Genomic DNA, 230843 nt, shown 5'->3' on the forward strand with positions numbered 1-230843 from the left:
GTGGCACAGGGCTCACTGCCCGTTCACTGCCCAGATGGATGGGAGTAGCCATCATTGGTCTTGATTTCCATTTTATAGATGGGGAAATGGGGGCTTGGACCTGCTGGGCGCAAAGCCTGACACTGGGTGGTCGGTACCCTGACCTGGGGGCCCTTCCAAGCTGGGAGCTGCAGGGGTGGGCTGACCCAGAGCCTGGAGCGGGGGTGCCAGCAGGAGCCCAGTGTGTCAGGGCCGTGGGCCACTCACCAAGGCCTGAGGTCAGGAGGGGCCTGGACCACACTGCCCAAGAAAGGCCATCTCCTGGCCCCAGAGCGGCATGGACCTCCCACACATCTCCAGCTCCAGCCAGGCAGGGAAGCGCCCAGCAGCCTTCTCAGCAGGGAGCGAGAACCAGGGGCCCGGGCGAGGCTCAGGCTGGCCAGGACCTGGCCGGGGGCACTGACGGACAGCGGGAGGCCCAGCCCCCAAGGGCAGCGCGCGCACAGGGTGGGCCGTGAACGAGGCAGGTCGCTGGGCGCTCAGCGATGGGGCTTCGGAAGTCTACCAGCTAATAAGATTTGCCCGCTCAGCCTTCCTGGCTCTTCCTGTGGAGATGGCGGCCAGTGTCTGCCTGGAACGCCCCACTTTCTCCCGTCTGGCTGCATCTCCCACCCCAGCTCAGCCCTGCCTCAGTGGGCAGGGCAGCCACGGCCGTGGCTCCTTGTGTGGTGATCAGGGGATGGGCAGGGTGGTGAGGGGCCTCGAGGGGCTGAGATTTCATTTCTGCCTCTGTGTCCGCCTGTGGACCCCCAGCCTCACCTGCACTTAGCTGGTGTAGACCAGTGGCTCTGGGGTAGTGATGGCAGTGAGGAGGGTGCGAGCGGACAGCCCTCACTCTCCAGGGTGTTGCTGATGGCCAGGCTGGCCCACGCTGGGAGGCAACCAGCCCATCAAACCAGGGGCTCTGGAGCCAGAGCCATGGGTAGTCAGTCCCTGGCCCTACCAGTGCCTGGCCTGTAAAATGGGCACCGGGCAGAGCGTCCCTCCCAGAGTGTCCAGGAAGGTATGGAGGGCTTGCTGTGGGACGCTGGCATTCTGGGCACCCGCCTCTGCCTCCTCTGGCCCTGCTCTGGGGGAGCCTCCACCCTGACCCCCCACCTTCTGCCACAGCCCGTGCCCCTAGAGGTGACCCAGCCTGGCCCGACTCCTCACAAGCCCCCCCAGAGGCCCGGAGTGGGAGACAGGCTTGGCCCGGGGCCAGGGACTCGGGAAAATCAGGTGAGGCTGCCCAAGGAAACAGTGCCCTGCCTGCTCGGTGACCTTGGGGCAACCTGAGTGAGCGGAGGCTGGCAGGGTCGAGGCGGGGACCCTGGACTGTGCGCCTGCTGCCAGACACCGGGGCACCCCCTCAGCAGAGCAGGCGTGGGCGCTCATCCGCACCAGGCCCCCCCAGGCTGATGACTCACCACCTTCCTGCCCCGACCCTTCTCCAGGCCGGGGACTCTGGCGGGGACTCTGGCCTCCTGGCACTTCCTTCCCCGGGACCCCCTGCGCTCACGCCAGTGGCCGCCTCCCAGCGCAAGGCCCGCCCGGCCCAGGCAGGGGCCGCGGCCATGCTCTCCACACACAGGATGGATCAGGCCGAGCCTGTCTTCCCCTGGGACTCTGGCACCTTCCTGACAGCTCAGAACGCCGTACGTGCTCACCCTGCAGAGACTCAACCTTTGACCTTCCGTCCACAACCCACCCACCCAGGTGCCCCCCGGCCACTCTCATCTCCTCACCTGCAGTGTGCGCTCAGCCACCCCTGCCCCACGCGGCTGCACAGAACTACAGACTCACCAGGAGCCCACGTCCTGCTCCTCTGGCCTCCGCTCCGTCACTCTGCATCCTCCCACCCCGCCACTGGACCCATCACCCATCGAGGGTTTCCCAGTTCCATCCGTCCACTTGACACACACTGGCTGACAGTGCCCACGGTCCCAGGCACAGTTGGGGACCAGAGTTTCCACCCTGGTGGGGAGTCAGGCAGGGGGCTTCCATGGGCAGAGAGCACAGACGGCAGGAGTCAGGTGAGACTTGTGGGCCGAGAGCAGGGTGGGAGGCCTGAGGAGGAAGTGGTGAGAGCCAGTCCTGGGACAGACGTGGTGAGCGCCTGCTGTGTACTGGGAGAGTCTGGGACCCTGAGGAAGGTGCTGAGTGAGGGCTCACCTTGGAACGGCTGGGCCTGGGGTGAAGGAAGGGGACAGTGTCCCTCTCTGCTGAGGGGCCCTGGGCAGGCCTGAGAGGACCCCTACTGCCTGTGTCTGCCTCCAGCCCCAGCGTGGGGTGGGGGACCACATGGAAGGCCCCAGCTGGAATGAGGGCAGGCGGCACAGACCCCCGACCCAGCACCGCAGCCTCGGGTTCTGGGAAGGCCCAGGCGGGACAGGCCTGAGCAGGCGCCAGGAAGGCAGGCGGCAGGCGCAGGCTCACCCTGGAGAGCCTGCACACCCGCTCCCATCCCACTCGCCCCCCCCGCCCCCCGCCCCGTGAACATGAGGACTGACATCTTCATCTACCCCCCACCTTCCCCCTGCCCTGAGTCGCAGCCCTCAGGCCCTCCTCCAATTCTTCCATCGCTCCCTGCCTGGAACCTGGTCCCCCGGCCCCGAGCCGGTGCCCATTCCCAGATCCACCTTTCAGGCCGGGCGCAGAAGGAGAGATTCAGTTTGAAGGGATCCCCCGAAAAATGGATTTCAAGGGTGCTGGCTGAGGAAAGCTCCCTCACCTCGGGAGAGCTAAGCAGCCCGCGGGGTAGGCAGTGGACACCGGGGGCCCTCCCCATGGTGCACCCGGGCTGGAGCTGCCAACTCGCGTGACCACAGGGCACATGCGTGGCTGCTAAGTGGACACGCGGTGGAGTTCAAGGCAGAGGTGGGGTGAGGAGGCCCTTCTCGGCCTTCCTCTGCTCCCAGGCCCGCATTAGATGGAGCGGGGAAAAGAGGGTTAAACCAAAGACAACTCAGGAGCACCCCTCTGCCTGAGCCGGGACTGGGCCAAAGTCCCCAGGGGAGCAGAGTAACCCGCAAGTCCCTGAGATGGGAAATGGGGTCCTGGCGAGACCCCGGGACCCAGCCAAAACCCAGGCCCATTCTCCTCCTCTCGTGAGCACGGGGGAGGGGAGAGGGAAGCCCCCCCTCACATGTTGCCCCCCCAGGCCACAGAGCAGCTCCCTGGGGAGAAGGGGGCCCTGGGACCCTCCTGGCTGGCTGGCCCTGCAGGGGCTATGCAGGGGACTGCTGGGCCTTTGGAGCCCACCAGCCTTTTCACCCCTGGGGAGGGTTGAGGCCTGAGAAAGAAGGGCCGTCCAGGCCCCGCTTCGCCCCACTGTGCCTGGCCCCAGGGCCCCACCCCAGCCAGGACACCGGAGTGCCCCTCTCCCCAGGCGGAGATAACATGTGACTGAGGCACACATAAACTTCCCCGCCCAGGGGCCTGATTAACGGCAAATCCCAGGAAGTCCCCACCCCATCCTGAAACCCCATCTGCAGCCTGGCTCAGCGGGGCGGTGATCCCACCCATCCGGGGCAGGCCTGGCCCCAGAGGCCACCTCCACTGGTATGCCCAGACGCCCTCCCCCAAGGCCCCAGCCTTCTCCACCCAGAGGGTGTCATGCCCACTTTAGGGATGAGGAGACCGCAGGGTCCAGGGGCCCACCCTTCCTCCACGGGCCTTCCCCACCCCAAGTTCACTCTAAAACAAGTGAAAGCTCCCCTGGGGCCACCTGCTCTCTGGAGACCAAGGAGGGGTCCCAGATCCTGCTGTGGCTGAGCAAGGGACCCGTGAATGCCCAGGGAGCTACCGGGCTCCCATGGTGAGGGCTTGGTGAGGAAGCCAACTCCTGGTTTCTTGTGTCCTCAGACACTCCCCGTCCCAGTCTGCGGCCCTGCACCCCAAGGTCCCCACCAGGCTGGACTCGTCCCTTGAGGTGGTGGGGGGCTGTGCAGGGAGGTCCCGCGTGGCCCTGTAGATAGAGACTGAGGAGCCCCCTCCTCTCAGGTAGGCGCGACGGGCAGAGACCAGCCCACCAGGGAGGCCCCCAGGAGGAGGGGGAGGCCCCCGGGGGATGGCGGGTGGGGGGAGACATCGGGACCAGCGTTCGGGACAGCAAGAATGGCAGCTGCGGGGCACGTGGACCTCCCCACTCCCTTCCTTTGAGCGAGGCGGCCCACCTACCCATCTCGGCCAGTTCCTAGGGCAGCAACCCCAGCTCAGACCAAGGCTCAGGATGTGGGGCTGGAAGAGGGTCGGGGGGTTATATGGGGACAGTGCAGCCCTGGCACTGGGCTGTAGAACAGATGGGGACACTGAGGCAAAGGGGCCTGGGCTGTGGTCCCCTGTGGGCCAGCAGCAGGGCTGGGAAGATGCCACGGGCACCTGGGCAGTAGAGGCCCCCCGGCAGGGTGGTATGGGCTGGGGCAGGTGCCCCTGACCATGGTGGGGGACCCCGAGCCTGGCCGGGGGGCAGGGGGCTGGCTGGGCTGCGGTGGCCGCAGGGTGTGGCCAGAGCAGCCCTCAGCTGGCCAGGGGACGTGCGTGGCGCCAACGGGCAGATGACTTAATCACAGGCTGGCTTTGTCCATGGGCGTCCGCCCCCCTGCCCGGTCCTCCGCCAGCCGCACGCCCCCACCCCCGCCCAGCTCCTAGCAACCTTCAGTGGAGCGTGGGCAAATGTGAGGGGGCCAGGGGCTCTCCGCCACGGGCTTGGGAACAGCCCAGGGGTGGTCAGGGGTGTGGCCCGGGTGCATATGTCCCAGGCCGGGCTTGGGGGACGCCTGCCCAGCCTGGCCCATGCCAGCCCCCTAGGAGGGCATCCTGGGAGTGGCTCCGGCTGGCACCCTGACAGAGGAGGCTCCAGGGCCGGGGGCTTTGTACGCTGTGGCCGCCCCCCCCCTTCCTGGGCCCCCACCCGACCGATCCTGTCAGAGCCTTAGAAAGTGAGACAAAGGCCCGGGAGGCCCTGGGAGGGCTGGGACCCAGGCAGGAGATGGGGTTTTAATGACCCAACTATAACGGTGGGAGTGGAGACAGCTCCTTAACCCTGTGGGGCCCTTGCCCGGGGCCGCCCACACTGGCCAGGCCCCCATCACTGACCCCACGAGACTGGGAGCGAAGTAAAAAAATCTCTTCCCCAAAGAGACCCGGGTCACAGATGCCGTCTGCCCGGGCAACCCGTGCCCAGCCCCCTGCCAGAGGCTCTGGGTGAGACGGACCAGACAGTAGCCGGCAACACCCCTCCGTCCTGCGCTTTCAGCTTTCCTGCTGCCTGACCTCGGATGAGGGGCCAAACCCCAGCCGGGCGTCACCTTCAGCATGGGAACTGCCCTCCTCCCATGTGACACCCCCCCAGCGCACACAGGTGGAGGGAAGTGGAGCCCTTCGTGGACCAGAGCCGTGGTGTGACACAGTCGAGATGCCAGCTACCAGCTCACTCCACACCATTCAGGGGCCTCTTCGCCAGCCCGCCTCGGTTTCCCCACCTCTAAGATGGGCACATGAGCGGGGAGGAGGCTGGGTGTGGGTGGCTGTCTCCGACACTCCTTGGTGAGTGACAGGCTGGGGTCCTAGGCGGCAGGAGTCCTGGGGACACCCTGACAACCCTGCTTGTTGTCCTGTCCAGCAGAGTGAGGCACTCAGCAGAGTGTGGCCTACGCACGTCTCCCCGGGGCTCCGCCACTGAACAGACCATGGGGGCCAGGTGGACACAGGGAGACCGGTGAGGGGGGCCTGCGATGGCCCGTGAGAGTGTGGAGGAGGCCAGCCGGGTGCCCTGGTGGTTAGAGGGTGACCAGACTCAAAGAGGACTCGGGGTCGGGCCTGAGAGCTGGGACGGGAGCCAGGACGGGAGCCAGGATCTGAGCTGGGCAGGGCTTGGGGTCAGGAGCTGGGTGTGACACTGTCAGGTTCAGGATGCCCATTCAAGCTGTCCACTGCAGGCCCAAGTGCAGACATGAGTAGGGAGGGACACATCCGTCTATGTCCACGTGCCTGTCTGTGTGTCCTTCTGTGCACGTGCCGTGTGTGCATGCCCGTGGGCCTGTGTGTGCCTGGGCCCCCAGACACCACCACGGTAGGTCTGTGTGGCAGAAGTATGTGCCCGTGGGTCAGGGGCAGCAGCCCCCTTTAAAAGGACCGGTCACAGCTCAGGTCCTCCATGGGAGCCCCTGAGTTCTGCCCACTATAGCACGCCCCGTCGCCAGGGTCCTGAGCTTCAGCCTGTCTCTAGGGCCCCCCGATCCCTCTCAGGGGGGGCCTGGCCCCGTATGGGCACCCTCACCCCTTCCTCCTTGGGCTGGGAGGCCTGGGATGGGCGGGGGGCCCTGCACAAACCAGCCATTCAGTGAACACACCATGAGTGAAGCTGTGTCCTGGCTGTGGGCAAGCAGGCCCTGGACCTGGAAGCTTCCAAACAGGACGACGTTACCAGGACATGATCAAGTCCCTCTCCTCCAGGCAGTCCATATCCCCGGGAGGAAACTGAAGTCCGGAGGAACAGAGTAGTGACGCTGCCCTCACAGCGCCGCCTGGGTCTGCTCACCCGTGGACGGGTGGGGGTGGGGGCGAGGGGTCTCGCCGTCCGGGCGGTGGCCGCGGGCGCCCAGAGGCACAAACAGCTCAGCTTGTTTTCACCCCAGGGTTCCGCGGGGTTTCCACACATCTCAATGGGGAAGGCGACTGGGCGGCCGGCCGGCGGGGGGGCCGGGATAAATGGCCCCAGTCATGCAGCAGCGGCCCAGCGCGAGTGCGCAAAGTCGAAGCTATAAATTACCCAGCCGGGCCAGCGCCACCGCAGCGGGCGGGCAGGGGGGTGCGGCGCTCCGTAAATCGGCCCTTTCACCACTGGAGGCCGCGCACGAAAGAAAAACTTTGTTTTATTAAAGCAACATCAGCGTTGTGGCCGCCCGGCCAGGAGGCGCCGACAGCCAGGCTGGGCACTGGGCGGGCGGGGGGCTCCGCCGCACCCCGAGCCTCGGAGAAAGGCCCCTTCAGGAGGGACCGGCTCCAGCGGGGGGTCCACGCAGCGGCTCCCCGGGCAGCCTCGCCCGCCCTCGCCCCCCAAGCCCTGAAACACGGCCCGGGGCCCCTGTGGTTCCCTGAGCTGGCCTGCGCCCACCCGAGGGGTCTGCCCCCAGAGCAGGGGTCCCGGGCAAGCCGCCTCTCGGGGTCCGGGCCGGGCGAGGGCGGGAGGGGAGACACTGGCCCTGTGCTTGGCCCCTGGCAGGGTCAGGCCCCACTCAGCGGCACGGCAGCACCCGCGGGGACCACGACCACAGGCCCTCGGGTGTCCCCCGACCCCCGCAAGGCCTCCGCCCGCTCCTGGCTGCTCCAGCTCCGGGGTGGGGGCACCCAGGAGGCTGTGGGAGCTGCCTGGAATAATATTTAGACAATTTAAGTGGAAATGAATTGGAACTCGGGGCTTATCTCCATTCCCTGCACAGCCAGGAGGCACGGGGTCCTGCAGACCATGGCATGGTGGGCAATCGGAGACCCGGGGGTTGTGAGTGGGGGCTTCTGCTATCACAGGTCACCCTTCGAAGGGGGCCCTTGGTGGCCTATGGCCCTGCCACCCCCGGTGCTTGCCCCTGCAGGGGCTCCGCCGAGTGGCGTCCTCTGCCCACCACCTACTGTGCTCCCAGGCTCCTTCAGAGCCCCCCAGAGCACCTGTAGCCCCACGAGCCACAGTGGGGACTGCAGCTTGAGGCCCAGCCTCCCCCCCGCCTCTCTGCACCGCTGCCGGATGACAGGGCTGAGCTGCCTCTCTTGTCCCTGAGTCCCCACGCAGGACAGTGCCTGGCTTGTCCGGGGTGAGGGGTGGCAGCGTCTCTGGTGAAGGTGCCGCTGGTTTTGGTCCGTGCCCTCTGGGCTTTCCAGATACCTCGGCTGAAAACAGGGCCTGGTGGGCTTCCATGTGAGCTGAAGCCCACCTCTCTCCAGAGTCCCCATCAGGCTGCAGGGACGTCCTCCTGCTTCAGCCAGACGCCCGCCCTCCGCACCGCAGGCCTGGCCTAGGACCATCCCAAATCTTGTCACCTCTGGCTTCCCTGACCCCTCTAGTCCTTGCAGCCGGCAGCCTCCTGACCCCCAGTCCCGGCTCTCAGGTGAGCGCACGTTCTCAGGGGCACAAAGAGCTGGATGAAGACGGGGCCCTGCAGGAGGAGGGGCTGCCAGGACCAAAACATGTGCCCAGGCAGCTCCTCATCTCCAGGAGCCCTGGAGAGGGCCGGGCAAAGCTCCAGGGACAACCCAGGGTCCCCGAGCCCACCTGCCAGGCTTGGTTCACACTGCCCCCTCCTCTCACCCTCACACCCAGCCCAGAGGAAGCCCCCCTGAATTGACCAGGCCAGAATGGGGCAGCGAGGCTCATACTGACCACAGCCCCCCTCTGGGCCTTGTCCCTGTACCCTGCCTTCGGGGGAATGGCAGAGGGGAGGTACCTTGCAGGCAAACCCCACGGTGGGCCTGGGTGTGGTCCCCACGGTGCAGCCCCACTCTGTCCCGACCTAGGCTGGCATGGGGCAGCCCGGTATCCGAATGAGCGCTTGTGTGCCTGGCTCACTCAGGCCTCACTTATTCTCTGTGGGGATTTGGAAATGGGCGGGGGCTCCCCAGCTGAAAAAATGGGCTCCCCAGGGGTCACACAGCCCTTTGCAGATGCCAGCCCTATGGGGCACCAACAACTGACATCTGCCCTCCTCCTCTGGGTGGGAGTCCCAGGAATGAGACTGGCTGGGGGTGGGGCTGGCTCCCCAGTGGAGACAGACCACAGCGTGTGAAAAGACCCCATGTCAGTACAGTCTCAGGTAGTGATGTGAGGGCAATGAGGGTCAGGAAGGGCACCCTGGGGAGGGCACTTTCGGGTTGAGCCCTGAATGGTGAGGAGGAACCAGGCCTGAGTGGCCGGAGGTGCCGTGGGAGATTTGGGGTACAGGGCTCCAGGGACCGTGGCCTCGTGGGCACTACAGGGACTTGGCTTTGACTCAGAGGCCCCAGGAGCCACTGCCGATGCAGAGGACAGAACCGAGGCTGGGCAGGGGTGCCAAGTCCTATCAGGGTGCCAGGGGAAGGGGCTGGGAGGTGGCCGCACCCCCAGGGACCATCCAGCCCCAGCCTGCCACCCAGGAGATGAAAGGCCTTTACCCGTGCAGGCCCCACAGTGCCCTTTGAAGGCTGTGGGAATGCCCGCAGGGCAGTCAGGTGCCAGGCGCTGGGAGGGGGGCCGCTGGTGCTGTGGCTGTGACCCAAAAGGCCTCCTGGCTGAGCCCTGGCCACCCTCCCGAGGCCACACTATCATGCCCTTGTCCTGCCTGAGATGCCAGCAGGCAATGGGGGTCAGGATGTACCACCCTCCTTGACCCAGCCGCCAGGAGCAAGCCCTATGTTCAGTGCCTCAGTCTCCCCATCTGGAACACCAGGAGAGACAGGTTCCGGCAGCACGAGGGGCAGGGGGAGGTGGGGCAAGACTGCTCGCCACACAGCCCTGCAGGGTCGGCCTCACTGACCACTGGGGCCCAGGAGGCCCCTCCCTAACCTCCAGTCTCAGGTCCAGGGTCCAAGGACGTGTCATAGGGCCACCACCACCACACCACTTGGTGGTCACCACAGGAACTGCAGCCAGAACTGGGGTGCTGAGCCTGTTCCCTGCCCTCCCCGAGACTGTGACCCGGGAGGGGATGCCCTGCCCCGGGAGGGTGGGCAGCCTCCACTGTCACTCTGCTCTGACCCCCTGATGGCCTGACCTGGGCTGCCACCAGGGATGGGGGCAGACGCCAGGGACCTGTGGGAAGGGGCGGGGCCTGTTGCTCCCCAGGGCTGGGCCGGGGCTGGAATGTTTGCATTCACTGTTTGCCTGAGGGGGGTGCCCGCGGCCCCTCCTGGGGCACCCCTCCCCTCGCCTTGCCTGGGGGCCCAGGCCCAGCTGAATCTACAGCTCGGGTCAGCTGGGGAGGAGGAGGAGGGACCCTGTGGCTCAGATGGGGAATTCCAGGCCGGCTCCGATACAAAAGGGTCCTCCTGCCTTCGGCCTGTCTCCTCGCCACCTCCAGGCCCCTTCCGTCCTGTGGACTGGGAGACCCCAGCCCAGAGAGTTGCTCAGCCGTCTCCTCCCCCCGCCCGGGGCTTCCCAGCCCGGCTCGGAGATTATGCAAATCCCCGCCGGCTCCTTAATTAAATCCCTAACGAGGCGCTGGGGCCGGGCCAGGGGCGGCGCTGAAAGCCGGGGTCACGCTCCGGAGGGGCCCGGCCCGTCTGCGACGTGAGGCCCCCGCGCCCCTCCCGGGCCTGGGAACCGCCGCGCCGCCGGAGGGGGCGGGCCGGCCAGCCCTCCCCGCGGCGGGCCAGCCCCCTCTCCCCCGCCCGCCCCCGCCTCGGTCTCCCCAGCGGGTACGGAGCGGCCCGGGACGGCCCTTCTCCCCCGGGGCGCGAGGGTTCCGGGGGCGCGGACGCACCTGCGCCCCGTCTTGCGGGCTCGGGGTCCCGGGGCCGCCGGGGTCGGGGGCGGGGCGGCCGGGGCAGCGGCTTCCGCGCCCCCCTTTCAGATTCCTGTTGTTGGGCCAACAGCCGGAGCCGCGGCCGCCTGAAAGGCCGGGATTAGCGAACATTAGCGGCCCTTTGAGCGGCGCCCGGGGCGCCCCTTCCGCCGGCCCCGCCCCCGCGCAAGCCGGACCGCGGGCCGGAGAAGGGGCGGAGGGGCGGGGAAGAATTGGGGGAGGGAGCCGGCGAGATGGGGGGGCGGAAGCGGGGGAGAAATGGGGGAGGGGCGGGGAGGGGAGAACGGGCGGGGCGGGAGCGGAGCCGCCCCCGCCGGAGCCCGCGGTCTGCCAGCTCGCCCGCGTTCCCCCTCCCGGCGTCCGGCCTCGGTCAGGGCTCCGGCCTGGTTTGGAGCCGAGGGGCTTCCGGGGCAGGAGGTGGACTTGGGTGCCCACCCCGCGGAGCCGCCGCTCCTGCTCAGCGCTGGGGCAGGTGTCGCCGACGGGGAGGGTCCCCCCTTATCCTCCGTGGCTACCAGGGGTCGACGAGGGGAGAGCCCCAGCCACCTTCCAGTCCCAAGCAAAGCCTCTGGATGGTAGAGGGCCAGGCTGGCCTGGCGGAGGGTCCCTCAGTCCCCACGGAGCTCGGTAGAACTGCCGCAGGGCCGTTCCCACACCCACCTCCAGGCTCTTGCTTCCAGCGTACTCCCACCACCCCAAGCACTGCCTCTGCCAGCCGCCTGCCTGGATTTTCCGGGGCAGAGCTCCCCACCCCTGGGTCCCTGAAACCTTCTCCTACTGGAGTTCCTGCCTCCGCGATCACATGGTTGGGTTAGCATCCCTCCCTGGGCACGCAGCTGGGCTCTCAGCCTTTTCTCTGAAAAGAATTCTTGGGCCCTGGGGTCAGTGACTCCCGAGGGGGCCAGAGAGGAGGCTTCAGAGTAGAGAGGACACTGTCCCCAGATGGAACTCGGGGAGGACATAGTGGCTTAGTGCCGTCTACCTGCTAAACCTTATGCCGGACACCTGACTCAGGTTAAATTACAAGGAGGTGTTACTGTTATCCCCATTTTACAGATGAGGACACTGAGGTTCAGGGTGGGGAAGCAGCCCCAGGCCACACTGTGGAGCGGGCACTTTCCCCTCAGCCCCCTCACCCAGGGTCTACTCCTCGTTCTTACCCAGCCACCTGCCTGGGGCAGCTCTTGGCCCAGGGGCCTCAACATCTGCCCAGCATGACTGGGGCCTGGGGTGGGGGGCCTGCCGCCCCGGGGTGTGGCCTGGACTGGGCCTCCCCTCTCTGAGCCTCCGTTCCTGTTCATTGCTGGGGGCCAGCTCAAACCCTACCTGCTTCCTGGGACCTGAGCACTGGGACCCGCAGAGGTACGCACGCACACACATGCACACACAGGCACACGCAGGCACATGCGCCGCTGCGAGCACCCCCGCCCTGGGAAGAGTAAACATTTTCGCAGAGGAAGCAACAGGCCCGTCTCCCGAGAGAAAAAATGTGGCCAAACCAGACCCAGGCGGCCTGTAGGCCCCACTCTTGCCACCAACCCCAAGTCGGGATGGCCTCTCAAGTCTGGCGGTAAAACACTGACGCCCTCCGCCCCCGCCCCGCGATGGGCCAGACACCCACATGGGCGGCTGTGGGGCAGACCGTGGTGCTGGGGAGGCGGGCACAGCAGGTGCTGGGGTCTGAGCGTGCCCTGCACGTGGGCTGCTGTGAGTCCCTCCCTGACCCTGCTCCTGGAGGGCTGACTCTTGGGGCCTATAGGGCCCCCAGGGCCACCCCGTCTGCTCCTGGGATCCTGCCTGAGAGAAGACCTGGCCACCAGCATCGTGGGCCCGCGGCTCTGCTGCTGTCTCCCTGGGCCCCCCTGCCCCGGACCCCAGATGGCTCAGAACCAGCTTCGGGCAGGCGTGGGGCACCCTGAGCTGCGGAGGCCCAAGACAGAAGCTCCCTGGGTCCCAGGCCCCACTGGGATGACGCTGAGTCCAGGAGTCCCGCCTTTGCTGGCTGCAGGGGTTTCTGACCGACCCTGAGCCCTTGGCCTCTGGAAAGGCAGGAGAGAGGCAGGCCCCCACCCCACAGGCCAGGACAAGGACGGGCCTGGCCAGATCCTATGACTCTGGAGAAACCACACGGAGCCTGGGGTTTGCAGCGAGAAACCCGATCAAGTAATGACAGGGTTGGCGCGGGGGTGACCGGCTGAGGGAGGCACCGCACCATGGGCCTGTCAGCAACAGAGGACCCCCGGGCCCTCCTCTTCCCACGGACAGCGGACGCCAGAAGCCAGGCCCCAAGGCCTCATGCACCAGCACCCCCCCGGCCCCCGCCTTTGCCCTCCTTGTGCCCTCCAGCCTCTCAGCCTAACCACCTGCCCGCCTGGGCCAGCCCATAGCAGGGTCCCCCAGGAACTTTCTGGAACTTCTGGAACAGCTCTTCCGGAGTCCACCCCAGGGGGGTTGCCGTTGCAGAGGGGAAGCCGTGCCCCTGCATTGTCACCTGCACCCCTCCTTGGGCCGGTGGGGCCCCTCTGTCCCAGCCTGAGCTGCCTCCAGGCCCCAAGGCTCCGAGGTGAGGGCCTGGGACAGAAGGAAACCCAGGCGAGGTCCAGGGAAACCAAGGTCATGGTGTCCTGCAGCCGCCTAGCCAGGCCTTTGGGCAGCTGCTGGGAGGCGGGGGCGGGTCCCCAGAGGGTGCTGGAGTGGCTGGCAGCTCACTCCCGGCTCAGAAGCCAGGTCCACTCATGAACCTTGCTTTCCCCGCCACCCTGTGAAAGACCATGTCAGCCCACCTTCCAGGAAGGGACACCGAGGCAGGCCCCAGCGTGCGGCCATTCCCCGGCCCTGGGCCCTGGGCACGGGGCGCACACTACACTCTGCCGGCGGGCGGGCGGGCGGGCAGCTTTAATTAGCGCTGGCTGCGCCCATTGAGCCGCGCTAATCCGGGCCGCCGCTGCGGGCGGCTCGGGCGGGCGCCCCCTCCCCCCGCGGCCCGGGCACGGGGTCCCCGGGTTCTCACGTCCTGCCGGCCCCAATTAAAGCGAGCTTGGCGGGGCTGCCGCTGTGCTAATGAGCTCCGCGGCCGCTGGGCTTCGCGCCAGGGGGGCGCAGGGGCGGGGAAGTGGGGGGCGGAGCTGGCTTGGGTGGGGTGACTTGGGACCATTCCTGAGGAGAGGCCGGGAACTCCCTATCTGTGCCCACCTGCCAAGTGGAGCTCCATGACCACCCCCAAGAAGGAGAAACACCTGACTGCGGGAAGGCGCCCTCCTGGTGCCAAGCCCCCAAGCCCCCAACTCGCCGCCCTGCACCCGCTGCCCCCGGCCACGCCCCCGCCCGCAGCCCACAGCCCGTGGGAAATGCACTCAGAAGTCAGGATGCCCAAGTGCAGGGCAGGAGCCGGGCAGGGGCAGGGGTCCTCAGGGATTAGTGGTGGGGTTGGTGGCCTGACCAGGTCATACCGCCCTGACTGCTCTACCCTTCACCTGGACAGCAACCTGGGGCAGAAGTGACGGAGGTGCCCACCCCGGCATCTGGCTGGCGTCTGACACCTTGTGCGGCTTAGACACGGGGCAGCATTTCACCCAGAGGAGCGGCCTGGGGCCTGGGGGCAAGGGGCCAAAGGGTCCAAGGCCCTGGCACTCCACGCTCTGCAGCCCAGGGGAACTAGAGGGGCAGCGTGGCAGGACCAAAGGAATTTGCCAGAAACTTCCAAGGCCCATCTGGGGTGCGTGGCTCAGACTGGGTAGGGTGGCCCTGGGAGGTCCCTGGGGGCTCTGTGGGTTTTGCAAACCTCCTCCCACCCAGGGCTTCAGGTCACTCGGGAGCGGTGGCCCAAGCACGGCCCTGGCTCAGAGCTGAGGCCCTCTCCTCGGTGATGGGGGTCCTGGTACAGCACGTGGCTGGGGGGATGGGATGGTCCCTGGCCAGACTGAGCGCCGGTGGGCCATGAGAGATGGCTGGGGAGTCGCCACCCTGTTTGCCCCCCACCCCGGCATGCTGTGTGACCTTGGAGGGGCGGCCCCTCTCTGAAGGCCAGGCTGGGTGTGTAGGGACCCTGAGGTCTGGGGCTGAAGGCCGGGAGATCTCCTCCCTGCCCCCAGCCTGCCAGATAAGGGGCTCTCAGTGCTGGGGCCTCGCGATCTGGCTCGCCGTGTGGCCCGCACTCCCACTCCCGCCCCAGCCAGCTGCAGACCACGGCCACAGGGCCCAGACTTTGCAGGGGGGTGAATGGGGCCTTGGCAGGCAGAGGCCTCATCTCAGCCCACAGAGGCCCAGAGAGGAGTGACAGGCAGTGCGCGGGGTTGATTAGGAGCACAGGCCTCGGCTTCCCGGCTGGCCAGCAACACGACCCTGCTGACCCAGCCACTTAGGGTGCCCGGGGGCCCAGAGCCTGATCAGCAAGTCCTACCACCGGCTGCAGCCGGCTCCCTCTGCGCTCACAGGCGTGCAGGCACACGGGGGTGTGCATGTGTAAGCGTGTGGCCCCTGGGCAAGCAGAGGCCCGGGGCAGAGTCGGGGCTCAGTGGAGAGTTGCGTGCAGCCGTGGAGGAGGCCGAGAGCCTGTGCAGAGGGCTCTGGAAGCCGTGCGATGCCCCCGTTTGCTGGGAGAGCTAGAGCCAGGCAGAGAGCCCAGGATAGGCCCGGGCACCGGGGCGTTACCAGAGCCAGTTCTAGGCCATGCCGAGCGTGGGCACCCAGATGCACGTGCCAAAGGCAACGATGGTGGGACCCGCAGGGAGAGGCCAGCCCGTCTCACAGGGCGGGAAACTGAGGCTATGGGGGTGCCGCAGCCACTAAAAGAGCCCCGTGGTCCCCTGCTCGCAGGGCCTAGCTGGCATCACAAGAGCCAGATCAGGGAGCCAGCCCAGGCCCGGGCGGTGCCCACTGGGGGGCCATGCTGTAGCTGGGCTGGGCACCCCGAGCCTCCCCTGCCTTCTCTCTCGGGCCACTTCATTTAATCTGGGTTTGGGGCCAGTCGGGTGCAGGAGTGGTGCGTGTTCTGTAGATGAGGGGATGCCCTTGGACCCCCTGCCCCATGCCCCTCCAGGAGGGCCCCTCCCTGCAGTTCCCTTGGGGCACTAGGATTCGGGGCTTGCCACCCGTGAACCAGAAGCGGATTGAACCCCTGAGTGGAGGTGATGGGAAGGCGGCAGGCTTCCCATTTCCCACCGCCCCTCCCTGGGGCCCTGGCCCGCTGTGTCCACCTCCCTGCCCAGCTGGACCCCGGTGCCAGCCCTTGTTCCCCGGACAGCCGGTGAGCGCTGGAGGTGCTATCTGTGACAGCGGCAGAATGGGCCCGTCGCACCCAGGGCAGGTGTCGGCGCCTGGGAGGGGGCCAACTGGAAATCCAACCCCGCCCGCACCCCCACCTGCTGCAAACCTGGCCGGCGGTCCCCAGAGACTAGACTAGCAGGACCCTTGTCCCGGCCCCTCCCGGGTCGATCTGTCCCAGATCCAGGCAGGGGCTGGGCCCAGGGGGCCTAGAGTCAATTCCAGGGCTGGGTGTGGGCTGGGGAGAGGCAGTGGGAAGGGAGGGGGCTCTCAGGTCTCGGTCCCCCGTTTACATGGAGGGGCCCTCACTCTCAGTATCCGAGTTGGGGGGGCAGTCTCAGATCCCAGCTCCCTTCCTGCTCAGATGGCAGCGAGATCTGGGTCAGGATGGGGGCCGGGAACAGTGGGGCACAGAGGTGTGGGCTTACTGCTCTCACACCTGTCTCCCCTGGGCACCCCAGGCCCAGACCGTCCCCAGGGGTGACCACGACGGGCCAGCTCGCACTCTGCCTGCAGGGCCTGTGGCCAGCTGTGGCCTCCGCCTGGGGCCCTCCTCTGTCTGGTATCACCCCTGCTGCCCACCCAGGCACTGCCCCTTCGCTGACCATACACATCCTCACTTCTGAGACCCTGGCGCAGCTGTGGCCTGCTCTGAACCCCTGACGCCAGGCCCTGCCTCTCCGGCCCAACCTCCCGGCCCTCACTGCCCATCATGGGGGCTTCCGGGGAAGGCAGCTCAACCTCGGGGTCCCGTGCATGGGGAGTGGGTTCTGATCCCCCATGGCTGAGTGAGGGCCATGGGGTGGTGGGCCCGGGGATAGAGTGAGGTGTGCCTGGCGAGGGGCCCCGGCCCATGGGGCTTGTCTTCCTGGAGCCTCCCAACCTGCCCGGGCGTCTCCGTCCCCAGGGGCAGCCTCCCTGGGCCAGGCTAGAATGCTCGCAACTTGCCCTGCGTCCACAGCCCTGCCGCCGGCCCCTGGGTCCGGCCACCTCACCGGCCATCTGGGTGGCGCGTCAGAGTCTTCCCTGCTTCTCCACACCCTGCAGCCGATAAGGGGACAGCCCTCCGTGGGGCCCTGCAGCCCCAGCTGCATCTTCTGCTCAGGGAGCCGATCCCATGCCTCCTCTTCATCCCCAAATGTCTCCCTCAACTTAGACCACGCACCCAGTGGGGGCTTGAGGGACACTGCCCCCAGGTTGACCAAAGGTCTCCCCTGGGCTCAGCTGGCTCTCCTAGACCTGCCCCCAGGACCCAGGGCAGCCCCATGTGGTGGGTCCCACTGGCTGTCAGCCATTTCTAGGCCCAGGGGACACCCGCCTGTGCCCCACAGTTCAGCTCCCGCATCCCCGAGAGCCCTGGCCCACTTGGGCTCTGGGCCCGGATGCCAGTCTGAGCACATCAAAACCACCCGGCTTTGGTTTTATGAAGGCGCCTCCCGGGCCAAATCAGGGGATGGGCTGAGGCTGTGGCTGAAGGGGGCAGGCTGGGGCTCCAGGGGCTCTGGAGGGTAGAGGTCATGTCAGGACGGGGCCACCTGGGACCCTATGGAGGTCACCCAAGGGACGGTGCCCACATTTCCCCCATGGCCCCTGGGGTCTGAGACGGGTTTCTTGGCTATGCCATAGCCAGCAGCCACGCCCTGGGGTGGACGCAGGGCTGACCATTGCTGGAGGGAACAGCTGTGCACGTCAGCGCACCACACGAGAGCAGATACCCTCGGAGAGAGAGTGACCGCGAGCATGCAGGTCCAGGGGACGCTGGTGCGTGAGGGGCTCACCCCCTGAGGTCCTCGGACGGGCCCATCAGCCTCAGCATCCGCAGGGGTGCAGGGGTGCTCCAGAGGGAGCTGACCTCTGGGACTTAATTGGGGGCTCTGGCCTCCAGCAGGGCAGCCCAGCGGGGCCTGAGTCCCGAGCTGTGCCCATGCTGAGGGCGGTCAGCACCCCCTGCGAGATGGCCGCCTCTACAGGAGCAGGTCTAGCCAGGGACCTAGGGCCTCTTTCCCTGTCCTCCTCCTGCTGCCTCCATGCAGCCTGCCCATCCGGAGGACACGGTCACAGCAGCTGAGGTCGAGGCTGGAGTCCAGCCACCCTGTGCCAGCCGGGCCCAGACGACCCCCCATGGACAAGATGGACAAGTGGACCCTGGACAGACATCCCAGGCCCACACCACTGCCCTCACCCTCCGCCAGGCCAGCCAGGTGATGCTGATGCCGTCTGACTCCTGGCCTCTTCTGCCTGTGAATGGGCCATGTTTGTGTCTGGGGCAGGACCAGTGGGAGCAGTGCCTGGAATGAGGTGGCCAGTGCTGGGTCAGCATCGCTGGCTGCCCCGGGGCAGGCAGGCAGGGGGCCCCTCCCACCCCTTCCCCACCCCACTGGGCCACGGGCCCAGGCCCAGCCCGGGAGGCAACACACCACCCAACCCAGCCTGTCAGCCGTGCTTCTCCATCCAGCCGCAGACGCCTCCACCAGGAAGCTCTCCGGGAAGAAGATGGCCTCAGTGTCCCAGCTTTGTCCGGCGGCCTCCAAGGCCCTCGTCCGACGTCAGCCCTGAATCTGAGCAGGCACGGTGTGTGTGTGTGGGGTCCTGACCAAGAGACTCCATTCCACTGGGCAGCTGGGGAGGCCAGCAATGAAGGCTCAGCCAGCCGGAGCCCCTCCCCTCCCCTTCTCCCAAACATGCTCCCATCTCTCTGACACCCACAGCTAAGCCGGCAGCACTGGGCTCTGCCTTCAAGATGTTCCAGAATCTAACACCTCTCACTCTCAGAGCCGCCTCCTGATCCAAGACTCCTTCCCCTCCCGCTGGGACCGTGCACTCACCTCCTCACTGGCCCCAGAGCCCTCTCCTCCCCACAGAATCCCAGGTTTCCCATCTCACCCTAGTAAAAGTCATTACAGTAACCACCCCCGGGCTGCCGCCTCCCTCCCTGTGCCGGCCGGGCCCCAGCCTCGGGGCCCTTGCAGTTTCCCTGCACACCAGGGTCGTGCGACTAGTGGTCAGGGACCCGGCCAAGGGCCCGTTGCTCAGTGTCCACTCTCCCGCCCTCAGCTGGGAAGGCGAAGGCAGCGCGGCTGGCTGGCCCAGTTAGCACAGCGGCCATGGGCACTAGGATTGTGGTCTTCATTATTCTCCCCTGGGTCTGTGGCCCCTGCTCACGGGCGTCTGCCCCTCTCAGAGGGCTCGCGGCCAGGCCTGGGGTGTGCACGCTCAAGGTCCCCCCAGCAGGCTGGCCGCGTGCCCCGCCCCCTGGCCCCTGGCCTGGACCACTCCCCCACAAACACACACTAGACTTTCCTCAAACACAACTTCATTTCCATTTGTGCCATCGATTGTCTGCGGGGACAAAGGCCCCTTTCAGGGACGTCAGAGGTTCAGCAAATAAATAAATGAATGAAGTCTCAGCGGAGGAAGAGGTGGTGAGAAGGGGCTGGGGGGCAAGCCAGCATCCTCCGTCAGCCGGCTCCGCCCTTGGAGGGAGCCCAGGCTGGGGACAGAGAGGATGGTCAGGAGTGCCAGGGGACATGCCCGCCCAGCCTGGGGGCCTTGGGCTGCATTTGGGAGGGTTGGGGGTACAAGATGGAGGAATCGGGGGTGTCTCACACAGAAAGGCTAGGGGCTGGCTCGGTCTGGAGATTGGGGTGTCCTGTGGGGAGGACAGGATTGGAGGCCCCAGGCCCGGGTGATGAGAGTGGCAGACCTGCATGTGGTCCCCTATGCATTCCCACAAGCCGGGTGCCATCCTTGACTGTGTACCTTCTTGGGGCCCCAGCTTGGACCCGGAGACAACCCTTAGTGCAGAGGAGAGACTCGGCTGGCGGATCTGAGCTTCGTGATTCGGGGGCCCTCACATGCTGCCTTTCCAGGGTGGGAGACTGGAGAGGCATCCCTAATCCTGGGACTATCCTCCTCCCCGCCCACCATAAATCCGGAGCTCAGGGGACATGTGACTATGCACCAGGATGCTGGCCAGAAGGGGACTTGTGCACAGAAAGCTGCACCAACTGAGAGCATGGCCTTGAGCCCTTCTGCCCTCCTGCCCGGACCCCTGAAGCCCCTGGAGTGGGGCCCAGGAAGGGTGAGAGCTATGTTTCACAGAGGGGCCTGGCTCAGCCAGTCTGGGAGAAAGCAGCCTGTGCGTGAGGCTCCCCGAGGCCAATAGATGCCACAGTCAGGTCCCAGCACTGGCAGGGACGCTGTAGGGGGTCCTGCTGTCCCGCACCCCAGGACAGACAGAATTGGAGCTGGGCGGCAGGTAGAGAGGGCTAGAGGGCTCCAAGAGGGCTGCCTGGAGGAGAGGGTAAGGAAAAGGGCTACAGGAGAGAAGGGGCTGGCCTGCTCAGTAGGCTGCTGCTCCAGTCCAGGCCAGGTCCAGGCCCCAGGGCAGCGCTGACTCCTGGCCATTCTGGGGACAACAATGGCCAGCATTTAAATTCCAATTGAGTCGGCCTGAGTGGCCGCGGGCGTGAGAACGGGAGCCCCCACCCCCAGTCTGAGCCCCGCCCGCCGCATTCCTGCCTCCCCGGAGATGGCCGTGGCCGGGCGTCGCCAGGGGGCCGGAACGCAGCACTCAATGGCCAGGGACAAGGGGCCATTGAGCGGTGACGGGCGGGATTGAGCCGTCAGCACCCCTCCACTCGGGACCCCCCTCCTCTGTCCCAGCCCCCTCCCAGCGCTACCAACGTCAGCTGCTGGGATGGACCCTGCTCACGCCCTCCTGGGCCCAGAGGGGGAGTGGGCTGGGACCCACTGGCCGCACGGCCTTGGTCCTCTCACCCCCTCCCGCCACAGTCAGAGAGCCTGCATCTTAATCAGACCATGTCACGCCCCTTTCTAGAGCCTAAGGGCTGCCCTGTGCCCCAGGGAGCAAAGGCCCACTCCTGCTGCATCCACAGGCCAGCTGCCTGCCTGCCCCCGGCCTCCGCCCCTTCGCTGCCTGGAAGCACCTAGTAGGCCTCCCCTGCCTGCCCAGCCTGTCACCTGCTCTCATCCTGCCCTGCCATCTCCCCTGTGTGAACGGACTCGTTTCATGTCTGCCACCCCACACTGCCAGCCCCACAGGTGCTCTGCGCCCAGCACCTGTCCCCAGCCCGGCACTCGGGGTGTCCTCACGTATCTGAGGAATCCAGTTTTCAGTGCAAACGGGCTGCCGGCCACGTCCCCAGGACCCCAGACGGGGCACAGTGCCCTCATGCAGCCCTGCGGAGGGGAGGGCGAAGAGGGCATGCTGGCAGCCCCGTCCTGGCCCCCCTTGGGCGCTGAGGTCTGAGGTCCATCCCGTCAGGCAGCCCAAGGCCCCCAAGAACCTGATCCCATCCCCTCCTTGGATCTGCTGTCTGCCCGCGGAGGCGCAGAGGCCAGGTGCTGGCCAAGCGGTGTCCATCAGCGTCCGTCTCCAGCCAGACAGGGTCACCAGACGCTGCCCTGGTCCTCTCTGTCCTCTGTGGCTGGGCACAGCCTTGCCTCCCTCCAGGCCGTGCCAGGGGCCTTGTCTCAGGCCACGGCGGGAGGATGTCAGGCAGGATGCCAGGGAATCTGAGCCCAGGAGGGGTGGTCCCAGGGGGCGTGGGTGACCAGGAGGCACAAAGCACTGGCTGCCGGGCCCCCGCCTGGAGAGGACTTGGGAGCCGGAGAGAGGCTGGCGCGGTGCCCACGGGCAGCATGGTGCGGACGCCTCCTTCCGCCCTGCTTGGGAAGATGAGCTCACCCGCCTGTCTCCTTGATGTGGGGGAGCTGCCGGGGGTCCAGAGAGAGTAGAGGTACCCTTGGCCAGGATGGGCGGCCTGCCAGGTCTGGCGTGTATCCCACGTGGGCACAGGGAACCCCTCCCTCAGACAGGTGTCAGGGAACCCCAAGCAAGTAAGGTGTGATGGTTCAGGGGGCAGGGTCTGGGCTTTGTGGGTGCCTCCAGGGAGATACAGAGGGGAGGTTTCCAGGCAGGCATCCCCTCAGGCCCCAGCCACACTGACCACACGGACCACCACCCCTGGGGCTCCCCAGAGTGGCCTGACCACGTCATCCTCACCCTCCAGGCCTGATCCAGGGCCGAAGAGCTGAAGAAATAAGGAACCCTCCTGCTGAGGACCGCTGCCTGGGTCAACACCAGCCCCCCTGCACAATGCATCCAGAATGCAACCCACACCCCAAAACAGCCCTTCCAGCCTCCAGCCTCTGCCCTTGCTCTGAGACCACCCGTCAGCCCCTCCTCAGCTCTAGACGCCCCCATGGCTGCCATCCTGCTGGGAAGAAGCCAACTCCCCGGCTTCCTGGGCCCGCCACTGCCCTGCCCCTCCCCTGCCCCGCCAGACCCCTTGGCCCCAGGCCCCCGGCCCTGCATCGGTCCCCCTGCCTGGAGCACTGCTCCCTCATCTGTGGGCATCAGTAGTCAGCACCGTGTGTCGACCTTCCTTTTGGGCTGCAGCCAGAGCCCCACACTGCCCTCAGCACCACAGGGCTCGTCCTGCAATTTGCCACCCATGTGACTGTCCAGCCCTGCAGGGCGGGCCTTGGTTTACATCGCTTGTGTGAGCCCCCAGTGCCGTAAGCAGTGCTGGGCACACAGGAGGTGCTCAGCGGGTAGTTACAGAATGAATGAACGACTCCTAATTCACAAGTTTGGAGCTGAGGCTGAGGCAGGAAGTGCCAGGGAGTGGAACAGAGTGGGCAGCTCTCAGTGCCGCCTGTGAGTCCAGGCCTGACCCATCGCTGCCCCCTTGTCCAGAGGACACCGAGTCCTGCAGCAGTCGCCTCTGCCCTCACCCTGCACAGGCAGCCCAGCTGTCCTCACGGGCCTCACAGGCCCAGGGACCCCTCACCAGCTTTGTTGTTGCTGTTGTTTTTAAATAAATTTATTTATTTATTTTTAAGATATTTATTTATTTATTGTTGGCCGCATTGGGTCTTCGTTGCTGCGCGCGGTCTTTCTCTAGTTGCAGCGAGCGGGGGCTACTCTTCGTTGCGGTGCACGGGCTTCTCACTGCGGTGGCTTCTCTTGTTGCTGAGCACGGTCTCTAGGCGCACAGGCTTCAGTAGTTGTGGCTCACGGGCTCTAGAGCGCAGGCTCAGTAGTTGTGGCGCACAGGCTTAGTTGCTCCGTGGCATGTAGGATCTTCCCTGACCAGGGCTCGAACCCGTGTCCCCTGCAATGGCAGGCAGATTCTTTTTTTAAAAATTATTTTGTTTTTAATTTTTATCAGAGTATAGTTGCTTTACGATGTTGTGTTAGTTTCTGCTGTACAGCAAAGTGAATCAGCTATACGTATACATACATCCCCCCTTTTTTGGATTTCCTTCCCATTTAGGTCACCACAGAGCACTGAGTAGAGTTCCCTGAGCTATACAGTAGGTTCTCCAACGGTTCATTTTAGTTTTTAGGTTTGAGCAGGTGGACTCTTAACCACTGCGCTACCAGGGAAGCCCCACCAGCTTTGTTTTTGCCGGGAAGCCCTGGACCAGCTGGGCCAGCAGAGTGGGGATGTGGAACCCCCAGGAGCCGCTGCCCAGGGGCCCCTGCAGGCTTCTGTCTCTCACGTCTCATCGGGCGGGCGGCCGCAGGGGTGGCAGCCTGGCCTCGTCAGTCTGTCGAGGACGAGGTCGAGGTCGAGGATGGGCTGCAGGCACTGCCCGCCCTGAGGGGCCCCAGCCTGGTGGACCTTGTCCTGGGAGCCCACGCAGCCCGAGGCCCACCCGCTGCTCGGCACCTCAGGGTTGAGCCGGGCTCCTCACTGCCAGCCTCTCACCCCTCGTCCCTTCCAACCCTCAGGGCCGCTCCATACCTCCTCCACTTCAAGCCCTGTGACCAGGCTCAGGGGGCAGGGTTAGGGGGCTCCCTGGAGGTGAGCTGTCCTCAGGGGCGCTTGCCCCGGGCTGAGACGGAACAGCAGTGGCCTCTTTCGTTGAACAGGTGGCCCTGGAAGAGCCCTGAGTGGGTGAGGTGGGTGCTGGGGAGGTGGAGGGACAGAGGGGGCAGGGCCCAAGGTGGGGCGAAGAGGCACAGATGTCCATGTCAGGCGGTGATGAGAAGACACGGTAGCCAGCAGGGCTGGATGCATCCAGGAGGCCCAGCCGCCCCCCACCCCCCGCCCCCCTCACGCCCAGGCCTGGGCCAGCTCGCTGAGCCCCAGACAACCCTGCTCAGTGCCCCTCAGCTTCCCCTTGCCTGGGGTGGGGTCCAGGCCCCAGCTGGTCGCGACCTCACAGTGGCTCTGCCCCTCTGTTATCGGGTCACTGAGGTGTCTCCCCGGTCCCCTCAAGGGCACACCTGCAGGGTGGGGCCCTGGTCTCAGTCCTGGGAGGGGAAACATGGCCACGGATGCCTAGGGACCCTCCATCTTGCCAGCCAGACTCTCCCATACTGCTTTCTTGGGCATGGAAATCCACAGCAGCATCTTCTTTCTCTCTTTTTCCTGGCTGCTGGGGAACTCAGGATAAAGGCAATGGGTCAAGTGCAAAAACTCTCCCTCCATAGGTTCAGGAGTATTTCTCATTTTTTGGCCTAAATAAATCCAGTGTGGGGACTTCCCTGGTGGTCCAGTGGTTAAGAATCCACCTGCCAATGCAGGGGACACAGGTTTGATCCCTGGTCCAGGAAGATCCCACGTGCTGCAGGGCAACTAAGCCCGTGCACCACAGCTACTGAAGCCCGCGCACTCTGGGGCCTGAGTGCCGCAACTACTGAGCCCACGTGCCACAACTACTGAAGCCCACACACCTTGAGGCTGTGCTCCGCAACAAAAGAAGCCACTGCAATGAGAAGTCCTAGCACCACAACAAAGAGTAGACCCCGCTCGCCGCAACTAGAGAAAGCCCGCGTGCAACAGCAAAGACCCAGAGCAGCCAAAAAAAAAAAAAAAAATCCAGTGTGAAAAAGGTGTGTTTTCTCAGCAGCATTTTTTTTTTTCTGGCCGCACTGCATGGCATGTAGGATCTTAATTCCCTGACCAGGGATCGAACCCGCACCCCCTGCATTGGAAGCACGGAGTCTTAACCCACTGGACCACCAGGGAAGTCCCTCTCAGCAGCTTAAAGCTCAAACCTGCACAGCAGACATGCCTGGTGCCTACTCCACCAGATGTACTTTCTTTCTGTCTTAGCCCCAAGGCCCAGATAAGGACCCAAGCTCCCCCAGCCCCAGCAGAGCCACCGCGCAGTCCTGGCCCACATCCGAGCTGGGCTGGGGGCAGGGCGGCTCTGAGCCATCCCATGTTCTTCAAACCCAGCCAGCCCCCAAGCCCCAGGTCAGGCCCAGATCCTGTCCCGTCCCCACACAAGTACACAGGCCACCTGCCTGCTAGGGACTTACCTGAGCCCTGAGCTGCCCCCTAGGAAGTGGTGTTCCGTGCAGCGGTGAGCTCCCTGCTCCTGAACGCTTCGAGTCAAGGCCACCAGCGTCCAAGACATCAGCAGAGCTGCAATGACGAGTGCTGGGCTCAGTGAAGTGTGGCCCTGAGGGCGGTGGCCCTGACACCTGGCATCCCACAGGACTAGCTGAGGTCCGCCCTGGAGGGCAGGGCCCTGGGCAGGGCAGGGCTGGCTGGGGGCTTGGTGGGCCCGGGGCCTGACAGGCATCCCAGGGAAGATGGCCGTGCCCAGGCCACCGTCAATGGGCCGTTGTGCTCCACTAATCCTGCCCACCTGGCAGGACAGATGTGCCCTTGCCGGCCCACTCCAGCTCCAGCTGGCAGCAGCTGGCAGCCGCACACAGCCAGGGGCTGGTGCGCATCCTGGGGGCTCTGGGAGCCCCGTCCAAGAAGAGAGTGAGTCCTGCACTATGCCACCCCTGCACCCGGCCAGCTGTCAAGACCACACTCCCAGCCACGGCAGGAGGGCAGGCGGCGGCTGACTATAGCCTCACAGCTGCTCCTGGCCTGAGCAGCCCCTGCCTTTTCCTGGGTCTGCAGGTCCTGATTGTTTGGGGTCAGAGCTCTCCTGTCCCAGCTTGAAATCCCCTCCAACAGCCCCAGAGCACCTCCACAAATGCTGGGTTGGGCAGGGGCTCAGAGACTTGGCCAGCCCTGGCCCCCAAGCACCTTGGGCTCCCCACCTTGGATAAGGGGGTCCCAGTAGTCTGGGACTGAGGATAGAGCCCTGGGGGGCAGCACTAAAGACCTGGGGGTGGGGACAGGATGGGGTGGGTGGAGGAGGGACTGGCTGGGATCCCCGGAGCAGAACAGACCCTCTTCCAGGGCTGGTCTTGGTAGCTGAACCCACACTTGGCCACAGGTTTCCAGTCCATGGGTGGGGTCAGCCATGTGGAGAAGGACAGGGGCCAAGACCGCAGCTATGGCAGCATGACTAGTAATGTCTGCCAGGGAACAGGCTGGCACATAGGGGTGGCACGCATGCCATATAATTGCCACCCCCAGGATGGTTTCTGATCCCCCAGATCTAACCCTCTAGGGTCACAAATACACACCCCTGAGACCGCAAAGGCTCTGTCCCAAGGGCCCCTGCCCAGATTCTCCCTGGCCAGGGTCTCTGAGTCAGCCCACCTCATTCTGGGGGAGCCAGCTCTGGGCTGAGGGACCTCCAGGGGTCTCTGGCAGAGGACAGTGTGCAGGGTCTGACCCCATGGGAGCAACCTCTCCAGGGCTGAACTGCAGGGGGTGCAAGAAGGGTCTGAGGCCAGCCCCTCCCCTACATGTCCGGTCACCTCGACCTATGGATCACCCCTTTACTGTCCCCGTTTCATAAACATGCTTGAGGCCACTCACCAAGTGCCAGCAGAGCATCACCTCTGGGACGGGAAGGGTGGGGCTGTGGGTGACCAGAGGCGCGATGTGGGAGAGCGGCAGGTGGTCACGGGCGTGGCTCCCTACTCCTGAGGGCCATCTCGGGGCTGCTGAGGACTGAGCAGAGAGGCCCTAGGGAGGGGGCTGACCCCGTCGAGTCTCCACCTGCCCAACCAGCCAGATTTCTGGCACTACCAGTTCTGTGAACTCAAAGTAGCCTGGAATCCTTTAAGCAATTTACAAGGAGAACAGTGCCTGGGCCCTGTGCGTGTGTGAGCGCACGTGTCTGTGTGTGTGCGGGTAAACACATCTTAGGGGAAGGAGCGCCGCTCTGAGCCCCCAGGTCCTGCAACGCCAGGCGGCCAGGGGCTTCCCGGGAGTGGTGAGGGCTAGCTGCAGAGTCGCAGGGAGCCTGGGCAGGGTCAGCCTGCGAGCGGAGCTGGACGGTGGCCCTGCCGCCTGCCTGGGATCCCTGGAGAGGCTGCCTTAGCTTGCGGGCTGGACAGGGTGAGGGCAAGGATGGGGGCAGTGGAGGAGGGATAGTTGAGGCTACACCAACTCTTGGTTTTGAAGATTTGCTGCTTTCCCCACCCTCAGCGGGATGGATGAGGCGAGGGTGCAGGAAACGGGAGGGCCGGGCCAAGCACTCGGGGCTGCAGCCACCCCAGCGGGGTTTGCAGACAGCCCCCTCCCCTGGCCAGCCGTGGTGAAGTCTGTCCCCCAGCCCCATGTGGCTGTGAGGACAGAAAGTGGGGGCCCCCAAGTCGGGGAGCAGTGGCGGCACCTGGCAGGGCAGCGGCTGCAGTTCTTCTCCTTCTGCAATCTGGGGCCCAGGACTCTTCACCCAGGTAGGGCTGGCCTCAGGGGCGGGCACCTGGACCTCAGCCCTGACGAGCCTGTGATGCTACACCTGCAGCCCTCGCCCCTGGGGGAGAACCCTTGAGCACCAAGGCGAGCCCCAAGGCCAAACCCCTGGGGACTTGGCTGAGGGCAAGCGTTATCAGAGGGGACTTGGCCAGGGCAGGGCAGGGCAGGGAGTCTGGGAGGAGCAGGAAGTCATGGCCACAGGCGTGCAGAGGAGTGGCCCTTCTGGATCTGCTGTGTGCCCCAGGGTGGGTCACTGCCCTCTCTGAACTTAGAAGATTCCCTCTACCTGAGATCATTCATCTCCTTAGCCCCAGAGATCCAAGAGGCGGGGGGGTGGGGGGGAGGTCTTGCCTGAACTGGCCGGGTTGGCCACCCTTTGTGGGCTAGTCTGGAGTCTAGCCCATGGGAGCGATCTCTCCAGGGCTGAACTGCAGGGGGTGCGGGAAGGGTCTGAGGCCAGCCCCTCCCCTGCGTGTCCAGTCACCTATGGATCGCACCTATGGCTGAACTGAGCTAGCCTGGAGTCTGCAGTGGCCAAAGGCTGCCCTTGGCCAGGTCAGGGGCCTGTGGGCATGGGGATGCCCAGAGCCCTGAGCAGAGGCTGCCAGCTAAAGCGGAAGACCCAGTCCATGCCCCCAGGGCACACACACGCGTGAGTGCACACATACGTGTAGACACACGTGCACCAGGCTCGGCCTGGTTCCAGGCTGTGCTGGGATCTGAAGCCCCTGCCCTCGCTGGGCGCGTGCTTGGGCAGGTGTGGGGGGCCTGCCCAGCCTTGCTCTGATCCAGTTTCCCAGGCTTGGCCTGGCCCTCGGTGCCTGGGCAGGCAGGCGGGTGACACCGGCAGAGGAGCTAGCTGGGCTGGTCGGCAACATAGAGGCCCAGGGCCCACGGCAGCTTGATGGGGGCACCCACTGGCTCGATGGGTTGAGGGCTCAGACCCAGGCTGCTCCCTGGGGAACCGTGCGCGCGTGTGCACACACACACACGCTTGCATGCAGATGTGTGCAAGCGTCCGTGTGCACGTGTGAAAAGCCCTGAAGGCTCCAGGCCACAGGAGGAGGACCTGTGTGGTAGGGGACACTTCTGCCTCACTCAGACCGCCTCCAGGCCCACCTGTGTCCTGCCCTTGCGCCTCGACCTCCTGCTGTGGTCACCCACTGTGCTGCCCACCCAGTCTTCTACCTGGGGATGAACCGAACCATGGTCCAAAGAGCAAGCCCTGTGGCCCCCCACTACTGACGTTGCAGGGAGCTTCCCTGCCACCCGCTCCTGGAGGCCAGTCATGGCCTAGTCAGAGACCGGGACCCTAGGGGGTCGAGGATTTGGGGCTAAACCAGAGAGCCACAGGGGCTTGGAAGGCCTCCAAAGATGTCTGGGAGGAGGGGCAAGGGAGGGAGGGGCGGCAGGACCACTGTGGGGGCAAAGAGGGCTGGGGGGCGGGGAGGGGGAGGGTGGGGAGTGGTGGCTTGGGAAGGGAGCCCTGGCCTGATAAGCCCCCTTGATCCATGCTGAGGCAACACAGACCCTCGTCCCGAGATAACCTTGGCCTGGGGACCCTGGGGCTCCAGCTTCTGGAGGGCTCCCCACCCCCACCCACTCTAGCCCTGGGCTGACCCTGGCCCAGAAGGTGACCGGTCCTCAGGGCAGGGACGCTGGAGGCTGGGGTGGGGTTGGCCTGAGCCAAGATGCCGCAGGGACCCCATGGAGTGGGCCTGGCAGCAGGAGGGGAGCCTGAGCTGTTCCCCTTTCACCTCGGAGCTTCCTGGTCCTCACCTGGCCCACGAGGCCACCCCCACCCCGACCTCACGGGATCCAGCCCTCTCTGGCCCCGCCTCTTGCTCAGCTCCCACCCACTTTCACCCGAGCCTGCTGGGTGGTCCTGTCTGACCTGGGTTACAGACCTGGGTGGGCACAGGTATGGACACGGCTCTGTAGGGGGCGGTGGTCAGTGTCCCCCCTGTCTCGGGAGCTATCCCGACCACGGCCTCAGTCCCTGCAGGGCAGGCCAGCCGGACAATAAAGCTGTCAGCGGCCTTGGGCTCTGGGGCAGGCACGCAGGGGAGGGGGGCTTCGGGAGGCCCCTCAAAGACGTCTCTATTAGGGGCCGCAGACCCTGCCCTGCCCGGGGCCTCCGAGAGCTGGGAGGAGTGGACCAGCGTGGGCAGAGGTGGCCCTCAGGCTCAGGGCAGACAGGGGGCTCACTGTCCACCAGGGCTCCCTGTTGGCCCCTAGGAGGGCGGGCCCATTAGAGGAGCAAACGGAGGCTGGGGCCTGGGTGGTGACTAGGTGTCAGGGCACCTGCTCTCCCTGCCCTGAAAGCCCTCCCTCTGCGGGGGGCTGCCCTCGGTACCGCTCTGCCCCAGGGCCTGAGCACACCGTCGGCAGGCAGTGCTGGGATAGACCCCTCGTGAGGCGCTCCAGGATGCTGTACCTCCATGTCCCCATCTGCAAGACAGGGCAATGCTGACGGCCTGGGTGACTTTGGGGCTTAAATACACATGCCACCCCAGTGCCCACGTGTGCCCAGGCTTCCAGGCATCAGGGTCTGGGGAAGGTCAGGGCCTGGGGGTACCCAGAGAAGAGCCAATTTCCCGGGAGGATGGGACTGGAGCAGCCTTCCTGCAGGAGTGTGGTCTCGGGCCGTCACTCTGCCCGTGCTACCCAAGACCCCACACGAACTACAGTGTCTCTCCTTAAAGCCCTCGCAGCTGGGCTCGGGGGGAGGTCCCCAGGGAGCAGCCACCCCCATCTCTCCTTGCAGGGGGTGGAGGTGGGAGATGGGGTCCCATGGGGGTCCGGGATCAGGATCGGCAGAGCCCTCCCCTCCCCCAGAGCCAAGCCCCCCCATCTGGGATGCCCAGGAACCCCACGGGCCCACATCCCCCCACGGCCGTGCACCCTCGGAACACTTGCCCAGCACCCCTCCCTCCTCCCCGCCACCCTCGGAGCAGGCGCTATTAGTGTCCCTGGACAGATGGGAGACCAGGCCCTGGGTGAGCAGCCACTTGCCCAAGACCGTAGAACTGGGCTGCAGGGCTGCTGGGCCTGATCCAGGATTCTGCCCCAGACACCAGGCTTTGACCTTTCACCCCCAGCCCACCCCCAGGCCAAGAGCTGCTACAGCCTCCAGCCCAACTACCCAGCGTCAGTGGTGTCAGCTGGGCCTTGGGGCAGCCTGGAGTGTCCACCAGGCTGCATTCTCCTGAGCAGAGGGCCCGGCCAGTGGCAGTGGAGGGATGGTGGCTCACGGTGGGCCTGGCTGAGGGGTACACACGGAGAGTGGGACCCCAGACAGTGGCTGCCCGGCGAGCCGGTGGTTTCTGTCCAGCCTCAGCAAGTTCCCTCTGCAAACAGCCCCTCATCCACGCAGCTCTGCGCAGCCTGTGGGCCGGCCCTCCCTACAACTGTGGGGCACCTGCCTGAGGCTGGAGGGTCTAGCCCGCTCTCTGGGTGCCCTATACACTGCAGAGAACACCCACCGTTCCCAAGCTCAGCAGAAACCTCCCCAAGACAGGGCAGCTGCGCCTACCTGGTCACAGTGTCCCTGGGCAGGCCGTGTGCCTCAGTGTCCCCACCTGTCAAACAGGGCTGATGACGGGGCTGGTGTGAGGATCCGGCCCCTGCGGGTTCTTTGTCAAGAGCCACCATCACCTGAAGATTCAGTCTTTCTGTTCCCAGACCCACAGGATGTGGGTCGCCCCAACCTGAGCCTTGGGGGGATGCCCTGGCCCCAGCCTGGGCTGGATGGTGTCTCCAGCCTCCAGCCAGCCGACGCTGAGGCCCCCACTATCCACTGGACCCAGCTGGCCGCTCTGACCCCACAGGCTCTGGCTGGAAGCATGGCTGAGGCTTGTCCATGGGTGACCTGTGCAGAGGCTAGCAGGGGCAAAGCACAGGGGCTCGAGGCCCTGGGGAGGGCATCTGACTGAGGCTCAGGGCAGAGCTCGCTGGGGTTCCTGGAGCAGGTGACACCCACCCGGAAGGGTCAGCAGGACCCAGAGGAAGGGGCATTCCAAGAAGGGTAAAAGGCTGCTCAGTGGCGGGGAGGAGGGCATGACGTGGGGTTGGCCTGGTGGCCTAGGCCTGGATTCCTGATTCAGCTGGAGCCTGTGGAGTCAGCCTTGTTTATTCTTGGCAGGAAGGCTGGTGCTGAGGGGTGGTGATGGGGGGGCGGGTAAAGCCTTTTCAAAAAATAATAATCATAAAAACACTCATTTAGAAGGCTCCCAAGATGTGCTGAACTCCAAAAGGGTCCTGGAAAAAATGCTGAGAAGGTTTAAGTGTAAATGGACCCAAAACACCATAATTAAATTTCCCTTAAATTTACCAGAGTTTGGGGTCAAAGAAAAAATAAAACTTAGGGAAAATACACTTGAGGTTTCAGGCAAATGCCAAGTGCTTAGGAAAATAGATTTCTGAGCTGCTCAGCGGCTACCGGCCTGGCCCCCGCCAGCCCCGGGAGCTGTAGAGGCCTTAACCCCTCCCTGGCCAGCAGTGGCCGCCTCTCCACTGCCCTCATTCCCAGGCCCACCCCCTTGGGGGCCTCCCCCACACCCTGGCTGGCCCTCCCCACCCAGACTCTCCCCCCACCAGCACCTCCTGCCCTTCTGCACTGGGGAGCAGCCCTCTGTGCCATGCTCCAGGCCGGGAGGTGGGCCCCCTGCTCCCAGCCTGGGGTGGTGCCCAGGAGAAGCCTGAGCTTTCATCCCCACCTCCCCCACACCACCACTCTCCTGTGTCTACAGACAGCACTGGTCTTTTTTTGCTCATCTGGGAGCAACCACATTTTCCAAACCTAAAGTCAGGATTTGAGGTCTAGCGATCTGAGTGAACCAAGGGGCAAAAAGGCCAGAATGTTTGGACTGGGGCTGTCAGAGCACATCTGAGAAAACAGGCTCCCGACAGCACATGATTCATGGTCTTGCCCTTTTTGCTCAGCCTGCCAGGAAGCTCAAGAGCTAAAATTAAGGATCTTGTACAGCAGTTAGTGTTGGCCAACGGACCTTGGAATATTTTCTCTTCTCCATGTTCTTTAAAATTTCTGTTATAATGAGCAGATCAATTGTGCTTTTTCTTTTAATCCTCCTCAGATTTTCTGAGAATGAATCTAAAAAGCAGAAATTACCCACAATCCACAACAGCCATGGTGTCTCTCAAATCTGCTCATTCTTCTTTGTGGGGAGGGGGCCGCCAGCTCAGCCCAGTTCAGCCGGAGGTCCTCTTCCTCCATCCCTTGGCGACCTGCCCTGGTCCCTGGGGCCCAACTCCTGGACCCTGACAGTAGGCAGGGGTAGCAGTGGTTTCCAGAGAAGGTGGGGACATGTGTTGGGAGATGGGGAGTTCCAGGAAGACCAAGCAGCCCCCACTGGGGGTCCCAAGAGCCTCCTGGAGAAGTGGACTGGGCACAGGAGACCTGAAGCCCCCTTGGGGCCTGAGTCTCCCCCATTCCTGCACTGAGCCTTGTGGCAGGGCCGAGAGAAGCTCCCACCAGCAGCCCCTCCCTGGGCCAGGCACTCCATCCTGAGTCCCTGAGGGGGGCTGAGCAGGAAGCTCTGGCCAGGGCTCCCCCTGCCCCGGTTCCCAGGCCTGGCTCCGGCCTCGATGGGCACCTATCGGGCACCGTGGCAGCCGCGGCCTGCCAGGAGTCCTGAGGATGGCAGGCGGGGTGGAGACTCAAGTCCACACCAGGAACATCCCCATTGCTGAGTGCACCTCACCGCCATGATCCCAGCATCAGCCCAGGCCTGGAAGGGGAGGTAAGGAGGGGCAGATGCAGGGCTGGCTGTTGACAGCCTGCTGTGATCCCAGCGCCCAGGGCACACAGCAGCCCGCTCACCAGCACAAGCCCCAGCAAGCTGGGCGCCCAGCTCTGACTCACCGACCAGGCTGGGCTGGGCTGGGCTGCCCGTCAGACCCCACTCTTGCCTCGCCCTCAGCCTCACCTTCACTCCCCGTGCTGCGGTCCTTGGGAGATGGAGTGGGAACTTCGGGAGGGAGTGTGGGGGGGTGTCAACACCACACCTCGGGCTCCAGTGGGCCTGAGGAGTGCCTACCACACCGGGGTGCCAGGAGGACTGAACCAGGCCATTCCAGAAGGGTCTTGGGGGAAGTGCTCTGTCAAGAGGGCCATGATGAAATAGTGACTACCAACGGGTCCTTTAGAGGCAGCTTCGCCCAGCTCTGGGAAACAGGGCGCAGGCGCACTGAACACGGCTCGCCCCGCATCTGGGGAAGGCCCCGTGGAACAACTGGCTCCAGCTGAACGGGCTGACTTGGAAACAATAATTATGAACAATAAAATTATTTTGTCAAGAATAATAAAACTGCCTTCAAGCAATTCCCTCCCCCCGGTGGCGAGGGTGGGACAAAATGGGCAGCGACTCCTCCGGGGTTCGCAAGAGGCAGCGCTCAGACCCTCTGGAAGCAACTGGGCAGAGTCAGCAGCCAAGAGCCGTGCAAATGCTCCTGAACTTTGACCTAAATGCCACCAGACAGTGCCACTGGAAACAGGCCGTAGTGAAGGGACCACTTCAAACTGTGGGCGGCACCAAAGAAACCAGCCACTGTGGGGTGTATGAAGGGCAGGATGGGGGCCTCTGAAAGGGAGATCCATGTTCTGACCCCCGGAATCTGGGAATTTGACCTTATTTGGAAAAAGAGTCTTTTGCAGTCATTATGTTAAGCTCTTGAAATCAGGAGATCAGCTTGGATTATCTGGGTGGCCCTACATCTGATGACAAGTGTCCTTATAAAATAGAAGAGAAACCATGTGACTATGGGGGCAGAGATTGGAGCGATGCAGTCACAAGCCAAGGGATCCAGGAACCACAAGAGGCAGGAAGAAGCGGGAAGGATCCTCCCCTAGAGCCTGGGGCGGGGCCGGGGGGAGGGGGGAGCAGGTGGGAGGAATGGCCCCACCTTGATTTCAGACTGCTAGCCTCAGAACGGGGAAAGACTAAATTTCAGGCAACTAGTTTGTGCAAATTTGTGACGGCAGCCCTAGGAAAGGAATCGAGGGTGTCTAGTACCTAGGGGTCAACCGAAGCCTGTCACTGGAGGAAGAGGGGGGCTCACGCCCATCTTCAGGAACAGTGGAAGTGCCCGTCTCCCTCTCCTGCTTGGGCTGCCCATTGGCCAGACCCACACAGAAGCTGATGATGCCCCTGGCCAGTCTGGGGGACATGGGTTTGACCAGAGCAGGCAACGCGGGCAGCATACAGCAGAGGCGCTCATCTGTCGGGTGGGCACAGAGGCGTGGGATCTTCCGGGGTCCTGAGTCTAGCCTCAGAGGCTGGTGTGTCTCCAGGCTGCACCTGGAGCTGTAGGATGGCAGGAGCAGCAGTTCACAGAGGGGCTTTCATTGTCCATTTCCCCGATGGGCAAACTGAGTCCAAGAAGCCACAAGCCAGGTGGGCCAGAGGCAGTTGGCTGGGGCAGCCCAGAGCCAAGCCAGGTCACCCTCTCCCCTGTCTGGCTGCTGGTCCCCGCACCCCTGGGCTTGCCTGAAAGTGGGAGAAGAGCTCTCTTCCTTGTGAAGGGGGACACAGAAGCCACAGCCACATTGGTCCTCCTGCCCTGCAGTGCCCCAGGACCCCGCACATCCCTGGCAGCTCAGGCTCTGCCACCAGCTCCCCCCCTCGGCCTTCCTCCGAGCCCTAGGGTTGGCATCCCCCACCCAGGGCCCCCCAGCGCTGCTCTCCATTCTGATGTCTGGCGAGTACCCCATCTCCAAACTTTTTCCTCCTGGGGTAGTGGGGGTAAGTGAGCCTCTCTGGCGAGGCACTCACGCAGCTGAGCTCCGCGTGTACAACAGTCGCTTAATAAACGCAGGGGCGAGCCTGCAGCTCCCGGAGTCCCCTCGCATTTCAACCCCAGGCGGGCAGGCAGAAGTGTCCTTCGCCCCCGGGATTTCTGTGCTGCTCACGCCTCCGGGCTCAGCCTGTGCAGCTCCTCTGTGAAGCCTCCCTGACACGTTTCACCCACAGAGACCACCCCTCTCTACACCGCCCCCTCCCTCCCAGCCTTCCGGGGCCTGAGCCCCTGGTGGGCGGCCGGGTGCTAACCGGGACTGCGCGCTGTGCAAATAGAAGCCTGCGCTCGGGCTCTCTGTGCGCCCGCCCCGCGCGGGGCCGCCCTCAGCGCAGGGCCCAGCGGTGGGACTGGGGGCCTCGCCGCGGAGCCGCGCTCCCACGCCCTCCGAGACCGCCGGGCGCCCCCGTCCCGCCCCGCCCCCTCTAATCCCCTCCGCGGGCAGAGGCGAGGCTAGCCGCGGTCCCGCCCCCGGACCGCCCCAGGGGAGGGGCGTGTCCCCGCGCCCGAGCGGGCCAGAGCGGGCGTGGCCGGGGCGGGGCGGGGCGGGCGCAGGCCGGCCCCCACTGGCTGCCGCGCGCCGGGCAGCCCGGGCTCAGTGCGCGGTGGCGGCGGCGGCGGCGGCGGCGCGGGTAGCTGGCGCCGCGCGGTCCAGCTCGGCCGGGCGCACGGACGCACCGCCGAGCCGACGGCCGGAGGGACGGGGCGCAGGCGCTGGGTCGGCGGGCAGCGATCGCGAGCCAGAGCCGCGCTCAGTGAGTCGGGCGCCCGCTGCTGCCAGGTCGGTGCGTGGGGACCCGGCGGGCGCGAGGGGTCCAGGCGGGCGCGCGGCAGGTCCAGAGCGCGCGGCGGGCTCGGATCCCGAGCGGTCTCTGCGGCGGGGCCCGGCCGGGGCGCGGGCTTCCAGCTCTGGAAAGTTTGCAGCCGCCGCCGCCGCCGCCCTGGGAGGGCTCTGCAGCAGCCAGGGAGGGAAGGGGGAGGGAGGGACCGCGGCGGGGAGGCGGCGGCCGGCGCCAGGCGGCCCGGGAGCCCTGGGCGGCGGCGGCGGGCGGGGCGGACGGGGATCGGAGGGGCCAGGGCGCAGGAGCCCTGCCACCGCCGCCTCCGCCCCTGCGCGCCCGAGTAACGAGTTGCCTGCCTCCTCCAACAGACTCCCGAGTGGCTTCCTCCCGCCGGTGCCAGAACCGGGCCATGGGGGGCAGCATGCTGGCGCGCGCCGCCTGAGGACGTCGTAACACCCGCCCCAGCTATGGGCGCCCCGGCTTGCGCCCTCGCGTTCTTTGTGGCCGTGGCAGTCGTGATGACCGGCGCCGTCTCCGGGTCCCCGGGCATGGAGCAGCGCGTCGTGCGGAGAGCAGCAGGTACGGAAGGACCCGACGGGTACTGGGGAGGGGCACGGGGCCCCGGCAGGCAGAAGCGTCGGGGCCGGAGAACGGGCGCCTGGGTGGGTGTGGGGCGCCGGAGATCTGAGTGGGCCCCAGGGCTTGCTCTGGGCTGGCATAGCGGGGTCAGCGTCCGGGTTTCTGCCGCCCTCCCTCCCCGGGGATCGGGGCCAGATCTGGCGCGGCAGTTTGTGGGGCGCCTGGAGCCGCAGGGCTGCCACCCAAGTGCGAGGCTGCGGCGGCGAGCCGGGCACCGCGGTGGCGTCCGCAACCCCCGCCCCCAGCGGTTCCCCAGTGGGGCGCAGCCTGCTCCCGGGCGCTGTCGGGAGGGCTCGGGGACTGCGTTTCCACGATTCCCATTGTTCCGTGGGTTCTGCACTGACGGACAGTTTCTGCTGTTGGTACCTCTCCCCCAGCCCCCTTCGGGCCCCAGTTCGTGGCCAGCTTCAGCCAAAGCGAGAGGTTGGACTTTGGAGGGAGGGTATGAGAGTGCGTCAGCCCGGGGCCGGGGCCAGCCCCTCAGTGGCCTGTATGACCAGGTGACACCTAGTGCCTCCGTTTCCCCCCACCCAGCTCTCATGCCCTGTGAGTTAAGATGACTGCCCCCAGGGGTGCGCAGCGAACGCCAGGCGGGGGCCGGGAGGTGAGAGGGCGGATGTCCGAGCGATGTGGAGCCACGGAACCCCGCTGGCGGTCAAGGTCCAGCGGGACGTCGAGGGTCTGCGAGGAGGGCCCGTAGAGCCTGGGCAGGGGCGGGGCGGGAGCGCGTCTTGGCACCGGGCCCTGCCCCGCACACGCACAAGGCCCTCGAGGTGCAGCGCGCGCTGCCCCACGCTGCGCCCGGCCGAGCGCTCCGGGTGCCCACGCCCCGCACACGCGCTGCCAGGCCCCCGGCGGCGGCCGGGCAGAGAGGAGAGGCCGGGTAGGAGGCCGTAGGGAGTCCGCCCCCTGGAGACCGCCAACTCCGGGGCGCTGGCGAGGACCGGTGCGGGCGAGGGGGCTGCGCGCACAGCTGTCCCCAGCCCGGCGGCCGCGCGGAGGGAGGCCTTCGCCCGGTGAGCTCACGCCCCACCCGGGCGAGACCCGAACAGCCGCTCCTTTGTACCTCGGCGCGGCCACAGACCGCGCATTGATGGCGGCCGGGCCTCGCGGGGAGGTGTGAGTCGAGCGGCTGCGGGCGCGCAGTGCCAGGGAGGCGGCGGCCGCGGGCTGGACGGAGGCAGATGGCGGCCCGCCCCTCCCTGCGTCCCCCGCGCCCCTTCCTCCGGCGGCGGCTGCGGCCTCCCGGAACAATGTCATTTTTTTATGAATGAAAGTGGGCTCGGCGCTTGAATGTGCGTGTCATTCAGCGGCGTGACAGAGGCCGTCGGGAGGTCAGGGCGCGCTTTTAGCGCTTGCTAGGGCGGCCCCCGCTTCCAGGGGCGCAGAATAGGCGGCCGCGGGGGGAGCCCCGAATTAGCATTCGCATTCAGATAAAGATATTACTCCCTACGGCCGGGGAATGTCAACTAGCCCCGGGGGAGGGGCGGTGGGCGGAGCTCCAGACCTCCCGGACCCCCTGCGGCGCGGAGGTGGGACAGTGGCCCCCTCCTTCCCCGCCTCGGGGAACTGGCAGCGCCCCCACCAGATGCGGGCCTGGGGTAGAGCGTCCTGAGGACCCCCCCAAGGGGCTGGGGTGCCCGCGCACCGGGGCCCCTGTCCCCGCAGTAAAGTTGGTGAAACAGGTAGTGAGTTGATAGGTCAATAAACCTAATCCGGTTCCTGAAGGAGCTGGGCCACCGGCCAGGCAGTAAAAATACAAAGGCCTCGTGAAATTTACAAAGGTCCCAGCCTGGCACTTTCCCGGGGAACATAAATTACGGAGCCGGAGCTGGTAGGGGTCACGGACACTGGGGAAGGTGTCCGCTGCTGGACTGCCCTGGCCACCCCAGGCCCCGCCAGGGCAGCCTCCATTTCCACACGAAGCCACTGGCGGGGGCCCCTACCAGGCAGGAAGGTTGATGGGGACCCACCCACCCAGGAGGGGTCTCTGGGGGGGGTGCAGGGCACTTCCCAGGAAGGCACTGGCTGCACCCTCCCCCACCTGCTCCTCATCAGGGCTGGACTTTGAGCCCCACGGGCCTCTGGGTGGTTCATTAACCTGGGCTGAGCCTGAGGCTGGACTTCTGGCCTCTGAGCCCCTGCATTGAGCCAAGGATGCCCCCGCCCCCCCAGGCCCTCAAGTCCCACTTGGGGCCCTATCTGGGGCCTGGTACGCCCCATTTTACAGTTGAACCTAGAGAGGAGCTAGGGGTCTCCTTGAGCAGGTGGCCAGGCCGGCCTGAGTGATTTACAAGTGAATGAACGGTGAGGAGCCTCTTCAGGCTGGGGGACCAGGGGGCTCCCTGACCCCAGGCCCTGCTGGGCCCGAGGCTGCTGGCTGCCCACCCTGGTTCTGGTTGCTTTCCTGCAGCCTCAGTTTCCTCCCCTGTGCAGGATAACGGAAGGGTTGTTGGAGGATTAGGCTGGATAATCCTGTAAGCCCTCATTAGTCCGCCAGGTCTCCGGATCCCACCCCCCTTTTTTTTTTCTCACTTTGTTATGAAACTTTTCATATCGTTTCCGGGTGGGGAGGTGACTGGGGAGGCAGGAAGGCCATGACTTCAGGGTCCCTTTGGGGCACGCCTCCCGGCTATTTAAAGCACGTACCTGGCATCAGAGAGCTTCACGCATATCCAGAACCAGAGGGCTTTGCTCTTCCTCCGTCATCAGCTCCAGGCGGCTCCTTTGAATCGGGTCTGGATTTGATGCTTGTTCCCTGGGGTCTCCTCCAGGCCCCTCTCATGGAGGGTGGCCCGACCCTTGCACACCCCACATGCATTGAGCGGGTCTCAACTGTAGTGACCCCAAACCGGGAGCGAGTTTCCCCCAGCAGGGGTCGCAGCCCTCCGGAGCAGACTGGCTCCGCTCCGGCTGCGGCCTGGTGGACATCAATCCTGGGGTGTGGCCCCGGGGCAGGGGGTGTCTCGCGCCCCCTATTTTCACCGGCTCCAGTGCTTTAACTGCTTGGGGTGGCCCCCCTGGCCCGCCAGTGGGGGAAACTGAGTCACGGGGCCCATGAGTGGCAGAGTCAGGAGGATTCTGGGCCCGGGAGATGTGCCCGAAGGCCCGGCTTGGCCCCTCCAGGACACAGTACCCCTTGGCGGCCCCCTCACCGAGCTCAGGCCTTTGGCGGGGGTGCAGGCTGGAACAGGTGCTGTGGGACCCACAGGGGCAGACGTTCCGCCTCTGCCCACCCCCGCATGGCATGTGGGCACTGACCATGGCACAGACGACATTTGTCTTCCGACGTGTGTGGCGCCAGTGCCTGTGTGGGTGTGGACGGGCCCCCTGTTGTTGATCAAGAAAGCCTCCTTCCTGAGGCCATTGTGGTGGGAGCTGAGTAGCCCACAGCATGTGCCCTCACCGCCCCTAGGCAGAGTGCCCCCTCGGGCCCTGCCCATCACTCTGTGTCCCCCTGCCTGACGCCACCGCCGCCACCCCCTTGGCGTTGCCTGGTCTCCCCTGGGTCCTCTGTGGCACAGAGTGGATTGGATCTGCAGGAAGTGGAGGTGCTACTGCCGTCCCTGCCCTGGTCTGGAGGTCCCTGGCCTCTACGGCCACCTAGTGGGGCAGGGTGCTGGGCAGGTCAGGGGCCGGCCCTCGGCAGAGTGCAGGGCCCTCTGTGCCCCAACACCGGCCAGTGGCTGCCGGCCGTGGCTGGCCCGGAGGCTGTGCTGGGTCATCCCAGCCCCCTGCTGGACCAGGTTGAAGCGAATACTTGTGCGGATGGCTTGACCTGCCTTCGCCACCCAGACCAAACCGGAACCGACCACTGTTGCCCTTGGGCCGGGGCCTGGGGCTGAGGTAGCCACAGCCAGCCTGTTCTTGGCCTTCTGGGGGGCCTCAGCCGGCTCCCGGCACTGGGTGGTCCCCACATAACACCGTGGCCAGGACTGGGGGTCTGGAAGTCAGGCCAGGAGCCCCCTGACTGTGGGGACCCTGGGGATGCAGACCCCATGGGCGCTTCAGGGACCCTTCTGGTGGGCACCGAGCTTGTGGAACCTCCTGAGGTGGGGGGCAGAATGGGGACCGTCAGAGGAGCCAGGGACTGGCGTGGCCAGAATGGGCAGCTGGGCCCTCGAATCTAGGCCGTGCGTCGGCAGAATGACAAGTAACGGTGTGACCAACCCGGCTGGGTCTGCGTGGTGGGACCACCCACCCCTGTCCCGGGCCCAAAGCCCAGGCTGTCTGCCTGCGCCCTGCATTGTCCAGCTCTGGCAGGGAGACCTGGGGGGCTGGTCAGCCCCTGGGTCCCAGGCCTTGTTGGTCCCTTGGGATCTGGGCAGCCACTGGTCAGGGGAGGGGCACAGGGACCACAGTGGACATACGCCCTCGGCAAGGACCCTCCACCCCGACTTCTCGGCACCTGCAGGGAGAGGTGGGCCGGGCCTCCTTAGCCTGGCCCGACGGTCCCTGCTCTGGCCTCGCCGCCAGCCGAGTCTGCAGTCTTCCTCCCCTCGCCTGTGTCCTCATCTGTAAGATGAGGGGTCCTAGGTCCCCTCACCCCACTGGCCTGTGAGTCCCCACTGGCCAGAACTGGTACCATGTCTATGTATTTCTAGTCTCCTTCTGGGTATGTGTTCTCTCTAATTTACTGCTGAGGTGTAGTCTGAGTCGGGGTTCAGGCTGTTCATGCCCCTGAGAGCCTCCACTCTGGGCTGGCCTTGCCTGCGTCAGCTTGGAGCTGTTCTGGAAGGCTTGGGGGTGTTGTCTGACTGCCGCGCTCCCTTCTGGTGCTGGGCAGGTCCCGAACCGGTTTTGAAGCCAAGATGAGGGGTGGGGGGAACCAAGTGGGAGCCCCCTCCTGGGATGAATTGTCTTGTCACTACCCCGGTCATCCCCACCTCTGAGCCTCTGTTTTAGCTGAGGTCGGCCAAAGACAGCACGCCCACCTCCTGCTTTGCTGCTGCCCGTGAGGTCGGAGCGGATGTTGCATTTCTAAGTCACTGAAAAGAATCACAGGAAAACTGGACACTCTGAAATCGGAGTGTCCGTGTCCACATACAGTGCTGGACTGGAGAGGCCCCTCCGTGTCCTCGCGTGTTCTCTACATAAGCGCTACCACGGCAGGGTCGTCCTCGGGACGGAGACCTGTTGGCACTTTGAACAGTGCCCGCGCCCCGGCCCTGTGGGACAGTCGGCAGGGCCACAGGCTCTTCCCTCTCCTGGGCCCACCTCAGACCCCCCAGGCCCCAGACGGCCCCCGGCTGCGGCCTCCCCCCGGCGCCCCTGGTTTGGGGTGCGCCTGCCTCATGGGCCCCCATCTTGCCCGCAGAGGTCCCGGGCCCTGAGCCTGGCCAGCAGGAGCTGGTCTTTGGCAGCGGGGACACCGTGGAGCTGAGCTGCCACTTGCCCGCGGGGGCTCCCTCAGGGCCCACGGTCTGGGTGAAGGACGGCGTGGGGCTGGCGCCCTCAGACCGCATCCTGGTGGGGCCGCAGCGGCTGCAGGTGCTCAACGCCTCCCATGAGGACGCCGGGGCCTACAGCTGCCGCCAGCGCCTCTCGCAGATTGTCCTGTGCCACTTCACCGTGCGCGTGACAGGTAGGGCCTGCTGGGGCCCACGACACTCCCGAGCGGCACCGTGCCCTAGGGTCCTGGTGGTCGTGGGGGAGAGGAGGCCCCCAGGAGGCGCCGTCGGAGTGAGGGGCCCCTGCCTGCTTGCGGGGCCACCTCCCATATTTCCCTCTCGCCTGCGCTACAGATGCTCCGTCCTCAGGAGACGATGAAGATGGTGAGGACGAGGCCGAAGACACAGGTGAGACCGGGTTCCAGGCACGCGGGGCTGCCCAGGGCTGGGGACCGACCTCCCACCTGGGGCCCTGCTCACCAGGCAGGGGAGAGACCAAGGTCTGGGGGCCACCTCCGTGGGGACCCCTTAGTGTGGGGTGGCAGCGATGCATGCCCAGCTCTGGGCTCCGGGTGGCAGGTGACAGGTGGGATGGGGCACCGTGCTGTGGGGAGGGGACCAGGGCCCAGGGCTCCAGGAGCAGCCGGGGGGCCCGTGTGGCCGGGGCTGGGGGAGCGAGGCCTGTGGGCGAGGTGGCCCGTCCCACGTGTGACTGAGACAGGGCAGGCGGCAGTGGACAGAGGGGTCAGGGCCAGTGGGGGGGCGACTGAGACAGTGCGGGTGGGAGAGGAGCGTGGCGCTGAGCACCAGGGACAGCAGGTCCGGGCGTATTCACTGTGAAGGGGCTGCCGGCGGTGCTTTCCGGTGACAGGCTGAGGGTGACAGCGCCCAGGTACTTGGGCCTGGAACAGTGAGCAGCATGGGCTTTGCCCAGCGGGCAGGGGCTGGTTCGGGGAGGTGGCATCTGGTTTTGGAGGAGCTGAGTTTGAGATGCCCCGAGATGCGGGACGGGGGTGAGGGCCCCGGCGGGTGCCCCGCCGCCTCCCGCCTGTCCCCTGTGTGTCCCGCTCAGTCTGGCCGTCCCAGGCAGGGGGTTGGCGTTCTTCTTCCTGAGTGGGCTCAGGGACACTGAGCAGGGTTGCTGGCAGAGCTGCCTTCCTGAAGGCATCGTGGTCTCCAGTCCCAGGGAACAGCCCCTCCCTGCCGGGCTCCCTGGGCCACCCTGGGCCACCCTGGGGTCTCTGACACCGGCTCCCGGAGCTCTGGAGGCGCCTCTCCCCGGCGCCTGCCCACACTGCTCCCCACCCGGGCTTCAGCACCCTCTCGGAGATGGCAGCAGGGTCGCGGGGAAGGGCTCCCTCCCTCCTGGGGACACCCACCCAGCCTCCCCTCGGTGGGAATGCAGCCTCACCCCAGCCCCAAGGGAGAAAAGCCAGTTGGGCTGTGAGGATGGGGGTGGGACGGTCCTGGAAAACAGGATGGGGGAGCAGGGCCTCCCAGACACCCTGTCACCGCGTCCCCACCTGGTGCCCAGGGTGCGGAGGGTGGTCCAGGGTCTCGCAGGTTCCAGCGGCTCCTGGCCGGTCTCAAGGCTCCGGGTTCTGCCGGTGGCTGGGTCTTGCCTCCCGGTAAGCTCCCAAGGCCTGGCCCTGCCCGTGCATCCAGCTGGGCTTCCTAACCCGGCGTGACCTGGTCCCTCTGCGGGCTGCATCTCCCCTCTGATGGGCCTGCCTGGGTGGGTGGGTGCTCCCCTGGGAGGACACCTTTGCGTCGTGAAGGCTCCTGGGCCGTGGTGTGGCACCCGGGGCCCTCTTGGCTGGAGCAGGCTTGAGGGAAGTGGACGGGAAGGGAGGGGACCTGGCTTTTGAATGCCGGGAGGTGGCACTGCGGCCACCGAAGCCTTGTCCAGCCCAGGCAGGGGTCTTCAAAAGGCCAACATTTCCCACACAGGAGGGGAGACTGAGGCTGGAGCGGGGCAGGCAGGCCTCTACTCCCACCCTGGTCACAGCCTTCCCGTGCCCCTCTGCCAGCAGGGGCCCCTTACTGGACGCGGCCCGAGCGGATGGACAAGAAGCTGCTGGCGGTGCCGGCGGCCAACACGGTTCGCTTCCGCTGCCCAGCCGCCGGCAACCCCACCCCGTCCATCTCCTGGCTGAAGAACGGCAAGGAGTTCCGAGGCGAGCACCGCATCGGGGGCATCAAGGTGGGCCCGGCGGGGGCGCTGGGGCCTCGGCACCGGCCAGCAGGGCACAGCCCGCCGTCCACTCACCCGTGTCTACCTGCAGCTGCGGCACCAGCAGTGGAGCCTGGTCATGGAGAGCGTGGTGCCTTCGGACCGCGGCAACTACACGTGCGTCGTGGAGAACAAGTTTGGCAGCATCCGGCAGACGTACACCCTGGACGTGCTGGGTGAGGCCCGGGCTGGCGGGTGTGGGCGGCAAGCGGGCGTGGGTCAGGCAGCCTCTGAGCACCCCCTGCCCCGCAGAGCGCTCCCCGCACCGGCCCATCCTGCAGGCGGGGCTGCCCGCCAACCAGACGGCGGTGCTGGGCAGCGACGTGGAATTCCACTGCAAAGTGTACAGCGACGCGCAGCCCCACATCCAGTGGCTCAAGCATGTGGAGGTGAACGGCAGCAAAGTGGGGCCCGACGGCACGCCCTATGTCACGGTGCTCAAGGTGGGTCCCGCCGCTGGCTGGGTGGGGCAGGCGGGCTGGGGCGTGGGGGGCTCCTTGCAGGTGAGCCGTCAGGCCCGGCCCCGCAGGGGCCCCCTTCGCCGGGGACAGGGAGGGCATCCCAGGCAGGAGGCCTGTCGTGTTTAAGGGATGGGGGTCGGGGCACAGGCTTTGGACCTGCGGGGAGAAGCAGTGGGGGGTCGGTTCGGGAGGTGGGGCCCGGCCCGGCACGCCAGGACCTACAGTGAGCCCTGTGTCCTTGCGCCCTTATCTGCCTTCAGATGGCCACCCGCCCACCTCGCTGGGCCCTCAGGGCAGGACCGCCTGAGCTTTGTTCCCACAGCCCCGGGGGTGGGGGACCCCCGAGTTGGGGTGATTGCGACACTTGCAGCCCAAAGAGAAACATCTGTTTAGAGATGAGATGGGCCTGCGGGGCGGGAGCAGGGGTCCAGACAAGCCGCGGGGCGGTGCCGGGTGCTCTCGGCCCAGCCGTGTGGCAGCCGGGGCCCCCGCGGTAGGCAGCTCCAGTGCCCTGGGAGGGCCTCTCTGAGCGCCACCAGCCAGGGCTGTGCTCCGGGCTGTTGGGGTGGATGAGGGGAAGGCGCATCCACCGAGACGACAGCCGCCGCTGTGAGGTGCCTGCAAGCCGCCTCCAGGCAGCCTTCCTAGCTGGCACAGCCTAGTCGGCCCTTCCGTTCCTTGGGGGTCTCAGAGCCTCAGAGCCTGGGGTCTAGACAGGCCCGCTCCTGCGCGGCCACTTCCATGCCCGGCGGGGCTTCCGCACCTGAGCCGGGTCTCTTGTCCCTGCAGTCGTGGATCAGTGAGAGTGTGGAGGCCGACGCGCGCCTCCGCCTGGCCAATGTGTCCGAGCGCGACGGGGGCGAGTACCTCTGTCGAGCCTCCAATTTCATAGGCGTGGCTGAGAAGGCCTTTTGGCTACGTGTTCACGGGCCCCAAGCAGGTAACAACTCTGTCCCACGCCTGCCTGGCACGCCGAGCTCCAGCTCCGACGCCCTGGCCCTGCGCCCACCTGCACGCCCCGCCGCTCGTGCCCCGTCCCCGGCTCACCCTCTGCTCCTGGTGCGGCCACATCTGCGCCGCCTCTGCACCGCCGCCCCTCTGACCTCCGCCGTGACCGCCTGCTTTGAGCCCCCGTGGCCTGTTCTGACCCGCCTGCACCCCCCCAAACCCGTGTGCACTCCTTCCCACCCCCCTGCCCCAGAGGACCTCAGCCCCGAGGCCGGGCCCGGAGAGCCCGTCTTCCGCTGCTCGCGCTCTGTGCTCTTCCTCCATCTCGCTCTCTCTGGCCCCGCCTCCCGCTGCTGCTTGCTTCCTGCCCATCTCTCTGCCGCCTGCCTGCCTGCCCCCTCCTGGTGCGCGCTAACCCCTCCTGCTGTGCCGCCGATCGCACGCCTGGCTCACCTGGGACAGAGGACTTGCCGGTGGAGGGACTGGCTTCGGGCTCGGTGTGGACGCACGAGGCAGAGGGCCCTCGGCCGCCGTGGCCGTGGCCGTGGCCGTGGTGGCGGTGGCGGCGTTTTCCTTGCAGCCTGGCTGGATCGTCGCCGCGTGGACTCTGGCTGTGGTGCCCGCTGGAGGTGCTGGCGCTCTCCTATCGCGCTCTGTTCTCTCTTTGTAGACGGCGGGCGCTAACACCACCGACAAGGAGCTAGAGGTTCTGTCCTTGCGCAATGTCACCTTTGAGGACGCGGGGGAGTACACGTGTCTGGCGGGCAATTCTATCGGGTTTTCCCATCACTCTGCGTGGCTGGTGGTGCTGCCAGGTACCAGCTCCTGCTGCGCTCGCTCTGCGCCTGTCCTCTCGGGGCTGCAGCTCGGGACACGCCAACGCCGCCAGGGACAGGCAGGGGACTGCAGAGCCCTCGAGCCAGGCCCTGTGCCTGGTATGGGGACAGAACCCACACGGCCCTGTCTTGGCCCAGAGGGCCTCCCTCAAGCGCCCCATACCAATGGGGTCCCCAGCAGCTGATACGGTGGCTTTGGTGTCTCCCGGGTGGCGGGTGAGGGTGCCGCTGGCTCCGCTGGGCTCTTTCTGTCCTGGGTCTGCCCCTCCTGGCCCAGGCATTTCTGGCTGCTGGACCTTCAACGAGTAGACCCTTCAGGCCTCAGCACCCGCACCAGGGGAGCTGAGCCCCCGGCCCGGCCCAGGGCGGCCCGCGGGGGCTCCTGAGAGGCTGGGCCAGGCCCCCAACGCCCGTGTCTTTGCAGCTGAGGAGGAGCTGGTGGAGGCTGGTGAGGCTGGCAGTGTGTATGCAGGTGTCCTCAGCTACGGGGTGGGCTTCCTTCTCTTCATCCTGGTGGTGGCCGCTGTGACCCTCTGCCGCCTGCGCAGCCCCCCCAAGAAGGGCCTGGGCTCACCCGCCGTGCACAAGGTCTCCCGCTTCCCGCTCAAGCGACAGGTAACAGAAAGTAGATACCAGGTTCCGAGCCGCCCGTGCCCCTGCCCCGGCCTCCCGGGCTCCCACGCTCAGTCCCCTTCCTAGTGTCAAGGCCTGGGGCCTGGGGCCTGCCCGGGGACAGCCCCTCTGCTGTGGGGGGCGCCGAGCCCTCCCTGGTCTCCGTGGTCACCGCACAGAGCCGGGTCACTCTGGGCACAACATTTTAGAAGTCTTTGTTAAGTGCTGCGCAGGAGTCAGGCAGCCATCCCAGGCCTGGCCTCGGCCTACGGTCCGAGGGGGCCGCACCCTCGCCCCCGCGCCCCGGTCATGCGGCCCCGCGGCACCAACCTGCCCCTGCTGACCCAAGCAGGTGTCCTTGGAGTCCAGCTCGTCCATGAGCTCCAACACGCCTCTGGTGCGGATCGCTCGGCTGTCCTCGGGGGAGGGCCCCGCGCTGGCCAATGTCTCTGAGCTCGAGCTGCCTGCCGACCCCAAGTGGGAGCTGTCCCGGGCCCGGTAAGTGGTGTGCCAAGGCCTGGGGCCCTGGCCCAGGGGGACAGGGGGCGCACACAGGGTGGGGGCCAGTGGCGGGGAGGGGCCCCACTCAGACCCGGCTGCATTCAGATGGGAATCAGGTAGGCCACTGCCAGAGATGGGGCTGGGGCGTGGTGGGGAAGACCCGCCCCTGGAAAAGTGCTCTCACCGGCCCAGAAGTGGGGGGGTGCGAGGTCCTCCACCAGCATGAGCAGGGTCGCTGGGGCGAGGGTGGCGGGCTTCCTGGAGGCAGTGGCACTGCACCTCAGGCTGCCTGGGACAGTGCCTCGAGCGGGCGGGCGTGCTCATCGCTTCTCTGCTTTTGCCGCCAGGCTGACTCTGGGCAAGCCTCTCGGGGAGGGCTGCTTTGGCCAGGTGGTCATGGCAGAGGCCATCGGCATCGACAAGGACCGGGCTGCCAAGCCTGTCACGGTGGCGGTGAAGATGCTGAAAGGTGAGGGAGGGACGTGGCCAGGGGAGCCTGGGCCAGGCTGGGGCGGCCCAGCCTGATAAGACCCCCTCCCCGCACAGATGACGCCACAGATAAGGACCTGTCGGACCTGGTGTCCGAGATGGAGATGATGAAGATGATCGGAAAACACAAGAACATCATCAACCTGCTGGGAGCCTGCACGCAGGGCGGTGGGTGCTGGGCCCACGGCGGGCGGCGGGTGGCCCCCAGGTGCAGCCCCCTCTGAGACCCCCGTGCCCGCAGGGCCCCTGTACGTGCTGGTGGAGTACGCGGCCAAGGGCAACCTGCGGGAGTACCTGCGGGCGCGGCGGCCCCCGGGCACGGACTACTCCTTCGACACTTGCCGGCTGCCCGAGGAGCAGCTCACCTTCAAGGACCTGGTTTCCTGCGCCTACCAGGTGGCACGGGGCATGGAGTACCTCGCCTCGCAGAAGGTGAGCACCGGCGGGGCCGGGCCGGGCGGGGGCGGAGGGAGCGGCCGGTGGCGACCGCCTCAACCCCGGTCCTGTCTCCAGTGCATCCACAGGGACCTGGCCGCCCGCAACGTGCTGGTGACCGAGGACAACGTGATGAAGATCGCGGACTTCGGCCTGGCCCGCGACGTGCACAACCTCGACTACTACAAAAAAACCACCAATGTGAGTCCGGCCCGGGGAGGGTGGGGGACTCGAGCCCGGAAGGCGCCTGGCGGTCAACAAGCCCCCTTCCTCCTCCCAGGGCCGCCTGCCCGTGAAGTGGATGGCGCCTGAGGCCTTGTTTGACCGCGTCTACACCCACCAGAGTGACGTGTATGCGGCCCCCAGACCCGGGCGGGGGTGGGGTGGAGAGCCGGGCGGGGCACAGGCCACACCAGGGCAGGGGCCAGGGAGCTGTGAGGCAGAGCTGGGCACCATCGGTAGCCCCCTGCACCCCACTGGGGTCTGTTCTGGGGCTTCCGCGTGCACGGGGGACCGCGGGCGGCAGGGTGGGTTGATGGTGCCATGCCCCGCCGTCCACAGCTGGTCCTTCGGGGTCCTGCTCTGGGAGATCTTCACGCTGGGGGGCTCGCCGTATCCCGGCATCCCCGTGGAGGAGCTCTTCAAGCTGCTGAAGGAAGGCCACCGCATGGACAAGCCGGCCAACTGCACGCACGACCTGTGAGTGCGCGCGCCCACCTGTCACCTCGGGACCCTGCTGGGCCCCCACTGACCCCAGCCCCCGGGCAGGGGGAGGGCCGGCCTCGAGGCTGTTCCCAAGCGAGGGGGACTGGCGCCGGTGTGCGGGCGCAGGGCAGGGCCCACCTGAGTGCTGCCCCCAGGTACATGATCATGCGCGAGTGCTGGCATGCCGTGCCCTCCCAGAGGCCCACCTTCAAGCAGCTGGTGGAAGACCTGGACCGCGTACTCACCGTTACATCCACCGACGTGAGTGCAGGCCCCGCTGCCGCCCCCCGCCCCACCTCCCCCGCCCCGGGCCTGGATGGCTCAGGAGTTGGAGGTGGCGTAGCACTGACCGCACCCCCCCGGCTCGCCCGCAGGAGTACCTCGACCTATCGGTGCCCTTTGAGCAGTACTCGCCGGGCGGCCAGGACACCCCCAGCTCCGGCTCCTCAGGGGACGACTCCGTGTTCGCCCATGACCTGCTGCCCCCGGCCCCACCAGGCAGCGGGGGCTCGCGGACGTGAAGGGCCGCGGCCTGCGGGCCAAGCCCCCATCAACGTGAGTGCGGACCCCAGCCCGCTGTGCTGCCGCAGGTGTGCCGTGACCAACGGGTCTCACCGGCCTGGGCTCAAGACCTGGAACTGGTGGACAGATGGACAGACAACTTCCACGTGTGTGCGTGTGTGCATGCGTGTGTGCTCTGGGGTCCCCGGCGTGCCCGCCCTGCTGTACGGTGACCTCCTGGCCACCTGGGCCGGCAGCACCGGTGGACCGGACGTAGAATGTAAGGGACTCCTCCTGTGGGGCCCCTCAGGGCGGGGAGCCGGGCCCCTCCCCAGGCTCCCCTGACCCCCGCTGCCACCCCACAGGGAGCATCGGGGCGGGCCGGGCTCCAGTGTCCAGAGTGGGCTGAGGCATCCCCTCCAAGTGCCCAAGCTGAGCCTACAGGGAAGCCCCCATGTGGCACACCTCCCACCCAAGTGGCACCTTGCGCCTGGGGTGAGTGTTAGCGGCTCCCCACCTCCAGGCCTCCCCACTTCCCACCCTGCCCCTCAGAGACTGAAATTACGGGTACCTGAAGGCGGGAGCCTTTAACTTCTATCCGAAAGGTTTATTCCAGAAATGAGTGTACATTTATATAAATAGATGCTGTGTATATGATATACACATACATATATATATAAATATCTATATGGAAGAAGGAAGGCTGGTACAACTGAGGCACGGGACCCTGATGGTGCAGGGGCGGGGGTGCCCTAGTCGAGGGAGGCCCCCTGGGGGGCTCGCTGTTGAGACACACGCAAAAACCAGCAGAGGTTGGAGGGGCTTTTCTGGCACTGCAGTTTTGTTTTAAAAATTGTTCCTGGACCTGTATGTTTTTAAAGCTATTTATCGACCCCCAGAGCCCGTGTCCCCGTCACTCCCCAGGCTCCTAGCATTCAGCCAGCTGCACGGCAGAGGCTTAAGTTTTAACTTATTAACAGTGAGATGGTTTATGCTTTGTTTAGGGGCATTGCTGAGGGTGTGTCCAGCCCACACCCCAAGGCCAGAGCCAGCCCCCTGGCACCCTAAAGGGTCGTTAATAGTTTGAGATGATTCCGTGAGGATATTTTATTTCCTTTGGCCTTCTTTTGCAGGAGAAGTAGATTTCTATAGGATTTTTCTTTAGGAGATTTATTTTTTTAGACTTCAAAGCAAGCTGGTATTTTCATACAGGTTCTTCTAATTGCCATGTGTTCCAGGCGGGGAGGCAGTTTCGGGGGGCGGGGGCAGCCCTGTATGCAGGTTCAGGTGTTATTAGATCTTACAAGTTTATATATATCTATATATATAATTTATTGAGTTTTTACAAGATGTATTTGCTGTAGATTTAACACTTCTTACGCAATGCTTCTAGACTTTTGTAGCCCGGACTGCTACCTTTCAAAGCTTGGGAGAGAAAGCCACAAATTCAGTTTTGTTACTTTTTGTACCGTTAATGGTCCTGAGTTTGGGCGGCTATTCTCTGCTTGTCAGCGGGCTCAGGGTGTTCTCGGTTCTCAGGGCCCCCAGCCTTGTGGGGGCCAAAGGTGTTGGCCCAAACCAGCAGACGTGCTTTCCAAAAAATAAACAGACAACTGGTTCAGATACATGCTTTCTTGTTTCCTGGAGTCCCGGGCAGCTCCCGGGTGCTCACTGCCCACCTGGGACAAGTCCTGTCATATGTCCCCTGAGGAGGGAGGGGTCACTAGTTGTTGCTGGAGCAACAGCTGCAGGGGTGGGGGCCCCAGACTAGACTGGCTGCCTGGGTCTTGCGCTCTCCAAGGCTTTCCAGCCCAGATCTTTGGCTCAGAGACGACGTGTCCTGGGCAGAGCTAGGGTGAGGGTGATCCGGTGTGCCCAGCTGCACGGGGGCCTGACGCTGGCAGGGTGGAAGCTCAGGGTCACCAGTGGTCTTCACTGCCTTGGTCGGGGGTCTCCAAGGGCAGGGAATGCAGGTGATGTGTATGTGGGAGGGGGCGATGGGGGAAATGCTCTGGGCCCGCCCATCCCCCACCTGCCCCCAGCTCGTGGAGTTCAGGGGCCCTGAGGGTCATGTCCAGGTACCTGTTGCTGGTTCCAAGGCCTCCCTCTCCTCACCCTGCCCCCTGGTGTCTGCCTACCCTGTCAGCTGGGGAGGAGGACGTTTCTAGGTGGGTCCCCCCCATGGAGCCCCATGTAGACAAAGCCCTCACCTGGCGCCCTGATTCAACGGTCTGCACTCCTGGCCACACTCCTGCTCCTGGCTGGCTTCCCACCCCTTCCCAGGCCTGGCACCCACCTTGGGCCCCACCATTGCCCCCTGCACTCCGCTGCCGCCACTCCTTCAACTTTGGGCAGGTGCTGCATGCTGATGCTCGGCATCGTTGGGGTGCTGAGGACTCAGCCACAGCATCTGGGCCCGTCTACTGCACAGTTCACAGCCTGAGGGAGAGGGAGGACAGAGCAGGGCACCCACCCAGCAGTGGTGGGAGTAAATCTGGGAAGGCTTCGTGGAGGAGGCAACAGTGCCCAGGCCAAGTGGGGGACTAGGGTGGATTCAGGGACAGGTGGCTATGCAGACTCACGTCCTCCCTGGGACCCAGCGCTGCCCAGGGCTGGCTGTCCCTCCCCACCCAGCCCCTGCTTTGCCACCTGGTGCCCCTCCCTCTGTCCCTCGTGCCTCACGGTCTTGGACGGTGTGAAATTTTACTCTGGCTTCGAAGAAACTCGCTCCCCTTATTGCTGTGTCCAACTCACCTTCCAGCTGAGGGGGTTTCTGGGGCCTCTTTCTGGAGAGCAGGAGAGGTTGCTAGGAGCTTGGCTCTGGATAACGATGCCGCCCAATACCTGACCGGACTCGGGAAAGCACTCCCGGTCCCCAAGCCCCTCCAGCCTGCCAGAGACCCCGTGTTTGTGTCCAGCGCTCGGGAGACACGCGGCGATAGTGAAGGGGATGGCAAGGAGGCCAGCGAAGGCCAGAGCCTGGAGGGAGGCCAAGGCTGGGAGGCGGCGAGGCAGGCGCAGTGCGGGCGTGGTGCGGGGCCCTCTACCGCTGGCCGGGCCGAGCCCCAGCTCTGCCCCCGGCCTCTCTCCTGCCTGGACCCGGCGGGGCTCCGGGTGCGCGCTCTGCACACCGAGGGGACTGGCTGCGGGCGAGGCGCGGCTTTCCGGGACACCCGGTCGGAGACCCGGGGAGGGGCGCTGGCCTGAGAGGGACGGGCCCAGGGGGGCAGGCTGGGACGCCCGACAGGGGAGCTGCTCAGCCCCCCCCCACCCCGCCCCGGAACCTCCCCGCCCCACCCCTCCTCCACCCGGCCCCGCCCCTCCTCCACCCGGCCCCGCCCCTCCTCACCACTGCCCCGCCCCTCGCCCGCCCGGCCCCGCCCCTCACCTCGGCCCCGCCTCTACCCGCGGCCGGTATCTTCTCAGAGCCCCCCAGCCGGTGGGGTCCGGCCCAGGCCCGGGGGCGGGCTGCTGCGGGGCTTAGGGAGCAAGGCGCCAACACTCCGCCCGCCCTCAGAGGGTCCGGAGCCCCCATTCTCGGACCTCTAGGTCCGGCCTTGCCCTCTGCCTTCCCCTCGCGGCCTGGGGTGACTCACCTGGTGTGTGCGTCTGCACCTCCGTCCCGGCCCCCTGGCCTCCGGAATCTTGTTCCCACCCTCTAGTGTCGCCAGGCTGGACAGCGACCTCTCGTCCTCCTCTTCCCCAGGCGGGTGCCTGAATACACTCTGACGCAGCTATCTACCTCTCGGCCCCATGGTCTTCAGGGGGGCACATCACCACGTGTAAAAACACGTGCCACCACCCGGAACGGAACGTCCCCAGTCTCCCCCCCACCACAGTTGACACAGGTTTGAAAGGTTTTAAATCAGGACCCCATCTGGCTGTCCCTCCTCCCCCTGCGTGTGGCTTTTGGAGGGGGACGGCCACGGACATGCTGGTGGCTCCTGTGGGGGCATCAGACTCCCCGGCTGGGTGTCTGGGGCAGTGCCTGGGGCACACAGCCAGTGGCCCCGCACACCCAGCTCCCCGCCCCCGTGACCCCAGGGCAGCCATCCGGGTGGGTTCCAGCGTTTCTCCCGTCTGTCCACCAGCTGGAATTCTCCCTGAAGAGCTTCCTAGGATGGGCTCTATTTCCTCCTGAGAAAACAGGGTACTCCCCAATTCTTTCCTGTCACCTGTTCTCGCTGTTTAGGAATCTCCATCAGCAGGGAAAGACTTTCCTGAGGATCAGCGGGGTGTGTGGATTTTTGTTTATGATCGATTTTGTCTTTTTTTGCTACCATTCTGTCCTCGCTTTGGCCGGAAGTATCCCTTTAGGTTGGCTGTGGTGTCCCTGGACTATATATAGCCCCCTCGCCCGCCCCCGCCCCGGGTCAGCCTTGCCAGAGCCCTTGGTGACCCTCGACGTGACCTTCTGAACCACAGAAGTGAGAAGCCTCGAATCCTGGGGCACCGGCTTGTACCTGAAGACTCGCACGGCCCCGATCCCAGCCACCTTCTCCTGGGGCCCGGCCTGAGGGTCCAAGTACAGTGGACATACTCAGTCCTCAGCATGAGGGGACTGGGTGCCTGCCGGGGGTGAGATGAACCTGGACAGGAGCCACTGAGGCCCAGCAGCCCCCTGCCCGTGCCTGCACCCCCAGGAACGATCTCCCTTCCACACAGGTCACGACCCACGTGCGAGCCCGCAGACTGTGGCCAAGGCCAGGCTCAGGGAGAGATGGGGTGCAGGTGAGGACGTCCCTGGGCAGGGGGTCGGGGCTCAGCGAGGGTAGAAGGAACCCCCACGGGACCTGGGGCCGGTGCAGGGGTGAGGCCGCCTGAGACAGGCTGGACATCCCAGCTCACGGGGGGTGGTCCATGCTGGGAGGATGGGGAGGTAGGACGCTGTGCCTGTCCTGCTGCTTGGACCCTCTGTCTGGCGGCCCTCCCATCTGGGCCTCAGCTCTCTGCCCCAGGTAGGGCCCCCCGCCCCCAGAGCCCAGAGATGAGGGCTGGGGAGGCAGTGGGCGAGGAGGGGGCGCTGCGGGCTGGCCCCTGGTCCGCACACCCCATCGGCTGTGCTGTCCCTGATCCCAGGGTCCCTCAGTCTGTTAGAACAGAATTCCACCCCCTAGGGCTGGCCAGGGTCCCAGTCCTGCCCACCAGGGACCACCCCCCACCCTGGGGCCACTGAGGGTCGGGGAGAGGAGAACCTGGTCAGGCAGTGGCTGCCTTGCCGACCTGACAGACAGACCATCACAGGGCAGACAGGTCATCAAGACAGCGCTTTATTCAACCTTCTCCTTACATCAACTCGAGTGCCTAGTCACCAGCACAGTCGGAGGGGACGGGCAGGGCACGTGGTCACAGCACAAGGGGACACCAGAGGCCAGGGCCAGAGCGCTGGGAGGCCCTCTCGTCACACTCTCCTGCCGCGAGGCTGGGATCAGATGCTCAGACAGCTCTGCCATTTCCCGCCCCGACTGCCAGTGGGCCACACGGTTCACAAATCTTGTTTTGAGCTGTTACAGGAACACGAATTTGATATTTTAATAAAAACACTATTTCTAAAAAAGGTGTTTACACACAGCCCGAGGAGGCGGCCCTCAGGCAAAGCCGGCCCTGGGCCCCTGGCGGACACGGAGACAGAGCCGCCAGCGGCCCAGGGCCGGCTGTGAGGATGGCCGGCTGTGAGGATTACCGCCTGGAGGTTCTTCTTTGCAAATTACGAGGTGCCTTTCCTTTTTAAAGTCTGGATTTTGATATTCCAAAGCGACTCTGGAAGCCACGTGCCAATTTCCTGAATCCCTAATGAAAAAACGGGTGTTTAGGTGGAGCAAAGGAAGAATTCCCATTCCGCATCGACGGCGGCCCTGACGCCTCGCTCGTCACACAAGACTCTCGTTCCCAGAGCCGCGTTCCGTACACCTGCACCCGGCACCCGTCAGCAGCAATAAATAAAGTTCAGGACAGTAAAAACAAGCAACGTGAAGGGGGAAGCCTGCAGCAGACCGTGGCCCATGGTACAAACACCAGCGAAGGGTCCCGCTGCACAGACACGCACGATCCAGGAGGGCAGAGGGCGGGGTGGGTGTGCGACGGCAGCGACGGGGACGCCCTGGGTGCGCACGCAGGTTACCACGAAGTTCACAAGCAAGCACGCTTTCGCAGCGGAAAACCAGGCCACTAAAACACGTGTGAGATAACTCATAAATATCAATTAAGCATGGGGAACGTGCCTCTGGAATAACTGAACTAGGAACCCTTTAGAACCCACTGTCCCTTTATGAAGGTTTACATCTGAGAATATAGAATCTTATTTTGTCTAGTTTCTTCTTTAGCGGCTGGGTAAAAAGTTTCAAGTAACTTGGAAGCTATCATCTCATCGTCGTCCTCCCTCAGCTCATCTGGCCACTCTAGGCCCACGTCTTCTGATTCCTAGGTTTGTTTTCCCCCAAAGAACGTTCCTGCCATACCTAACCCAGCCTTCGCGGGAGCAGCCAGACAGAGCTGGGGCCGCAGGCCGCCCAGCATCCCCCCGCTCCCGCCATGGAGCACCGGCCTCCCCGAGCTGCCGGTTGTGGACCTGTCACCGGACACGCGGCGAAACCCACTCTGAACACCCACGGGGGCGGTGAGGCGCTAACACCCCAAATGAGGAAACTTTCTAAAAGCACAACAAATTACTGCACATGAGACGCTTCATTTTCCAGGGCTTCATTAGCACCTCTCCTGGCATAATTTACGTTGGATTTACTCAGGTGGGCAGACTGTCATGTGAGGAAATTCTGTACCAGTTAAGTGGTCAGGGTTAGGTGAGAATCAAAGAGAACTCAAGAAAGCTCGGATACACACATCAGAGCGAACTTGCAGGAGACCTGACGTCCCGTCAAAGAACGCAGCCCTCCAGAGGCCACGGAGACGACGGGTGTGTTCACTCACTCGCTACAGGTGTGAGCCTGGGAGCGCACACGAGTGGCTCCTATTCACACTGATCTGTGGGAATCCAAGCCCACGACTCACGAAGCGTCTTCTCCAGGCCGAGGCGGCTGTGTCTGCACGACTCCAATCCCACGCCTGGGGCTCCACGGGCACAGGGAGTCCACGCGGCCGGTCCTCTCTCCTCCCGCAGCAGACACCACCAGGGGACATGCGGGGAGGCCCGAGCCGCTTCAGGAGCCCAGGGGGGCTGTGGAGGGCCACGAGCCCCCACTGCCGGCAGGCCACACGCTTGCCTGCCCCAGCTGGGACCACAACAGCACTGGCCACCGCGTGAGTCCGGAGCAGACTCCCTGGAGGGTTCAGGGATTCCAGACTGACTGAATCTTCGTGGAATGATGAAAATTAAAAATCACTGATTATGAAGTTTCTGATTTATTCCAGACAAAATATTAGATGTCTCTAAGAATCACTTCAAAGTAATCACCGTCACGTTAGGACCGCTGCGGCAGACGCACGAAGGGCCACCAAGGCACCTAAGAGCCGGGCGGCCCCTAACTCTTCACTTCTGCGGCCTCCTTCTCGGCCTCCTTCTCGGCTTTCTCCTTGGCCTTCTCCCTCTCCTCCACCTTCTCCTCCTTCTCCAGCGTGGCCACAATCTCAGCCACCTGGCTGGTGGAGATGTGAATGTCTTCTTTGTCCACCAGCTCGATCACCTGCACACACGGGAAGGGACAAGGGCCTCAGAGGTGGCTCTGCCCCTTCACAGCATGAAATCTCCCCTCAGGACATGGAGGGCAGACAGCACACGGCCACCAGGCTGGGATGGCCTTTGGCACCTGTACGCCACGCTGTCCCGCTGGGGGCCCTGGGTCCTCCATCTGCCCCGGTCTTCTGAGGGCCAGACCCCCACCCACACGGAGCCAACAGGCTCCACAGCCCCAGACCAGGCTATGAGCCGCCAGGGAGCGGGGCTCAGAGAGCAGGAGGCCCACGGTCCACGGGCCCGGGCGAGGGCGCCAGCTGTGCCTCCCTCAAGTCCCAGGGCTGCAGGAAGGTGGGATGGACGACATAGAGAGGCTGCCGGGCCGGGCCCTGCTCGGGCAGAGCGCCGTGAGCACCAAGGAGGGGCCCCAGACGACGGGCCCCGCCCAGCCACTGCTGCTGCTAGGGTGATGGCGCTCGGCCCACGAACGGGAAAGGCCGTGCTCCCGACCAAAGTGACGTCCGCTGACGTTCTGGGTAGACGTTTGAGTGGAAAGTCCCCGACGGGCTGGAGAGACCCTGGAGCCATGAGAGCCGCTGGTGAAGGCGTGCTCTCCACAGGAACGCCAGAGCCCACAGCCGTCCTTGTGAAGGCGGAGCCCCGTGCAGGTCTCCTGGGCTGCCCAAGCTCCCGGCACCCTCTCAGGCCTCCGGCGGCCCCCAGGGGTCCCAAGGCCCAGCCCCGAGGACCACACGCGTCCCCTCCAGGCTGCCACGGCCCAGCCACCCCAAGACCGTGCTCCACAGACCCGGCCAGGGCTGGGCCCGGGGAGGCCAGGCATCCAGGCAAGAGCAGGTGGCCTGCTCCGGAAGGATGGCCTCACTGCCCTGACTCCACTCTGTGTTTGTGGTGAGGGCGAGACCAGCCCCAGGGGCCTCTCGGGTGGACGCACAGGTGGAAAAGGCTCCCAGCAAGACCCCCACGACCCACCTTGACAAGGTCGTCGATGTTGACCTTGCCATCCTTATTTTCGTCCAGTGCTGAGGCCAAGCTGATGAGCTTGTTTTCGGGAATGTGCTTGATTTGCTTCATGGCACTGATGAGCTCAGCAACGCTGATGACGGTCTCCCTGGGGGACACAGCCCGCGTGCGGCACAGCTGGCACCCCCTACAGCCTCGCTGGGGCCCCGTGGGTCAGACCTGCCCCAGACAGCCCCTCCCTCCAGAGCTCCCTCGCCCCGTCCTCTGGGAACACCCAGCCAACTTGGACACAGAAACAGAAACCACCGCCCCGTCCAGGGTCTCCTGTGCGTACGCAGCCGCCCAGCAAGCCCAGCCTCTCCAGTGGGTCCCGCAGGCCTGCCTGCGCCCTGGTCAGGGTGGGAGGAGCTGAGTATGGTCACACTGCCCTCCGACCAGTGAGGGCAGGTGGGCCCACACAGCACAGCAGGTCGATCCAAGAGGGGACACTGGCCTTGCCCAGGGGTAAGGGCCGCTGACCTGAGAACAGCAGGGGCCCTGCAGCCAGCCTGCCTGCCTGCCCCCTGGAGATGTGGGCACTCGTGGTGTGGTGCCTGACCCACGGGAGCGCCGAGCATCCGGCAGCCACTCACACGACGCTGGCCCCCGCTGGCCGCTGTCCCAGGCATGTGGGATACACCAGTGCAGAGCCGGCCCCCGTGCAGGGGGTCATTATTGAGTTGCCTGTGTGTAGGAGTTCAGGAAGAGGGAGGAGGCTGGAGGGAGGGGAGAAGGGACAGGGAGAGGCTGGCGGTTCCCAAGGGAGCTGTGATCCGAAGGACACTCTGAAAGGACCGGTGACAACAGCCTGGAGAGAGCTGGGGCGGGGGGGCAGTGGACACAGGGAGAGCAGGCAGCTGCAGCCAAGGTCCTCCAGACGTGGGCTGACAGCGCTGCACCGTGTGTGCGTGCGCTTATGTGTGTGAGCATGTGCGCGTGCAGGGAAGACCCAACTTGGGGCCACTTCAGTGACAGTGTCTTGGAGAACTGGATACACCTGGGTTCTGGTTGCAGCCGCTAGGTCAGAGGGGCGGGGCAGTTGGTCACCAAAGCTGAGAAACGCGCTCTGGTCAGAAAGGCCCTGGGCCTCCCGGGCTCCAGGCCCCTGGCAGCCGCGTTGCACACTCACCCTGCAGGCGAGCCCTCGGCGGCCAGGCCCAGCTTGCCAGCCTTCTGATCGGCCTCCAGCTGCGTGAGCAGGTTGTCGATCTGCCCGATCATCTGCTGTACCCGCTTCGTCAGCCTCTTGCTGGCTTTAGACTCTTCCACGTAGATTTCTTTGCCAGTCTTTGAAAGTTCCTTCTTGATCTCCTGCAAGTCCTAATAAAATTATTTGCTTGTAAAAAGACTGCCTTAAAACTAAAAAAGAAACCTTAAGTTCACCTTGCAGAAGTAACTGGATTAACCCAGACTCCATCATCAAGGTGGAAAGGTCTAGGCTGTGGGCGGAGCAGTCCCATTAACCCGAGCCACAAAGCAGCAGGCTTACTGCTGTCTATCATGCAAATTGGTTCTTGTCTTTGCAAACTCAAGCACTGCTTTTGTAGCCAAGGAAATGAACTCTGTCCTGAACCCCAACTTTCTTCCTGACAGTGAAAGAATCCAGGGATGGTGAGTGCCTTCTTTAATTCCAACTTGTGGTTTTCCCTATGAGCAAGTGTTACAGGGAAGAACGGGAGGTGAGGTGGGGACTAGAGAACCCACACAAGAGGGCTGCCACGACAAAGTTCAGAAAATAACAGATTATTTTTACCAATCTTAAAATAAATAAATAAATAAATAACTAGTATGTAAGAAAGAAGTCTCTTTTGGGGAATCATGAACAAAAATAAGATTTTATATACCAAGTGACCAGACTGTTCATCTGATACCTTCATGTGTTTAGAAACTAAAAAGATATGTGCGTGTCATCGACAAGGGCGAATGGCCAGCATTCCAGGGGAAAGTGACAGAGTGGGATGACTAGAAAAGCTACTGAATAAGATTTACTTAAATTCAGTTTTCTCTCCAAAGACCATTTGGCCAGCTTATCCCTTATCTGATGGAGGCATCACTGGATACTCCGGGCCGATGCAGCCTGGGTTTACTCTGCCTGTAGCCTCAGCCCTGTCCCCGCCGCCCCACCGTCCCTGCCGTCCTCGCCGCACCTCGCTGTAGTCCTGCACGTCCTCCTTCAGCAGCTCCAGCTCCTCCTTCTCTTTCGTCAGGGATTTCTTCTGCCCCTTCAGTTTCGAGCAGGCGTCACTGAGTATGTCAATTTCCTCCTGAGTTATTTCCTCTTCCTGGAAAGAAAATAAACAAGCAAACCGAAACCCTACATGAAGGGGAATAGCTGGCTTTCCCCTGAAGGCTTGGCCACTTTTCTATCCGTGTCCCATGTCCTCACTGCGCTTGCCAGTCTCGGGCTCTGGGAGAGGCGACAGGCACGTGCAGTCACGGTCTTCGCTCTCCGAGGGGCCTCCTGCACCTGAGTGCACCTGTACAAATGTGTCCGGCAGACGTGCATACCCAGGGAGCCACCACCACCCGACAGAGAAGTATCGTCACCCTGAAGGTTTCCTCGTGCCCACGTCCCCACCCCCACTGGCCTGCCTTCTGCCATGACAGCCTCGTTTGCTGGAATTCTGAAAAACGGTGTCACATGGCTCGAGCTCCATCAACCTGAGATTCACCCACATGACGGTGTGTTCCTTCTGACCGCCGTGTACGATTCCATCTGCAGATACACCAAACCTGCTTCTCTCCGTCGTCGTGGCTATTCCAGGTCCTCTGAATTTCCATATATGTTTTAGAGTAAGTTTGTCAATGTCAACAACAAAGCCTGCTGGGATTTTGATGGTGTTGAATCCACAGATCAGCTGGGGAGAATTAACATCCTACCAACACCGAGTCTTCACATCCACGAGTGCAGTGAAGCTCTCCATTTATTTACTGCTTTAATCTACCTCAGCAACATTTTACAGCATCCTGTACAGGTCTTCATATCTACTTTCAAATTTATCCCTAAGTAGTTCACTTTCTGAATACTATTGTGTGATATGCTTCTTAGAATTTCAACTTGATTGTTCATTACTAGTACAAAGAAGTACAATGACCTTTTAGGTGCTCACGTCATCTGTGAATAAAGAGTTTAGCTTCTGTGTGATTTTACTTGTTTTTTTCTAACCATCCTGGCCAGACCTGCAGTCCGATGCTGAACTGGTGGTGACAGCAGACGCCTGTGCCACCGTTAGGGACCCTGTGACCACAGGTGCCACTCTGGCTGCTTTAAGTGGGGTTGAGAAGGTTCACTCCCACTGGTTTGCTAAGAGACCTTTTTAACTGAGAAGAGATGCTGGATTCTGCCAAACACTTTTTGTGCATCTACTGAAATGATCATACATGGTTCTTCTCTTGAGGCTATTAATGTGCTCATTACACTGACTAATTTTTTTGTATTCCTTGGACAAACCCCACGAGGTCACAGCGTATTATCCTTTCTACAGAACAGCTGCATTTCACTTATTAGAAACTTGTTGAGAATTTCACACTTGTGTTCAGGACAGATACTGGTCTGTAGCTGTCTCGTATCCATCTGGTTTTGGCATCAGGGGATGCTCATCTCAGAATATCCTCTTCTCAACTTTCTGCCAAGGGTTTGTGTAGCGCAGGAAGGGTTTATTCTTTACATGTTTGGACTCACCAGCAACTTCCCCCCTGAAGCCATGTGGGTCTGGGGCTTTCCCTGTGGAGAGGTTCTTCAGCTACCAACTCAATTTCCTAGAGCTATTCAGGTCTCTGTCCGAGTAAATGGTCAATACCGATAAGACCCAGGCTTGCGCTGCAAATAGGAAACGGCGGTGCCCCGACTTTCTGTGGCATCTTTCCAACAAACCAAGGTTCTTCAGTGTAAGTTTTTAAAGGTTTGTGCTCCTTGCTAAGAAATCCTTGGCGATCCTTAGCTCATAAGCTCTCCGGAGAGTTTAAATGTCCTTTCACATCTAAGTCTTGAATCCACTGGAAATGGGACGCATCTGTTTCCATGGAGACAGCCAACCATCCTGGCCCTACTGCTGACAAGTGATCCCTTCTCCCAGACCACGCTCCATGGGCCCGACCAGGCCCCGCCTCTGTTCAGCTTCCCGGCCTCAGCCCCAAACTGCCTTCAAAATGACCCTGGTACCTCGGTTCCTGACCCTTCCCAGGATCACCCTTCAAGCCTAGGTCAGCCCAGGCTCCCGGGACCCTCCTCCTCCCAGCCTCCTATCAGTGACAAGAGTGTGTGGATCTTCATCTGTCTCCTGGGCCATCACCGGGTGAACAGAGGCTCACCGGGCTTATCCCAGGCTACGCCAGCCCCTGTCCACCACACCACACCAGCCCTGCAGCCCACAGCTCCCTTCACCAAGACCCCCGGTGTTGATGCTTTATGCTTCTCTTCTCATACGAAGAGCCTGGCTCCTCCCCGAAACCTGGCCACCCCACCCTGGCCCTGCACCCTCTTCAGGGTCCCCTCCTACGCACAAGACTGGAGGAGGCTCCTCCCTGAGGCCCTGCAGTAGGGCCCTTCCCTCCACCTCCAATGACCCCGCGGGGCCCATCAGGGGTCAGTCCCCATCCACCCGGCCCTCAGGACACGTGACGAGGCCCACCCCTCCACCCAGGTATCAATCAACACACTCGACATCACACGCACCCCCCACCACGGCCTCGTCCCCCCTCCGACCTCTGAATGCGGTGGTCCCCCACCCACCCCACCCCAGGACCTAGCTGGGAATCCCCAGACATAAAGCTGCCGTCCTGGTTTCTGTCTCCTACTCCAGCTGCCTGACGCTGCCGCCGCCCGTCTAGTAAACACCTCCTCCCCTCAACACGCCTTCAGAAGCTGCTCTGCCTATCATGCTGTGTGTGTCAGGGGCCACCTGGCGGTTCCCCCGGCAGAAGGCATCTCATGAGGAACATGGGCTACAACCACAACGGGGAGGCTGCCAGAAGCGAGCACCCCCAGCGCGCACAGCACGTCGGGGCCCCTGCGCCGGGCAGCTGGGAAGGGGACAGCAAGGGGGGCTCCCCCGCTGAGCACCCTGCCACACAGAGCACAGGGGCCGGAGCCAGGGCAGGGCCGCCTCACCCTCCCCGGCCTCGCTCTCCTCACCCCTCAACCATCCACCATCACCCTGAAAAGTCAGGCTAACGCCTCCCGGCCCCGCTTCCTCGGGAGCCCCCACCCTGCAGGCGGGCTCGCTGGCCCTGCGGCGTGGCTCCAACACCGCTCCCTCCAGGCGGGCGCCGTTACCTTCAAGCCCTCCAGGACGGGCGCGCTGTCCGTCAGGGCCTCGGACGGCAGGGTCACATCAGGCTCTTCCGGCTGCGGCTCGACCACCAGCCTCCCAGGGGCACCTTCTGCCACCACTTCAGGCTCCACTTCCTTCTGAAACGCAAGGCCGCTGCCAGCTCAGCACCACCCGTCAGACCGTGGCCTTCCCAGGCATCCACACCAGCAGACGTGCCGCTGGCCAGAGGGCCGCCAAGCGAGGGGCAAGGTGTACAGAGCCCAGCCGGCTGGCAGCGGGGTCTGCCTCTGCCAGGTTCCGCCGCAGGACCCTCCACGCGGGCCCAGCGCGTGATGAGCGCAGTCACGCAGCTCCTGCATCCATGCCCCAGTGTCTACGGGCCGCCGGAGGCCTCGGTGAGGTCGCCACAGCCTTGAACCTCAGCTTCAGGGCCCCAGGGCCGGGCTGGCCGCTTGCACTCACTGGCGCCCGAGCTGCAAGAGTGCGTCTGCCTCACCGTGCCCCCACCCCACCCCATGCACGGGCCCAGCCCGTCTCCCGCCCCGCTGCCCGCTCACCGCTGCCTGGGACCGCCTCTGCAGCTCTTTCTCGCGATGCTCCTGCCGGATGGCCGCCTCCTCCTGCAGCGTGGCCTCCAGCTTCGCCTTGTTGTCCACCTGCTCGCCCTCCACCTCGGCCACCTTCACCTGGGCCTCCTTCGCCTTCAGGGAGGGGACACCCGTGAGCGCGCTTGGAAGCAGGGCAGGCGTGCCCCTGCCAGAGCAGCCCACGCGGCGCCCGGCCCGGGTCTCGGGGCGTCGTGGCTATCAGGGTTTGCTCTCCGAGGAGCAGGAACCCTGGCTGCTGGGAAACGCCCTGAGGACCCCAAGGGCCAACTTCTGCACGCACCGCAGGGCCCTCAGCGTGCAGAGGACAGACAAGAAAGGAGGGGGCGAGCGGCGGGTCCGGGGGCTCCCCCAGAAGGGAGAGGGCCCCCGGCAGAGTGAGCAGCAGAAGGGGGCCTTGCAACACGCACCACAATCTCCGGAAGGGTCTGCAGGGTGGACTTGAGCTGGTCGGCGGGTGAGAGGGTGTCAGGAAGGTACATGGCCCGAGACAGGACGAGCAGAGACGTCGGGATCTCCTGGTGCAGGTGCAGCTCCAGCCACTGGAGTGGGAGGTGGAGACCCAAACTCACCTGCCGGCCTCGTCCCACCCATGTCTCCCGTGACCTGGGCAAGGGCTTCTGGCCCTGAACTTTCCTCTCTGTTCTGGTTTGCGTAGGGGAGGGGAGGAGGAGGAGACCGGTGGCAACAGCCACGGCGGCACCTGAGTGGGCGGACCCCTACGTCCCTGAAGCGAGTTCTCCCGAGAGAGACACCGCAAGCTCCGAAAGGCCTGTTTACTGCTGTGCTAATGCCCACTGCCCACCTCAGTCAATTGAGCAGGAGACACCCCCGCAGCAAGGCCGCAGGGCTCATAAAACACTGAGCGAGACGGCCAGGTCCTGTTCCCAAAGTTCTTCACTTAACAATGGCACAGAAACTCCAAAGGTGGCACTGGTGAATTCATTTGGTGTTTGAGGTTTGCACAGCTACCATGAGCTGGGCACTGTTTGAGGCTATTTTAGTGACACAGACAATGTTCAAACTGACAAAAGAGACCCCAACAATGCTTGGACACAAAGTAGACACAGGACAAAAGATGGGGCGAGAAACTCTCAGAACAGGGAGAAAATACCGAGCACAGGTTAAACGACGAGAGAAGGAAGACACCTGAGCCCTTGGAAACCGAAACACCCCGATTCCTGACACCCCTCGGGCACAGGGCCCCATACTCGAGTGCCCCAGGTGTGCTCCAGCCCAGGCGGACCCAGGGCACCCCACACAGAGGAGGGTCTGCGAGGGGACCCTGTCAGAGACAAGGTCAGTGAAGACAAGAGACAAGAACATACTGCCCACTAAGCACCGTCTGTGTCAGCAGGGGGGCAGCGGGTGTCAACAGATCTTTGTCTACACTGGGAAGACAACCCGAGGCGGGTGCCCAGCTGGCGCCCTGCTCCTTCTCATATGAAGGCTGAGTTGCTGTGAATGTTGCCTACCCATCGTCGCATCCACTCAGACCCATGCCGGCGAGGCAGGCCTGTGGCCCTGCAGAGCCGGCCCCTGGCTTCTGCCCGAGGGCCCCTCTGAGCGGCCGGAGAAGGCAGGGTCACTCAGACCCAGGCTGCCAAGAGCAGGGGCTTCGGAGGTCGGCCTGGCCTGGGTCCTACTTCCCCAAACACCCCTTGCCTCAGTTGAGAGTCGTACTGGAATTTCAAAGGAAGCTGACCTCGTCCTCGTGTGTCCACAGAAGACCAGGCGGAGGGAACAGTAAGCACACCAAAAGCAACCAAGAGCCGGTAAGGGAGATTGGAGCGGCACCCAGGAGTGGCGGGCAGCCACCGTGTGCGGAGTGCACACAGGCCCAGGCCCAGGTGGGAGCTGAGCCGGCGCTGCCTCCCACCCCCTGCTGGGATGGAAGGGCCCCCACCACACCGCACGCACCTGCTTCAGCTGGTCCCGCAGACGGTCTTCCGTGACGCCCAGGGCCCGCATGCCTCGCGCTCGACACGCCGCCTGTAGCTCCTTGACGTTGAGGCTGTCCACCCCCTCCTCAGCGATCAGCTGTCAAAGGAAGCCAGCCAATTACCTCCTGAAGGGTCACTATGGGTCTGTGCTGTCTGCATTTGCATGCTTGGGAACTAAGTGTCTGATTAGAAACCACCTTCCTGGGCTTCCCTGGTGGTGCAGTGGTTGAGAGCCCACCTGCCAATGGAGGGGACATGGCTTTGAGCCCTGGTCTGGGAAGATCCCACATGCCGCGGAGCACCTGGGCCCGTGTGCCACAGCTGCTGGGCCTGCGCTCTGGAGCCCGCGAGCGACAACGGCTGAGCCCGCGCGCTACAGCTGCTGAGGCCTGCGTGCCTAGAGCCCATGTTCTGCAACCCCCCGCTCGCTGCAAATAGAGAGGGTCCGCGTGCAGCAATGAAGACCCAATGCAGCCAAAAATACATAAATAAAATAAATACATTTATATAAAAAAGAAAGAAACCACCTTCCTACTATGCTTTGCCAAACACAAGATAAACCCCCACTACCAAGGCCCCGATTCCAGGTTTGCAGTGATCAGACCGTCTGACAAGAGGGTGGGACCCATGGGACCCACCAGTGGGACCCACCCCTAGATGCGAAGATACCCACTCAGGGCCCGCTCTCTGCCCAGGGAGCAGCCCTGCTGCCTGAACTCCACGCTTCTCCCGTCCTGCACTGTGCAGGGACGAGGGGAGAGGAGGAACAAAGGGCAACAGTGCCACCTGCTCCCCCCATTTAAACCCCCCAGTGACCCTGCGAGGAGGACACGACCGCTACCTGCGTCCACTCTGGGACAACCGTAGATGGACGTGCAGCCGCACGGCTCCTCCCTGTGGCTAACACCTTGCAATGTGCAGTATCAAACCACCGCCGGGATGCGATGCTGAGCCAGTCCAGGCAGAAGACACCTCTGTCCCCACGAGGACCTCACGACGCCCTTTCACAGACACTCCCACCCCCTCGTGACCCCTGGGAACCAACCACCAATCTGCTCTTCATCCCTGTGATTCTGTCACTTGAAGAGCGTTACAGGGATGGGACTGCACAGCGCGTAGCCTTTTGGGACTCCTTGAGGATCCACGCAGTGTGTGTAGTAATGACCCACTTCTTTTCCTTAGTGAGTACACTGCATGGTACAAACGTCCTGGTTTTACCGTTCGCCCCGTGAAGGACATCTGGGTTGTTTGTTTCCTTTCCCCATCTTCCCGTGGGGCACGTGGATCCCATCTGCACTTCTCTCCTGCGCTTCTGAGCACATCTCTGCGTCCATCTTCAGGGGCTGCTCTGGTATCACATGACACACCTACCTCATCATGGAGGGAATGTGGTGGCCTCCCCCCTTCATCCTCCCCCACTTGTCGAGCTCGTCCTAATGTCACCTACTGACACAGAGCCACATCACACAGTGCCCCATTTTTGCCTCCACCATCTCACTTTACTTAGAAGACACACGAGCAGAAGCAAAGCCTTGTGCTTGTCGTGTTCTTTCTTCCTAACACCCCAAGGTTCCTCTAGGGCAGCTCTGCTGGTGACAAATTGTCGTAGTTTTCCTTCGTCTGAGAATGTCTTGAGTTCTCCCTCGTTTTTATCTTTAATTTTTATTTTTGCTGAATCTAGGATTGAATTGACAGAGTTCTTTCTTTTCAGCACACGAAAAATACTTTCCAGTTCCTTCTGGCCTCCATGGTTTCTGATGAGAAAGGCACTGTCATTTGAATTGTTTTTCCTGCAGGTAAGATGCCATTCTCTCTCATTGCTTTCAAAATTATTTCTTTTTTAAAAAATAAATTTATTTATTTTTATCTTTGGCTGCGTTGGGCCTTCATTGCTGTACACGGGCTTTCTCTAGTTGCTGCGAGCGGGGGCTGCTCTTCGTTGCGGTGTGTGGGCTTCTCACTGCAGTGGCTTCTTTTGTTATGGAACATGGGCTCTAGGCGCGAGGGCTTCAGTAGTTGTGGTGCACGGGCTTAGCTGCTCTGCGCCATGTGGGATCCTCCCGGACCAGGGACCGAACCTGTGTCCCCTGCACTGGCAGGCAGATTCTTAACCACTGCGCCACCAGGGAAGTCCCTCAAAATCATTTCTTTGTCCTTCACGTTTGTTCATTTGACTATGTGTCTTTGTGTGGACTTCTTTGTGTTTGTCCTGAGGTTCGCTCAGTTTCTTAAATCTGCAGATGTTTGCCTTTTACTGAATCTGGGAAGTGGCCAATGGTCAGAAGGATCCATTTTCTCGGTCCTCTCAGCACTGGCACCCACTGCTTGTCTTTTTTTCATTCACTTTGGGGTCCTCCTGGTTCTCAGCGTGAGGAGTGATTTTCAATTGAAGCTGGACGTTCTGGGTATTATGCTATGAGATTCTGGAGCTCACTTCAATCTTCTATCCTAACTGGCTTCCTCTTGACAGTGCTCTGGCATGGGGGTGTACTACCCAACGTTTACAGGTTGTGTAATTGACAATCTGGCATCTACTGATCCAAACTAACGGACAAAGTTGTTTACATCTCCCCTGCAGCCTGGCTTTCCTGGGCGTGCTAAAATCATATTTCAAATCCTCCAACCACAAACTCTGACCTCTGCTTCACATCCTGCCCAGTCAAAAACGTCTCCAGTTGACCACTCCCACTGCACCAGTGATGAAGGCTGAGTCTCGATTCCTCCCTCCCCTCATTTCCTGGTCCCCTTTTCTGGGGAAGTGTGAGCACAGGTTCCTTCCAACGGCCCTGAGCTCTCTGGGACATCACTCAGTCACTGTAAATTACATCCCGGGTACGTTTTGGAACAGGTGAGATCTGGCCTCCACTGAGGCCTGGGGGAGAGGTACTTCTGAGTCTACTGGGAGGGGTGGGTGGAGTCTGGCCTCCCCGCTAGGCTCCGCATGCCTCCCTGGCTGGGAGGGGCAGGAGAACCTCTTACTGGCCCCTCCTGACACCACTCCAGCAGGGAAGTATGGAGAGTGTCTTGGAACTGTCAGGTGCAGGTGGAGGCCAGGCCCCCTGCTGGTCTCTACTGACACCACAGGGGGCAGGTGGCCAGGGATGAATGAGCCAGCTCCTCGGGGCCTTCCCCATACCATCCCAGCTGCTACAGCCTGAGGGTGGCGGTCCCAGCCCCACCGCCACTGTGTGTGTGTGTAGCGGGGGGAGTCCGGGGAGGGTCAGGCTGGGGAGACACTGTTTTCTGTGGCGTCTGGCTGGAGCAGAGCTGTCACTCTCTTAAGTCTTCTGTCCTGCTAGGTGGCCCCGTTCCTTTCCTTTGACCATAGGATGGGATTCTAAAGTCTGTCCTTGTTGGCGATTCTGGCTTCTTCAGCCCCATGGCTGGATCTATGAGGCACAAAGACCTCCTGTGTCATTCCTGGGGTCCCAGGGGCTTCTCCCCACTTTTCAGATTCTTCTTATGTATGTTTTTTACCATTTAACGTCCGGGGAAAGTATGCCCCCTCGACCTTCTCAACAGCAGAGATCTGGCCACCGCCCCACCTCATAGGAATCTGAAGCACTGAAGTGAGGTGACTTGTTCAAGGTCACAAAGCTAGTGAGTGGCCAGGACACAACCCAGGCCTCCTGCCTTCATGCTGCCTCTCCCGAGGAGGGGCAGCCGCACTGCAAGTTCTCCAGCAGAGCAGAGAGACAACTTCTCTTCATCCTTACAAAATGCAGTGATGATCTGCTTCTGGAGAACAAGAGAGACAGTTTTACCTGCAGACGAAAATCTTGGAGGATGGGTTTAAGAGTGATCAGACCAAGAAGAGAGGATAAGTAAACCACATGTACAAAAGGATGTAAAATACAGGAAGAGCATATGTGATGCAGGGACCGTGAGCGGTCTAAGGGGAACATAAACCATGTCGGGGGGTGGGGGGTGGTATTTAATGAAATGATGGAAGCACCACAACCAGGAAATAGGATAAGCACAGACACAGACACGCCTAGAGACGTTACTGTGTAGCTGCTAAAATCCAAACAAGATGTAACAAAATCCAAACATCTCGGATGCTGCCAGAGAAAGATGGACACCTTCAAAGGAACAATAATAGGCCTGCCGGCTGACATGCACTCAATGGCATCTTTAAATGTAGAAAAGAGAACTGTAAGCCTGGAGTCCTATACCTAGCAATACCCTGCAGAATGGAAGGTTAATACAGACAAATCCATACAAACAGGAACTGAGGGGACTCCTCAAGTGGAGGAAACAGTCTGGGTGGAAATGCAGGAAGGAAGGAAGGGGGTCAGGAGGGTAAATACGCTGTGCACACACATCAACTCAGGAGCAAAAGCGCGTGCAATGCAGAGGCGGGGGACGGCGAGTGCAGCTGGGACCTGGCGCATGGCAGGAAAAAGCACTCACTCCCATTAGACTCCTGTGTGTCGAGGAAGCTCGTTGTAAACTCTAGAGAAACTGCTAAAACAATAAATAAGGAGCAAGCTAATGGAGAGGGGATGGAAGAGTAAACGTGATTAATCCAAAAGAAGGTAAGAAAGGAGACTAAGTGGAACATAAAACACACAGGACAAACAGGAAAGGGTACGGACTAAATACTCCAACCATAAGACAGAGGGTCGTCAGAGCAGATTAAAACAGTAGAAAACACAAGGCCGAGAGGATTCAGGAAGGCTGTAAGGAACAAGTGGGAAGATCAGCCCAGAGGCAAGCTGGCTCAGCTATCAGCAGACCAGACGCCACAGACTTCAAGGCAAGAAGCGTCACTAGGGAGAACAAGGGACACTTCGTGACTTCTTGAGACACACACACTCAGGGTGCACACTGCATGGGGGCAGGCAGGCGGCACAGCTCCAGAGCAATCTGGTCACGGGCCAGGACTTGCTTTTGGCCTCCTGCCCTTTTTACTCAGGAGCCGCAATTCTAGGTCACTATTTTTATAGGACCTATCAAAGATCTAGGGCAAAATTCATGTTAATAGGTATTTATTAGAGGGTTCTTTAGGGTAGCAGATTAGCTAAAGTGACGGTTAATAAACTAGGACACGTTCATATAATGAAACATTAGGCTGTCTTTAAACTCCACCTTTTCAGCGACTACGTCCCACCGTGGGAAGGTGTACTGTCACGGCGCTGGAAACCGCGCGATCCCAGCACTCACCCCAGGAGACAAAGACGAGCCCCGAGCAGGCTGTGGGCACTCACCTTGTCGTCGGCCTTGATGGAGCGCAGCCTCATGGTGAGCTGGAAGCGCAGGAAGTTGTTGGTGCCCATGGACTGCAGCTCCAGCAGCTTGCACAGCGCCACCAGCTGCAGGCGCGTGAGGTTGTCCAGGGTCAGCTCGTCCTCAAACAGTTTAGAAAACCGCATGATTTCCTCATTGCTGGGTCTCTCACCCGTCTCTCGGATCTGTGGGAGCCATGGTAAGGGTCACCACGGGTGGGCTGTGTCCCCTACACCCCCATGGCCTCGGGTCACACGCCTCAAGTCAGGAAACAAAGCAGAAGGGGTCACCCACACCCTCCCTCAGCTCCGCTCACATCTCCTACCAGGAGTGGCCCTGTGACCCAAAGCCCTGAGCGCTGCCTGGCTGGGCTCCTGTGAGCGAGGCGTCCGTGCAGGGGATGGTATCCGGTCCCTGGACCTTGTCTGCTATGCCAGCAGAGCCGAGGCGGCTGGCCAGGAAGAGGCCGGGGCCTCTCCATGCTGGGCTGGCGGGCAGCCTTGCCTTCCTCCCGCACCGTGGACGTGGCTATGGGGCAGTCTGCCCCTCCTTCCCAGCCCAGCCCCCTGCTGGTCACAACTGTGGGGTCTTAGGTTCCTGCAAACTCTACTTCCCCCACGGCTGCTGCAAAGTCTGGAGACCCAGGCCAGAGCTTGTGAACGTAAGTTCACGTTCTCGGAACAGCAGGCTTGACCTCCAGGAGCCCCGCCCCCATCGTGCACAGTAAAAAGGAGGGAAGAAAGGAGACAAGGCACGCTCCCCAGGTAAGGCGGGCAGCCCCGAGGTGCTAACCAGCACTGGGGACCAACAGGGCAAGGCCTCAACGGACGATGCATCACAGCACCTTCTGGAAAAACACAGAGAAGTCTTTGGTGGCATTCCCCTTGGCTGCCTTGTTCTTCAAGGCCATCTCCTCGATGGTGTCCTGAAGAAACTTGGCCAGTTCCAACTTGACCCGCAGCTGCTTCTTCAGCCTCTCTTCCTGCGAAATCAGAGAGGGCACTGCACTCCTGGGCTCCCACCCCACACAGCTTCCTGGACGGCGCTGGTCCGGCAGCTGCTTCGAGCCCCAGCACGAAGTACATGTACACCCAACCCAGCGCCGCCAGATGCCTCCTGAACAGTGCTTCCTCCACCCATGAGCTCTGTGTTCGGAAACTTTCTATTTCACAATTTAAAAAAATTTGTGTGACCCTCCCCCCACCCCCGCCAGAGAAGGGGCCAGCAAACTCCATAAAGAGCTGGCCTGTAAAGCTTTTAGGCCCTGTGGGCTGAGCCATGTGAAACGCGAAGGCCACAAGACAATACATACACGACAGGCATGCATGTCCCCAGAAGGCCTTACTGACCAAAATGGGCAGGGCTGGCATGGCCCGTGGGCTGTAAGTCTGCCAACCCTGCCCTAGACCCGTCTCATCCCCCACGAATGGGTCTCGACCTGTGGCTCAAGGAACACTGGTCTAGAAAAACTAGAATTTAAGACACATTTTAAAGAGAAGCAAACCTGAAACCAGCATCTATTAAATAATCATAGCACAACATGACTGAATTATGAAGAAAACATAAAATTTAAAAACATCTAACATCTGAAATGCCAGTCATAAAACAATGCAGCCTTGTAACTGCTTTCAAACTGGGTCAAAACGAGCCGGTCACCTTGATGGACTGGGTCTCGAACGTGGACGGTAACATGTTGGGGAAGAGCTTTACGGCAACAGGAAGCAGGAACTCCATGAAGGGCACCACCACGAAGACCAGGAAGGGCACCAGGCGGAAGAGGTCGGCACAGATCCGGAGGAACTGGAAAGGGGTGGAGGGACCAGAGGGTGACTGGGGAGCATTTCTTGCACAGTCGTCCGCAGGAGCAACAGCAGGCGCCTCGCAGGGAGCAGACAGGGCTCCGGAGGCACCCTGAGGCCAAACCACAAGGTGACAACAGCCTTCAGAAAAGCTGGGTGGAAGCTACCTCCCTGCGTGCAGTGGCACCCATCACTGGATGCTGCCAGTGAGCCGCCGCCCAGGGCATTTGCCAGGTGCCCACCGGCCTGGCAGACAGCTGGACAAGACTGACAGACGGAGGACTGGCCACTGCTGGCAGCAGCGAGGGCCTCCGGGGAAGGTTGCGGCTACACCACGCACTCCAGACGCTCTGTGGAAAGGAGAGCCGACTGTTGGCGGGGCACTTCTCTTGTGTTCCCTGACACAATCGGTTAGATTTAGGACTATGTAACACAGCAACGATCAGGGAAAAAATCCAAGTGCCTCACTGATGTAAACAAACCACTGATGAAGACATTAAAGAAATTTGCGACTTGAAATAATCGACAATCCCTGAGAACAGTGGACAATCACTGCCAGGTCTCCAGCAGCTCACCTGCCCCCTGCACCAGTGCCTACTTAGCAAATGCTCCTTCCACTCGGAACTGCCTGGGTGCACAGCAGCCAAGACTACATTCCCCGCATCACCAGCTGTGTTTCCACCGTGACTGACGAGACTGTCTTTGGAGGAGTGATGTCATTTCTACTAAGGGCCTCGTTTCTGGCTGGAGCACCACTTTCCATGATGGTTGCCCTCCCCGGGGGTCAGGCGTCACCTACCCTGTGACAGTGGTCACTGTGATCACCTGGGCAGGGTGTTCTCTCCACTGGTGAGGGAACGCCCTGAGAGCACGCAAATAAACACCCATCTCTCTCCCTAGGCACACTCATCACGGTTCCCCCCAAACCAGCCTCTACTCTGATGGTCACAAAACAGCAATTTCCTAACTCAAGCCCATCTTCCCATTTATCAACCTCGCTTTGCACCTTCATTCTTCTATTTATTATCAAAATGGACTCAAGGATTCCCATGTTTTTCATTTGTTTATAATTCATTATCATTTATATTTTTATGCTCAAATGATCCCATATATGACCCTTCAAGTTGGTGCCTATGTTTTTTGACATTCCTCCATTAAATTATTTTTAGCAGTTCTATCGAGGTTTAATTTACGTACCATAACATTCACTCACTGTAAGTATTAATTCAATAAATTTTGGTAAATTTATAGACTGAAACCATCTCTAAAATCCAGTTTTAGAACATTTTCATCGTGACAAAAAGTCCCACTGTGTCCATCTGCAGTTAACCTCCATTTCCACTCTGGGGTCTAGGCAAACAGGGATTTGATTTGTTTCTAAAAATTTGCTTTTTCTGTAAATTTTCCACACACAGAGCCAGCGTCCAGCTTCTGTTACCAGTGTATAAATGTCTAGGAATATCGTGTCCTCTTGGCAACCTGACCCTCTCGTCACCATGAGTGACCTCTTCTGCCCTGGTAATCCTGGCTCTAACATCGACTTTGTCTGATATTAACGTTGGCTTTCCTGGACTAGTGTTAGCACCACGTACCTTTCTCCATTCTTTTACTTTTAACCTATATGTGTCTTTACATTTAGATGTGTTACTTGTAGAGTTCAGTCTTGCTTTTTTATTTAATCTGACAATATCAACCATTTAGTTAATAAAACTAGAAAAAGAAAAAACCATACGACCATCTAAATAGACACAGAAAAGGTAAACAACAAGAATTTACTGTATAGCACAGCAAACTATATTCAATATCTTATAATAACCTGTATCATGAAAAATAATCTGAAAAATATATATATAATTGAATGACTTTGCTGTACACTTTAACGAATATCATAAATCAACTATAATTCAAAAAAATTAAAAATAAATAGTAAAAAAAATAGATGCAGAAAAAGCACTTGACAAAATCCAAAATCTGTTCCTGATACAAAGTCTGATGGAATTTACAAAAAAGATACTAGAACTAATAAGTGAGTTTGGTAAGTCAGCAAGATACAAGATCAATATATAAAAATCAACTGTATTTCTATATACAAGCAATAAACAAATGGAAAATGAAAGTTTTAAAATTCTATTTACGTACAACAGACAGAATGTGGAAGCAACCCAAGTGTCCATGGATATGGATGATGGATAAACAAACTGTGGTCCATACACACAATGGAATATCATTCAGCCTTAAACAGGAAGGAGATTCTGACACCTGCTATGGCGAAGGTGAACCTTGAGGACATTCTGCTCAGTGAAACCAGCCAGTCACAAAGGACAGATCCTGTGTGATTCCACTGATATGAGGTCCCTGAAGGGTTCAGATTAAGAGAAACAGAGAGTAGATGATGGATGCCGGGGGCTGGGGGCCAAGGGGTGGGGAGCTGCTATTTAACAGGTGCAGTTTCAGCTTAGGAAGATGACAAGAGATGAAGAGTTCTGGAGACAGATGGTGGTACCAACTTTACCACAGTGTGAATGTACTTAACGCCACAGCCTATATACTTAGAATGCTTAAAAAGGGTAAATTTTAGGTTGTGTATTTTACCACAATGAAAAAATCCCATTCACAATACCATAAAAGACATGAAGCCACACACTATTGCTGAGGGAAATGGAAAAAGTCCCATTTTATCCCCCACTGGCCATCCCCAGAAGCACCCCCATTGTTTATTTTCCAGCCTTTTCTTATTTTCTGACACAGGTTATTCTAGTACCACTGCTGTCCCAGCCCTGGATCAGTTATGCTTCCAAACAGCCCCGGTTCCTCTTCATGGGGGTGGTTAGATGCCCAGGGCTGGGAGTCAGGGGTGCTCATTGCTACTGGGGTGTCACTGCTGCTAGGCCAGGTCCCCAGACTGCAAGGGAGCAGAAGGTTTGACAGCATGAAGGATCAAGGATCTGATGAGAGCAATTTAACAAAGGCAGAAACTAAGTCACGAAACAACAGCTTTGTCTGTGACAACTCAAAGAAACTGTGGGGTAACTTTCAACAATGCACTTGGCATAAAAGGATGGATTAGCAGTTTAATCATTCTAAAAGAATCACTTATATGGTGCGGGTGTCAATCCTTCAACATGCTACACCTTAAGCAAGCAATTAAAGCTCCAAAGGAGGACTTCCCTGGTGGCGCAGTGGTTAAGAATCCGCCTGTCAGTGCAGGGGACATGAGTTCGAGCCCCAGTCCGGGAAGATCCCACATGCCATGGAGCAACTAAGCCCGTGCGCCACAACTACCGAGCCTGCGCTCTAGAGTCTGTAAGCCACAACTACTGAGCCTGCGAGCCACAACTACTGAATCCCACACGCCTAGAGCCCGTGCTCCGCAACAAGAGAAGCCACCGCAATGAGAAGCCCGCGCACCGCGACGAAGAGTAGCCCCCGCTCGCCGCAACTAGAGAAAGCCTGCATGCAGCAACGGAGACCCAACGCAGCCAAAAATAAATAAATAAGTTTATTAAAAAACAAACAAACAAAAAACCCCCCCAAACTCCAAAGGAGGAGCCGTGAGCACACTTCAGGCAGAGCCCCGGGGAGCCCACCAACGTGGTTACGGCTGCACCTCCTCTACAGAGCTGCGTCAGCCACACACTGTCCCAGTGGAAAATCAGGAACCCTGAGGCGTCTGAAAGAAACATTCAGCTGACTCAGGTGAGAACTAAAGCTACTGCGGGACAATCTCTTGCTGTGACTTTAGACAGTTAAAGCGACTGACAGGGGACCCCAGCAGGGCACACGCCCATTACCTGCCTGCGCTCTCGGCGGGTCAGGCTGTGGCCGTGCAGGATGCGCCAGAGCATGCGCGCTGCGATCTTGGCGTCGATCCAGAGCAGGCGGAAGCCGTGGTAGTAATGCTTCAGCTCATCCAGGACCCGCTGCCCCAAGGGCTTTCTCACGGCCGCCTCTGCGGGGGGGCTGTACACGGGGCCTCCTTCCTCCAGCTTCTTGTTCTTGTCCTTTAGGGACCGGAGGGACTTCTCCACCACAGAGTCATCGCCCAGCGGGGGCGACGAGTGCCAGCAGCACACAGGAAGGAGCCTCGGCCCTGCAACCACCACGCACGTGTGCTTGGGCCTCAGAGTCCAGCAGCCGAGGGGATCGCCTCGCAAGGAAAGGTACATGGGGCGGATGGGACTGCAGCCGCCAAACGGAAGTTTCCTTGAAGAGGGAAAAAAGAAGCCAGTGGTGAGGGGCCAGCCTTGCCATGACCTCCCAGCAGCAGCACAGACCACAGCTGGATCAAAACCTCACACCCAACGTCCCAGCGTGTAGGACAGACTCCCTGCCCCTTCCTGACTCCGGAGAAACACACTCAGGGGAGCCAGTCCCCACGGCCTCAAAGGAGCAGGTCAGACACAAACAACCAGCAAAGGCTTGACCTCCAGACAAGACAGACCCAACCTCTGGGTGGGTCTCCCAGGCCAGCCCTCTCCCCTAGCAGGTGACTTTCTACAAAGACCTGCGGTTCCTGAACAAGTCAGTCATGAAAACCAGGGAGGATGTTCCAATCAACGGTGACCCGGATCTGTGCATCAGCTGACCGAAGGCCTTTGTGCAAAAGGACACAAACCTGGTGAGTACAGCCCAAAGCCCAGGCCTCCCTCTCCTCCCCGTGCGGCTCACTCGGCTCCCGCACTGGCCTCCTTGCCCATGCGCAGCGGCAGACCCCAGGCCCAGAGCCTCTGCAGCCATGCCTGCCTGGACACCCCACAGGTGCTGGCTCCGCCCTGGGCTTCCTTGGGCCCCCTGACCTGCAGGGCTACCCTGGTGCCCACCCCTCTCAAATCCTCACACGCGGGCCATCTCCCACTGGACCATGGGCTCCATGAGGCCCAGTGGGGAGCCGCCTCCACACCACAGCGGGAAGCTGCCAGGGGCTTCCGGAAGTGGGAACCTCAGAGCCCTCTCCGTCGGCACCATAGCAGGCCTACAGGGCTGCCCAGACCCCCGGCCGCCACAGAAGGCCAGTCTGCTCTTCTGGGCCCCAGGCAGCTGTGTCCTCGGTGTCTGCCTGCAGGACAGCCGCTCGAGGAGGGCCACTCGCTGCAGCCTGAGTTTCTGCAGCCTGGACCCGGCCCTCCCCAGCTCTCGGTGCCCACTAGACCTGGCACAGCCCAAGGTCTGGGCACGACGAAGAGGTCCCCTTCCAATGGCAACACGTGATGGAAGGCCATTTACAACCCAACACTGGAACAATTTACCCACACAATTCTCCTTCCGTGTTTCACAATCTTCTCATCTCACGTGTCCCTTCAGAAACCTCTCCCTGCTCACGCACGAATCCACCACTGGGTGGCCAAAGGCCCGCTCACTTGAGAGGCTGTTTATCACTGACACACCCCAGCTTCTTCCCACCTGTCCAGTCATCCCTGCGCACCTGGCCTGCTGCCAGCAGCAAGGACCCGAGCTCTGAGCAGACCATCCCAGGTCAAACTCCAGCTCTACCACTGACTGCTGCGTGACCTTGGACAAGCAACCTCTCTGCTTCAAGAGCATCCCTAGTGGATGTGTGCGGGCTAATACACAGGAAGTACCCAGAACAGTGCCTGGGGCACAGCAAGCCCCATTAAAGCAGTTGAGAAGCCACCAGCCAGGGCTGGAAGAAAGCTGGGAAATGTCTAGTTTAGCTGCTCCTTTTTTTTCTTTTTTTTTGCGGTAGGCGGGCCTCTCACCGTTGTGGCCTCTCCCGCTGCAGAGCACAGGCTCCGGACATGCAGGCTCAGTGGCCATGGCTTACGGGCCCAGCCGCTCCGTGGCATGTGGGATCATCCTGGACCGGGGCACGAACCCGTGTCCCCTGCATCGGCAGGCGGACTCTCAACCACTGCGCCACCAGGGAAGCCCTAGCTGCTCCTTTTATGCACGGGGAACACTGAAGGACAAGCAGGGATGGCGCACCTTGGCTCTGGCCTGTATGGGCAGAGATAGCTGGCAGATGGCACCCCCCGCCGGCCTCTCTTCTGTCCCGAGCCCCTCGGCCCCGCAGTCAACACCTAAGCCAGGAAAGGCGGGTCCCTTGAACCTGCCCTGTCCTGAGTCCTAGAGGCTGGGGAACAGCCTTGCCCAGGGCACGGCAGCACCGCTGGCTCAGCCATTACTCTCTGTGTCTCAGTCTCACCTCTCAAAGAGGGAGATGATCACACCCACACCTCCTGTCTTCATCAAGCTTAATTATCCAGTTTTCCAACTCAGTTACCAAGGAAGCAAGTGGCTTCCTCGAGGTGTGATGTCAGTCACGAGGGGCAGCCAAGAGGCAAGGACAGAGACCCATGAAAACAGACCAAGCAGAGAAACGTGGGACGCATCCAGCGAGGGCCATCAGGGCCCCAAAATCTGGCTGTCTTCATGCATGTTAGAGAGATTATTAACGATCTAGCCAGAGAGATTTAGCTATATTCAAAAAGCACAAAATTGCATAATTATTTAAAAATTTCCATCAAAACAAAACTAATGTGGGCACTGTTGCCTTTCCTTGGGGAGCTGGGACAGATGGCATCTTCGAGAAAGCAGCTCCTGCTCTGCCCTGACCCACCAGAGCCCAGGCATCAGCATCCTGGAAGTGCCTGCCCCCCTCACCTGACAACATGTGGGAACGTCCCTTTCCCAGGGGGACAGCATGCCAAGACAGCAGCCCGAGCCTGGGCCAGAGAGGACGCCGACCCTCCACGTGCCCCTCAGCTCCTCAGGGCAAACAGGAAAGGGAAGGCGGGATGGTGTAACAGGCACTGTGACCCAGAGGGTGTTCCAGAAGTGCAGGTGCCCAGAGAGAAGAGGGGACCCCATGATTGCCTGCAGGACAACATGCCCCTCAGCTGGGACCTGGAGCCCTTGGGGCCATAGAACATCCCTGTGAGGGCAGCACCCGTCACCAGCAGCTCAGTATTTCCGAAATGAGCCTTACACACGCTCCTACTAAGGGAGACTTAAAAACAGAAGCAGCTCATTAGCTCAGGTTTTCCCACTGAATGGGGTTCGGCGCTTGCGGGGTCTCAGAACTGCCTGCTGTTTTACGGTCCGACGGCTCATTCAAGTTGTGGGTGCTTCCTCTCTGCCTTTGTTTCTAGGATAAGGGAGGCGAGAGCAGCTAGACAATGTCCACGATGTTATCTTGGATCAGAAACTCTCCCCCACTCACCCTTCAGGGGTCTGGACTGTTTCAATTAAGACTGAGATTGCAGGGCTTCCCTGGTGGCGCGGTGGTTGAGGGCGCGGTGGTTGAGAGTCTGCCTGCCGGTGCAGGGGACAGGGGTTCAATCTCTGGTCCGGGAGGATCCCACATGCTGTGGGGCAACTAAGCCCGTGCGCCACAACCACTGAGCCAGTGCGCTGCAACTACTGAAGCCCGCACACCACAACTACTGAAGCCCGCGCGCCTAGAGCCTGTGCTCCACAAGAGAAGCCACTGCAATGAGAAGCCCGCGCGCTGCACAAGTAGCCCCTGCTCGCCACTAGAGAAAGCCCCAGTGCAGCAACAAAGACCCAACGCAGCCAAAACTTAAATAAATAAATTTATATATTAAAAAAACCCTGAGATTGCAAAATGACTGTTAAAAAAAACTAATACAAATGAGTACCACTTACAACTACTTATCTGTGTGACTCAAGATTTCTTATACTGTGCAATCAAAATAAAAAATAAAATTTCCTGGATGCTGAGACTGACATAAGACTTCAACTCTCGTCTATAATTCCTAATCTGAAGTGTGTGAGTTCAGGATGACAGCTTTACAGTTCTCACTATCTCACTTTCTAAACAAAGTGTTTAACTTTCTAAACACTGTGAACTTAGAAAACATTAGAGTCTCTGTTTTTTGCTGTCGTGATAATGCGTGAATGACTATAGCTCTCTGATAACAGAGCTGGCTACTGAGGTGAAAAAAAACTGAAAAACTGAAGCAAACGCACTGGGAAGGAAGAGACAAAAAATCACTACTGTGCACTAGGCAGCCAATTAACTGAAACTTTGCTACCTTGCGAGCTAAAACAATCAACAGAGCTGTGTGAAGTGGCCAGGCACGAGAAACTACTCAAATCAGTAACTTCCATGCCTCCAACAATCACTTAGAAAAGATAATGAAGAGTGAGCCCCCTCAACCCCACCAAGTACAGCGCATCTGAGAACTGTCTTAAAGGCCGTGCACGTGGCCTGCATAAGGAACACAACAGACCCTTTTCCGAAAGAGGGAAAACAACTTACAGGTGGAAAGACCACATGTGATTTTAAAAGTTAATATTCCACAATGATGTTATGGGTTTAACGACATTCCAGTTACAATCCCCAAAAGACCATTCTAGAATGGAAATAATTCAAAAGTTGGTCTAGAAGGACTGTGGAGAAAGGAGGCAGGGGAGGCCTGGCCCCTGACAAGTGACAGGTGCAGACTGTCCCCTGCAGGAGAGGCAGGCACGCCAGCCCTGCAAGCGCCGGCGTCACTGACCCACGCGTGGCGCCGCCCCACCACCTGAAGAGCCAGGGCACACAGCAGAACTAACCTGCCTCAGCGCTCAGTACTTTAAAACCAGAGACTTCACACCAAGACCCAGACTTCCAGCTTCTCCTGAAAAACCCTGACAGCTGACCCTGTGGGACCATATCCTTCACGGCAACCATGACCGCACCCCCAGGTCACTGGTCACCCGTTTCCAGCCACCTGCTGGGCCCCAAGCCCCTGAAACGCCAGCCGCCGATTACAGAGTTCACTTAGAACTCTAAAATCCAGAAAAGCACACTTCAGCAAGAGTAAAGATGTTCTACACTCATACATTAATGCCTCCACGTCACAAAAAGAGGTTTTGTGGCGACAAAGTCTGGTGACTATCAGAAGAGGAACCTAATTAAAATCAAAGCCCAGAGCTGGCTGGGAGCACTCTGGCAGCAGGTGGGGGCCCTGCAGAGGCTGCTGCTGGGAGGGGCTTTTGAAAATACTTTGTTGTGTCCCCGCCAAACACTGCCCACGTGCCCATTCCCCTCCACGAAGACACCTGCTCATGGGTGGAAAGGCTGGGTCCAGCTACTCATTTTAGGACTGTATAAGAGCCAGAAAACTGGAAATACGCTTACACACACTTTTGCTTTAACAGTAATCCAGTTTTCATGTACAGCTTGTGTACTGTTTGTTTTAGGGAATTAAATCTGTCCCAGGTAGCATCCTCCAGAAAAGTTTCACAGCCAAGATGAGGCAACAAATCAACAATCTCAAATGAATAAGAAAATCCGAAGAGCCCACAGCTCTATGGACAAGGGGTCGTAAGGGTACAACACTCTCACACAGGAAGGAATGGGCGTGTCGAGAGGCACGAGCTCCACTCCAGGTACCCGGGGCAGGTGGACATGGACCCAGTGCCGACAGCAGTCTGGGTGCCCCACCACACAGGTGAGGGCGTCAGGAGACTAAGCTCAGGGGCGTGGGCAGGGATGACGGCTGGCGAGGAGAGTACAGCAGCCCCGCGGGAAGCTGAAGTCCATGGGTGACAGTGGACAGGGGAGTGTGGGTGCCACTCCCTCCAGGAAGCCCTCCAGCCTCTCAGCAGTACCACAGACCTCCCACCACACTCCAGATATGTCCCCAGGACCAGCAGGGCAAGCCCCGTGGCCAGCGATCGATCCACATGGTCTTCTCTGAAGGACCGAGCACGGTGCAAGGGAGGGTTTGTCTGTGTGTTCACACGAAAAGCCACTGGAAATGGCAGCTGTGTGAGTGTGGAAAAGACTCAATACTGTATGCAGACTGTGGTCACCACTGCATGTTTCAAAAAACAGATACTTAAGGAAAAAAGACCAGAGTAAAATACACCAAAAGGCTAATCATTTCTGTAACAGGTACTGGGATTACGAGTGTTTATTTTCCAAATATTCACTAATGTATGTGGTTACGTTATTTCAAGATGAAAAGATACAGGTTTAAAAGAACAAAGAGCAGGAACGTAGGCTCTACCACCTCCCCAAACCGAGAGTTGCACGTCACTTGAGCACTTTCAAGCCCCCACCTTCAAACAGGCAGAGGGTGACGTTTATCTACTTACACAAAGCTCATCAACCCCGCGGTGCTGGCACAACTGAGGCAGGCACGATCTCCCGCACGACCTGCGATGAAAACATAAAAAAAAAAGTCAGCCTTAAACCAGGAGCTTCACACTGGCACCATCTTCTGTAGGCTAAGTCTCCGGAAGCTGAGTGAAGGCTCTGCCCCAGCTGGAACGCGGTGTCTTGGAGGCAGTCCCTGGGCCCATGCACCCCACCTGGGGGCCCAGGCCCTGGCGGCCCTTCAGGCCTCCCCAGCTGGGACCACCCCCCACCAGCCCCAGCTGCCTGTGGCGGGCAGACGCAGGGCGCACGTGATCCCCAGCACACAGAGCAAGCCAGGGCCCCGTCCAAATGTCCCAACACGCCCCCTGCCCACACGAGCGGTGGGGGCCGTGAGAACTGCCAGGACGACTGACGCCAAGAGTGAACCAGTTCTTGGATAAACAGTACTGAGGAGTGCGCGGCACGTTTTCAGGATTTTCATGCGCTTTTGATGCTTTCTCTAACGCTAGTTCTCAAGCCCTTCCTTCAGCTGAGGCAGATCTGCCTTCCTTGTTCCCCCAACAGAAGCCCCCCATCTCGAGACCTTAACTCAGAAATGGGCCCCGCGGCAACCAGACCAGCTGCCGCAGTGCCCAGAGCCCCCTGGCCTGCCTGCCCCCCACACGCCGCCCTGCCGGCCCCTTCCCATGCCCTCCCACTCTGAAGGCCTGCAGAGCAAACCCGGGGGTGGGCTCCAGGCTCTGCCCGCCCCCCGCCCCGGCACAGAAGGTGGTGGGTGTGCCACCCCCTCCTCCCAAGGCCCTTCTGTGTCTCTTTCCCGACAACCACCCTGAACTCTGACACCAGCTGGGTCTCCTACAACTCACTGCTACCCTAACTCCCCAGAGTTAGTCCTGGGCCCACAGACTGCCCCCCACTTCAAACACCAGTTGCAAGTGGGGTCCCCAGGCTACCCACACTCCTGCCAGCTACAAATTCGGGGTATCCATGATCCTCTCAGTTTTGATAATTTGCTAAAATGGCCCACAGAACTTAGGGAAGTAACTCAATTCACTACTGCAGTTTATTATAAAGGATACAGATGAACCGCCAGATGGAAAAGTATATAGTGCAAGGTCTGGGAGAGTCCTTGGGCACAGGAGCTTCTGTCCCCATTGACTGGCATGTGCCACCAACCCAAAAGCTCCCCAAGCCTCCCTGTTCAAGAGTTCCTATCTTCACTGCCTAGGCATGATTGATTACATCCTTGGCCACTGGCAACTGAACTCCATCTCCAGACCCCCTCCCCTCCCTGGAGTTTGGGTGTGGGTCTGGAAGGTCCAATCCTCTAATCACAGGTACCTCATTAGCATAAACTCTGGGGTGTGGGAAAGGGACTCATTATGAATAACAAAAGATATTCTTATCATTCAAGAAATTCCTAGGGTTTTAGGAGCTCTGCCAGGAACCCAGGATGGGGCAAAAGAAACCAAACTTATTTCTTCCTATCCCATACCTTTCTTAACCTGGCTTCCAGGACACCAGCCTCTCTGGGTTCTCCTCCCTAAGCTGCTCCAGGCAGGATCCTCCCTGCCCCACCTCCAGATCCTCCCTAGGCACTCCGTACCTGAACACCCGTGGATACACGAGACCCAGAAGTCCGATGGGCACCTCGCACTCAACAGCTCCAAGAACTCCCAGCTCCCCCAGCCTGCTCCTCCCCAGTGCTCCCTTGTTTCAATAATGGCCAGAGGCCGGGCCCTCTGCTCTCACACCCAGTCCTTGGCAAATCTGGTCAGCCCACCTCTACTAGTCCCAGCCCACTCCCAAGTCCGTGCCACACATAGCAACTTCCTCCCAAAGAGTACAGTGTGAGTAGGGCAGGAACTAACTCTGGAGAAGACATCACCTTAGCCCAGTGATCAAGGTCAGCACAGCCATGGTCTTACATCTGCAGGCACCCTTGACAGATGTGATGAGAAGGACACACTTCACCTCTGGGGTTTTCCTCCCCAAAACCCTTAACCCCAGTCTAACCATGACAGAAACATCAGACAAATCCCAATAGATGGGCATCCTACAGTATATCTGACCAGTCTTCCTCAAAACTGTCAAGGAGAGTCTGAGAAACTGTCACAGCCAAGAGACCAAAAAGAAATGGTGACTAAATGTAATGGGGTGTTCTGGATGGGGTCCTGGGACAAAAAAAGGAGATTAGAATAAAGTATGTGCAGAATAAGTGAAATCTGAATACACTGCGGACCTCGGTTAATAACAACGTATTAACGTTGGTTTACTGATTATGACAATGACCCAAATTGATGTAAGATGTTAATAATGGGGGAAATGTTCTCCAGAAAAGGGCTGCCACACCGAGCTGGGAGCATCATTTCCAAGGGTTCAGGGACTAGCTCCCCACGGTCCAGCCCTGGGTCTTGCAGGCTCTGGATGCCCTGTAGGTCCTACAGCAAATCAGCCATCTGACCAACACTCAGCCCCTTAGTGTCTGTATAAAGAACAGTGCTAACTACGGGACACACCTGTGTTCCTAGAATGATACAACCACAAAACAAATTCAGTTGATTTTTAAACTGTAAACATGCTACAGAAACCTGTGTGGCGGCACTTCCCTGGTGGCTCAGTGGTTAAGAATCCACCTGCTAATGCAGAGGACATGGGTTCGAGCCTGGTCCGGGAAGATCCCACATGCCGCGGAGCAACTAAGTCCGTGTGCCACAACTACTGAGCCTGTGCTCTAGAGCCTGCGAGCCACAACTACCGAGCCCACGTGCCACAACTACTGAAGCCCCCGCGCCTAGAGCCCGTGCTCCGCAACAAGAGAAGCCACCGCAGTGAGAAGCCTGCGCACATCAACGAAGAGTAGCCCCCCGCTAGCTGCAACTAGAGAAAGCCCGCGCAGCAACGAAGACCCAAATTTAAAAATATATATATATTAAAAAAAAGAAACGTGTGTGGCCAAAGTATTTTTATCACCATACTTAAGAGACAAGAGATATAGAGAGCCCTGACAGCAGAGGGAAGGACTAAAAGCTGGACTGGGCACCCAGACTATCGTTCACACAGGAGTGCTTGCTGTTTCATGCCCTTCTCCTGGCTCCAAAGGTCTAAGCAGCTAATCAACCATTATTGTTAAAAAATGACAAGAACCGTGTTTTCCAGGGTGCCTTTACAAACTGTGAACACCTTGAAATACATAATTCTATTTGACAACCTCAATCTCGTAGGAAAAATAACAAGCCACAAACTCAGAAAGGTTAACTTAAAAAGAGACATGGAGTGAGGGTCACTGCAGGCACCCTACATGCGGGCCCCTAAGAGCTCCGCGTTATGTGTGATCTCCGTGTCACAGCTAGGGTCACTGAGGCTCCAGGTACAGCGGGACCTGCCTGGGGCCACGCGATAAGGCCTGGGGACCCTGCACGACGCCCGTAACACCATAAAGGTATCGGTCCCAGGGTCGTCCGTCCTGCAAGCCGGCAGGGCCTGCTCGCCAGTGTGTGCCAGACCCCGCCGTGCCCCCCGCCATCTCTAGAGCCCCAAACGTGGCCCGAGGGCAAGAGTGTCCTCGCGAGTGGGCTCCAGGTCCACGGGGTTTAACCACGAGAGGAGCGCCGACACCTTCCCAGGGCTGGCTGTCAGCGCGCTCCCTTCAAAACTTTCCCAACCCCGCTCCCGAAGCAGCGACCGGCGGCAGGGCGACTAAGGTCACGGCGCAAATGAGTCACACGCGGTCCCCGCGGGAACCCACGGCCCGGGCGCTCCCCAACCCCGGCGACTGGCCGGCCAGGGCGGGGTGGACGGGCAAGGCCGCGCAAGGCCCCTCCCGGCGTGACCCCGGCTCCGGGCTCGGTCCGAGTGCCGCGATCCACCCAGCGGGGGGTCGCCCGGACCTGGGGGTGGCGGGGGGCCGGCTCCGAGACCCTCCCCGGTCCGCCCAACACGGCCCCGGCCCCGGGCCCGCGTCGTCGGCCGAGAGCCGGCCGCTTACCCCTCGGAGTGGCGGCGCGGGGCGGTGGGAGGCGGGCGGGCCCCCGGCCGCGGCAACTCCTCAGTAAAATGGACGCCATGTGCCTTACGCGGCGGCCGCCGGCCTTCTGATGCTGCTGCTCCTCCCCCGCGGCGGCCGCGGCGCCTCCGCCCGCCCGCGGAAGGATGAGAACGTCGGTTGGCTGCTCAGCTCAAGGAACCGGCACCGGCGGTGGCCATGTCCCGGGGCCGACATCCGGTGGCGCGGGGCGGGGCGGCCTGGCCGCCGCTCCCATTGGACCCTTAGGGCGACCGGCGCCGGCCAGGTGAGGGGCGGGCCCGCGCCGCCGCGGACTGCCCGTCCCGGCGTGCCCCGGGCGGCTGCCCCTGGAGCGCGCTGCATTCTGGGTCGCGGCTCGACTTTCGGCCCCGCGTGCCGGCCGCAGGGACTCGGGGAGCCGGTGGTGCATGCGTGCTGGGCCCTGCCGCGTCCGGGAGGCGGCGGCTGCGTGAGGCTTAGCATGCGGCGGGACCGAGCCCCGCACCGACTGGCGGCAGATACCTCCGGGACGTTTGGGGACCGTCCCCGCCGGGGGCTGAGGGGCGTCGGCGGCCGGGCCTCTCTGGCCGAGCCCCCGGTCGGCCTCCGCCCCGGGCCGCCGCTCGCAACACCGAGGGCCCCGGCCTCCGGGCGGCGCCCCCAGTGCCGCTGACCGCTCGAGCATCTGCTCCCGGGCGGGAAAGACCCGGCAGCCGTGACCTTTGGGCCCCACCTTCCCCTTCCCTAAATGCGGTCAGTTGGTCGTGGAGGGTCGATGAGGTGACGCAGGGAAAGCAGGCTGGGGGAATGTGGGGCTTGGCGGCTCTTGGGGCCCCGTGGTCGCCTCCCCAGCAGGTCACGCCCACCGGCCTGCACCTCAATCCTTCCCCGGGACTCCCCACCCTGCTTCCCACCCCCCGGCCTTTGCCCTGCTCCTCCTGGAAGTGCTTTGCAGTCCTTCTCGCGCCCTCTGCCTGTCTTGTTCGCGGATGTGACCCCAGGGCACTGCTTGGCGAGGTCCTGCAGTGCACACTCAGTGCGCATCTGTGTTGTGCGGTGCAGGAGTGTGGAACTCCTGATCGCAGCAGGCGCCCGTCTTCAGGGGCTGCTTGGATGGCAGTCTCCCTAGGAGGCTCCCGCAGCACTAAGCCCTCACTGTCTGGAGGAAGTAGACTGCCTGCGGTGGTTTTCCTGAACCTCCCTGAACCAGACTGCCAGGTGCTGGACCGGGATAGGCCTAGAGTCCCCGCCTCAGGTGGCGCCAGTCAGTGCAGGGCACTTTAAAGATGACATGAAGTGCCTGTATTGGCCCTGGACAGTGAGCGCTCTAGACTTAGAATGCAGGGCTAATCTAAGCTCACAGATGCCTGAAACCCAGGCCCCTACTGCCAACAAACCATAAAACCAGGCTCCTACCCGTGCCTCGGGAGAGGGAGGGGAAGGGGGGGTCACAAGGAAGGACAGTCCTTGGGCTAGGCCTGAGCCAGGGCCAACAGGCGCTCAGGATTGGACAGGACGGGACTTTTAATGCCCGAAGTGTAGGAGTATGCTGGTCTTAGTACTAGTAATTGACATTAGCCCTGAGCTCCTGGGGGCTCTGTCCCAAAGCTGTCCAGAGGCAGAGAGGGAGGCCCTACAGGGGGCCCGAGGATCAAAGCTGGTCCCTGATAATACTTCAGGGTTCCAGCTGGCCCGAGACAGGGCAGAGCAGGAGGCAGTGACGGACCAGTGGGCATGAGTGTCCGTCTGTTTGCAGGACTTTGAATAAGCAACACTGCTCACTGCCCTTGGGTGACTCACCCCTGGCCCAGCCAGGTGGGGTGGGAAGGAGAAACCAAAAATCGGGTCTTTGTAGAGCGGTGAGGGTGCTGTGTCTGGGGCTTCTGGGCAACCTAGGCAGGGTGGAGTTTTAGAGAAATTCATTTTTCAACAATCAATAACTTTATTGGGTTTCCTGGTTATCAGAAGAACATATGCTCGCTGTAGCCATTCAGGTCTATAAAAATAAGTATAAAGAAACGAGTAGAAATCTGGCATCCTGCTGGCTTGCCACGCACACCCTCAAAGCGAGGGTGTGCCCTCGTCCTGCCCTGCGTCCCTTCATGCAAGAGGAACGCAGTACAAGAAGGCAGAATCATGGTGCAGCGAGTTTGTTTTAAAATTATGAACTCTTTCTGCCTTTTCTTTTCCCTCTCTTTTTGGGGGGCTCCCTTTTCCTCTTCCCTGTGCTCCCCACATACTGTACATAAACTTCTATAGTCGCTGCGCATTTACACAAGTGACAGAGTCGAGAGAAACAAGGTGGGATGTCCAGGCAGCACAAATGCCCCAGTTAGGGAGGTTAGAGAATCAGGTTAAGGAGTCAAGTTAGAGATCACGTAAGGTTAGGGATGAAATTAGGGACCCGATTAGGGGGTTCAGATTATAGATCAGTTGAGGGAATCAGGTTAGGGGTTAGGGTACCAGAGGAGGCCTGGGCAGGGCTGTGTGCTGTGCTCCAGCCGCACCTAGATGCAGGGCAAGCAGAACTGGATTGGACCATGTTGGGGTTTGGCCCAGAGGTGTGATGAAGGAAGAAAGGGACAGTGGGGTCAAGGTGTGTGTGCAATAGAGTGGCTTATATAAGGCTTGATCAGGAAGCTCAAACTGGGGAGGAGGGGAAGGGGGAGAAGGTGGAGGCGGCTTGGGACAGTGGAAGGTGGCAGGATTATCAGCCTGTGGGGCCTGCTTGGCCTGAAGGGAGTTTGGAGTGGGTACCAGAGCAAGTGAGCTGGCCAGAGAGGGATGCTTACAACAGGGGTGGTGAGCGTGGCTTGAACCTGTGGGCCGAGGCAAGGGGTAGGGTGTGAGCCCAGGAGAAGAGCCTGAGGTGAGGCTGGAGGGCAAGGTCCTTGAGGAGAGGGGCCAGGTGCCTTTGAGCACCACGGGGAGAGGCGTGCCTTCCCCCAGCAGCTTCAACCACATTGGTGCATGGAGCACCCTGATCAAGCAAGATGGTGGCTGTGGGCTGGATATGGGAGGGACATGCATTTGAGTCTTGAGAACCCAAGGATGGGGTCCATGGACCAAGGTTGCGCCTACTGGTTCCTCACAGCAACACCCACCCTCTCCTTGCCTCTTCATAGTGGAGCCCTGGGTTTACTGAAAAATCTTTTTGCAAACCTCTAAAATTAAAAGTTTTAAAATTAAAATTAATGTTACTTCAATGTGTGTGTAGTGAAGTGGCCACGTCCCAGGTGTACAGTCTGAAGCGTTTTTCCACTGTACACACACCCATGCCGCCCTCACTCCAATCAGAGCAGAAGGCTGCCAGCCCTCCAGCAGCCTCCCCATACACCCCCCACGACGTCCCCCCTTCTCAGAGATAAACTCTACCACGACTTCCACCTCAAAAGTCAGTTCTGCCTGTTCTTTCACTCTATATAAATGGAATCAAATAGTGTGTACTTTTCTTTTAGTCTGGCTGCCTTCACTTAGCATTATGTCTCTGAAACTCTTCAGCGCTCTGGGTAACGGTAGTTTGCTGTTCGTCATTGCTATGCAATGTCCCATTGTATGACTATACCACAGTTTATCAATGCGTGGTTGACGGACCCTCCATTTTTGGCCATTCTGACTAACGTTGCCATTACTATTCTCACACGTGGCTTTGCTGCACACACGTATGCCTTTGATAGCAGAACTGCTGGTCAGAGGGTGTGCTGAAGTTCAACGTTAGTAAGTACTGACAGGTGGTTTCCAGGGTGTTCCTACCAGCTTACCCGGCCACCAGCAGAGCGGGAGCAGCACTCGGCCACACCCCCACAGACCCTGGTGCTGTGGTTACTGTGATGGTAATCACTCCCGAAGGTGGGGGCCTAGTGTGGCTTCGTTTTGCATTCCTTTCATGACTGAGAATTTGGAGGCACTTTTTCATTTGCGTTTGAACATTTGGACCTCCTCTTTCATGGGGTGCCTGTGTAAGGCTAGTTTCTTATCCCTTTCTCCATTGGGTCATCTGCCTTTTTCTTTTTGATTTGTAAGAGTTCTCTGTATACCCTTAGATTATATGCATTTCAAGCATTTTCTCCCATTCAGGATTACCTTTTAAATTCCTAATGGTGTCTTTTGATGAAGAGAAACTCTTGATTTTAATGCTTTAATATCTTTTTTGGTGAATGCTTTCTGTTTTTTGGTTTGGGGGTTTATTTATTTATTTATTTTTTTATATGGTGAATGCTTTTTGTGATTGAAGAAGTCTTTGTTACCCCAAGGTCCTGAAGATATTTTCATGTTTTATTCTAGAAACTTAATTCTCTCTTTCACATTTAGGCTTATGATAATTTGGAATGGTGTTTGTTTTGTGTGTTGTGAGGCAGGGATCAAGGATTATTTTTCCCCTGTGGTTACAGAATAGATCCAGCACCGTTTATTGAAAAGACTTTCTTCCTTCCCCTTCTGTAGGCAGAATAATGGTCCTCAAAGATGTCCACATTCCATCCTAATTCTGGAATTGGTGATTATGCAACTTTACACAGAAAAAGGGATTATATGAAGGATCTTCAGATGCAGTTTGCTCTGGATTATCCTGCTGGGCCCAGTGTAACCATGAGCGTCCTTAGGAAGGGAAGAGGGAGGAAGAAGTGAGAGGCAGAGGGAGGTCTGACCACAAGGAGGAGATCAGAGTGACACGGTATTAGGGGACTCAAGCAGCCATTGCCAACTTTGGAGATGGAGAAGGGGCCTTGAGCCAAGGAACACAAACAGCCTCTAGAAGCTGCAAAAGGCAAGGAAATGAATTCTCTCCTAGACCCTCCAGAAAGGAATGCAACCCTGATGACACGTTGATTTTAGCGGATTTTTTTTAGAAGGTGTTGGGGGTAGGATTTTATTAATTCATTTATTTATTTTTGCTGTGTTGGGTCTTCGTTTCTGTGCAAGGGCTTTCTCTAGTTGTGGCAAGCGGGGGCCACTCTTCATCGCGGTGTGCCGCCCTCTATGGCAGCCTCTCGTTGCGGAGCACAGGCTCCAGACGCTCAGGCTCAGTAGTTGTGGCTCACAGGCCTAGTTGCTCCGCGGCATGTGGGATCCTCCCAGACTAGGGCTCAAACTCGTGTCCCCTGCATTAGCAGGCAGATTCTCAACCACTGCGCCACCAGGGAAGCCAGTTTTTAGCGGATTTCTGACCTACAGAACTTTACGATGATAAATTTGGGTGGTTTTAAGCCACTAAGTTTACAAGAATTTGTTACAGAAGCAAATAACTAATCTGTCCCACTGAATTACACTCGCACTTTTGTTATAAATCAGGTGGCCACGTGTGCATGGGACTCTATTCTGTGGCTTTTTGTGTGTGTGTGTGGTACGCGGGCCTCTCACTGTTGTGGCCTCTCCTGTTGTGGAGCATAGGCTCCGGACGCACAGGCTCAGCAGCCATGGCTCACGGGTCTAGCCACTCCGCGGCATGTGGGATCTTCCCGGACCGGGGCACGAACCCGTGTCCCCTGCATCAGCAGGTAGACTCTCAACCACTGCACCACCAGGGAAGCCCTATTCTGTGGCTTTTTGATACTTGAGCCAATACCAAGTGGTTTTAATTAATGTAGCTTATAACTTGGCTTGAAATGTGCTGTCAGACCAGCAGCTTGTTCTTCTTCAAGCTAGTTTTGGATGTTTTTTTTAAAATCAGATTTTAGAAATTTAATTTTTAGAACACATATTAATAGCATTCATATATGCAATATAACTTAAGTAGTTTTTTTTTTGGTTGCGCCTGGTCTTAGTTGCAGCAGGCGGGCTCCTTAGTTGTGGCATGCAAACGCTTAGTTGTGGCATGCATGTGGGATCTAGTTCCTTGACCAGGGATCAAACCCACATCCCCTCCATTGGAAGGCGGATTCTTAACCACTGCACCACCAGGGAAGTCCCGCAATATAACTTTAGGAGTTTTATTATCACTTGTTTGATAATGCTTCCCTGTAATTTAACATGCCAATTAAGCTTAATTAGTTTAATATCTCTCTTTGAGATATTTAAGGGGCCCTCTGAAAATTGGATGTTCTTGATGTCCTTTGATGAACGGAAGTTCTTCATTTTAGTACAGTCACATCTTTCCTTTGATAGCTAACAGGTTTTCCCCCTGTCCTTTTAGCGAAATCTTCCCTGACCTAAGGTCAGAAGGGTATTCGCTTATATCTCCTACCAAAAGATTTAAAGATTTTCTTTTACTATTTAATACCTTGATCCATCAAGAGTTTCCAAGAAATTTTGCATGTAGTGTGAGGTACAAGCCCAACTTCGTTTTTCTTACCCTACAGATATTGCAGCATTTTCCCAGGCCTCCTTACTGAATGGTCTCTCCTTTCCCCCAATCGGCTGTGGCCCTCTGTCATGTACCCAAGTTCCGTCTGTCCTTCTCTTTCTTTTTTTTTTTTTGGCATATGGAAATTTATTACTATCCTGCTTTCATCATCAAAACTTATGATGTTGTTCTTTCCTTCTTGCCTTTGTATAAGGCCAAAAGAGAGACATTGGCTACTTTGACAACCTTAAAGCAGACTCCAGGAATATCACCAAGAGCATGCATGACCTTTGCGACCAAATCCAGCAACCAGAACTTCATCATTTTCCTCAATAAAATTCAAACAACCATCATTGGGTACAAAGGCTGTTATTTTTTATTTTTATTTTTTTGCCATTCTTGATTAGCTGAACCCTGACACACTTCCTGATGGCAGAATTTGGCTGTTTGGCTTCAACCCCTACTTTTTCAAGCACAATTCCCTTGGCATGAGAAGCATCTCCAAAAGGGTTGGCCTTCAGGGCTGTGCCCAAATGGGCTTTCTTGTACTGTTTATCATGCCACTTCTGGTCTTGTCGGTGGCTACGGAGCTTCCTGGTGGTACGAAGACCGCGACACTTGCACATCCTATAGGTGCCACGGGTCTGAGCGAAAGCTGTCCTTCTCTTTCATTGGTCAGCTGTTCCCTGTACCACTACGCTGCTCATGGTGGGTCCCTGTCAGAGGCACAGCCACCCGGAAGCTAAGGAGGCCCCTGCATGAGACCCAGACAAGTCAGTGTATTCACACGGCTCTTTTCTTTTTTGGATGAGTGGGCAAAAGAGTGATATTTGGATTGCTATTGTTTAAGTCCACTGTCTCTTTCCTTCCTGCCTGCCCCTCTCGTTTGACTATGAAATGCTTACGTGTGGTTTGCATCCCAACAGGCTGAATCCTGCTTGGGGCTCACTGAGCTTCTTGGATGTGTAAGTCAATGTTTTTGTCAACTTTGGAAAACCTTTGGTCATCATTTTGGCAAATATTTTTTTTCTGTCCCATTTCTACCTTTTTCTACTTCTCAGATTCCAACACACATTTGTTAAACCCTTTAATATTGTTTGCCAAGTGCCTGAGACTGTTTATTTTCTTCTCTCTGATTGGATAATTTCTTCTTCAGATTGGATAATTACTGAGACTTCCCTGGTGGCACAGTGGTTAAGAATCCGCCTGCCAATGCAGGTGACACAGGTTCGTTCCCTGGTCTGGGAAGATCCCACATGCCGTGGGGCAACTGAGCCCGTGTGCCACAACTACTGAGCCAGTGTGCCAGGACTACTGAAGCCCACGTGCCACGTGCCAAAAAAAGATTGGATAATTACTGTTGGTCTCTCTTTTTTTAAAATTTATTTATTCACTTATTTATTTTTGGCTGCGTTGGGTCTTTGTTGCTGAGTGCAGGCTTTTCTCTAGTTGCGGCGAGCAGGGGCTACTCTTTGTTGCGGTGCACAGGCTTCTCATTGCAGTGGCTTCTCTTGTTGCAGAGCACAGGCTCTAGGCACGCGGGCTTCAGTAGTCGTGGCACATGGGCTCAGTAGTTGTGGCTCATGAGCTCTAGAGTGCAGGCTCAGTAGTTGTAGCGCACGGGCTTAGTTGCTCCGGGGCACGTGGGATCTTCCTGGACCAGGGCTCGAACCCGTGTTCCCTGCATTGGCAGGTGGATTCTTAACCCCTGTGCCACCAGGGAAGTCCTACTGGTGTGTGTTTAAATTCACTGACTCTTTCTTCTGTCACCTTCAATCATCCGTCAAGCCCATCCAGTGATTTTGTCATTTCAGTTATGTACTTTTCATTTCTAGAACTTTCATCTTTTTTTTAACAGCTTCCATTTTTTCTACTGAGATAGATTCCTTTTCACTCACTAGACCTTTTCACTCACTCACTAATTTTCTTTGAATTATTGAATATCTCAAAACAATGACTTTGAAGTCTTTATCTGTCAAATGTAATAACACTGGGCTCAGGGGTGGTTTCTATTGACTGCTTTTTTCCCTTGATTTTGGCCACATTCTCTCCTTTCTTTGCATGCCTAGAGATGTTTTATTGTATTTTGGTTGTTGTGGATGATATGTTACAGTCTCTAGATTCTGTTATTTTCCTCTGAAAATGAAAACATGTGCTTTCCAAGGCCAGATCACCAGAGACTGAAGCTTCTGCTTTCCTCCCCTTTGGATTCCTGCTCTGGGGGAGGCCAGCCCCCATGTTAGGAGGACACTCGAGCAGTCCCCGGAGAGGCCCAAGTGGGGAAGAACCGAGGCCTCCTGCCAATGACCAGCACCACCTGAGTAAAGCATTTCAGCAGCCCATCCACAGCCCCAGTGAAACCTTTATTTTTTATTTAAAAATTTTTTTTGGTCTCACCGCGTGGCATGCGGGATCCTAGTTCCCCAACCAGGGATCGAACCCATGACCCTGCAGTGGAATTGTGGAGTCCTAACCACTGGACTACCAGGGAAGTCCCCCCAGTCAAGCCTTTAGATGATGGAAGCCCTGGGTGACATCTTGTCTGCAACCTCATGGGAGACCTTGAGCCTTGAGCCAGAACCTTCCAGCTCCCCCACTCCCGAATTCCTGACAAAGCAATTGCATGCGATAATCAGTGTTCACTGGTGTTTTGAACCACTGGATTTTGGGGTCATGTTATATGCAGCAATAGGTAGTGAGACAGGGTGAGACTGGAGGATGTCTTCCTCCAGGGTGCAACCCCAGTTCCCAGGGCATGGATCCTGGTGTCTCAGCGGCTCAGCCAGGGACGTTCACAGGGCTTGATGAGGCCCCCACTCGGGCCGGGCCAGAGCTCCCACAGCAGTCATTTTCTGGTCCGTCTGGGGTCCTCACCCCAGCCAAGGGCAGTGGAACATCTTAGACTCCCCTCTACACAGTGGCCTCTCCTCCAGTGTCCTCCCCACAGATTCCAGCGCGTCACTGGCCCTCGGCTCAGTGGTACGGGCTGCCCCACTTGGACTCTGTCCCTCTGTGCCAGGAGGGATAGAGAGCTGGGTGGGCGGGCAGGGGGCGGTCAAGGCGTGCCTCATAAAGTTCTCTTCCCTGGGGAGCGCAGTCCTGCCCTTCCCTTCCCCCACCACCTGAAAACGGTTGCTTCATCTCTTTTGTCCGTATTATGGTTGTTTACAGTGGGAGGTGCAGTCAGGTCCCAGCTTCTCTGTTATAGCCCACAGCAGAAGTCTCAATCAGATTTGCTTTTTAAGAGAGTCTTCTACATTTGTGGGAAAACTGGTGAGCTCTGATTCAAGTCTGGGATTTAGTTAACGGTAATGACCAATTTTGGTGTCTTAGTTTTGACAAAGCTGTGGAAATGTAAGGTGTTGACACTAGGGGAAGCAGGTGGGGGGGACTCTATACTATATCTGCTTCTTTTCTGTAAATGTAAAATTGTTCCAGTAAAATAAATAAAAAGGACCTCTCTGGTTGGGCGGCAGGGGAAGGAGAGTGGCTCCTAGTGGCCATTCCTGCTGTTCCTGGTCAGTCCCCAACTCAGGCTGGTGAAGCCCCTCATCTGTCCAGAACAGAAGCGGTCCAAAGCGCTCCGCAAGCTGTTACCAGCGCTTATATCTCTCGCTGCAGGCCCAGGACTTAGGAAGAACTTTTATTTTCTCCTTTCTGCTCTTCTGGGTTTTAATTTCATGCAATTTTCACAATTAGAAAAAGAAGCGCTGCTTTAGCACAAAACAATGTTTCTTTAGCCAAAGCCTGAGCGAGTGGTGAGCGCTGGCGGAGGGCCCTGCCCTGGCTGGTCCTGGATCTGGGCAGTCCCGTGGAGAATGGGGGTGCAGGGGCCGCAGGCGGGGTGTTGGGCAAGGTGGAGGTCACCCGTCTTCTCACCATCGCTCTCCGTTCTCGGGTGTCCTTTCCTCCCCTCCGAGAGACCCGGAACTGCAAAAAACGAGCAGCCCGGCTGGCCGCCGGGTGGAGTGCGGTCGGGGGCGGCGGGCGTGGCTTCGCGGCGCGTGGCCAATGCGGGGGCGGGACCAGGGCGGAGGGAGCCCTGGGGCCGGCCCGCCGGCCCCGCAGGTCCCTAACCCTGGAGCCCCAGCTGCTGCCGCGCCCGGTTCCCACTGTCCCCACCCTGCGGCTTCCGGAGGAGGGCAGCCTGTCAGGTGCGAGCTCGCGCCCTCCGGGGAGGCGGGCTCTAACCCGGCGCAGCCGTTCCTGCCTAGCAGCCTCTCCCAAAGGGGACACTGCCCTAGCAGTGTCACCATTTCACACACACACACAGGCCTTGCAGCCTGCCCAAGGTCGTGCAACTAGGAAGAGAAGGGCTGTGGGTTGAACTGTGCCCCCCCCAAAAGGTGTGTTCATAAACTTCCGCCCTGTGAATGTGACCTTATTTGGAAACAGGGTCTTTGCAGATGTCATCAAGTTAAGACGGGGTCATCAGGTGGGCCCTAATCCAATCACTGGTGACCTTACAAGAAGAGAAAACAGAGACCAGTGGACACAGGGAGAAGGCCCTGTGAAGACAGAGCCTGGGAGTGGAGTGATTCTGACTCAAACCAAAGAACACCAAGGACTGCGGCATCACCAGCAGCTAGGGACAGGCAAGGAGAGATTCTTCCAGAGAGCCTTTGGAGGGAAGAATGACCGTGCATTCACCTTGGTTTCAGGCTTCTGGCGTCCAGAACTGTGAGAGAACAACTTTGTGTTGTTCTGTGGTACTTTACCAGCAGTCCTCAGGTACCAGCACAGGGGGAACCAGGACCGGAGGCCGGGCAGTCCATCCCAGGCAGCCCTGGCACCTGGAGATGAACATGGGCTGTGTGTACCCCCAGGGGACTCAGCCAGCCTGAGAAGGGATCAGGGAAGGCTTTTGGAGAAAGTAGTATCCCCGCTAAGACCTGGCATGGGGATGAGAAGGGGAGAAGTTCAAGTTGGTAACTGTCCAGGGGTGGGTCCATGTGGCTGTCCAAGGGGACACATCCAGTGAGGAGTCAACTTTATTGGCCAGGAGCTCTGGGGAGAGGGCTGGGCTGGAGAGGCAGAGCTGGATGGCCTCCGCATTTCTGAAAGTGGGATGCAAGTCTCACTGAGGAGTGGGATTGGTGTGAGGGGTGCTGGGCAGCCATAGCAGAATTTTAAGCAGGTGGGTGACATGGTCAATTTTGTGGTTTAGAAAAATTCCCCTGGCTGGGTGCGGAGAATGAACTAAAGGGGGAGAAAGCAGGCGGGGAATCAGTGAGTAGAAAACTGCCTCTTTTTTAAAAAAAATTTATTTATTTATTGTTGGCTGCATTGGGTCTTCGTTGCTGCATGCGGGCTTTCTCTAGTTGTGATGAGAGGGGGCTACTCTTCGTTGTGGGGCGCGGGCTTCCCATTGTGGTGGCTTCCCTTGTTGCGGAGCACGGGCTCCAGTAGTTGTGGCACGTGGGCTCAGTAGTTGTGGCACACGGGCTGTAGAGCGCAGGCTCGGTAGTTGTGGCGCACGGGCTTAGTTATTCTGTGGCATGATGGGACCTTCCTGGACCAGGGCTCGAACCCACGTCCCCTGCATTGGCAGGCGGATTCTCAACCACTGCGCCACCAGGGAAGCCCCTCAAAACTGCCTCTTATTTCCAAGTAAGAAGCTGAACTAAGGCCCTGGTTGGGGGGGGACGGGCAGAATGACAGGGAAGGAGAGGCTGGCTTAGAGGAGGGTTTAGGAAGCGGAATCCTGAGGAGGGGTGAGCCCTAGGCTGGCTTGGGTGGAATCTCCAGGAAGCAGCCTTTGGTGGGGGCGGGGGAGGTGGGGAAGATGGTCCTGAGGTTGCCCTCAGGACCTGACCATGGTCCTGGGCTGTGGTTTGTTCCTGCAGGTGACCACCAAGACTGATGACAGACACCTCAGGCCTCTCAGGGGCTCCTGTAGGTCAGCCCCAAGGCGGATGGAGAGAGGGGTGGGCAGAGAAGGTGGGGAGGCCTCCTGCTCAGGCCTCCCAGCCAGCACTTGGACGGGGGACTTCTCAGCAGGGCTTCAGTCTCCAGGTCTATGTCCCAGCCTGACAGGGAGCCCTGCTCAGGGGAGGGTCGGCCCATGTGACCTGAGGGGCTTTACAGCCTGCTGGCTCCTGTGGGCTGGCCCAGTGAACTGCAGTCGTCCTTGGGCTGGGCAGGAGCTGAGGCAGAGCTGGGCCTTTAGAAAGGCAAGTTTCCAGCCTGGGGAACAGAGCGGTCTGGGCTGGGAAGGGGCTGCTGAGAAGGTCTGGGGGTGGGAGGCCCCTGCCACTGCTAGGCCTGGCTCTGGGCCTGTCCTGGGCTGAGAAGGGGGGCCTCTCTCCTCCCCCCCTTGGAGAGAGGGGCCACCTGGGGCACGGGAGGAGGGGCAGCTTGAGACTGCTGGTTTCCACTTGGAAGCCCTCTTTATTTGGCCAGGGATGGAGAAAGGCTGGGGTCAGAGTGCATACATCCCCATGGAAACAGCGATGAGCCTGGCCCCTGGGGGACCCCGGCCCTGGTGGGGGATGCGGAGGCCAAGCCGGAGCTCGGGGGGGCTCGTTTGACTAAGGGGCCTGGGTTTTGCCTTGGCAGCAGCTCTTACAGGGAGGTCTGGGCCAGGAGCTGCAGGACCTGTGTCGATGGGGAGCAGGGCGGCAAAGTGGGCTCCAGCCTGGGCCACACAGAGATCATGGAGTGGGCCGTGCCTCCTAGAGCCCTATGCCCCATGGCTGGTAACAGACGGCAGGCAGCCAGAGGTGGCGTGGCTATAGACCTTTCGGCCAGGGGACTCCCAGCTCCACTTGACCCCTTGATCTGTGGCTGCCGGGCTGGTCCTCGAGCTAGCAGGAAGGCCTGGGATACCCTGGTCCTAAATGCCTTGCCCAGTCCAGCCTCGGCCTGAGAGGCTGGGTGGGGGGCAGCAGTGGGGAGCTGAGATGGAGGGCAGCTGAACCCCGGCAGGCTGCCCTTGCCCCCTGAAACGCCTTTCCTCTGTGCTCACTACTTTATACCGGGAGTAGACTCCCAGTCCCTTGGTCTTCTGCAGTCTCTCCTCTCTGAGTGCAGAGTTTCATTTAGAGAAGTGATTAGAGCCTCAAAGAGATGGAAACAAGGTTCAGCCCCAGCTGCTGATGTCTTTGAGTGCCCCGCAGCCCTCTGGGCCCACCGGACTTGGGACTTCCACTCCCATGGCCCTCCCCAACCTGCAAGGGGCGCAAACGTGCAGATGAGGGCCTCCCCACCCAGGAATCTACATGCCCAGGACCTCCTTCAGTCCTGTGAGGACCTCTTTTTCCTATGCACTGAGGGAGACCCAATCATTGGAAATCCACTCTCCACGGGAGAACCCCCCAGTGTGTGCAGGACTGGGGCTGTCCAGCTGGCCGACTCGATGAAAAGGGCTTAGGACCCCACAAGACAGCAGGGCTGGGCCCAGGGAGGCCTGCCCTGGGCGGGAAAAGATCAGCCTGCCCCAAATAACTTTCTTCAAGAAAATCCAAACACACACTTTCATGTTTTGAATAAATTTACATGTTGATTGCACTATTCTAAATGCAGATTTTTTTGGTTTTGAAGAGGAGCCCTAATTCCAAATCTGTGAAATCAAATGAGATATGGTGGTATTTGTCTTGCACTGCAGGGATTTAAAGGTACTGGGGAGGGAGACAGTTTTCAGACTTGTGCCCCAGAGGGATCCCGGGACCAGAAAGGGCACCTGTTCTCCTCCCCACAGCCAAGAGACATGGCAAAATGCAAATGTGAATGGGCCAGCACCCAGCTAGACACCTTCCAGGGGCTCCTGGTGGCCAGACGTGAGTCCTGGCAGTGAATGATGGGGGAAGGGCGTCTCTTCTGGTTGCTCAGATTCCCCAGAATGCTGCAAGGGTGCAGCACACAGTAGGACCTCACCGTATAGCTCTTGGATGGAAGGGTGAAAAATTCTGTAATCCCTTTCAGCTGGACACGGGGGAGGGTCTCCCCCTGGCTCTAGCGTTCCCTAGGCCACCCCCTGCTCTGGTGGGAAGCAGCTGAAGCTTGCAGCTGCTGGCACTCTTGGGCCTGCCCTGTCCCTCTTCCCCACCCCAGCCTCACTAGAATGGCACAAGCCCCAGCAGTTTCAGGGCCTGGGAGCCCTGCCTCTGACCACGGTTACCCCACTGCTCCCAGATCCAGGCCAGACCCGAGCCTGGGAGGTGGGGAAACGGCTGAATCCTCGCCCTGCAGATATTCTGCAGAAGACGCCCCACCTCCCTGCCCGCACCGCGCCGGCCAGTCTCTCCGGCCTGCAATCCCCGCTCCCTGTCGTTGTTTGTGACCATCTATGCCAAGTTTGTAATGTGCGTTCCAGGAGTACAGACACGGCGGGTACCTCTGCACCCTGCTCGGCAGTCCCTGGAGCTCCCTCCACAGTGCTCCCCTGCGAGTTCCAGCTGGGCCTCGCGTGCAGGGCCAGTTCAACCTGACCTCCGCCTTCCCGGATCCCAGCGGCTCGACCAGGCCCCGCGCAGAGCGCCTCCTGACCCGGGAGCCTTCTCTCCGCCCCGAGGCAGGGGCGTGGGTGACCAATTGGGTGAGGGCCCTGCGGCCAGCGCGGGCTGACCCTGCGCGTGGTGCTACGGGCGCAGGGCCCGCGGTGCGGCCGGCAGGGAGCCGCCTCCCACTTCCCGGCTCCAGGGCCGCGATCGCGCGGGGCGGCCTCGCCGGCGGCGATTGGGCGCATGGCCGTGACGTCACCACGCGCGCGCGCTCCGGACTCTGGCTCCAGGCTCCGGGCTTTCGGTTGAGCCGCCGCCTGGCGCGCGCCCGGCCGAGTAGCGGGAGCGGGGCGCGCTCCCGGCGCCAGTCTGAGGCGGCCCGCGGGGTCCCGCGCCCCTGGCCCCGGCCCGTGCCCTCGATCACCGGCCCCGGCCTGCGCCCCCGACTCCCAGCCTCCGGCCCACGCCCGCGCCACGGACCCGCCACCACCGCCCCGCCCCGCCCCGCGCGGATTTGAAAAGCCCGGCCGCAGCCCCGCGAGCGCGGCAGCCAATCAGCGGCGCGCACTTTCCCGCGGCTTCTGCGAGGCGGCGGCGGCCCGGCGGCGGCGGCGGCGGGCGGGAGGCGCGGGGGCGGGGTCGGCGCCGCGCGCGGAGAGCCTCGGCCTGGCCGCGCTGCGCCCGCCGCCGCCGCCGCCGCCGCCGCCGCCGCCCCCTCCCCTCCCTCGGCCCTCCCTCCCTCCCTCCCCCGCGGCCCCGGCCCCGGCCCCCTCCCCGGCCGCCGCCGCCGGAGCCGCTGCACCGGAGAGCCGCCGCCGCCGCCGGAGGATGCGCCGCACAACAGGTCACTGGCGCCGCCGGCCCAACCGCCGCGGGCCTGAGGGGCGGAGGGCTGAGGGGCTGAGGGGCCGGGCGGGCGGGCGGGCTAACGGGGCCGGGCGGGCGGGCGGGCGCGGCCATGTTGGGCCCGGCGGCCGGCGGCTGCACCTGTGCCGGCCCGCGGGCCGGGGCCTTTGTTCGCTGCGGCGCCCAGCGGGCCGGGCCGGCCTTTGTGAGGCGCTGGCCGGGGCCGGGGCCGGGCGGCGGTGGGAGGGGCGGCCGGGGCCGGGGAGGCGCTTTTTGTCTGCGGAGGGTCCGGGTGACACTCGGACGCCGGCCGTTGGTCAGCGCGGGCGCCCGGAGCCCCGGGCCTTGGCAGGTGGAGGCGCGGGGACTCCGCCCGGGGCTGCCGGCCCTCGGCCCCCAAGCTTGGCCAGACGGCGGCCCCGAGGCCCCGGACGCGCAGCGGAGCGGCCCGGCCGCACGGCCGACTCTTCCCCACTCGCCAGAAGGGCGGTTTAAAATCTCGGCGTTTAAGAGATGCTGGTCTCGAGTCTGGGCAGAAGGCGCAGGACCCGGTGCAGCCTTAGTTTTTTCTCCCTCTCGCCGGTCCGGGACGTGAGTGGTCACAGGTTTGACATGCGGGGGGAAACTTGGTCTCACTGGGACGTTAATCATTCTTAGGCAGGTAATTAGGGCTCCGGGGTGTGTGCGCGTGTAGCAGAACAGGGGACCCATTCGGTTAGGGTGACTTCAGAGCGAGGTTAGGGAAGTTCTTCAGGACTGACAGCCCGCGCTCAGACTTTCAAGGCCTTGACTTTTAAATGACTTAAACGCCAAGATGTGTGTTCCCTAATCACTAAACAAGTTAAAAACCTCACGTTGCTACCCCGCGTCGATTATATCGACTCTTACTTTATGTATTTTAAAATGAGATTATCAAGATGGAAAATAAGTTAGGAGCCATCTCATGTATGAAGTTGGGAATTTAACTTTTATTTTCCCAATGTTTTAAATATCCTCGTTACATATTTAAATGTGACGAGAGCACCATTAAAAAAAGCACAACTCTAATCAGTACCACGAAGGAAACAAGTCCTGGGAGCACAGTCCTTTCCTGGTGTGCTTGGTGTGTGCTCCTGTGCCTCACCACCGACCGTAGTTCAAATCTAAACTGCCGACTGGAAGTGAAGAGGACTCATGCCTTAAGCACGATTACTTTGAGTCATTTCCTTTCCTTTTCTTCCATTTTCTCAGACGCCCAGCAGCCTTCATTTTTGGGCCAGTGGTTGGTAAAGTGAGGACTTTCTGCAGGGTTGTGAGTTTGCGTAAGCTTTTGTGAAGAACTGTGATCTATGTAGTACAAAAATCCTCCCCTCCTGACGGCATTACTACAGATCAGGCTGGCCTGGGATTCCAGTGGTAAACATTCCAATTTAAGAGTATTAGAAAAATAACTTTCTGAGTTTCAAAAAGTGATGGGCATGGGACTTCCCTGGCGGTCTAGCGGTTAAGACTCTGTGCTTCCAGTGCAGGGGGCACGGGTTCGATCCCTGGTCGGGGAACTAAGATCCCACACGCGGTGTGGCACGGCCAAAAAAGTAAATAAATAAAAAGTGATGGCAGTTTATTCTGTGTGCACTTTTATGATATATTCATATGTAACGTCTAAACTAACATAATTTGAAATTTGTGGAGACACAGAACAAAACAGTAAGGTAAACAGGCTACCACGTGTGGCTACTAGGCTTATGGTTTTTATTCAGCTGATTTAAACAGGGCTGTTAAAATAGTACCTGCTCAAATGTGAAGAATCAAATGGGAAGAATAAGTCAGAATTGTGAGAATTAGAAGTTAGGAATTAGAGACCCTGTGGCCTAGTTATGGAAGAGGGGGTCAAGCCTTCCATTTATTCGGATGACTTCTCCTCCTACAAGTAGTACAATTTTAAAAGGTTTACTCATATGGCAGAATATAAACTAATTAATTTTTTACGATTTGATGTTTCAGTGTAAAACATGTAAAAATAGGTGGAATTATACTTACTAAGAAGTGCTGGTGAGAGGATAGAAAACACTAATAAAATGTGTGCTATATGAGATATAGGATTGCCATTGAGCACACACAAATGGATGTGCTAAGATGATGCTGAAGTTCCAAATTTATTTTGCCCTGCCCTTTTTAATCTACACAAATAACCTTTCTAAGTAAACACTTTAATTAATCAGTGGGAACTGAAGATATAAGGCTTTTTACATACATATTCTAGTATACAGTTTTTGGTTGGTGGTTTTTTTTTTTTTTTTTTTTTGGTTGGACTGCTTGGCTATAGAATGTATGCAGATTTGGATAAGCATCTTAGTCTTCTGAGCTTCACTCTTATCTCTGCTGGACTGCACTAAATGTGTCCTTGTTCCCCAAATATGTGGTGCCCTATACTGACCCAGGCCTCTGCATGGACTGTTGTTGGGTGTGGACCACTGCTTGTCCTCCCTTTTGAGCACAGAGGACCCAGCCCTTCAATGGCCATATGTGACTTTTCTCCCCTGTTGGAGAGCTCTTGAGGTAGGACTCTTATAGCCTTGGGCAGCCTGGCCTCTGCTGGTGCCTTCTCATGTCAGGCACTCAGTGAATGCTGAATAAATGGGCATATGACTTGGGATAAACAACCCATTTCAATGCCAGCATGTGGCCTGTTTGCCTCTCTTTTTTTGTAAGTCATGTTGGAGCAGAAAGGGACCCTCTGGAAGAAGCTGAGTATGGAAAGTAAGGGGCTGGCCTAAGGTCACCCTACTTTAATTGGGGAGCTGAGACACTGTTTGCTAGGCAGTGCTGTTTCTTTTCCTTTTCTCATCATAGGTAACTCAAATGTTAAATAAAAATTAACTATGAAATATTGCAAACAAATAATAGAGTAGACCTGTATCCACCACCAGGATGAATCAAGCAGTGATGTTTCTACTGTACTTCTCTGTATCCCTGGGCAAAGTAAAAAGAATATAAAGTACACAAAAGCAAGAGGTGACATGGAAATTCCCCAGGATTATGCTTATACTTTACAAACTGCCTTTATGTGATTTGTTAATTTCATTTTTTTTAGGAACTGTTATTTACATAAAACGTATTTCTTTTGGGGAGAAAAAGACTTAAATTAGTTACCCCAGGGACTCGACAGCATTTTGCATTTGTCTGTTGGTTGCAATATAGCTTGTGAAGAAACTGATTGATTTGATGAGATTTGGTTTGCTACTTTAAAAATTCAAGCTGTCTTGAAGTAGTTTTGTTCTTGAGTCTGTCTTCCAGGAAACAAACGGCCAAAGATGAGTTTTCAAAGCATCTTAATGTCTGTAATACCTAATAGTTTCAACAAGACATACAAGGATGGAAACTGCTAAGTAGTGGCTGAGCTGAGTGCTGGCCTGCAGCTCAAAAGCCCCAGTAGTGAGACTTCCCTAGTGGGTGTGTAGAGAAACAATATTTTATCTTATTGGAGGAGTTGGGGGCTCAACTTTTTTTTTAGAGATTTATTTATTGTTTATTTATTTTATTTATTTTTGGCTGCCTCAGGTCTTAGCTGTGGCACATGGGATCCTCGCTGAGGCATGCAGGATCTTTCGTTATGGTGCGCAGGTTTTCTCTTCTCTAGTTTTGGGGTGCAGGATCCAGGGCGTGCGGGCTCCAGAGTGTGTGAGCTCTGTAATTTGTGGCTCGCGGGCTCTGTAGTTGAGGCGCGCGAGCTCAGTTGCCCTGCAGCATGTGGGGTCTTAGTTCCCTGACCAGGGATCGAACCCACGTCCCTGCATCATAAGGTGGATTCTTTACCACTGGACCACAGGGAAGTCCTGGGAGCTCAATTTTTAAGTTGACTGGGTTGTCATAGAAAGAATTGATGATCTGGATGAAGTGTGTCATGCTGTTAAGGGTATGTTTATGTCAGCAGTTTTCACATCTTGGTGAGTTTTTCCCTTGGGCTGTGCTGCTGGTTACATAGGCGGACAGATCAGAAAGCGTGTCTGACTCCAGTTGTGATACCCTCGGTCAGCTCTCCACACCCTGCCTAGTCTGTTTAAAACGCACGTGTGATCATGTGAGGCCCCTCCTCCAGGAGCTCCAGTGCCCTTTGGGGTTCAAGACCAATCTCTCACTGGGTCTTCTGCCTCTCACTGCACTTCTTTTTTTTTTTCCTGGCCATGCCGCGCAGCTTGCGGCATCTCAGTTTTCCGACCAGGGATTGAACCTGGGTCCTCGGCAGTGAAAGCGTGGAGTCTTAACCACTGGACGACGGTAGGAATTCCCTCACTGCACTTCTTTTCTTTTTTTTTTAAGATTATGTTTTTTAAAAATTTTATTATATATATATATTTTTGGCTGTGTTGGGTCTTCGTTGTTGCGTGCGGGCTTTCTCTAGTTGCAGTGAGCGGGGGCTGCTCTTCATTGCGGTGCATGGGCTTCTCATTGTGGTGGCTTCTCTTGTTGTGGAGCACAGTCTCTAGGGTGCACAGGCTTCAGTAGTTGTGGCTCGTGGGCTCTAGAGCACAGGCTCAGTAGTTGTGGTGCCTGGGCTTAGTACCTCTGCAGAATGTGGGATCTAACCTGTGTCCCCCGCATTGGCAGGCGGATTCTTAACCACTGCACCATGAGGGAAGTCCCCTGCACTTCTTATTTTTATCTCACCTGACCTCTTCAGCCCATCTGTTGCTGCCACGCTTTTTCCTTGGGCCTTTACATGGTCAGTTTTTGCCCCTGTGACCCCCATACACACACTTACACACACTTCAGTGCATGTGTGGGCACAGCTGGCTTTTCGTATTAATTCCTTCTCATTAAGCTCTCAGCTTGCACCTCACTCCTAGAAAGCGACCCCAGACTCCCTGCCAGTCTTGGGAGCCCTTGTAGGTATGTCTTGAACACTTTGTGCTTCGCTCACCTTCACACACTGCATTCTCACTCTGCTCCAGCCATTCTGGCCTCTGGCCTGCCTCAAGTACTGCAGCCATGCTGCTGTACTTGCTATTCCTTCTACTTGGACACCTGCCTGGCTTCCTCTTTACCTGCCTTTAAGTCTTTGCTCAAACTTCCCCTTCTCAGGCACCATCCCTGACTACTGATTTAAGACACCCTTTTGCTGTCTGGCTCTGCCCATCTGCCTTAGCTTCTTTTCCATAACTCTTATCCTCTGACATTCTGGGTGTTTTCCTTATTTGTCTGCCTGCCTGACTACATCAAGATACCTATAAGGGTGGAGATTTTTCTCCTTTTGGCTTTAATTACTATGATACCCCCAATGAAGCCACCACAATGAGAAGCCCATTCAGTACAAAGTACCCGAATGACTGTCAGACATTGAGTGACTGCTTGCATGAACAGACTCTCAGCCCCTTGTGCGCTGGCTCACGTATAAGAAGTGGTGTGGATAAAGGGGAGTGGCGTAGGCGTGCTTGCCCTAGTGTGAGGTTGGCAAGGTGGAGGGCCATGGGCAGGTGAGAGAGGTCAGAGAGGAGGCTCGCAGACCACTGCTAGAGAGCGGTGGCCTTACCCAGGCACAAGAGGTGGGGTAGGAAGAGTGGACAGATGCAAGAGAGAGGGCTGGAGCAGCACTGATGGGCTGGGGTACAGCACAGGGGCTCAGAATAAGGGGGGAGGGTTGGGGATTTCCTGGTGGCGCAGTGGTTAGGAATCCTCCTGCCAATGCAGGACACACGGGTTCGATCCCTGGTCCGGGAAGATCCCACATGCCGTGGAGCAACTAAGCCCGTGTGCCACGACTACTGAGCCTGTGCTCTAGAGCTCAAGAGCCACAACTACTGAGCCCACGTGCCACAACTACTGAAGCCTGTGCGCCTAGAGCCCGTGCTCCGCAACAGGAAAAGCCACCACAATGAGAAGCCCGTGCGCGGCAAGGAAGACCGAACACCTCCAAAAAATAAATAAATAAAATAAAATTTAAAAAGAGGGGAGGGTTGGCCCAGGTGATCCTAATATTCACAATTTGAAAGATTGGGTGGAGAGGGCACCATTTTTATCTCCCTGTGAACTAGTGAAACCGAAGGTGGACCTTGTTTCTGATCTACCTTGGTTCCTTCCAAAAAGAAACTGATGTCGCCTACCAGCTGAAAATGTGTCTCTGGTGCCTTCCTGTTCACCCAGAAGAGGAAGCCTTAGGTCTTGAGCGTGGCGTGTGGCCCCTTGTGTTTTCTAGCATCTTTGCTGCCTGGCCCCTTGTAGCTGCTCTGAGATCTCATCGCCGTGCTGCTGCCCCTCTTGGATGAACTGTGCTCCATCTCACGGTCCTTGCATTGCTGTGGCTCCTTCCTAAGGCGTCCCGGTTGGCCTTGCTGAGCTGCTCTTACAGCTCCACCTTCATTTGTTTCCTCCAGTGTTGCCGACGCTGCGCCCATGGCACTAGGTGTGTTTGGTTTTCTGTTCCCAGGTTGGTTGTTCCTCTGAGCACCAGGCCCTGTCATGGCAGCATGTTGCACATAAGACTGTCTGTGCTGTCTCTATACAAATAGGAGGGTGGGCCAGTGTATCTTGTTAGTTAGTATGGCACTGTACTTCTGGCGACATTTCTTCATTCACTGAGAGTTAAGAAATTAGCTGTGTTTCAGTGACGAGCCAAAACACGCATGTCCTTGGTCTCATGGACTTGACAGACCTGTGAGAGGGATGAAACAGGAGAGACGGTGGACGAAAGATTGCACCTTTGAAAAACCTGTAACAGGGGACATGGGTTCGATCCCTGGTCCGGGAAGATCCCACATGCTGCAGAGCAGCTAAGCCTGTGCTCCACAACTACTGAGCCTGTGCTCTAGAGCCCGTGAGCCACAACTACTGAAGCCCGCACACCTAGAGCCCGTGCTCCACCAAAATGAGAAGCCTGCGCACCACAACGAAGACTAGCCCTGCTCGCTGCAAGTGGGAAAAGCCCGCGTGCAGCAACGAAGACCCAACACAGCCAAAAATAAATAAGTAAATAAATTTATTTTAAAAAATAATAAAAAGAAAAAAAAGAAAAACCTGTGAAATAGTCTTGCTAAATAACTGAACCTGAAGCTGATCAGGCCTTTACCTCCCACAAGCAATTAACAGGAAATACAGGGTGGGGAAAGGAACACATTAAACTACACTGTGGGATTGCCACCGGCAGAACTGAGAACGTGGGAACCTGCAGGACCAGTGACCAGGTCTCTTCCACAGGAAAAAGAAGGGGGATGTGGATAAGAGGCTGACAGCACTACGGAGGGCTTATGTGCATCCAAAACGGGCCAGTTAGTTAGAGATGTGACTAAACTGTTTATGATATTTGGGACAATTAGAAATTGGAACACTGACTCAATTTATCATTAAGGAATTCTTATATTTTTTTAGCTGCCATAGTGGTTTGGTTTTGTTTAAGAAGAGAATTTGTACCTTGTAGGCATGCATACAGAGTTTATCAAAGAAATGATACACCATCTGCGATTTGCTTCACAGTTCTGTGGAAAGGGAGCCGTGAGGGTGTGGCTGGATCAGGGCTGGTGTGGGGTGATGGTGGTCCGGTACAAGGGCCCTGCTTGTTCTCTCTACCTTTATGTGTATTCAGAATTCTCCGTAACGAAGGAAGAAAAGTCATGAAGGAGAGGTTGGGTATGTTTAGTACATCTATAAGGAGATTATGCCTAACTGTGGGTTGGGTGTCAGGAAGGACTTCCTGACGGGACTGAGGCTGGAGCAGAGAGCAGAAGAGGCCTTGGTAGAGGGTGGGCTTGGTAAGGGTGGTGTGACTGTTCTAGATGAGGGAGCAGGCAGTGCAGAGAGCCTGTGACGGGAGTGGACAGAAGGCTGACGAGGCTGGAGCAGAGGGTGAGGGAGCTGTGTGTAGACCCAGGCTGCAGGGGTGGGGCGGGCCAGGCTCTCTGAGGCTGTAGTAAGGCTTTTCGTCCAGAGAGCAACGTGAGGCCCTTGAGGGTTTTAAGCGGTGTGTGTGTGTGTGTGTGTGTGTGTGTGTGTGTGTGTGTGTGAGTGTGTGTGTGTGAGAGAGAGAGAGAGAGAGAGAGAGACAGAGGGAGAGGGAGAGGGAGACAGAGGGAGGGGGAGGGGGAGGGGGAGAGGGAGACTGACATGAATCTATTTGCTTTGGGAAGTGCGTTTCTTGGAGTCCTCTGTAAGTTGGTGGTGGGAGGATTCCGGAGAGGGAAGAGGGTGCAGGAGACCAGCCTGTGCTCATTGTGTGTTCGGGTTAGAATCTTTCCAGCTGTCCCTGCTTTGGGTGCCTTGTAGGACTGAACAGCTCTGCCCCCTTGAAATTTGGTGTGGCCATGTGATTTGCTTTGGACAATGAAAAGTGACGCGTCATCTCTGACTGGGCGCTCTGAGAGTCGTGTGCTTTCATGATGTTCCCTTTTTCCTTCTCATTGTGGAAGCGCATAGATACACACTGTGAGCAAGAGGGAAACCTCTGGGTTGAGTCAGGTTACGGCCCCATAACCTAGTCCAGTGGTTCTCAGTGGTCCCCAGACTGACAGCATCTGTCACCTGGGAACTTCTTAGAAACGCGTATTCGGGCCCACCCTAGACCTACTGAGCCCTAAGCTCTGGGGTGGGGCTGGCGGCCTCCGATGCCCGCGGCGTGGAGCGCTGCTGCCTCGCGTTTGCTGGCTGGTCAGCCGGCTTGGGGCCTGTGGTGCTGGTGCAAGGTGGAGGTGGCCCGCCAGCGATGGGCTTCTGGCTGTGACGAGGAGGAGCCCAGCCTCGTCAGCTGGGGCAAGAGCTCTGCAGGAAAAGGGCTGAGGCCTGTGGGTTAGGGGGGAGGGACGGCCCCCAGGGAGGGTGTCGGTGACGGCCCTGAGTTTTGTCTGACGAAAGCAGACAGGTAGAAGCGCCACTCACCGTCTAGACAATATTTTTGTAAGCGTTACATTTACTTGGGTTTTGAGGTTTGGGAGCAAGGAAAAGCCTATTGAGGAATTTAAAAAATCTTCATTGAGTCCTTGACTCACATATCAGTTTCTTACGTTGATCGCCCCACTTGTCATTGTGCCCTTTCTGCTCTCCTGACCCCCTGTCTTGCTGTCCCCCACCTGCCCCCACTCGAGTGGAAGCTCTTGCTCCTGGCGGTGCCCCCAGGACTGCGCGGCTCCTGCCCGCGCTCCGCCGCTTGGACTGGCCCGCGTGTCGGCACCGCGGCCACCCCTGTGCCGTGTCGGGGAGCAGGCAGCCCGCTCCTGGCCTGCGGGTGGCGCGGAGGGGTGTGCGGTCCGTCCTTGTGACCTGGGGGCTGGGCCCTGCCCCAGGCCCCTGGCTTCTCAGCTGCTGGATTCCTTCTGGGGCGGAGGGGAGGCGGGAGCTGGCCTGAGCGCGGGGAGGAGCTGGCGGGCTTCAGGCTGCTTCCTCTTCCTCAGGTGCGGAGGGAAGGCTTGTTTTGGGGGAGCTGCACCGCCCAGAAGGAGAGCTGCAGGGGAGGCATGGAGGACGGTGCGTGTTAGGGTTTTCTTCCTTTTGTTCTGCATCTGAAGTTGTGTACCTTATTTGTGGAAGATGAGTTGGGATTGAGCGTCATGTTAACAGCTTTTTGGATTCTTTTCTGTTGAGTTCTAAAATCTATATAAAAAAGTATTTATTTCTTAAAATTCAACTTCTTATAACTTCTTCGAAAAAAATATTGGTGGTTCTTGTTTTTCCAATGTGGAGGCTAAGCTTGTGTGCATTTCTCAGATACCAGTATGCTCTTGGCTGCTTTAGGGATTTCTGTAAATTAGCAGTTATATCAGCAAAGGGTCAGAACACATCTCTACTTCCTTTGGAGAGGGACCCTGTTCATTTTTGTAGGTTGAAAGACCTCTGAGATAGAGGAAATCTGTGCCTTGATGGCCCACTGGGAATGAAACGTGTTTTCATAGGACCTTGCCCTGGCTTTACAGCTCTGCCTCTCGAGGACTCCAAGGTAACTCCTTGGGGCCGGGCACAGCACCCTGGGTGTTGGGGTGGAGCCTGGCCCCTGTTCTTGGCTGTGCCCTCTTTGTGGGCTGTCCTTGTCTCCTAGAAGCCATTGCTGTTTCCTGGGGTCTGTACCAGCTGCTTCTCTTGGTCTCTGCTATTGGCTGGAGGTCTCGGAGCTGGTCCTTCAGCTGGTGCCCAGATCCTGGCACCTTCTCACCTCTCTCCCTTTGTGAGTTCCCAGCACGGGAATGATGTGGTAGAAACTGAGTTGTGAATTCCAGCCTAGAGTTTATAGAAATCTTATTTTCAAGGATGTGCAATTTCTTGATACATCATCAAGGCAAAATAGAAAGCTTAATTACTAATTTTATAATCAGAAAGTACATTTTATGGAAAATCTGTAATAACTACAGTCTTACCAACCAAATGTTAAGGTGTATTTCCAGTTTACCTTTTCATTCGTCAGACTGAACCAGGTGCCCTAAAGACAGTTTCCTCTGTGAGGGTCATAACAAACGGTAACAGTCTAGGTAATTATTCCAAGGAGACAACTGCTCTACTCTTTCAGCTGTTTCTTGTGGTATCTATCTGTACTTTAAAAAAATAACTTTCTAATTTTGCTGAGTTGAGAACTTTGTGGTTTCTATGTTATGTGTTAAGTTCTGTCTACAGGAGATAAGGATTTAGCTTTCTTGCCCCCTGGCCTCCCCCTTCCCCTTCCCCAGTTCTTCCCAGTGTTGTGGTGTCTGGGTTATCTATTCCTCCCTGATAAGCTATTCCACAACTTAGTGGCTGAAAGCACAACAACATTTACTTGTTTACAGTTTTGCAGTTTGGACGTAGTATGCCAGGGTTAGCTTGTTTCTGTTCTTGTGGTGTCAGTTTGTTTCATTCCTGTGGCTGTGTGTTGGAATTGGCTGTTGGCCACGGTCCACCATTCTCCCCAACATAGGCCTCCCATGAGGCTGCTTGGGCCTCCTCATAGCATGGTGGCTGGTTCCTGAAGGAGGAAGTGAAGCTGCCAGTCCTTTTATTTTTTTTCTTATTTTTATTTTTTTACTTTTAGGCCGCACCGCACAGCTTGTGGGATCTCAGCTCCCCGACCAGGGATTGAACCTGGGCCATGGCAGTGAAAGCCCGGAATCCTGACCACTAGGCCATCAGGGAACTCCCTGTCTGCCAGTCCTTTTTTTTTTTTTTTTCTTTTTGCGGTACGCGGGCCTCTCACTGCTGTGGCCTCTCCCGTTGCGGAGCACAGGCTCCAGACGCGCAGGCCCAGCGGCCATGGCTCACGGGCTCAGCCGCTCCGCGGCATGTGGGATCCTCCCAGACTGGGGCATGAATCTGTGTCCCCTGCATCAGCAGGCGGACTCTCAACCACTGCGCCACCAGGGAAGCCCTGCCAGTCCTTTTAAAGGCGAGGCTGGCTCTGACCTGGCATCACTTTCACCGTATTCAATTGGTGGGAGCAGTCACAGGCCCAGGCCAGAATCAAGAATGTGGAGAAATAGATTTTATCTCTTGGTGGGGGAATTGCAATGAATTTTTGGCCATCTTTATTTATTTTTTTTACTTTTTAGAATTTCCAGTTGCCTTTCTTCTTGCAACGTCTTTTTAAAAAATATTTATTTATTTTGCTGTGTCGGGTCTTAGTTGCGGCATGCGAGATCTTCTTGCGGCATGTGGGCTCAGTAGTTGTGGCTTTCAGGCTCTAGAGCACAGGCTCAGTAGTTGTGGTGCACGGGCTTAGTTGCCCTGTGACATGTGGGATCTTAGCTCCCCAACCAGGGATTGAACCCGCGTCCCCTGCATTGAAAGGTGGATTGTTAACCACTAGACCACCAGGGAAGTCCCTGCTTTTAAATTCTTATCTCTCATGGTAAGTTTTCCTCACACGTCTGATGGCCTTCGACTGCAGGCCCACTGTTGAGATGGAGGTCTGGGAGCTGACGGCAGGTCCTGGGTGGAGGCTTCACTGAGGGCCGATTGGTCAGGACCCACCGTCAGTATCAGCAGGTGTTTTCCCTGGATCTTGGCAAGTGTCCTCTTGCTGGCTGTGTCTTGTAGTTCACTGCCTTGAGCTCCCCCTACGGTGTGCCCTGTCCTTAGACTACACTCCGGTTCTTCTCCCGCTGGGGTGGGGCTGGTTGCCAGGCCATGGGTGGGGTGGGTCCGTGACTGCGCATTATGTGGACTTCGATCCAGTTCTTTTGACTTAGGGTTCCCAGTGTGTGCAGCACATGCTCCTGCTATGTGCAGTGACTTATCGTTATGCATTAGGCATGTGTTAGAATAAAAATAGGAAAATACATTACAGACATGTGAGTGATACAACTTAATATGTTTAATACCTTTCCTATTCAACAGAAGATTTGGTAGGTTACAAACTGAGATAAGATTAACATAAAATTCATCAGTTAAACTATTTTAAAGTATATAATTCATTGGTTTTGTAGTACATTCTCAGTGTTAATGCAACCATCACCACTATCCAATTCCCGAATATTTTCATCATTTCAGTAAGAAGCCTGGTACCTATTGGGCAGTCACTTCCCATTTCCCCTTGTCCCCCAGCCCCTGGCAACCACCTTTCTACTTTGTCTCTGGATTTACCTATTCTAGACATTTTATATGAATAGAATCATGTAGTATGTGGCCTTTTGTGACTGGCTTTTTTCTCTCAGCACAGTGTTCTCAAGGTTCATCCATGTCGTATCATGTCTCCATACTTCATTCATTTTTAAAATTTTTTAAAAGTTTTTGCTACATTGGGTCTTCGTTGCTATGCACGGGCTTTCTCTAGTTGCAGCGAGCGGGGGCTACTCTTTGTTGTGGTGCGTGGGCTTCTCATTGCGGTGTCTTCTCTTGCTGTGGAGCACGGGCTCTAGGCACGCGGGCTCAGTAGCTGTGGCTCACGGGCTCTAGAGCGCAGGGTCAGCAGTTGTGGTGCACGGGCTTAGTTGCTCCGAGGCATGTGGGATCTTCCTGGACCAGGGCTCAAACTTGTGTCCCCTGCATTGGCAGGCAGATTCTTAACCACTGCGCCACCAGGGAAGCCCACTTCATTCATTTTTATGACTGAATATTCCCATTGTACGGATAGATCACACTTCTTTTTTTCCCCTGCCACATGGCATGTGGCATCTTAGTTCCCCTACCAGGGATTGAACCTGGGCCCCCTGGCGGTAGAAGTGCGGAGTCCTAACCAGTGGATAGGTGTATCCAGCGGTTAGCTGGACCATCAGGGAAGTCCAGATCACTTCTTCTTCTTTTATCTGTTTATCAGTTGTTGGACATTGGGTTGTTTTTTGCTTTTTTGAATAATTTTGTGAAAATTCTTGTACAAGTTTTTGTGTGCACATGTTTCAGTTCTGTCTTGGGTAGATCCTAGGAGTGGAATTGCTGGGTCACATGGCAGCTAAGGAGCTTCTCGATTGTTTCCCGCTGCAGCTGCACCACTTTCCATACCCCCAGCAGTGTGTGAGGGGTCCAAAGATTCGTCATATTACACTGAGAAGATAGAACAGACAGGCATGGAGTCAGGGAAGATAACAACTCATGCATCATCATAAGGTTAAGGTTGGGGTCGTGGGGAGAGAGCCACACAGGTGGTGGGCCCGAGGCTGACCTTGAGCTTATCTGTGGTTCCAAGCTTCTTTGCAGTGAAAACAAAACAAAACAAGGAACAGGTCAGTTATAAATTCTTTACTGTCATAGGTGCATTTCTGCAGAAGAAGCAAGACTTCTGCTGTGAGTCAATTCTAAATTCCATAAAATAAAGCTTCTCAGTAGAGAGTTCTTATGGAGTAATGGAGCCATCACTGCCCTCAGCCCCTGTTCTGTAGCAGACTCTGTACTGATCTCATTGTTCTTCACAGAGAGCTCTTTGCTGTAAGACCGGAGGTCCTGTCATCATTCAGTGAAGGTGGGACCAAGATCTATTCCAGGTAGATTAGTGTTGGAAACAAAGGGAATGTTAGGGAATGTGTGTGTGTGTTTTAACCATACTTGCAAACTTGACTTTTCCATCTAAGTCTCTCTTCTGCCTCCGGAAGAAGGACTGGAGCTTGGTCCCTGTCCTGGCTGGGCTCTGGGGGACATCCTGAAGCCCTTCCTGCTGTCCCAGCATTGAGACTTCTCCCTGGTGACTCTGCTCAGATTCACAGATGGACTCAGCGGGCTGCAGCTGGATTTCTGAGCAGCCGAGAGAATGTGGGGCCTCGTGTGCCCGAGGTTGGAGCCCCGGGGAAAGGAGTTTGGGGGTTGCTCCAGTGACTCTTCCTGCCACTTTTCCATCCTCCACCCCATCTTTCTCCTTCCTCTTTCCCTAATGTTATATCTGTATTTTAAAATCTCTGTCTCTCCCCTCTGGAATATTAGCTCCACAAGAATAAGGTACACGCTTTGTTTACTGCTCTGTCTCCAAATGTTGGGACAGGGCCTGTGCTCACTGACTAGTTTTCAGGGTTGAGTGTTGTCATTCAGGTCACCTTTACCTTCTTTTGAGAGTGGTGCCTTTCCCTTTATGTTGCAGACCCCTCTCTGTTCCATGTGGCCCTGCAGGGGCTGCCTAGCCCCCCCAGCCACTTACTGTGTCAGCTCATGTTGTAGGAGGCCTGTGAAATGTAAGGGATTAATTATACAGTTCTTAAAGCTTATTACAGGAAGCAGCAAGATGATGCTCGTCTCTCCCCACCCTGTTCCTGCTCCCTTTGGAAAACCACTGATAACTCTGAGCTGTTACTTTCTGTTTTAACTTCCACATTTTCATTTTTCACTTTAAGTGTGTCAGTGTTTTCTTTCCTTTTCACAATGATTGTATGTTACATTTTGTTATATTTATTTATTTTTTAAAAATCAATTAATTAATGTATTCATTTTTGGCTGCTTTGGGTCTTTGTTGCTGCACACAGTCTTTCTCTAGTTGTGGTGAGCGGGGGCTACTCTTTGTTGTGGTGTGCGGTGGGCTTCCCATTGCAGTGGCTTCTCTTGTTGCGGAGCACGGGCTCTAGGTGCATGGGCTTCGGTAGTTGTGGCACACGGGCTCCATAGTTGTGGCTCTCAGGCTCTAGAGTGCAGGCTCAGTAGTTGTGGCGCACGGGCTTTGTTGCTCTGCGGCATGTGGGATCTCCCTGGACCAGGGCTCGAACCCGCATCCCCTGCACTGGCAGGTGGACTCTTGACCTCTGCGCCACCAGGGAAGCCCCACCTTTAGTTTTTAAAAAATATTTATTTATTTCTCTTTGGCTGCATTGGGTCTTTTTAAAAATATTTATTTATTTATTTTTGGCTGTGTTGGGTCTTTGTTGCTGCGTACGGGTTTTCTCTTGTTGTGTCAAATGGGAGCTACTCTTTGTTGCTGTGCGCGGGCTTCTCATTGCGGTGGCTTCTCTTGTTGCAGAGCACGGGCTCTAGGTGCATGGGCTTCAGTAGTTGTGGCACGCGGGCTCAGTTGTTGCAGCACACAGGCTCTAGACCGCAGGCTCAGTGTTTGTGGCACACGGGCTTAGTTGCTCCACGGCATGTGGGATCTTCCTGGACCAGGGCTCGAACCGTGTTCCTTGCATTGGCAGGTGGATTCTTAACCCCTGCACCACCAGGGACGCCCCCACCTTTTGTTATTTTAGACATTTTAAGAGGGAAAGGCTTTGTGGACAAGAGGAGCCCTGAGCCACGGGCCTTACTCCTGCAGCAGCGTGCCTCTCGCTGAGGGACTCTTCCCGGTCGGCTTCCCCACGGTTGGCGTTTGGCGTCTCTAACTCATTCCTCTGTTGTCTTTGTCCTTGCGGGTTTACCCTTCCTTTGAAATTCCTTACTATCATTTTAATTGGGGTTTCTGCACGGAGTGTAGGTAAATGTGAGAAAGGAGGCCTCACATTCTTTTTAAATATAAAAATTGTTTTAGAATTACCACTCTCCCCTTATTTTTTGCATCCTGTTCTCCTTCTGGGTTTATATTCTTGCTCTAGTACCTCTTTTAGCATTTCATTTGTGAAAGGGATATGTATATTAAACTCCCTTAGTTTTTGCATGTCTGAAAATACATTTTGCCTCATGTTCAGTGATAATTTAGATGAGAAATTATTTTTTCCCTTAACACTTTAGAGAGGCTCCGTCATCTACTCCTATCTGTTGAGGCTGCACAGAGGTCTGTGTTTCTGTTTCTTTTCTCATGCTGAAGTCTGTGAATTAACTTATTCTTTATGGGTACTTAGGTTTTAAGATTTTCTTTTTATCCTTTATGTTATGTGGTTTCAGAAATGATGTGTCTAGGTATTGATTGCTTTTATTTATCTTGCTCAGAACCCTGGGTACCCTTTTAAATCTGAATACTTGAGTTTCCTTTCATCTCTGGAAAATTTCCATTATTATCCCTTTGAAAATTACGTTACCCCCATCCTCCCTAGTTTCTCCTGGAACTCCATTGGAATGTAAACTCCCTGAGGGCAGAGTATTCTTTGTGTGTGTGTATGTGTGATAACATATACATAACGAAAAATCACCATCGTGACCATTTTTAAGTGTATAGTTCAGTGACATTAAGTACGTTCACATTATTGTGCAGCCGTCACCACCATCCACTCCAGAATTTTTTTATCTTGTGAAACTGAAACTCCCCATTAAACACTTAACTCTTCATCCTCTCCTCCCCATTCCCTTGCAGCTACCTTTCTACTTTCTGTCTCTATGAATTTGGTTACTCTTGGGATCTCATATAAGTGGAATCAGGGAGTTCCCTGGTGGTCCAGTGGTTAGGACTCCGCACTTTCACTACTGAGGGCGTGGGTTCAACCCCTGGTCAGGGAACTAGGGTCCTGCATGCCATGTGGTGAGGCCAAAAAGAAAAAAAGTGGAATGATACACATTTGTCCTTTTGTGACCAGATTCTTTTACTTAGCATAATGTATTCAAAGTTCATCCATGTTGCAGTATGTCTCAATACTTCATTCCTTTTTAAGGCTGAACAATATTCCATTATCTGGAGGTACTACCACAGTTTATCAATTCATTCATCTGCTGAAGGACAGCTTGGTTGCTTCCAAGTTTGGGCAATTATGAATGAAACGGCTATAAACCTCTGTGTGCAGGTTTTTGTGTGGACATAAGTTTTCACCTTCCTTGGGTAAATACTAAGGAGTGGGATTGCTGAATCATATGGTAAGAGTATGTTTAGTTTTGTGAGAAACCACCAACCTGTCTTCCATTGTGGCTGCACCATTCGGCGTTCCCACCGGCAGTGATGAGGGTTCGCCAGCACGTGGCGCTGTCCGTGTTATGGAGCCTGGCCGCTCTGACAGGTGTGGAGTGACTGTCTTAATTACCGTGCCTTCACAGTAGGTCTTGCGGGAGGGCTCTGGGTTGTAGAACCGCCCCCTGAGCAGGTTCCCAGTTGCCTTTGCAGGGCTCTACCAGCGTCACTCATGCTAGACCCATTTTTATGTATGTTTCTTGGCTCAGGATTTGGGGCACCACAGCCTCTGAGGCAGAGTTCTCGAAGGTGATTCTGTCTTCCCAGTGGTCTCTGGTGGGTGTTTGCTGAGGGCCCAGCCCTGGGCTGGCTGGAGGTGTGGCTCAGGTGACAGCGCTGTCACAGCTGACACTCTGGTCTGCTTTGGGTGATGCCTGTGAGCTGGAGTGTGGGTGAGAGGGTGTGGTCATTTGCCACAGTTGGTAAGTGGTAGGGCCAGCTTCCAACCCTAGCAGTGGCCTCCACACTCTGTGCTCGGGACCCTGCAGCTCTCCACGCCCTCCAGCCCACTGCAGCTGTGCGGGAGCCCAGGCAGCCCAGGCCCTGGCTTTGCCTCAGCTCTGCATTCTGGCTGCCAGGCCCAGCTCTTGAAGCTTGTCTTCCTGTCCCGTGCAGCCCGTGCCCTGTAAGGCTGACTGCCCTTCCCTCTTCATCTCTGGACCTGGAGATTGCCCTTTCCTGTTTTGAATTAAGTGATGTAACTAACTTTTTTTGTTAAAAAATAATAATTTGGCTACCTTCACCAGAAATCTTCGGAAATGTGTTAAAATGGTGACGGAACGTTAATAGAGCCCATAATGTTGAATCCTCATTTTTGGATACACCCTCTTTAGCTGTGATATCTTATTTTAATATGGTAATGACTGGGTTTGATTTATTTCTATTTTGTAATTTTTTTTTTTACAATCATACTCTACTGATCTTGGTCTGTAGTTCTTTTCTGTACTCATTTTCCTGGTTTTGGTGTGAGGGTTATGCCAGCCTTATATAATGTTTGGGAAACTCTCCATCATTTTCCATGTTCTGGAATAATTTAAACAATAGGAATGCTGTATTTATGTGATGAATAATACACAGCAGTTGGAAAGACTGAGCTACACTTGTTTATATCAACATGGGGGAAATCAAGCTGTGTTGATTGATGAAATCGCAGATCACAAGTCCAGTATGGTAGCATTGCTGCTTGGCATGCAGACCCCATACAGCAGTTCTCTGTTCCCGGGTACATCCCATGGACTGGAAGGATGCGTCGTCAACTGGCAACGGGGAGAGTAAGTGGAACTTAGGGTTCCTGAAAGGCAGGTGTCATCCTTGTTTTACTCGTTCACCCGGAGCAAGGCTTGCGGGAGGTGGGAGCTGCAGCGGGAGCTTGTGTTTGGCTTCTCACTGTTGGACTTGGGGCTCCCAGTGGGTACTGTGGGCGTGGAGAACCAGAATCCCGGGATGCTGCTGCGGGCATGTGGTGAGCCGTGGGCGGCCTGTGGGGGTGAGCCTGGCTTCTCCCGTCTGGGAGCCCTCAGGTGCCGTGCGCCAGCCGTGCCCGTCCTCGGCTCATGCATCTGCAGTTGCCATTGTCCGGAGGTCTTCTTTTTTTCATGTCAAAAAGACATGAAGCACATGTGGCAACATGCTGAAAACTGTCATTTTGGAGTGGTGAGTATACAAGTGTGTCCTGTTGTTCTTTGCACTTTTCTGCTTTTGAAACTTGCCCCCCCCCCGCTACCCAGTATAAGAACGATTGGCCTTTGAGACATCCTCACATGAGCCTAGTGAAGCCCTCTGGGCCTTTCTCTTATGGTTATCGTGGGCTCTGTAGGTTTTCTACCTCTTGGTTAGGTTTTATATTTTTCTTGAAATGCTAGACAAAGTGAAAGATTTTCTGATTTATTGGTATAACCTTAATTAAAAAAACCAAAAACTCCTAGAAAGATCAAATTAATGGTCAGTGGCGTGCAGTGCCGTGTTGGAAGTCAAGGTGGACCCTCTCTGCGGGGCCCCTGCCTTCAAGGGTTGTCGCAGGTGGAACCCTGGAAAGTAAGCAGCCCACAGTCAGATTAGGAAGGGAAAAAAGACCAAACGCCCAAAGAAACAGGTACCATGAATGAAAATAAAAGCAACAGCAGTAGACACAGGCCTGCAAAAACCAGATACTTAAAACAGTTATGTTTAATATATTCAAAGATTTAAAAGAAACCTGAAAATTCCAACAGGGACAAGCAACCTTGAAAATGTGGTTCACGTACAGGTCATGATTACCACGGACCTAGGCCTGGAGTTAGATCCTAACCCCGTGACCCTGGGTGTGTTTTAAGAGAAGCCAGAAATCTGAATTTTTGTGTAAAATGTCCCAAACTTTAATTGTTGGCAACTGAAGTGTCTTGTTTATCTGTCTACTGGCTCTACTTCTTAATATTATTTTCTTAGCTGTTGCTCTAACTAGGGCTGCAGTTTGCATCCTTAACTCACCACAGGCTACTTAGAGTTAATATACCACTGGGTATAAAATACAAGCATCTTGCAACTGTCTAGATTGATTTACTCCCTTCCCCATGCTGCAGTTGTCATATGTACTACATCTCTTAAGTTATAACTCCAGTGTTATATATTTTGCTTTAATTATTTGAATTTTAAAGAAACTAAGAGGAACAAGTAGTCTCTTATATTTGCTCATATATTCCCCATTTCTGGTGCCCTTCATTTCTTCCTAAAGATCCCAGTTTCAGTCTCTGGTGTCATTTCTCTTCAACCTGAAGAGCTTCTGTTAGCATTTCTCATAGTGAAGATCTGATGGCAACAATTCCTTAGCTTGTATTTCTCTTAGAATGTATTTTGTCATCACTTCTGAAGGATATTTTTTCTGGCTATCAAATTCCGGTTGGACAGTTGGGTTTTTTTTCCCCCATTACTCAAATCATATCTGGCTTCTGTTTCTCATAAGTAAATAATCATCCATATCATTGTTTTGTATGTAATGGGTCTTTTTTCCCTCTGACTGCTTTCCAGGGTTTCTCTTTATCTTGGTTTTTAGGCATTTCAACTGATGTGTACCTGGGTGTAGGTTCTTTTATATATATCCTGCTTGAGATTTGCTGAGCTTCTTGAATCTGTAAATTGATGTCTCACTGAATTTGGGGAGTTTTTCTGGTTATTTTTTCCCAAATATTTTTTCTTTTTTTCTTTTAAATGACTAACTTTAAAAAGAATATTTATTTTTTATATTATTTTTGGCTGCATTGGGTCTTAGTTGTGGCGTGCGGGATCTTTTGTTGCAGCATGCAGGCTTCTCTCAGGTTGCGGCGCGTGGGCTCCAGAGTGCGTGGACTCTGTAGTTGCGGCGGGCGGGCTTAGTTGCTCCATGGCATGTGGGATCTTAGTTCCCCGACCAGGGCTCGAACCTGCGCCCCCTGCATTGGCAGGCGGATTCTTAAGTACTGCACCACCAGGGAAGCCCCCCAGATATTTTTTCTGTGTCATTGTTTCTCTCCTTTCCTTCTGGGTGGGAGTGGGAACCCAGACCTTTTGATGCTGGTCTATAGATCATTGAGGCTCAGTTTCTTTTCTTTCTTTTTATTTTTAATAATTTTTACTCTGTTTTTTAGATAATTTTTACTGATCTATTTTCAAGTTTCCTGACTCATATCTAATACGCTTTTAAGGCCATGCAATGATTTTTTTTTAAATTTCAGATACAGAATTTCCATTTGACTCTTTTTCATAGTTTTTGTTTCTCTGTTGCCATTTCCAATTTATTATTTTATGAGTATATTTTCCTTTATGTCCTTGAGCATGGTTATAATAGATGCTTTGAAATCCTGCTGAATTTCAGTATTTGGGCCATCTAGGGGTTGGTTTCTGCTGTTTCCCTGTTTCATCATATATTTAGTAACTTCTTTTCTGGATAATGTGAATGATGTGCTGTAGACACTCTTTATTCCGTTATGTTCTTAAGTGGTCTTTTATTTTCAATTGTGTTAAAATACACATCACATTTACCATCTTAACCATTTTGAAGTGTGAAGTTCAGTGGTATTAAGTACATGCACGCTGTTGCAGCCATCACCAGAACTCTTTTCGTCTTGCGAATCTGGAACGTTGCCCCCTTTAAAACAACACCTCTCTGTTCTCCCCTCCCCCAGATCCTGGTGCCCGCCATCCTACTTTCTGTCTTTATGGATTTGACTACTCATAAAAGTACAGTCTTACAGTATTTTGTGACTGGCTTATTGCACTCACTGTAACGTCCTCAGGGTTCATCCATGTCATAGCAGGTGTCAGAATCTCCTTCCTTTTAAAGGCTGAATCATATTCCACTGTGTGGATTCCACCTTTTGCCTGTTGAGAACATGCTGCTGTGAACATTGGGTACAGATACCTCTGTGAGTCCCTGCTTTCAGTTCTTTGGGGTATGTATCCAGAGTGGAATTGCTGGGTCCTTTTGATTCTTTGGGGGAACCCCCCCCCCGGCCTGCTATTTTCCAGCAACCACACCATTTTACATTCCCACCCACGTGCACGAAGTTTCCAATTTCTCCACATCCTCGCCAACCCCTGTTTTCTGTTTTTTGTTTTTTTGTTTTTTTGCGGTATGCGGGCCTCTCACTGTTGTGGCCTCTCCTGTTGCGGAGCACAGGCTCCGGACGCGCAGGCTCAGCGGCCATGGCTCACGGGCCTAGCCGCTCCACGGCACGCAGGATCTTCCCGGACAGGGGCACGAACCCGTGTCCCCTGCATCGGCAGACGGACTCTCAACCACCCAGGGAAGCCCTGTTTTCTGTTTTTTGTAGTAGGTAGCCATCCTCGGGTGTGTGTGAGGTGGCATTTCATTGTGGTTTTGATACTTTTTTTTTTGGCCTTGCCGTGGGGCTTGCGGGATCTTAGTTCCCGGGCCAGGGGTTGAACCCAGGCCCGGCAGTGAGAACGCGGAGTCTTAACTGCTGGCTAGCCCTGGAAGTCTGCTTCTCATCCTCAGAGTGGTGTTGCAGTTTGTTTCTCTCTCTTCAGCTGTCTTGTAGGCTGGGCTGCATGGACTCCAGGGTTCGGCGGGGAGTCTGCGGTGCACGGGGGCCCCCGTTGAAGGCTCTCCTTTCCCTGTTCACCTGGTTCCTGGCCTGCTGGGTGCTTTCCCAAGCTGCCCCCGCGCCCCCTGCTCTGGGCTCTCTCCAGTGCCTTTAGGTCATTGTCTTCTCTTTTTGTCCAGTTGGTCTGATGCAAGCGGGACTGGGAACCCACTCTGATTTACCTGAAAAAAACACCGTGTGGGGAACACCGAATGCTCTGGTGTGTGCCCGGTGTTCCAGGTGTCCGGGGCCAACCCTCCACCACTGCCTGGCTCCCGCCCCAGCCTGGCGTCCTCGGAGACTGGGCCCTTTCCACTGAGGCTCTCTTGGGAGGGTTGTCTAGGGCTGCATCCTTGGCCCCTCCCCAGGGCATGTAGCCAGCGGGCCCCCAGGCGGTGACAGTGGCTGAGCACCTACGTCCTTGGGCTCCCGGTCCCGGCGCCCCACTTCTCCCTGCTCTCTCACCGTTGGCCCCCTCGGGGCCGTGGTGAACTCTTGGGACGTCTTCCCAGCGGAGTGGGCGCCTGCCCGTTCCCTGTTCTGAGCCGCCTTCACAGGGCGTCCCCAACGAGGGGCTGCGGCTGTGTGGGGAGGAGACCCCTCTGCATGCGGACCTCGGGCGGCCATCCCGTGGAGGGCGCTGTGGGTGGTGCGCTGTGGCCTGGCCCTGCTGCCCAACTAGTGCGGTCCCGGAGAGCTGACTGCACTTGATGATGCTGCCCTGCTGCTTGTCACCGGCAGTTAACTTGGGCCTGGGTGGGGAGGGGCGGGGGGGCGGTAGAGGCCCAGTTCTCACCTTCTCCGGCCGTCTGGGCTGAAGCTTTGCCTACCAGTAATCGCGGGTATGTCCCGAGCCCCTGCCCGGGGTCCTCTTCAGCTGTGTCTCAAGTGCTTCCCTTTTGTCCTTTGCCCGGGCCTGGCTTTGTGCTGGCCACCTTGGGCGCTGCCCTCGCGGCAGGGGGCGACCTCCGAGCTTCCGAGGGCTGAGGTCGAGGGGGGCACGGCCACACAGTTTATTAGTGTTTATTAGTGGCGGTCCCTGCTTGACTCTTGTGTTCTCTTGTTAGAAACTAGTCCTGTTCCTTTCACTTTATCACTTTGTGATTCCTGTCATTTTTGTGATATTAGAACTGCCTCCTGTGACCTAAATCACTATAGGAAACATCATAAATTGCCTCAGAACCCCCCCCCCAAACTCTACAAACCGATAGAGAGCTTCATTGGCATACTCATCTTAGGTTTGAAATGTAATACCTTTCTTTTCTTTCTCTCTTTCTAATGCTGCAGTGTTCTAAGAACGGAGGCGTCTAGGCTGAATGGAATTCAGCATCAAAAAAAGTCCTCTTTCTGTTCCGAAGGTTGTAAAGTGCGTGAAGATGAAGCAGGCACCGGAGATCCTTGGCAACGCGAACGGAAAGACTCCGAACTGCGAAGTGAGTCGCGAGTGCTCCGTGTTCCTGAGCAAAGCCCAGCTCTCCGCTGGCCTGCAGGAGGGAGCTGTGCAGAAGTTCAACGGCCACGACGCGCTGCCTTTTATCCCGGCCGAGAGGCTGAAGGACCTCACCTCCCGCGTCTTTAACGGAGACCCCGGTGCTCGCGATGCCAGATTGCGCTTGGAGTCCCAGGAAATGAAGGGACTGGGGACACCGCCTGACACCACCCCTGTCAAAAATGGCTCTCCAGAGATCAAGCTGAAGATCACCAAAACATACATGAACGGGAAGCCTCTCTTTGAGTCCTCCATATGTGGCGATGGTGCTGCCGCCGTGTCCCAGTCGGAAGACGATGGACAGAGACCAGCGAGCAAAGCGAGGCGGACCAGGAAGAGGAGCGCGAAGCTGCTGCTGGAGCGGGGCCTCGCCGAGGCGTCCCTGGCGTCCCGGGCCTCGAGCCCCTCGGCTGAAAAGGTACCTGCAAGTGAGGAGTTGTGGCTGGCCGGGGTAGAGGGCGGCCCTGGCTCCCGGCACAGGAGGGCCCCGAAGGACGAGCGGTGTGCGGGGGGCAGGAGGAGGTGGGCTGAGCGCCCCGAGGCCTGCTCTGCAGCTCGGGCCCCTGGCTGTGGTAACGGCAGACACTCACAGCAGCCTGCTGAGCAGTGCTGAGGCCTAGAGATTAAGCATAAAGATTAAACAGGGGGACTTCCCTGGTGGTCCAGTGGTCGAGACTTTGCCTTCCAGTGCCGGGGGTTCGGGGTCGATCCCTGGTTGGGGAGCTAAGATCCCACGTGCTTCGGGGCCGAAAAACCAAACCATAAAAAAAAGGCAGAAGCAATAGTGTAACAAATTCAATAAAGACTTCAGAAAATGGTCCACATCCAAAAACAAAAACTTTAATTAAAAAAAAAAAAAAAAGATTAAATGAGTGTCTGACCCCAGGCCTGGCCCGTTTCAGAGCCCTTGACCTTCAGGCTGTCCTGTTTTCATGGATCTCCTCTCCAGAGATGCCCTTTAGCCTGAATCTGGTCAGTGGAGGAGCGTGGGGATCGAGTGGGGGCCTCCTCAGTCTGTGCTGCCCGAGGAGGGGAGCGGGCCGCGCTGTGCAGGTGTGCTCCTACCTTCCCGCCCTGCGGTTCACTGTCCACTCCCAGGTCTCCTCCCCCGGTGGCCCTGCAGATGGGCCGCTGCCTTGAGGGTTGGGGCTGCGCCTCAGGCCTTCACGTTCTTGGTTCCAGGGCAGAGCCCATCACTTGAGTGCGCGTGAATGAGTGTTCACTCACCAAAGGCCGGGGTGGAGACCCCCCAACGTAGGACGACAAACGTGGTGGTTTATGCCACCAAGTCTTAAATGACACTCGGGAACCTTGACCTTGGCAGAGGGAACTGGGGAGGGTTCTGGAGCCGCCCTTGTTCACCGAGGGGCTGATGGTCTAGATTAACAGGGTCTGGAACACGTCCTGTGCTCACTGGTCAGCCAAAGCTCCTGGCCCACTTGCAGGAGTGGGGAGAGGGGACTCGAGACCAGTTTGGGTTGTATCATCACTAAGGTTGGAATAATTCGTGTAACATTACAGTTCAGGAATCTTGGTTACAACCCCACAGGTGGGAGGGGAAAGGACTGAAATTTCCCTGAATAGTTAAAATAATGAAGAACTTGGAGGGTTTAAAAAAATGTCTTTTGACTGCTCAAGGGCTCTAATGTAATCATAATGGTGAATTGTTTAAAAGCCTAGTTGAGGGCTTCCCTGGTGGCGCAGTGGTTGAGAGTCCGCCTGCTGATGCAGGGGATATGGGTTCGTGCCCCGGTCCAGGAAGATCCCACATGCCACGGAGCGGCTGGGCCCGTGAGCCATGGCCACTGAGCCTGCGCGTCCGGAGCCTGTGCTCCGCAACGGGAGAGGCCACAGCAGTGAGAGGCCCGCGTACCGTAAAAAAAAAAAAAAAAAAAGCCTAGTTGAGTGACCTGGGCTGATACAATGGTTTTTCTGAAGCACCCATGGTGTGGGGAACCTCACTCTTTTATGGGAGAAGAGGCTGGTGCAAGTTATCCCTAGCTCTCTGCCACTTGATTTTGGTAAAACTTGGGTAGATCACCTGATTTTGACTCTCAGAGTCTCATTTGACTCTTCAGAGTGGGGACGATAATATTATACTTGTCCTGATAGGGTTGTCACGTGGCTTTGATGACACCGTCAGTGTAAAACTGGGATGTTGTGGAATAACGTGAGAGCCAGGATTTTTCAAAAGCGTGTAATGAGTGCTCGCTTTGGCAGCACATATACAAAAGCATGTAATGTGACAGCTCTGTGTCAGCCCTCAGCACCTGATGTGTGTAACAACCGGGGTTCTCCTCGGTTTACAGATGCGAAAACTGAGGCCCAAAGAAGTTCAGCGATTTGCTCAAGTAGGTGGCGGTCTTAGGGGGAGGCCTGGGGCCGTGCTGACTGGGCTCGTCCTCCGGGAGAGGAGGTTGTTCTGGCCAGCCTTCAGCCTCCTAACTGGCCTGGGCTCTTAAGTCGGAGAGACCGAGACTCCAAGAGCCCCAGGCCTTGGATGGTGGGTGGTGGGGCTGAGACTTGCTGCCAGGCCCCCGTGTCCTCGCCACCCCGGGTCCTCTCTCCAGCAGGTTAACTGTCAGACGAGGGCTCAGAAGGGGCGGGAGGGTCAGGGTATGAATTGCATGACAGTTCTTCTCCGACCTGCGAATAAGCTCCATTAAAGATCACCCACAGGCCAAGGAAATAGATTTATGTGGAGATCTTTGTAATGTTGTGCACCTACAGTATGCTAGGTACTTGCTGACCTTTTAGCTGAGGGCAAGAGATGAACGATTTTGATGAAGTGATAGCAGGGCTGTTACCTGAAAAACAGTGAGGGAAAGCATGCTTCTTTTTAGGGGTGTGTGTGTGTGTGTGTGTGTGTGTTGAATTTCTTGTCTGACTAATCCTTGGTCTTCTATGGATAGGAGGCTGGATTTCAGGGTAGGTACTAGATGTATCTTTTGTTGTTATTCATTTTCAGATTCCAGCTAAGAAAGAATCCTGTCCAAATAGCAGCAGAGACAAAGACCAGCTGTTGAAGTACAGTGTCGGGGATTTGGTGTGGTCCAAGGTGTCCGGTTACCCCTGGTGGCCATGCATGGTCTCCGACGATCCACTCCTGCACAGCTACACCAAACTGAAAGGTATTGTGTTTTGGGGGCTGTTTTTCCATCTTTATCTTCTGCACTTAATTGTTTTCATCTCCAAACTTCTTTATTACTCTTCCTTAAACAGCCCTACTGTGGTTCTTTTTTTCTTTTTTTTATTGTGTTAAAATACACAAAAATAAAACGTACCATCTTAACCATTTTTAAGTGCACAGTTGAGTGGTATGAAATACATTCATATTGTCGTGCAGCCGTCACCACCATACATCCCCAGAGTTCTTTTCATCCTGTAAATGTGAAACTCTGTCCCTGTTAAGTAGCAGGTCTTCAGTGCCCCCTCCCCAGCCCCTGGCAGCCACCGCTCTACTTTCTATCTGCTGCTGCCTGTGGTTTTGAACTTGCATTTCCCTAGTGATCAGTGATGTTGAGCATCTTTTCATGTGCTTAGTGGCCATTCATACAAGGTTTGAATTGGCTTGGAGGTGGAGGTGGGGTGGGTGGTTGTTAAGTTTTTTGTGGCTCATTTTGCAACTTTGCTAAAGTTAGTGATTCACACGTGACACATTGCCTTTTCTTTTTATATCCAAATTGGATACGTACTTATCTGATTGAATTAGTATTAAAAGAGAAGCAGTCTTTGCCTTGTATTGCTTTTCAGGTTTTATGATAAATAATTTATTATTACTTAGATATACAGTGACTGCTTCAGCATGATTTTCAGAATTAGTATTTTATACTAAGTTTTAGTTTAAAAAAAGTCCCAGTTTATTTTATTAGGTCTGTGGGAAGAAGGAAAAAAACTAGAAATGATCATCTTTGGTGTCATGAAACCTGGGAATATAAATCAGTACACAGAACAGTTAAGAACATATTAAGAATGTAGTATGTTATTGATACAGATTAGAGCAGATGCTAATTTAAATAATAATTGGACAGTTAATGAAACACATAAAAATTCATGTGTTTTTGGAGGGGAAAAAAAACCCAAAATCAGGTGGTTTGAGATTCTCCTGAAGAGTTGCTCTAAAGTTTGAATTTGGTCTGAGGGAGGTGAGAGGTGGTAACACAGAGCTGGAGGTGACCAAGTTGGTGCCCAAGTGACCTGTGCCCCCCAGAAGCATGGGTGGCTGGAACTGTGGGCTGGCCTTGCATGGCCTCAGCATGAGTGCGTGGCCTCTCTTGGCCTCTGGATGGAGGCCTGAGCTCTCGCCGGGGCAGCGCTGCTGGGAGTGCGGTACACTGGTGGCTCCCTGGCAAACAGGCTTGAGGGGGTGCAGGTTCGGGATGAAGAGGACCTCTCCTCAGCCCCAGGCGCCAGGCCTCCCGCCCACTGGGTGGTTGGACCCTGCCCCGAGGCCCAGGCGTGCGCATGCACTCTGCAGGAAGGCAGTGGCTGGAGAGGAGCCTGTGGGCTGGCTTTGGCTCTGACTCAGTGGAGGGCATTTAGCATCCTCAGCTTGCCAGCATCAGGGAGTCCCTGCCAGAGGGCTTCAGGGGTCCCAGGGTGCACCCCTGCTCTTGTGTTCACCCTGAGGCTGAATCAGGGTGCTCTTCCCAGCCTCTGTGGTCTCGAGCAGCACCTGCCGCCCAGCCCCACTCTCTTAGGCTGCTCTGGCCTCGTGATCAGACTCAGGGCGCACGGCCAGGCAGGAGTTGTTGTGGGAAGGTGCCCAAACTTGGAAGGAGGGGTGCAGCCCAACAGTGTGCTTCTCTAGGAATGGTTTTGGGTTGCTGGGAGGCACAGCCTCCTAATCACAGATCAACTTCTGAAGACTGATGATGTGCATTTGAAAAGCAGCTCAGTAGGAAGAGAGCCAGGATGCAGGCCTTGCAGCTGGAAGGGGATTCAGATGACCTTTGAAAAGCAAAGGGTCAGAGGAACCTGTGTGTACCTGGGGATGGCAGAAGGACACGTGCAGCCAGCGCCCGCCCAGGAGGTGGTGGCCAAGAGCTCTCCAGTGGGAAGGCACGGCCCTGCTTGTCATTGGTGAATGATCAATGGCCACGCTTGGGACCGGGCTCCCTGACAGCCTTGCGTGCTCTGGTTTCAGTCCTCCCTGAGGATCCATCGGCTTATTGAACGCTAGCTCTTCGTTTTTACTATGCGTTTCATGGTCAAGGAGCTGGCGTTGTTCTGTGAAGGTGAGCTCCCTCCTAAAAAAATTACTTAGGATTACAGCCTTCACTCTTCTTAATGCGCAGATCGTCCCAGATGTGGCCGGTGGGAGCCCGTGAAGTCCCTTTCAGCCGTGTCCTTCTGACGCATCTCCATCCGTCCTGGAGCACTTCCTTACGTGTCGCCCAACTGAATACACTCCGGGTTCATTTTGAACTTTCTTTGCCCCAGTCCTGGAACCAGCTGTTTCTGAGAAGAAACCTGGGTCCTTTTAGTAGAGAGTGGTGTACGGAAGCTCGGGTCTGGGCTCTGGTTGTGTCCAAGGCCACGGGAGACACAAGGGTGCCGGGGTGTGAGGCAGGTCTCCTGGCGGTGCTGAGCCCGGCTCCCTGTGCAGCACCCTGTGCTGGGCGTGCCTGAGGGGCTAGGCATCCTCGCTGGGGAAGGACGGGGCTGTGGCCGAGGGTCGGCTTCTGGCATGGGGCTGGCTGAGCAGGGGGTTTTGGGAAGCAGGAACTTTTTTTTCCCTGTGAGATGGAACTCCCTCACCCTACCCCTGATTCCCACCCCTGATTTTCTTTTTTTCTCTTTGCATATGTGTACTTCTTTTTATTTATCATACTTGGGATTACTTGAATCTGGATCAGCAGTAGTGCACTTAAGCTTTAAAAATTTAAGTATAATCTACATGCAGAAGAGAGCACAGCTCTTTGGAGAGTTCAGGTTTCCTTTGAAAATCTAATAGCATTTTCGTGATTTGTAGCAGCAGAACTTGTCTTGGTGACTGTCTCCCAGGGCATCTAGATGGATTAACCAGCAGCTTTGAGGCCTAACCCCTTAAGCTGGAAACAAGATAAATGTGTGTTTTGGGTATTATACTATGAAGAAGACTGGATTCTTTTGCAGCTGGGAACGTCACCATCTCCCTGGTGCACCTGGATCCTACTAGTCTTCTCTTCAGGTACCAGGGTATCGAGTCAACTTATCTTCTGTTGTGGAGATTTTTGTTTTCACCTTTTCTGTGTTATGGAAAGGAACCCTCATTGCTTTTTTTCTAACTTCCAGCATTTTCTAAAAATATTGTAGGTACTCTGATTTTCTCATGTTCTAGGTTATTAGACACTGTAATATGATTTTTTCCTTTTTGCTTTTCTGTCGGCTACGAAGAGAGGTGTGTTAAGATCTCCCACTGTGATAATGGATGTGCCTTTTTCTACTTGAAATTTTGTCAGTTTCTGCTTTGCCTATTTTGGGGGCTCTGGACCCCCAGGGACTGAACCAGGAAACTCAGGTGGTGATCCTTGTTCTTTGTTTCCTGTGGAATTCTGTGGCCTTTTGTCCTTGTGATTTTGACCCTTGCTTCTCTAGACACCTGGCCTCGTTTGCATTGTTGTGGCTTCTCTTCCTCTCTGTATCTGCAGCGCTGAGGCAGCCTTATCTCTTTGTGGGGTCCATTCTGCATGCATGAATGGCTGTTGTCAACTCAAAGGCCCCACAGAATCTGGACAGAGACTCTGGCTCAGTCTAGCCCAGGGGGTCAGGGGCCACCTTGTGTCTAATGCGCTGTGATGGGGAGGAAACGAACATAGTACAAAATTAGGTTCCTGGGCTATTGGTGGAGGCCACATTCTCTTAGAAGGGAGTGTGGGTGGGGCATCAGTGATAAATGTTTTCATACCGACCATGATTGATGAACATCAGAAGTCACAGGAAGGAAGGGTTACTAATAAATGGTGCTGGACAGTTGGTTAATTACGGTGGTAAAAATGAGTGATTCACCTGTCAATTTTGGACCAAAAGAAAATTCATATGGATTAGAAAAAAAAACCTTAAAAATACAAGAAAGTTGGGTTACATGTGTTACCAAATTTCCAGGCAGGAAAGAACTTCAGAAACGTTTAATTAATTTTATAAACTTAGGATCAGCCTACCATGTTCTCCTCTGCTTTTTTTTTCCAGCTGACATGTAAGGAGCATTTTTTCTGTGTCATTAACTATTTATTTTAAAAAATGATGTGCGTTCATATTATTTCATCATGTGTACTGTAATAGGTTTTTCTTCATTTTGCAAACTGCTATGACATATATTTATGTTCATTTTTATGACCAAGGGAAGTTCTTTCAAAGTATTAAAATAATTGAAGCAGACATAAATCTCTTGACATATTTTTGAATCTTAGCTGTTTTAAAATCAAAGAAGTATACACACTTATAAACAAGTCAAATTGTACTGAGAGGTTAATAATGAAAAATAGTCCCCTTCCCTCCCCAGAAGTAATTATTTTTAACTGTAAACATTTTCTTCCAGTTTGAACTATTTTTTGATTTATCATTTAGGTATTTTCTTTTGACTTTCTGTTATGGAAAATGAAGATTGATCTCTTCAATCATTTCCTGTTTCTTTCCCTTTCATCCTCCCCATATAATTAACTCACTGTTTTTATTACATCAAACGTAGTTGTTCACATAATTTTGACTATGTAAGTATCATTCAGTGAAAAACTGAGCTGTGTTCTTTAATTGCATTTTCTTTCTTATACAACCTTTTGTTTTTCCTGGAGTTAATTATTGCCTTTCTTTTGAAATTGTATACTTTGCTGTCCATACAGCTTTAATTTTTTTCAAGTATTTATTTCTTTGTCCTTAAAACTCATCCTACTATGTAGTTAGTTTTTCCGATTGGGGGAAAAAATGAAAACCTATGTTTGGTTCCCGTGTTCCTTTTCTGCTTCTTGGATCTCATTTTTTAACCTTTTTCCTTGCTGCCAAGATTTTCTTTCAGTGTGGAAGAATTCTTTCCTCTCATCTTTTCTTCCCTTGGAGCTCTCTCCTAGAATCTCCCTTTCTCCTACCTAACTCTGTATTACTGGCACTCTGTCTTTTGCATAGTAGTAATCTTAGACTTTCTTTAAGATGCTTTACTGAGTTACATGCATTGTTTTCCATGGTGCCACATTGTGCTCTTCCTTGGTCAGTTTTCCTTTTTTGTTGGAGTACATTTTTGGCATCCTAAGAAAGTGTAAATGGTGGGTATTGATAAATTTGAGTTCCTGTGGTTCGGAGGATGCTACTTCGCTATCCTCTCACTCAATTAATGGTTTGGCTAGGTGTAGAATTTTATGTTGAAAATAATTCTTCTAGGAATTTTGAAGGTATTACTCCATTTCCTTCTAGCATCCAGAGTTGCCCCTGAAGTACCTTGCCGTTCTATTTCTCATTTCATGAACATGGAAGCTGTTCTCTTCCCCTCCCCCAATAGCTTGAATGTCACAAAGATGTGCCCTGATGTGGCACGTGCCCATTGGATGAGGCACTTAGGGGGGTTTTAGTTATGAGACGTGCTCTTGTGTTGTTAATTCTCTGATGAGTTTCTCTGTTTCTCTCTCTAGAAGGCCAGTTATTTGGGTATCATACCTACTGGATTGACCCTGTGGGTTTCTTATGAGAGTAGATTTTTTCATTTTAATCTTTTTCTTCTTTCTGGGAGATTTCTTAACTTCTTTTTTTTTTGAATGTTATTTTATTCTTAACTTTCCATCCAAGCTTTCTTCTTTTTTCCCCTAAATTAATTAATTAATTAATTAATTAATTAAGTTTTGGCTGTGTTGGGTCTTTGTTGCTGTGAGTGGGCTTTCTCTAGTCGGGGCAAGTGGGGGCTACTCTTCGTTGCAGTGCACGGACTCTAGGCGCGCGGGCTTCAGTAGTTGTGGCACACGGGCTCTAGAGCGCAGGCTCAGTAGTTGTGGCACACGGCCTCAGTAGTTGTGGCTTGTGGGCTCTAGAGCGCAGGCTCAGTAGCTGTGGTGCACGGGCTTAGTTGCTCTGCAGCTTGTGGGATCTTCCCGGACCAGGGCTTGAACCCGTGTCCCCTGCATTGGCAGGCAGATTCTTAACCACTGTGCCACCAGGGAAGCCCCAAGCTTTCTTCTTGAGTTTTATTTTCATGACTGTATTTTAAAATTTCTCATAGTGCTTTCTTTTTCTTTGTTCTCTTCTCATAGCAAACTAGAGTTCTTCTTTGTCAGGTGTCATCTCTTCCTGGCGTAGTGTCTGTGGTCCTGCAGAGACTGTTTATTTCTGTGTATTTTGGAATCATTCATGTTAGAGGCTTCTCTGGGTCCTGCGGGGGCAGACCTTGGTGCTGCGCTTGTGTCTGAGAGGGCTACACTCAGCTGCCTGCAGCCCGTGTGTAGGGAGACTGTTAGCTTATCTTACAGGGTCTGGCTGGCTGGTGGTCGCTTAGTTGGGGGAATCTCCAACTTTTGGAGAAAAGACACAGTGGAGAGGTTTTTCCTCTGGTGCGCTGGTTCTCTAGGGAGTGTCCTGTGATATTTTGTGGCCAGTGCTCTGTGTGAGGGAACAGGGACTGGCATTTCCCCAACGGAGATCTGCCTTTCTTTCCCAACTTGGCACAGAGATCTGACCTTTGAACCAGCTGTTTTCAACCTCACTCCACCCCAGCCGAATCTGGCACTCCTTTTGGGGACCAGGTAGACACTTTCCTCACTCAGGTTCCTTCTGTCTGCACTGAGGATGTGGCTTCTTCCTGCTAAGAGTAACAGCGGTGCACATATGAGGGGTTACTCTGTGGCCTCCTGGCTGCCCTGGGAGGTCATCGATGCCCTTATTCCCCCTCTGAGCGCTGTGAGTGAGTGGCCGGCCCAGGGCCACCCGGCTGGTATGGAGGGCTGGGATTTGAACCCAGGCTGTGAACAGTAGCCTGTGTCCCCTCACTGCTGCCCGGTCCCCTTTTGCTGTTGTCCTCTCTCGTCTTATTTATTTGGGGTCTTCTTCAGTGGCTCTTGGAAGGGAGGGGATGAGGAGTGAATCTGGTCAGCATTCTTTCCCAGTCGGTTTTGAACCTCATCTAAGTCTCGTAAATGTGTTTCCCCTTTTGGGGTGGAGTGTGGTGGGGAGAAAAAGAGCAGGGTTTATTTTGAGGTTAACGGATTCCAACAGCACCCAATAAAACAACTTCAAAGCAGCTCCTAACTTTATATCAGTAATTATTAATAGATTTGCCTAATTTCATCCCAAATTCCAACTTTCAAGTTCTAACATTTTATTTTAAAAACTAGGTCAGAAAAAGAGTGCACGCCAGTATCACGTACAGTTCTTTGGTGATGCCCCAGAAAGAGCTTGGATATTTGAGAAGAGCCTTGTAGCTTTTGAAGGAGAAGGACAGTTTGAAAAATTATGCCAGGAAAGTGCCAAGCAGGCACCCACGAAAGCTGAGAAAATTAAGGTGATAGATGTTCCTTAAGTATAATTTTAGACCAAAACTTTTATTTTTATTCTTAATTATTTATCTTGTTTTGAACTTGTGGTTGGTTGAAATGTTGTAACGGCTTCTTATGTCTGTCACTGTTTACTTTTGCCAAGTGTGCTGTGTTATACAATATGGCAGGTTTCTTTAGAGACACAGGTTATCCTTTTTACTCCTTTGATGACTCCCAGAGATAATTTGTTTTATAATTTTTGTTTTCCTTTATATATATCCATATATAAACATGTATATAATATTATATACGAGTGTTAGTTAAATGTAATTGGAATTGATTTCTAGTTTAAAGAAACAGTAGAGTTTTACTGGTCTGAACTCTGTCAAAAACCTTCGAGTTAATGGGTTTTTGTAGTTTTTGGTTTCTATATTTATCTGAAATTCTAAAAGTATTCTTCTTTAAAGTGGGTTAACTTTTATGTTTATATAATGAAACTTACAATATCTTATGTTCTCTTTTCAGCTGTTGAAACCTATTTCAGGGAAATTGAGGGCCCAGTGGGCAATGGGCATCATTCAGGCAGAAGCAGCTGCAAGCATGTCAGTAGAGGAGAGGAAAGCCAAGTTCACCTTCCTTTACGTGGGGGACCAGCTCCATCTCAACCCCCACGTGGCCAAGGAGGCAGGCGTTGCTGTGGAGTCTCTGGGAGAAATGGTAGGGTCCTCAGGAGTCAGGGAAGAAGCTGCTGACAGCCCCAAGTCCATGAGGGAAGAGGGCATTCCTGTCAAGAGGAGACGGAGAGCCCAGCTGTCCTGCTCTGCTGAGAACCAAGACAGTGACCCGGGGACAGGAAAGAACACTCCTCAAAAGACAGCAGAGGCCGAGCCCAAGCGAGGAGTGGGGTCTCCTCCAGGGAGGAAGAAGGCCATGGCCTCCACTCCGAGAAGCAGGAAGGGCGACGCGGCGTCCCAGTTTCTGGTCTTCTGTCAAAAGCACAGGGACGAGGTCGGTGTTGTGATGGCTTCTAAGTTGTTGTGTTTTCATTCTGGGGAGTTTCTGCATTTGAGGGGCATCCCTCGCAGTGCAGAATCACCTGTTTCTCAGCATTATCAGCACAGTCTGTAGCAAGCCCTCTGTAGACTTTACATCTAATAAGCAAGTGTTGTTAGGGAATGGCCATTTTAACACTTGGGAGCAAAGATATTTGCCTGTGCACTCCGGGTTACGAACATACTCCCACAGGGACAGCGGGAGGCGGGCTGCTCGTTGCTGGAAGCTCGGCCTTATCCTGGACATCTGGTCCTGGGCTAGCATCTTCTCCAGGAGGCACTTATAGAACCTCACGCAGCCACTGGCGCCGTGGCGTTTGAAGGGCAGTACTGTGTCAGTGGCGAAAACATTTGACTAGCATTCTTAATCATTCTTATAGGCTGAACCGTCTCTTTGGACATGGTCCGGGCTTGATTCCATTGTAAAGAACTAAAGGGATTAGGCCACCATCTTTGGTTCTTCACTGTTACTTGAAGTGAGTGGGTTGGTGGGACTTTTCTCAGGAAGGTAAGGCAGGTGTAATGTTAGAAAATCTGTTATTGTGATTTGCTGTCGCACATTAAATGATCATCTCAGTAGGTGGAGAAAAGGCATTTGATAAAAGTCATTTCTTTTTCTGCCATGCCACGCAACTTGTGGGATCTTAGTTCCACAACCAGGGATTGAACCTAGGCCGTTGGCAGTGAGAGTGCAGAGTCCTAACCACTGGACCACCAGGGAATTCTCCAGAAGTCATTGTTTGTTTGTTTTAATTTATCTATTTTTGGCTGCATTGGGTCTCTGTTCCTGCGCGCAGGCTTTCTCTAGTTGCGGCGAAAGGGGCTACCCTTCATTGTGGTGCACGTGCTTCTCATTGTGGTGGCTTCTCCTGTTGCGGAGCACAGAGCACGGGCTCAGTAGTTGTGGCCCGCGGGCTCTAGAGTGCAGGCCAGTAGTTGTGGCACACGGGCTTAGTTGCTCCGTGGCATGTGGGATCTTCCCGGACCAGGGCTCGAACCCGTGTCCCCTGCACTGGCAGGTGGATTCTTAACCAGTGCACCACCAGGGAAGTCCCAAGTCATTGCTTTTTGATACACATCAAGCCAGGATTAGAAGGGAACTTCCTTTAATCTGCTGAAGGGTGATTATCAGAAACTTTAAGCATCACATGTATTGAAGGAACTGTAGAAGCATTCTCTCTAATCATGAACAAGGCAGGATACCCTTCTGTCACCACTGACATTAAATGTTGTAGTGAAAGTACTGGCAGTACAGTAAGACGAGAAAAAAATAGAGAGGCCTGACTGTAAAGGAGGTGGTCCATGTGGGGGCTCAGGGGAGGGTACAGGAGACCTTGAGACTCAGGAAGAGTTCCCAGCACCGGGAGAGATGAGAGCAACACACAGAGAGGAGGTGGAACGCCAAAAATGTAGTGTCTGTGATAGTAACAAAATAAGGTACCAAGGGATCAATATGACAGAATATGTATAACTTTGGAGAAAAATGGCTGATATTTTAGCAGACCTAGACAGAGGTAAATAGGGGGTGGCACGGTGTTCAGAACGGTGCTCTGAAGTGGAAGTTGTCATCTCTCCTCTGTTAGACTGTAAACCCAGGATCGTCCTGGGAGAACTCCCAACGGGAACTTCTTTGCCTTTTTAAGTAGATGCTAGCATAGCCACGTTTGAAGAGAAGCTCAGCCGGGGGACTTGCCCTACACAGAGGAAGTTCTGTTACTGAAAACTGTACAGAGCAGAACCCAGAAGCAGACTCGCAAGCGTGTGGAGGCAGATGGGAAAGGACTGCTGGCCAGCTGAGTGGGCCGGCTGCTTAGGACAGGCACTGGGACCACACTGGTGAGGTCAGCACTGGGCCGCCACGGGAGAAGAGCTTTGTCTCTTTGCGGGGGAGGGTTTCTTAAGGCAGACTGATCATAAAGGAGCTGCGTTAAAATGAGATGAAAGCTGTGTGTGCAGAGCTCAAGCGACCCTGAAGGACAGAGTGGAAAGGCTTTGAGAAGGACAGTTTACAGAAGAACCTGGATGGCCAGCGAGTCCACAAAGAGAGGCTGCTGAGCCCAGGAACAGCAGGGAACCACGTGCCACGGTCACAGTGAGGCGAGTGGACACAAGCCCAGCGCCTCTGTGGTCAAGGAGATGAAGCCGCAGTGGGAATCCCCATGCAGGGCTGGCAGAGGATCATTCCTTACACCTAGTTTCAAGAGAAATTTAGCAACATCTAGTGAAATTGAAGGTGCACATTCTCTGTCTTGTAATTTCACTGCAAGGTATTTACCCTTGAAGAGCCTTGCCCTCGCGCCCAAGGAGGCAGCACAGTGCTCAGAGCTGTACGACGCTGTGGAAGTAATGGCAGATGGTGGCGCATCCTGCCGCGTGACTCTAGACTTAACCGGGCGTCCAGGAGGAGAGCACGTTGCTGAAGGGTGTGCAGATCCCGTCACCGAAAGTGTGAAAAGTGCAACGTGCCCACTGCTTTGTTTTGCCTACCTACCTACCTGCATCCACGCAGAGTCTGGGTGTAGCTCCAGGTCCGTGCCTCTGTCCAGGTGCTGACACCTGGTGGGGGTCTGTGGGTGGGGACCAGCTGGAGCACGGAGCAGCGTACACTTACCGCGCTGGGCCTACTGTGGGTGAGGTGCGAGCTGTAAGGTCAGGCTGTGTGACGCCCGTGTTTGCAGCTGGACCCCCATCACGCCTGGGGAGGAGCCCTGCTCTCAGATGCCGGGAGCAGGGCGTGGCCGTGACAGCTCAGCACCGCCAGCCGGCGCACTCGGCCTCTTCCTGGTCCCTGCGTATCTCCGCGCAATCTCCACTCGTTGAAAGTGTGAAGGAGAATTCAGACCACTTTCCAAAGACCACCACCCTTTTTACTTTTGCGGAACCAACTTGCTCTCCATCAACCCTTCCAGCACTGCGATACGTACCAAGGAGTTTATTGCTGCGGAGATTGCTGATAAGCTGTACGTCAGAGGCGGCAGCGTGGGGCTGTGCTGTGCACCCAGACCCCCTGCAGCTCACAGCACAGCCTCTCTGCCTTTGAGCATCCCTCCAGAGCCCGTTCTGCACAGCTTTGCCGTGGGCATCATGCTCAGTTCAAACACCAAACTGAAGGTGCAGTTACAGTTCAGTTCTGCTGCCTCTCCCTAGTCTTTGTGGGGGGCGAGCCCCATGAGCCCTTCCCCTCCTATCTGGGTTTGGGTGCTGGTGGGCTTTGATAATTCTATGTTGTCAGAAAAGTGATGGCTACTAGGATTCTTTACCTGTTATTAACAAGTGTGTTTGCGCTGGTTCTGTAATGAGTAATTCTAGACTTGAATTGAGGGAGCTGCTCCTTGATTCCATCCTGTAGAATAATCTGGGTCTTTCTAGGGGTTTCTTTCTTTTTGGAGAGTGGTGGTGTACCCAAGGATGGTTTCTGTTTGGTTGTTAATTGGTTAAAAGCTTGGCCAGCCCTTGAGGGACAGAGTGGATGGAGCCTCCTTTTCTGGGGTTACTAGATAGAAGACTGTGACTGTCAAGGACATTTGGTTGCCACTTGCCGACTTTTTTTTGCTGTACATTTCCAGCTTTCTTCTTGCAAATGAAGAGCTTCTTGAAACGGGTTGAGCTCTTTGTTAACACATTTTGATGGTCCGTCTTCGTCCAGCAGGCTTAGCTTGGACGTGCAACTCCCTCTGCTCCTGAATCCCGCTCCAGGGGATGGAGGTGGGGGAGAGGCACATGCTGGGAGATGGGCCCATGGCCCGTGAGGAGCTGGCGGGGCTGGTAGACAGCTGCCAGCAGCCGTGCCATGCCCGTGTGTGGTTTGCACACAAGGAGGTGAGAGCGGCTGGGTGAAGCCTCCCGCGAGGGGAGAGAGTTGACTAAGGCACCAGTGTTGGTAGCACTTTTACCAGCAGATGTTTTTTGCCTGTTTCCGATTTCTGAAGCCTCTTCCCACTTTCTCTGACCCTGATTTTTACAGCTTCATTAGAGTTGCACCCCTGTTTTAGGTCTCAGCTCTGCATGAACATTTGTATTAGGTGTCTGTTGCTGCGTAACAGGTCACCGCAAAGCTTAGTGCCTTAAGACAACAACACGCATTGCTGGGTCAGGAGTTTGGGAGCAGCTTAGCTGGGTGGTGCTGCCTCAGGGTCTCTCATGAGGTCAGTTAGGGTGTCAGCTGGGGCCGCAGCCTCATCTGAAGGCCGGAGTGGGCCAGGGGACCTTCCTGCAAGGTGCCGCACTCCACTCAGGGGCCAGTCGTGCTCCCGGCAGGTGGTCACAGCAGGCAGGGTGGAGGCCTTCTGCGCCCTAGACTTGGAAGTCCTGTGTGGCCGTGTCTGCACCGTCCTGTGGCTCTGCCGGACGGCAGGAGGGAGGCCTGAGGACTAGGAGGCGAGGCTTGTGGGAGGCTCTCAGAAGACGTGTGAGAGGCCGGGAGTAGGGAGAGCAACCTCTGAGGAGCCCACAGAGTCCCAGGTCGTGCTGGTGACATTTTAGCTGTGTGGGTTTGTGGGTATTTGGTTTTCCATATTTTTTTTTTTCCCAAGGAGTGGAAAGGCTTTAATGAACATGACAAAGGGACACAAACCCCAAATCCAGCCTTTGTTGCCCATTTCAGTGGCTGAGGAGGAGGGAGGGGCTCCACCCTGCTTAGCTGTTCCCAGGCCCAGGGGCAGCTGGAGGGCGGTCCCTGCACGTCTCCCCTCCCCGCAGAGGGGCTGAGTGCTGCCGGAGCCGGGAGGCCTGAGGCAGCCAGCCGACCTCCAAGGTCAGGGGAGGCCCAGGATCAGGCAGGGGAGTCAGAGGTTGGAAGGGTAGATGGACTGAACAGGAGGGGCAGCTCTTGGGTCCCCAAACAGCATCGTCACAGAGGGGCCAGGGCCTGCTGGCTCCAGGGACCGAGACCCTCACAAAGGAACAGCCCCCCTCCGCCTGTTCAGCAATGGTCAGGAGAAGGTCTGAGGGACAGGAGAGGACAGGGGCCTGGGTGGGCAGAGGAGGCTGCGAGGGAGCCGAGGAAGAGCAGCAGGCATGGGCGTGGTGGACGGGTCCTCCGGCTGCTGCCCTGCAGCTCCTGCTGGCGAACAGGTTGGCAGCGGGGCTAGGGATGCTGCCTGTCAGGGTCCAGGACTTGTCGGAGCGGATGCGCACGTCGCAGTTGGTGCTCAGGTTCTGGGTGAGCTGTGAGCAGCCTCGCGGTCCGCCGAGTCTGTCGGCACGCGGTGGAGCTCTTTCTGAGGCATCTTCCGGGAGCTGCTCTTGCTCCTAACCAGGCTGCGCTTGGACACCTGCCTGTGGAAGCGTTCTGCCAGGACAGCCGCCGCCTCCCCCGCCGCGCGGGCGCCTCACTGCCTTGCTGCATGCGGGGCCTGCTTCCTCCGACCCCCTCCTCCCCTGCGGGGCGCCAGCCGTGGTGCAGGCTGCTCGTCCATACTGTCGCGTGTCTGAAACGGTTTATCAGAAACACAGCGGTGGCCGCGGTGGAGTGCTCCACGTGTCGGAGACCTTGCCAGTACGCTGTCGTGAGGAACTGTTCGGCTCTCGTGACGGCACAGCGAGCCCTGTCTCCTGGCTGAGCGCGAGGAGGTGAAGCCACCCCTCCGCGGTGAAGTGACACAGGCGGGAAGCAGACCGGGACCCGGCCCCGACTGTGCCCGTGTGCAGAGCCTGTAGCGGTTGTGCTGTGTGACGTCCTCATGAGACCTGTGCGTTGGGGTGAGCAGTCGTAGCCCTCGTGGTCCCAGCAGAGGTGAAGGTGAAAACGCCTGGGCGCTCCCAGGAGGCGGGCACCGCGGGCCGGCGGCGGCTGTGGCCGGCGCATCTCCTGTCCTGGCGGAGCGCTGCTTGCAAGGGTGCGAGCGGGCAGCGCCGGGCTGAGAGCTGAAAGGATACCTGCAGCCGGCCTGCGGAGGGGGAGGTCTCTGGGAGCGTGGGCCCGTGCAGTCAGGGGGTCCAACCTGCTGTGTGCCCAGCCTGCGGGGGGCCGTCCGGCGTGTGGCTCAGGCGCACGGGCGCGGGCTGACAGGAGTGGGAGCACCTCTGCCTGGCTGGCGCGTGGCGGCAGGAGTCCCACCCGTGGCGGCCTGGGCCGGGGGCCCTCTGGTTGCAGGAAGGAGGCCCTCTGGGATGGAGTGTCAGCAGGGAGCGGACAGGATAGAGAGCCAGGAAGGGTGGGCGGGCACAGGACGTGCAGGAGCGGAGCTGGCCAGCCTGGCACGGGCTTCAGGTGCGAGGGGAAGGGTGACCTCCGGGGCTTCGGAGTCCTGTTTGGGGAAGCAGCTGCGAGCACTTACATTACCCTTCATTCTGATGGGGGACGCTGTGGCCTGGGCTGGGCGACAGCCCCGCAGACGCATGTGCTGTGCTCCAGGAGTCTTGGATCTGCAGCTCTGCACGGAAGCCTTTGCCCCGAGGGTCTCAGTTCCTTGATGCTGGAAGTGTTGGGGGCCGCGTGAGGGGTGGCAGGCAGGCTGGGCGGGAGGGGAGGGTGCCCCAAGTTGAGAGGAGGGAGCAGGCGTGTGTGGGGCTGGAGACACCCAGGCAGGCGCAGGATGGGAACAGGGATGCCGAGGAGACCCCGGGGGAGCGCGGGAGCCGGAGCCGGGCTTCGACGTGCAGAGTTGCTGGGGTGCTGGTGTCCGGCAGGCCAAGGTGGACATGGTGAGGCGCGGGGACCCTGGAGGCCATACGAAGCCATCTGTGGGGTGGAGTTGTGGATTGGGGCTTGCATTTGGGGGCAGAGCTTGCCGTGTTGGCTGGGCAAATAGTAGGTCCAGGTGGTGACAGGAACCCACTGATGAAGTATCACGGTAAGTCCATCACAGAGGGCAGTGGAGACACACCTTCCCTTACCCAAGTTACTTCTCAAAGCTGTGGCGGATGAGCCACATTGAACCTGGGGTCTGGCTCCCAAGCCAGCAGCCAGTGCTCTGACTCAGTCGGCAAAGCTTTCTTGGAAGGGCCTGGGGCACAGAGGTCCCTGTTGCACTTCCTCAGCTCTGCTGTCGTAGCTTGAAAACAGCCACGGAGGACTTGGGAGTTCATGCCTGCGGCCGAGTTCAGAGAAAATTTTACTGTGGACACTGATGCTCAAATTTCCTCTAATTGTTAGGTGCTATGAAATATTTTTCCTCTGATTTTTTTTTTTTTTGGCCACGCCGTGTGGCTTGCGGGATCTTAGTTCCCTGACCGGGGAATGAACCCGCGCCCTCGGCAGTGAAAGCGCTGAGTCCTAACCATTGGACCATCAGGGGATTCCCCGATTTTTTTCAACATTTAAAAATGTTAACTCAATTCTTAGTTCATAGGCCATACGAAACAGGAAGGTGGGTCAGATCTGCTCTGTGGCTGTGGTTTATGGACCTCGCACCCTGCTATTGGTGGTTCTCAAAGTCGGGGCACATTAGAAACCCATGGGAAGCCTTTAAAATAGCAGAACCGGGCCCGCCGGGTTGGAGCGGCCTTGGCAGGGACCTGAGCACCCTAGTTTTACACCCCCCACCCGATTATCACAGTGCACGGCCCAGACCCACTCCTCACAACCCAGTGATGGGGCTCTTCTGGAGACCTTGTGAAGATGCGCGTCCCTGGAGTGGGGCCTGAGTATCTGCATTTCCCGTGTGCTGCAGGGCCGGGGAGCTCTGTGTCCCAGCTGTGAGGAGTGGCTGTCTCAGGGTGCAGCGGGGCGGGGCTCCTCGGCCACGTCTACGCCCTCCTGAACACGGACCCGAAAGAAGGAGGGTTGGTGCTACGGCCGGCGAGAAAGCCAGCCAAGGGCTCGCCCCTGTACCCAGAGGCTTTGTTTCCTCCTGCTGGCTACTCAAGGGTGCCTAGGAAATTGCAAGTTACCAACAGTTTAGTGATTTTGGAAAAGTGTACTTTTTCTCTTACCACTTATCATTTCCCGCATTTACACAAATACAGCTGGAATTGTTTCCACCAGCGCTGTTTTCAATGAGTTACAACATCAGTTAAACACTATTTTTAGTTTGAAGCCTTTATGGGACGTAGTTCCATGACGTGGGAGTGAGAGTGCCACGTGCTGGGTAGCCAGGGGCCGTGCGCCGCGTTGTGTGAGTTCGGGCGTCCGGCCTTCCCATCGTACCTTTCCTGTGTCCGCAGGTTGTCGCTGAGCACCCGGACGCCCCCGCCGAGGAGATCGAAGAGCTGCTTGGGTCCCAGTGGAACATGCTCAACGAGAAACAGAAAGCACGCTATCACACCAAGTTCGCCCTCGTGGCCCCGTCCCCGTCTGAAGAAGACTCTGGTAACCGTAGCTCTGTGCTCATGTCCTCTGCGTAGCCGTGGCGTGTGCCGTGTGGCGGCCTGCGCTCCGGCTCTGACCCGAATGCAGCCGTCACAGTAAAGCAACCTCTGCTGCCTGGTCTCCTTGCTCGTTGTCGCCAGAGCTGTTCCGTGGAATCCTCTGTGGCCCTCCGGGCCCCTCGCTCTCCTGCCCCTGCAGCCAGTGGGGGAGGTGCGGTGAGGGAGCAGAAGGGAGGCACAGAGTCCAGGCGGCCTCCAGGGCCGGAGGCTCGCGTGACGGGCCGGGGTCAGACCTTAGGCCTTTGTCCTGCAGCGAGGCTGCCATCCCGGCTGGGGCTGCGCCTGCACCTTGTGGGGGGCTTCCCACCGAGGGCAGGGGCTCTGGCCCTGGGGCTGGCCGTTCACAGCCTGTGGGCCTGAGAGCTCGCAGGGTGAGGAGGGTGACTGTGGACTGACGTTGAATGTGGGTAGCCTCTGGTTCTTAGGCCTTCAGGGCGAAAAAACAAAAAGTGCCGCTCTGCCCTGGGCTATGGTTAAGAGAACGGAAGCTTAATGCTGTGAGCTCTGGGGAAGACAGGTCACCACGGTTGGGTGTGTCCTCTGTGCCTGTGGGAAACTGACACCTGTAATGGGAAGATAAGTATGATGTGTTTGGGTATCAGTTTGGGTATACAAAAGAATTCTGCATCTCTCAAGGCTCGTCATTGAAGAGTTGTGGAGAGGCCTCCAGACTTGCCTGACAGGGTGCTTTATGGGCACGAGCTTCGTGGGCACGAGCTTGGTCAGCACCGAGGTGGCCTCCATCCGTGTTGCCTTCCTGTTCTGTTCACACATGTTCCCATCTTGATTTTAGGGCTTTCTAGAACTCCACAGCAACCATCTAATGATATCAATAGTGAATTTCATTCAAGTTGTTCAGGGTTTATTGCAAATACTACGATTTAGAATAGGGAGGATGTTTAGGGTTTTGTGTATTTTCTTTAAAAGGCAAAAGTTTACCAGACTCTTCATCAGTACGCTAAATCCAGAGAAGTGTCCCTTTTCAGTGACTGCTGATTTAAGAATAGTCAGGTTTTATTGAAGCCAGATTCACCTTACCCTTGAAGAGTGAGTGTGACTTGATTGTGTGTCCCGCTTTGTCACTGTCCCCGAGTACTTGGCAGACAGGAGCATGGGTGGTCCCTGCCCCCAGTGTGTGTCAGCTGTGTGTTTGCTCTGCAGGCCTCGAGCCCTCCCTCTCAGGGACCCCAAGATGATGGGTCAGGCCATGGTGTCAGCTGTCCTGTCCTTTCGGTGTTAGGAATTCAGACAGATGCCCATCTTGCTCATCTCTGTAACAAATGACCACTGCCTCATCCTGGCACGGGGAGGTCCTTACATAAAGGGCAAAGGACTGCAACTTCACCTCCCCTGGGGGCTCTACCTAGTGCACACGTGCCGAGGAGGTGCTGGCAGGTCCGTGGATCCACAGCCACCGCTCCACAGGCCTCTCCTGGTGTTCCCTTGAGGCCGGCCCAGAGCTTAGTGAAGGCCACTCTCAGGCCGGCTTATGCCAGTCTGGTACTGGCAGCTGGTGAGGCCAGTGCTCCGGTTCTGCTCTTCTCTTGCAATGTTGGGCCTGGACCTGAGGCGGAGCCCCGGGCCCGTGTCAGCCCAGGGCTGCTGGATGCAGGGACCTGAGCCTCCTTGGCCAGTGTGTTCCGCCCCCCTCCGTAGGGTTTGAGGACAACACTGCCCTCCCAGGAGATGTTTGGTGAACAGTCCAGGAGCAAACCCTGAACCTCTTAAAGCAGTCCTGCAAATGGAGACACTGGATTTGTATTAAATAAACCTTGGCGTGTTCAAATTAGTTCTCTCTCTAGAATCTGCATTCTTACTTTACGTCTTGTTTTTCTGTCAGTACTGTTCAGACACCTTAAGTCTCAGATTAGGTGGTCTCCCTGAGGACACCTAACATGTGGCACAGTTAAGCAAACATGTAGAAGGCGCTTATTTTGCAGATGCACATGGATTGTTTCACTTAAGATGCTTCTTTAAGGAAATGTGTTAACGGATTTTGTAAAAATACTGGGTTATATTTAGATTTAATGCTATAGTACATTAAAATGTAACAGATACCAATATAATAATCCCTAGATGAGATAAGGATTTTCTACTTGCCATTTGGAAAGTGCAGAGAGATTTGACCTGTGGTACTTAGGCCCTGGAAATGAACAGGGTTTCAGGAGGCCCATCACTGCTGGATCTACACGCTGAAGGCGCTGGGCAGCTGCTCAGTGCTCTAGAGGACAGCTTGTGGAGGGTTTTTCATGTAAGTTTCCCCCATCCCCATTCCAAGGTAACTTAAATGGGAAAAAAAGAAACCACACGAAGAGGACACAGGACCCTATAGAAGATGCTGAAGTTGAGGACGCTCCCAGGAAGAGACTCAGGACCGACAGGCACAGTCTTCGGAAGGTAATTACGTCCTGGGTGGGCCTGGCTGCAGGAACCAGTTCCCCCGGGCCGCAGGCGGGATGCGGGGAGGCGTCCTCTGCAGGCGTCAGGTGGAGGCCGGGGCTGGCTTTCCCCTTGGAGCTTCTTCGAGAAGGCCGCTGAGGAGGGGGAGTTTTTATCTGCCAGGGAATTTAACACATCCCAACACTGAATAATTCTTGATGTTTAGATTCAACAAAATTGTATACTTAAAATGACTCTTGAATGTAGGGCATATTCAGTGTGTAAATAATGAGTTGTCAGGAGAACATCAAAATCCACTATATGTTATTCTTCATAAGAAGTTAAAAAATCCATTAAAGGCATTGAAATAGGTTTTATGAACTCATTCCATTTATTAGTAATTCATATTATTATTTACTTAATGTGAATACTAAGCAGGCTGTGTAGGCCTGTTTGATACAACAAAAAAGGCCCAGCTTTTGTAAAGGCAGCCACGGGACCTCACAGCTCTAGCCGGTGCCAGCCAGTGTCAAGGGGCAGAGCTTGCCTGGTACCTGGAGGAGCATGAAACTGACCAAGGGTCAGACCTTCAGAGGACCTGTGTCTGGCGTGCGTACCCCTGTGTAGAGAACGTGGGCTCTGCCGGTGCGCTCTCCGATTTGGATGCCAGTTAACCTCTTTGTGAACTGAGAGGTTAGACTTTGTACCTTACATTTGAGTTTATGTTTATTTAATAGTCGTTCTGGCAGCGTAGCTGTACTCTGATTTATGATTTTGATTATAACTTCAAACTCTTCCCTTTTTTTTTTGGCTGCACCGTGCGGCTTGTGGGATCCTAGTTTCCCCAACCAGGTATCAAACCTGGGCCCTTGGCAGTGAAAGTGTGGAGTCCTAACTACTCGACAGCCAGGGAATTCCCTGAACTATCTTTTAGTGATCTAAATTAAGAAGTTCTTTTTATTGTTTTATTTCGAAGAATGGAAAATAAATCTCACATATTGCTCAAGCATAAATATGTGGCCATCACGTCATCTGTCTTATTTCTTTAAAGGCATATTTGCAGTTCAGGAGAGCAGGCGGCCCCACCCCATTTTCATGGACAGGAGAGCATTCTCCCGGGGCACCTGTCAGGTGTCCAGCAATGAGCTAGGTAACACTGATGTGTGCAGATAACCTGGGAGCACATATTCAGTTTCTCCTCTGGCCGCCTGCCGTTGAAGTGGTCCTTTACTGACAGTCATGCTGACACTGGTTGCTTTGAAATATTTGTATAAAGGATTTACCTAAAAAAAAAAAATGTGTGTGACCCTGGACATTTGAAATATCAAAATTCACATTAAGTAGCTAGACAGAAATTTTACTAACTAGTAGCTCAGGAAATAGCAGATGATTTTTAAAGAGAGTAGTGTTTGTTTTGGTTTTTATAAACCTAAGTTTATAAGCCATATCGGGTATAATTCCTAATATGCTTTGAGCACTTGGATGGGCCAGGTAGCATTCCCAGTGCTGGGCACCTGTTACTTTGTCCACGGTCTTGTGACCCATCCCTGCTGGAGTCCGGGGCAAACTCGGCCTCCTGGGCAGCAGGGTGGCTGTGAGGCAGGGGTGCCCCAGTGCTGTCCAGACTACATTATTTGAATTCTGAGCGCCAGACCAATGTTCATGATATTTTTGTGTGTGTGCTCTTTTTCTGTTGTGAAATGTGCTTTCGGATGATCTTTGTTTGTGAGCTTTGTCTGGGGCTTGTCTCAGGGTTGGAAATGGTCTGCCTGGTGGGCTGGAGTGAACCGGGCGCACTTCTCATGGGCTGGGCTCCCTCCAGGTCGCTGTGCTCTGAACCCAGAGGACCTTTGGTAGCCTGTCCAGGAGTCGCATCTGAGGTTCTCAGAGTGGCTGGTTAGGTCAGATTTGGCCCGGGCCCTGCCCCTCCCTCCCAGCGGCTGTCAGAGTGGGGGGGAGCGGGCAGGGGAGAATCGGCCCAGTGACGAAGAGGGTGTCAGCTGGGCAGCCACAACCGCCAACCGTCTGCGCAGAGCATGCTTCCGCAGGAAGACGTTTCTGTCACACGGCTTTTCAGCAGCCTGTGTGAGTTCACATTGGAGACTTTTCCCCTTTCTTTCCTTTTTCTTTTTCTTTGTTCTCCCTTCCTTCTTTCCTCCCTCCGCACCCCCCCCCTTTATAACAGAGAGAGACGTTCACAGACAAAACATCCCGCACAGGCTCTTGCAAGGCCATCGAGGCAGCCTCCTCGCTCAAGAGCCAGGCAGGTAATGTGGTCAGCACTCCTTCCAGGTCCCCTGGGCTGGCGGTGGGCGGCCTGCCTGGTCCTGTCCTCGGGGAGCACCCCCCTTGGGGGGGGGGAGGTGGAGCCAGGGGTGAGCGTGTGAGCAGGAAGCTGGAACCCAGAGGGTGAGGTGGGGAGGAGGTTCTCGTGCAGTTAAAGGTAAACTGCTTTAGTGTGAAGTTGTTTTCATGGTCAGCTAAGTGTCATTGAAGTCACTCTTCTGCTGACTTCTACTTGGCTTTATTGTTTTCAGTTTAAATTATATTAGAGAAGTGATTCGAATCAGAAATGTCCAGGTTTCTGACTTGATGATACCAGTTGTTGCTGTAAATTCCACTATTTTTAGTACCCAATTCTCCATGTATATTAGCTAAAAAGTAAAAGTAATGACTGGTTATTTCTGTTTTACATGTTGAAGAAACGAGCTTAAAATGTTTGTGAAAAATAATTGTCAAAACAATGAAGGGGGCATCAGGTCACTTTTTACCTTTTCATTAATTATCTTTTTGATGTATCTGTCTGGTAGTTCATTAAAGAAAGCTTACCATCTCCAAATCGTAATAAGAAAGGAAAATAAAAATCAGAGTAAGTGAAGATTGGAAATGGCTCTGTTTCCCTTATTTTGCATAAAGAGCTGTTCTGGTTTTTAAAAATTAATTGAACAGACTGTTTTAGAAAAACAGACGTTTGTGAACAATTTGAACACTGAGTGGACATTTGATGATAGAAAGGGTTGTTACTTTTAAGTGTGATAGTGCTGTTGTGGCTGCATTCAAACCTTCCGTGCAGAGGTGCTCTAGCTTCCCATGGGTAAAATGACATGTCTGGGATCTGCTGCAGAAGAAGTGGCAGGGGGACGTGGCACCAGGCGTGGGTGGACTGGTGTGGCCCAGGCAGGGCTTTGGGGTCTGGGCAGGGGGACGTGGGAGTTCACTGTCCAGCTCATCAGCCCTGATTTTTCCACCACAAAAAGTTAAGCCCAGAAAATCCATCTTCAGAAACTTCATTTATTAGCGGGGTACTTTTAAAGCAGGAAAGAGGTTGAGGGTTTAAGGTTTCAAACTTTACTTTATAAACCAAAATTATCTTACAGCCACAAAACATCTGTCTGACGCCTGCAAACCCCTGAAGAAGCGGCACCGGGCCCCCGCAGCGGCGTCTGCGTCGCTCGCCTTTAGCAAAAGCTCTTCTCCTTCTGCATCCTTAACTGAGAATGAGGTAAAATCATAATAATAGTGATCATCACGCACTCACACAAAGGCCGTTTAGTTACCCACATTGAAGTGTGATAAAGGTCAGACTTAATCAGCGTGACACGGGTGTTCTCCACAGACACAGGGAGGTTAGGTGCTCTGAGCCGTGTCTATTTCAGAGAGAAATACACACGCACACGGTGTATGCGTAAGTGTACGTGGCTGTACTTCAGTATTGATGCTTTTAATTGTGCTTGAAATCTGTCTTCAAGATGTTGGTTCTGTGATTTTTCACCCGGTCCTAACCTGACAGCGTCAGCGGGGCTGCCCACGGGGCTGGTGTGCTCACGCAGCGGGATGGCAGGGCCCACATGCTGTGCACATGCCTTGTGCATTCCGTGACTTTGGGTCCACAGCTTTGGTCCTTTAAATTCTGGCATGTTTTTAGGTCCCTGAGTGTCGAGGTGAGTCAGGACTGCCGTGGTAATGTGACTCCTCTTTTCTGGACTCGGAAAGTATCCGCTAGTGAAATTGTAGCTGTTTGAGGCTCTCACACATCACTGTATCGTAACATCTAGAGCATCATCAAATCTGAAGTCTTTGCCGTTAATAAAAACAAAATGAAAAACAGCCTCAGAATGTAGGTATGACCCTTTTTTGTCCAGAGGGAGTCTGGGATTCCCAGCTTTAGAGACTACCCAAGGAGCTTATTGTCGAGTCTTAATTTCTTGTTATTTTGTTCCCTGTGATTCTTTTTCTCATTGTAGACGTGAGTCCTGTTTTTAGACTATCTGTGAAGAGATGCTCACCTTGGGCTTTTTCGGAACAGGGTAGTGAGGCAGGGAGTGGGTCAGAAGGTGGTACTTCTGACACGGTCTCCACTGTGGTCCGTGGTGGGGACGGGGCGTCCCCTGCTCTCTCAGCATCAGGTGCTTATGCCCATTAGAGGGGGCCAGGCCTTTGGGGGTGGGCATCTGCTCTCGCAGGCATGCAGGGGCCTCGGGGCGGTGTGGGGTGGGGCTCTCGGCCAGTCTTAGTGGGTGTAGGTAACTGAACATTTCTCAAATTTGGGCATGGTCAAGACAATGCAGGAAGAATTCTTTGCTGAGCTCCTGGGAGCTTACTGAAACATGAAAAGGCAAATTCTATACAAAACATTTTTCCTATTTTTCTTGTCCAAGTTCAGATTAACATCCTAAAAAGTTAAATAAAAGGTGGTCTGCAGTTCTAAAGAGGAATACTAAAAGTTTCAGTTCCATAGACCCTTTCACTTAAGGCAGTTTGTTTAAAACACTTTTTAATGAGTTTTTCTAGCATCATATTTTGGCCCACTTATTTGGTGGAGTTTTTACTTCCACTGTTGTCAGATACCATCAAAAGAAAAACACTGAGGCCGCTGAGATCTTGTCTGTTGTTCCTGGTCATGAGTCGTGTGGGTTAGAGACGTGAATCTAGAGCAGCTCACCGCGGGGCCAGGATGGCGGGTAGAGGGTAAAACATGTTTGTCAGACACACCTGACGGTCTGACATTGGTTTTGACCAGGATGAGTTTCATCTTCCTGGCTTAGACCTTTGTTCTGAACTTGGGGAGACTTAGATGAAGCATTTTACAATCATTAGGCTTAATTGATTTTTAATTCTTTAGAACTTCAGAAATAGATTATTAAATACATTTATATTATATATTAAATACATTAAAATCATACACCATTTTGCAGTTTGAAGGTGATACATAGATTCCATAGTGTGCGTTCTGTTCCTTACGTAAAAAACATTTAAATTACTAGGCTTTTTCTATCAGGCCACTTTTGTGCGGCTTATATACATCTCACATTAGAGTTCATTTTTATTAAAACTGCTTTAGGTGAACAAGAAGGCTTGTCTGTTTCTGTGTTAACACTACTGAACTACAGTGCACATTTACAACGTCTGCCAGGCTAAGTGCCTTTTAGCACGAGAGACAAAGCGTAGTGTTATAAAGAAACATTCTAGAAGCCGCTAGGTCCAGTTCTGGTGGGCACTGGGCGACCATGGGGCTGCTGTTTGCAGGGCTCAGACTGGCCCCTTATTCGGGGTGAGTCGCATGCCCTTTGCATGTTTATATTCTCTCCTTTCAATACCATTGATTAAAATAAGGAATTTTCATAGGGTTGGTGTTTCAAGACATTTTAGGTCGTGTTGTGGTCTAAATTCCTCTCAAACAAGGTATATGTGATCAATAAAACCTTACATTAGAATAGTTATTCCACAGTAGTACTGCATCCCCTAATGAGGAGGACAGATTAAAATCACACACTTGCATGACAAAGGCCTGGGAAGTAATTAATGTGATTTAAGTGTTTTGTAATTTCATTTCTTATTCCCTTAGTAGAGCAAATTCTTATTTTTTTCGCCTTTACTGGTAACAGCTTTTATGGGAGCCCACATCAGCCAAGTTGGATTTGAACTCAGCTGCTCTGTACTGCACTTAAAATGATGTAATTTTCCAAGATGTCTGCTGCAGGCGGCGTGTCATCGTGCACACTCAGTGGCATTGCTTTCACAATCAGTTATGGAAGATGTGTGATAATCTGTTTTTACTGGTCTTAATAGCACATACAATGAAGAAAACAGATAACAAATTTTAAGACCAAGGTAAGATACCTAATCAAGGCCATTTAACCAATCACATTCATCTCATAACAGAAACACATTCATATTCCAGTGGTCAATGTAGATTTCAAGTTGAAAGGATGCCCTCAATCAGGGGCTGTCCTGGGCGTGTGACAAGGACAGCACACTGAAGAGGTCCATCCCGTTAGAGGTCATTGTTCTCCTCTAGTTCATCACTTACTGAATTTTTATTGAAACAAACGTCAGCACCTGAACCTTCAACAACAAAGAACAAACAGCACACATTCCACAGAGTCCCCGTCGCCTGTCCTCCTGCTAATGGATGTAGTCAATCCTGTAGATAGGAAACTCATGTCCAACAGAAAAGGCAGGACGACTTTTGATTCTGTCTTTTTTTACTAAACAGTTTTACTATGACACTAGCTATAGTAAATTTGTAGGAAAAAAATGTCATTTACAGTAACATTGTGAACCATTTAACTCTTTTGATTCAATAACCCTTATCTAGGGGGGGTCCTATAATCAGGTTATTTACACCAACCTCTTCATTGGTTGCTTTTGTAGAACATGAGCCATTATATTAAATGTCTCAATCTTGGGTGACCACGTGGTGTGCCCCAGGGTGTCCGCATGTTTGCATGGTGAGGAAAGGCCTCCGTGCCCTTCAGGTCATAGAGGCGGGAGGTCTCTTCAAGTTACCAGGCCGGTAACACTCGGTTCATTCCGAGTGGACTCTTGAGGTGTGTTTTTCCTTTAATGAGAGTTTCTCACTAATACTTGTGTTCTAAACCATTAAGTAGTGTAACGCATGTAAAACACTTGGGGTGCCTGGCGCCTTGCAAGGACTTAGTGGTTCGCTATTGTGACAGTAATGGTTATAACAATAAAAATAATAAAATCACCATCATTCCATTTTTATCCAAAAGTATAAATTTTGCTTCGGCATGAAAAGCAATCCTCTTGACTGCACTGTGCGCGTGGGGATAAAGTAACCCTAGAAGCGGCACACGCTGGGCTTGACTGACGCTTCCGGGTACTGGACTGTGGCTGGGGGCGCGACTCTGCTCACACTCCGTGGACACGGGGCCTCCAGGACGGCCTCAGTCACGCTGTCCCTAAGGGACGTGGAGGAGCTCGGGACTGATGAGGGTTCTCAAAGCACCAGTTACTAAATTTTAAAATGTGGAAAAACGGTGGTGTAAAAGTGACCCTAGTTCAAGAAGCCATTCCCCAAAGTAAAGACTCGAGCCTGGAAGGCCTTTGACGGTCAGGATTAGGAGACTTGTTTGAAATTATGGCATGATGGATTTTGAGTTGGTAGCCAGCCAGCGACCGACACGTGATGGGTGCGTTAGGAGCCAGCAGAGAAAGGGGCGCCTTCCTTTTTGATGGGGATGACTCGATGCCATGTCCACAGGAGCAGCGTAGACTTAGCCTCAGCTGAGTAAATAGGGGTGTGTGCAGGAGAGGGGGAGGGGGCGACGCAGTGTGTCTCAGCGCTGGGGTCAGGGGGGCCTCATCCCATGGGAGGCAGGAAGGTGCCCAGCAGGCAGAGGCAGATGTAGTCAGCATTGTTGTGGTCTCGCTGAGGAGCGCTGCTGGGGGGCAGAGTTCCCGAGAGGGCCTGCCCACAGCTTCCTGAAGGAGGGGAGTGGAAGGGGCTCCTGTTTTGAAAGAGCGTAGGGTCAGGCAGTAGTCTGTCTGCAGGAGTACAGATTCAGTATGCTGCTGTTATCGCGGGATGTCTTCATTTCCTAAGGTCAGAGTAATGCTGATTCACCCTGGGCTTTGGTCATTGGAGCTGACAGTTGTTGAGGTGACTTCGGCTATGCCATGCACAGAGTCACTGCCGTGACCACCCCTTCCACATGCCACACTAGGGCCTGGTGGGGAGGTGGCTGCGAGGAGGGCCTCTGGAACAAAACGGGAGGCCACAGGCGGACTTGTCTGAGTGTACAGAAGCTGAGATGGTAGCTGTTCCAGAGACGAAGGTAGCCCGCGGTACCGGAGCGGCGGCCCCGGCCCATGCCGCGTCGGGTAGAGCTGCTCCCACTGCCGCCCCAGACTCCTGTCTCCTTGGGCACCTTTCCCAGAGCCTTCAGCTGTGGGGGACTTAGGTGAGGCTGCCTCTGAGTCCTCTCTTCAGTATCTCGCACATTTATACCTCCCAACTGAAAGTAACCTCGCTGTTTTAAAGAGGATATTCCTAAAAACCGACAATAAACCTAAGTGAAGTTTCACAAGGAAGCAAAGTTTCAGAAACGTAAGGCAAAGGGTGGCTCTTTGCCGTGTGTGAGTGTGGGAGGGTTAGCCTGCTCCCAGGGTGGTCTCTGTGAGGTCCCCGTCCCAGCGTTAGCTGTGCCTGATGCCGTGGTTTTCGTGGGAAGTCCACGTAAAACCACAGGAACGTTTCAAGTGGAGCGCTCAGGGCCAGGGAGTGGGACGGTGGGGGCGGGGGGGTGGCCATTTCAAGAGGTTGCCGTGGTAGGGGACAGGAGCAGCTGAACACACCGGAGGAGGGGACAGCGGAAAGGCGAGCTTTGCCGCCCCTCTTCTTCTCCTGGGCCCTGGTCTGCTCGCCCAGGGTTAGGTCTGGGGTGTGTGAGTGTGGCCAGACTGGGGGCAACTCTCATACCTATTGAGTCTGTCTTAGAAATGTTCTAACGAAAAGTTAGACTGTAAATTAGCATCTACTTCCGAAAACAAAAGGTGTCCACGTGTGGGCTTAAAATTAGGGTTCTCCACCAAAAGCCTGGACGTTGGGCCCGCTGTGGCAGATGAAGAGCTGAGATTTTGTTCATCATTTCAGTAGCAGTGTAAGTGTTTTAAATAAAGGAGCATCCTCCATCCATTTGATGAGTCCAGTAGAAGGAGCAGTGCTTGCTTGGCGGGTGACTCTTGGCTGGCTTGGGCGAGGCCTCTTGCGGGCCCAGGTGGGCGAGAACCACCACCACCCCCCTCCGCCCAGGAGGGACTCCTGTCTGAAAGGGGAACTGGAGAGTACGGTCACTGTGACTTTGACAAGTGTGCCTGATCCCTTTTCCATTTGGTTGTTTCTAACTCAGCTCGCTTCTGAAGCGCATCTGCTCCTTTCAGGTATTGATTCACGTTTAAGGTGGTTCTGGTCAGCTAGTCGTTTGTATGTGGACCGGGTGAGAGCTGCCTTGACTTAGTGTGAAACTAGCATTTATGCTTTTAAAATCAATAGCTTCATCACCTCAGCTTTTAGAAACCTGTGAACAGAAGTAGTAATTGTTGAGGACTCAGTTTTATCTTTTAGATTATGAATCTAAATTATAGTCTTCTGCTGAAAGAACTGAAATATCACTATCTTATTAGAAAACGTTTCTCAAAATGCTCTCAAATCTATGATTGGCTTTCAATTTTTTTTTTTAAGAAATATGCTGACTCCTGTATATTTTAGGATTTTGGGTCAGTGAAATTGATTTTCATCCTTTTAAGTATTGTTTCTGCTGTTTTACCTAGAATATTAGAAATTAGTACTGATGTACTTGCCAGTGATGGAAAGTTGGGTGTCCTCTGCAGGTAACAAACACATGCCTTGCATCCCTCCATCTTGTCGCTTGTACTGCCGGGGTCAGGGGCCACTCGCTTTGGGCATTTCTACCAGCGAGGACACCCTGGGGGGCCCTCCCGCCTGCTCAGTGTCTGTTTAGGAACCAGACAGGCCTCATCTTGTGAGATGCCTTTGTAGCTACCTGGTTACCTGGTAGATCCACGGCTACAGTTTTTTCTGGCCTGAATGTAGGTGTTGGGGTTTTGCATATAATTCTTTGGCATGTGTTTTGAAGCATGTGCTAACCGTCCGGGGCATATTGCACCTTCCAGAAACGGCTGAGGTGGGGGAGGGCAGCCCGGCCTATCAGTGGGGGTGGGGTGGGTCACTCAGCGCTGCACTTGCAGCCACCGGCCAGGCCCCTCCCCAGCTCCCCTCTCTAGCCCACTCTCTGTGGGACAGCCCCCGCTGGGGACACAGTTGGGACAACGTTGGGTTGATAGGACATTTTAGAGACTCATTTTATCTGTGACGAGGGCTGGCCTTGCGTCTGGAACAGCAGCCCCACGGCCTGCCTGGCCACCACGTGGTTCTTACTGGCACCTCCTGGGGCTGCCTGGTTAGAAGGTGGGTGTGAGGATAGTGCCAGGGTGTGTTCCCACGACTCAGACCTGGACTTCGGGGGCAGCTAGGAAGGGTCGAGCTGTGTCATCTAGAGGGGTTGCTTTAATACAAGTTCAATAACTTTTCTTTGAATTGTAGTATTTCAGGTGATGAATGACTAATTTACAAATTACTTTAATTCCACCCTAGTATTTCACTGTGATATTAACTTGGAAGACCTGTTTGAGATTAGTCTTTTGACTTTAAGCTCATTAAATCTCCTGGGCACAGGATTCGTATCATTTGTCAATCCAAAATCCTATGTGAACACACTTCTAGTTATCTATTTCTTCCTTTACAAAAGCGTAACTTAAACATAAAAGTAATGTTGGTTTATAGAAATATCTGTTGTTCAAGGTCTGTAATTGTATTTTTAAAATGATGTAGTGTTCAACTTGTGAAGGGATGTGTTTTGTTAAAAGATTTGAACCTCACTGTAACTCTGTCCGAGGCGTAGGGGACTGCTCTCCAGCCCCGGCAGGGAGGGACCTGCCTGGGATTCGCATAAGTCGCTTCTCGAAGTCGGTTTAAATGTGTTCACTAGGTTACATTATGTTCGTTAATAATCATCCTGAAAAATCCCTGTAATGATCACGGAGACCACATTCTCTGCCCGTAGAGGAATGTATTTCTGAGGCAAACGGGCAGTTCCGTGCTGTCACATACTGAGTAGAGTAGAGTATTTTCAGACTGGAGGAAGCTGGAAAGTCAGGAGCTAAGCTGCTGGTCGAGCAGCCGCAGGCATGGCTCTGGTGGATTCGGGTGCGGCGGGAAGTGCCCGGCAGTCCGCGTCCGTCCACTCAGTCACTGCGTTTTTCTCTTTCCGAATGCATCCTATTGGATATGGAATAGACCGTAGAGGTCGTAGCCTGAGATTTGGGACTGTGTTGGGACCGTGCAGGTGAATGTGTCGCTTTCACAAACGCATCTCCGAGTAAGTACCGGCCCCTGGTGCACGTGGAGGTGGAGCCTGCAGCCGGAGCCAGGTGCCCGCCCGCTCTGCCCTCAGACCCCCGGCCGGCCGTGTGCTAGGGGTCCGCTGAGTCGCGGGGAAGGGTTGCGGTGGGATGGAAGCTGGACCCTCCGCACCCGTCACGGACTGTGCTGTTGTAAGGTCTGATGCTGTGTGTGTATCTTAGACCCATCAGGACATGCGCCTCGTGTGTGTCGTGAACATTTATACTTCCATTCAAAATATGTATTCAGTGTTTATTTCCTCAAACCAGACTTTGTTAATTTAGGAAATATCTCCAAGTGGAAACGTGCTCACTTTTTCTGTAAATCTTAAATAAAAGGTGCTGTTCCTTCCTTTGACCCAGGACTGGTCTGTGTTTTCTGTCTTTCTCTCCGTGCATTTTTTCTTTTTCTTTTTTTTTCTTTTTTCTTTTTCTTTTTCTTTTTTTTCTTTTTTTAGCTTTTAAATTTGTTGCAGCCACGTTGAGGGAAGAACCTGGGTTGGTGGGTCGGGCACCGGGCTCTTCCCTGGAGCCCACGTGAAGGCCCTTTCTTTGGGCCTCGGTTCTCAGGCGGCCTAGTGGGACCGGGGCCAGCGGGGCTGCTGCCCTTCCCAGTGCCCGGCTGCCCCAGCAGCTGCTGCAGACTCGCCTCAGGTGCTCGCCCCCATCTGTGACCCTGCATCTGACGGACACGTTGAATTGGGGTTTGAACTCAGAGCATTCTTCCAGTTTACTGCCTTCTTTCGGGTGTCAGTGTGGAGGGCTAGGAGGTGAGCCGTAGGGGAGGGCTCCACTGGGTAGCCTCACGGCAGCGGGCTGAGACCTGTGCCTTAGTGCTGTTCATGCTGTCAAGCCTAGGAGAGCGTCCAGGCTGGCACGGTGGCTCACACACCCGTCACCCTGCCACCGGTGCCAAGTCAGCAGCAACACATCCCTTGAAAAAGTCAGCCCACTTTAACACCAGGTTTTAAGTCAGCAAAAACCCTTTTGTTTATCAGGGGTTTTTCCTTCTGCTGTTCCCTGTAGTGTCAGGGAGGTAAATCTGGGAAAATTTCACTGGTGAGGCTACAGAATTGGGTGAATGGCCTGCTGGGGTTTCTTTTGTTTTTTGGTGGTTTTTTTAAAAAAACAGTGTGGCCCGATTCAATTTCTAGCTTTGTGTTCACTGGCAAGCAGCAAGCCTAGATCATAATTACTGGTTGCTGTGATTATTGAGGTGTACAGGAAATGTAGCTTTATACGCTCTGTTGAAAAATTCAGTTTTCAACATTTATTTGATAAACATCAGAAAAATACCAAATGTGTTTTTAGGCTTTAAAACAAACCTGAATTTGATATATGAGAAAGTTTTCTGACTAAAGATTTATTGATTTCTATTTAAAGATTTGCTATTGCTGGTCAAGTGAGGGAAAAAGCTGTGTACAGTGATGAGGGGAGGCTGTAGCCCGGCCTCACTCATCGCTGGTAAATGAAGGCGAGACGGACGGAACACGGCCCGTGAGTCACTGCATTTGCTCCGAGTCCCCGTCTCTCCGCCTGTCGCGCGGACTGCCGTGGGCACAGGCGGCAGCTTGTGCCCCCTCCCCACCTGGCCCCGTGGGGGGGAGGTGAACGGGCGGGTGGTCAGTTACGGGTGCGATGAGTCTGGAAGACCGGCTCCTGACCTCGGTGAGCACGCGCGTCCCGAGTCACTGACCGTCCGACCATGGCCGGAGTGACACAATCGCGCCACCAAGGCCTGCACTTGACACAAAAGCGTGTTGGGGGTTAACTTGTTTCCCTTCCCTTAAGGTGGTTGAACCTTTAGCAGATCGGGTAAGAAAAGCCAAGATTCTGGGTCCCCAAGCCCATCTTAGGTCACCTACTAGACCAAATTGGGTTTTCATAAAAGTTACTTCACTTTTAAGGAATGGGGAGAGGCTGTAAAGCCTTGTGCCCCTTGCGCACATTGTGTACCAAAAATCAAGCGGGTTGGAGCCCGTTTCCGAATTTGTACACAGCTTATCGGCAAGTGTGTCGTCACGGACACCAGTGGTGCCGCGTGTGAGGGGAGCTGGCGGGGCTGCTGGCGGCCACTGTGAACTGTCGTCCGCCTCCTTCCTCCCAGGTCTCGGATGGCCCCGGAGACGAGCCCCCGGAGTCCCCAGACGAGAGTGCGGACGAAACCCAGACCGAAGTGTCCGTCTCGTCTAAAAGGTCTGAACGAGGAGTGACCGCCAAGAAGGAGCATGTGTGTCAGGTGAGGGGTGGGCGGCCTCCGACGCAGCCGGTTGGGGAGCCCGGCCTCGTCGGCCCTCCTCCCTCCCCTCAGCCAGGGCCCCAGAGCCCCAGGGGTCGGGGGATCGTGTGGAGTTTTGCTTCTCACACTTGGTCTCACGCCCCTGTCGCCCGCAGCTGTGCGAGAAGCCGGGCAGCCTGGTGCTGTGTGAGGGCCCCTGCTGCGGCGCCTTCCACCTGGCCTGCCTGGGCCTCTCCCGGAGGCCGGAGGGGAGGTTCACGTGCAGCGAGTGCACCTCAGGTACGCCCCGCCCCGCCCCGCCCCACCCCACCGTGCGCTCCGGCTCTCGGCCGAAGTTACCATCCACCTCCTGTCCCCTGGCCGGACTCTTCACAACTGGTGCTGTGTCAGGAGGACACCCGGAGCCTTCCCGGAAGCCCCCGGGGCCGGCTGTGGGGCACCTCCGCAGTTGGTTTACTGCCCTCAGAGGGAGGGTGGGAGCCTTTCTTGGGAGGAGCCCCTTCCCCAGAGTTCCTGGCTCATTTGAGGACGCGCCCCGCCTGGGCCGCCTGGTCAGACCGGCCTGTCCCTGCGGCAGAGCCGGGGCTCAGATCCTGGCGGGGTTGAAGGAGGAGCCAGTGCTCTAGCCACGAGGAGCTGCAGCTCAAGTCCTGTTCTGTGCCCCTCTCTCCACCCCTCCAACCCCGTCAGGGATTCACTCGTGTTTCGTGTGTAAGGAGAGCAAGACCGACGTCAAGCGCTGCGTCGTGTCACAGTGCGGGAAGTTCTACCACGAGGCCTGCGTGCGCAAGTTCCCGCTGACGGTGTTCGAGAGCCGGGGCTTCCGCTGCCCTCTGCACAGCTGCCTGAGCTGCCATGCTTCCAACCCCTCAAACCCAAGGCCGTCGAAAGGTACAGACGCGAGCGAGAGCCTCCATGCCGGTTTGACACGGTCCCGGGCGCATAGAGGGCAGGCAGTGGCTGTCAGGCTTGTCACCAGAGAGCTTTGCCTCTGATGTAGATTTGGAGGAACGGTTGGTGGTTCTTCTGTCACTGACTCCACACGGGGTGGGGATGGGGGGTTGGTGGTTAGGGTCTTTCTTGATGTTCTCCTTCCTTCCTGCCCTAAATGTCGTCTTAAAGATCCCTGGCTTTAGGAGCGGGAGGCCTTTGAGCCATTTTGATGGATTCTATTTGTTCTGGCTTTAATGGTCCTTCACGTGCGAGAAAAATATTTTAAAGTTCAGTCACATCTACATTATGTCACGTTAGGTCTGTGGGCTTCGGGGTGGCGGGTGACCTTTGCTTCCTGACGCCAGCGGTTCTCAGCCGGCCCTCCAGGGGACACACGGCCATGTCTGGAGATGCTGGGGGCTCTCTGCTGGCACCTAGCGGGTAGATACCGGGGTGCTGCTAAACACTGTCCCGTGTACAGGACGGCCCCGCGGGCCCCCGCTGGGCCAGCAGTGCCCAGGCCGAGAAACCCTGGTTGACCTCATTTTAGAAAACAGCGTTTTAAATGCCTGACGGTTTTCTGACATCGTTTTGAAGCACCATCGCCTTAAGGAAATGTGTTTTCATGACATCTAATAAATATCCTTACCCTCCCACTCTAGTTATTTTTTTCATCAACTGCTTCCAGTGTATTTCCACAGCAGCCCTGCAAACCTGTGGAGGCTTGGTTCCTTGGGGTGCCCTGCTCAGTGCCTTGGGCTCTGGGGTGTCTCCCCTTCTCCAGGTAAAATGATGCGGTGTGTCCGATGCCCGGTCGCCTACCATGGTGGGGACGCGTGTCTGGCGGCGGGCTGCTCGGTGATCGCGTCCAACAGCGTCATCTGCACGAATCACTTCACCGCCCGCAAGGGCAAGAGGCATCACGCCCATGTCAACGTGAGCTGGTGCTTCGTGTGCTCCAAAGGTGAGGAGCCCCCCCGCGTCCAGCCCTGTGATTCCGTCGGGTCCATCAGGATGGTCAGAGTGCTGCTCCTCCAGGCACTCCCAGGGCCGAGGGTGGGGGGCCGGCTGCAGCGCCTTTCAGGCTCTGGCTCTCCACCCTCCTGCTGCCGCCCCGTGCTTGCTTGCACGCATAGTCACATACGTGGTATCTCTGAGTTAACCGTGACCGTTTCACAGGCTTATGGGACTTCGTTAGTGGTGAAAACAAAACGTGCTTTGTGTTTACATGCAGGTGACTCTTTTTAAGCTACTGTCTGAGGGTCAGAGGGTAAGAGCTGTAGACTGGGAAGGCCGTGGGGCTGAGCCGGGCGGGTGGGGCTAAACGGCGCCCTCTGTGCAGGGGGAAGCCTGCTGTGCTGCGAGTCCTGCCCGGCGGCCTTCCACCCCGACTGCCTGAACATCGAGATGCCCGACGGCAGCTGGTTCTGCAACGACTGCAGGGCCGGGAAGAAGCTGCACTTCCAGGACATCATCTGGGTGAAGCTGGGGAACTACAGGTGTGGGAGGAGGCGCCTGCTCCTCTTTCCTTGTTCAAATGTCTTCTTTTACTTTACAGAACTTAACGCATTGAAATTACTGTCACTCTCTCTGAAGAGTCTGTGAATCCTGTTTTTAATATTTATAATAGATGGTGGCCGGCAGAAGTTTGCCATCCCAAAAATGTTCCCCCAAATATTCAGAAAATGAAGCACGAGATTGGAGAATTCCCTGTGTTTTTCTTTGGGTCTAAAGATTATTACTGGACGCATCAGGCGCGAGTGTTCCCGTACATGGAGGGGGACCGGGGCAGCCGCTACCAGGGGGTCAGAGGGATCGGAAGAGTCTTCAAAAACGGTACGGAGGCTGGTTCCCAGGTGGTCGGAGACAGCGCGCTCGGGTGCCTTTGCTAGTCCTGATTTCTGCTTCCAAATGTTTGACCTCTGTAGAAAACGCTGGACTCAGCATTCCAGCTGTACTTTACATTAGAAAAAAGTAGGTCTGTAGACTGGTTTGTTGAAGCAGAGGGTAAGAGGTACTGTTTAATGACTTTTCTAACATTGGTCTGTGGTGACTTTCACTAACACGCATTAAAGCTATTTTTAAGAAATTATCTGCGTACTAATTTCCAGGAATCCCTTACCGCTTGCCTTTACATGAGATGGCGGCGTGCAGGAAACTGGCCTGCGGTCCGGGCCTTGCGCACTGGCTTGCGGGCTCCCTTTGCCCATGAGCAGACACTCAGGTGCCCTGAGGGGCAGGTGTGGGCAGGTCGACAGGATGCCCTGCCCCCGACTCCACAGCCTGGGTGGGGACAGAGAAGATGGCACACAGGTCTCGCCCGGGCGACCAGAGGGGATGGGACGGGCGGCAAGTGAGGACGGCGGGGAAGTGGGGCCTGTGCCCTCGCCCCTTCCGGGGAGGTGGCCGCAGGCCCTCTGCTCGCCTGGGGCCTCCGCACACAGCTGACCCATCAGCTTTCTCAAGGATTGTTACAAAAGGGAGGTCCCCGGACGCGGACACGTGGTGGCTTAGGGTCGGCTGGCAGATGCGGAGGCCGGACGCGCTGCGCTCCCTCGCCGAGAGGCCCCACCGAGCTGCCCCCGGGTTCTCTAGCCAGCGGGCGTCCCCGAGCTCCCGTCTGTGTGGACGCCGTGCGGCCCACCTCTGGTCTTAAGGAAACTGCAGACAACACTTAGCAGTGAGATGGAAGTTTAGACTAAACCGTTAAAATACAGAGCGTAAAGGGCGGATGTGTCGATTTGCTAAAATCTTTCACTCACACTTTGTTGACTTTTTAGCACTGCAAGAAGCCGAAGCTCGTTTCCGTGAAATCAAACTTCAAAGGGAAGCCCGAGAAACACAGGAGAGCGCGCGCAGGCCCCCGCCCTACAAGCACATCAAGGTGACCGTCCTGGCGGGGCTGGGGCAGGGGGTGGGGGTGAGTCACTCTCAGGCCCGCGGACTTTTCCTCCCCAGGCTGGGCTCAGCGGCCAGGAGGCTGGCCACAAGCGAGGGTCTCTGCCCGGGACAGCTGCACGAGGCGTCCTAGGCGGGGAGAAGATGCCGTTGTCACCCGGCGTGACCTTTGCCACGCGGCGGCACGGGGTGTGGGCAGGGGTTTCTGCCCAGGCGGTCTCTGCTTTGCCTCCGGGTGAGGCTCAGCCTGCTGGTCAGTGGGGGCTAGAACTACAGTCTTGGCCAGGCTGCCTGGGGCAGGAGGAGCAGAGGGACAGGCCGAGCCCCTGGACCACGCACGCCGTCACCAAGTGCCGCAGACAGGCTCAGAGGAGCGGTGGCCCCCCCAGGCCAGTGTGCGGCCGGAGCCCCTGACAGAGCGCTCTTCCACCTCGGGGTGTGGGGAGTGCAGGAGGGCGGGCAGGGGCCGTGTTCCCCAGTGCGTGGGCCTGGAGCCCCGCAGGAAGTGCCAGCACCTGGCGCTCCGCAGCCGACCGCACTCGGCAAGCCGGTGCACCCGCACCCTGTCGCCCGGGGCCCTGCGGCCTCTCGACGCGTGCTGGCCACCTTCTGGCAGCTCAAGGGCTCAGTCTTTGCTCCTAAAATCTGGACTGCGGTCAATGTCTGTGTGAAGGAAGCATTCCCTGTACTAATGTGTGTTTAGTCTTTTTTTGGGGATGAGTTCCCAGCCATGCAATTACTGGGTCAGAGAGCATGAAACTGGGATTCCTGAGGCCTATTCCAGATTTTACCCCAACACGCTGGCATCACTGCAGTTTCTCCCCCAGCAGGGGAAGAGGGCGTCTCTCACCACGGTTTCCCTAGAGCTGCTCATTTCTGCTTTTCTTCTTTTCAATTCAGTTCTTTTCAATTATTTTTCTTCTTTTCAATTCTCCCTGCTGCTTTATCGTTTGCTCTGGTTTCTTAACAAGGAGCCGTGAGTTGACAAGGGCGGGGCCGCCGTGTGCCCGCCTCCTTAGGCGCCTCTGTATGCTGGGTGAGGGGGTCTGCGAGGGGATCAGGTCTCGTGGCGTTGGCTGGGTGCCCCGCGTCACTGAGCAGTCCCACGCGGTCTCTCTCCTCTGCCTGGCTCTCGGATGAACGAAGAACACAGTGCTGAGATGAGCCAGCATGGGGTGCTGCGGGGACTGCCCTGCCGCCCACCTCGCGAAGCTTCCAGCGCAGGGCTGGGCCCGCCTCCACCTGCCTCCCCACCGTGTCCCCGCTTGGCCTGAGTCTGAAAGGCCACCGGGAGGCTTGGATGGGTGGGTGGGGTAGGAGCGGCAGCCGGGACCCTGGCAGCGCTCCGGGGCGAGTGGGCTGAGGCGGCGGCTCTCGCCCGCAGGTGAACAAGCCTTATGGGAAAGTGCAGATCCACACGGCGGACATGTCCGAGATCCCCAAGTGCAACTGCAAGCCCACCGACGAGAACCCCTGTGGCTCCGACTCGGAGTGTCTGAACCGCATGCTGATGTTCGAGTGCCATCCGCAGGTGTGCCCGGCGGGCGCGTTCTGCCAGAACCAGTGCTTCACCAAGCGCCAGTACCCCGAGACCAAGATCATCAAGACAGACGGCAAAGGCTGGGGCCTGGTGGCCAAGAGGGACATCAGGAAGGTGTGTGTGTGTGTGTGTGTGTCCAAGAGGGACATCAGGAAGGTGTGTGTGTGTGTGTGTCCAAGAGGGACATCAGGAAGGGGTGTGTGTGTGTGTGTGTGTCCAAGAGGGACATCGGGAAGGGGTGTGTGTGTGTGTCTATCCCCAGGGCTCACTCGCTGCTTCCTCGGACTTGGCTTTGCCCATGGTGCTTTTGCACTCATGTGAGAACAGTATTTCAAAAACGGTTTTTGAGTTGTTACAACTGAGGATTGTAAAACATTACGTGAAAGATATCTATCAGAGTGAAACCCTTAAATTCCTTGAAACGCGCCTTCAGTCAGAATTCTGACGGCTGCGGTTGGGAAGGGAAAGGTTTGCTTAGAAGGGCAGCCAGAAGGGTCACCAAGCAGAGCGTTGTGGACGCGGCTCCCATGGGGGCCGTCCCGGGACAGTGCGGGACCAGGCTGTCGGGAGGTGACAGGGACCACGCACAGCCTGTCTCCGCTTGCAGGCTGAATGGCGGAACTGCGTGCTTGTTGCAGCGAGCGCGGGCAGCCTCAGACCCAGGACTGTTCTCGGCTGATCCCAGCAGCGTCAAGAAGGCTGCTTTGAAAGAGAAAAACCCCAGCAGCCCTGTTCCTGCACCTGCCTTGCCTGCTGGTTCATCCAGGCTCTTGCAGGAGCCCTGCTCTGTCTCTGCTGGGGAGGTCGAGCGGTGAGGGCGGGTTCTGTGGGAGCTGGGAGCTGACGGTTACAAGCGCCCCCAAGACACGGGAGTGCTGGGAAGCAAGGGTTAGCGCGTTGCTGCTTCCAGAAGAAGGCTCAGGTACAGGCTTCAGTGACAGCCTTCACGAAACACGCATAGAACCGCCCGCCTTGGCCGTAACGTCCAGGGACTTGGCGAGCCCCTGCCCGATGCCTGCTCCTGTCGTGGGCTCTGGGTCCCAGTGCCGAGGCTCGGCCGGGCTGTTGGCCATCAGCAGCGCGCTCCTCTGGTTTCCAGGGAGAGTTCGTGAATGAGTACGTGGGGGAGCTCATCGACGAGGAGGAGTGCATGGCGAGGATCCGACGCGCACATGAGAACGACATCACCCACTTCTACATGCTCACCATAGACAAGGTAACGTGGTGCGTCTTCAGGGTCCGTGTCTGTCTGCACGGGGCTTCCGTGGCTGGACTGCACACCAGGTGGTGCTGTCGTGTCGCCTGCGTAGGTGTGTTTCGGGCACCTGTGCTTGTCTCCTCAAGCAGTGTCTTTTGGCCACCGCCCGAGGGCCAGGGTGAGCAGCTCTCGGCGTGGGGCCTCCTGGAGCGTCACGTGTCCCTCTGACGCGTGACGGGCACACTGAACAGTCTTTCCCAGGGTCAGGGAAGAGCAAGATTAGGGGAGTTGCACATCCTTCCGGGTACATAATGGAGTCTTCTGGGGTGCTTGTTAGGTGCCTGAAGCCCAGGTTTGTGAACATTTGTCTGCTGGAGGGGTCAGCGTTCTCAGCAGGTGGGTAAGACGATTTGTCACGAGTGCAGGTGGAGAAGAGCGGGCACATCCGGGACACCGGGTGCCCAGCTGACAGGCCCCTTCTGGTCGCTCCAAGGAGACACAACCCCAGGAGGTGGCAAGTTTACATACCCTCTGCCATCCCCCCTCATTTTTGGGGGTGGTGGTGAGGGGGGTTATTTGATTAGAAATGGGAACCCTAGGCCTATGCCTTCCTGTGTTTAGGCGTCTAAATTTGAACTACTTACATGTTGTGAAAAATGCCAGGTTGATCACTTAACATACAGATTAGTCCCTGAAATGATAATTCACTGAGGGCACCTGGCTGAAGCCAAGATAAAGTCCATGATGCATGAGACGTTGAAACAATTCATACCTCATCCATTTCCTGCAAGAGTAAAAGATAAGCCATACCTCCCTAAACGTGTACAAATGCAACAGAACAGGATCTCCGTAAGCAGACCCTCACATAGAAGGCTTAGCTTTCGGTGAGAATCTGAGGGAATAAGATTAAATCTGAAAGAAAGGATTAAATATGTTACAGATGGTTAAAGCCATAAAAGGAGATGTAGAGATACAGGAACAAGACATTGAGGGATAAATCAGGCAGATTTGAACCAACAGTTAAAACTGGGAGTTAACATATAGTCATTGAAAATAACCCAGTGGATGGGTTAAGAAAAGTTAGACCACAGCAGGGAAGTGACTGCAGTAGAAGGAGCATCCGAGAATCCGTCAGGACGCGCGGCACAGGAAGATAGAGTGATGAGGCTCGGAGAAAGAGGCCGAGAGGTGGGAAGACAGACGTTCAGTAGATGTTCCAGAAGGAAGACGGGAGACCTGGGGGAGAGGCGAGGTGGAAAAAGAATTTTATGGAATCTCTGTGACATGGATCATTTCATGGATGAAGCTGAACAAGTTCTGTGCAGGATAGATAAAAATAAATCTATACCTAGGTATGTTGTTTAAAAAAAAAAAAAGCCTGTAAGATGCCATACACTACAAAGATGAAAAGCAACAGAGAGGGACTTCCCTGGGGGTCCAGTGGTTAGGACTCAGTGCTTTCACAGCTGAGGGCTCAGGTTCAATCCCTGGTCGGGAACTGAGATCTTACAAGTCACGCAGTGCAGCCAAAAAAAAAAAGAAAAAGGCAACAGAGAAAAAAAAGATAGAGCATGTTCCAGGGAACGACAGTTGGATGGTCAGCCTCCTCCAAGTATGATGGAAACCAGGGACACTCCTGCTCCTCAGGGAAAAAAACCGTTGACCCTGTACCTCTCACCCTCCGGACCGGGACCAAGCGAGCTGACCATCAGCATCACGTGGCGGAGGAGATAGTAAAGGAGGTTCTTCAAGGGCTTCAGAAGTTACGTGTGAGGCGTGAGAAGGATGGTGGACAAGAGGTGGTGCACGTGTGGGTGTGGTTGTCACAGGTGCCGATTGCTGGTGAATGTGGGGCAGCGGGGCCGGGATGGCGGTCACAGAGGGCATCAGACGAGGCCAGTGTGAGCTGCGTGTTTGGTGTGGATGGAGGGGAGACTTCACTAACTCGTGCTTTTTCGGGCATACACAGGAAATGACTGAATGAGTAGAAATGGAAAGTGTAACTTCCACCTTATGAGAGAGTGGAAAAGGGCATAAAGAAAAGTCTCAATCAGAGAAAGAAAGGGAGGGAGAGGGAGGAAAAAAGGAGAAAAGATAGTAATCAGAAAACACGAGGTAGGGAGTTCCCTGGGAGTCCCGTGGTTAGGACTCAGCTCTCATTGCCCAGGGCCCTGGTTCGATCCCTGGTCGAGGAACTAAGATCCCACAAGGCGCTGCCAAAAAACCCCTTGATCTATAAAAATTAAAAAGTCTATGCATAGGATCTTGGTAGAAGATGGTGGTGCTCAATTCCAAAGCAGCAACAAAAAGATACACGAAGTACATCTTCAGTGAAACTAAGGGCCTCGTCCCCCACGAGCAGACGGAAGACGCCGTCTGAGAGCGGGACTCGGAGGCTGAGGTGCTGTAGAGCTGGCGCCTCTAGGCCCCCCGCCCCCGAGGTGCCTGCCCCCAGCAGGACTGAGCAGTCCCGACTCACCTCCTCACTGCTGACGGTCGCACAAGAGGATGAACTAGCAGACGTATATCCAGTGGTCTCAGAAGGGGGCCTCAGAGAAAGAAGGGTGGGTGGGGTCCCAGGGACCTGTGGTGACAGGCCTCGGAAGGACCGTCTTCCAAAGTAAGGCAGCTTTCTGTGAGGCAAAGAGAGGGTGCCCGAGGCTCTAGAGCCTGGGGAGCTATGGGCCATCAGGTGACCGCAGAGCAGGGAGCCCAGAGACAGGACAGCCAGCACGCAGCCAGCAGCTGCTCCAGGAACCCCAGCTCGTTTCGGGAGAACCTGACGATACAGGGCCACAGAACCTCCCTGTGGCTGGGGCAACACGGCCAGAGCTGGGACCATCGCGCCCCAGCGGTCAACGTGTGTTTCTCAAGCACGAGGGGTTCGGGACGGCCAGTTAGCACGCCGAGCTGGACCTCGAACTTGGAGCCCTGAGAGTGAAATGAGCAGCAGCCAGAGCTTAAACCGCCTGGAGTGGCGCCTGAGCAGACGCAGGACGGACACGGCACGGCGGGCAGAGAGGAAGGTCAGAAAGAAGGCGTGGCCAGGGGGACAGGCCACGAGGGTCTCTCTGCGTGATGGGAGTCTAGGTGTTGAAAGAATACCCTGTGTTTCAGGGGCAGTCCATCCAAAATGGTCAACATAATAAATATCTTATTAAAATTACTGGACATAACAAGGAACCCTCTGGCTAGCTTGGCCAAAAAATTGAGTTACTTGTAAGGGGAAGAAAGGCCGTCTCGAGGCTTCTCATGGCAGAATCCAGTGCCTGAGCACAGAGGAGCAGCACTGATAAAGTCTTCAAGGAAAGTGTGAACTGGAGACTTTCTCTCCAGCTGACTGGTTCTTTAGACGTGGATGTCAGAGTGACAGGTGTGGACACGGGAGCTAAGGGCATCGGTCCCCTGGGGGAAGCTGCTGAAGGATGGGTTCCAGGCGACCCCGCAAAGCGACTGGTGACGGTACAGGTATCGGGAACTTGTGCCGAACTGTGACTCCTGACGGCGACAGAGAGGGGAGGCCAGAGGGGGGTGAACTCACCTCTGATGGTGATGCCCCCGAGTCAAGCTGGTACAGCGAGTAGGAGTGGTTCTCAGCGTTGTTAAGTATTAAGGCAAGAATGCTACTGAGAACTGGGCTGTAAGGACGGAGGTGGGTCGGGGGAGACCACTGCAAGAGGAGGTGCGGGTGCCGTATGCAGGCAGAGATGCCCTCGATAAAGGGCAACCAGCAGGGGAAATAAAGTTCCCAACATAACAGGAACATCAGTATTTAAAAAACCCCATTACTTCATAGTAAAAGGCTTAAAACCCAAATAAACAAGCAAATTAGATTGATAGAATCGTGCCCAACATATGAGTCATATATGTAAAAGGGAGTTGGATTAACTCATCTATTAAAAGATTTCCAGATTGGTTCATAAAGCGAAGCCTATTTCTCTGCTGTATCTAAGAAACAGAGATCCTGAAAGTTGAAAATAAAATTGTGCACAAAGGTGTGTCAGGTGAAGTCAAATTAAAAAAGAATTGTTCTCAGACAAGGCAAAACTTGGGCCCCAGTGCATTCAGTGAGACAGAGGAAGGCCTTTTAACGTCAAAAGCGCCGCCAGGGACCAGGACACATCCTACAGGATGTGCCCAAATAACAGAGCAGCCGCACCCCCAGAGCCACAATTCGGGGAGGCACAGGAGACAGCCAAGTGAGGGAGAGTCTACTGTGGATTCACCTCTTGGAACAAGAGGTCCTAGGCAGAGAGTCAGCATGGACTAAGCACCAACTAAAAAGAGAAGCAGCCGTGCAGAGAGCCCGTGGCCGCAGTGGTGTGACAGCGGGAACGGGAAACGGCGTCAGGTTCATCAGTAGAGGACAGCCGGGCACCAGCATCTCGGCACTGAGCCAGTGCAGCCGCTCAGAGCAAGTTCAGCGGTTCCTTTCAGCGAGGCAGGAGCACGCTGCAGAGCACGCACTTCTGAGATGTGTCCACCTTCAGAGGAGCAGCTAGCGTCTGGGTGTGAGCATGTGGCTGAGGCCCCCGCCTGGGGCCGCCCGTCCAGGGCAGGGGAGCCTGGCAGGCATCTCGATGCCTCGCTCCTGGGGTACCTGTGTTTACACACGTCCTGTCCCCCACTCACAGACACCGTGTGGCGTTACCACGTGCCCGTGATGCTTTTTGTGGCCTAGTTTTAAGTGCCCTCCCGCCTCCGGTACGTCTTTCTCCCGTCCCTTCCGGTCATGCGGTCGACGAGAGACCCTTAGGGTGAGGAAGCCGAGGTCACCGCTCCCTGATGCCAGGCGATTGCATCGTCTGGGTCTTGCCACAATAGGAGTACATCTCCACGTACACATAGGCGCTTGCCTTTCGGGGGGTCGAGTCCCGGGAGCACGAAGGTGGGACCCTCATCGCTTTGCCCGGGTGCGTCTCAAGACTGCTTCTGCCGCGGGGGTTGGCCCCCCTCCCATCAGCCGGCGTGGCCTCATGGCCTCAGGACGTTCTCCTTGCTTCCTCCACCGCTGGTCTGTCTCGACTTCCTGGCTGGTTTGTGTCATAAGCGGTCAGTCTTGTCCCCTGTCAGGCTGTTGGTGTCCGGCTCCCTCGTTTGCCATCTGACGCCAGGGAGCTCGGCTCACCACCCCCCGCTCACCAGCGCTCGGTCCCTCCGTGTGGTGCTGACCTGCCTGCCCTCTGTGAGCAAGAGAAACAGGACTGGTTTGGGGGTGTCCCATCTGAGTGGACCTGGGAGACCACGGTTCTCAGTACAACACCAGTTGTCCAGCACGATGGTGACAGTTCCATTTGAATGAGAACGTGATGGCTGAGAGTTGACCACGTATGTAGATGCTGCTTGAAACTTGAGTTGTGCCTTACAGGACCGTATAATCGATGCTGGCCCCAAAGGAAACTATTCCCGGTTCATGAATCACAGCTGCCAGCCCAACTGTGAGACCCTCAAGTGGACAGTGAACGGTGACACTCGCGTGGGCCTGTTTGCCGTGTGTGACATTCCTGCAGGTACGGTGCCTCCGGGGCTCCCCACAGGGCTCCCAGCCGAGCGGGCAGGTGGAGGGGCCCTTGTCTGATGCTGCGTGTGGGCGGACCGCCGGGCTCGGGGAGGGCGGGCGGCTGGCGATTCGGAAGTTGTGTTTTGTTTGGAACGTGCACCTTGCAGCGTAGAATCGAAAGCTGTGTGGGGATAGTACAGGTGCGCCGACAGGCGCAGGGCTCGTAGACCTGATGCAGGCTTCTTGGCAGGGTCGGGAGAAGGGCAGTGTCCCAGTGTGGCTTGTCTCCCTCACCCAGGGACAGAGCTGACCTTCAACTACAACCTCGACTGTCTGGGCAACGAGAAAACAGTCTGCCGGTGCGGGGCCTCCAACTGCAGCGGGTTCCTTGGGGACAGGCCCAAGGTGAGCGGTGGTGGGAGCGGAGTCTGCCGGGCGGGGCGAGGACGGCAGGGGAGGCCAGGCGCGAGACTCCGTGGCTGCTTGCTGCGCTCGCGGGCTGTGGCTGCCCCTGCAGAGGCCACAGGGTGCTGGGGCTTCACAGCCTGGAGCCGGGAATCCAAAGTCAGAGCCTCCGTATTCCCCTGGGGCGGGTCTGCCCCCCAGCGCCTGGCGGCACGTGGCGTTCTGCCTGCGTGTCTGTTTCCGCGTCTCTTTCACAAGGACGCTGGTTGGTCGTGCAGGGTTAGGGCCCACTGCTTTACATCTGCAGCAATCCTACTTCCAAGCAAAGTCACATTTGAGGTTCCGGGAAGGACATGGCTTTGCGGGGGGGGACATGGCTCCACCCAGCACACTTAGCCCCTTCCCTGTGCTGGGTAAAACCCGGGCCTGAAGCCTCTGGACGGCCGCAGGCATCCAGGCCCAGAGGTGGGATGTCCACAGCGGGCCTGCTGCTTCACCTGGCTTTTTTCATTTGTTCTCACGAGACACGCCGCGTGGGGAAAGAGCCTGCCCTGGGCCACACGTCCTGAGCAGCGCTGTGGCTGGCGGCCTGTGTTGTTTCCTACAGGCAGTGAACGGGAACAGGTCGGGCCCCTGCCTTTTCCCTGTCGGCTGCAGACCCCCACTCTTCTCCTGAGAGACCACTCTCGGGTCCCTGGCGCTCCCGACCTCGACCTTGGCCCTGGTGACCCCTCGGGACAGCTGGCCTCAGTGCACGCAGTTCCCTTGAGTGAACTGCATTTATTTCTTCATTCTAGACCTCAGCGTCCCTTTCCTCGGAGGAAAAGGGCAAAAAGACCAAGAAGAAAACCAGGAGGCGTCGAACGAAAGGCGACGGGAAGAAGCCATCTGAGGACGAGTGCTTCCGCTGTGGCGACGGCGGGCAGCTGGTGCTGTGTGACCGCAAGTCCTGCACCAAGGCCTACCACCTGCCCTGCCTGGGCCTGGGCAAGCGGCCCTTCGGTGGGTCCCCAGCCCGGGCAGCCGAGGCCAGACCACCCAGCGCAGCCCTTGGGGGCCAGCAGGGGCTGGGGGAAGGTGCCGGGAGGAGCTGCTTGGGAGCGAGGGGCCCGCACCCCTGGGTCTCAGCTGGGAAGACGGGGAGGGGCTGGGGCTGGGGCTGGGCTCTGCCCTTCAGAGAGATGACGGGCTCCGGCGTGCACAGAGCGGCCGTGTCACCTCGGAGGGAAGCCGAGAGGCCCTCACCCAAAGACAGAAGCGGAAAAGCTAGAAAAGGAGAAGTCAAATGTGTTTGACTGTAAAACAGAAGCAGAAACGCTGTGTGTGGCACAAGATGATGCAGCAGGGCCAGCAGGCAGGCGGCAGAGAGGCTCACGGCAGGCGTGCTGGTTCTCCCAGACCGCACTTTGCAGGGGGACACCAGAAAGATCCCAGAAAGACTGGGGCCACCAAAACACTCGGCCCGGCTGCACACCCGTCGCCGCAGAGCAGCCGGGGCGGCAGGGCCCCCGGTGCCACTGGGCCATCTGGGCTCGGAGGTCGGGCCTGCTCGCCGCCCTCCGCCCCCCAGGCCTCTGAGCACCAGCTTTAGCTTCTCTTTACCTTTTGACACTTGCCTGGAAAGCAGTGTCTTGTTTTAGTTTGTGTTCATCTGACTAGACTGTTTTAAAGTTAGTTTTCAACCACGAAAATGTTACAAGTTGCCATTCCTCTCTTCTGTCTGGTGATACTTTGTTTCCTTGCAGGGAAGTGGGAATGTCCTTGGCATCACTGTGACGTGTGTGGGAAACCTTCCACTTCATTTTGCCACTTTTGCCCCAATTCGTTTTGCAAGGAACACCAGGACGGGGCAGCCTTCAGCTCCACCCAGGACGGGCGGCCGTACTGTGGCGAGCACGACTTGCGGGCAGAGCCGGCCGAGCAGCCCTGCCCGGAGCCCAAGTCCAAGGGGAGGAGGAAGAAGAGGAGGTGCTGGCGGAGGGTCACAGAGGGCAAATAGCGCCAGGCCGGGGTGGGGTGAGATCGGGCGGCCCCGGGTGGCCGGCCCGCCCTGCGGGCAGAGGGCCGGAGGATGCCGCCCGCAGCCCCCGGGACGCACGCACAGGCCTCCTCGGGAGGGGGCGCCTCCCGTCACTGAGCCATCCCAGCAGCGCCCGCTGCGCCGCACTGACCGTCCGAGCCACGTGGTTCCAGCCGCGAGGTGCGGACGCCCCAGGACAGACAAGCCTGACTACGCAGCATTACAGCTACACTTGAATCTCAGAGCGTCAAGGTGCCCTCCCGCTCTACTTTCCTAGGTTAAAGTTACAATGGAAAAGTAATTGGTATATGAAATGTTTTTATCTCCCCTGAGATGTATAGAGTAGTATTTTTTCGGAGGATCACTCTTACCTCTTTTAATCTTGACAACATCACCCAGCCTGCTTCCCCGTTGGCATCACTCAGGAGAGGAGACCAGGGTGGGGCCTGGGCAAGGACTCAGACCCCGCGTGCCCTGGGAACCATGGTTTTGATGAGTTTGCTCTTAAGAAACAGCTGTATGATTTCTTTCTGGTACTAATGTGAAGGTTTTCCTCACACTGCTTCTTTTCCACCCTAGTGAGGAGCCGGCCCCAGCACGGTGACTAGTGTAGTGTGGTGGGATCTCCCTGTAGTTTTTCTCTCCGTGGACTTGAACCAAGCGCTGCTGCCACGTCGGCCTTTAAAGCTCAGGCTCACGTGGGGCAGCTTCCCCGGAGGGTCCCATCACTTGGGGGGAAGAGTTTGTACATTTTTTCGGGTGGCTTTTCTTTACCAGTTTCTGGCTTTTATTCTCAATATATTTTTGCTAAACTTGTTTCACAAATTACCACCGACTGAAATGCGTGTTTACTGATGCGTGTGTGACCCGCTGAGCTGTGTGACGTGGCAACTTAGGGAAACGGTTTGTCCGGCGCTCTGCCCAGCGGCATCTCGGGTGACCGCCGCGCAGCAGGGCACTGCTAGGTGCCCCCCCACCCCCACCCCGGGACGTGGAGCTCGCGGGGGACGTGTGCGTCCAGGCACTCCTCCGGGCTGAGGAAAGAGCGAGTTCAGGAGCATCGTCACCCTAAGTGACTCCACGCGTGCTGTGGGCCTGTTCCCGGGAAGCCTGAGCCGTGCTGGGCAGACGCCCTTGGCCAGGGCCCCTCGGAGGAGCGCTCGTCCTGGGACTCGGGCCGGCCTGCTGGGCGTGGGCACCCGGCCTTGGGACAGCCCGGCTGACACTGTCCCCTGGGAGATTTCCATGGACCATTAGCCCCACGCAGGGAGAAGCTTCTGCAAAGCACAGCGTTCCCCGTGGACCCCGGGACGCTGGGAGCGCCCTGCCAGGAGCCCGTGTGCCTGCCTGTCTCCACTCACGATGGGAGGGAAGGGGACACTCAGCAGCAGGTGCTTTTTTCTGGCCTTTTCTTCTTAAAATAACGTGAGGAGAAATCTGCTCTGCAGAAAAGTTTACACAATTGTTCTTGAAAATTGCCACTGAGGTCTCCTGTTTGTCTCTCTCTTAACCGTTTTTGCCTCAGAGAATTGCAGGATATACCAACACTTGGACCCAAGTTCACTACTGCTCCGTGGTCCTGCGATGGGAGCTGTGGGGGGAGGGAAGCGGTCTCGGCCAGGCCGGGACCCCCGGGGAAGCACCTGCTCCAGGTGCAAGGCGCCCGGGCCCCCCTGAGCACGGACTAGGAGAGTCGGCTGACCGAGGCCATCCCGCTGGCCCTTCTCTGGTGACCCTGGGGCAAGTGACGTAGGACCAAAGGAAAAACAAGCCGTGTCCTCAGCTGGTGCTTCCACAGGCGGCTCGGTTCTCTCTGGAAACGCACCTGCTCGGTGAGACGCAGGGGCCGTGGGGTATTTCAGTTCAGAACTCTCGTTTCTCTCAAATGGTCTTTTAAGAAAATACTGGATTGACGTAGATTTATGCTCCTCAGGCCCTGAACCTGGCGCCTGCGCGCTCTGGGGCTGGGCACGAGGGGCACCGAGGCCTGGTGCCAGCACAGCGGCCGCGGTCACAGCCCTGCCCTTCAGAGCTAGGGGCCTTGGTGTGGGCCGATGTCACTCACCCTTTCCTGCCAGGAAGGGACTTCCACCCGAGTCAGATCATCAGGAGTGGTTTTGCAGCGCACTTTGGGGAGCAGATTAACTTATTTTTGTATTTGACAGTAGTAAAAATTGTGTGTGATTTTGGAGTCGCTTTGATATTACTTCCAAATTCTTTTATAACCTTTCTGAAGGAAATACTGGAAAACTTATTTTAGATATGGTTGCCCTCTTTCCAAAAACTGTTAAACTAATGAGCAAATAACACTAACTCCGAGCATCTCCAGAAAACCAGTTTACGGATATGGGCACAGCAAGGCATCGGAGGAGCCGTGGGGCTGGAAGGGCCTTCCCGACGGGGCCAAGGCCTTTGCTCTGAGTCTGGGGGGAGCTTGCTTCAGGGGAGTCGGGCTTTCCTGAATGTCAGCTTCAGTCCTTTGTCGTTAATGTGAAGCAGAAACACAATGAAAACCGCCCAAACACCTCAGGATTCCTCCGCATCAGGAGCTGACGAGGACCCCTCGTGTGTTGCGTCGACGCCAGTGTGGGCCTCTGGACACGGGGACGCTTCTCTCCGTGGGGGTCGCAGGCCCACGTACAAAGCGGGTGATAAGCTGCGAGCACCAAGGGGAGGCCGCCTGGCACCCCCGCCCGGGTCCCGTCCTCCGAGAATGCTCGGGACCCCCTGCCTCACCCTCAGGTCTGCGCCCCGGCACCTTCCCAGTGTTTCCCTTGACACATAAACTGCAGTGTGTGCGGCGCCATCTTCTAGAACTGCCGTATGTCCAGGAATAAGAAAAGATAAGCCTGTTTTGATGGAAGGTAACACAGACGACTGTCAGTTGCCGAACTCTGGATCCTGTGAGACGTGTAGCGTTTGATGAATGAGTAAAGTGCTGTGTCCGTGGGCGTCGTGTCCGCCGCACTGTCGAGATGTGAAATCAAACAGAAACCTCAACGTGCCTATGGTGTCTCAGCGTCGCACGGAACGAGGCCAGGCTCCGCCTTTGGGGGGGTGTACCAGGTGCTACCGCCAATTTTGACAGACTTAAAAAACTTGAAATTTTCTGGGGGAAGATACTGAAATGTAGATTTGAGAATTGCTGGTTGTGGGGAAATAGGATTTAAGGTCGGAAGTTGTGTTTGGAAGATTGTGTATGAGTATTTTTGTATTAAAAAATTTAAAGGCTTTTTTCTTTATGTGGGATTGCATTTTGAAGTTTGGGGCTCGCTTCCATTTCCCCAGTCCCTTTTCTTTTTTTGTTTTTTTTTGGTCGCGCTGTGCCGCACGCGGGATCTTAGTTCCCCAACCAGGGATGGAACCTACGCCCCCTGCAGTGGAAGCACCAGGGAAGTCCCGTTCCCAGTCACTTTGTCTGTCACTCTGAAGCATCTGGCACAGTCCCCTGACATATGGGGAGAGGCCAACGTGGCCTTGGAAGTATAACAAGTATCACAGGCAGTGAGTGTCGTTCCGATTTGGGGAAAGGGCTTTTTTTTTCCTGTTAATTATAATTTGGTTCCCAAACCCCCCTTGAAGGTGACAGAGTCGGGAGAGGAAGCTGCAGACTCTTCCCAGCCCCGCAGGTGGTTGAGCCCCAGGCCCCTTTGACGTGCTCCCCACGCCCTCATCGTCCAGGAGTGACTCCTGGGCTGACCCCAACATCACCCACCCCAGAGAGGGGCTGGGGCCCCAGAGCAGAGAGGTCGAGCTGGCTGGAAACACAGCTCTGGTGCTTTTTCTTTAGAAAAGCTAAACTTTAATTAGGTAGTTTTTACAATGAAAACAGGTACCCAAGGACTGGTCTTAAACGCTCACAACGGTACAAAAGACAAATACAAAACCTGTGGGTGGTGAGCAGCGTGTCCTGGCATCCCCCATCCCTGGCAACTGGTGGCCGTCCCCGCCCTGTTCTCAGACACACCAGGCGCCACCTTTGGTCCCTCAGCTGTGTGGGCGGGGAGAGGGCTGCACGAGCAAGAAAAACCCTCTCTCGCGGTCAGTGGGACTGAAGAAAAAATGAGAAAAGACAGAAGTCTAACAGGCAGAGCTGTTGCCAAGATTAGGAAGTTACACCTTTCGGGGCTAAGTTTAACATTCAGAACTGTAACACTGAATGCAAAAAAGTGTCTTAAATCACACAAAAGGGACCCATATTAAAATTTAGAAAATAAGTCCAAAACACCCCAGAGAAACTGAATCTAAAGCTCAAGTGGGCTGGGACTCGGTGGCACGTTGGGGGCCGGTGGTCCCCTGGAGCCCGAGTCAGGCCAGCAAGGGCGGTGGCCCTAGGACACGTTGGCCATGGGCTTGTACTTCTTGAAGCGCGTCCACTGGCCCGTGGCGTAGTTCATCTCGAAGACCGTGTCCACCAGCATGGTGGTGCTGCCCTGGCCGTCCGACTTGGGCAGGTCCTCCGTGTGCTCGCTCAGCTTGATCTGGATCACGTCGCCCTGCTCCTGGCACGGGTTCTCTGAGGGGGGCAGGGGCCGCTGGGCGGGGGGCCTGGGGGCGCGGGGTCGTCCCCCAACCCCCGCAGGACCCAGGTCTCCCCCCACCCCCAAGGGCCGGCCGCGGACCCACCTCGGGAGCCGGCCATGAAGCCCAGGATGAGGGCCTTCTCGGGCCGCGTAACCTTGTTGGCCGTCTTGAACATCTCCTGCGCGGCAAACATCTGCTCTCTCTGCGGTGGAGGAGCAGGGCTGGGTGTTGGGCCCCACCGGCGCCCTTGCTGTGGGCGCCCCCCCCCCCCCCGCCGCCGCACACCTACCGTGAGTGACAGGTTCTTCTTGGGCTGCTGCTGGGCGGGGGGCTGGGCCTGGGCCTGGGGGGCCACCATGGCCACCGGAGGCGTCTGGGTGGTGGGGGCGACGGCCGGGGGCGTGGTGGGTGTCAGGGGCGAGGTGGGCGCCGCGGGCGTGGGCGCCGCGGGGCTGAGGCCGCTGTTGTACAGGGGCGCCCTCTGCTTGAACTGTGCCGGCAGCGCGGGGCTGGGGGCGCTGGGCTCCTCGGGGGGCCGGCTGGCCTGCAGGCTGGCTTCCCGGGCAGGCGGGGCTGCAAGCAGAGCGAGGCCTGGGGGGAGGCCGGCAGGGCCAGGGACCCCGCCTCCGAGAGAAGTGCCCGGGCCCTGCCCCGCCCCAGAGCCCACACGCCGCCCGCTGGGCGAGGGCGCGGGGGGGGGCCCTCCTGCCCGCAGCTGGGGTGCGAGCCCCGGGCAGTGCCTCTGGGCGCGGGGCACACGCCCCCGAGAGCCCCAGCCAAGAGCCAGAGGGCTGAGGCCTTCTGAGACCAGCAGGTAAGACGTCCAGGCACTAGTGGGCTCCTGGGCGCTGGCGAGGGGACGGAGGGCTGCTTCCTGGAGCCCAGCAAGCCTGCCTGACCCCCAGGCCCTCTCTGGCCACCCCCTGCCCGAGGCCAAGCTCCCCCCACGGCAGGCAACGCTGAGCCCAGGGAGCAAACGCCTCGGAGCAGAACCCTCAGATCCCCCTCTACCTTTCCTTCCGCACCTTCTTTCTCAAATTGTAGGGCTACATGAGGACCCCTGGACCCTGAGGCGCTGTAACCGCAGCTGCCCCCCTCCCGCTCACAAACTGGGGCTCACACCCGGCACCGCACAAGGGGCGCTGCCTGTCTGGCCCCGTGAAGGGCAAAGCAGCTGAAACCCCTGGGTTTACTTCTCGAAGCTCGTGCTGGGCAAGAGAGTCTTCCAGCCCCGGCGGCACCAGCAGAGGTCCTGACACCCAAGGAAGCACCACGTGGGCGAGTCCTGGGAAGATGCTGCTCCCTGCCTGGTGGGTGCTGCCCGCTCTGGGTGCCCACTCACCTGGCGGGGCCTCGGAGCTGGGGATGTAGGATGAGGCAGGGACCACGCTGGGCGTAGCCGGCAGGTAGCTCGTGGATGGCAGCGCAGGCTCATTGTTCAGAGACCCGAGTTTCTGGAAGACAGAGACCATGGTTCCTCCCAAAAGCAGCCCGGGGGCTCAGCGTGAGCCTCTCCCAGTCCTGGATGGGGCCGGCTCCTCTGTGGGCCTCAGCGTCTCAGCCCAGCGCAAACCCGAACCTCCAGCCCCACAGGAGGGCCCCCACCCCCGGAAGCAGGACCGGGGGCATTGCTGTCCTCAGGGATGGAGACTGTTCCAGGCCAGGGGCCCCCGCGCTCGGCAGTGCTGGACCCCAAGCGTCCGGCCCTGCCGCCACCCCCATCCTGGAGCTGCCTTGTTGGGAGGGTGCGGGGCGGGGCGGGGCTGTCCCTGTTTGGTTAGGGACCCTCCCAAACCAGCCATCTTCGAGGTAAGAAGAAATTCAACTTTTTTTTTTTTTAAACCACAAAAGCATGAGAAAAGGAAGACACTCCTTTCAATAAAGTGAGATAACACAGCTCTGCAATGAGAAGTTTCCCACCACCCAGAAATGACCGATGGGGACAAGGCAACACACGGTGCCTGGCTGCCAAGTCCCTCCAGGCAGGCAGCACCGGCAGAGAGGGGCCTTCCGAGCAGCGCGCCCTCCCGCAAGGCCACCCCACCACCCCTGCGGGACAGGGGACGCCGAGGAGCCCCGAGCACGTGGCGCTGTCCAAACCTGGGCCCACGGGCACGCCAGCGCCCCGCCGGCGCCACCTCTTCTGCGCGTGTCCACGTACATACGTGTGCGTCCGCGCGTGTGCTCCCACAGGATGCGCCTCCGTGGCTAACGATGGGAATGGAGGCACGTGCTCTGGCCGCCCGTGGCCCTGCAGCCCTACCTGTGTGGACACCAGGCCGGCCGCGTAGTCGGGGGTGGCGTTCTCCACGACCATCTCTTCCTTGGCTGGCTTCTCCACAGCCTCCGCGTCTGTGGGCAGAGCACGGGCCTCAGCGCCCCGGGCGGCGGCCCTCCCGGCCCGAGGCGGCGGCGTCGGCGACTCTGAGGACAGGGCTGTCCCGCAGGCTCGCCCCTCTCCAGCCGGAGGCGGTCTCGGTCTCGGCAGACGAGAGACCAGGGCCTCCGCAGGCGGACGGCCCCCAATACGCACCCAGGGTCTTCCTCCTCCTCTTGGCCTCCCGGCCGGCCCCAACCATGTCCAGCTCGGAGATGTCGAGGAGCTGCCGACACAGACAGAAGCCCACCCTCAGCCCCATGGAAGGAGCGCGGCTGGTCCCGCGCGGGCGGGTCTGCCAGGGGACATGCCCACCTTCACACCCCTCTCCTTCCGCAGGGGCGTCCTTGACGGCGGGATGGCAGTGCGGTTCCCCGCGGGGCTGAAGACACTGGGGGCGGTGGGGCTTCGGAAGGGCGCCTGCTTTGGGATGCCTTTGAGCGGGGCTGCGGAGAGGACGGGCCGTCAGGGGGCCTCGCGGAGCGGCTCCTCCGCCACCGCTGCGTATTCCGCTTGCCCGTCTCCGCTAGAGCCGCCCCTGCTGGCCTGCCAGGTGCTCCCCCAGAAGGGTTGCGCCTCCGCGAGGGCAGGTGCTGGGGATGCCCCCAGGCCAGGGGCCTGCCCTCTCCCTGTGCCCAAGCACCGGGGCATCGGGTCGGCCTGCCCAGAAGGGCACACCGTGGCAACCAGCAACACCACAGCCAAACTGACGTCTCTGCCCAAGACGCCAAACCAACAAAGACGCCACACCTGCATCCATCGACCCTAACACACCGAGTCCTTTATCGCCACGGACAGGACTCAGCTTCCACTTCTTTCTTGCACCTCGGGGTTAACAGATGTGTTACAGGCTAGAGGCCCACATGCTGCAGCCAGAATCACCCTCCCTCTTCCCCTGGGCCTGGTCCCTCATCTCTCAAAGGGAAGGCACCTGACACGTGAGGAATGGCTCCTTCTGAAGGGGGCCTGGCCCCTTCCCCAGGCATCCAGTGCCTCCCCATTCCTGCCACTGGGACCCAGTGCTCAGCGTGCAGACACCAGGGCTTACTCACACCAAGATCATGTACGGTGTCCCAGGCCCGGTGCACAGGTGGCCCCTTGGCACAGCCAATGGGACAGGGCAAGGAAACAGGAAGCACCCCTGAACTGCACCGTGGGCACGCTGGGTCAGGGCGCCTGGCCGGGGTGTGGAAAGGAAGGTGAGGGGAGCTTTGTCAGGGGGACTGGCACATGGGGGGCAGGCAGGGACATTACAGTGAGGGCCCCATGTCAACCTGATTCACTTCCAGGGCCACCCAGGGCAACAGCCGGCCCTGAGGTGAAGGGGCTGCCCCGCCCCACAGTGCCGAGTCAGCCGACACCAAGACGGCAGCTCCCACGTGAGTGCTGTGGGCTGTAGGCCCCACAGGGAGGACCCCCACGAGCCCCCTCAGGCTCCAGTGGCAGCCCGGCTGCTGCTCTCACCGACCCACCTGCCCTGTCCGGTCAGCCCTGGGCCTGGGCAGCATGGGGTGGGCAGGGAGCAAGAGATGAGCTCCGGCCCCAAGGGAGGGACGAGGGAGCAGACCCGACGACACGACGGTGGCCCTATCAGCCTCGAGCTTGTAGAGCCCTTGCCCCACGGAGAACCTGGGGCCGGCACGGGGCTGGCAGGCGGCAGGACCTGGGGCGGAGGCAGCGGCCCGTGCCCTCCATGGCCATAAGGACGAGCGAGAACCGAGACTGAGCGTCTCCCTCCAATCCCGGTCTTTCCTCATCTCAGGCGGAGCCTTCTGGACCCTCGGTAAGCGGAAGAGCCCCCCTCATTTCACACAACAGAGCCGGCAGCACCGCAGGGCCTGTGGCCCAGTCAGGTCAAAGTTCAACGACTGGCTCCCGAGGAAGGGCGAGCCCTCCCCTCCGACCCCGCAGCGGCCCGGCCTTACTCGTGTTGTCCATCTTCCGGAGCAGCCCCCGGCCCTTGGCATGGAAGGGCACCCCCGCGCTCCTCTTCAGCTGCTGGGCGGTCTCGGTGGCTGTAAGACAAGGTGGCCTGCGTCAGCGCCCACCCGATGACAGCGCCTCCATCCGTGGGATTTACAAAGGTCGAGTTGTAAGGATTTGAGCACAAACACCCGCTCGTCTGCTTTCAAACGTTACAGCTACGCTTTCTGTGTAGGGCAGCGGCCCCCAACCTTTTTGGCACCAGGGACCGGTTTCGGTTTCGTGGAAGACAATTTTTCCTTGTACTGGGGTTGGTGGGGGATGGTTCAGGAGGTAATGCGAGCAGCGGGGGGCGGCGGGGAGCGGCAGATGAAGCTCCGCTCGCTCCTTTGCCCGCCGCTCACCTCCTGCTGCGCAGCCCGGTTCCTAACAGCCCATGGTACCGGTCCGTGGCCCCCGGGGTTGGGGACGCCTGGTGTAGAGAACTACACTTGCAGCAAGTAGGGCCCTGGCGGCTGCACCTTCCGGGGTGCGGGGGTGGGAGGGGCCCCGATGAAGCGTCCTCACTGGTGGGTGGTCATCTGGCACAACCTCACCCTTCCCTTCACAGAAGCATCAACGCGAGGCAGGAAACAAGCTTGGGGAGGGACGGAGCCCCACGCCCACCCGGCACCAGGTTCTGCCGTGGGGGGCTGGGGGCAGGTGCCACTGCTGACTGCACGGAGGGGCCTGGGAGCTGCCCAGGGGGCTGGGGGCCCGGGCCACGCACTGCCAGCTCCATGAAGCCACAGCGTAGTGCTGACCCCAGGACGCTGTCCATTTGGAACCGAGAGTCATGATGGCTGCTGTGTTTTATTTGGATTCTTTGAAAACAGGGCATTTATATAGGTTATTAATACCAATACCATAACCACTTTAAAAAAAAGTTCTGCTATCAGTCAAAGGAATCAATTTCCTGGCCTTTTTCTGAGCAAGTATCTTCCATGTACATTTTAGAAACCACTACTTAAAAAAACATTAATAAAATGACCAAACATCTTTCAAGTCAAATTGAGATCATCTGCAAGAATGAGGGAGGGCTACAGGAGTTGGGACCCAGCCTCTCCAATCTCTTCCAGGCTGCCAGTCTCATCACCTGTGGACTCCGTTGGTACAGATTTCATTTTTGGAACAAAGATTACAAATACTTTAACCTGAAAATTCGGAAGTTTCTAAAGTAGATTTTTAGAACACACAGTTTAGCATAGCAATCAATAAATTTCTAACAAAAAAAGAAAAAAACTACGTAGAACTCTGTCTTTAAAAGACAATTAGGTACCATAAAACCTAAAAGAAATCTAAAAACAAAAACTACAGACATAGGACAAAAGCATGATTTGCTCGGCAGTCAGTTTTCCCAAATCTGCCGGACTTTCCAGGCCAGGCAAGGCAGCCCCCGCTGAGGAGGGTCCCGACAAGTCCCAGTGCGCCCCCTAGGCCAGGTGCACCCACCCCCAGACCCGCATGCGGACAGCGGGCACTCACATTTCTGCAGGAGCTCTGCCCTCAGTGTGGCACTCTTCGGTTTCCTTTTCAACTGAAAATGTTTCACTGGGGGAGTGAGGGGCCCAGCGAGGGTCGTCAGGGCGTTTTTATTCAAGTACTGGCACTCCAGCGGGAGCATGGCCGACGCCTCACACTCGTTCACTGCTCGTTGGAGAACCAACATGTTAGGAGGTGCATTTCCCTTACACAGGCCCAATTTTCACTGCTAATATGAAAACGCACAGTTTCCTGTTTATAGCAGTGGAGCTTCTGCTTTGATCTCAAAACAGAAAACAAGTATCCACTGCCTGCCTGCCATAGACCAGCAATCAAGGCCACCAATCTGGGCCAAAGGTCAAGGACAGGACAGGAGGGCTCAGCAGAATCCCTGTGGAGATTTTTAAAGGCAGAAGCACCCGGGCCCCACCACAGATGTTCATCGGCACAGCTACGTTTGGAAGGGGCTCTGTGCACCCCTAGAGCAAAGCCGTAGGAAGGGGAAGCCCGTGACCATCCCGGATCTCCCCGAGTCCCCACGGCCCCCATGGGTGCTTTCTCCTGGACCCTCTGAATCCTGGCCCTCACAAGAAGCACCCAGGCGCGTTCCCCAGGTCTGTGGGTTTACCAGGCAGTTAGAGCTCGGGAGAAGGCCCTGGGTGGGGAGCAGAGACCAGTGCCACCGCTGTTCTTCCTGCCCCCGGGAGGCCCGCCCAGAAGCCCCTGGGCCGAAGACAGAGCAGGCCGCTCCCACCAGAGAGAGGACACCCAGGAGGGTGTGGACCTGTCTGGACCCTCATCAAGCTAATCACCAGGACAGAAACATCTTGGGTTTGCGTTCCAATGCTCTGGAAGCATCCATGTAGCTTGTGGGCAGTTACAAGTCAAGCGAAGGCCTACAGAGTAAGAGCGGTCACCTCGCAGTTGAGAAGAGGCACTGGCAGCCACCCCTGGGGACAGCCCGGCCACCGTCCCTGCGGGACCGCAGGGGCACAGGCGCCATCTTTAAAGGGCTGTAGTTCCAATTCTCCAAACTAGGAGAGGAATTCAAGGAGGAACAGACCTTCCCATCTTTATATGTTCTTTTACTCCATTTGCAAATATTTTCTAAGTGGTTTTCAGTTCGTGCTCTAGACAAGTAAACTGCTGATATTTTCAACACACAGTTATGAGCATCTACTCTGTGCCAGGGAATGTTCTAGGCTCTGAATGGGCAGAGCCCGTGCCCTCATGGAGCTGAGTGGGGAGAAGGGTGCGTGAATGTGAAAGCGGGTAAATAACGCACTTGAGATAAAGCACGTACAGTGAGGAGGGAGCCTCTGGGCTGCTCTAGACAAAGACTGGCCAAAAGCCAGCCAGCAGTGCATGGGGCAGGGGGGTACGGATACAGCCAGCACTGCACAGTACAGCGTGCAACACTCTCAAAGTCAAACTCATGTTACAAAAGAGGGTTTAAAGGAAGAAGACCCATCTCCCTCCTCCCAGCGTAAACCAAACACACCCAACCTACCCTTTTCTCTAAGTTCTCCTAAAATATCTTGAACGTTGGGATTCTGCTCTTCCAGATCAAGGTTAAGAGATCCGGTATCAGGAAAGGACTTCAGAATGTCGGCCACCATGAGAACCCAGGGGTCCGAGTCCAGGGTGGCGAGCTGGATGATCTCTGTGAGGGCACCCTTCATCTGCCGGGAGAGGAGAGATGGCAGTCCTTGTCGCCGACCCCACCCTGCCAACCCTGGCTCAGGCCTGCAGGGCTGCAGCTGAGCAGGAGCGCGAGCGCACCTTTGCTCGTTCAGACACAGAAAAGAACCCCCTTCAAGCCCACCGGAGCTTCTGCGCGCACGGGGCGGGGCCCAGCCTCTTCAGCCACCGCCCCCATGCCGGCGCCGCCCTCAGGAGAGCCCTCCCCCGCCCCACCCAGTGCCCACACCTCGCCAGCTGCCCGCGCATCTCCCCATCGCCTCCTGGCGCACCGGCCAGGCAAACAGAAGGGCCGCCCAGGACGGGGGGCCGTCCCCGCCCCCTGCTGGGGAACCTGCCACTGAGGCGTCTGGGGTGCGGGGAGCACCGGGGTGGGCAGGCCAACGCTGTGGCTCGGCACCTACGGCGGCTGGGAAGGGACTGGGTCCGGAAGGCCGCCGGGAGAACAGGGGCAAGTCTCCGCACGCCCCACGGCCACGTGACGGGCTCACGTGACAGAGGACAGCCCGCAGGAGGCCGGTCCCCCCGCCCCAGGACCAGGGGGACCTGGCTCCCGGGGACAGGCGTGGCCGGCGTGTCTGCTGCGCGCGAGGTGTCGCTTCCTCCCACAGGTGTGAGTGGCCACGGCGGCCCGCGGTCACCGCTGCTTAAGGCCCAGACGCGGGCCCAAGCCTGAACACGGTCCCCTTCACGCCTGCCCTCTCCCACCCAAGCTCCTGGTCCACCTGTCACCCCTCACCTGGCAGCTCCCCCTCGCCTGCGCTGACCCATCCATCCCCTCACGCTCTGGCTTAACCCTCATCCCCAGCTTCCCACCGCCCTCAGGAATCAGGATCCCCTCATCTGCCCCGGAGGCCCCAGCCGGTGGTGGTCCAGAAAAAATGCCTGGCTGAGACCCGCATCCCCCCAAGCGCACGCGCAGCCGAGGTCGAAGCGTCAAGGCTCTGGCATTCCCGCCTGAGGCTGGGTGCCTCCCCTTGGCCAAGCACAGGGCCGGATGCCAGCTGACCCAACTCTAAAAGGCTGTCTCTTGAAATCCATGGAAATAAGTTCTTTTGACGTGTGGCAAAAATGGTAAACGCTTATTTATTTTTTAACATTTGTGTTGGGGGCTTTTTTGATGTTTTAGAAGAATGAGCCCGTCTACCACCTTCCCGCTTGTATTTAGCTGAGCTATCAACTCTTTCCTACATTAAAAATAAAAGGCCAACAGCGAGAGGCCCGCGTACCGCAAAAAAAAAAAAAAAAACCCAAAAAACAAAAGGCACCAAATGAAAAACAATTTTATCTGTCACTTACTATGAGTTAAAGAGTGAAAACGTGTCCCTGGCAAACTAAAGTTATGTAAAAAACATAACAAAGAAGCCCCCCGTCATACCTAAGTCTCAAATTAAGTAGCTCCAAACAGATGGCAGGCTGTGCCCTCGGCAGTCACCCCAAAGCGTTAGGAACGAGAGACACACACACACTGTGTGTGAGGGGACGCCCAGGTGATGGGGAGGAGAGCCTGCAAATGGAACTGAGGTGGCCCAGCAGGAGGTGCCACCTCCCACGCCCGAGCCCAGAACTGCAGAGATGGCCATGGGACAGGGGACCTGGAGCCCTCTGACGCTGCCCGGGGCAGGGCGCAGGCTGTAAAATGGTGCGGCCATTAGAGAAACCATCTGGCACTTCCCCAAAAAGACAAACAGGCAGCTCCCTGGTGGTCTAGTGGTTAGGACTCTGTGCTTGCACAGCTGAGGCACGGCTTCAACCCCCCGTCGGGGAACTGAGATCCAACAAGGCTGCAAGGCCAAAATTTAAAAAAAAATGACAAACACAGATTACCACATGAGCTAACAACTCCACTCCCAGGTACAGACCCAAAAGAACTGAAAACATATGTCCACCCAAAAACTCATACGTGAATGGCTGGCTGTATTTGTAACAACCCCAAAGTGGAAGCAACTCCAAGGCCATCATCTAATGAATGGACGACCAAAATGTGGTTTATCTATACAACGAAACATTATTTGGCAATAAAAAGACACACGACGTGACAATATGGTGAACTGTGAAAACATGAAGCTCTGTGAAAGCCAGACCTGAGAGAGCACACACCATGTGGCTCTGTGCGTTTGAAACGTCCAGGACAGGTCACCCACAGGCCCGGGAGGTGGGACGGTGGTCCTGGGGCTGGAGCGGGGACAGGGAGTGACTACCAGTGAGCTAGGGGTTTCCTTCTCAGAGAGATGAAAGCGTTCTGGTATCAGATAGTGGCGATAACTGCACAGCACTGTGATTACCATAACCACTGATTTGTACACTTTACAATAATGAATCCTCTGTGAATATCGCAGTGTGAAAAACCGTATGAGGAAAAAAACAGGGGGCCAGAAGGCAAGCTTAGCCAAAGCCTGCAGACGTCTCCAAAGTTGGCGTCACACCTGGGCTCCTGCCTGGAGGCGGGAGTGTCCCTGGCCCTAGGTGGGCACCATGTTCCCAGACGTCAGAAGTCCAGGTGCCCAGGAAGCACAGGTGAGCTGTCTCAGGAGGGGGCAGTCTGGCTGTGGGCCGGCAAGGACAGGGACTGGGCAGGACAAGGACAGGCCTGTGTCCAAGGGATGGTCCTTGTCACCTGGAACACGGCTCTGGCCCTCCCTGACACAGAGCTCCTGTAAAAGCTGGGCCAGGAAGCATGTGCTTCAGTCCAGAGGAGTCACAATAGTAGAGGAACCAGAAGACAAGGAACCAAGCGTCAAACGGAAAGAGGACAGGACAGAAAACACCAATATCCGCTAGACATGCTTCTACTGAGCACATGATGTTTATGACCAGGTATAGAGCCATGAATTTTTTAAACTCTCTAAAATAAGGACATAAAGCAGAGAAATGAGTTCAAGACACAGCAAGGCAACAAGAGGTAACAAAATCAATAAAAAGACCATACCTCAAAATAGACTTAAGACGTCATTAAATCTCTAAGAATGCATTGCAATGACAAGGAGCCCACCAAAATGCTTGAATGGATGACAAGGTGTATGGAGCTTTCAATACCATAAAGATGGACACTTTCCCTCAGTAATCTGTAAGTCTAGGGTGACCCCACTCAAGTTGCAGAAATATTTTCTTCACAGAACTGGATAATCTGATTCTAAACTTCCTATGAGAAAAGCAATAAACAAAAATACGAAAGAAAATTTTTTTAAGGTAACAAGAGAAAGATCAATTTTACCAGATATTAAAATTACAAATGCCACATGATTAAATACGTTCCTTACCTCTCACTTTATTCCCAGATAAACTTCAAATGGATCAGATTTCAATTTGAGAAATGAGACTGTAAAAGCACAAGAAGAAACCATAGAAGTCTTTCTTTTGTATGACTGCTAAGGAAGAAGTCCTCTGTAGTTATGATTCTAAACCAAGGAGCCATAAAAGACATGCATTTGAATTTTACTACTTAAGTATTTTTCCCATGGAAAACCACCAAAAAGCTCCAAATTCCCTATATTAAATCAAGAGGAATGGCAAACTGGGTGAAAAAAATACTTTGCAACTCCTATCACAGGCAATTTTTAAAAATGCACACATATATATGAGTGTGTATATTTTATAGATGTCTATATATATAAAGAACAAACACACATATATAGAGATTGATCTTACATGTCAATTTTATAAAAGTTTATCATTAGAAAAATTATTTAAAACTTAAAAAAAATGCAAAGGATGCTCGGCCTCATTCAACATAAGAGAAATGCAAAATAAACGTAGAAGGAGATACAATTCCCACTTCAGGGATGGGCAGGGCGGAGCGGGGTGGCCCCTGCTGGCCCGCCTGGGAGGACGGGCATGATGGCGAAGGGCTCTGTGGCACACGCTCCTGAGTCCAACCATCTCAGGCCAAACCCTGAATCTGTCACCACTCCCAGGACAGCCTGGGAGTGCTTTAGCAGCAGTGGCTCGCAGTCATCCTGAGGATTCAGCACTCGGAGCAGCGTCTGGCAGGAGCGAGAACGCCCCCCCCAGGGGGCAGGCGACCACACACTGACAAGAATTTAAATGGGTATAACCTCTACTAAATTTATTTCATTTATTCTTTTAAATTTTTGGCCGCACCGCGCAGCTTGCAGAATCTTAGTTCCCCGACCAGGGATCGAACCCACGCCCTCGGCAGCAAAAGCATGGAGTCCTAACCACTGGACCACCAGGGAATTCCCTCTACTAACTTTATTTTACTGATACACATCACAATTTATAACGTATGTGCTTTTTGCCTGAGCAATTAGCACTTCCAAGAATTTATCCTCTGGATTAGAGACCTAAATGCAAGACCCGATACTATAAAGCTCTTAGAGGAAAACATAGGCAGAACACTTTTTGACATATATCACAGCTACATATTTTTGGATCCATCTCCTAGAGTAATGGAAACAAAAACAAAAATAAAGGAACCATGAACAAAAAGACAACCTACAAAACAGAGAAAATATTTGTAAATGATGCAACCAACAAGGGATTAATCTCCAAAATATACAAACAGCTCATAAAACTCAATATAAAAAAAACCCAATCAAAAAATAGGTAGAAGATCTAAATAGACACTTCTTCAAAGAAGACATAAAAATGGCCCAAAGGCACATGAAAAGATGCTCAACATCGGTAATTATTAGAGAAATGCAAACCAAAAGTACAATGAGGTATCACCTCACACTGGTCAGAATGGCCATCATCAAAAAGTCTACAAGTAATAAATGCTGGAGAGGGTGTGGAGAAAAGGGAACCCTCTCCTACGCTGTTGGTGGGAATGTAAACTGGTGCAGCCACTATGGAGGTTCCACAAAAAACTAAAAACAGAGCTACCATATGATCCTACAATCCCACTCCTGGGCATATATAAGGAGAAAACTCTAATTCTAAAAGGTACACACACCCCAATGTTCACCGCAGCACTACTTACAAGAGCCAGGACACGGAAGCAACCTAAATGTCCATCAACAGAGGAATGTATAAAGAAGATGTGGTACATATATACAGTGGAATACTACTCAGACATAAAAACAATGAAATAATGCCATGGATGGACCCAGAGATTATCATACTAAGTGAAGTCAAAAAAAGACATATATTATATGATATTATTTATTTGTGAAATCTAAGAAAAATGATACAAATGAACTTATACACAAGACAGAAACAGACCCACAGACATAGAAAACAAACTTATGGTTACCAAAGCAGGGGAGGGAGAAATAAATTAGGAGTTTGGGATTAAAATATACACACTACTATTATAAAAGATATAACCAACAAGGACCTACTGTATAGCACAGGAAACTATACTCAATATTTTGTAATACCCTATAAGGGAAAAGAATCTGAAAAAGAATATGTATGTATGTGTGTATGTGTGACTGAATCACTTTGCTGTACATCTGAAACACAACACTGTTAAGTCAATTATTAATATATTTCAATAAAAATAAATAAAAACTACAAAAAAGAAAAAGAAGAAGAAGAATTTATCCTCTAGTTACCTTGCACACCTGAGAGAATTCACTGCAGCAAAAGACAGGAAACAGCTGCATGTCCACCAACGGGACGGGAGACCAAGTAGATAAAGTAGGTCCTGTGAGGCAGGAAAAAGAATGCAGCTACAGCGTGGGCACTGGTACGGAAGCATCACCAAGACGGATCTGCAATTAGTGTGAATCTCTATAACTCATCCATCCTACAAACACGGGGGCTCCCTCCACTAAGGGCCAGGCAAAGTGGGGTGTTAGGGATACAGAGACACACAAGACACAGGACCTGGTCTCAAAAAAGCTCACAGGTGAGCACTAAAGAAACCGAGAACTCACTTGTGTTCACAAAAACCTACTGCTATAGGTTGAACTGTGCCCCTTCAAGAAGATTTGTTGGAGTCCTAACCCCAGGACCTCAGAATCTGACCTTATTTGGAGACAGGGCCTTTATGGAGGTCATCGAGTTAAAATGAGGTCATTCAAATGGGTCGTAATCCAACACAACTAACATCCTTATAAGAAAGGGATATCTGGACAGAGATGCACACACACAGAGGGAAGGCGACGTGAAGGCTCCCGTGGAGAAGCCAGTCACAGGACTAGAGCAATGACCCCCCAGCCAAAGAACACCTGAGGCCACCAGAAGTTCGGAGAGAGGCACGGATTTGACTTCTGGCCACTCAGAGCTGTGAGACAACACACTTTTGTTGTTCTAAGACATCTACTCTGTGGTACTTTACTGCAAACTAATACAACTACCATGAGGCAACTGGACAATATTTTACAAAAACGTTTGAGGAGAAAAAAAGGGGGAGTTAAAGACAAAAACAACCACTGGTATGAGCTGAATGTTTGTGTCCCCCCTCAAGTTCATATGCTGAAACCCTAATCTTTGGGAGGTGACTAGGTGTGAGGGCTGGGCCTTGATGGATGGGATTAGTGTCCTTATAACAGAGCCCCCAGGGCAGGGCCCCGCTCTCTCCTGCCACAGCTGAGCACACAGCCATCTGCAAGCCAGGAAGAGGGCCCTCACAAGAAACTGAATCAGCCAGCTCAGACGAACAGTTCATCGTGGGCTTTCTTTCCATCATCCAGAATTGTAAGAAAATAAATGTCTATTATGTAAACCACCAAGTTTATGGTATTTTTGTTATGGCAGCCTGAGCCTTTACATTAAATAAAATCATCAGTGAGAATCCTGCCTTCAGCACTCTCATGGTAATAAGCTTTTATGGGTCTCTGGGGGGAGACAGATGCAGAGTAAGTGAGGGGCTTTCAGTTCTTGCCAAGAGGGCAGACTGGCGTGGGCTGCTGGAACATCACACACACAGACACACGTGGCACAAATCCACAAGAAAAGGAGAGTTGGCTTGCATTTCAACGCATGGCTGGGAACCCTGGGCTCAGAACAGAGAAAAATAACACCTTCTCCCCATCCAACCACACAAATGAGGTGTAGTACTGAGGCATTAGAGGTGGATCTCTGAACAGGAGAGCTACGAAGTGAGGAGAAACAAAAGAAGCACATTTAATGACTTCTTAAACAAAACTTCAAAACACAAACCATGAGCCAAAAAACGTATTACTGTGCATTAAAATGAAAGGCTATGAGCAAATGGAAAATTTAGCAGGCAGATGCGATCTGTAATGTTCAAAACCAGCAGTGTTTAACATTAAAATATACAAAGAGCCCCTGCAAATCAACAAGAGGATAGCAACCCCAATAGAACGCAGGCAGGTGTTATTAATGGGCAGCGTACAAAGAGACGGCAACAATCCCAGCCCCAGATACACCCCAAATGAACACAGGGCAGCACTTTCCAACCACTGATTTGCAAAAGCGGAAAAGTGGACAAGGCCAAGAGCTGGAGGGTGAGGGAGATGGCACAGGCGCCCACAGGCACTGCACGTGGGAGTGTGGGCACCTCAATGCCGCCACTTACACAAATACCTTCTATGACCCAACAGTCCCACCCCTGGGCATAGAGTCCAAGTGTATGTTCACAGCAATCCACGGGTAAGGAGCTTTGCATCAGAGCATGATTGCTGTGGCTGAGCTGGGGGCAGCTTGCTATCAGTGCTGGAGGGTGGCATGCATGGGGGTGGCAACAGTCGGGGTGCAGCTGGGCAGGTCAGGAGCTGGCACACTTTTCTGTCAAGGGCCAGAGACTATTTCAGGCCCTGGGGGCTACGCAGCTCTGTCTCATCTTTTTTCACTAAACCCTCTAGTAACGCTCAAAACATTCTTAGTTTACAGACTACAGAAAACAAGTCACAGGCCTCAGTTTGCCAACCCTAGGGTTAGATGAAGAGCAACACAAGTGAATATTAAAAACACATTTTGTTTACAAAAACTGAGATATGTAAGACAATAGAATTTATATCAATTAAAAATACATGCACCCCCCCATCCCAATTTGAGCAAACACTTTACCAGAGAGGCTCAACACCGTTAGTCACCATGGAAACGTAAACTGAAACCTACTAGAGTGTTTGCATTAAAAAAAACCACCATGACCTTCACACTCCTCTCCGGATATTGAAATGATACAAGCACCCTGGAAAGCAGTTTGGCAGTTTCCTATCACGGAACCTGGCCATCCTCTCCCAGGTGTTTCCTCTAGAGAAATGGTGACAGTCCACACAAGGACCTGTCCATACATGTAAACATGTCCATTCAGAGGGACACGACACAGCAGGAAAAGTTATGAGCTACTAATATACATAACACAAGCGTGGACTTCAAGATAAGGATGCTGAGTGAAAGCCAGACCAAAAAAGCACTATTAATATAACATTCCAAGAAATGCCAACTAAGCTATGGAGACAGAAAGTAGATCAGTGATTACTTAGCACAGGGAGAGGGGCAGGAGGATTACAAAGAGGCAGGAGAATGTGATCTTCATTTTAATGGTTTTACAGGTGTGCACATGTCACACTGTACACTTTCAATATATTTATGTCAATTATACTTCAAATGAAAAAAAGTCCCTAAAAACAATACACATTTTTAAAGAACACTCACAAAAAAACACGTAATAGAACAGAACAGGGAAAGTTGCTACCTATGGGGAAAGTGGAGTAGGATGTGGGAATAAAACAGAGAAGTTAAACAGAAGAGACTTTGAAGGGAAATCAGTAAATAAGTTTAACAACAGAATAAGAAAGAGACGGAATAAGTCCGATGCTACCCAGATCATAACAGGCAGGAAAAAAAATGGTTTGAAAATACCAAAGAGGCTGCACAGAAAACAGAGGGAAGTCTCCCACACACCTGACTGGAGATTCAGAGAGAAAGGGAACAGAAACTGGGACCAAGGAAAGGTCTATAGAGGAAATTGTTAAGAATTAACAGATGAAAGATAATCACAATTTCAAGAAGCCCAACAAACTTTGTAGGATACATTTTTAAAAATTTCTTCACCAAAACACATCCTAGGAAGCTGCAGAACTACAGAGTGAAGCCACTGTCCTGGGCCAATGGGCCCAAGGCCCTCAGGGGCAATCCTATGGCCTGACATCAAGTTACTGACTCGCTGGGACCACGGAGTCCCACGCCAGAGGCACTATGGGCACCTGACCACAGAAAGGAAATGACTGAGGTACTTGACTCTGGGGGACAGTGGAGTTTAGGTAAAATTCCAATGAAGTGGCGAGTCTGTGTGTAAAAGGTCAGTGTCAGAACTGTCAGGTGGACCTGGGTCCAGTTTCCTTAGAAACAACAACAGTGAGAGACGTGGGTGTCATGCTCACACACTCCTTATCCAAGCCTCTGCACCTGGGCTGGAAACTGAGGCTGCTTCTTTGTGTCAAAGTGTCTTAGATCCTCCAAGCAAAAGTGGGATGCTTCACTATTACCGATATGACTTTAAACAGCAGTTTCCGAGAGTCTGTGATTTTCATTTTTAAAAAAATTTATTTATTTAATTTATTTATTTTTGGCCGAGTTGGGTCTTTGCTGCTGTGCGCGGGCTTTCTCTAGTTGTGGTGAGGGGTGGCTTCTCTTGTTGTGGAGCACAGGCTCTAGGCGCATGGGCTTCAGTAGTTGTGGCACGTGGGCTCAGTAGTTGTGGCTCACGGGCTCTAGAGCGCAGGCTCAGTAGTTGTGGCACACGGGCCCAATTGCTCCGCAGCATGTGGGATCTTCCCGGACCAGGGCTCGAACCCATGTTCCCTGCGTTGGCAGGCAGATTCTTAACCAGTGCGCCACCAGGGAAGCCCAAGTCTGTGATTTTTAGACAACAGAGTTTCTCAGTGAATAAGGCAGCCATAGTGATTAAAGGGCATGCTGTGACAATTCACAACTGTGACATGTCCTTGGGGAAACAGTTTCTTATTCACTTGGCAGCTGGCCTGATCTGTTACCCCAGGTGATAAATATGTAGCTATCCCAGTCACTGATCACTGGAATCCCTAGGCTTCCCACAGCAGTCTTATGAGTTGGATAATTTTACATATTAAAGAGTTACCTCAGGCAGCCCTAAAACTCTCCCTAAAACTTCCTTTGGTGGCAATGTTAAGGACTTGGATAAGAGGGGTCACTGGCTTTATCAGTAGCAGCATTTACAGTTTCCTCAAAGCCCTTTCAAATATAGCTAAAACATTATGAAGTCAGTATTTACATTTTACAACACTCTGTAGTTAGCAAAACACCTCATGTACATTGCCTCCTGACATCATTCTTACTTCCTGGACCAAATTCTAAATTCTTTGAGAGCAGGGGCCCTAAATCACTTCTGTACCCCTCACTGAATAAACTAAAATGCCGGACCATTAAAATCTCTTTTCCTCTTCCCTCCTATTAGTTAAGAACTGTTGCTGACTTAGCTTTTAAGAGAAATAGATGCATCACAAGACAAGTGAACTGGTTTTGAGATTTCATTAAGAAACACAAGTTGTAGCAGACGCTGTGTACAATGTTTACTTTTACATGTCCCGGCCAAGGGGTCAAAAGTTATTCTTGGTGTGTCTGTGAGGATGTTTCTGGATGAGATGAACTTCTGAATTGCACAGACTGCCCTCCCTAATGTGGATGTCCCTCATTAAATCAACTGAAGACCTGAACAGAACAAAAAGGCTGAGTAAGATGCAACTCCTGCCTGACTATTGAGCTGAAACTTTGGTCTTTTCCAATCTTGGGACTTGGATGAAACACTGGCTCTTCTTGGGTCTCCGACCTGCTGGCTTTTTAGACTGGAACTACACTTTAGCTCTCCTGGGTCTCAAACTTTCTGGCTGTAGCTCCTGGAACTTTTCAGGAGGCTTTTGTGAGCCAATTCCTTTCAATAAAACCCAGTATCTCTCTCCGCCCCCCCCCATGTTATATATAGGTATACATAAGGTACACACGCATCCTATTTGTTCTGTTTCTCTGGAGAATCCTGGCTAATACCGTGCAGAACACACACAGCCCAGCCATCTAGTCCCCCGTATCTATGGTCCTATGTAAAAAAGCTTAATCTTCAGAATGTTATCCCCTAAGGTATCAGACCCTTAAATAACTAAAGAAAGATAATTAAAATAGCTAAGTGAATTGGGATGTTTTGGAAAGTTTGTTTTGTTTTGTTTTTAAACACTGAATATATAATAAAAATGCCTTTCAGAAAACTAAATTATCCAGAATGGCCTAGTTCATTTTCAACCTAGCTAAGCAAGTTCTTCATTATAATTTCTTGTAATACAGACAGAATCCAAGAACAAACTATATATTTAAAAATATCAGTGAAAGAAAGTTGGTATACCTATATCAATGCTGGACAAAAATAGACAAAACATTACCAACTATAGAGACCGCTATATAAAGATCCATGGTTCAGTTCACAAGGCAACAATAACAATTCTAAACTTGTATGCACCTAATAACATAACCTCAAAATGTAGAAAGCAAAAGTTGATAAAACTATAAGCACTAGACAAATCCATAATCATAATAGAGATAAACATACCCCCTCCTCATTAACTGATAAATTTTTTTAAATCAGTAAGAATACAGTAGACCTGTACAGCACGATTAAACAAATTTGACCGAATGAACATATACTGGGCAATGGATCACAAAACTAGATCATAAAATGCTTCTGAAACTCACTTGCAATGTTTACAAAAACTGACCATATATTTCGCCATTAAGCAAATCTTAAATTTCAAATGACTGAAATAATATAGACTATATTCACTGACAAGCACTCAATCCAGCTAGAAATCACTAGTAAAAACATAACTAAAACCTCCCTCCCTCCAATGTATGGAAATTAAGAAACATTTCTAAATTACAAAGGGGTCAGTGAGGAAATCATCATAGAAATTACAAAATATTGTGACTTGGTAATGAAAACACTATCAAAACTCGTAGGGTGCAGTGATTAGAAAATAACCAGGACTTCACTGGTGGCGCAGTGGATAAGACTCCGTGCTCCCAATGCAGGGGGCCTGGGTTCGATCCCTGGTCAGGGTTCGAACCCTGGGTTCAATCTCTGATCAGGGAACTAGATCCCACATGCATGCCGTAACTAAGAGTTCGCATGCCACAACTAAGGAGCCCGAATGCTGCAACTTAACTCCCAGTGCAACCAAATAAATAAAGAAAATAACCTGTGGGACCTCCCTGGTGGTCCAGTGGGTAAGACTCTGCACTCCCAATGCAGGGGGACCGGGTTCAATCCCTGGTCAAGGAACTAGATCCCACATGCATGCCGCAACTAAGAGTCCACAAGCCGCAACTAAGACCCAGCACAGCTAAAATAAATAAATAAATGAACATTAAAAAAAAAATAAGAAATGTTATTATCTACTTTATGCTAATAATTTGAAGTTTTAATAGAAACTGCCAAATCACTAGAAAATATATAATATCCAGAAAATTTTACTTACGAAGAACATAAAACCAAGCATCAATACTCAAATATCTTCCCACAAAGAAAATCCAGGTCCCCTAGATGGCTTTATTACTAAGTTCTACCAAACATTTAGAAAGAAGTAATTCCATTGTTAAGCAAACTTTCCAAAGAAGAGGAAAATAGAAGATACATTACCATTCCTTTTATAAGGGTAGCATAACTTCAACACCAATATCTGACAAAGACAGTCTGGGAAAGTAAAATTAGAGGTTAATCTCACCCATGAACACAGATACAAAATTCCTACACAAAATATCAGGACAACATAATCCTACATATAAAATGACCAAGTTAGGAATGCCAGGTTGGTTAACAGCTAATGCTATTCTGGGACCTCCCTGGTGGCGCAGTCGTTAAGAATCTGCCTGCCATTGCAGGGGACACGGGCTCCATCCCTGGTCCGGGATGATCCCACATGCCACGGAGCAACTAAGCCCGTGCGCCACAACTACTGCGCCTGTGCTCTAGAGCCCGCGAGCCACAACTACTTAAGCCCGCGTGCCTAGAGCCCGTGCTCTGCAACAAGAGAAGCCACCGCAATGAGAAGCCCGCGACCGCAACAAGGAGTAGCCCCTGCTCGCCGCAACTAGAGAGCCCACCCATCAATGAAGACCCAAGGCAGCCAAAAAAAAACACAAAACACAATGCTATTCTGTAAATGTGGCAAACTATATGTCAATAGACATTATAAACATTTGATAAAATTCAATATTCATTCATGTTCACATCTACTACAATTGTTACCCCAAAACTGGGTTCACCTCTTGATGAGTGTTGAGCCAAAAGACACAACCAAGCCAAAAAGAAGGAAGGATGTATTCCTTGCAGCCAGTAAGGGGAACAGCAGGATCTTTCCCAAAGCTGTGTCTCCCCAACACCAAAAGTGGGGAAGTTTTAAGCTAAGGGTACATGCATATTCATGAGGGGCTTTGGTGGTTGACAGAGTCCAAGCTTTAGTTGACCGAAGTCACATGGGTCAATATCATCATTCCATCATCCACCTGGGTGGGGGTCTTAGTTCTTGCAGAACTCAAAAGATTTGTATCAGATTGTTACGTACATCCCTGGAGGAAGAGCTAGGATTCTGCTTTATCGCCGAACTACCATTTCTTAACTGCTTTTCCTTTGTTCCTGCATTCTCTCACGTCCCTTAAGATCCTTAATTACTGAGACCTGTTCAAGGGCAAGCATTGTGGCCAGGCTTCGATCCCAACATGACTTCGGCCAAAAATGGCTTTTTCTTATTTAAAGTTTTGGCCATGAACTTGGGACAAGTATGGTTAATAAACAGGTTATGGGGGAGACAAACTTCCACCCACCCCAGGCCAGGTTCTTGGAGGACTCTGCACAGGAGAAAGACTCTGTATAGGCGAAAGGCAAAACTGGACATCTCTGATGAGACAACAGGGAGTTCCCTCCCCCGGCCCCCCAGCAGGAAAGCATACCCTAAGAGGAGTACACCTGCTTAGATACAGCTAAGAGCTTCTGTGACTCTGAAGGCTCCATGGAGAAAGCTAAATCAAGACACAACTGGAAGAAATCTGCAACATACACAACTGAAAAAAGGCTGCTATTCAAATTTTATTTTTTTAAAAACTCCTACAAAGCGGGAATTCCCTGGCAGTCCAGTGGTTAGGACTCCACGCTTCCACTCCTAGGGTTCAATCCCTGGTCGGGGAACTAAGATCCTGCAAGCCACGCAGTGCAGCAATAAATAAATATTTTAAAAATAATAATAAAACTCCTACAAAGCAATGAAAAAAATACATCGGGGGAAATTTTTTTCTTGAATTATTAACAAAAAAGAACATCAAATAATGAATAAGCACATGAAAAGATGCCCAACCATACGCATACTCAGAGAATGGAACACTATTCAGCAGTGAAAATTAAACCACAGCGGGGCCGCAGGTTGGATGAATGTGTCAAGGTGTCAACACGAAGAAGACAGACACACCCACATCACTCACGCGAAACACACGATATGATACCGTAACATTAAGTTCAAGCCAGGCAAAACCAAACTACTGCTGAAAAATGCCTATACAACTGATAAATCACAAGGAATGGCAGAGAAATGATCACCTCCCAAAGTGAGCGAGGGGAGAGGGCAAGGGTTGTGATCCGGAACAGGTGGGGGAGGCCTCTAGACACAGTTTTATTCTGTTTCTCTTGTACACGTTATATATAAAAAACAACTATCAACTATAATAACAGGGCAGTCACTGCGACAGTAGTTGGGGAACGTTTAAACAACTACGGCGCCTCAACATTTTGAAAAACTACTTATTTTGCGCAAAAAGCGACACAATTTACCGTTAAGGAAAACAAGAAGAGAACAAGTCGGACAGACCCACTGATGAGAACGATGCAAGAACACGAGCGTGTGGCAAGAACCCAAAGCGCAGGGTGACCGAACCGGGTGGGTACCCCGACAGGTGAAAGCAACAAAACCGAGGTGGGCGCTGAGCCCGAGGCGGGCCCCCGACAGCCCGACCCCCCTCCCCCCGTCCGGGCACCTCGCCCGCGGCTCCGACAGGTGCAGGCGGCAGCTAGGGCTCGCGTCCACCGCGGGGGGATGGTGAGGAGGGGGAACGGGTCCGCGAACAGCGAGGGTCCGAGGGGCAGGAGGGGGGAGGGGAGCGGGGGAGGGTCCGCGAGGGCCGGGGTCTCGGGTCCAGGGCAGGCGCGGCCCCGAGGGGGAGGCCGGCCCCGCGTCCGCACCGCCGTCCGCCTCACCTCGTCCACCGTGCGGCGCGGGAGGTGAAGCGTCCCGAGCAGCAGCTTGAGCTTCACGGCCGACGAGAGGCCGTGGAAACAGAGGCGGATGTTGTCGATAACCGCGGCCGTGAGCAGGGACGCGATGCTGGGCGGCGCCCACAGCTCGTCCGTGGCCCCCAGCTTGTTGTGCAGCCACAGGCCCGTGTCGCTCTCCCGCATGGACGCCATCTTGAGGGGGAAAAAGCCGGCCACCCCCGAGCCGGCATCTTATGAGGACACCTACGCGCCCGCGGCAAGGACCCTCAACATGGCGGCGCCCGCAGGGCGAGCGGCGGTGACGTCATCAGAGGGGGCGGGGCCTCGGAGAGACGCTTCGCGGCGGCGCGAGGACCGGCCGCCGTAACGTAACATGGCGGCGTCCATGGCTGGATCTCGAGGGCCGCGGAAGATAACGTCGGCAGAGGGGTGGACTGGCTTGGCCGACCTACGCCCCCTTCGGCCCTGAAGTGAACAGAACCCCGACGTGCCGGCTGGCGAGGGCCTCCCCCGCCTCCACGGACGGCCGCCGGGGTCCCGCGCCGCTGTGAGCGAGGTTGTCGAGGTCAGAAAGACATTTAGGGAAATATTTGCCAAATAGAGTCGGGTGGGGTCCAGCTCTCGTCCGTTCCCTAGACAGCCCGCGTGCGCTGACCACCTGCGACGTGCCTGGCACTGTTGCAGTTGCTGGGGACACAGTGGTGAGCGAGTTGGGCCCAAACCTTCGACCTTGCGGGGTCGGCGATCCAGAGGAGGCGGGCGGGGGGACCGAGTGACGGGAGTGCCGCATACGCTGCACCTCAGGCCTGCAGGCTTTTGGGCGAGCTTTCTCAAGCCTGGCAACCTCTCTGGTCCCCAGTGCTTTGTCCCAAGACAGGACTGAGTGATGATGCCCGCGGCTGCTCCACGTCCTCGGGCTCAGCTGCAGGCGGCCTTCTCCAGGTACCGTGGCCCCGCCCCTACCGGGTCTGGGCCTGCCCTTTCCAGATGCCAGAACGGGGTGGAGGGGCACCAGCGGTCCGGCCCCCAGGGAGTCAGCCCTGCCTTGGGGGGCGGTTCTTACCAGCCACAGACCCCAGCTAGGCTTGAGCATAATCAAGGACAGCACAGAACCGGGGCTTAAGCACACAGCGGGTGCCCTCTCCCTGGAGGGAGGGAGCTCCTGCCTGGCCGACCCCTTTGTTCACCCCTTTGTTCCCCCCGCCCCCCGAGGCCGGCTTCCTTGCTTGCGCCCAGCGATCTGTGTCATAGCGCCCAGAATCGGGCCAGCGCCTACAACCGGGCTAGTACCTCTTGTGGATGAGGACAGCAAACCTGGAGGTGCTCCCAAGCTTGTTGGCAGACCGCGAGGGGTGGGGACTGGTGTACCAGGCGTGGCCCGGGCCCTTTTCCGAGGAGGGCACGCTGCCCCTCAAGTTAAAAGAAGTCGCATGCAGTGAGCAGGAGGAAGGGTGCCCCAGACAGGGAGCAGCTCAGTGGTGCAGGAGGGGCCCCCAGCCCGGCCTCCTGGCTCCTCCCGTCCCAGCCGCTATGTCTCTTCCTCTGCCCCCTCCCGCTCACAGCTTGGACCCGGACCTCATCATCTCCGGAAAGAGTACCTGTGCACGAGCCCCCCTTCAGGTCCCCCTCTGCCACCAGAGCCACAGGTCCCCAACCTTTCCACTTCATCCAGCCCTGTGAGGGGAGAAGGTCAGGGAGCACCCAGTGCCTCACCCGTCTTCAGGTACCTGGGCAGTGGAGAGGTCAGCAGTCCAGACCCTTCCCATCAGGGCCTGCTGTCCTCCGAGATTGGAGTGAGGCCCAACTCTGCTTTTATTTTACTTGAGTCGGTTTTTCTTTCATCCGCCACCAATCCCGAAGCTCAACACTACGATGTGTTGAAACTGTGTCCTGATGTGTGTGTCAGACATAAAGTATTGTTACGTGTATGTTGGTGTCTTCGGTGGACAGGTGCGATTGTGCTGATCTTGTATCCACATTTTAGCTTTCCATCCCCCTAGGATGAAACCCTCACCTTGCTTCCAGTTGCCCCACCCTATGGACAGTCTACAGTGAGGACCCTCCTACAAGGCCCTCTCGGACTACATGTAAGAGTCTGGGAGGTGCATGCCCCAGAGTTGGGGTGTTGGCCAAAGGTCACCAGATAGTGTTAAAGAGGGCTGCTAAAAGTTCTCTAGGTGGACTGTGCTGGTTCACCTCCCACAGTTGACACAGGCTTGCGAGAGCCAATTGCTGAATTTTCAGGAATTTTATAAGCTTGTCATTAAACACTGCCATTGTTAAAAATGTAACTTCAGGGCTTCCCTGGTGGTGCAGTGGTTGAGAATCCGCCTGCCAGTGCAGGGGACACGGGTTCAAGCCCTGGTCCGGGAAGATCCCGCATGCCGCAGAGCAACTAAGCCCGTGTGCCACAACTACTGAGCCTGTGCTCTAGAGCCCGTGAGCCACAACTACTGGGCCTGTGTGCCACAGCTACTGAAGCCTGTGCGCCTAGAGCCCGTGCGCCGCAACAAGAGAAGCCACTGCAATGAGAAGCCCATGCACCACAACGAAGAGTAGCCCCCGCTTGCCGCAACTAGAGAAAGCCCACACGCAGCAACAAAGACCCAATGCAGCCAAAAATAAATAAATAAAATAAAATAAATTTTAAATGTAACTTCATTTTACTGTATTCATTCACTATTACCCATTTCTGTCTGTCTGTTGTAACTGACTGGGATGGCGGAGGTCTGTATAACGTTGTATACCGCACTTCTCATCCAACCCCACTTTCACAGATAACACACTGGCAGCTCGAACGCAGCAAAAGTGGGAGTACTTACACCACAGATATTGGCAAATGCCACTGATCAGGGCTGATTGTCTTCTTGATTGTCTAGACTTAAAGTGATAGAATGCTAACAATGAAGATTAAACTTAAAAGTATGTTGTGTCCATAGTCATTACATTGTAAATAGCACACACGTGATGTATAAACATATTCTGTAACCTAATTTCTTTCCTCAGTGGAGTACATGTCCAGTGAACCCAAACATCTTTAGTTTTTCTCTAATGAAAAGCAAAAGTAGCAAAACTTAGGCTTGTTTAGCAGTTAATGTTACAGTGTCTTATTTGGGAATGACCTGGGTACTCAAGGAATTCCCGCTGTGAATGGAAGACATTGCCTATCAATATTTCATGTCAGTAAACAAAGGATGTTGTAGCCATCAGTCACTACAGCCACATCCCCGACGGTGAGCCACAAGGGAGCTCAGGATGGAGACAGGACGCCACCATCAAACTGTCAGCCGCTGCATCTGCCCCGCCCTGCACAGTGCGCCCAGAGGAAACTCAGGCTGCCAGAGCATGGGATACTGGCCCCAGATGGCTACGATGCGTAGCAAAGGAATGATTTCATTAACAGTGATCCTTTGAAGCTCCGACTACCTGGTCTTTGTTGCAAAAACCCCTCTGCATCCTGGCCCCTCCCTCACCTCTTCAGAGCAGTCTCTGCCTTATCTGAGATGCTGTGTCCTGGACTTAAGTCCTCAGTTTTGTCCACCAAATAAAACAACTCAACTTTTAGGATGTGCTTTTTTTTTTTTTCAGTCTACACCATCTAACTTAATTTAGCAGTTCCAAGTTACTAAAAATCTGGAGGAACCATTTTAAGAAGACAGTCCTAGAACATAATTATTCCTAAAGAGTTCATCTAGAAACTCTTACCTCATGTACATTTAATTTACTTAAAAGTTTTGACTAAATAAAAAAAAAAGAAAAAAAAGTTTTGACTTGGCCTCTGTGCACCAGTGCCAAATCAACTCTTGGAGACAGAGTTTTGGGTGAAGTAGAAAAGAATGGCTTTATTGCTTTGCCAGGCAAAGGGGGACACAGGGGCTCCTGCCCCTCAAAACTGTCCCAACCTGGGAGGATTTGGTGAGTTTTATAGCAATGGTTCAAGGGCAGGTTGCTGATAAGGATCAGAGTGTGTGCAGGGCCTGTGCTCCTTTAATCTGGCCTCAGGTGGTCTCCTGATGAGCTTCTCTGGTTCCTTTAATCTGGCCTCAGGTGATCTCCTGATGACTTTCTCTGGTTCCTTTAATCTGGCCTCAGGTGGTCTCTTGATGAGCTTCTCTGGAATGAAGAATGCTAACATCTTCCGTTTGTTGGGGGTTTTAGTTCTGTAAAGAGCTCAAAGATATTGTTATGTGTATCCCTTGAGGGGGAACCAGAAGCCTGCCCCAAGGCTGTACCATTGTTTCTTGGCCGCTCCTCCCTTGTCTCTGCATCCCTTCCCTTCCCTGATTAGCAACTGTTCAAATCTTCCCCTTGGGACTCAGGGAAGGTCATGGGGGCTGGAGTCTGATCCCTACAAACAAGAAATGGGGGACAAAGAAAGGTTTGCATGCCCAGGAGTCTCACAGGGTCCTGCTCTGTTTCAGTTTTATCATATCAAGTTATTTTTCTTGCTGACAAGTTTTGTAACAGGAATAATCAGATCTTAATTTGACTTGTAATAAAGCTAAGTACAATAAAAGTATTACACTTAATGCTGATGAGTCTAAAGACATGTCTGTATTAATTAAACCAAACTTGTTTTCATTCATTAAAAATTAATCCTAGATGATATGATCCTGAAATTCATTTAGGTTAGTCTTATATTTCTGAGTATCTACATAAGCACTTAATTTCCCTTAAGCCAATTAAATAGAGCTCTTTTACAAATTAGTTTTGGCAATACCACACACCTACAAAACACACATGCATAGATACATACAAACAGAGACCCTGTGCTTCTGAAACCAAGCAGGACCCTGTGAGGCTCCTGGGCATGAAAGCCTTTCTGTGTCCCCCATTTCTTGTTTGTAGGAAATAGACTTTAGCCTCCACCACCTTCCCTGAGTCCTAAAAGGCAGGTCCAAGCAGTTGCTAATCAGGGAAGGGAGGGGATGCAGAGACAAGGGAGGAGCATTCAAACAATAGTGCAGCCTTGGGGCAGGGTCCTGGTTCCCTCTCAAGGGATACACATAACAATATCTTTGAGCTTCTTACAGAACTAAACCCCCCAACAAATGGAAGATGTTAACTACCTGATGAAGCATTCTTCATTCCAGAGAGAAGGTCACAGTTCAATAAACTGGAGATCCACAGAAGCCCATCATGAGACCCCCTGATGCCAGATGGTCTCTGGACTGAAGGAATGCAGGCCCTGCACGCACCCTGATCCTTATCAGCAACCCCACCCCTTGACTATAAGATGCCTCACAATCCCCCCCAGGGATGGGATTCACAGTTTTGAAGGCATTAGCCCACCGTGGCCCCCTTTGCCTGGCAAAGCAATAAAGCTATTCTTTTCTACTTCACCCAAAACTATGTCTCCGAGATTCAGTTCAGTTCCGGTGCACAGAGACCGAGTTTTGGCATCACTTCTCATCCCAAAATTTCAGCCATGAATCAGGTACAGTAATACAAAACCCATCAGTTACAGAAGAGGTTGGATTCAGGGGAGTTCCCTGGTGACCTAGTGGTTAGGATTCTGGGCTTTCACTGCTGTGGCCCAGGTTCAATCCTGGGTCAGGGAACTGAGATCCTGCAAGCCACACGGTGCGGCCAACAAAAGAGGTTGGATTCAAATTGGTTTTCTGGCCAATGGAACAAATCAAGGTCACCTGTTTAGATGGCTAAACGCTTTTTACTAATACTTATGGAGAAGACACTTAAGATTTGTCCTGTCCTTGACAAGTTCCAAATTACCTAACTCCCTTTTGTTTTTCCTTTATTATTATTATTATTTTTTTTGCTATATGCGGGCCTCTCACTGTTGTGGCCTCTCCCATTGTGGAGCACAGGCTCCGGACACACAGGCTCAGCGGCCATGGCTCACGGGCCCAGCCGCTCTGTGGCATGTGGGATCTTCCCGGACCGGGTCACGAACCCGTGTCCCTTGCATCGGCAGGCGGACTCTCAACCACTGCACCACCAGGGAAGCCCTGTTTTTCCTTTTGATAAGAGTTACCTTCCTGAAATTTGCAATTTCAAAAGATGGCCTAGATAAGTGTTCCTGGAGAAGACCAGGTAGAACATTTACATCTCAAAAGCATAGGAGGAGAAAGGCAAGTTCTCCTAGGAGGAATTTCTGTTTCCTTAAGGCCAGATTTTTAAAAATATATATGTTCTTATAAGCCTCAAGATAAATAGGGGAGGTTTGGGGAGCGTTAAAAGGATTAGTGGACTTTGGGTTGTTTCTGAAGCCACACCTCTGGTCCTGTAAAGACTAGATTTGTGAAACAAGGACAGCTGTTTTCAATTCCTCAAAGAATTGGGTGCCACCTCCATGACAATAATATCAAAGGACTGACATACCCATTCACCTGTTGGAATGTTTTACTTTCCTTCATCTAGCTTAGGGGAGAAGTCAAAAAAAAAAAAATCCTACCAGGCTCTGAATATCAGCTATGTTTAGTTTCGTCAGACCAGTGGCCTTTAATCTTGATAATCCATTTACAAAAACTTTGGAGGATCCTACCTGGGTTTAAGAAATTCTTTAACTGTGGCCCTCAGTTCCACCTTTGACTCAAAGAGGCTTGCCTACAGCCTCAGGTGGTCCCATTTCTAAAGGTGACCACTGAATAGCGTCTTCAGAGTGGAAAGCAATTCAGACAGAGGATGAAAATGAGCACTCAAAGGAGCACGGAGGGGACCAGTAGCCAGCCAGAGTCAGAGGGTTTTTGTTTGTTTGTTGTAGGCACGTTTTATATCATTAACTTTTCATTAGTCTTCTACAACATCCTTTAATGGAGCTATTTTGGAATTTTGAAGGCTTTTGGGGCTTTTGCATACCAATTAAAATAGGTACAATAATAAATTGAGAGCCCTCTAAATTTTTTAACAATTTAGAAGTCTTTCCAATTCAAAAGATCCAAGAAGCTAGCCCTACAAGCATTTTCTCCTGCTCATCTAATTTTAGAAAAGAGAAAAGCTCTTATCACCCTTGTTTCCAGTAGATGCTGTGGGCAGGGGTCCAGGAGACTGACTGACAGGGAAAGGACTTACCCTCTGCTGGCTTTCTCTGTGCATGCAAAAATCAGTTTTGGAATGCCAAAAGAGCCCCAGCTTGGCCACTTCAGGGCCCGATTTCCTTTAATTCCTGGTCAAGGATGCAGGCATACATACAAATGCAAGCATCTGTAAGCCCAGCTGGCATCTCCACAGGTGGCTATCTGCACAAGAGCTGTTTGGCCTTTGAGTCACAACTTCCCATGTCCAATTTGGTCGCCTAATACAGAGATGAGATGTGACCTGAACAACTTTCTGAGGACAGTGTTGTGTGCTGCTTCTGAGCCCAGCTCCCCAAGGAGTGACCCTTGGGTCGGTTGACCATCTTATGTGTCTGGGTTTCTCCCTCTGGCAGAAACTGCCGTGGGTGCTCGGGCCACTAGGTGATCAGTCTATATTGAGTGTCCCTGGCCGAGCAGTACTTACCCAATGGCTGTCGTGGGACCCCCTGTGGGACCGATACACGTCTGGAGGATGGATCCTCAGACACTTCCTCGAGGTTCTCAGTCACCTGGGAATACCTTGTGGCCTCACGGAGCAGATGTCCCTTGTTCTTGGGAGCTGGATTAATTCAGCCTCTCCTTTCTCTACCAAAGGGTTTATTCAGACCATATATCAACGTGGTTTTTTGTTTGTTTTAAGCCAAATTTAACAAAAACCCAGCCACCTATGTTTCCCTGGACCTCCCTTCCAGATCCTCCTAGATCCCTGCCTGGGAAATGTACTGGTGTCCCTTAAGGCTCCAAGTCAAGTAGAAATAGCTTGAATAAAATTTTTAGGATCATCCCTTAAAAGCAGTGAGATCTGGATATCAGGAGAACTCACCAGAACACCTGAAGAGTATGGAGAAGCCAGTGGGGTCCATGGGCCCAAGCTGGTACTGAGCACAGGGAGACTCCATGTGTCCTCTGGTGGGTGTCTCTGATACACCATGCTAATGTTGACCAAAAAATTCATCAATAGTTGATCTAAGAAAGAAAGGGAAATTGAGCCAACCTGACGACTATAACTTGGGAGACAGTCTTTCAGAAAGTTCTCAGCACTGTTTCGCCCATTAGAGGTCAAAGCACAGGTATATAAGTTTTTGAGACAAAGGGCTGTACATCAAATAACATACTGACAGGTTACACAATCCAGGTCTGCACATACAAAGCAAATAGTGGGTCATTGTGACTCCTTACTACAGTAAGAAGAAAGGTTCTCTCTTGAGGACGTTTGGTTAACACAGACACCCAACCCACGCTCAAGGGGAGGGAGGAGGCCCAAATAGGCAGAGAAAATTTTTATGTTTAGATATTTCTTGTTTCATCCAGAATCACGGACAGAGAGAACAGACTGGTGGTTGCCAAGGGGGAATGGAGTGGGAGATCAGGGTTAGCAGATGTAAGCTTTTATGTATATATAGAATGAATAAACAATAAGGTCCTACTGTATAGCACATATCAATATCCTATGATAAGACATAATGGAAAAGAATATTAAAAAAATATATGTATAACGGAATCACTTTGCTGTACAGCAGTAATTAACATAACACTGTAAATCAACTATACTTCAACAACAAAAAAAAGCTAAAAATAAATAAATATTTCTTGTTTTGTCATAAAATACAAATTTTATTTTGTCACATTGATTTTATCTATTATTTTCTCTTTTCAATTTCATTAATTTCTGCTCTAATTTTTATTATTTGTTTTCTTTTGCTTTTTAAAGTTATTTATTTATTTATTTATTTATTTATTTATTTATTTTTGGCTGCATTGGGTCTTCGTTGCTGCACGTGGGCTTTCTCTAGTTGCGGCGAGCGGGGGCTACTCTTCATTGCAGTGCACGGCCTTCTCATTGCGGTGGCTTCTCTTGTTGTGGAGCACGGGCTCTAGGTGCGTGGGCTTCAGTAGTTGTGGCACGCGGGCTCAGTAGTTGCGGCTCGTGTGCTCAGTAGTTGTGGTTCGTCAGCTCTAGAGCGCAGGCTCAGTAGTAGTGGCGCATGGGCTTAGTTGCTCTGCGGCATGTGGGATCGCCCGGACCAGAGCTCCAACCCATGTCCCCTGCCTTGGCAGGCGGATTCTTAACCACTGCACCACCAGGGAAGCCCCTCTTTTGCTTACTTTGGATTGCTCTTCATTTTCTAGTTTCCCAAGGAAGAAGCTTAGATTGTTGATTATAGAGCTTTCTTCTTTTCCAATATATGCAATCAATGCTATAAATTTCCCTCTAAGCACTGCTTTTGCTGAATCTCAGAAATTTTGATGTTGTTTTATTTTCATTTAGTTCAAATTATTTTTAATTTCTCTTGAGATTTCTTCTTTGATTCATGTGTTATTTAGAAATGTGTGGGGTTTCTTTTATTTGTTTGTTTTTTTATTGAAGTACAGTTGATTTACAATGCTGTGTTAATTTCTGCTGTACAACAAAGTGACTCAGATATACACATATAGACAATCTTTTTTATATTCTTTTGCATTATGATTTATTACAGGATATTGAATATATTTCCCAGTGCTATACAGTAAGACCTTGTTGTTTATCCATTCTCTATATAATAGCTTGCATCTACCAACCCCAAACTCCAAGTTCATCCCTCTCCTTCCCCCCTCCCCCTCGGCAACCACAAGTCTGTTCTCTACGTCTATGAGTCTGTTTCTGTTTCATAGATAGGTTCATTCGTGCCATATTTTAGATTCTGCATGTAAGTGATATCATATGGTACTTGTCTCTCTCCTTCTGACTTACTTCACTCAGTATGATCATCTCTAGTTGCATCCATAGAAGTGTGTTTTTAAATCTCCAAGTTTTTGGAGATTTTCCAGCTATCTTTCTCTTACTGATTTCCAGTTTAATTCCACTGTGGTCTGAGAGCAGACACTGTATGATTTCTATACTTTTACATTTGTCAAGGAGTGTGTTATGGTCCTGAATGTGGTCTGTCTTGATGATTGTTTCCAGTGACTTTGAAAAGAATGTGTATCCTGCTGTTGTTGGATGGCGCAGTCTATAGATGTCCCTGTCATGCAGTTCATTGATAGTGCTGCTGACATCACCACGTCCTTACTGACCTCTGCCTGCTGGATCTGCCTGTTTCTGATAGAGGGGTATCGAAGTCTCCAACCATTATAGTGGATTCATCTATGTTTCTTTTGTTCTTGCCTTAAAATCTATTTTATCTGATATTAACATAGTGATACTGGGCTTGTTTTTAATGAGTATTTACATAATATACCTTTTGTCCATTCTTTTACTTTCAACCTTTCTGTATCCTTATGATGTAGTTGTGTCCCATATAAACAGCATATAGTTGTGTTGGTTTTGTTGTTGTTTTTTAGGGTGACAATCTTTGTCTGTTAAGTGGAACATTTTGTCCATTATCGTTGAATAAAAATCATTAATATGTTGGTTCTCTCTTTTTGTGTCTTCTTTTGGATTGAGTCTTCTTTTTTTTTTAATTTATTTTTGGCTGCATTGGGTCTTCATTGTTGCGCGTGGGCTTTCTCTAGTTGCGGAGAGTGGGGGCTACTCTTTGTTGCAGAGCATGGGCTCTACATGCACAGGCTCAGTAGTTGTGTCTCGTGGGCTCAGTAGTTGTGTCTCGTGGACTCTAGAGCACAGGCTCAGTAGTTGTGGCGCATGGGCTTAGTTGCTCCACGGCATGTGGGCTCTTCCCAGCCCAGAGCTCGAACCCGTGTCCCCTGCATTGGCAGGCAGATTCTTAACCACTGTGCCACCAGGAAAGTCCCTGATTATTCTTTTTTTTTTTAATTTTTACTTATTTATTTATTTTGGCTGCACCACGTGGCATGTGGGATCTTCTCTGACCAGGGATCGACCCCATGCTCCATGCATTGGAAGCATGGCATCTTAACCACTGGACCACCAGGGAAGCCCCTGGATTGATTATTCTTTACCATTCATTTTATCATACACATTAGTTTAAAAGTTATTCATTCTGTTTATATATATATATATATATATATATATATATATATATATATATATATATATATTTTGAGTAGTTTCACCAGCAGTCACAATGGGTCTGTTTCACTTATTACAGTCTAAAATGAATAACACTGGGTCTTCCCTGGTGGTCCAGTGGTAAAGAATCCTCCTTATAATGCAGGGGACGTGGGTTGGATCCCTGGTCAGGGAACTAAGATCCCACATGCCTTAGGGCAACTAAGCCCATGCACCACAACTACACTGAGCTCGTGTGCCTCAACTAAAGAGCCTGCGTGCTGCAAAGTACGGAGCCCGCGTGCTCTGGAACCCGTGTGCCACAACTAGAGAGAAGCCTACCCACCGCAACGAAAGATCTTGCATGCCTCAACGAAGATCCTGCGTGCTGCAACTAAGACCCAATGCGGCCAAAAATAAGAAAATAAAAATAAATAAATAAGGGACTTCCCTGCTGTCCAGCGGGTGGGACTCTGTGCTCCCAATGCAGGGGGCCTGGGTTCGATCCCTGATCAAGGAACTCGATCCTGCATGCATGCAGCAACTAAGAGTTCGCGTGCTGCAGCTAAATAGTCCGCATGTCGCAGCTGAAGATCCCGTGTGCTGCAACTAAGACCAGGCACAGCCAAAATAAATAAATAAATGATAAATAAATATATATATATTTTAAAATAATAAATAAATAAATCTTTAAAAAATAAATAAAATGAAATGAATAATACCAATTTCCATGTATGGTCATATGGCCTACCACTTTATTTTTAATTTTTGAAACATGACCATAAACCTTTATGAGAAATTATAATAAGGTCTTTATTTCATTTACTTTTAGCTATGTCATAAATACCAGAAGAGAAACTGGATGGTTTGTGAGGAAAGAGAAAAAGTTTTCCATAAAGCAAATTTAGAAATCCTTCCCTTTTGGCTCCGTTTTCTGATCCCCCTTCACTGTGTTGAAGAGAGATCAAGTTCTTCCAGGTTTTTGCTTAAGTGGGTGGTTTCCAGACTGACCAGACTCTCCAGGTCTAGGTGGTTCCTGCACAGCGCTTTCCGGTCACTGGATCTATGACTTGTCCAACCTTGAAAATGGTCTCAGCCAGTTCACACTCCACATGCTTTGTTTGCGGGACAGGTAGAGCTCTGAGAAGCACAATACCCCCACGGTGCACTGCTGGAGAGCATCGTGGGCAAAGTAGGTTTTTTGCTTATTATGATACTGGTCCTCTGGATAAAATCCTTTCGTAGATTCAGCTCAACTGTCTTATGTAATCAAGAATGCTCTCCTTCAGCAACCTTTAATAAACAGGGATCCAGAACAAGTCTGGTCACTCTCACTTTAGCAGTTTTTTGCATTGCTGTCCCATGACAGCACTTGGCATGGACAGATGAACGAGCTATTGACATTATGTGGCTTTGGCCACCTGGAGGGCTCCCACATGGCAGCCTATCACTTTAAATATCTAAAAATACTGGACAAAATATGAAACAAAGGTTTTCAGGCAGTAGAAGACAGGCACTGCAGAACAGTGATCCTTGGGAGAAGGGAAACAGCAAGGTGAGTTCCATGGTTGGCCAGCCTGCCCCTGGAGGAACTTCCCAGGCTGCAGGACACGGAGGAAGAACCCAAATAAAGCTGGGTATGCCCGTGGCTTGAAGAGACAGAGTTCAGCATCTGGGGAGCCCAACATGACTAGAACTTTTCAGGCAGGGTTGCAGAGGGAAAAGGCAAGGCTCTGGGGCTCTGCAGTGTGTCCCTTCCAGTTTTCAGCATGTACAGAAGTGCCCCGAGGCTGGGAAAGACCCTGGAGTAGGGAAAGTGGAATAATCCTCAGAGTTCACACGGGCCGGAAAGAGGTTCCCAATGGCCACGGGGCATTGAGTAGAGCGCTCAGAAAGCTGTTGCTTAGTATTAAGGTCAAACTGGCTCAGACTAAGGAGTTTTCTGAGCCCACCTAATGAAACCTAAAAGGAAGACCCAAAAGGATCAAATTATTTCTAAGTATAACTAACTGTATTCCAGAACAAAGCTCAAAAACATATAAAAAAGAAAAAATTCCCAATGACCCAACACTATAAAAATTACAATATCTGGCATCCGATAAAAATGACCATAAACGTAAAGGAGCAGGAAAATACAACTCATAATAAAGGGGAAAAAATCAATCAATTGGAACAGAACCAGAAATGAGACAGATAATAGAATCAGTAGACAAGGGCATTAAAGTTTATTATAACTATCTGAAATATCCAGGAAGGTAGGAGAAAGATTAAAAGATGTTAAGTAGGGCTATAAAAGACCTCAAATGAAAATACATGTCCAGGGACTTCCCTGGTGGCACAGTGGTTAAGAATCCGCCTGCCAATGCAGGGGACACGTGTTCGAGCCCTGGTCCACATGTCAAGGAGCAACTAAGCCCGTGCACCACAACTACTGAACCTGCACTCCAGGGCCCATGAGCTACAACTACTAAGCCTGAGCACCGTAACTGCTGAAGCCCGCATGCCTAGAAACCATGCTCCACAACAAGAGAAGCCACTGCAATGAGAAACCCAAGCGCTGCAATGAAGAGTAGCCCCTGCTCGCCACAACTAGAGAAAGCCCACACGCAGCAACGAAGAGCCAAAGCAGCCAAAAATAAATAAATAAATAATAAAATAGAAAATACATGTCCATACACAGACTTGTATGTGAATATTCAGAACAGCTTTATTTGTAATAGCCAAATACTGGAAATTATCCAAATGTCTATCAACAAGTGAATGCACAAACAAATTGTGGTTTTTCCACACAGTGGAACACTGCTCACCAATAAAAAGAACGCACTATTGATGCACCCAATGACATAGACAAATCTCAAAATAATTTTACTAATTTAAGGAAGACAGACAAAAAGTAGAATATATTGTATGATTCCACTTACATAAAATTGTAGAAAATGCAAACTAGCGTTTTGGTTATCTTGAGGGGAGGTGCCAGTGAGAGGCAGGAGGGGAGATTGCAAAGAGAGATGCGGGTGTTTGGGTGGCAGTGGGTATGTTCCTTATCTTCATGGCGGTAATGGCATCACAGGTGCATGCTGACCTTCAAAATGAAACAGTAGTTTTACCAGCAAAAATGGGTTTACTCGGGAATAGCAGAGAATTGCGACTTGGGACAAGCATGCTACACAAAGGCCAAAGGCAAGTCTAACAGGAGAGGAACATTATTTCACAGAGAAAAAGGAGGAAGTTGGGAGGGGTTGTTTTGAACCAAAGTCCATTGGAGAAAAGTGAGAGTTCAGAGTGGTGATGGATTCTGGCTGAGTTTCTGGGGAAGTAGATTTCTTGTAGGAGATGCCCTGTACATCTTTTCCTGTGGAGACCTGTAATTGATGATTCTTCCTGTGACCAACTTTGAGTGGTACTGCATGAGAGCTCCCCCTTCTGGCCTCCTGACTCCATTTCAGTGAGGTTTCCCTTTATTAATTTTCACATGTATACATCAAAATCGATCTAATTGTGTATTGCATGTCAATCACACCTGAATGAACCTGTAAAAGGGTGAGAAAATATATTTAATAATACTTTCACCCTCCTACCAGAAATACAGACCCTTTGGGTATTTTATCCAGAGCACTTTAACTCTATTAACCTCTTCCTGATTTATATGTTGCCACATATTTTAATTCTATCCTTTTATTGTTGTTTAGTGGAGTCATGGCTTCTTTATACTGTATTTACCCCCAGATTTTCCTCTTACTTTGCCCCCCAGTTAGTTCCAGATCTTCTATCTAGGAGCTCTTTATCTCAGCCTGAGCTACATCCTTTAGAATTTCCTTCCTAAGGACATTCTGTCTCTGAGTAAACGTGTGTTTATTTTGTCTCATTCTTTGTTTAAAAATATAAGTAATCTTTTTTTAGTAAATACATACAGAAATGTGCAGAAATCATAAATATACAGTTGAACTTCCACAAAGTAAACACACTGTGTCTCCAACATCTGAGTCAAGAACCAGAGCATTACCCATGCCTTGGAGTCACCCCTGCACCCCTCCCAGTACAATCCTTTTAACATGCTGCTGCTCAGTTTGCTTGTATTTTGTTGAGGATTTTTGCATCGATGTTCGTGAGGACTGTTGGTCTTCAGTTTTCTTCTAGTGCTTCTCCGGCCTTGGTATCAGGTAATGTTGGCTTTACGGAATGAGTCAGGAAATATTTCATACTCTTCAATTTTTTGGAAAAGTTTGAGAAGGATTGGATTAATACTTCTTTAAGTGTTTGCTAGAATTCACCAGTGAAGCCATCAGATCCAGGGCTTTTCTTTGTTAGGAGATTTTTGACTATTGATTCAATCTCCTCACGAGTTATGGGTCTATTCAGAATTCCTATTTCCTCATGATTTCGTCTTAGTAGGTTTTGTGCTTCTAGGAATTTGTCCATTTCATCTAGGTTATCCAATTTGTTTGTGTACAATTGTTCACTCTCTTGTAATCCTTTTTATTTCTGTTGAATTGGTAGTGATGCCTCCACTTTCATGTCTGATTTTAGTAAATTGAGTCTTCTCTCTCGGTCTTCCACTTTTCCTTCTGTTATTGATTTCCAGCATCATCCTGTTGTGGTCAGAGAATGTACTTTTTATGGTATCTAGCTTTTAAAATCTATTGATGGGAAGTCCCTGGTGGTCCAACGGTTGGGATTCTGTGCTCTCGCTGCCGAGGGCTCGGGTTCAATATCTGGTCAGGGAACTAAAATCCCGCAGGCCACACAGCGCGGCCAAAAGAAAAAAAAACTATTGAGACTTAGTGACTTAATATATGATCTCTCCTGGAAAGCGTCCCATGTGCACCTGAGAAGGATGTGTGTACAGTTGTCACTGGGTGGAGTGTCCTGGGCACGACTGTTATATCTGGTTGGTTTACTGTGTTGCTTAGGTCCTCTGTTTCCTTACTTATCTTCTGTCTGGTTGTTCTACCCAATATTATGAGTGGGGTATTGAAGTCTCCAGTTGTTATTGTAGAACTGTCTGTTTCTCTCTTTAATTCCATTAGTTTTTGCTTCATATATTTTCATGGTCTGTCATTAGGTGTGTAAACATTTATATTTGTCATATCTTTTTGCCGTATCAAAACTTTTATTAACATGTAATGTCCTTCTTTGTCCCTTGTAAACTTTTTCGATTTGAAGTCTATTTTGCCTGATATTAGTTTAGTCACCCCTGCTCTCTTTTGGTTTTTATTTGCAGGGAATAACTTTTTTCATCCTTTCACCTTCAATCTATTTGTGTCTTTGGATTTAAAGCGAGCCTCTTGCAGACAGCATAGAGGGTAGATCATGTGTTTTTATCCATTCTGCTCGGGTTTTCCAAGGCTTAAGATGAGGATGCCTCCTGCTAGGGATCATTTGAATTTTCTTCTGCCAGTTGCCACGAGAATCATGAGTCCAGAACCATTTCCAAATAATTTCCTTGCCTACACTTTCCTGGCATATCCTGGAGCATGGACTTTGCAGCTTCATGCTGGAGCCAGTTCTTGTGTTACAACCCTTCTTCCCTTCACCCTCAATATCAAGACAGCTCACTGCCAGGCCTGCAGGCCAGGAGAGGAGGCCTGGGCTTACTTCTGGTGTCCCTTCCCTGCTGAAGGAGTGGTGTGTGTGCATCAGACTCACTCTGGACCTAAACCGCTAACGCTGGAGCCACGAAGCTCAGACTCTCATGCCTCTTCTCCCAGGTCTGTTTGCTGGCAGGGCCTGGGCAGAGTTAACCTGATGACCTCTGCCCCCTGAACCCACCCCCACCAGTCCCTCCCCACCTCCTCCGGGGTCATTGACAACTCCCCTGGGCTCCACCTCCCCATCTGGGTTTTCCCTTGGTGGGGGAGGTAAGTGGAAGGGGGAGGTGAGGGTTGGCGGGGAGAAGTGAGGGCAACCTGACTGCTGAGAGTTGGGGGCAGTGGGCAGATCTGCTCTGGACACAGGGGAGGGGGTCCCCGAGAGGCTGTCCTGGGCAGAGCCCACGGCAAGCACAAGCAGCCTCTTCCCAGTGCCTGAGGAGACGCCCCTGGACCCACACCTCTGCCCCACAGTGGTGGCAGCCAGGGAGAGTCTGGAGTGGATGAGGGCTCTGGGGCATGAAAGGGATTCATGCCCAGAGCGTCCTGGCGTCACTGTGCAGGCCACGTTCATGCTGACATCTGTGCTTCAATCTCCAGATAGACAGCGGCTCGGAACCCAGGCCTCACAAGGCGTTCACCCTGCACCCTTTCACTTGCCCACCCCGAGGGCTTCTCCTTTCCCCAGCTGCCCACACGGCCCTCCTCCCACTTCCTGCCCCCTTTGTCCCATCCGGTCCAAGCCCTGGCCAAGCAGCTCCTCCCAGGCCTGGGCTGCACAGGCAGCGCCTCTCTGCATGCGTAGACCCGTCTCCTGCTCACCTGGGCCTGTGCTCACGCAGTCACACTTCCTGTGCATCTTCTGAGCACCCGGTAGGGAGGGCCTGGCCTTCTGGCGAGAAGATACAGACGGGGGCCCCTCAACTGCTGCTCTGTCCACAGTTTGGGCCGGATCATCCTTTGTGGGGTTGTCCTGCTTTGCAGGATGCTTAGCGGCACCCTTGGCATCTACCCAGTGGGTCCAGTAGCACCCCTCCTCCCAGCTGCGACCGTCCAAAATGCCTCCAGATACCAAGTACCCCTGAGGGCAAAACTGCCCCCCACCCCCCGAGAGCTCTGGATACAAGGAACGATCAACGTATTTAATAAAGTACATAGTGAGTCAGGTGAGAGTGTAAGGAAAAGGAAAAATGTAGGACGGGGTAAGAGGGACTGGAGAGGATGGCATGGTGTTATGGACTGTTCCCATCCCCCCCACACAATTAATGTGTTGAAGTCTTAATCCCCAGGGTGCCTGTATTTGGAGATGTGGCCCCTAAGGAAGAAAACAGGCTAAATGAGGTCAGAGGGGTGGGGCCCTGATCTGATAGGATTAGTGTCCTTTTAGGAAGAGACACCAGATGTTTGCTCCCTGGATGTCTCTCCTCTGTTTTCTCTCCCTCTGTGAGCACACAGGGAGAAGGCCAGGAAGAGTGTCAGAAACCAAACTGGTGAGAACCTTGATCTTGGATGTCCAGCCTCCAGGACTCTGAGGACGTTTAAGCCACCCAGTTTGTTTTTGTTATGGCAGCCTGAGCCCATTAAGCCATGTGGGGTAGGTTGCTCTAGTACACAGGATGGGTGGGCTGGCTCTCATGGAGAAGGAAATACTTGAGCAGAGCCTCAAGGGAGAGAGGAAGAAGGCTGTGGCATCCTTGGAAACAGGTGGGTCCAGCTCGAGGAAAGGCCCTGGGGCAGGAGCAGCAGAGTGTCCCCAGCGGCCTGGCAAGGAGGTTATGTGGCTGGCATGGTGTGGGCAGGTAAGGGGTGGGAGGGAAGGTTGGCAGGCAGACAACCTCCCAGCCACGTCAGGGCTTGGACTGTCACTGGGGTGAGACAGGATCCGTGGAGGGCTGTGAGCAGAGAGGGGGCAGCATCTGATGATGATTTAAAAGGTCCCTCTGTCATAGCAGCACTATTCACAACAGCAAAAGCATGGAAGCACCCGCACGTGAATGGAAACAAAATGTGGTCCATACACACAGTGGAATATTATTCAGCCTTAAAAAGGAAGGGAATCTCGACACCTGCTAAAATGTGGGTGAAACTTGAGCACATTCTGCTCAGTGAAACAAGCCAGTCACAAAAGGACAAAATACTGTGCATTTCCACTTTTATGAGGTCCCTGGATGAGTCAAATACACAGAGACAGAAAGTAGATGGTGGGTGCTAGGCACTGGGGGAGAGAGGAATTAGTGTTTAATGAGGACAGAGTTTCAGTCTGGGAAGACGAAAAAATTCTACTCATGGGTGGTGGTGATGGCTGCACAATATGGTGAATGTTGTGAACCGTACTTAATGCCACTGAACTGTACACCTAAAAATAGTTAAGATGGTAAATTTTATATTTATTTTACCATAATTTAAAAAAGAAAATAAGAAAGGTCTCTCTGGCTGTCTTAGGGCAACTGGACCACAAGGAGGTGCGCTACACAGAGATGGTGAGAGAGCTCAAGAGTCCAGGTGAAGGACTTCCCTGGTGGCGCAGTGGTTAAGCATCCACCTGTCAATGCAGGGGACGCGGGTTCAAGCCCTGGTCGGGGAACTAAGATCCCACATGCCACAGGGCAACTAAGCCCGTGGGGCAACTGAAGAGCCCGCGTGCCACAACTAAAGAGCCTGCATGCCACAACTGGAGAGGCTGTGCCCAGCAACTAGAGAAGCCTGCATGCCGCGATGAAGATCCCGCTTGCTGCAACTAAGACCTGACACAGCCATAAATAAATAAATAAATATCTAGATAGATATCTAGATAGATAGATTGATAGTCCAGGTGAGGGGCAGTGTGGACCAGAGGCCTGGAGCCTGGCTCAGAGAATGATTCTGGTGGCTCTGAGAGTGGAGTGCACAGGATTTCTAAAAGGACTGCTGTGGGTTTGGTCTGAGCATCTGCCAGGATGGACTGCCCTCACCAGAGATGGGGAAGGCTGTGGGCAGTTGTTGGGTTTTATTCTGGGGGGAAGAGGGACAGCAGATGGAGGGTGAAGTCAGGACATCAGATTTGGACATGCTGACCTTGAGAAGTCTATTCTCCAAGTGGAGGTGTCCAGGGCAGCTGGATGGGACACCTGGAACTTCATGGCTGGTTTTTACAGCTGCGATTGGACAAGGTCACAAAGGACATGGCCCTGAGGAGGGGGCATGAAGAGGTGGGGAGCGAAGATGGAGCAAGGAGGGGAGGGGCCATGGGGCCACTGATGGCCAGTGGGGAGGCCTGAGGACTGGTCCTTGGATGCTTTAGGTGGGTCAGGGCAGTGCCGGGACGCTAGCTGGACAGGTGTGCGCTCAAGAGAGAAGGGGAGAAACTGGACAGCCAGGAGAGGTGATGGGGGCGGGGCGAGGGGCTTACGAAGTTTGTCTTATTTGGATATGAAAGAAATCACAGCCTGCTGGCTGAAAAGCCAGTGGGGAAGGAAAATCCGTACCCCTGGGGAGGGGAGAGGGAGGAGGAAGCAGGCTAGGGTGAGGGAACAACGGCGCTGGCAGGGGTGGCGGGGTGGGGGTGCGGAGAAGAAGTGTGTGGCCAGGCACTCAGGACCCAGGCAGCCCTGCGGTTCCGCCCGGCGGACCGGTGGCGCGGTCCCCTCGGTAGAGAAGCACAGTTGCGGGGAGGTTGCGGCCAGGGGCTCGAGGGTGTGCGGGGCAGGGATGGTCTGGCTGGGCCGCGCCGGGGAAGCGGGAGAAGGGACACTTTGATGGATCCACGCGTCCGCAGCTGTGCCTTCCACCGCACCGCCGCCGAGGTCTCCCTGAGCCTTGCCCGTGCGCGCGCAGGGACAGCGGGGCAGGAGCCGGCGCGCGATCCGGAGGCAGCGGGACGGGACGACAGGTAGAAAAAGCCCGTGCCGTGTGGCGCCCTCCGGCCACACGTCCCAACCCAGTGGCCCCGCGGGGCTGTTGCTCAGGCCGGCCGCCGCGCCCCGCCCCACTTGGTGGCTGTGACCTTGCGACCCGGGCACTGGGCTCCGGATAAAGGGCGCGGAAATGCGCACGTCCGGGAATGCCGCCCGCTGGCCCCTCATTCCCTGCGCCGGGCCGGCCCGCGTTTCCGGAGGCCCCCAGCCCAGGCCCGGGCTGCAGCGCGAGCCTGACCCTGAGCCCGACGGGGAGGAGAGAGTGGCGCTCGCGAGCACTGCCCCCTACCCTAGGTCAGCAAACCCTCGTCCTGTCGGGGCCTTGGTCATCCCATCCCGTGCCGGGGCAACAGCTGACCCAAGGCCCGGGGGTGGGGCAGAGGGCATCTGGCCCGGCGCTGCCCACCAGGAAGGGGGCCGGGCGCTGCCCCGCACAGCGCGGGCTCCGGCGGGGACGCGGGCCTGGGCGCACTCTCCAGAGGTCGCGGCCTCTGCATCAGTGCTGCGCCTCGTAGAGACCAAGTAGACGCCAAGTGGAGACCTTCCCTCTCAGAGGGACCGGGTCTCCCCCGCACGCGTGGGCCTGGCGGGGACCTGAAACCTGCGCGCATCGGGGCGCCCGCGGGGGCCACACTCGGCTCTTTACTTCCAACAACCTTGTGTGGTCACGAGGGAGGGAGCAAAGGGCACAGAGAGGCCAAGTGACCCCTCCGAGGTCATGCAGCGGGGGTGGGGGTGTGTGGCGAATAGGTGTCAGGGCGCGGAGTGGCGGAGGGGGGACCCGGCAGGCCGATGGGCTTCTCACCCGTCCCTCTCCCCTGAATCGCAGGGTCAAGGCTGGGCCCGAGTTAGGAGCGGAGAGAGCGGATCCCCCACCGGCCCACGGGCCTGGGTCGCTCCTGGCCCCGATCTCCCCCGAGGAATCCGAGCCGACTGGACACCCCTGGCCCGGGAGCAGAGGCCGCGCCTTTGCATTCACTGGACCCTAGTCCCTGGCGTGCCTCGAGCCCCTCCCTCAGGATCGGCCCAGGGACACCCCAAACCCCGGGACCGCCGAGCTCCCGCGGCAGATTTCCCGCTTCCTTGGCTTAATTCCGGCCGGCAGTGGCTCTGGAGGTGTTATCCAGGCGCCGCCTCCTCCAAGCAGCCCTCCCCACTCCGTGGCCTGTGGGCCTGACGGTGCTCTAGGCGCAGATCCCGCCCGGGGCTGGGCACACGGAGCTCAGGAGGCACCTCGGTCCCTTTAAGCTAGCTGTTCGCGCAGTCCCGGGGTTTCCATGACGACGACGTCTGATAGGGGACCCGGGCGGGGTCGGGGAGCATGCGCGGTGCGCGCCGGACGCCGCAAGTCTTCCCGAGTCGCCGGCGCTGCTGTCGCGGCGTCCCCAACTGCGGTAAAGGCGGGGTGGGGGTTCGCTGGGCCGGGGTGGGGAGGAGGGAGAGGGAAGGGGTCGCTGGGCCCGGGGGGCGTGGCGGGGGTGGAGGGGCCAGGATGGGGAGCTGCGAGACCCGGCGGGCCGGGTGGGGGGGTTCGCTCGTCCCGGGGGGCGGGCCCTGGAGGTGGGTTCGCTGGTCAGCGGAGGTCGGGGTGGGGTAGGGGGTCGTGAGGCCGGGTTCCGGGGCGGGTGTTCGCTGGCCGGAGTTGCGGGCGCTGCTGACCTTCGGCTGCTGCAGGGCGCCCGAGCTCCCTCCGCTCGGCCATGGCCCCCTCGCCGCCGTGCAGGCCCCCTCGGTCGCCGCCGCCGCTGCCGCCGCTGCTGCTGCTGCTGCTGAGCGTCGCGCTGCTGGGCGCCCAGGCCCGCGCGGAACCCGCCGCCGGGAGCGCCGTCCCCGCGCAGAGTAGGTGACGCGCGCGTCTGCGGAGGGCTCCTCCATGGCCCTGAGCGCACCCGGGCGTGCGGGAAGGGCGTGGCTCGCCTTTGTTCCTAGGGTGGGCCCCGCGCCCCCTCGGGTGGGAGGTGGGGGGCGCACGGAGGCCGCTGCTCCGGTGGGTCCGGGCTGGGGGCGCGCCCCGCGTCCTGACCCGCGTCCCCCACAGGCCGCCCGTGCGTGGACTGCCACGCTTTCGAGTTCATGCAGCGCGCCCTGCAGGACCTGCGGAAGACGGCCTGCAGCCTGGACGCGCGGGTGAGCCTCCCGAGGAAAGGAGGGTGGGGAGGAGGAACGCCCCTCTCAAATAACCGCCACACTCTGTTTCTGGTCCCAGTGTGGGAAGGCGGGGGCAGTCCAGTTCCCCTCCTCCCCAGGGCCTCGCTGGCACTTTTCCCGGGGGTCACCGGGAAGGACAGCCAATCCCAGTCCAGCCTGCCCCGGGTGTAGTGCTGAGGCCCAGTGGGAGGGGAGAAACAGAGACGGGGGAAGAGGTGGTCGGAAGGGGGTGCGTAGGGCTTGCTGGGCACGGAACGTTAGCTTGGGCGCAGTTGTCTGGGGGGGTTCCTTGCCCCCGGCCTCACCTGGGGAGGGACGGGTGCGTGCACAGGGGCCAGGGGTCAGCCCCGTCAGCCGACGGAGTTTCCATTTGTGACAGATATATACACTCCTTCTGAGAAAGGGAGAGCATTCCTAGAAGTAGAAAGAACGGGAGATCCCACCCTGCTCCCCTTTTCTGGCCAATTCCCAAGGGCCCGGCCTGAGAACTGTGGCGTCCCCTGGGGGCCAAGGGGCCTGAGTTTCATTGAGTCTGGAGCTGGGTTCCTTAGAGGAGCAGCCCCAGCTCACCCTGGGGGTCGGGGGAGGGGTGAGAGGGGCCCCTGAGAGCCGGTGTAAGTGCTGAGCGGAAGCTGGGAAAAGTCGTCCCGGTGTGGGGCTGAGGAGGGCAGAACTGGCCCAGGACTGCAGAGGCTCTGGGCCGGGAGGGGGGCGTCTGGAGGGCAGCAGAGGGTCCCCTGCCATCAAAGTCTGCAGAGCTGGAGCTGGGGGTGTCCTCACATAGTCCAGTTCAGGCTCTGAGAATCTTGGGAATGGGTGGAGACAGAACTGCCAGTGGGTTTTGGGGGGAAGCTGGGAGCCCTCGGGAGCTGGGAGGCGGGGGGCAGCGGGCGGTGCCCTGATGGCCCCTTGTTGCTCTTCAGACGGAGACCCTCCTGCTGCAGGCCGAGCGCCGGGCCCTGTGTGCCTGCTGGCCGGCTGGCCGCTGAGGACCCTCAGCCAGACTGCTTCCTCACCAATAAACACCTGGCCCGGCATGCCTGTGTCCTGTCTCCCTGCTCTGGCTACCATCGCCGCCTCCTGGAGTCCCCAGTTGGGACTCTCTCTGGGCCTAGGTTTCTGCAGCTGTTCCGTGAGGGCTGAGGCCCTCGGGACACCTGTCCCACACCAGTGCCAGAGTTGAGGGTATGCATGTCCGGCCACACTTGTGAACCTGTACCCACGGGCATGGTGGCCACGGCGAGTCTGCCTTCCAAGGACCTCTTTCCTTGCCTGCCTGCACTTATTTTGAGGTGGGGGGAGGGGGGCGGTGTAGAGGCAGCCTGGTCCCTAGAGCAGCTGCCCCGGCGCCAACCCTCCCAAGGCTCTTCTGTACCACAGTGAGGACGCCTGTGGTCAGGGTCTCCCTGGCAGTCCAGCTGGTGGACTCCACACGGCAAGGCCACTGTGACCAAGGAGCCTGAGGGTGTCGGGAGAGGGGTGATTGGGTGGCGGGGGAGGGCTCCTCTGGGAAGAGAGGGCTGGGCCCTCCCCCCAGCTTCCACCCTGCCTGCTGGGTCCCTCCTGCGCACCCCCGCCCGGACCCTGGGCACCAGGAGCTCCTGGCTCAGACACGCATCCACACACGTGTCCTCACAGCACCGGGTGGGAGGCCTCCCTCCCTCCCTCTGTTCATTCTGGGAATGTTTTTTAAAGTAAGAATTAATACCTTTTTTTCAAAGTAACGCATGCACACTGTAAGAAACATCCAGGAACGCGGCAGGGCTGCGATTGGAAGTGACCACCATGGGACACTTGGCCTCTCAAGGGCTTTAGTTCCCTGGTTGTGGCCGCCTCAGTGAAATGTGCCCCCGCCCCCGCCCCGCTTCTGCTGTCTCAGGTGGGTGGAGCTGGACACTCCTGGTCCACTGCCTGGAGGACGGCACCAGTCCCCAGCCCAGCCTGGCCTGGCCTGTCTTTATGATCTGAATGCATGTATCTGTTCAGACCCTCTGCCCCAGGCCCTTCCCTGCCCCAACGGGCTTCCCAACCCTTGACCTTGACCTCTTCTGTCCTCGGTTCTCTTCCGCTGGAACCGCCCAGCGTGCAGGTGCCGATCCAGGTGTCAGGATCACAGTGAACAAACCAGATTCCTACCTTGGCCGTGGTGGGAGGCCGAGCTCTAGGTGTCTGGTGGCGAGGAAGCCTGTGAGCTTTACATCTGGCCAGAGAAAGCCCGCGCTGGGGGCTGCTGAAGCCGTGGCAGGCCTAGGGCCGGCCCTCAGGCCTGGCTGTGAGTGAGGTGCAGTGGCAGGGCTCAGGATCCACCTGTCCTGGGGCCCTGGAAAGGAGCAGAGCATAGCAGAGGCAGGTGCCTTCCCATCAGGGCACTGCCAGATGGTGCTCGTGTCCCATTGGTTGGCCTCTGTCATGTGGCCACTCCTGGCTGCCAGGCAGGCGGGATGCAGCCTGTGTTTGCTGGCCTGCGGCCAGATTCACAAACACAGAGGACCAGTGAGCACTTCTCAGTATGAAAAGTACAAGTACTTCTAGTATAAGTACTTTTTAGTATACGCATGTCCCATGCAATATGGGACGTACTTAAATTAAAAATTACTGGTTTATCCAAAATTGAAGCTTAACTGGGCATCGTGTATTTTGTGGGCAGCCATGAACCCTTGCTCGGATTGGGGTTCCTGTTACCATAAATGATGGGGGCAGCCGAGGGTGGCCGTAGAAAGCCTCTTAGGGGAGCTGCCCTCTGGGAGGGAGTAGGGGCACAGCCCAGGCGGACGGGTGTGGAACCACAGGCAGAAGGGCCGGGGACGCTGCTGTGTAGGGTCTGCCCAGCAGAGTCAGGCAGGAGGGCAGTGGGCGGCGTGAGGGACAGAGCCTCCTCGGAGCCCTGGGGGGTCTGGGCAAGCCCACGTCTGTTGGAACGGGACGTTTCTGGCTGCTGGTTGAAGATGGACTCAGGGTCAGGGGCAGAATCAGGGTCCGTGGGGATGTGACGCAGCCATCAGAGCTGAAGAGGGCCCGGGGCTGGGCGGTGGCAGCGGGAACAGCAGTGAGAGGAGGAGCTGGGCTCCAGGTGTATCTGAAAGTAGAGCCAGTGGGAACTGCGGGTGTGTTTTGAGAGAAAGGGATGAGGGTGTGAGGGGAAGAGGGATGGAGTTAGCAGAGAGGTCCAGGAGGCTACCGGACAGACACACCTGGGAAAGGGGCTGGAGAGAGAAGGCTGGGACACAAGTGCTGGTTGAGAGCCCTGCGGTGAGTGTGGACAGAGGAGCGATGTGCTGAGGGGGCAGGGGGAAGAGAGACCCCCGAGGAGATAGGCTCTCATGAGACAGGAAGAGAACTGAGACTGGCTAGGGCTTAGGAAAGAAGTCAGCGTGTCTCATGCTCCTGAGGTCAAGCAAGGCCCAAGGCTGGACCCCTGGATTGGGCAGCCCTGGTCATCGTCAACCTTGACAAGAACAGGGTCGGTTGGGGGCGGGGAAGGCCTGAAGGGGGTTGTCACTAGAGAAGTAGATAGGAGAGTCAGCACAGATGACTCTGGCAAAGAGTTTAGCCTTGTGTGTGGTCAAGGCCCATGGCATTCAGGTTCTGTCCTGGAGCTGTCGTACTGCTTTCTGGCTGATTGGATCAAGAGCATCTTTCATGCTGGGAATGCATTATCCTTGGGACAGCGTTTGTTTTCCCTAGAGATTGTGTTTGCTTTATTGTTCCCCTCGTCTGCTTTTATCACGTTCTGACATTTTCTGGCAGTCAAGTCATTCCGTTATGTCCCCTCCCTGGCCCATGCCCTCCTGCTCCTCGCCAGCTGGGCATTCCCACTGCCCACTGCCCACCTTGCACTCTTCTAGTTTGGAGCCACTGTTTCCTAGATTCCATGCCATCTTCTCCCTGTGGCATCCCTTCAGGTAGCTTCCTAGAAAAGTGTGGTAAATAAACTTTCTGAGCTGGCCTGTCTGAAAGTACGTTATCTTCTGCTGGCACGTTCAACTCATAGCCCCTGCCACCCCAGGGCCTTTGTACATGCTGTCCCCTCTCCATGGGGTTCCCCCCTTGGCCTCCACCACCCACCTCACTCTTTAGCCCCTTATCCCAACTTATTTTTCTTTGTCCCAAAGGGATACTGGAGTGTTGATCTCTGTTACTGGCTTATTTCCTGCCCCCTGGCTTGTAAAGTGCCAGGAGAACGAGCTTTGTTCTTTTCAGGGCCCAATAGAGGGTAGGCACTCACCCAACCTGTGTTGAAGGGAAGGATGGGGGGTGGGTCATAGACTCCTGGTGAGGAGGTGAGCAGCTTGGGTCCAGCGGCCGGCAGCTGCCCACAGCAGGTGGGTCTTGGGAGCCTCGCTTCTTT

The 230843-nt window shown here is 55.5% G+C and overlaps 5 protein-coding genes, 1 long non-coding RNA gene and 1 pseudogene across 31 annotated transcripts; 4 read left to right on the forward strand and 3 right to left on the reverse strand.

Annotated features, from left to right (window-relative positions):
- Positions 1–35792: 35792 nt before the first annotated feature.
- On the forward strand, positions 35793–51340 carry FGFR3 (fibroblast growth factor receptor 3). Of its 10 annotated transcripts, none has more exons than XM_082635256.1 (18): positions 35793–35966; positions 36336–36546; positions 41924–42190; positions 42351–42404; positions 44027–44199; positions 44282–44405; positions 44482–44672; positions 45480–45630; positions 46899–47089; positions 47436–47584; positions 47935–48056; positions 48134–48244; positions 48318–48508; positions 48590–48712; positions 48792–48862; positions 49073–49210; positions 49372–49477; positions 49591–51340. In XM_082635256.1, exons 2-18 carry the CDS (start codon positions 36435–36437, stop codon positions 49735–49737), a joined length of 2421 nt encoding a protein of 806 aa, XP_082491382.1. In that variant the 5' UTR covers positions 35793–35966; positions 36336–36434; the 3' UTR covers positions 49738–51340. The 10 variants fall into 10 exon arrangements, with proteins under 10 accessions (XP_082491382.1, XP_082491374.1, XP_082491377.1 ...); XM_082635248.1 differs by having other exon boundaries at positions 35806–35966; positions 47439–47584; XM_082635251.1 differs by lacking the exon at positions 45480–45630 and adding an exon at positions 46309–46453 and having other exon boundaries at positions 35806–35966.
- Positions 51341–57057: 5717 nt separating this feature from the next.
- LETM1 (leucine zipper and EF-hand containing transmembrane protein 1) lies at positions 57058–87527 on the reverse strand. Of its 3 annotated transcripts, none has more exons than XM_082642289.1 (14): positions 87274–87527; positions 83282–83342; positions 77005–77416; positions 73071–73214; positions 72259–72396; positions 71396–71599; positions 66163–66282; positions 64653–64784; positions 64195–64338; positions 63640–63774; positions 60512–60646; positions 59494–59675; positions 58335–58473; positions 57058–57354 (listed from the first exon to the last, which is right to left on the reverse strand). In XM_082642289.1, exons 1-14 carry the CDS (start codon positions 87350–87352, stop codon positions 57193–57195), a joined length of 2187 nt encoding a protein of 728 aa, XP_082498415.1. In that variant the 5' UTR covers positions 87353–87527; the 3' UTR covers positions 57058–57192. The 3 variants fall into 3 exon arrangements, with proteins under 3 accessions (XP_082498415.1, XP_082498414.1, XP_082498413.1); XM_082642288.1 differs by having other exon boundaries at positions 59494–59684; positions 63640–63771; positions 87274–87526; XM_082642287.1 differs by having other exon boundaries at positions 59494–59684; positions 87274–87526.
- Positions 87528–93683: 6156 nt separating this feature from the next.
- LOC309795308 (small ribosomal subunit protein uS12-like) lies at positions 93684–94212 on the reverse strand (annotated as a pseudogene). Its single transcript has one exon. The product of its transcript is annotated as a small ribosomal subunit protein uS12-like (transcript).
- Positions 94213–102751: 8539 nt separating this feature from the next.
- Positions 102752–180103, forward strand: NSD2 (nuclear receptor binding SET domain protein 2). Of its 9 annotated transcripts, none has more exons than XM_082603289.1 (23): positions 102752–102856; positions 126343–126962; positions 128854–128895; positions 129513–129675; positions 136834–137000; positions 137500–137982; positions 146133–146277; positions 148615–148733; positions 150901–150982; positions 152093–152217; positions 162049–162180; positions 162336–162459; positions 162871–163071; positions 163898–164077; positions 164456–164612; positions 164744–164949; positions 165894–165997; positions 167396–167665; positions 168651–168767; positions 174118–174259; positions 174548–174654; positions 175452–175656; positions 176400–180102. In XM_082603289.1, the coding sequence occupies exons 2-23, from the start codon at positions 126372–126374 to the stop codon at positions 176651–176653; spliced, it is 4116 nt and encodes a 1371-aa protein (XP_082459415.1). In that variant the 5' UTR covers positions 102752–102856; positions 126343–126371; the 3' UTR covers positions 176654–180102. The 9 variants fall into 9 exon arrangements, with proteins under 9 accessions (XP_082459415.1, XP_082459418.1, XP_082459420.1 ...); XM_082603288.1 differs by lacking the exon at positions 102752–102856 and adding an exon at positions 103158–103449 and having other exon boundaries at positions 126414–126962; positions 176400–180103; XM_082603291.1 differs by lacking the exon at positions 102752–102856 and adding an exon at positions 103366–103449.
- A 342-nt stretch (positions 180104–180445) lies between these two features.
- NELFA (negative elongation factor complex member A) lies at positions 180446–204150 on the reverse strand. Its single transcript, XM_082642318.1, has 11 exons — positions 203863–204150; positions 188530–188701; positions 187023–187184; positions 185501–185590; positions 183891–184021; positions 183732–183801; positions 183462–183550; positions 182541–182652; positions 181488–181771; positions 181301–181400; positions 180446–181190 (listed from the first exon to the last, which is right to left on the reverse strand). Exons 1-11 carry the CDS (start codon positions 204070–204072, stop codon positions 181006–181008), a joined length of 1605 nt encoding a protein of 534 aa, XP_082498444.1. The 5' UTR covers positions 204073–204150; the 3' UTR covers positions 180446–181005.
- A 142-nt stretch (positions 204151–204292) lies between these two features.
- LOC309795535 lies at positions 204293–206491 on the forward strand. Of its 5 annotated transcripts, none has more exons than XR_014292275.1 (4): positions 204293–204822; positions 205117–205200; positions 205443–205603; positions 205881–206491. It is a non-coding gene; the product is annotated as an uncharacterized lncRNA (long non-coding RNA). The 5 variants fall into 5 exon arrangements; XR_014292276.1 differs by having other exon boundaries at positions 204293–204581; positions 204740–204822; positions 205443–206491; XR_014292277.1 differs by having other exon boundaries at positions 204293–204445; positions 204740–204822; positions 205443–206491.
- A 14789-nt stretch (positions 206492–221280) lies between these two features.
- On the forward strand, positions 221281–227532 carry NICOL1 (NELL2 interacting cell ontogeny regulator 1). 2 transcript variants are annotated; one of them, XM_082635322.1, is made up of 6 exons: positions 221281–222048; positions 222897–223642; positions 225177–225741; positions 226022–226186; positions 226386–226474; positions 227419–227532. In XM_082635322.1, the coding sequence occupies exons 3-6, from the start codon at positions 225669–225671 to the stop codon at positions 227482–227484; spliced, it is 393 nt and encodes a 130-aa protein (XP_082491448.1). In that variant the 5' UTR covers positions 221281–222048; positions 222897–223642; positions 225177–225668; the 3' UTR covers positions 227485–227532. The 2 variants fall into 2 exon arrangements, with proteins under 2 accessions (XP_082491448.1, XP_082491449.1); XM_082635323.1 differs by lacking the exons at positions 221281–222048; positions 222897–223642 and adding an exon at positions 224076–224641.
- The last annotated feature ends 3311 nt before the right edge of the window (positions 227533–230843 follow it).

This window comes from Mesoplodon mirus (genome assembly GCF_964341445.2).
Source record: "Mesoplodon mirus genome assembly, chromosome: 2".
Lineage (NCBI taxonomy): Eukaryota > Metazoa > Chordata > Mammalia > Artiodactyla > Ziphiidae > Mesoplodon > Mesoplodon mirus.

Excerpts from the sequence above, each read along its gene's own strand:
- FGFR3 (XM_082635256.1), top strand. The coding sequence starts at position 36,435 with ATGGGCGCCCCGGCTTGCGCCCTCGCGTTCTTTGTGGCCGTGGCAGTC. Across the intron at positions 44,200-44,281 it reads ACCGCATCGGGGGCATCAAG|CTGCGGCACCAGCAGTGGAG; the intron begins GTGGGCCCGGCG and ends GTCTACCTGCAG. Across the intron at positions 48,863-49,072 it reads TACACCCACCAGAGTGACGT|CTGGTCCTTCGGGGTCCTGC; the intron begins GTATGCGGCCCC and ends CGCCGTCCACAG.
- NSD2 (XM_082603288.1), top strand. The coding sequence starts at position 103,372 with ATGCTGGTCTCGAGTCTGGGCAGAAGGCGCAGGACCCGGTGCAGCCTT. Across the intron at positions 129,676-136,833 it reads CAGCTACACCAAACTGAAAG|GTCAGAAAAAGAGTGCACGC; the intron begins GTATTGTGTTTT and ends TTTAAAAACTAG. Across the intron at positions 152,218-162,048 it reads CATCCTTAACTGAGAATGAG|GTCTCGGATGGCCCCGGAGA; the intron begins GTAAAATCATAA and ends CCTTCCTCCCAG.
- NELFA (XM_082642318.1), bottom strand. The coding sequence starts at position 204,072 with ATGGCGTCCATGCGGGAGAGCGACACGGGCCTGTGGCTGCACAACAAG. Across the intron at positions 183,551-183,731 it reads GAGGAGGAGGAAGACCCTGG|ACGCGGAGGCTGTGGAGAAG; the intron begins GTGCGTATTGGG and ends CTCTGCCCACAG. Across the intron at positions 182,653-183,461 it reads CCGGCCTGGTGTCCACACAG|AAACTCGGGTCTCTGAACAA; the intron begins GTAGGGCTGCAG and ends TCTGTCTTCCAG.
- NICOL1 (XM_082635322.1), top strand. The coding sequence starts at position 225,669 with ATGCGCGGTGCGCGCCGGACGCCGCAAGTCTTCCCGAGTCGCCGGCGC. Across the intron at positions 225,742-226,021 it reads TCGCGGCGTCCCCAACTGCG|GGCGCCCGAGCTCCCTCCGC; the intron begins GTAAAGGCGGGG and ends CGGCTGCTGCAG. Across the intron at positions 226,475-227,418 it reads CCTGCAGCCTGGACGCGCGG|ACGGAGACCCTCCTGCTGCA; the intron begins GTGAGCCTCCCG and ends GTTGCTCTTCAG.
- LETM1 (XM_082642287.1), bottom strand. The coding sequence starts at position 87,352 with ATGGCGTCCATTTTACTGAGGAGTTGCCGCGGCCGGGGGCCCGCCCGC. Across the intron at positions 66,283-71,395 it reads CCATCAAGGCCGACGACAAG|CTGATCGCTGAGGAGGGGGT; the intron begins GTGAGTGCCCAC and ends TTCCTTTGACAG. Across the intron at positions 58,474-59,493 it reads GCCGAGGGCTCGCCTGCAGG|GGAGACCGTCATCAGCGTTG; the intron begins GTGAGTGTGCAA and ends TGTGTCCCCCAG.